General features: G+C 37.1%; 8 protein-coding genes across 12 annotated transcripts in view; 5 read left to right on the top strand and 3 right to left on the bottom strand.

Annotated features, from left to right (window-relative positions):
- Positions 1-16,285: 16,285 nt before the first annotated feature.
- Positions 16,286-94,910, top strand: LOC113120993 (disheveled-associated activator of morphogenesis 1-like). 3 transcript variants are annotated; one of them, XM_026291178.1, is made up of 26 exons: positions 16,286-16,420; positions 49,509-49,781; positions 56,069-56,158; positions 66,655-66,726; positions 67,311-67,405; positions 69,891-70,224; positions 70,317-70,427; positions 70,574-70,677; positions 70,779-70,845; positions 71,305-71,422; positions 71,620-71,758; positions 71,948-72,006; positions 72,808-72,995; positions 73,100-73,411; positions 74,081-74,188; positions 75,286-75,315; positions 75,818-75,915; positions 82,805-82,889; positions 84,243-84,349; positions 85,504-85,592; positions 86,297-86,465; positions 86,536-86,643; positions 90,783-90,843; positions 90,916-91,047; positions 92,780-92,950; positions 93,660-94,910. In XM_026291178.1, the coding sequence occupies exons 2-26, from the start codon at positions 49,599-49,601 to the stop codon at positions 93,870-93,872; spliced, it is 3,243 nt and encodes a 1,080-aa protein (XP_026146963.1). In that variant the 5' UTR covers positions 16,286-16,420; positions 49,509-49,598; the 3' UTR covers positions 93,873-94,910. The 3 variants fall into 3 exon arrangements, with proteins under 3 accessions (XP_026146963.1, XP_026146962.1, XP_026146964.1); XM_026291177.1 differs by lacking the exon at positions 16,286-16,420 and adding an exon at positions 36,246-36,560; XM_026291179.1 differs by lacking the exons at positions 16,286-16,420; positions 75,286-75,315 and adding an exon at positions 36,246-36,560.
- Positions 94,911-95,063: 153 nt separating this feature from the next.
- On the bottom strand, positions 95,064-98,055 carry l3hypdh (trans-L-3-hydroxyproline dehydratase). 2 transcript variants are annotated; one of them, XM_026291180.1, is made up of 6 exons: positions 97,873-98,055; positions 96,903-97,391; positions 96,529-96,698; positions 95,956-96,078; positions 95,675-95,812; positions 95,064-95,594 (listed from the first exon to the last, which is right to left on the bottom strand). In XM_026291180.1, exons 2-6 carry the CDS (start codon positions 97,381-97,383, stop codon positions 95,469-95,471), a joined length of 1,038 nt encoding a protein of 345 aa, XP_026146965.1. In that variant the 5' UTR covers positions 97,384-97,391; positions 97,873-98,055; the 3' UTR covers positions 95,064-95,468. The 2 variants fall into 2 exon arrangements, with proteins under 2 accessions (XP_026146965.1, XP_026146966.1); XM_026291181.1 differs by having other exon boundaries at positions 97,957-98,039.
- Positions 98,056-100,359: 2,304 nt separating this feature from the next.
- LOC113037838 (uncharacterized) lies at positions 100,360-102,115 on the top strand. Its single transcript, XM_026195185.1, has 4 exons — positions 100,360-100,686; positions 101,020-101,475; positions 101,652-101,746; positions 101,934-102,115. The coding sequence occupies exons 1-4, from the start codon at positions 100,416-100,418 to the stop codon at positions 102,042-102,044; spliced, it is 933 nt and encodes a 310-aa protein (XP_026050970.1). The 5' UTR covers positions 100,360-100,415; the 3' UTR covers positions 102,045-102,115.
- Positions 102,079-103,316, top strand: LOC113037933 (serine/threonine-protein kinase pim-3-like). The gene is made up of 4 exons (XM_026195246.1): positions 102,079-102,087; positions 102,125-102,503; positions 102,615-102,788; positions 102,898-103,316. Exons 1-4 carry the CDS (start codon positions 102,079-102,081, stop codon positions 103,050-103,052), a joined length of 717 nt encoding a protein of 238 aa, XP_026051031.1. The 3' UTR covers positions 103,053-103,316.
- Positions 103,317-111,021: 7,705 nt separating this feature from the next.
- On the top strand, positions 111,022-113,799 carry LOC113037839 (serine/threonine-protein kinase pim-2-like). Its single transcript, XM_026195186.1, has 7 exons — positions 111,022-111,356; positions 111,690-112,121; positions 112,298-112,392; positions 112,588-112,638; positions 112,779-113,157; positions 113,269-113,442; positions 113,552-113,799. The coding sequence occupies exons 1-7, from the start codon at positions 111,086-111,088 to the stop codon at positions 113,704-113,706; spliced, it is 1,557 nt and encodes a 518-aa protein (XP_026050971.1). The 5' UTR covers positions 111,022-111,085; the 3' UTR covers positions 113,707-113,799.
- A 3,865-nt stretch (positions 113,800-117,664) lies between these two features.
- On the top strand, positions 117,665-197,972 carry LOC113037934 (nesprin-2-like). The gene is given in 102 exon segments (XM_026195247.1): positions 117,665-117,775; positions 121,327-121,450; positions 126,010-126,071; positions 127,216-127,311; positions 127,431-127,508; positions 127,613-127,705; positions 128,804-128,994; positions 129,088-129,287; positions 132,579-132,679; positions 133,080-133,193; positions 133,288-133,425; positions 134,251-134,415; positions 134,494-134,594; positions 134,822-134,990; positions 135,752-135,848; positions 135,958-136,145; positions 136,353-136,523; positions 137,420-137,551; positions 137,681-137,782; positions 137,990-138,166; positions 138,248-138,406; positions 138,494-139,774; positions 139,876-140,010; positions 141,533-141,714; positions 142,524-142,560; positions 142,938-143,026; positions 143,290-143,428; positions 143,499-143,650; positions 145,308-145,461; positions 145,809-146,416; positions 147,118-147,273; positions 147,351-147,501; positions 149,452-149,610; positions 149,706-149,873; positions 150,016-150,117; positions 150,330-150,524; positions 150,755-151,189; positions 151,566-151,682; positions 151,985-152,239; positions 153,821-153,914; positions 154,455-154,625; positions 154,628-155,535; positions 156,516-156,707; positions 157,144-157,299; positions 158,257-158,498; positions 158,938-160,990; positions 161,138-161,472; positions 161,844-161,988; positions 162,208-162,408; positions 162,517-162,776; positions 162,861-163,011; positions 163,099-163,242; positions 163,429-163,569; positions 163,948-164,130; positions 164,219-164,356; positions 164,441-164,626; positions 165,108-165,230; positions 165,312-165,494; positions 166,412-166,501; positions 166,683-166,769; positions 167,032-167,106; positions 167,218-167,697; positions 168,077-168,187; positions 168,566-168,769; positions 168,874-169,035; positions 169,212-169,337; positions 170,520-170,725; positions 170,826-170,949; positions 171,063-171,245; positions 171,366-171,497; positions 172,673-172,852; positions 172,943-173,098; positions 173,235-173,390; positions 174,376-174,546; positions 175,193-175,323; positions 175,555-175,759; positions 177,138-177,320; positions 177,449-177,562; positions 177,658-177,812; positions 178,155-178,302; positions 178,912-179,006; positions 180,002-180,233; positions 180,341-180,535; positions 181,832-181,957; positions 183,177-183,332; positions 185,429-185,590; positions 187,985-188,151; positions 190,781-190,943; positions 191,353-191,537; positions 191,848-191,998; positions 192,341-192,523; positions 192,612-192,749; positions 192,846-193,040; positions 193,438-193,669; positions 195,101-195,198; positions 195,355-195,481; positions 196,234-196,436; positions 196,538-196,738; positions 196,830-196,958; positions 197,071-197,262; positions 197,611-197,661; positions 197,827-197,972. Coding segments are annotated over 101 exon segments (20,115 nt in total). The 5' UTR covers positions 117,665-117,775; positions 121,327-121,362; the 3' UTR covers positions 197,839-197,972.
- A 639-nt stretch (positions 197,973-198,611) lies between these two features.
- On the bottom strand, positions 198,612-215,165 carry LOC113120996 (estrogen receptor beta-1-like). Of its 2 annotated transcripts, none has more exons than XM_026291182.1 (11): positions 214,993-215,165; positions 212,006-212,158; positions 209,916-210,418; positions 209,668-209,834; positions 208,603-208,719; positions 207,545-207,868; positions 205,059-205,197; positions 203,754-203,887; positions 201,725-201,908; positions 199,951-200,171; positions 198,612-199,745 (listed from the first exon to the last, which is right to left on the bottom strand). In XM_026291182.1, the coding sequence occupies exons 3-10, from the start codon at positions 210,314-210,316 to the stop codon at positions 199,961-199,963; spliced, it is 1,677 nt and encodes a 558-aa protein (XP_026146967.1). In that variant the 5' UTR covers positions 210,317-210,418; positions 212,006-212,158; positions 214,993-215,165; the 3' UTR covers positions 198,612-199,745; positions 199,951-199,960. The 2 variants fall into 2 exon arrangements, with proteins under 2 accessions (XP_026146967.1, XP_026146968.1); XM_026291183.1 differs by having other exon boundaries at positions 209,916-210,514.
- A 20,315-nt stretch (positions 215,166-235,480) lies between these two features.
- Positions 235,481-273,621, bottom strand: part of LOC113037935 (protein furry homolog-like) — a 114,249-nt gene continuing 76,108 nt past the window's right edge. The window contains exon 64 of the mRNA XM_026195249.1: positions 235,481-235,647. Within this exon, the coding sequence (XP_026051034.1) occupies positions 235,481-235,647 (167 nt within the window). The remainder of the gene's footprint in view (positions 235,648-273,621) is intronic.

Genomic DNA, 273,621 nt, shown 5'->3' on the forward strand with positions numbered 1-273,621 from the left:
ATTAAACTTAAGCCTATTATCCAATATGGGAATTCAACAGTGCCTTTAAGTACTGTTTATTGTGTAAACAATGGCACTATATAAGGATGAAATCAAGTAGGATGTTTAGTCAACAGTCCTTTTTGTAATTTTTCACCAGAAATGCTCATCTAAAGCATTTGCTTCTGATCATGTGATCTTGATGTCAGCTAAGGAGTGCTTATATTACATTATTGAAATAAATAGTAGAGATTTGCTGTAACTTTCATCCAATTTTCAATTAGCTGGGAAGAGGAAGGCGTTGGAGTGTAATGGAAAAATAAAAAGCCTAAATTCAGCCTTTTTTAATCAGCTTTGTCCTGTTTTGTGGGTGTGGCAGGAGCTCCCTTAAATGGGATGTAGATACAGATAATATAATTGCACCAATGTCTGTTTAATATCTGACTCCTCATTAAGGAGATCATGGGCTCAAGAGTAAGATTCTCTGAATGAGGATTTGGCCTCACATTTCAGGGCATATGTGTGTGTGGATTGGCCATATTCATATGTTTGAGTCAAAACATGCCAAGAAATCATGTATCTCAATGTGTCCACCTGTTGGTAAAGTGAAGCCTGTGGTGGTGCATGCATAGGTGGAGGTGTGCTGAGTTTGTGTGTTTGTCACCGCACATCATGACGCAGATGGGAGAGTGAAATTTGATACACAGTTAAGCATAGTGCCACTGGGAAATATCAGCTAAATATCAAAGTGAATAAATAATCAGTGAATATCCCTTACAAGAGGGTTACTGCTGGAGTTTTGGAGGATTGGAACTGGATGACTGAGTAGCTTCAGGAGGACGGAAATAAATACAATAAGAGCTTTCGCACAGGTTAAAGGGATCATTTATTTGGTAGGAGGGACAGGAAACGAATGAGGTTGCAATGAAATTAAGAGGATTAATCAAAGCAGAACAAAACAGACATGTGAGAAGGAAACACATATAATGCACATTAACAAAATGAATATGTGATTCATGGTGGTTGAAGAGTTATATTAGCATGAGCAATTGTTAATCATCAAAGTCAGAAGTGAGTCACCATATTCTACATGTAGGATTTCCCTGTAGTTTTCACACTACATTGGAAATTAAATTACATACATGCATATATGATTTTCCTTGTAGTTATTTAGACTAAACCTTAACATAAAAACTGTTTTTTTTTAGCGACTACTCACCTTTTCTTACGAATAACAAAACAGTTTTATTTGAAAAATAGGTGTCATTTTTCACTATTTTGTAAAAAAAAAACAAAAAAAACAAAAAAAAAAACTTAATGGACTTTTTTCTCTATTATAAAACACTTTTGATGTCAGAACAAATTATTAATGCATAACAAATCCGCATTTGCATGCATTCTAATATGACTCAACCACCAAAACTTAAATTAACCTACTTGCAAGTGGATTTTTTATGTTTAGTTAACCCAAAAATAAAACTTAATTTACTCAGTCTTGTTCCAATCTTTTATTACAGGACTATAAAAAAGATTGATGGGAGATGAGGGGAAACCCCAAAACGTTAAGGTAGTCTACCACATGTCTGTAATTCTTATGAAGCTCTTTATTTACACTTCAGTGTGAGTAAAGTGCAATAGCTTTAGGTTAATGAAATTAGGGGGGTTTCTTGGCTTATATAGGCTACTGTCTCATGAATTGGGCAAACTGGGGTCTCTGTGACCTGGAGCACCATGGGAAAAATGTGACTCAGCTTCAAGCTAAGTGATTAAAGTATGACTCACACAACAAGTTTATTAGCGTTCATCTCTCCCGTCATACGTCCACTCATTCCCCCACCCATTCCTACAACACCACCTACACACTCCCAAACACGTTTCCCCAACAGTGTTTAGTTTGCCCTGCAGTTTTAACACACTAAGTTATACCTGTTGGCTCAATATATAGCAGGTCACATTATGTCAAACATGTAGCTTCGGAGTAATTCGCCATTTAGAGAGTACATGCTGTGCCTGACTCTTAACATACAGCACATAAAGAGCCTCTTATGTGCGATGATTATAGAACACATGTCAGATTTTCAGTTATCATCATGAAATAAAACATCCCTGTCATCCTGCGTCTGGCTGTTGTTTCCGAACAGCTGAAATGTTTTTTAAAATGTCGTGCTTTTATACTGAAGAAAAACATCCAAAACCTTTCAAACAAAAACATTTCCAGCTTTTATAACCTAATTTTTTGGGAAATAATTTACTCCACGGTAATCATACTCATACCCATAAACATCCATTTATAAATGTCAAAGGTCATTTACTCTTAATGCAAAAATGGTGGTATCTTTTTCACTCCTCTGCCGTTGTTTACAGTGAAAAGAGACTGGGTAATTAACCTTATCAATATGGCAAGATACTGACATTATGCCATTGCCACTTCACAGCAATCTTGTAAAATCAATGGGTAGAGAGCAGCTGCACACAATGTAGCCGCATCTGATAAGCCGCTGTGTAATTAATGCTTCCGCTGAGAGTGGCTGCGGCAGCAGAGAGGGAACTCCAGGCTGAGGGAATAAACACTGATATTTCAGGGTACTAATTAGAGGCCGTGTTGTCTTTCAAATGGAAAAGGAGTTTATCAGGCAGTGTGCTCTGCAGAAAAAAAAATGTTTTAAGCCAGGCATGGGCGAACTCGATCCTGGAGGGCCAGTGTCCCTGCAGAGTTTCCATGCGTTCCATTTGGAAATGCTCATCCCTGTACCCTAATCCCTTTAAAGGGTTCACCCTCCAGAGTGAGAGCTTCAAAGGGTTGATGGGTGTAGGGCAGGGGTATGAAACGCAGTTCCTGGATGACTGCAGCCATGAATGGTCTAGTTCCAACCCTGATTCAAAACACATACTGTAGCATGCAGTTTTCAAATACGCCTGAAGGACCTGATTAGCTGGATCAGGTGCATTTAATTAGGCTTGGAGCTATACTATGCAGGGCTGTGGCCCTCCATGAACTGAGTTTGACAACCCTGGTGTAGGGGTTTCTTGAAGTGCCCTTCTGCCTCATCACCCCGCGTCCATATGGAAGAACCGTCATCATGCATCTGTGCAAAGAATCATGGGTGTTGGAGTGTCCATCAGTTGATCCCTTTCTTTGAAATCCTTAATTCCGATGGGCCCTCTGAAGTGTCCAGTTTTGAGCACTTCGGTTAGGAACGACCCTTCAGGAACAGGATGTTCCTTGAAAAACAAAGACAGTCTGACGTTTGTCGTAGAAGTCACACTGCAAGACTGTGGACTAAATCTTCTGACACAGCCAGAATTTCATCAAATTTGATAGCAATTGCCATTAACGACCAAAAAATAAGTGACATTTCTGATTTGTTTGTGTATTTGATATGACTTTATACTCCACTATTGTTGCTTGTGGCTATTTTCATTTCAGTGCCATCCTCAAGTCTGATCAAAAACTGAGATTCTGCAACCATTCTTTCTCATATGAGTTTTTCTTACAAGAAAGTGTAAAATATCTGGATGAGACCAACACAGCAGTTTATGAATATATATTTTATACATGTCAGACTGAACAGGGAACTCTTCTTCTTTACAAACATAAAGAACACCTATCTAGGCCTTCAAAAACTCATGGTGAAAGATGTGAAGCAGCCACTTGGGAAATAAGTGATGACGGTGTTCTTAATGGTGAACACGGTGACATTTATCACATTGAGTAAGTTATGCAATTTCAAAGAAGCCCCCTGGGCTCAACGAAACTGATGAAATGGTGAAAGAGAGGCATTGAGAGGAGCATAACTGTCTATACCGGCTTATAATAACTCAAATGACTGGGAAATCTTTCCTACATTTTTACTTTTGCTACTCCCCTAACTGTATTATCATAAGCAATGCTAACGTAAAAAACACTAAACTTTCATGTCTCTCACATATGAAAACTACAGTGAGGTGAGTTGTGTGCACAAAGTGAAGGGGAAGATAAAAGGACGATAAAAGGAAGCTAAAACGCAATTAGACGAGAGTAGAATCAGATCGGAGAACAAAATTGCACTCACTGAAAAATTGTCGCTAATTTAATTAGTATGTGCAATTGTGGCCACAGGGCGATTAGAGAAGTATTCTTTATATTTTATAATAAGTCTGAGAACAACAAGCACTGCAGCATGGCACAAATGTAAATGATGAAAAATGACTTTTGATTGAGAATTTGGGAAATAAGCAATTCCTCTGCTTCAGGCAATATATTTGAAATTGAAATTGAAATGATCTACAAACTAGATCTAGTGGGATGTTGTTTCAGTGGTTAATGGAACATATTTACAAGTTTATATCTGCAATTTCTTTCCTTTGGACCAAGATCCTATATTCCTCAGGGATATTTCCTGTTATAGTGTCCCAAAATTGCTGTGTAGCATGGTACAGTAACAGCAGGGCTGAGAAAAATCAGCTTTTTACATTGTGTATGATTGGAGAACAATACATGTATTTTTTTACTGAACATTGGTGGAGCAACACATTTTGTGGGAAAGATTCATAAAGTAGTTTAATTTGCACAAGGTGGTGAGGGTGCCCTTTGACCCCAAACTGAGGGCAGGCGGCTGACCAGTATGGGGCAAAAAATATTTTAGCTAAAGTAATGTATAATAATATGCAAATATTTACGGTATACCATTTAAATTTGATTTTCAACCTCTTTTGTTGATCCGAGTAGAGTATGGTCTTTGGTAATGAATCAGAAGTCTTGCATATTTACAGAAAATAGTTAAGGCCTACTTCCGCACTGCAAAATAAGACGGATACACCGTTAAATTAAAAAAGAAGCTGTCACTTATGTTGTGGACACAGTATTGCCAGTTACTCTGCCAGCGAGTTGCAAATGAAGCCAGACCACAATCAACAGTTGTTTGTTTCCAACCAAGAAACACATTCGTTCCTGAATAAATCAGTATTCTAATTAATTGATTGAATGAATAAGCCAGTCCTTCTCCCAGCTACTGGCGTAAAAAATGACTGAAATCACTGAAAAAGTCCCACCAGTGACTTATATAATAAGTTAAAATGTAGGCCTGTTAGTTAGCCTACATATTATTAACACAAAAAAAAAACAATCAACAATGATTATTTATAAACGTAAGCGTAAACATAATGTAATTATAGCTTAAATCCCAAAGTGTAATTCTGAACAGAACCTGACAGATTCAGCTAACTTCTAAGAAACATAAAACAGATTTCCCCATGAATCCTCAAAACTATTATTGGGATTCGTGCCAGATTACAGACTTAGAAAGCATTGATCAGTGTTGTCAGTTGTGCCTCACAATCATTGACTCTCATGGGGGTTTTCATTCTGATTCCTCTCATCCAACATCAATATCTTGTTGCCTGTCATTAACAGTATAAGTCAGTATGTATTTATGAAGACACTTTCAACCCTCCTCCTGTTCACATATTTCAGTGTGAAAGGCCATTTGGGAAGATGACGTTGTGCGGTCTGACAGCTTTCATTATATTCGGCCAGTTGCTGTCGATTTTAATGTTTTGATTTCTTATTTCCAATATTCCAACTACCAAAAACAAGTCAAGGTATATAGGCCACAGTAGTGACGAATTAGAAGTGTTGCCCAGGGCAGGTGATGCTGTCTATTGATTGCAGTGAAAAGTGTTTGCGCTTTAATTTTTTATGCCACTTTTTCAACTCCACGGACATGGTGATGTGTGAACAAGACTTTTAAAGGGTTAGTTCACCCAATAATCAAAATTATGTTATTAATAACTCACCCTCATGTCGTTCCAAACCCGTAAGACCTCCATTTATCTTCAGAACACAGTTTAAGGTATTTTAGAATCGCTCGATGTAACCGGATCTTCTTGAACCAGTCCACCAAATCGAACTGAATCGTTTGAAACAGCTCGCGTCTCCATTACACATTAATCCACAAATGACTTAAGCTGTTAACTTTTTTAATGTGGCTGACACTCCCTCTGAGTGAAAAACAATATCCCGGAGTAATTCATGTACTCAAACAGTACACTGACTGAACTGCTGTGAAGAGAGAACTGAAGATGAACACCGAGCCGAGCCGAGTTTCAATGGAGGGACTGAGAGCTCTCGCTGGTTTGGAATGACATGAGGGTGAGTTATTAATTACATAATTTTGATTATTGGGTGAACTAACCCTTTAATATCAAGCTGAAATTTTTGTAAACACATAACCAAAATCTCTTAAGATCACTCTAATTTGAACTTGTACACGCAGGTATACTGTAAACTGCCCACAGTCTTAAATACATATGATAAAATAACATTGGTCCTGGTATATTGACTACTTACATAACTATTTTCTGTCTCTCAACATGTGCACAATGCATACATTGGAGAAAAACACAAAGCAGAAGAAAAAGCCATTATAATGGCAAAAAAAGACTTAACATGCACCATGAAAAGTGTTAAATGTCTTCAAATGTGACACTTGTTGAATGTTAATTGTTTAGCACAAATAGAAATATGAGGAACAAGGGTTAGAAGGATTTAGAATCAACAACAAAAAGTGTTAGGCTACGTATTATAGCGTAATGCTAAAAGTGTTATAATGAAAAGATGATTGTAGTCGTCTGAAACATAAATACACTGCTTGGACTTGAGCAAGGACCAGCACTCTGTAAATATAACTACAAGTTTGTGGAGTCTTTGCATCAATTGTGCTTGTTGCATTTGCTCATTTTTTTAAGAAGAAGAGATGGTGAGCTTCGTAATACAAACCTTTTCAATGATCTAACAACTGACCACTTCACAAGCACAGGCTCATTACATCCGTATGTTGGCTAAATGACTCTCCTTTTTTTATACGCAAATAACCTGGAAATTACATTCATCTTTTACCCATCTGCATAATAAGATAAAAGGTTTTTTTTTTTTTATGGGGTGTGAAAAAACAGCTTTTAACTTTGCATGATCTGACTACAATGAATGCGGACAAATATTACACGAAAATAAACTTTTATAAGGTAAAATGAAGACGGAATGAAGACATTACAGTTATTGAGGTCAAAAAAGGATGCAGAATTAACAACTAGGTAAACACCAAAATATATAATATCCGATATAATTTTACATTACCTATCCAAAGTGGCTTAATTTGCAGTATAAAAACGGCAACAGTAGCTGACTGTTAAATAGCGCCTCTTAGTGGTTGAAGAAATATACATCAATCTTTGGTAAACGTTATCTTATCAGAGAATAGGGTCACTGGAAATCAGCTTTTAACACTGTTTATTTTTAGTTTAAGATGAAGCTCAGATGAAGTTCTGTGTTTGACTTCTGTGTGTGAGCTGTGTGTTCATATCAGCTTTTCAAAAATGCAATTATTTTTTATTAACTAATAGATATACGTTTATAAAGCCCTGCCAGATAAATAAAAATGGACGACTTGAAACATGCCATATGTCACATACAGTAGGCCGAAGTACATTCCTGATCATGCAGTACTCATCATGACCAGAAGAGTGCAGCATCAGGCAATTAACGTTCCAATACTGCTCTGGTGTTTAGAGCCTATTTAACATTAAGGCCTACTAAACGTACTAATTAAAAGAGTCTGCTTAGGTTTATAAGTTATAATGTTCCACAAAATCGAGAAGTCCTTTTTATGTTTTTTGGAGAATTGCCATGTAATCACCACTGACAGTGCTCCAAAACATACAAAAACCCAAACACGCACTATTTTCCATGGACAAAATAAAATAACAGCATAGACTTTGAAAGTCACCAGAGTGAGTAAACGATGACAGCATTTTTATTTTTGAGTGAACTCTTTCTTTTTAGATATTCAGATCTGGGAATGAATAGCGGTATGACCAATATATAATTAAGTCTTTCTAAATAAGTAAAGTGAGCATCTGCTTAGGTAGTTTTTTGTAAAAAATAAACACAAATGCATTCCAGTGGAAGGTGTGGAAGTCCAGATCCTGCACGTGGGCATTGGAAGGAAATGGACTTCATTTAATGGAAAGACAGAGCGTGTTCTAGAAAGTTGCTTGCTGCCGGGTTTATGCAGGAGTTTAATTTAATGTAAAAGCTTAAATTCCATTATAGTCCAGCCTTCTGCTTCTTTCTGGCACGTGCTACGTTATCTACACATTCAATTTATTTAAATTAAATCCAGCAATTAAGCATCTGTGCCTCATTCAATTTAAAATAACCATATGCTGGGTGTAACCAAATCCTGGCATGCTCATGGTTGAATGTGGCGGTCAGAGAGGAGACACTGATATATAAGGCTAGAGAAGGCAGATGAATGAATTACTTCAAGAATAGATGTCCAGTGAGAGGGTCTGGGACAGAGAGACATCTCTCCAGATGGCCCACATCTTCACCTCAATACCTGTTTTACCACTTGGATATTATTTCTATTTTGTTGATTTTGATTGAAACCATTGTGTTAATTTGTTAAGTCGCTTTGGATAAAAGTGTCTTCTAAATAACTAAATGTTATGTAAATGTAAATAGACAGTTTTTTTTTATTGAATCAGTATTGAATTAAATATAAATGTTTATTTATATTTGAAAATTCTCCCCCCACGCCATCTTGGATTTATTTTCCACTAAACATGCTGCATAAAATAATGCTAATGTTGAATCAAAATAGGGCAGCCCACTAGGTTTTGTGCTTGAACTGCATATGAGAGCATTCCAGGTCATGAACCGCCTGGAAACATCAACTTCCCAGGAAAGAGCAGGCCTAGGCGATCAGCAGCTGGTGAACAGAGCAGTGCCTTTGTTGTGCGCTTCTCCTCCCATCGACCTCTCTGTCTCATAGAGATTCACATTAGAGCCATCAGCAATCAGCCCCACCTCAATCATGGAAAGGGCCCTGGGCGGAAAACAATAAAACGGTCTGCTGGGTTGTAATCGTAAAATCATGCTGTGAAGCCCTCAGTCCGTCATGTAAAGAACCATTGACAAAAGCATGCGCCAGCGGATTCTCTCCTGCAGAAACTCTTTGTTAGTGTCATTTGAGTCTACATCATGGCTACACCAAAGATATATTATATGTAAAGTGGAATCTTAACTCACTAACTCCTCTTTAATTTTTAGTAGTAAGTCGTGGATAATTAGTATACTATAAAAATAATAATAATAAAAAAATCACTGTAAATTTTAAAATAACCTTTATTATAATATAATATAATATTTCGCAGGATGTTTTTGGTTCCTATATATTATATATTCCATATATAACATTAACTGTAAAACCCCTGAGGCTGCATTACAATACATAAACAATATAATAAATACTTAAAAAATCCCAATGTACATAAAAATATTGTTAACACTTAATTTTTCCTTTCTGTTCATCAAAGAATCCTGAGAAGAAGAAGAAAAAAAAAAAAAAAAAATATATATATATATATATATATATATATATATATATATATATATATATAACAAATCTCATTCGTCATAAAGGGACTTTTGAGATGGTCCCTTTGCTGTTTTCTCACCATAATTTAATTATTTTCTTGTTTTTAGTATAAAATATATTGTATTGCATGTATTGTCTTATACTTAAAAAAGCAAAAAATACCTTACCCTACCCTCTTATCAATCTCTGTTCTTTCTTCTTTTGTAGAAATGCTATCATTAATTTATTCTTTTGCTTTTGAAGCAAATGTTAATTAAAAAATGTGTTGTATTTTCCATACACCATATAGAAGCTTACCCAACTACGATGACATCCACTTCTGAGAACCCCAGAGTGTGAAAGGGGTCCTTTAAAAATTAACAGGTGTTACTGTGTTGTTGTTGTTGTTTTTTGCATTACAAATTTACCATTTAGTCTAATAAACATGCAAGGGATCATAAATATAGAGAGAATTGTTCAAGACGTGAGGAATGAGTCCATTAACCACAGCTCAGCGTGAGAACTAACAGGATGCAGGTCACCTGATGGTTCTCCTCATGGGTGCGTGAGTGATAACACAGTCTGTCTCCCACCACCCCTCTTATCAGTGACCTCTTACACAGGCTATTGCTCAAGGCTAAAACCTTCCCCAAGTGCATGGTCCAGGGAGAAATATAACATGTGGAACGGTATGTTAAGTATGTGTCCACGCTTTTTCCAGAATACAAGGTGTGGCTTAAACCCGTGAAATGCCACATTCAGCGAGACTGTGGTGTCCAGTTTGGACTTTAGTTGCTGTGGACATTGGCAAAACAAACAGGAATCCAGAAGGGAAAACTGTAAATCTGATTACCAGCAGGTCTTTGCTAAAGCCAGACTAACTGTTTGCAAAGACAAAGGGCATTTTGAGAGATTGGGTGTTTTTAATCAGATTAATTACTGCTGTTTTAGTTCAGGCTTTTTCAAACATTTCATATCAGGGACCATTTAAAGCTCTTGCTAGAGAATCTTTCCTAAAATATAAAGACAGCTGAATATTTTTATTTATTTATCAGACCCATTTATGTGTGTGAGAGAAAAAAAAGTGCATTTTTATAAAGACAACATATTACCTTAAATTATTTACTTAGTTGTCCAGAAGCCAATAAATAAAGAAAAGAAAGAAAGAAAAGCGAGAAAAGGGTATTTAATAAATGCATTTAAATGCATATTTGAGTACATAAATATTTACAGTTGCATTTTTGTATCATTCCAAAAAAGTATATTGTGATATACTGTGATATAATAATAAAACTCCCTGGAAAGATAAAACACAAATAAAAACGATATTATTGAACATATGTACATTGTAAGGAGGGAGAGATATAATGTAGCTTTTCAAAATACATTATAATAATTTTGATAATAATTTAATAATAATTTTCTCTTAAAGTTTTTTTTATCAGTTTCAATAACTTAAATCTTACCAGTTATAAGTTTGAAATTTAAAATACATGTTATTTACATATTTACTGTATCTCTGCAGGTTTTACATGATTTTATATAATGCATTGATAATAAAAATCCAACATATCAATCTATAAAAAGTGTGAGCCGGCAATGTCAAATTAATGGATAAGTGCTCTTTTCTGTCAATTTAAAAAAACAAAACAAACAAAAAAACCTTCCTTTAATTCTTTACAATGTCACTACACTTCAAACTGTTTTTGAGACTAAATGTACCAAAGGCTTAGGAGGGTGCGATGGGGTTAGATAAGATAGCAAATAAACTAAAAACTGGGGCAGAAAGTCCATTTCCAGAAACACATCTTGCATCTATGTTGTCCATTGCGTGTGAGGCTGTATTTGACTCCTGCTGCTCCCCAGAGGCCCTGTGACATAACAAAGAGCAGCTCTTTAATTAGCATATTTTAACAAGGACACAGTGGCAGATAGTGTGGAGAAAACCATAACCAGTAAACTCTGTCTCCATTAAATCAACAGCATGAAGAAAGACGATAAACTATCTCCTGATCTCTTTTTTTCTTATGTGTCAGAAATAGGCTTCCATGTAATCGCATCATGCAATTCGGTAAAAAAACTTTAGCTTTACTTCATGTTTGATCAGAGTATTTTTGTACAACGTATATGAGATACTCAAATGATTAAACAGATGTTCTTGTTCTTTTATTTCATTTATGACAAACAATACACAACTAGTTAGTCATATGAGAGAACTAATCCTGTCTGCAATCCATTGTTAACCCTTTCTCAGGCAGTTCATCACGTGATGTGTGTGTGTGTGTGTGTGTGTGTGAACCGAGTATATAAATCATAGTGTTATAAATCATACAGATTGAGTTGTTTTTGAAAATCTAAAAATGCAGAAAGTTAAGGGAATAGAATAGAAAAAACAGTCTGTACAGTATAAAAACAGTTACGTCTATGTAGAGTCCCAATTAAACATGGAAACCAGTTAGTATGTGTCTGTCTGTGTGTGTGTGTTTGTGTGTGTGTGTGTGTGTGTGTGTGTGTGTGTGTGTGTGTGTGTGTGAGAGAGAGAGAGAGAGAGAGAGAGGGAGAGAGCTTCAGGGAAGTCATGACTCAATCTCTGTATATCATTAAGGCTTTTGCTACACATGTGAGTGGACATTAAGTATGTGAACTTAGTTCACAGGACAGTCTTGCACTCTGGAATATATCCAAGTCCAATCCATTATCTTGTTGTTTCTGGCAAAGAGAAGAATAACTCCTTAATACAGTACTGTATATCTCCCCCAGTATAGCTACTTTTCAGATCTCCTCACAATATGCAAGTTTTAATAGGATATAGTTCACCTAAAAATGACAATTCTGTCATCATCTGCTCACCTTCATGAATTTTTTTTTTTTGGTAAACTATCCCTTTACAGTCAGACAAATTGTACACTATAAAATATCATAATCAGGTTTCTAATATGTGTTCAGTATCTATGTGTGTGTGTGTCTATCTATCCATCTTTCTATCTATCTATCTATAGGAATTGATTTTATACTGTTGCTGGGAGAGGAAGTGGTAAATATGGTTGAGGCAAAGATCTATTTGCAAGCAATTTAACATAAAGAACTAACAAAATCAACATGAAGCAGGCTCACACAAAATGGCAGGTGTTCTGCCACACAGATGTGTCTGCTGAAGTCATTTTACTGACAGAAGCACAACTGGTCACATCAGTTCCACATAAACATGCTTCGGTGTTTCGAGACACTTGCACAACAACAGTCACAATAATAAATGAGTAATCCACGCCTCTCCAGTTCCTCAAATAACAGTTGTGAAATGAGAAGCTTATACATGTAGTAATCCATAATACACAAAAACAGTTCCCCCCAGTGATAAAGTCCATCCCCGTTGTAGTCTCACATTAAAATCCACCAACACATTTGTTTAGAACTATTTTTGCTTGTAAACTGTGCATGGGTTGTGCATATTTCTCTCCTGATTCAGATGAATTGCCTTATTCTCAATGAGGAATATAGGTGCAGTTGAGTCAGACTACATTTCACGTCACTTATTCACTGGAAAAACAGTATTATGGACAGAGGACTTGTATTTTTAGCCAGAAGAAACTGGCTAATAAAAAATTAAAATAGCACTGTTTTTCACTGTACAAAACGTTAATTGATATACTTGATTACTTGTGATGTATTTATCAGCTCTTTAAACTCTCATTCTGATGGCACCCACTCACTGAAAATGATCCATTGGTGAACAAGTGATGTAATGCTAAATTTCTCCAAATTTGTTATAATGACGAAACAAACTCATCTCTATTTTAGATGGCCTTTCGGTGGGTAAATTGCTGTTGTTTTGGGTGAACTATTGCTTTATCTAAAACAAACAATGAGCAAATGGTGCTAGCTGAACAGTGAACGTATTATATTTGCCTTATATAGAAAAGATTACTGGCTATTACTAAACGCATCATAATTTAATAAACCTGAATAAACAAGTCCCATCTGGTGTTTGTGAGTCATTTCCCAGGCCGCACAATGTGATAAAAAAATGTGGTTTTGTGTTTTGTCAAAGATTTGACCAATAAACCCAACAAAAGTGTCATGAGTCCCAGCTATAAATCATTCAATGTAAGATGTTAAACTGTCATTGCTAATACATTTTGATTTATTACAACAACCTCTAGACCCCTTCACCTCGTTCTTCTGGGATTTGACAAACAGACTTTTAAGGAGTAGTGTGACTGTGTTTGGTGCTGGTGGAGAAACACTTAACTGTTGGAACAAGCTCATGGGGGTTCTGGTCCATTTAAATGCAGGAAGGTCTCTATATTAAATTCCACTGAAGGAGGTAAACACAGCTGCTCAGCTGTCTAAGCTGTCAGGTGGATGGCAAGACAAGATAATCATCTGCTTTAAACATGGAGCAACTTTATTCCTCAAGTGACTTTTCAAAGTGTGCTAGTGCCTCAAACAGCTGACTTTTGTAATAGGTTCCCTCCCAAAATATCATAAATTAAGTCCCATTCCTCCTTCACTCAGTCAGTTCCCCTAAAACATTTCACTGGTAATATGAGTTTGAAAGTCAACTCGTATTGATTTGTAGCAGTGCACTGCAAAGACAGCATGCCATTGCACAATATGCACTCAGCTAGGCACAAACACCAGCTGTTTAACAGGGCACTTCTGATACTAAGAGGATCAATCCTCAAATAAATAAATAAGTAACTTACAATCATTGTGTAGGATTATCTTGAATATGTATCATTTGTCATTTTGTCACATATATTTATATATTTTAGATTATAGTAATGTCAAATTAGTATTTTTTTTTATCTTATTTGCAATTACTCTCTATCTGATTTTATCGTTGGACAAAATGGCAGATTTGGCATTGTGATTGTTCAGATCACCTGTCAATCAAACTTGAGGGGGCAATTGATAAATAAGATATACATAAAATATGTAAGATATTCACACATACAGATTATAAATATAAATAAAAATGCATTGTACTGTATATTAGATGTATTTAGATTATCCTATAAGTATAATGTAAAATGTCTATAATCACAGTCATACTGAAAAAGCAGAACAATCTCAATAGTGTTGTTTGTTTGACGCATAAGAAATGTTTACATGTTGTCTCATAAATTCCACATGATAATGCTAACAGACCAGCTATACTTGACCATCTCCATATGCATTGTTTTAAATTCATTTTTTTATTTAATTTGCTATTTAAGAGAAACATTAACCACACGCCATGATGGTTGATCTGTTCTGGGATTTATAAATTAAATAAACATGATGGCCACCAACTGACTGATGCACTTCATCAACTTACTATCATAACCAAAGGCCATTAACCTGATAAAATCTCTCATTAATGCTTGTATTTCAGGAAAAAGTTGAAGACATTCACTGTCTCCTCTGTGGCCTTCTTTTAATGTGTGGAAAATCCCTGGCTCCCATGTGTCATCTTCATGGATTTATCCTGTCCTGAATGTACAAAGGCTGGATGCGATGAAGCTCAGGGTGCCTCTATGTCTGGGAGCCATTATCCTCCTGGTCATAAAGAACACAGAAAAATGAGAAAAACTATTCAAAGTGTCACATTACTTACACACCAGACTGTGAATGATATGAAAAAGCCTCAAGCATTTGCTTTGTACAATGCATGTGAAAGAGAACATCTTCTTACAGCATCCAGTGATTCATCCTCTAGCATCATGTGACTTGGACATCCCCTGTGAAACAACAGCTCCTTTCCATCTTAGAAAAATAAAATAAAAAAAACACAACTTCACCCCTTAATTTAATATGGAGAAGGAAGCAGAGCAGCAGGAAGGGAAGCCATAATAAACAAGGTAATGTTGTAGTTAAGAAACAGCCAGGGAAAGAAGAGAGGTGTAATTTAATAAGCAATGACAAAAAAAGGCTTTTGTTAGCTCTTCAGCTTTAAAGAGCTTTGGTCATAGTATACGCTCACGAGAATATAAATGCATACAAATTGCTAATTGAAAAACCCATGTTGATTGACTGCTAATCTGAGATATTTAATATGGGAAGGGGAGCATATCATGCTCATTGGCTATAGCCCTGTATGTTCCGTCTTAAAATGATTAAGCACAAAGTGATATAAACAACGACTGGAGCCTATTAACAAAATGCTGCGTCGTTGTTTAAGTATCAAGGAATGTTTATTTATAACTAAACTGTTATTTGCCAAAGGAGTGAGTCAAGATGATTACTCAAGGCCAGTGAGTTCAGGTCAAGATTAGGGAATATGCCATTGATTTTCTGGTAAATTGTATTATTTCAAACTATTTTAACACATAGAGACACACTCAATTATTTATATTACTGTTTCAATTTTATTTGCATTTGTCTTTGATATGAACAATACTAAAGTCAATTATTAAACATTGCATTTGTGAATTTAACATTTACAGCAACGGAGCTATCAACACACGTAAAGCTGGTGCCCTTTTAACCGTAGATACAAATTCTAAAAATCTTTTAGAGCTCCTTGTATACAAGTTACTTTCAATTTATTACATGTTAACGAATACAACTGTAGGCCTACATATAAAATTATGTGATTTACAAGTATCATGATTCTGATTTTCATTTAGGTCTTGCAGGCTATGTGACATCAATTACTGCTTTATTTATCCAGACACTATAAATATATAATAAAAACTGAAAACACAAAAGTATACCAGCAACTTTTTTAAAATAAATATTTAGAATTTTTCATCTCTGTTCTTATGAAGGCAGTTAAGGTATAATTCGTTACATGCTTTTAGATGTTCATTTTTTTCTTATGGATATATAAAGCTGACACTTAAAACAACCTTATCGTTGAACCTGACGGTAACCTATACTACTACATCTCCCGTTAGACATCTACCTTGTGTGATCATGCGCACTCGCTCGCTGGTCGAGTGGAAAAAAATGGTGACGTCAACTCTCTATAGGGTCTGTGCAATGCTGCGATCAAGCACATTCATATGTCCACTTACAAAGGAAACAGAGTCTGAATGAGTGATGAGAAGACGTGCGAGGTAAGAACAGAATTTCAGCGGACTTTCTGGATGAACGTGTGTATTGCGTGCTTATGGATTGTGTTGTCGTGACCTGAGAGTGTATTATCGGACACGGATGGAGCTGTTAGAAGAATCAATGGTTGATCGAGGAGACCGGCAAAACTAATGGGAAACAAAGCTTCGCTCACTGTCATTGCTTTATTTTATTATTTAGTTTTTTCAGTTCTTAGAGTTCGCGGTTTAAAATGAACGATCTTATTTGCTTTTTATATATATCCTTTCCTCTTGAATTGTGAAGCCGGTTCAGTATTGTGTCCTGTCACTCGCGCTCAGCCTGTGCGCGAGCATGTAACCGGCTCCACAACAGTTTCACCATCAGTTATTGCAGTGCTTCTTTTAACCTCTTCAACTCCAAGGACCTTAAATTGTCCAACACAGTATTAGTTTAAGATATTTCTTTTGATATGCAACTTCTGCTGTTCTTCAGGGTTTGAGGAAAAAGGTTATTAGTGTAACTTGTTGATGGCCCTTGGTCTTTGACCTTGAGAGCCACTGAATTATGTTTATGAACTGGAAGTGTATTCTGCTCTGAGTTTATATTTGTGTTTGGCTGTCTTGGGATATTTTTAGTTGGATTAATGTTGGTAATTTTTGTCAGTCAGTCTGTTTTTTCTTCTTCTATGGAATTCTGTCATAATTCATGTTCCTGTTCTAGATGTAAATGACTTTCTTTCTTTAGTTTTACCACATGCTGATATAGCACTTCAGCACTCTTATATAAATGTGCTTATATAAATTTGAGTAATTTCCTTGCACACACCTTTTTGTTTCACTTCAGAAGATGATGATTACCTTCTAGGGTCATACTGGTTATTGTCATGATCGCTATGTGCAGTATTAAAGCATCAACGGCTGGTTTTACTATTCCCTTACATTATATGGGCTCATAGAGATACATTTTCTAAATCTTTGTGTTCATCTTAAGAAAAAAAATAAAATACAGTTTAGTACATCTGGGATTGCATGAAGGTAAGTAAATTATGAGATTTGTATAAGATTGTACCAATTGATAATGCTGAAATGTGGAAATGAGGCTGCTATCTATTGTTTGGTTCCCTTTTTCACTAATTCAAGTGTTCAAGTGCTGATTAGACTTAAAAGCCTTTCTCAGCAGATAGCCACTTACTGGTATACTCAATTCTGTTGAGTTAGAAAGCCCTTGTCACCCCACATTTTCATCAGACTCGGATCGTTCCCCATTGCTAGGGCAGTGTACCCTGTGGGCACCGTGGGGCATCATGAGTGATGGATTTCTGCTCTTGGCTTGACTGTTATTCCCCTCAGACTGAGCATATGCACCCTCATATGGGCTTCTGCCATGACTCTTGAAAAAAGGCATGGCGAACAACTTCAATGACCATTTCACATGATTTGTTTGCTTTTTATGATATTTTGACTGAAATAGTTGTATTATTTGGCATATTATTATTGTAAAGTATTCTTTTAAGACAGAATGTAGGTGAAGCTGCACTTTTGTTATCAATATTTATCACTGATCATAACCATGACAATAAATTCACCCTCACGAGAATGATCTCATGATCTCTTGACTCTGTATTCAAGTTTTTGGGCTCTTATAGTAACTGCATATTCTCACAAAAAAAAAAAAAAAAAAAAAAATTCCACTTGAAGGGACAGTTCACCTAAAAATTAAATTTCTGTTATTTACTCATCCTCATGTCACCCTCATGAGTTTATTGCTTCTGTGAAACAACATAAAAAAAGATATTTTGAGAAATGCTGCAGTGTTTGTTTCTCCACACAGTGGAAGTCAATGGTTACCAAAACTGTTTGGTTGCAAACATAATTCAAAAAGTATTTTTATATGTTTCACAGAAGAAAGAAAGGCGTACTGTTTTAGAATGGCATGAGGGTGAATAAATGAAGTTTAGTTTGTGAATGAACTATTAAACAAGTCTTAACTCAGATTGTAGAAAAAGATTTTACCAGCTGGTATGAACAGATACTAATATCAACATGATTCCATTTCTTTAGATTTTGTCCTTGGTCCTGCGTTTGTTTTTATTTGCAGTATTGAGGTTGTTCAATACTCTACTGAGAAATCTTAAGAGGAATACATTTCTAGTTAAATAGAGGCTAGCGATAAAGCTCCCACTATTAAATCTATTGAGCTCTCAGTGTGCATTCAGTAGTTATTCAGTTTTTGCTCAAAGGCCTGCCATTGCTTCGCCTCTTTAGTGTTTTGTCACTGACAGAGAACATTTATTCTTGCTGTATGGCCCATGAGTCCAGACAGGTTTACAGGACTGTCACTCTTGTATTAACCACATGAGTGAAAGGTTTGACTTTCTTTTTGTGCTGTATTGAGTGTTGGCGAGAGAGTGGGCTGAGAAACGGGCATTGAGTGATCATGTTTAAGCCATGTTCTGTCCTGATGTTTGTGGAGGTATTCATGGGTGGGTGTGTGTGGCATTTGGCATGTGTTGTCTTTTGTCTGACTGTGCCATCAACAAACCGCCTTTTTTGCAGAGCCACATGCCCGGGTGCAGGTGAAGGGTGTGTGTGTGTGTGTGTGTGTGGTGGGGTGTTTGGGTAATTAATTAGGCGTAGGATTACACCAACTGGCCAATCAGATCACTGCGGCTGCCTCCACAGCTCATGTTTGTTAATGAGGAGAAAGTTGAGATGCCGCTGGGAGTCGTAATTGTTTCCGCTGGTGAAAGGGTTGTCCCGGGACAGCTGGGGTTACCCCACACCACTATACTGCTCTGACAAACAATGCAGTACTGAGCCATTTGTGACCCAGGACCACAAAACCAGTCATAAGTAGCATGGGTATATTTGTAGCAATAGCCAAAAACACATTGAATGGGTCAAAATAAAAATTATTCTTTTATTAAGTAAAAAATCATGTTCCTTGAAGATATTTTGTACATTTCTTACCAGAGATATATCAATACTTAATTTTTGATTAGTTATTTTCATGGCTAAGGACTTCATTTGGACAACTTTAAAGGTGATTTTCTCAGTATTACATTTTTTTTTCTCCAAATTTATGATATCCTATCCTAAAAAAAAATATTTTGAAGAATTGACCCTTATGACTGGTTTTGTGGTCAAGGTACACATATATTAAGCTTTTGGTTAGTAAGATTTTTAATGTGTTTGGTAGAAGACCCTTTTTCTCACCAAGTCTGCATTTGTTTGATTAAAACTACAGTAGAAGCAGTGAAATATTATTATAATTTAATGTTAATTGTTCTGCTGCTGCAGCCATTTATTCAGTCTACATTGTCACATGATCCTTCAGATATAATCTTAATATGCTGCTTTGCTGCTCAAGAAACGTTTCTTGTTGTGTTATCAGCGTTGAAAATGTTTTATATTTTTGTGGAAACAATGATACTTTTTTTTAGGATAGTTTAATTATAAATATAAAATGAAAACGAAAAGGATTTATATTAAATAGAAACCTTTTGTAGCATTATAAATGATTTTACTGTTGTTCTAGATCACTGTAGTCCAGTGTTTCTGCCTTAGTGTTTGGTCATTATAATATATATATATTGCTGCCACTGCACCAGTTACTTGTGGGACAAATAAACTTTGAAATTTGTCTCTGAGCTGAGGTGCACATCCTCAATCATTAGAGCTCAACCTCAGTGTTCAGTGGAAATGTATTGCACACAACTTGAGTCTCTGTTGTCTTTTACAGAATTGGATGAGGACTTCTTTACTGGGACTTGAGAGAGATCGCAGCATGGCAATGCTCTAAGAGCCTTTCGGCTCCGGCCATGTAAGACCATACCCAGCTCAACTTGGTTGTAACAATAGGCCTATGTGACCGTTTGAATGCCCTATTCTCTGTGTGGTGTGGTTCACTTGGATCAGACAATGGCTTCACTTTGCATCATTTATTTCCAGAGGCCCTGTATGTCACTAGGCCACTCCTTTTTACTGCGTTCTGGACCAGTTGTGCTGCATCTACACACCTTCAGCAGTTTTGAATCAGAGATTTGTTTGTTCTGTTGTCAGCTACGGTAAAATGGAAATGACTTGCGTTTTCTTGTAATACGAGATCTTATTGTCTTTTCGCCACTCAGTCAGGTATAATCCTGTTTCAGTTTGTATTGTCAAGCTGTCCTTCATCTTGGCTCAAGGAAGATTGTTTGAATAGTAGGGTGACTGTAATTACTTCTGAACTATTCTGTGCTTCACTTTCATTCTCCTTGTTTTTCTTTTATGTTTGTCAATGCTTTTGCCATATACATAAGGATTTTACATGCTCTTCATGGTTGGTTAGTGTAGGATTAAACCTCCCCGATAAACCTGCCTGATCTCTTACTCTTCTCTATGGTCTAAGCAAAGCCGTTTTTAAGGCAACCAAACTATTGTCGCAGAATTCCACTAAAATCATATGCATAATCACTTTCTGTATTCAGGCTTGGTGAGCTAAAGGGATAGTTCACCAAACTTGTATGTCTTTCTAAACTTGTATCACTTTCTTTCTTCCACAGAACTAAAAGAAGATATTTTGAAGAATGTTTCTGTTTTTTGGCGGTTTGTTGTTCAACCCCATTGACCTTCTTTATATAGACAAATTCTTATTTTGTGTTCCAAATGAAGTCAGGTTTGGAACATCAGGAGTAATTGATGACAGAATTGTCATTTTTGGTGCACTCTTCCTTTAAGAGTTTGACTTACTTGACGCTTTTAGCTAAGAGGTGTTGCTGAGGTACAATCTGAGGTCTTTCTACTCTTGGAGGCCACATGACCTTCTTTATTCCTCCAGGGTCAAGGAGCAGGTCATCCTCAGGATGCCTTTGAATAGTTGTAGTTTTCTTAATTCATTGAGGGTTGTTAGTGCATCTGCTCCCCAGATATTGAGAATCTGGATGGTTGGTTGGTGTTTTATAAACACTTATTGAGACATAAAAGGAAATGCTTCCTACTAAGTACAAGGATGTTCTCAAAAAGAGCTCTCTTTAAGTTAAAGAAATATTGCTGTTCAATACAAGTTCGGATATCCTTTTGGATTTATAATCGATGTTATCGTATAACATTGAGTGGTTTGGACTGGAGAGGTGGCTCACGGGACTTATCATTGCGTTCTATGGTGTGCGTACATGGGTGTAGCCAGGTGGTCAACACTAAAATGCTTTTTTCATATCCTTTCAATAACTCAGCAATTCTCAGAATTTTGTGGCTTCCTGGTAAAGTAAACATTTCAGTAACATTAAACCAAGTGCCTCACACCCTTGAGGTGAAATGTGCACTTTTTAAATTGCTGCTATAAATGTTTTTCCTTGTATGGAAAATCATAAATGTCAGGTCAAGATTTTGTGTAAGGAAGTGTGTTTTTTGTTATTTTGTGTTTGTTCATTGTTTATAAATACAGTTTTAATATGACAACCAGATTTCTTTGTTTGATAGTTTCCCGCTGTTTGACCTCCCTAAAGGTTTGATTTGTTGCAGGGATGTCCAGCAGTGTCTATGTTTGGGCCTGTGGTTTTAGTGGTGGTGTGCGCTCTCTCTACAGCGTTGATGTTGCCGTCTTCAGTGCGCTGTAATCTGAGAGTTCTTCCTCTGCCCCCACACTGCAGGGGCTGGACAGATAAAACAAGGCTAACGGCCAAAACAAACTGTAGCGTCATCCTCCCTAACAACTCTTTAAAAAGGTGAAGTGTGGCTGAGGGTGCTCTGCCCACCCTTCTAAAAGTCTGAGATGTGAAGAGGCTGAGAATGGGGGCAGGGGACAGGAACGTGTTTATTGCACAGGTATGATTAATACAGATAGCCTGCTGGCGACACCCGAGTCATAAAGTAACTCGGTCAGCATTCCTTCCACAATGAGCTCCTTTAGCAAGCTTAAAAAATACGATTTTGTCATTTACACACCCTCGTGTTGTATCAAAACTTTCTTTATTCTGTTTTTAAATGTTAAAATCACAATTGTGATCATTCGCTGTACGGACATGATCGCACACATCAAAGGTTTATACAGTAGTGTTCACAATCTTTAACAATCTGTTAAAATAAAGTGCTTTTTTGTCATGTTGGTGGTGACACCTCTCTTGCAACATGTTTAGCTATCACCGATATTATACTTAGTTTTTTCGGCCTCTGATCGCAAGTGTAGCCAAACATCGGAGCACTTGGCACTTAGATTAGTGAGCAAGGTCCTCACAGATGAAAAAGAAAAAGAAGCACACACAGGAATCGATAAGTGGAATCTAAATGTAAAATTTTACAACAAGTATCCAACTGTATCGGATAAGTATCTGTATCTGACTTAAGTATTCGATTCTGGAATTGGAATCAGTTTTCAATTCCCAAAATGAAGAGCCATCTAACTTTATGAAAATATTAATTAAAAAATAACAAGGCCAAAACTATACAGTTCAATTGCCATTCATTTAACAGATTAGTTTGTGAATCATTTAGAATAATTCACTCAAAGTGGCTTCTTAAAAGAGTTTTTAGTCCATAAATCGGACTACACTGGTTGTGCAGTGTTTTGCGTTAGGCTCAAGGGGAAACATCAATAACATAACGTTTCTTGCCATTATTTTATTTATTACATAGCATGCTCTTTACTTTCAATTGAGATGGCAACTTTTACCATGGGGCTTCATGAATAAATTATTTGTGACGGTTCTTTTTGAATGATCATGTTCGCAGAAGTAAAACAAAAAAAACCATTCTGTTACAGACAACACTTGTTTTTTAGAAGATGTGTAGCACACAAGTTGTATATGGGTCTTTGTGTGTGTGTGTTTTTTTTTTTTTTTTGCCATTTAGGAGTATGACAGCCTCAGTCCTCAATCATTTTCATCATGAAAATTCACTTTTGTTTTGAATGAAAGTCAGGTTTGAAATGACATGAGGGTAAGTAAATACTAACAGAATTTCCATTTTTCGGATGAACTATCCCTTTAACAGTTGTGTTTGTGAATTGTTGTTGTTTTGTTCATTCTCTGATGACTGAATCATTGAAGGGAAACCAGCAAGACTTCTTCAAAGACCATGTTTGCCAGACACTTTCAATCCATTCCCTGTGTCAGAACCACTGGAAGGGCTTCAATTAAGTCTTTTGTTCTCTGGTAACTGAGTACTTGTTAGATTCCATCATCATCCTGCTGAGAAACCCATCTTTCTCCTTCATCACAGAGGCCACATATCGGTTTTTAACTCGATGCTGTTCATACACGTTCTTCGGTTACCTACACTGTCATCTCCGTTTCCATGATGTGGCTTGATTTGGAGCCAAACAACAGCTGATGTTCCAGGTGTGATCATAAAACAATAGTATCACTGCAGAAAAAAAGGACATCAGGAGCATTGTCTTAAATTACTAATGTGGGTAGTAAATAAAAACCATAAAAATATCTAGTGCTAAATTGTGGGGAGTAGAAGCAGAGACCAGTGTGTCAGTGAAGCTTTCAGAAGATGTGGAGAAATAAGTATTACAAATTCTATCCATATCAAGATGTTTGTGTCACCGGGAGTCTTTTCCTGAGAAGCTGCAGTGCTAGGTGAACTCAAAATATTTAGAGCTCTTTAAGGATGATAAAAGGGACGTTTTAAAGGTTTAGGCTTACAAGGTCAATAGAGGGCTCGTAAATTGTCATTACGTCTCCTTAACTCAAAGAATGTTTTATGGTGAAGTGGAAAAGTGTTTCCAATCTTAAAGGGATATCCTCGCCCAAAATAATGTCTGTTATCATTTACTCACCCTAATGTCATTCCATGGGATTCAAGCGAATAGTGACCTGGAGCTTTGAAGCAATAAAAAGGACAAAAATCACCCTGAAAGTAGCATAAAAGTGGTCCATTTGATTCATGCACTATTTTCCAAGTGTTCCGAAGTCATATGGTAGCTTTTTTTAATTGAAAGTATTCATAAAAAATCGTCAAAAACAGAAACACTGTGATTTTCGTATTGTCTATATACTATTGTCAGATTTATGAACATTTTGAATTAGCTTTTATGTTTTATTTTTTCATTTAGATTTTAGTTTTAGTAATTTGTTGCAGTTCTGTAATCATTATTATTGTTATTTTTAATAGTTTATTGAGCTTTTAATTTGTTTTCATTTCAGTAATTTTAGTACTTCAAAGTATTTCAATTTAAACTTAAATGTATTTCTTAAATCATTCTCTTCTTTTGTGTGTCACAAGTTATACAGTATTCAAGTGAAAGTTAAGAATTAATGATAATAAAAGGCATTTTAATGGATTCACTTTTTACTGAAAACACCAGGACTACCAGGAGCAATAAATGTCATGATTACATGTTTGTTATATAGCCATCCCAGGTTTGACGTGTACGAATATGCTTGTGTTTTACCAAATGTGTTGTGGTAATTGCAGTTATGGTGTAGCTCACCTTCGCTGAGTGTCTTCAGGTTCAGGTGTACTCTAAAGTTGTGTGTCTTTCTCCTAACCTCTGATACACATGCAGAACTGGGTTGCTTCTGACCCAGAATCTGTGCTGGTGGAACTCATTGCTGATGTCCCCAGGAGTGTCAGCACCGGCTGCTCTAGTTCTTCAAAATAAGGCCATTTTCTTCGGTTTCACTCCAAGCATCTGCAATGCAAGTTGTTGAGAATTAGGACTTTGAAGGATAAGATCGTTGGCATGCTTGCTCATTAAAAAGTCTCCAATGTGTTTGCGTGTTTTCCAAAGGTCTGTTTAATGTTTTTTGTGAAATCCAGCTCTCGTTTAATTCACTTCCTTCCACAATGTGGTTTAGTTCTTTTCTAATTTAATGAACATAAGTGAAATCTTGTGATCCCCTTGTTTGTTTAGGACTTTGGGGAGCAACATCTTGCCTTCTGCCCAGTGACAAGTGATGACCTATTTTCCTCAGTCTCCAAACCTCATTATACCATTATCATTATATTAGTTGAAACTGGTCTTAGAAAGACAATATTATCGTTTATCGCGATAATTTCTTGGACAATTTATCGTCCAGCAAAATGTGTTATCGTGACAGGCCGAGCTCTCTGCCGAAATTAAGAGGAAAGGCATTGCTAACACTGTGTCCAGATGCGATGGACTACACTGATAACTCATGAATTCTGTTTGTTTTAACCAGCCATGATGAGCTGTAGGACATTTTGTTTATAACTAGGCTTATACTGTATTTCTGTAGCATCACACTGGGAAGCCCCGCCCATGGTGGAATCTTATTGGCCAACTCCTGCTCTGCAGAACTGTACATCAAATATTAAATATGTCCTGAGTGACTGTGATTTCAGTTTCATTGTGGAAGACTGTGCCTGTTAAAGACATGGTGTTGTACAAACTTATGTTGTATTGAATAAATTGACATCAAAACAAATGAGGTTGTGATGAAATTATATATAAATGGCCATCATTTACTCAGTCCCATTTTGTATATAATGCATCTCTTCTTCAGATCACAATGGGATATTATAGACAGAATGTCCAAGCATCGGTTTTCCATCAATGATGTGCAAATGCAATGCAATAAGCAAAAAAATACAAAATAAAAATAAATAAATATAAATAATAATAATAAATAAATATAAACATGAATATAACATGATAAATAGTTTTTCTTTTTGCTTTTAGATCTTTATGGAAGTTGACTTGTGTAAATCACCACCCACTTTTATTGTGTTAAAAAGAGCAGCTTGGACATTCTGCCTAACATCTTATTTATGTTTTGTGGGGTAAAGAAAATGACATAGGGTTGAAAAAAAAAAAAATTGGGCCAACTCTTCTTGACCAGGTTCTCTAGAGGCCAACGTAGCACTTGGTTTTGTGTCTAGTTGTTCTGGTAATACAGTGTGCTTATTGAACAGGGTGGAGATGGTTGAAACTTGTACAAACAGTACTGCCTCTAATTAAGTGAAAAAATATTCAGAATGGGCGATGCTGCAGTTATTATAAGTTAAAATAAGTTTCCAGTACTCTTCTTTTACTGGCCCCACCATGTTGGTTTGACTAAGACTCTTGTGAAGAACCTGGCTTTGTGTGACAGGCCTGGTCTGGTTCAGGGTGAGCAGGCAGGGATTATGTGTGTTACAGCATGACCTGCTTTGCTTCATGTTTAAAGGCACATACCTAAAAGACAACAAAATGTCATGTTTCTCACAAACAGACAACAGGTCATCTTGTTCAGGCATGTTTAAATGGTAGAGGAAGATTCCCTGCTGCTGTTCTTTGCTCTTCAGCCAAGTTAAGTCCACAGGTCCTGTTCAGTAGAGCTGTATGCTTTTACATGAATACAAAAAGGATTCAGGTAATGTTCAACCTGAAATCTTTCAAACCTTAAAAGTAAGCACTTTTTTATATAATTATATTGTATAATTTGTTTTATTTTGTTAAATATATATTTTTTGTTTTACTTTATTTATTTATATTGAATATTTTATTTAACTTAGCATTATTTATTAATTAAAACAGTATTTATTTTTTATTATATTTCTTAAAATAAATATTTCTAAAAATAATCAAGTATGTGTTAAAATTTTGCATCTTAAAAGGTATTTTAAGACATACACGTTTTTTCCTAAATAAAACGCATTTTTGAAAATGTTTAAAGGAGCACTATTGCAGTGTTATACAAAGTTCATCTTAGTCAACCAAACTATTTAAAGTAGCCATTGACTTCCATAGCATTTTTATTCATACAATGAAAGTCAGTGGCTACCGTCTGTTTGGTTACCCACATTCTTCAAAATATCTTCTTGTGTTTTCAACAGAATAAAGAAACTCATACAGATTTGGAACAACATGAGGGTAAACAAACAATGACAGAATTTTCATTTTTGGTTTTAACTGTTCCTTAAAACCATCATTGCCAAACCTGTTTTTTTTTGTTTGTTTGTTTTTTTATGCTACATTGTGAGGCAGTCTCACCAACATCACATGACATTTCTTGACCGTAAACATGACTAGCTGAAGGCTGATTGTCTTACTCAGCAGATGGGGGTGGCATACTTGCCTCACCTCTGTTTATCACCACACCTGTTAATATATCATTTGCTAATTGATATTGTATTGCATTCATCTAATAATTTGGGTGTATAGAGGTGTGAACATGATGTGTTTTGAGTTGCCCATATGCAGGCTTTAAACATGTAAGAGGATAACTGGATTGAGCAACACATTTTGATAGTAAGCAGGGTATGTCTGGTTCAGTTCTCTTTCCCTCAACAGTCACATGGTTATTTCTTCATCTCAGTGTTTCTCTCATTGCTCAATCAGAAACATGCGGCCTGGTTTGACACAGGAAATGCAAGTGCTAATGGACTTCCCGCCACAGTTTCTCTTTATACATTCAAGCTTACCACAATCATGGGATGTTTCAGGCTTTATAAAAAATGCAGGGAAGTATGGGGAATACTGGTGCTGGTGTTTCACATGGATGGCTTTTGTAATGTGATCATGCCATGCCACATAACTGAACGAGAAACCTCTGATCCCCTCATCTGCGCAGCCTTTTATTGGCTCTTAGCGATCAGGATAACACAGCATGACTGAGACTTTAGCAGGCCTTTCCCAGCACGAGAACACCAGGGCGCATGAGATTACTGCGGTAAGGTTTCACCGTCAAAAAGAACAGCACACATCTGGGATCAACAAGTTAAACCAGAGTTGTTAACCTTCAGATTCCAGTAATCTGGCGTAAGCATGATTCCAGCTTTCACGACAGCTGCAGTACAGCAGAGAGTTCAAAGATCCATCATTTGGCGCCATTTGAGGTCTTTTGAAAGTTCATCATAAACTTTTAAAGCACGGTCCTTAACTTAGACTTCAACTGATTCTGGTGTGTTTTTTTTTAACAGTACCAATGGGCAATTTAGTGTAATGATGATAATGCCAACTGCTCTCCAGATAGCAGGAACAAGCTTGGGTCAACATCATGGCCTTGGAATGCACTTTGGAAAAAGGCTTGTAAACCTATGAGACCAGAACAGAGTGAATTGCTTACTGTCTAAATAGGCAATTCTAGAGGCCAACAATACTTAGTTTTTTGTGTGTGTATGCTAGGCTATGTTTACAGTATGAATAGAATCCATTTGTGCTACATCCATCATGTTGACTTTGTCATGTGACCTATCAGTGGCAGTTGTGTCTCTTCACTGCCATTCACAACTCCTCTCCTGTGGCATCATGGGAAATGCTTTTGGATTATCACAGAATGTGCTCTGTTACCAGCAAAAGTTTTTAATTCTTACACATTTTGATGATTAAATAATCTTCACAAATTACATCCCGGCAAACACTGTAGACCCATTTAGCCACTTGTATTATTAGATTTTATGAGTATTAAAGGGTTAGTTCACCCAAAAATTAAAATTATGTAATTGACACCCTCATGTTGTTCCAAACCCATAAAAACCTTCCATTCATCTTTGGAACACAGTTTAAGTTATTTTAGATTTAGTCCGAGAGCTGTTGTGTATGCGTTCACGCCACTGCTGATGTTCGACACTGCTGATGTGTTTCCTGGTGCGCCCTATAACAAAGATAACACGTCAGCAGCGTCACTGCATTGTTGTGAATGCGCTCACAACAGATCCGGAAGAGAAGACAATGCTGAATAAAGTTGTAATTTCTGTTATTTTTGGACAAAAATGTATTTTTGAAGCTTCAACAAATTCTAACTGACCCTCTGATGTCACATGGACTACTTTGATGATGTTTTTCTTACCTTTCTGGACATGGACAGTAGACCGTACACACAGATTCAATGGAGGGACTAAGAGCTCTCGGACTAGATCTAAAATATCTTAAACTGTGTTACGAGGATGAACGGAGGTCTTACGGGTTTGGAACGACATGAGGGTGAGTTATTAATGACATAATTTTAATTTTTGGGTGAACTGACACTTTAATGTTGTAAAATACTTTTAACCATTCAGGCATTTAACCAAAAAACAATTGTCTTCAGGTCAGGATGACAGAACTCAAAATGTAAAAATGCCAACTTGTTTCTTGGTTTAATGACTCCTTCCGGTGACACTATTGAGAAGATGAAAGATGGATGCATACAACAATACAACCACAGAAAGATGGACGCATACAACCACAAATTGAACAGATTGTACTTCTGTTGGTGCTTGTAATTCCTCTCAGATTAGAAATGGTGTGTAGCCTACTTTGACTAAACTCTCTATGGTAGCTCAATTTTAAAACTATTCCCTTGTTCTTATGAGTGAGAGTGATGCTTTTTTCTGAGGTCTAGTAGTAGAAGATTACAGGACTGTGAGTGATCAAGAACGGTCCATGAGCGGCTGATCTGATGATACCACAGGTAATTAGAAGCTTGGTAAGGGTGAGTAGAGCCCTTCTCCAAGCATTTAATTTGAGATATGACGGGGTCTCAAAGCTGGGAGAACTGGATCTGTGGTTTCTGTGGAAATAGCACATTTGATATTTGCCATGTGTGAGTGTAATTGGTGGGCTGAGACAGCAAAATGCATGCAAAGTTTTTCTTAGAGTTTGATATGTCAGATATAACAATGTTTTTTATAATGATATCTGATTATGAAACCATTAAATAGATATTTATTTAATGACACGTTCACAATGATGGCACAACTTAATTTTAAATTAAACTTAAGGGGTCACTTTATTTTAAGGTCCAATTCTCCCATTAGTTATTACTTTTGCCCATAGACTGTATAAAAACACGACTTTTTATACACAGCGACTTTGTTTCCCTGACGTTACCCATAGGTTTCTGAAAAGCGTTTTTTGAAGCTCAAAGTTAGCGGAGCCAGCCATCGCCATCTTGACAGCGCATCACTGCGTGTCACTCCTGGATAATCAAAAATGGGCAAAGAGAAACCACGCCTACCGAGCTCGACGGTGGTGACACCACCGGCAATCCACCTGTCACTCAAGTGACCACGGCCTTAATTAAACAGAACTTTATGACTTAATATAATTTAAACGGATGAGTTATAAAGAAAATTCACCTCCTCACAGTTGTCATGAAGGGCAAAATTAGCTATATAGACCAAAACCACGTTTTGTACCAGGCTGTAAACATTTTTTTTTTCAGCCGTAAAGTTGGGCAATTTAACATGGGGAGTCTATAGCCCCTTTCACACTGCACGTCGGACCCGCAATACTCCCGTAACATTGCCTGGTCGCCTTCTGTGTGAAAGCAACCACGTCCCGGAATTGATTACCGAATTGAACCCGGGTCGGGGACCTAGTAACATTGCGGTAATCGATCCGGAACTAGCGCTGTGTGAACAAAAGCCAGATCTAATTCCGTATCGAAGTGATGACGCGCGTTATCGCGTGACTCTTTTAACGGCTGTTTTGAAGGAAGATCAACATTCGCGACGAAAACATATGTGCAAACTGTAATGAAGCAGAGATCAGTTAGTTCCTCACTTTCCGCGCTGACGCCGAGATCGTTTGCTTGCTTCAGTGAAAGTATAACGTGCCAAGCGTTGTCGACTCGTACATTACACGTCACGCGCTGATGTCACGTGTCGTTACGGGATCTTCAAGGGTTGTGTGTGAAAGCACCCACATATACCGGGTCATCACTGGCAGTGTGAAAGTGCCGAATCTAGCGACCAGGGAACAATTACAGGAACACTTTACCCCTGTATTTGCCGGAATGGCAGTGTGAAAGGGGCTCAAGACACTGACTCCCTTTTGGAGCCAGCCTCTAGCGGCCAGTCGATGAATTGCAGTTTTAGTCACTTCCATGTTGGTTTCACGAAAGAGACTGGAAGTCTGCTTCTTGCTTGTGCCTCAATAAACACCTAATTTTCTGCTTATTAATGTAGTTAGTTAGGTACTTAGTAAGATAGTTGTTGAATTTAGGTATTGGAAGGATAAGGGCTATAGAATATGGTCATGTAGAATATGTGCTTTATATAAACAGCCAATATGTTAACAATAGGCATGCAAATAAGCAACTAGCTATTGTGAGAATTGCTCCCTATACTAAAGTGTTACCACACTAAGTAGTTGCCAAAGAAACATTTTTTAACTTTCTTTTAGTTTAACTTACACAATAAAACTTAAATAAAAATTAATAAAAAAACTATACAATGGAAAATATTATAATAAAAACTAATCCAAAACTTTAATAAAAATATAATAGTATTTCAATTATACTAAAATAACTCTGATGAATATTTGCTTGGTGTGAATAGCACTTGATTAGCCATCCTTTTCACATTTTCATTTCACATTTGGTGTGAATAGCCCTTCTGGACACACATTTAAATGGTTTTACCACCTTAATATGAATTATATTACTCCCGGAGGTCACAAGGGAATATCAGACAGGGCAGAAAAGGGTTTGTGCACAGCACCATCAGATAACTCTGATTCAGCTTACTTACATGCGGAAACTACTCCATAACAGAGAAACAGAACAAGTCCTCTGTGTCTGCACAGCTGCGGCCCAGACGTGGCATTGTGCTGCAGGCGTGCGGGGTGTTCAGGAGATGTCTATCTAGAGAGGAGATGGAGATCTCGTTCTGGCTTTGACGGCATGTCTCCGAGCTTGTTCGGCAGCAGATTTGGCAGGACATGCCACAGATTTTGGCAGCGAATTGTGCATTGTAGGAACTGAGCTAAATGGTCCATTTTGTTACACTAAGCAGTCTGTGGTGCATGTTACTATTTTTAGTGTCTGTCAAAAGTGTCTATTGAAAATTAGGTGTTCCGTGTACGTCAATTCAGTAGGCCACAGCTCTTTAAACCTAACTTGCAATAGAAACTTGGCTGTGTCTGGTAGAAATTTTCAATTACAGGGCTGCGATTATACTAAATCACATGTTCTTTTTTACAAGGTACAATGACGTCATCATCACTTGTCTGAGACAGCAATCCAGCTGTTGTTTGAGGTAATCATGATGATGTGTTGTGTGGTCATTGAAAACAGTGTAGTCGACCATGTCGGTCACATAAAATGTATTGTGATGTGGTTTTGCAACCAGAGCCACCCCGGGACAGAGACCTCACCCTCAGCATCACACAGCGATGGAGCTCAGAGGCATGAACAGACCTGCCAATACATCTAGTACAAGTTGCCCTTCTTTTGGTTGGCTGATTTAAGCAGATTTGCAAACAAATCCATTTTATAGCCACAATAAGAGATAATCATAATCTAAAGTATCTTAAAAGGGGCAGCTTCCTACTTATTTCAGTGACCTTGATTTATTGTTTGATGATTGTTTATTTAGACGTTATAGTCATCTATGGTTAGGATGCACAATATAATGGAGCTGTATTGGTTATTATAATTATATATATATCTTAAATCTTTCATATTTATTAGAAATTTTACAATACATTTTAATAACATAAAATGTTACATTTAATTTAAATTTTTTATAAAATTAATCTGTAAAAATCTTAAAATGAAAATGAAATCCAATTTCTCAGTGTTATTTTAATATAATCTAAATATAAAAAAATTGTAATTCATGTTTTGAATTCTCTTTTATTTTTAGATTTTCAGGTTGTATTTTCATTTTAGTTCTTTTTAGTAATGTAGTATGTGGTTTTGTCTTTTTTATTTATTTTGTTTAAAAAAAATATTTCAAATAGTTTTTATTGCATTTCTTTATTTTATGTTAATTAGTAATTTAGTAAAAAAAAAAAGAAAATAGACTGCGCCATAGACCAGCTCTGGTTTTGTTTTTTCTTTGTTATTGAAAGAGCGTACACGGTGCTTATTAAACACAGGGATGCACAGCAGCACACAAACATGCCAAATATGAAAAATGTAAGGATTGCAATGCAATATATATATATATATATATATATATATATATATATATATATATATATATATATATATATATATAAATGCCTACATGTCATAATGGATAGTCATCGCATGTATCAGAATTAGGCTATATATTTATCAGTTTCATCTCAGAGATGCGTTTTGTCTTGGCGCTTGTCAAATTCCACCGTGTAAATAGCAAATCCGTCATGAGTGCCACTGGCCTTTAAAGGGAATGGAAGATGAGACTCTGACTGGTTTATTGCATGTTACGCCCAAAAAACACCCATTACTCATTAAGAGAATAGGGAAAACCCATTTAGACCATGTGCCCGGGGCGCGCCAACCGTTTTTCCGTCGTTAAAATAGCAAAAGTGGATTTGGACACGTCCTGAGTGTACCTGCGCCATCTGCTTTACAATTTGCATTTAGATCGTTAAATTAGGGCCCTTAATTTCAAATGCAAATCAAGTGTAATTTATTTACCCAGATAAAAATAGGAGTTTTTCTGTACCAAACTTTTTGAAATTGATGAGTCTGTTGATATTTGTGTTGGCTAAAACATTATTAGTTTACAAATGTAATGATTTCATCTTAAAATATCAGCTGGATAATAATGTCTATAGCGCTTCCTCATAAAAGATCTGCACCCTGCTCCACAACCCTATTAACTTCCAGCCTAATAGCCCACCCTCTCCTCTTCATAGCCATAAGCTTTCTTCCAGTTTCTCTCGTGGCTATTCCAGTGGGAATGGGGCTCGTCTGTTTTTGCAGCTGCTGGCAGTGCTTTTGAGAAGGAAGCAGATGCCTGTCATGTTACCGTGTGGTTGATTAAACAGGTGTACTGTTTTTAGCTGTTAGCATATTCCTTACACATTGTTAGTTATTAAACAAGCCCTATGAAGTGAAAAATAAACACAAGAGTAAAAGCTTTGCCGGAGGGACCAGATATGATCATTTACAGTAGGCTGTCTACACTTCCGAAGCCATGGACCTCTGTAAGGAATATTGTTTGTGTTTATACTTTCCAGGCTACAACTGCATGTCGTTCTGAACTTCAACTGTCAAGCTTAACTACCATAAACACAGAACCAGGACAGGCAGGAAGAGCAAACGCTCTTAATTATCAGTTGATTGACAACTACCACACTTGTTCCACTGTGTTCAGGCTGTCATCGCTTGATTACCGAGGGTCGGCAGAGGTTGTTGGGACGTTCAGACAAGCTTTCCACAAACTCCACGGGAGGGTAGCTTCAGTGTTTTGTTCCCTGCTCTCCACAGTTAGTATGTCAGCAGCTGTCACATAGTCTCCTGTGCCAAAAAACCAACAATAGTTATTACACCCTTACCATCAGACATAAATCCAATTTTCTGCTGCTTGAAGCTTCTAGCATTAAGACCATTAGTCCATTCAAAGACGGGCGAAGTTGAGTTGTTTAGTTGTTTCACTGAATTGTATCAATAAGCTTTACATTTCCTGGAGGTCTCTGCAATGCATATTTGATATATTAAAATTTAGTAAGTAGTAAGTCTCTTATGTCCACCAAGGCTGCATTTAATAAAATCAAGTAAAAACAGTAATGTTGTGAAATATTATTACAATTTTAAATAACTGTCTTTTTTCTATTTTAATATATTTTAGATGTAATTTATTCCTGTGGTGTCAAAGCTGAATTTTCAGCTGTAATTAATCCAGTCTTCAGAATTACATGATCCTTCAGAAATCATACTAATATGCTGATTAATATTTTAATATATATATTTTTTAAACTAATAAATTCATAACAATATATTTTTCCCCCCGTACCTAGTACACCACAGCCCGGGGGCCCAAGATACTTACATGCAAGTTGTTAATGCTAGTCAGTGGCAGGTGGTATTTGGGGGAGGGGACATTGTCATTCTAGCTTTTTGCTGGACAAACATTTCTCCACAAGTTGGTCTCTTTGGTCTCAACAAACTGATTGATCGATCATGTGCTTCTTTATTCTCTTAGAGGTCTTTTTTTTTGGTCTCTATGCTTTTTTTGGCTTTGGGCTAGGCATCTGCTAACACAGTCTCTACAAAAGAGTTAAGATGATAATTAGCCTGCTTAAACCACAGATTCAGACTCTTTCACTCTCTAAGGGATAGTTCATCCAGAAATGAAATACTCTATGATTAACTCACCCTCAATCCATCCTAGGTATATATGTCTTTATTTTATAAACGGATACAATCAAAGTTATATGAAAAAAAAATATCCTGGCTCTTTTTTAAACTATAATTTCTAGCTGTGCCTACGTCCTATATCATACACTGGAATACCACTTTCTCATGAACACGCATATGATAGTTTGCAGAAGCTAGAGATTAAATGGTCTATAACGTTTTAAATATGGATATTATTCTTACACAAATGCATCAACTCACTTTACAAGGCCTTTATTAACTCTCCAGAGCTGTGTGGGACAATTTTTATGATGGATGGATGCACTTGTTTGGACTTCAAAATCTCAACAGCCATTCACTGCCATTTTTGTAATATCACTTTATTGTATTTGTCTGAAAGATGAAAGTCATAAACAACTAGGATGGATTGAGAGGGAGAAATTAAAATCTTTGGATGTACTATCCCTTTAAGTGGCCCTCAACATACACACACACATACAAAAACAAACACATAGTTTACTTTGGTAAACGTGGGGACATTCCATAGATTCTATTGTTTTTGTATCTAGCCTCAACAGAAAACTTTCAGCATTTTTAGAATTAAAAGAGCTGCGCATTTAGAAAATTTTTATAAATGAGGATAATCCAAAAGGTTTTGTCAGATATAGCTCACTTCTAGGTACAAAATATGGTTATGTACACACACACAAATACCAGTGAACACACACACCTGGGTTGTCCATTTAACAGCCTTTCTCTAAACAGACTGTAAACAGTGCTGCAGCAGAACATAAGGCGAGAGAGAAAGCAGGGAAAGAAGTGAAGAGCAGTGGGCGGAGTCTAACTCTGCCTGTATCCTATGAGAGACCTGGGTAATGAAAAGAGGTGTGGCTTGTGGATAGTAACATCTGTGCCTGTGTCCTCAGAGAGAGAGAGAGAGAGAGAGAGAGGAAAAGACAAGGGGGCGCGTTTGTATGAGATGGTCTGTTGAACAGCAGGGAGACGCTGCATGGTTTTACCGGTCAGTCGATGAGGATCGCTCACGCCGGCTCTCAAATATGGAAGCATTCTGGGAATGATCTACGGCACATTTATGTTCAGAATGACTGAAGTGACATCCTTGAATTTACATTCTTCTCAAGCCTTTTAGAGAAGATCCTTTGGGCTTCTGGAGCCAGTCTTGTTTCCTCTTAATGGATGTAACATTAAACGGACCGTAAGCAAAGGCATAAAGGGTAAGTAAACACAAGCAGAGGCTTTTCCATCTCATAACATTCTGAATGAACGTTTGTGGTGCATTTTTCCGGTGTTGTTCTTTAGCTGTGAGAGCAGCTGAGCTGTTTTAATAATTCGTAAAGCCATGAAGGGCAGGTGTGCGTTGTCTCACTGACTGCTGTGGACGTGTTCAGCTCTGCAGTGTGTCCGCTGAGTGACAAGACATGCGGCTTTCCTTTAATCATCCGAATTATGCATACAAATATAAAATGAGAGTATTAAACGCATTGCAGGCATCCATTTTAATATGACTGGACTGGGTGAGCAGAGATCACCTTGAAAGCAAACTGCTTTCACAAATGGATGAGTCTTTCCTGGCTGTATTCCTTATCTTGACCATTTTCTTGGTTGCATTTATTCTCATTGGATGTGCTTAAAGGAGAACAAGTTGTTTGGTTGCTTAACTCCAGCATGAGTGATTATTTTCACGGTATCTTTCATGCTCTGAGGTGTCATATTGAGTTAGCTTATGGTCTTTTGGTTCAAAATGTTGCTGTCACATCTGTTTGAAGCCCTACCCCACCCTCAGAGGTATCTGGGTTAAGATTGAGGCAGTTGCAGGTTCAAAGCAGTAGCTTCTGAGGCTTTATCTCTCTCTTTCTTGTTCTCTATTATACCTTTTTATTCTTTGATATGTTGCTGTCTTTCAGCTGTAGAGCTCTAGATGGTGTCGTTCATAATTAATGTAAATATTCGGGCTGATATCAAGGGAGAATTCTGCTGACCTATCAAATGTCTCATAGGCTAATGCTTAATTTAAATATTAAATGGTTTTTAATAAGAGGGGGTGGCTCACCTTCTGGATTGCATGATTTAAATTACGCTGACAGATTCTCATTTCACTGTGTCATCTGAATATTGAAGAAGCAAGTTAATTATTATTTTATTTATTTATTTACTGTGGTTGCCCTTGGATAAGTGCAAAAAAAGAGGGTTGAATGCTGGTTGAAGATACATGTGCTGGTTGCCAAGGCAACAGCAGTGCAAGGGAGGGACTGACAGCACCCTCAATGCAACGACTTTGCTACCCTTTTGCCATGTAATGCTTTCACATCACTGAATTTATATGTTTTGTCTGTGTTTTGTTATATTTGTGCAATTTTAAATGATTTAGTTTATATGCATGGAGAAAGATGGATCGTATGTAAAGTGTATAAAACCTATTTTCTCACCATAGCTCATTACCCTTTGTACTTCAGCAAAATTGGCATTTCGTGAGGATGTCTCTAGCCTCGGGGGAAGTATAGGATCAAGTTAGCATATGCAGTGGTCAAAGGAGTCAGCGTGCCGCCATACATCTGAGTCAGGTGTCATTTCCTGTCAGTCGAGGTCTCTGAGCTCACCGATATCTCTCCACTGAACTCCTTCCATCTTTTATTCACGGCCAACACAACTATTGTGGCCCCCAGGCCGAGGCAGATTCAGACTGCCATCTGCAAGCCTGCCTGCTGCGTTTGAGCTAAATGTGGGCTACACTGACTCATTATTTAAGAGCTTTAGCTGTTTAACCCAGAAGAGTGCATTAAAAAGTCAAATCTGGCCTATGCAGATAATCTGCACCATTTCAAATTTTAATTCGAAGTTTTTTTAATATATATAATTTAGATAATTTAATATATTTTATAAATGTTTTATATAATTATAATTTATAATTTTTTTATGTCAGCTTAATTTTAATAACATAAAAGGATTTTAATAGTTTTAGTTTTAGTTAAAGGTAAAAACACTGCCGATGAACTAAGTGGCTGATATTAAAATATTATTCTAATTTCTCTTAATAAATAAACTTAAAAAATAAACTTAAATATATTTTTTTTAAAGTGGAAATTAATCATCACAACAATTTTAATGTAAAGTAACAAAAGGATAAATATTTTGACATTCGCTAATGATTACATTGTGCAGTTATTAGGGGGCCTAATTATTAGGGGTTTAACAATTAACTTCAGGTGAACATTAGCGACATCAAAGGTCATCTAAATTGTTAACATGGGAAATTTATATATTTAAAATATAATTAATCCAAAAACAACTAAAAGAAAAATTCTAATATTGACCAATAACCAGTATTTTGCATCCTTGTGAAAAATAAATGTCTACATTTAAAATAACACGATCTAGATGCTAGTTAATTGAGTTTAACTGGTTGAACATGGGGGATGGGGTTGGGTTTGTGTCAGGGCCAGGCTAGGATAATGAACCCTTGATAAAATGATCACCATTCTGTTAAACCCAGTTTGGCCTGGCCTCTCAGATGGGAGTGTCAGTGTGGAGAGGAATGCTCATGCTTTTGACCGTTGTGTGTGTGCTTGTGTATGCAGTTTGTGCAAGTGTCGAGAGGGGGGATGGTGGTCATATTGTCTGCAGAACATGTTTGACAGGCTGTCTGCAAGGGGGAGCAGCTATTCAAACCTCTTCATCTTCTCCTCCTGTTTTTCCTTCTAAATTACCCCTGACAGGAGGGAGTGTGGAATCTGAACCCCAGCTTTGGGTTCACGTTGTAGGAATCTCTGCCTGGCTCGTGCCGTGAAGCTCACTATGGCCTTCCATCCAGATAGTGTGTTCCTTAAAACATGAGGGGGAGACCTAGCTGTTAGCTTGATAGCTTCCACCACCCTCATGATTAATGAAGGGCTTTTCTCACAAACGTAGTGTTACTCACCACCTCTTTCGAAAGCTTCAGTCTATATCTCACTCTCCAGGTCGAGTCCTCATGTTGGGAAGCATTCAATGGTTCCCCAGTGCTCCTCTCCACAATGTTGATTTATGAAGCTATTTTAAGTGCAAGCATTATGAACTTATCGGTGTGTGAAATGTGTGCTGGCCCCGTCCCAATTGACACACTTGATGTGGAGTGGCCCTGTGGTCTTTGCTTTTACACATTCATGAAATCCACAAGACCATAGACTGTCCTATTTGTCATGATAGGTTTGAGAAGGGTTCTCCTTTTAGACCTTTTGTTAACTTTTGTGGACTTCATAGTGGAATATTACCCAACAATCCTGGTGAAGGACAGTGAGGACTAATGTTCTCATTTGGGACACGTGCATTATTTCTCAAGCTTCAGGCTAGGTTTGTCCCTTTTTTCTTTTAATTGAGAGTTTGTTCTGCTATCATCAGTATTGATTGACAATAAAACCTGTTTTTATCAACTAGGCATCAAATGTAGACTTAGAAGATGAAGTAAGGGGTTGACACTGTGATTTGGGATATGTCCATTATTTGTCGATTTCTAGGCAAGGATCGACCCCTTCTTTGTGTCCATTGAGAGTTTTGTTCTAGTATCAGTATTGACTGACCTTAAGAGCTGGCTTCATCATCCAGGCGTCAAGTGTAGACCTGGAAAATGGCAAGGGCTAATGATGTCATTTGGTACGTGTCGATTATGTTTTTATTTATAATGTTAGGTTTGACCCCTTTTCATTTGATTGCAATTTTTTTCCTTGTATCAGTTTTCATTGATCTTTGTGAATGGCTTGGGGTTGACATTGTCATTTGGGACACATACATATTTCTTGATTTCTAGACTAGATTTGATCCCTTTTCCTTTATTTTTATATCAGTATTTACAGACTATATAAACGAGTTTCATCAACTAGGCATTAAGTGTAGACTTAGAAGATGGCGAGGGATTATGTCTGTTTGGGATATATCTGTTTTTTTTTTTTCTAGGGTAGGTTTGACCCCTTTTCTTTCAATTCAAAGTTTTGTCCTGGTATCAGTATTTACTGACCATAAACATTTTATCAACCAGGCATCATGTTTGCTGCTCAATAATATCAGTGCGTGGTGGCCATTACTTAACAACTTTTCACACAGACATTGATTTGCAGCACCAAATTGACTGGAAGTTATTTGTAGTGACATGAACAACATCAGTTGATGATGCCACAAAATTGAGCAGAGGATAACCTTATGCAAATAAACATTGAATGCAACAACTATCAATGGGAACGAGAGAGAAATTGAGTAGGAATGTAACACAGTGACTCTGTGACCTTTGTGAATTAATACCTCTGTGTAAACACTTTTTGGTTGTAGAATTGCATTCATTTTAAATGTTTCAGACAAGTGAAATGGTGTGCTTGCAGCCATAAAACGGATTAACACATGGCCTGTACATGTGTAGTAAAAAGCCGCTACCACTGAATGCCCTGTTGTCAGCTTTCTGAGAGAAAATCTGATTTGGCAGTCACTCCTAGAATGGTCCCAGGCCACTGCGTTATAATAACATTTGCACCCCAGGAACGCTCTTGTTGACTCTACGTTGGATACAGTCATGTACAGAATCAAAGCAACCAATTTAAACATAGACCACTGAGTTATTTTGTTTAATTTCATTTTATTAAAAGAAATGTCATTTGTGGAAAGCACTGTTGGAATAGGGATTGAACTACCGTTGTGTCAGTGAAGCAATTGTGTGAGTCTGTATTATTATTATTATTATTATTTTTTTTTTTTTTTATATATATATATAATTTAATTGTAAATAAGGTCAGACACTGCTGGAGTAGGGATTGCAAGTACTTGCACTGTGGCAGTTTTGGCAGTGTGTAGTTATTATTTACAAGTGCTGTTTTATTTTATTTTATAAAAACAGAGCTGTAAATTGTTTCAGACACTGTCTAGAGATTATAAGAGCTTATTCTGATTTAACTGGATTTTCAATGTAATCGTTGAAAGCTTTTCTTGGTTTGGGATGTTTCCACAGCTCTTATCATTATTAAATAAACTAGGCCAAAAAAGGAACTAATTTCACTTGACTGTGTATGCTGCTGCTAACCTACTAATTGTGGACTACTATTAATTGCATTTATTAAATGCTTAATGGTTTTCCTAGTACTTATACTTGAGTTAGATGAAAGACTGACTCATTGTGGGTTGAATACTCAACAGAGAACACAGCCAGATTAGTAAGTCATTTGTTTTGCTCCACAGCATAGGCCTATATTATAATAAAATGTAATTGGCTTGTATTTGATGCTTGTTATGCAGTTTTAACCTTTTTCTGCACTGAATCCTAAATCTTCCCTATGTAATTTGGGCAACACTCCAGCCAAGTTATCAGATTAAGTGCACTTAGTTTTTGCTGTGTAGGAGCTGAGAAGAGAAATGGAAACATAGATGGAAAGATAGAAAATAGAAGGCTGAAACGGTAGGACAGAAATGGCTTTGTTTGGTAAAGGCCTTCCTGATGGGGTGAGGGGTGTTCAGACTGTCACAGTGGATAAAGTCACCGCCGGTATGTCCTGACACATGGCTCTCAGTCTTTGTGCTTTTGCTTTCATTTCTTTCTTATTCTGATGGCCTGACTGACTGAAAGGATGTTTATGTTGATTTCCAAACCAACACTAGACACTAAATGTCACTGTATCTCCACCCTTTGTCTGCAGGTGTATTGTTACTATAGTTGGTTTACAATGACTTGGGTGTGTGTGTGACCGTCTTTTATGCTCAGAGCAGTATGTAATGAAATATGTGAATGGATACAAACAAATAAGTGGCTTATGGCACACAAACAGCACTTTCTTTTCACTAGATCTGACTGAATGCAGATAAGCTGTTTACAGCTAGATCTTGGGGTTTGGATTCTGTTTTATGTAGATTTATTACAAACTGTATGCACATACAATTGATAAATTAGAGAAAATAATTGTTAATGGCAAAACCGGATAATGATTCCAATATTTATTACAGTTCTGATTAGGCTATCTCATTATTTTCTGTATGAAGCATCTGATTCGCCGTCAGTGTTGTTGTTGTTGCTGATTCACTTACTCACTACTTGTGCATATGGCGCGCAACAGTCTTTGGCATTGTGTTTTTCAAGGAAGATTGACTCATTCTGTGACACAAAAACAACAGAAGCAGTCTAACGAGCGTTGGATTCGAATGCAGACTTGAACCCAGTTACCATTAGCACCCTGAGGACACAGGAAGAGTGACAAAAGGGTGCGTGGTGAGATGGCAGCGGGGTTGAGCAGAACTCGGCTGGCTATGTGTGGAATGTGGCCTGTCAGGACAGGCCCATGGGGAAGATAAACCCTCAGCAGGGCCAGAGGTGAGAGAGTTGAAAGATTAATGCAGTTACTGTATCAATATGAACACCAGTGGGCTTACAGTGGCGATCTACACTAAACTCCTCTGTATAAATCCCTCAACAGTACCCCTCTCCCTTTTTGTTGTTGTGCTTGCAATGATTTTTGCTGCGTCTTTTTCTGACAGTTTTAAATGATTCCATGTTTGTTGCATTAGTGCGCACATCTACTTGATTGTGTCGTGTCATTGTTCAGTACAGCTTATTCAGTCTTTTTACTTATTTAACAATTTTGGTTTCTGAAAATTCAGTGCATCCATACTGAACTATACCTTTACACAGTTATGTGGCTTTGTTTTTTTGTGTGATTTTCAAATAATGTTTTGTTTCAAATCAAAGTTTATGTTGTGGTTTACCTCATACAGTAGGTTGGTTTGGTTTGTGGTTTATAATGAAGACTTGTGCACTCTATTACACTGAACAAATACAGTTACATTTGTACTAATTAAATCTAAAAAACAACATTATTTATATAATCAAGTCAAAAACTATTTATCGTTTGATTTGGTGAATAATTTATTTGAACCTGTTTAAATTAACAAACTGATTCAAACTGCTTACCATTACATCTAAGCACGAGACAGAGAGGGCCGCTTACTAGGAATGTAGCGATTCACTCAACTCACAACCACTATTTTGATTTCACGATTCTATTTGATTCATTATTTTTTTTTTTTTTTTTTTTTTTTACAAAATTACATTTAAGACAAATTATAAATTAAAGATGTCCTTTTATTATTGCTTGGACAAAATGCTGCACTTCTTTGTGAAATTTATATAAAACTCTACAATAATAGACTAATAAAGCGCTTGCATATTATTGCTTGTTTGTTGTTTTTGATTGCTTCTATTTTCCTCATTTGTAAGTCGCTTTGGATAAAAGCATCTGCTACATAACAAAATTTAAATAGAATTTAAATGTAAATAACAAAACTAAATTGAAATTTTAAATCAAGCCCCAAATCAAATAAATAACACAAATAAAATAAATCTCTTCATATAAACAAAATAAGGCTTTGTCTGTGCTCTTTCCATTTAAAATGAGAGGCAACCACTGCATTGTAATCATGATCCAAACAAAGAGGCTGCAAACATGAACAGTTTTTAATCTAAATTAGATTGTATAATTTCAAAATTTGAAGCAAAAACAAATATGATTTGACTTCAGTTTTGCAAAACTATAGATAAAGCATGAAACCGAAACGGCAGACGAGCTGAACGAGACGCAGATTCACTCTTTACCTGTAGGTGGCACATAATTAATTTCCTTGGTTTCCGCTGTAAACAAAGCATTGCTGCACTTATGAACTTTAATATGAATTATACAGAGGCAAGATGAAATTGTATTATTTATTATCTTTACATATTTTAATCTATTTTTAACCGGCATACGGATAATCATTACATCACTGCCACTTAACCCTAGCTGTGTTTGTGTAGCTAGTCTTTTTTCAAAATAGTTAAGCTGTAGTATCACTTTCAGCTTCTCAATCCTGTTTGTTTGAGTGGTGACATCAGTCATGAAATGTGTTTTTCTCACTCTGTCACCTGCACCGGCTTCCCTATTTATCTTCTTTGGACAGGCTCATTTTTCTGGTTGTTCATTTGATATGTTGACATTCTTTCCATTTTGTTTGAAAGTTTAAACATCAGGGTTAATGTTTAAAGAACGTCGTCTGAAGGTGATTAGATTTTTATCATATTTCTTTTTGAGCTCTGTGTTTTAAGGTTACTAAATGGAATGATTAGAATCTACAGACCATTTCTTATTCTCCTGATACTATCTGTGTTTGAAGTCTCAAATGTATCTCAGTAAACACTTACTGCTTGTTCCTGCTCATCTGTCTTCCAGCTAAGTACACCTTGCACCTCTATGGAAATAACAAGGAAGTGATTTACAGTAAGCTCTTGCCCCCTCTGCTTTTGCCTCTCATGTTGCAGACACATACTGTAATGTGTCTATCACAGTTTAAAGGCTTTTGCATCAGCAGTAATTACTTATTGCTTAATCATAATCCGTCTATAAAAGATTAAGCGGCGGCCCCTATGGCAGTCACATGGCGGAGCGGGGGTTTGTTTTTTACTTTATGCAAAGCAGTCAGGTCACATGACCGCCTCTGTTTGTTGTGTCAGCTGAATGAGAAGAAAGGAGAGATTTATAATGTGGGTCAGCAAGTCATAACTTCTCTATGCAATAGTTTCAGTTTGAAATCTGGCCTGTTAAATGGCAATGCGTGAATGTAATAAAACGGAGGGAATAAACTATCATGTTAATAAACTTAAAAAGAGTCTCTTTCTGTTGACAGAACACTAAAATAAACATATTTTATGCATAACACTAAGGTTAGTTTATTTTATTTGATCTCACTAGATTAGCAAGTTGTCAAAATGTAGAAATTTGGGCTGCTTATAAATATGTGCCAAATGTTAAACAGTGATGGAATCAAATATCATTTTAGTATGTATGAGGACAGGTTATAGCCTCTAGGTTACATGCTTAGTGAAATGTTTTGTGGTCTAGTTCTGTGTTTAGTAATCTGGCTTAAGCATCTCTGGCTTAAGTTCTCTGCTAGTTTATGTCAGTTTTATTAATGGAAAATAATGTTGCAATAAACATTTCTTAAGTAGTATTTTTGTAATCTTTTCCAGTAAAACATAAAAAAAAAAGAAGATATTTTTACTCAAATACAAAACATATTTATTGTTAATATATAGTGTATTTCTTTAAACCAAATTATATGTTTATTTAAATTATGAGTGACTGATTGACTCTGTATAAAGAGACTTGTATGTATGCTTGTGTCTGATGACAGTGAGAATATCAGACTTTTTAACAGTTGTTTATTCCGCTTTGGTGAAAATGGAGGTCATTTTTATGTGCAATGAATCCTCATTAATTTCATCATCTCTTACTGTTGCAGTTCCAGCCATAACCACCTTCACTTGCAACGCAGCTCTCCAAACACCATTTTGGAATAAACCACAGCAAAGCTTTCCAAAAACTGGTAAAAACAAAACCAAAGACAGACTTGATGGGCCATATCTGACGCAAAATCCAAAATCCAGCCAGTCCATGTTAACTTACAGTAAACACAGACCACATGGGTTCTGGCACAGAGTGGACTTTCAAAAGGAAAATTGGACATTTGAAATATTTTTTTCATAATATAAAAAATATTGTTTTCATAAATTAAATGTAAAAATATTTCATAATAATTATATTTTTAATTTATAATTTTTTTAGTAATATCTTGATGGTTTTTACAACTTGAGAAGCATAAAAGCAATAAACAATCAAGCAAAAACAAAAACGTATCCCTCATTATTTCTGCATAAAATAAGATAAAAAAATTTAATGGTATGAAAACATAAGCTTAATTAACTTAAAATGATTATAAAAAAATAATATTAAGAAAATTATTAATTTATCAACTTGGATGTTAACAGATTTTTACTGTAATTATTTTAACTGTAAAAAATAGTTGTTTTTGTGTGTGAACACAAATTGTCAGATGGTAGTATTCCTGTTATCAGACACACTGATTACTCACAAGTCATACTGTCTTGATGCTATCCTTATGGTTTAATGCTGTTAAAGGTTATTTTATTATCAGCTTGGACTCCGAGTCAGCCAGAGGTTAGACAGAGAATCTGAACGAGTGTTGTTTGAGTCTCCTCACTGTACTCCAGGGCCACAGGTCTCTGCCACAGGGCACATGTATTGATATCGCACCACAGATAGAAAGGAATGTGTGGCGGCCCGTGATCTTTCGTGGACTGAGGGATGATCTCAGAGTTCACCCAACCAGATCACTCCAGTCGGTATGCAGGATGTCAGTAAGTGCAACCAGACGCTGACTGCTGGGTGAGGCGAGGAACGGCTCAGCTGGATTAGTAAAATGTTGATGGGGTCTGTAAGATTGAAAAGAAGTCTCTTGTGCTCACCAAGGCTGCAAAATAGATTTGTTTTAGCTTTATAAATATATTGACTGTCACTTACTTTATTAATGTCTTCTTACACACAAAAATTGTACTACATCTTGCATGTTTTAGTTAGGTTTTCACAGCTGTTCTCCTAAGGATGAAACATATTACATACAGAACCCATTTGAAGTTTCAGTTGGGATTCGACCGACTCCAATTCCAGGGAGGGGCAGCTGGGAATTCCACTGTGGCAATGGACTGGTGGAGGGGTGTTATATTCAGCTGTACTCCAGCTGTGTGGATTTATATTGGTGACCGACAGGCGGTGAAGGGGCATTGGTGCCAGACTCGCCCACTCAAGGGAAGACTTGGCTAGGACCGTCTACATCTCCACCTACATAGCCTTCTCTCATGCACTTTATTTTTTCTCTTTAGTTCCTCGTTCTTTATTTTTCCCTAGAATTATCCTCAGACTTCTCCTTTCAGGTTTTTTATCTGGTTTTCCCACAGTGTGTTTTTCTGTGACCTCAGGGCAGCCATCTGTGATCAGAATCATCTTCCTTGGCCCACAGGGCAAACGGTTCCTCACTTTATCGGCGTTGACATGCCTCACAGGTGTTTACACACACCTGCACGTCTGTACGCCTGTCCAAGGCAGAGAATCTTGCTGGTTTTGCAGATTCATGTAGCAACCGTGCTGTTCATTGTTCAGGCCATGTGGTGTTTGTTTGTGGTTCCACACCCAAATGCAAAGCTGTAAAGACAGCTGATGGACCTTCTGCTGCTGGGCTTGAGTGACAGATGCTTTTATACAAAGAGGTCTATCGTACACTAATTGTTCTTACAACAGTTGTTCATATTCAATTTTTGGAAAGTATGAACATGAGAGGCTAGTCTTGGATTATTGGGTTTATGGCAACAATGGCAATGGCAATAGATTCAGTGTGGTTTAGATTTTTTAATTTATTCAAAAACAATGAAATAATAATGTAACTTTTTAAACCTTTATTTGAACATGTTTATATGTTCTGAATTAAAGCGCTGTCAAACGATTAAAGGTGGGGTAAGTGATTTTCTGGTAGTCAATGTTGATATTTGAAATCACTAAAACAAACAAGCGAACATGACACACACAAGCATATTGAAGCAACAGTCAGCATATATTAGTTCGGTGAGACAAAGCAAAACTAATGTTACTGGCATAGTGAGAAGAAACAAAGCAACCTCTGAATCCGATCGCAGGCCTTCCCACTCCTTGAGTTCTCTCAAGTGCTGTAAAGCCGAAATTTACACAGGTGCTACTTCTTGCCTTAATCCTTCTTTTGTTCTGGAAATGTCTTCCTCTATTGTTTGTTTTCTGCCATCTCTATGTTACTGGCGTCGCTCAACTCGGCTAATGTCCGTCCTGTGCACTGAGCGCTCTCTCCTCCACATCATGAGTAGACACGCCCCTTACTGCTGACTGGCTACAAGTTTGTTTTAGTACTTGGTCCAACTCGGTTTTCAAAAAATACAAATCCCACCTTTAATCGCAAAATATCACATAAAGAAAGTTTTTGTTTATGTGATATATGTTGGTGTACATGTGCATATTTATTATGTACAGTACAGACCAAAAGTATGGAAACATTACTATTTTTAATGTTTTTGAAAGAAGTTTCTTCTGCTCATCAAGCCTGTATTTATTTGATCAAAAATACAGAAAAAACAATAATATTGTGAAATATTATTACAACTTAAAATAATAGTTTTCTATTTGAATATACTTAAAAAAAAAAATATTCCTGTGATGCAAAGCTGAATTTTCAGCATCATTACTCCAGCCTTCAGTGTCACATGTAACATCCAGTCTATCACATGATCATTTAGAAATCATTCTAATATTATGATTTATTATGAGTGTTGGAAACAGTTCTGCTCTCTAATATATTTGATGAATAAAAGGTTAAAAAGAACTGAATTTATTCAAAATTAAAAAAAAAAAATCTAATAATATATATATTCTAATAATATATTTTCTTTACCATCACTTTTTATTAATTTAACACATCCTTGCTGAATAAAAGTATTGATTTTATAAAAAAAAAAGAAAGAAAAAAATTACTTACCCCAAATTACTGACCAGTAGTGCATATTGTTATTACAAAATATTTGAATTTTAAAAAGATAGCTTCTTTTTTTTTTTTTTACTTTTTATTCATCAAAGTATCCTAAAAAGTATCACATGTTCTGAAAAAATATTAAGCAGCAGAACTGTTTCCAACTTTGATAATGAATCATCATATTAGAATGATTTCTAAAGGATCATGTTATAATGATCCTAAACATTCAGCTTTGCATCACAGAAATAAATGATAATTTTTTTTATATAGATAATTTCTTTTCTTTATTGTAAACACATATATTGTGACTTATTTGTCAATGACTCAGTGAAGTGACTTAACTTGCAGTCTCCTCTTCTCTTATTTGTCATGTTTGGATTTTATAAAAGGCTTTTTATTTTTGTTTGTGGTCAATGAAACCCAGGATTTCTTTCTATCGTCCTAAATATAGATGTGGCCTAACACATGTGCATGCAAGCTGTGTTAATTTGCACATTCTCTGTAATCCTATGTAGGGAGTGATGCATTGTGGTCCGTAGTCGCTCCTGTGATGTGGTTAGTTGGAATGAGCCAATCTGATGATTACATGCATTGTCATGTGACTACTTGTGGTGTCGACTAGGCCTAGGGGAGTCTTTCTGGGTTGACATCTTGATTTAGAGTTTTAGATGTAGCAGAACTGTTAGATCATCAAGTTGTTGCCAGGACTTTATCAAGGCTGATGGAAGTCTTTGTCCTGAGAATAGACCTCAAGTCTTGACAAAAGTTTTTTTTTTTTCTTACAGGGCTGAGTGACGCAAGCATAGCTCTCACCTGGGGGAGGACCAGTACTCCCTCATTCCCATCATCCCTTGAGCCCCCACTCTGAAGCAGCCATGGCGCCACGGAAACGCGGGGGCGGAGGGCACGGTGTGTCCTTCTTCTTCTGCTGCTTCCAGAGCAGTGACCACCCAGAGATCACCTATCGTCTGCGGGAGGACTTCGCCCTGCAGACCATGGAGCCGGCGCTGCCCATCCCCAACTATGATGAGCTGGACGCCATGTTCTCAGAGCTGGTGGTAGGTGCCAACTTCTAACATTTCTGTATAGTTTTATCTCCGCTCACTTTGTTTCAGGGACAGATCTATATCAGCCAGAACAATTACTCTTCCAGTATTTAACAATTATATTATATTACATTACATTACTTTACCATCCACAAGTTTGAGGTTGGTAAAAACATTTAAAAGCAGTGTCTTATGCTCACCAAGGCTACATTTATTTGCACAGTTTAATATACAGTACAGTTAAACAGTAATATTAGGAAATATTATTACTCTTTTCTATTTGAATATATTATAAAATATGATTAATTCCTGTGATGGCAAAGCTGAATTTGCAGTTTTACCGTCACATAATTTGTCAGAAATCATTCTAATATGTGCTCAAGAAACATTTATCTTTTTTCGCCCAGATTCTTTGATATATAAATGATTTATTGTAAACATTATATGTTTTTTTACTGTCACATTTGGACAAATGTTATGTATCCTTGCTGAATAAAAGTATTAATTTGTTAAAAAATTCTTACTGACACCAAACTTTTGAACAATAGTGTGCATTATTCTAATTTATTTTATTTTATTTTTATTTAGTTATATATAGTAAATATATAACATTATACATGACATAAATAACATTATTAATATTACTACTACTAATAATAATAAAGTAAGCATTTTTAGCATCACAGAAGTATTTTTATGTGTTGAACGTGGAGCTAATTAACCAAGAACCAAAGCGTTATTTTTCCCATACTCAGTTCCTCCTCCTTTGCACTCTATTTAGCATAATTAAGGAGCTGTAATTGATCCACCAAACATGTTGTCTTTAATCCTTGCTTGAATAGAAATCGCAGCAGTGTGGCATGCTGCAGACTTTGCCTCTCTCTCTCGTCTCCTCCTTCATCTCTGCCAGCTTTCACTTTGCACATCAATGGGTTGCATTGAGTGGCCTTGTGTCTTGGACTGCACTGCAGTGTAATTGCTTGTTTTTGGTCTGACCCACTCTTAACCTCCCTTTCCCTGTACTTGGGTTCGAACTGATTTGTTCAACACAAAGCAGTCGCAGTTGCTGTCTTTTCACAGCCCTCATAGAAAGATTTCATGCTCTCAGCACGCGCCGTTCTGGCAAATTATTGTTGAGTTTGTAAACCGGTGTTGCGTAACTGGCAACCTGCTTGCTTATTCACATGTTGTTTTTCATGAAAAGTAATATTATGTTTAGTAGAGGACACCTTGGTAATTATTTGAAATATTGTAGCTGACATTTATTTAGAGGTTATTATGCAAATGCCCCTTCATGTCAGGACTTGGCAAAGTCTTCTTAAAAATTAATCATATTCAGCCCACTGAGTGCATTAGAATTGCAAAAATATTCTTAGAACAAAGGGGCTTTTCAGGATGAAATGAAAATAATGAGGTACATGAAGGGAGTTTCCATGTGATTTAGCCATGATATGTCTTTTTTATAGAATAAGATTAGGTATTTTGTGTTATGATTGGCCCCAGATATAACATTTGAGACTCAACCAAAATTATTGCGTTATAATCCTTTTATGGTATAGAATCCAAGTGATAGTTCAACCAAAAATGTAAATTCTGCCATTGTTTAAATTACGTGAATTAGGGAAAAAAAATTTTAAAGAGTGTAAGCTACTGGTTGCTCTTATCCATACAATTACAATAAATGTGGGCATAGAAGGACCATAAAAATTTGTCCACATGATTGATTTGTCTTCAAAGATTTGAATTCCATTAGCTTATCATGTCTAATTGATTCATTCACATATTGGACATTGCGATTTCTTTTTATGACCACACCAAACAGAGCTAGAGTTGATGCCATTATTTTTATTGAATAATGACTAGGGTTGGGTATCAATTGGGTTTTATCCGATACTGGCCATTTCAATACTTTTAAAATGGTACCGGTGCCTGAACCGATACTTCTGTAAAAATAAATGAATAAAAAAAGCCTAAAAGGGATAACATTAAAGAACATTAAAAAGATTTCAAATAAATCCGTAGCTTTCACACGCTCCATGGATGCTCTCATTTCCAAAGTTGTGCTTCCCTTACTCTGATATTTAGTTAAAATGAGCGCTGTAATGACTGTATGGTCATTCTTTATAAAGTAACAACAATGTCGTTTTTAAAGTACAGTCTTAGGCACTTTAGTATCTTAAGCCAGTTATTTATATATTTTGCTGTAGCGTGTCAGTAGAAAATATCAGTTTACATTTCCAAACATTCCTTTCACCATTAATTTTAATAATAATCTAGTGAGATTGTTGAATGCACAAGCAGTCTGACAACAGACTGCCTAAGACTAAGACTTTTGCACAGTAGTGTATGTATAAAGTACGTATAATTAGATTAAGTATATTTAAATAAGTACAATTAAAGTATAACTTCATATGTGTTAAGAGCTCGATTGTCGCTGGAGGAAACAGCTGTGGTTGGATGAGCGGTGAACGGACTGAAAACTTTACAGTCAATGAAAAACCGATTGCTCCCCCGTTACCCTTAATAAACTGTATTTTTGACAAAGAACTGCACAGATACAGATATTCTAACAATCTTAACGATATACACACCTTGTATCCTCCGTTTCTGTTTGAGTCTGCTCGCGCTGCTCCGCAGCGGTCTGCTGATTGAAGAGCGCGCTGAAAAACGGAGAGGAGACAGATCTGACACCGTTTTCATATAAAAATTAAGCAGACTGACTCTGAAGCGATCGCAAATTTGTGTACAGTTTATGGAGCGAAATTCTATAGGCCCGCTAAAAAAGCCTAGCGATATTGTATAAAACAACTGAAGATAAAGCACTGTTTACATCTTATGTGTTCATTAAAACAAAATAGTTGCTTCCTGGGAAACTGACGCAAAGCCTCATCAGAGTGCAAAGACAAAAAAATAACAAAAGCTGTCATATTATTTTGCATTTGGAGACATATGCAAAATGCGTGGGAAAGTAACTGTGAGAGACAGTTATGGGAGGTAATTATACATAATCATTTTGATGACAAACTTGAATGACTAAAATAACATTTGAAATGGTGTGCATTGAGAGATTGGTCAGCTGGTTAGTCCAATTATCCAGTCATAGAGCTGCTGAGGCAAAGTCTCATGAGTTTTTCTTTCTTTTTTTTCATCTTGGAATTAATTCTGTAAATGTTTACCTCATGCATATCGTACCATCTCAGTTAAACACATAAATTGTTTAAGCACATTTTAAGATTTTATGCACATCTTGGCTTTTTCATTCAGCTTTTTTAAGTGATTTCCCAAAGTGTGCATCAAAATATGTAAATGGAAACAGCTATAGTAATTGCATATTTTCAGGTGAGCTATCTTTTTAACATTTGTATAAAGCATGTAGGCATAGTTAATGCCTCGATAAACCATTATAGTGTAATGAATTACTTATTTTAAACTGTAAAACTAATTTGGTTGATGTAATTCGAGAGTTATCCAACAGTATTCTCTAATAGAGTGCAAGTTTATTTTAATCAACTTGATTTGACAGCCCAATCACATAATGCACAGTCTACAATAGAGAGTTTATGTTCTACAGTGGACGTTTTCCTCATTATGAGTGTTGAAAGGTTTGCTGTGGTGATGTAGAGCATTGATAGATTGATGCACACAGCCCAGGCTCTAATGTTTGTTCTGCAGCTGAGTGCTGGGGCTTGATGTGGCGTGCTGGGTTCAGATAAGGCAAGGTGTGGTTTTCTGCATGAATGGAACATCCTGGTTGTAGTCTGGCTGCCCTTGACTGTAACAAAACACTGTACGTGTAAGGTCTTCATGTGTATATGCTGGGGATGTCTAGACTTTCTGCTGACTGTGCAGCTTGTTTCCGCTTAAGGCCAGGGGATTCACAGGAAGATGAGAGATGGAAGAGACACCAGGCCGGATGAGAGGAACAGCAGCTCTTCCCTGTGGAGCATGAGGGACACCTGTCACCAAGAACTTCCAGACAGGAAGCCATTACCAGATTTGGCAGACAGATCTCTGTGTAGCTCTACATGCAGGGATTTACAGTGAGAGATGTGCGCTGAGAGGCCTCTTTATTAGGTTCTGCTGCTGAAATGGGCAGGTCGATCCTTGAATGTGATCCAATTCAGTTCGTAGAGTTCACTTTCAATCAACTTTGACTGCTGAAACGGTCCTTTTCCAATATCATGTTCTGCAGGTGTTTAATAGGAATGATATGATAAAAATCGCATGTGTTTAAATTAAAAAATAAATTAATTTAATTAAAAAAACAACACGCTGAGATCTGCATTAGTGGACTGCTAGCTTTATTGAACAATGTATATTATGTTTAACTCTGTCCCCGCCAGCATTTTTTTAAAAGTTGCCAGCTACCACCAGCGATTTTGATGATTTTCAATCAAATTTGAAAGACTCCAGTATATTTTGCTGTATGATTATTTGAATATGCAATATACCAAAATAAAGATCAGAGCCTCTACCTTTAAATTTTTTTTTTTAATTATTATTCTAGCTTAAAGCATTCTTTTTTTTTATCAACACTTGAATATAGGTTGGTTTCACAAAAAGGCATAATTTTTAGCAAAAAGCTGAGAAAAACAAATTTTTGTCAAAAACTACATCTGGATAATATTCAGTGGGATTATAAAAGCATAAATCCAGTAAATCGGTTCCATCAATACCTCCCAAGCTTGCACAGACATGTACTGTACCACTTCCTGGATCAACATTTTACTCTCTAACATTATGCATTTTTCATTTATATGCTGTCTATTGCTGATGATCGCTTTAATTTTAATATGCATCTGTTTACATAAGAAATTGCTCGTTTCTCCTTCCTGTTCATGCGTGTTTTTGTTTGGGATGTTTTGTACTCGTTCAGAAGATGTGTAATAGTGCCCAAGTGTTAACAGTGAAAACATGAAAAGCCATAAAATCTTGTCAATGGTGGGGAAGCGTTGTCTTCAAAATGACGAAAGAACTAGTCAATGGCGGGGGAAGAAACTATATATATATATATTTTTTTTTTAAGAAATTATTACTTTGCAATAAGGATGCAATAAATTATGAAATATGACAGTAAGAACTTTTATAATGTTAAGAAAAAAATTCTGTTTCAAATAAATTATATTTGAACTTTATATACATCAATGTATTAAGGTTTCCACAGAAATATTAAGCAGCATATTTTCAGCATTGATAATAATAAGAAATGCTTAATATTAAAAAGCTTGCAGTGTCTCTGGTGGACAACAGAATGCTTTGTAAGAGGACATTAAAGAGAAAAACACCCTTAACAACACCCTTTCTGATTGTTCACCGATGTAGTTGCATCCAAGTGAATGGATTTCTGATAAACATTCTAATATGAATATTTTTGTTTGTATGTGTGTGTGTGTACAAGTGAAAATTCACAGTGGGATCATCAGTTTGCATGGGACTCCCATGTCGAGAGCAGCTAACAAACAAACCAGGGCTTTTTTTGTGGAAACCCACACCCACTGTGAGGACAAACACAGCACAACACAGTGATTGTTGTGGTGAACTGCTATTTCAAGGACAAAACAAATGAAATTGCAAGTGGCCGAAGTTTATGACTAGGACTTTCATTGCCAAAGGCATTGATTGTTCCGTCGACAGTCGTTCAGTGTTTACGGATGGTTTTGGACAGAATTCACAATACTCCCCAGAATGCTAAATTAGACAGAAAAATTTACTGATTTTAACATAATCACAGATTTTCATTATAAATATTTAACTCATACTAAAAAGATAAATGCATAAAATACTTCACTTACAATAGCTGTATTATTTATTTTCATTTAATTCCGTCCTATTTTTACCTGAATTGCAGTTTTAATTCAATTCGTATTAATTTTCACTTTAGGATTTTATTATTAAACAAGCATTGGCATTTTCATTTGATCTGAAAAGCTTTCATTAACTGAGATATATCCACTGTAATCCATATGATTCATTCCCTTCGTGTTTTCCAAACTCAAGTCAAGTGAAGTTCAAGTAAACTTTGGTTTATTATCATTCCAGCCATAAGTCTGCAGTGGAAAGAAATGTCATTTCACCAGGTCTGCTGTCATGGACGTTTTGTTCCCTGTGTCCTCCCTGCTGGGGGATTTGAGGAAGTATTTGTGAGTGAGGAGAAAGTTGAAAAAACATTCTGTGGTTTCCACATGCTGTTATCATTGGTTTGTGGGTGGATATTGACCCTGCCTTGAGGGGTTTACAGTTTGTTTTTGCCATGTCCAGGTTCAAAAATAACTAATCTTTTTTCTTTTTCTTTCATTTAGGATGAGCTGGACCTCACAGAGAAGCACAGAGAGGCCATGTTTGCCTTACCAGCAGAAAAGAAATGGCAGATATACTGCAGCAAGAAGAAGGTTAGAACTCTCCTACATTAGATCATTGTGTGTGTGTGTGTGTGTGTGTGTGTAGGTGGGTAGGTGGGTGAGTGTTAAACCCTCTTATCCTCGGTTGAAAGTTTGGTGAACTAGATTACACTGTCATCCTGTCAGAATCTAAACATCTCATATATCAAAGTGCTTAACATAATCACCTCTCTGTCTGATAGAAACTGATTCTGGGTTAATTAATGCCCCTTATCTCTGCTTTAAAATGGCTAATCTGTTAAATGTTTCCATTAATCTTTTCATTGACAAATTAAGTGTCAGCAAAGTTTTAGATTTTAACTGACATGTTAGACTTCTTAGCAGATGCTTTCAAACGAAAGCAACCTAAAAGAGTGCATGCGTCTCTTTAGGATACCCAGTTTGTTGCTGCAGAGAGAGTTTGGTAGTGTCTCAGTCAGCCTGTTTCCTTTCGTTACATTCATCAACATTTGAGAACCAAACAAATGATGATTCACAAAAGCTTTCCGCTTGAGAAATGCTCTACTTTACTTGTATCTATACAAACTAAGCATAACAAAAGCTTGTTTTGACTTTTTGGTAAGTTTAGTTTAGTTTTGTTTAGTTTTGTTGGCCAGGAGAGCTACCATAATATATATATTTTCATTATTTAAGATAATTTCTTTCTATCTCAATTGTTATTTCCAAATTTCTTTAAAGGGTTAGTTCATCCAAAAATGAAAATTATGTCATTAATAACTCACCCTTATGCTGTTCCAAACATGTAAGACCTCCTTTTATCTTCGGAACACGGTTTGAGATATTTTAGATTTAGTCCGAGAGCTCTCAGTCTCTCCATTGAAGCTGTGTGTACGGTATACTGTCCAAGTCCAGAAAGGTAAGAAAAACATCATCAAAGTAGTCCATGTGACATCAGAGGGTCACTTAGAATTTTTTGAAGCATCGAAAATACATTTTGGTCAAAAAATAGCAAAAACGATGACTTTATTCAGCATTGTCTTCTCTTCCGTGTCTGTTGTGAGAGATAGAGTTCAAATCAAAGCAGTCTGTATATCTGGTTAGCGAACGAATCATTCAGTTCACCAAATCAAACTGAATCGTTTTAAACAATTCGCTTCTCTAATACGCATTAATCCACAAATGACTTAAGTTGTTCACTTTTTTTTAATGTGGCTGACACTCCCTCTAAGTTCAAACAAACCAATATCCCAGAGTAATTAATTTACTCAAACAGTACACTGACTGAACTGCTGTGAAGAGAGAACTGAAGATGAACACCGAGCCGAGCAAGATAACGAACAATAGACTGACTCGTTCACGAGTGAAGAGCCGTTTCTGTCAGACGCGTCCGATTCGTGAACCGAGGAGCTGATGATACTGCGCATGTGTGATTCAGTGTGAAGCAGACCGATACACAGGGCGTCTGAACTGAACTGATTATTTTGGTGATTGATTCAGAACTGATTCTGTGCTAGTGTTATGAGCGCTGGTAAACCGAAGGCTTGAATCAAGGGCAATCATAGCAATGATGTCATTACATCGAGCGCAAAAGAACCGGTGAACTGTTTTCTTCAACCGGTTTATTGAATCGAACGGTCCGAAAGAACTACTGGTGATCCGAACACCGTTTCAGTACATGAATTAATACAGGATATTGGAAGAGAAGACAATGCTGAATAAAGTCGTCGTTTTTGCCATTTTTGGACCAAAATGTATTTTCGATACTTCAAATAATGCTAAGTGACCCTCTGATGTCACATGGACTACTTTGATGATGTTTTTCTTACCTTTCTGGACTTGGACAGTATACCGTACACACAGCTTCAATGGAGGGACTGAGAGCTCTCGGACTAAATCTAAAATATCTTAAACCGTGTTCCGAAGATAAAAGGAGGTCTTACATGTTTGGAACAGCATAAGGGTGAGTTATTAATGACATAATTTTCATTTTTGGATGAACTAACCCTTTAAGCTATTGTTTTATTATATGCTAAATATTCTTAACAAAACAAAGGATATATGAAAAACCTGTATATATGAGACAATTCAATTTTAACCTAAAGGGGTTATAACATGTATTTTTTTATTATTATTATTAAAATATGTTCCTTGAGGTTTACTTAAAATCTTTAAAAAACAAAACGACCTGTTTCAAGGGGCGTGTACTTTAAGGCTTGCCAGTAATTGGCCACTGTTATGATTGGCTAATGTTATTGCATAGGAAAACAGTATCAATGCCCCCTCACTATTGCGTGTGGGTGTTTTGACAACATGATCAACATGAAATGGTCATTTCCAGACAAAGCATTATGAAATCATTTACTTACAGTGTGATGCAGCTGCAGTCAGATGTACTACTGTTTCATCTTTCAACAAATGTTTCTTTGTGAACTCTCCATGACACTGTGCCTCGTTTACAAAACAATATGCACCAATCACTCCTCTGACATGATCCGGGATGTTACTCAAAGTGAACTGTCCACTTGTTCCTTTATGCTGGGATTCTTCTGAGTTCTGTACAAGGACTGAGTGAGCTGTTTAAACCAAACTCGTCAATTTTGTGCTACTGACGACAGACTCAACTGCGTGGACTATGTCAGAAAGCGAACTCTCATCTGTATACTGTATCCAGTGTAGACAAGATAGCGGCTGTGATTGTAATTTCTATTTGCTTTTGATGCAATGTGACACTCGATTTAGCATAATCAAGAGTCAGCCGTTAAGTGACTGAATGCCAGTGTGCGGGGCCTATGGTGAGACAAAAATGTTTGTGCACCGGTGATGTCACCCCTTCAGGATTCAGTCTTGATTTTCTTGCAATCGTAGTGTTTTTTTTAACAAGCAAATCCTGTTTTATGAAACCACACTTACAGTATTCATTTTTACTGGACGCCGCTGCATGTTTAGGTATGCAGGAGACAGTGGGGCCAAGTCATACCATTTATCCTCCATGACCTAATGGAGTGCAGAGAGCAGAGAAATGCCAGGTTGTGTCTGAGTTCATTAATGACATCCAACCCTCCATGATGCCACAAACATAAACTCATGCCAGACTGTTCTTCCAGTGTGAATCCATGTGTTTAACTCAAGACAGAACGAGCACTGAAACATGAAGCACACACACACACAGTGGGTGGTCGATGGTTACCTGCCAGTAATGTAACAGCAATACAGTCGGGGTGATAGAAAGCACGCGGAAGTGACAAAATCCTGCAGGTCTATAAACTGCAGGCACTTTGATTGTTCTTAGTTTAATGTTGATACTGAAGTCTAAAGACCCAGTGACTCAGTAAGCACACAGTAGCTGCATCTGAAAGTGCTGAACTGCATTTACTAAAATGGTTAATAACACTTGTTCTGTAAGTGTGCTTGTGCATAGTATGAATACAGTCTGGACATACTGTATTCGCCATGCTGGAATTGTCATGTGACCTACAACGTCAGCTGATGTTTCCTGATATGTACAATACATCACCTTCTCTGGGATAGTAAAAGGTCTGTTAGATGTGCGCTTCAGTATCTCAGTGAAAGCAGCACATCAGCTAGGTATTTTTGAATTTATTAATAACTATTTATATTTGGACATGCTAATGATTTGATGTATGTCTTTTTGCACACTATAGTGGAATAATTTAAGAGTAGTAGGAGATATTTAGGACATAAGGAGGATGTTGTATGAAAAAACATATTTTTAGTCAATCTCTTCAAGACAGACTTTTCAGGATAGGAGATGGACTAAAAATGAACTCCCAATAAAAAGTTACAATAAAAGTGATGTAAAAAATAATTTTGAGTTGAGTTTATTTATTAATGGGTAACATCTCTATTGAGAGAAGTTTTACTATTTTATTACAACATTTAGCCACTTTTTATTAATATTTAAATATTTAATTCTTGTACAAGAACTACAATCATTACAACATACAACATACTACAAAACAGTTAATAATTACTCACCCTCGTGTCATTCCAAACTCTTAAGACCTTTCGTTTATCTTCGGAACACAAATTCAGATATTTTTGAGGAAATCCGAGAGCTTCTGACCCTGAAGAAAATAAATTGTTAAATAAATTAGTTATTTTTGTTTTCTTTGCACACAAAAATTTGAAAAACTAATGTCACGTGGACTGTTTTAACTATGTCCTTTGTGGCACATTTGTGGGCCTTGAACATTTATGCAGAGTCAGAAAGCTCTCGGATTTCATAAAAAATATCTTAATTTGTTCCAAAGATGAACAAAGGTCTTACGGGGTTAGAACCACATGAGGGTGAGTAACTTTGAATTAATTTAACAACATATTTGCATGTTCAGAGTTCTCTAAAGTTGGTTATGAGATAAGAGTCACATGACAGCTGGCAAGGAAATAAAATATTTATTTCAATTAAGTGTTTTATTTTGAGTTGTTTTTAAAAGATTATTTATTTTAATTTTGTATTTTAATTTTAATTTTTAATTATTAGCTTTTCATCAACTCATGTAGCACCTGGGGATCACAAACCCCAGTTTATAAAGCTTGCCATAATCAGTCTCTGTCTGTCTGATATTGCTCAGTTGAATTGAATTTTAAAATGGGTTGAAAGACCATTACTGCCTATTACGATTAATATCTATCTATTACGATTAATAAAAAATAAAAAAAACTGATATTGTCCGACAAGTGATATGGAGCAGATACAGTATATTGTGCACTTCTTGTCTTTAACTAATACAGTTTCAGAGCTGACCTCCAGTTATTCTCTAGATACGTGATATGAGAGTTTTTTTTTCTTTTCAGCTTCAGCACAATGAAGGTAAAGGAATCTCCCCCCGATTGATATACCATAACATGATACATTAAAAGAAAGTGCCCCACAGAGATTTCCTTAGATGTTCTTATCTTTGAGTTGTGGTGGTTCAAAAGCTGGTATTGGTTACAGGTCGGCCATCTGTCTGGCCATGACATCTTTTCTTGTATAGCCATATATGCTGCGTCCCAATTACAGACCTAATTACTCATTGTCATGGGACACCGAGCCAAAAGAGAGTATGACGTGATGTAGGGCATTCAAAATTGTCTTTTGACTTCTAGTTTTAGTGATGAGAAGCTCTTTATATATATATATAATATATATATATAAATGTTTGGTAAATGACCTGCTTTCTGACCTGATCCTTGTTTTTGGACGCGTATCAGAGCGCGCGGTTGGCCAGATTGGGATGCCGTTTCTGTGTTTTGATAAGAGTCTTTCAGCCACATTTAATTTTCGCTCTACTTGCATGAGGAGGTCATGCTCCGTGATTCAACACATGGAACCAATGAAAAAGATTTAAGACGGTGAGCGGATGGAGGAGATTAAGGAAGAATATGTCTGTCGTGAGACGGCCCGTGGCTGTGCAACAGCATTCATGCAGACTCAGCTCAGTGCCCAGCCTGGGACTTGTAAAACAGGGGCTTGGCGCTCTTCCCCAGGGCTTCAGACTGGGATAGGAGGGTGGAAGGATAAGGGAAGCAGTGGTTGGTCCAAAGCAAACAGGAAGGCCTCCATTTGCAGGTGCAGATTATGTTATCTGCAAGGTCTGGGGGCTTTTGATAGGTCTGTCAACCCTGGGAAACAGCACTCACAGCAGTCATCTCTTTTATTACATTCTATTTTCACATATTTGTAAGGTGCTGGACTGTTAATGCAATATGTTCATTTATGAATAATATCTTAAAAATACACTACTATTCAAACATCTGCAGTCGGTAAGAATACGTTTAATACTTGTATTCAGGAAGGGTGCCTTAAATTGATCAAAGTTCACATTTAGAGCAAGGACAATAATAGAAGTAACTTTTATTTCAAATAAATGCTGTTCTTTTGAATTTTATATTCATCAAATAATCCGAAAAGAATGTGTTATGGTTTCGACTGATATTGAGCAAAAAAACTAGTTTCAACATTGTTAATATTATATAAAAAATGTCAAAAATGTTTCTCTCTTAGATCAGAATTGTATTGCTTGACAAGATAAAGCTCAAAAATTGGCGTCCTCCAAACTTCGCTACATTAGTTTCTTTGGAGTTTAACGTTAAATCCTTATTTGGTCAGATGATCTGGTTCAATAACTGTGCACATTGTACTTTATGATATATGAACCTGTCACAAAATGCAGGCTCTGCAAAAAGGTAGTTATTGCCGGATGGGGCAGTAAAATATTTTTTTTTAAAGACGGCAAACGCACACCCCTGGCGAGAAAGCAGCATGTGCAGTTGCTCATTTCACAATCTAAACAAATACTGTATATGTCGGTGTAATTTCAAAGGTCATATAGAATTTGTAAAACTGTTTTTGGCACACACAAAAAAACTATACTAACTTTTTAAATGTACTAAAAGAAGAAACAAAATGATAAAAAAGTAAAATAAAGAAAGAAAGAAAGAAAGAAATTGCCCTTTTAGAAATTAAATATAAGAAAAAGTTTTTTTTTTAAGCTGCAAATAGTATGTGAAGGCCAGTCATATCAAAGATAAGTTACATAATCCTGCACTGTATGAAGAGTTTTATAGTCTTTTTATGTGCAGTTGTTAGTTTTGAGGGTCAGAAAAGTGCTTAAAAATGGTCACACACTTCAGGGAAAACACACTATGTACATAATTTGTGCTTTTGAAGTAATGAAAGCATCTTTTGTGCCTCTTTGGTGCTTCTGGAAGGAGAACAGGACAGTATAGTGCTCTTATGACCCCTGTAAAGGGCAAGGGCTATTTTAAGTTTGATTCCCAAACTGTTTTGCTGAGGTTTCTTTCTATACGTTGTGCTGAGCACAGTGATTATTCACCTGTGCCCTGAACTAAATGTCTAGGTGCGCTCAGGTGTGCAGGCTCTGCTGGATTCAAACCAAAGCTTGAGGAATGATATCAACTGTCCTGCTTCTAGCAAAGGACAATTAAGAATAGACAGTCTGGATATTCATCTGACTCTCCTCAATTGTCCCCATTGTGGAAAAATAAACATCTGTAATCAGAGCTCTCTGATTTCTACAAAATAAATTGATGCCATTGTAATCTTACACTCTCTATCTGAATGCATGAAGAGGAATAGTCTTGGACTCATTTGTTTTTTAGGTCAGGGGCTATCAAGCTTTTTGCCAGAGTTTCTTGGGCAGTGGGCCAACATATACTTAGTCAAGTGGGTTCAATCGAGCAGACCGAGTCTCTGACCGGCTGCTGTCTGGCAGATGTGAAAAATTAGACCTGGAGCGCTGCATTCAACATTGACGGTTTCAATCCGAGTTATAAATATAATCAATGCATAAATCTGAATATTGCAAAACAAATAATTGCTAATAAATCAGCATTTTTATTGTCTGAAATAATTTAATTGGTGTTTGCAACAATAAAAACCTTTATATTCATCCGGAAGAAGGAGGCGGGAACCGGCGGACAATCAAAATGACATTTTAATAGTTCAAAATAAACACAAAACATCGCATCAGCCCCTCACGGACGACTGATGCGCGCAAATAAAAACCAAAACACAACTAAAAGCCCAGGCCTGGTCCTCTCTCGTCCTTCACTATCGTCGCTCCAGTTTTATATCCTTCCATCTCCTACGTGGGACTCGAGACCGGCGGTGGGTCGCAGGTGTCGCTGATTTCCCAATCATTCCACCGGCCTCACTCCTTGTTCCCACGTCCCTCTGCCCCGCCCCCCTCGCCACAGTGTTATTAATTTAGCTCTTTTGTTCCATTGACTTCCATTTATACACTTGCTAATGTGGGAGACAGGAGACGTAAGCTCATTTAAATTTCAGTGCATTCCAAAGTTCAAGTTCGGTGTTCATATGACAAGAAGATGAGTGTCTAATTCAAGATTGGTATGATGTATTAGCGGAATTAAACTTTTTTTTTTGACTTCATGATTGGAGCAATGCAGTGAAGTAAAGTAAAATTATGTATTATATGCTGTTTGATTTGTATAGGTGCCAGTGAACAAGATGTCATATTTTGCATGCCATCAAAGAGAGTTTTTGCAACAAGGTTTTTAATTTCTAAACTCTTTTCCATTGCATTGCAAAAAAAACTGGCACATTTTTTTTTTTCAGTTTTGGTCACATGCCTAGAGCCGCTGCTGTAAAATGACAACTATTTTGCTAAATGATCTTTGAATCATGTTTCTGTACTCTTGTATTAGGTGTTTTTTGATAAACATCATAACAAATACAGAAATTTGACTGGCGGTTTAAAATCACGTAAATGCTGTACGACTTCCTTTCTTCTCTATGACAAGTGAGTCTAAAATGGAAAATTGTGCAGCGCTGCTTTTTGTACCAGGGTAACCAGGGTATTTCTACTTAAAAAAGCAACGTGTTGTCAGAAAGTGAAATTGCATTTTCATTCAGTTTGTCTGCCATTTTTTGCACATTGTTCTGAACAGAAAACCACACTAAATTTTCATACAGAACATTGTTTTTGGTGTGAATAGGCGTTTATTTAATTTTTTTCTATCCAGCATTTTTTTTGTGTGATATTTGAAAATATGCTGGCTAGTCTCACTTGACTCCTTTGAAGAATTGAGATTGTTCAGCTCTTTTTTTGGTGGTTATTTAAAAAGATTGCTTTAAACTGCTTGTTGAGACTTGTCAGTTAGGTATTTGCAGATCTTTGGGCTGATTCATCTTCCTGTTAACTGATTTCTTGAAATTGGAATTATCTGAACTGAACACACTGAAGCACGGCTGGTTCCTAGAAAGAGCGTCTCTCTAAACCAACATCATCAACAGTCGTTATGACATGTCTGTCTGAGAATGAAGTGCTCATGGGATAAGAGCAGAGGAAAGTCCGAACACAGCATGAGCATGAGGCCTGCCAGAGATCCACAATAATGCTTTACTCATTAAGGCCAAATGGTGAGTGGGGAGTTGAGAAGAAATATGCTGGCCGGTGGAAGATCAGGGGTCTCAGGCCGGCATCCAAAACTCCCCACTCGTCTGAAGTCCGAACAGATGCCCGTTTGTAAGATGCCATCATCTCCCAAAAGACTTGGCAGAGCCGGGTGTGAAACATCCCACGCAGTTGCTGCAAAGGAGCTCATTGTTATGCCAGATTTTTTCCTTTCCTGTGCGTTCGGTGTACATAAGCTACAATTAAACTCTCTATTAGTGGCCATGTGGGCAGCCAGTGCTTGTTTTGAGAAGGAAGTCGACACACTTCACAAGTTCCACTCGTTTCTGATTCATTACTCCCTATGTAGCTCCATGCTTTCTGTCTGGTCTTCTCAATCATACTGCATTTTCAGCTCTTCAGAGCTTGCTAATGCGGCATTGGCTCAATCTGGGATGTGTGTTGTTTCTCTAGTGTCTGTGAATCTCTGCTGGCCTACTTAAAGCGTGTGCTATTTCTGAGCGTGATGTTCTGTTTCAAATCGACTTTTTCTGAGTCTGTGTATGTTTGGGAAGGTGTGTACATGTGATGTTCACCTGGGAACATACGCAGTGTGAATCTAATTGCATGTTTAATTTTCTTTGGTTATGTAGGAGTAATAAATGTTACTTAAAGAAAAACGCAACTATTTTTGAAAATAGGCAAATTTTCCAACAAAAACATTGTGTACTAAGACCGATGAAAAATTTAAAGTTGTTATTTTTTCAGCTGATATGGTTAGGAGCTATACCCTCATTCTGGCGTAATAATCAAGGAACTTTGCCATGGGTGCAACAGGCGCAATGATATTATTATATTAAAGTGCTGCGTAATATCACTGCTCCTGCTGCACCCATGGCAAAGTTCCTTGATTATTACGCCACAGCTTTTCATTTTCCATCAGTCATATTACACGATGTAACTACAGAAGAGTCAAATTTTAAATAGGAAAAATATTGAAACTCTTTGGTCATTATTGAGCTAGATGCTAATGGTCCAATCAGATACAATGATCTATGCTAAGCTAAGGTAAATGTGCTACGCCATACCCGGAGATAACTCTAGGGGAGTTGGAAAATTACCGTTTTCAAAAATAGTGGTGTGTTCCTTTAAGTGAAACGAGATATGAAATAAATCCCAGCTCCATCAAACTTCTAAGAAATTATATGAAAAAAAAAACAGATTAATAAATGCCTCTCAGATAAGCCAATTCATGCTGAAAATTTGGTTTCACACAACTGGCCGGTATCAAAATAAGATCTTTTCAAGATAAAGATCATTTTTTATTGCTGCGGACTCAGGAGCGTCTAATTCCCACTGAAGTGTCCAAATTATGTCATTCTCAATAACATTCCGAAACCACACATTCCTTCCCAGCTCATTCCCAATATGTTGTTTTACATTCATCTATTCCCAGTGTCATGTTCCTGTTGTGTGGGCTCTGATCGGTGTGTACACACATCTCGTGTCCCGGCAGAGGGCAGAGGGCAGCGTGGATTAATGACGTGTGCTTGAAGTGAAAACAAGAGCTGTGTTTATGTTTGGTTTTTTTATATACTCATGCAGACATGCTTAAACTAATGTCTCTTAATTCTGTCCCTTTTAATCCATTTATTTTTCTTTCAGGAACAAGAGGAGAATAAAGGTGCTACTAGCTGGCCAGAGTACTACATTGACCAGCTCAATTCAATGGCAGCTGTAAGTAATTCTTTTTTGAAGACTTTTCTTTGTGCTTTAACATTCATGAACTTGTCTTCTTTTAACAATTAATTATACATTTTACATTGCCATTGGACCTTGAGGACTTAAAGGGATTGCTCACCCAAAAATGTAAATTCTGTCATTAATTACTCACCCTCATGTCGTTAAAAACATGTAAGACATTGGTTCATCTTCAGAACGCAAATTAAGATATTTTTGATGAAATCCGAGAGCTTTCTGACCCTTCATAGAAAGGGTCTTACCATGTTCAAGGCCCAGAAGGTACCAAGAACAATGACAAAATAGTCCATGTGACATCAGTGAACATGGTAGGACCCTCGCTGCCTGTGGAGAGTCAAAAAGCAGAAATAAAAAAATCTTAATTTACGTTCTGTAGATGAACGAAGGTCTTACGGCTTTGAAACAACATGAGGAGTTATAACGTCATGAGGGTGTGTAATTAATGACAGAATCTTCATTTTCATTCATATCTATAAAACACATGATATGTAATATCCATGGTTAGAAATGTATATAACATGTCTAAGCATCTAGTGTAAGAAAGGTAATCTCTTTTACAGAGGAAAACTCTTTTGGCCTTGGAGAAGGAAGAAGAGGAGGAACGCAACAAAACTATTGAAAGCCTGAAAACGGCACTGCGGACACAACCTATGAGGTCTGCACATTGTAACAAAAATAAATAGTCGTTATCAAATATAAGTCTCTAAATTTGTATTTTATCACTTATATAATAATACAAATGTTCCTTTTACATAGTAGCAGTTAAAATATTTATTGTAGCCTAAATCTCAACTTGTAACATCAATGTAATTAAATTAAATATAAAACAAGCTATTTGTCACTGCCAGGACATTAACGTTTTTATAGAAAATATTTTATAGTTTGTTATAGAAAAACAAGTTATGCTATGAGTACAGAGCCTCGATCATAACATTATAACAGGCAACTTCCTATTAAAGACCTGCACGATCGCTGGACCCATCGCAGCAGAGTGTGGCGCAGGACGACACTGCGGGAGAATAATTAGTGGGTGTGCTCACACTAGGCAATCTTAACTATGCCAGAGCGCATTTGACCCCCAAAACCTGGTTCGTTTGACTAGTGTAATCGTTCTGTTTAGCAGGCCCTGGCTCGGTTGGAAGAGGTGCGCAAGAGCGCGGTTCAGTTATATATAGATCAGTGAGTGTGAGAAAAAACTGTGTTAACGCACGATAAAATAATTGCCTGCGTTAATCAATTAATGCATTAACACGATAGTAATGTGTTAACTTGCCAAGCCCTGATACATTTACACGTACCGTATTTTTCGGACTACAAGTCGCACCTGAGTATAAGTCGCATCAGTCCAAAAATACGTCATGATGAGGAAAAAAACATATATAAGTCGCACTGGACTATAAATCGCATTTATTTAGAACCAAGAACCAAGAGAAAACATTACCATCTATAGCTACAAGAGGGCGCTCTATGTGTTCAGTGTAGACTAAAGGAGCACTGAGCAGCATTAGAGCGCCCTCTCGCGGCTGTAGATGGTAATGTTTTCTCTTGGTTCATCTCTCTCGGTGCATGTCAAATTCATTTTGATAATTAAGTCACACCTGACTATAAGTCGCAGGACCAGCCAAACTATGAAAAAAAGTGCAACTTATTGTCCGGAAAATACGGTATATATAAATTGGAATATATTGAAATAATTTCTGAGAATCATGTGACACTGAAAACAGGAGTAATTAAAAATTCAGCTTTGCCATCACATATTACATTTGAAAATCTATTAAAATAGAAAAAGTTATTTTGAATTTGAACAATATTACACAATATACCTGTTTTTACTGTAAAACAAAATAAAGACTTGGTGAGCATAAGAGACCTATTTTGTAAACAAAAATAGAAAACATTTTGGTTCACCTTATATCTCAAATGTCCATATTTCTCACTGAAAGTAAAATAAAAAACACAAACAAACAAAAGCTTACATTATTGCTATTACTTAAAGATGAGGACAGCTGTCTCTGGGCAGTAGTTTAACACGTCAATGATTTTTCCATTGGCGAGCACCTCACTTTGTTATTAAACAAACGCTTCCCTTATGGTGTGTGCTTTGGGTCTAATTATGCAAATGAGATTACTTTCATCACACACATGCTCACAAACACATGTGTTTGATTAGTGGTTCCTGCATTCACCGTTTGATCCTTGGGTCACAGGTCATCAGCACTGACCTCTGCAGGGCTCGGGTCAAAGCACCCCCCCCATCTGTGCCTAATGACATTCAGGCTGCATATCAAACCATTCCTTTCACAGCTTAAGGCAATTGTATTTAAAGTTGAGTGCTTTATTGGGGTTATAAATCAGGCTAGCTACTGATGTGATATATTATTTCACATTCATCACCTCCTTGTGGAGTCAATCATTTTCAGATTTACAAATAGTTTTCAGAGCCATGGCCTAGCGGTTAACACACATGCTTGGGTTTGGTGCTCATGTTGCAAATTTACTGTGGGTTTGAATCCAACCCATGTCATGTGGCGATCCCATATCCTCCCCATCATTTCCTGTCATCTCTTCACCTTTTCTAATAAATAAAATTAAACTTTTATGTAAAAATGTATAATATCTACATTTATTGAAATATATACATTTATTTAAATATGTACTTTTATAAAAACAAAATGATATAAAAATTTAATTGTTAGTTATTCTAGATTCTTCTGTTTTCATTCATAAGACAAGAAATTGAGAAATTAGAGAAAAAGACATTAGGTATGTTTTCTAATAAGAAATATTAGATGTTATATATGTATGTATATAAAATTTCTCTTATGGAGGTCCAATCTTTCAGAAATGTAAAATAAATAAAGTTAAAATAATAAATAAGGGGCAAAAATAAATAAATAAATACATGACTAAATTTAATTAGAAATGTATTATATTTATATTTTAAGTATTTTTATTTATTTGCTTATTTATTCATTTTTCTGTATTGGTAACTTTCAACGAATGAATTGCAAGTGGACATCTGGGAAAAAGAAAAATATAAAAAACATCTATGATATGGCAGCTTTAAAGTTAAAGCTTTTTTTTTCTATCGTAACTTTTGAGAAAGCTCTTTAACCAACAGCTGAAATCATTCCTTATAGGTTTGTAACACGGTTCATCGATATGGACGGCCTGACATGCATCCTGAACTTCCTGAAGAGCATGGATTATGAGACCACCGAGTCTCAGATCCACACTTCCCTCATCGGCTGCATCAAAGCCCTGATGAACAACTCCCAGGGTCGCGCTCATGTGCTCTCTCACTCCGAGAGCATCAACATCATCGCTCAGAGTCTGGCCACCGAGAACATCAAGACCAAAGTGGCGGTGCTGGAGATCATGGGTGCTGTGTGTTTAGTGCCGGGAGGCCACAAGAAGATTTTGGAGGCCATGCTGCACTATCAAAAGTTCGCTTGTGAGCGCACACGATTTCAGGTGGGCTGCTTTGTTTATAGCATGATAAAATGTCAATGAAAGTCTGTTTCAGGATAAATGTTGATCCCATTACCATCTTTCTTTTGTCTCAGACATTGTTGAATGATCTGGACAAAAGCACAGGACGGTACAGGGACGAGGTCAGCCTGAAAACGGCGATTATGTCCTTCATTAATGCTGTTTTAAGCCAAGGAGCTGGTGAAGTAAGACATTTTGGTTGCGTGCACACTATTTTAACACATCTTAATTTACTCTATCCAGATCTGTGCTTTAATATATAAATATCTACCTAAATAAGTCTCCTATCTGCCCTTGGAGGAATAGTTGATCAGTAAGTGTTCTCTCGTAGGCCAGTCTTGAGTTCCGGGTTCATTTGCGATACGAGTTCCTCATGCTGGGGATTCAGCCCATCATCGACAAACTCAGGTCACATGAAAACTCTACTTTAGACAGGTGAGGGCCACAATCTCTAACTTGAGCTTTATTAATGGAGTCTTATCAGCAGATTTGAGCATCTTGATTTTGCTGTTTCTCTTTTTTTTTTGTCTCCTCAGGCATTTAGATTACTTTGAAATGCTGAGAAATGATGATGAGCTCACATTATCCAGACGGTTTGAGTCTGTGAGTAGATAAAACAATTATATTTCTAATAATGGTCTTATTTTAGGTATCGATATATTGTTTAAAATATAAAAAAATATGATGAAATTATATATGAATATATATATATATATATATATATATATATATATATATATATATATATAGTTTTTGTTTACATAATATATGTATGTGTACTGTGAATATTTATTATGTATATATAAATACACACAAATACAGTATATACAGTATTTTGAATGCAATTGTATATTTATATTTTATATTATATATAAATATATTTTATATATAAACATGTCATATCTTTCTTAAATAAATACATGCATGTGTTTGTATTTATATATTCAGAATAAATATACACAGTAAACACACATATTATGCAAACAACATTTTTCTTTTGGATTGTTTACCAGCACTAATATATTTATTTATATTTATATATCTATTTATAATTTTTTTCAGATGCATATAGACACGAAGAGTGCGACACAAGTTTTCGAGCTTGTACGGAAGAAGCTGGCTCACACAGATGCATATCCGCACTTTATGTCTATTCTTCACCATTGCCTGCTCATGCCTCGTGAGTGTTTACCTTATTATTTAGACTTTCTTAGTTTTTAACTGAAACAACGCTATGCAGACTTTTTCCACCAAATGCTATAAATGAAGAATGATGCAAAAGCTATTCAGTTTAATGCCACAAACGGCCAGTCAGAATTAAGTATTTATTATATATAATTAATTGAATTACATGTTTGAATCTGCACTTTGTTTTAGACAAGAGAAGTGGGAACACAGTGCAGTACTGGCTGCTCCTGGACCGCATTGTCCAACAGATGGTCCTGCAGAATGACAAAGGTCACGACCCTGATGTCACGCCATTAGAAAACTTCAATGTAAAGAATGTGGTTCGAATGTGAGTTTGCATCTTTTTTCAGGCAACTTTATCATAATTGATTTGCTTTGGCATCCATATGTTACTGTAGTGTATTTATAGAAGATGTAGTTTTTTTTAAAGCCCTCATTAAGTCTTTGCCAAATAAATCATGATCTGTACTGAAATAATGAGTTTTTCCCTTAAATCACATCACTTACCCTTTTTCAGGCTTGTCAATGAAAATGAGGTGAAACAGTGGAAAGAACAGGCAGAAAAAATGCGCAAAGGTCAGCACATGTTGTACACATTGATGTTTCTTTTACAAGAGACTGCATTATAGCATTAAGATTAAATCCTTTGTAACAGTTAATGCATTCACTTTAAGTAGGGATTCAAATTCTGATTTAACGATTAAAAATGTCTTTGGCAACCTATAAATTATAACTTCAGAAACTAAATTTCATGTGGATTTTAATGACTACAATGCTAAAAGATGTCAGGTAACTATTTATCTATTTATTTTAGCATTTAATAAAAATGTTTGTTCAATTGTATTTGTTTTTATTTTTTATTTCTTAACTATTATTGCTGTACTTTTAAGAATTGAATTAAATATAAAAAAAATTATTTAAGTTATTCATTTATTCTTCAGATTAGTTATTTTTTATTTTGTGTATTTTATTTATTTTTCTGATTATTTGTATGCACTTTTTTCTCATTTTCATCAGTTCATGTAGAAATTATCACTCTGATTAAACAACAATGTAAAATGTCATCAAACTTATAAATTACAACTTGAAAATGTATCAATGAATGACTTTATTATGACCATCATGATGACCTCAAGCAAAATGAAGCAGCACGTAGAAGCGAATTAATATAAAAAATAAGCATTTTAAGCATTTCCATATGAAGTAATCATTTCTAAAAATGAGAACATCATCAGATCAGAATAGATTCTCAAAGTTGTTGTCTCTAATTATGTTAATTCATTTTTCTATATTTCAGTTTGCTTTAGTTGGCCGGAATGCAGTGTCTTTATTGTAGAGACATATAACATTTTGACCTTTAACCTCTTTGTCCTGTAGACCAACATGAGCTTCAACAGAAGATGGAAAAGAAGGAGCGAGAATGTGATGCAAAAACCCAGGAGAAGGAGGAGATGATGCAAACGCTCAACAAGATGAAAGAGAAGCTAGAAAGAGAAATGGGGGAACATAAACTAGTCAAGCAACAGGTGGCAGAAATGACTTCCAGACTACATGACCTCAGCACGGTATGCTGATGATGTCACGGATATTGATAATAAAAGTAATACAAAACCATGTAAACGTCCTTTTACGAAAGCTGACCACTGTTCATCCCTTTTGTATTTATTAGAGACAAGTAGCCAGTGTTCCCGGAGGTCCTCCCATCCCTGGTCCTCCAGGTGGCCCTCTCTTGCCCCCTCCACCTCCTCCACCTCCACCGGGTGGCATGATGCCGCCTCCACCACCTCCTCCCCCGGGCAGTGCTATGATGCCACCGCCTCCACCACCTCCCCCTGGCGCCCCCCCGCCGCCCCCTGGACATCCTCCTTTCGGTGTAGCTCCGCCTCCGCCAGGAGCTCCCGTGGGACCGTCCCTGAAGAAGAAAAACATTCCTCAGCCGTCCAATCCACTCAAGTCCTTCAACTGGGCCAAGCTGTCTGAGGTGAGACTGGCATGGATTAGAGGAGCGGACTGGCTCATCCTGACACTCACAGACACTAAAATCTGTCTCTTAAGCCTCCACTTTTAATCAAGAAACACTTTTGGAAGTCAAGTGACACAAATTGGTGTCAAACCTGTCTTAAATTTTCCCAAGCTGTCAGCATTTGTCACATGGGTAGAGGACTAGATCTATCATTTTTAATGCCATGAAGCTATTTTTATATTACATTTTTAATAGTATGTTTATTTATTTACATTTAAATCTAATAAATCTGTTAAGTATACATTTTAGTATGTTATTTTATTTAAATTGTTAAATTCTTTAAACTGTTTCAATCTATACTCTTCAGAATTTAATTTAATAAAATGCGATTTATATTTTGAATTTTAAGAAACCATTAGCGTTGAATAAAATTTGATTTATTTATACTTTTAATGTTATGAAACTATTTTATCTATACATTTTGCACTGAATAAAATGTTTATTTTGCTGATTTATTTAGTTGCATTTTTCCCATCTTCTTCATCTTTGAAGAAGTTTTTCAATTTTACAGTGCATTTTCTACTTGAGTTTCAGAGTTTTACAATTAACAAAATATAGCATGTGACTTACAACATGTGACTTTGGACTGGACGGTGATTGAGTTACACATCCCACTCTCTTCCACAGAACAAGCTTGAGGGAACAGTCTGGGCAGACATTGATGACGGCAAAGTTTTCAAAATCCTAGACTTGGTGGATATTGAGAAGACTTTCTCTGCCTATCAGAGGCAACAGGTCACTAAACAATGCTTCTTTCACTGGTTTTCATCCAGAGTGATCTCACAAAGCATTCACTGTCTCTCATGCATGTTATTGATACATTTACCCATGGTAATCCTGCATCACAGAGCATGGGGTTTGAATTAGCAGACTGTAAAATGCATTGATATCACCAGCAGTTTTCTATGAAAAGCAGACATTGGCAAACCGTCCTCATTATGCCTGGTAAACCACACACTTAGACTCATTATACAGCAATTACTAAACATTTCTTATGGCTTTACAGCCAAATTTGAGCAGAAAAAGAGAAGAAAAGGAAAAAAAAGCTAGGTGCGATACAGCTCGAAACTTGACCGTATCTTCATAATTATATTTGAAAACAATGCATAAATGACTTTAAGCTGTTTTTAAAGCAACTTGAAAGCATGCTAAATGCATTAAAACAGAGATTCATAAAACCTCTCCAATTTCATCAAATTCTCAAAATTTATTAGATTTATTTCAGCATTATGGAAGCAAGATTATCACATGTATGGAAATAATTTTCTGTCTCATAGTAAAAAAATGTAAATAAATAGTTTATGTAATTTATATCTAACACCTGGAACTTTATATTATTTATTAATTGCAAATTAATTTGTTACAGTTGCAACTTAACTCTGACTTATCTTGGAATTGCAGCAATTTTGCATGATTACAGTATCATAATTAATTTTTCGCAATTGCAATTTTATTTCCTGTCACTGCAATTATTTGTTGTAATTTCTCAGAATTATGGCTTTTCTACTGTGCAGAGTTTTTGTCCACTATCGCAAAGCATCTAGATTTGATACAAGGTGGAATCGGAGAGGTAGCTTGTGACATTTAGCATTTGTTTAGACATTAACTGGTCATCTGTGATCAACTATCATGCATCTTTCAATGCACACACACATGCATTTACAGACCTCCCAGAAGGCTCTGCTTTCATGCATCCTCACGCTCACCATTCACAACCCCAATAATGTCATCATGTGCACATGCCTGTTTGAGTTTGTTTTGGCTGAATTCACCAGACTACGCTGTCTCTCTAACATGTGCTGCATCTTCCTTGCTTCTTGCCTGCATTCTAGGACTTCTTTATGGTCAATAACTGCAAGCAGGTAAGTGTGGATGAACAGATCTAATAGTGTTTGCATCATCTCTCCCCTACTCACTCTTTCTATGTGTCATTCATTTTGTATCCAGACAATATATAAAAGTGGAAACCTACCATGACTTTACTGATAATGTTTATATAAACTGCCCATATTGGTCAAAAGTTTGAAATTAGAATGATTTCCGAGCGATCATGCTCATGATCGTGAACATGGAGTAATGGCTGCTGAAAATTCTGCCTTGCATCACAGGAAAAATTACGTTTTAAAATATTCAAATAGAAAATGGTTATATAATATTTCACAGTTTTTACTGTATTTCTGATCAAATGAACAGTCTTGGTAAGACTTTTGAAAACAATTAAAAAATCTCATGTATTTCAAACTTTTGACTGGCAGTGTAAGTTTGAGATTCAGAATCGGAGTATATTGATTCTTTTATTTTAAATCTGATCTATAAAATTTCTCTTGGGTGAAATGTATCTCTTTTGTGACTCCAAACAAATAGAAAGAGACTGAAGACGATGCGCTGAGCTCCAAGAAAGTCAAAGAGCTCTCTGTCATCGATGGCCGCCGGGCTCAGAACTGCAACATCCTTCTCTCACGGTGAGTGATGTGTCTGCCCCGGGTATGAGTTCACCTCCGTCTGGTGTGTGTGTGTGTGTGTGTGTGTGTGTGTGTGTGTGTGGACCTCACTGGCCCTCCGGATGTAATGTCATATCCTGTAGGGCATACCTTCTGGTTGCTACGTCCTGGTTTGATACTGTATATTCCACCTTGGTTATTGTACCATTTCCTATCGGTGAAAGACATACCGCCCATACAGTGTGAGGTGGCTTCCTTGAATTCTTTGTAAATCAATGCAGCATGGGGCTTTAAAAAAGAACAGGGACTATTCTTCATTAAATTAGAGTGTTATATAATAAAAAAAACACACCTGACAACTTGGTTATCATTGCCAGGAAAGATATTTGACTTTCTCACTCAAAAGTAATATGCAAGGATTCTGTGATTCCAGAAGCTCCACAAATTGCAGTGGTTTGGGATTTCCATATCTAAAATATGCCCTTTGGATGCTTATTTGTGACCATGGAGCACAAAACCAGTCATACGGGTCAATTTGTCCAAATTGAGATTAATGCATCATCTGAAAGCTGAATAAATATGATTTCCATTTATGTATTTTTGGCATAAAAGAAACCTTTATAATTTTGACCCATTCAGTGTATTGTTGGCTATTGCTACAAATATACCCCAGCAATTTAAGATTGGTTTTGTGCTCCAGGGTCGCATTTATGAAATATCATGGCTAACATTTAAAGGCATGTATGCTGCTAAAATATATATTTATTTCAAAGAAATTATTTTCTTTTGGAACCTTCTATTCATCATAGAATATTGAGGATGAATGTATCATGGTTTTAACAAAAATATTATGCAGCACAATGTTATGCTTTCAATATTGATAATAAGAAATGTGTGTTGAGCCACAAATCAGCATATTAGAATGATTTCTGAAGGATCATTTGACCCTGAAGACTGAACTGATGACTTTTTAACTGTATTTTTGATCAAATAAATGCAGCATTTATGAGCAAAAGAGACATCTTTAAAAAACATTTAAAAGTCTTACTGACCCCAAACCTCTGAAAAGTAAAATTGTGTACCATTTTAAATCTAGTGCTTTTTTTTTTGAGTGTAGAGATTTCCCCAAAATATGAGCAGAAAATGTGAAAGAATGGCCTGATTATGGCTCCTGATGTTTATTAGCTTTCCATTTCCTTTGAAGATAATAAATATACACAGTACGAAGAAAAAATGTATCCAAGCTTAATTTAATAAAAAGAGCAAAGATTGATTTATTTAATATATTTATTGGATTAAGTTGCCAATGTCACATTCCAAAGAGAGTTATTAGCATTTCTTTTGAAATGGTTGTGCAGATTTATATTGTTTTAATTCAGCATGCCTCATTACCTCGATTTCATCTTTAAAGAATGTATTGTCAATTCAAAACTCAGGAAATATTTAATTCACTTATAATAGGACAATCAAGCATCTCTAACCCAAAATATATGACATACTAAAGAAAAACACTACTGCGAGTCCTAGCTGTAGAACTCCTGGGTAGTTAAATATTATTCAGGGTTTACATATTTCCCTTTTATAGCTTCATTACAGATGTGACTTCAGTGTCAGAATGAGCTAAAATTAAACTGTCATCCATGCAGAGTTTATCCAGGGTTCCCACAGAGTTGATTTTTCTTAATTGCGATATTGTATTTACAAATTCTTTCATTACAGGATCCAATTCTTATTTTGGGTTACATATCTGTTTGTGACCTCAGGACTACCCTTTCTGATGAATCCCACAAAGCAAACTGTAACAGTTGGTCACAGCTGCCAATCCAGACGGTGTGGGATATATGACAGCTCCCTGACTGACTGCGGTTTGGCTTGGGACCAAAACACAAAGGTTCTCGTAAAGCAAGACTCCAAACTAAATGAAATGAACCAGACGATTCCATTATTGCCAGATTTACTCCAAAATCTTCCCTGCAGATTTTTATTTATGACTGTTTATGAACGACCGACATCGAGACCTCATCAAAACGCACATTAACAGAATCTGTAGATCATGGCCTGTGGATCTATTACACTCTCATCCTCCCTAAATGGTCTCTTAGGAGTCTCCACAAGAAGAGATTGGGGTGTAATCCATTGTACAGCCACCGAACGGACCACCCAAGATGAGATTCACAGGGATTTAAATAGTTTCGCGTCTCAAGTTGGAAGCCTGTAGAGTCATTAGTGTTGATTTAGGAATGGTGAATGTGGTGCTGGATGTCAGGGCGGTGGAGGGTGAGGTGGTGGTCTGGCTGGAGGGAGATGAGTCTGAGGAGTAATGTGTGCTAAATGATCAGTAATTAGAGTTTAGTTCATATTAAAGGGTTTCTCCACCCCAAAATGAAAATTTTGTCATTAATCACTTACCCCCAAGTCGTTCCAAACCCGTAGAAGCTTCAATCATCTTCGAACACGATTCGAAGTAAGATATTTTACATGAAAACAAGGAGGCTTTTGTGACTGTCCCATTGACTGCCAATAAATTACACTGTCAATGTCCAAAAAAGAATGAAAGAAATCATCAGAATAGTCCATCTGCCGTCAATTGTTCAACCGTAACATTATGAAGCGACGAGAATACTTTTTGTACTTAAGAAAACAAAAATAACTACTTTATTCAACAATTTGTCTCTTCTGCCTCCGCATCACCGTAGCACCATTTTGGAGAATATCTGCTGAATACAAGCAGCGTACGCTGTGTCTGTGTCAGCTGCGACATAAGGATACATTTGTTATGTGTATAATGTATTTACACTTTGATTTGAATGAAAACCGCATCTCTGCAGCGCGGCTGACACTCCAGTGATGCAGAGAGACACAGAGGAGACGAATTGTTGAATATAGTCGTTATTTTTGTTTTCTTCACATACAAAAAGTATACTCGTATCCAAAACATCTTAAATTGTGTCTTAAGTCGGGATTATATTTCAAATAAATGCTGTTCTTTTAAACTTTTTATTCATCAAAGAATCCAAAAAAAAATGTATCATGGTCGCCAAAAAATATATTAACCAGCACAACAATTTTCTACATTCAACACTGTTTCTTGAGCAGCAAATCAGCATTTTTGAATAATTTCTAAAGGATCATGTGACACTAAAGACTGGAGTAATGATGCTGAAAATGTACATTAACAGGATGAAATAATCACAAAGTGCTAATTATTTTATTTATTACATTTTTTGAATAGATGATTGTCCTTGTTGGGACAATCTAACAGTCGAATATTCGCGGGGTGTTATTGATTATTCTATTTTGACTATGAGGGGAGCTCAAATGTCTGATTTCAGATAGAACTACTGGTTTTCTCCCAATAAGTTAATATACAGCCTATTATGATAAAGTTGTAAGAATATGAAAAGAAAGAAGCTTCAAAAAATAATATTTTAAAGTGCGTGAATAAATCCAACCACCCCTATAGATTTATGTTTCACTTTCCATAATCCATGACCGACAGAGGAGCATCTTTGCGGCAGGGATTTAAAACTTTATCAAGACTCAAACTTACACAGGCAGAGACTGGATTTTGAACAGGTAGGGTACAAGTGATTACAAAACATTTCAGCCAGTGTGTATATATATATATATATATATATATATATATATATATATATATATATATATATATGTATTAGGGGTGTAACGGTTCACAAAATTCACGGTTCGGTTCGATACGATACACTGATGTCACGGTTCGGTTCGGTTCGGTTCGATACGTTTTAGATACAGCAAAATGTAAAAACATCTCAACTTTTCAGAATGCCGCAAGCGCACCGCGGGTCATGTGACAAGAACCAACCAATCAGCTTCATCCTTTCCCGTAACAACGTTGAGAGCTCAGCCAAGATGAAGGAACAGCTGATCATAGTTGTATATGGATTGCAATTTTGAAATAAATTCAGTAGCAGAGCTACTGCAAGCGATTTTTAGAGCTGCAAATCCATTTATCCTTCGCTGAAATTTCCGCGTCTCATGGAGAGAGCACGTCATTGTTGCTTAGCAAAGACAGACGCCTCAGGAGAAAGACGCGCTTAGCGTTTTCCACGCGTTTTTAGGAGCGATATGTGAACGGCCCCTAAGGCGCTCGCTCACTCAGCACGCGCTGAAGGCTCGTTGCAAAATGTCTAATGCATTTAACAGACCAGAAATATAAGATCCTAAAATAACCAACAGGTCTGGTGTTTGGGTTGGATTCCCTGTAAGCTAGTGTCTAAATGCTGCAGGGATAGTTTGCTGCGTGCATGTTTCTCCTTTTTTTCGTCTTTTCCCAGATAGTACTGACGCATATATCCCAGATATTCCCGCTGTTTTTTTTTTTGTTTTTGTTTTTTGTAATCCCGCTGGTGTACCCTGTCATGTTGCAGATGCGACATACCGTTGTTTATTTATCCACCACTCTCTTGCCATCACCATTATAGCTTAAAGGGAATCCAAAGTGCACCCAAACACCAGACCTGTTGGTTATTGGAGGATCTTCTCATTTCTAGTCTGTTAAACGCATTGGCTATTTTGCAACGAGCCTTCAGCGTGTACTGAGTGAGCGAGCGCCTGCTGAGTAGCCTAACATAAACATATAAGATGGTGTTTTTTTCTTCTTCGGGAGTGTCAGGGGCGTTGCCTGTTACGTTGTTTGGGTTATTGGGCTACCTTGTTGAACGCATATCATTATATTTCTTTCTCTCTCTTTTTTTTTTTTTCAAATATAATTAATTACTCCAACGAACCGTTCGGTATACATAATGCGTACCGCGTACCGAACCGAAAGCGTCGTACCGAACGGTTCAATACGAATACGCGTATCGTTACACCCCTAATATGTATGTATATAATATTTACCTGATATAAGATGCATTTGGTTTTGAGTCAAGCACTTCATTGTAGTACTACAGTGATAGCTCTTCAGTGCACAGCGCGAGCAGCTCAAACTACAATGCAGAATATTAATAACTATGACTGGGACTGTTATATACATACTATTATAATGAGAAGACCATTATACTAAAATGCTATGACTTTTTAGAGTTTAGCTGCCGTGTTTCTGCACATTGTTTCATGAAGAACGCGTCCACAAAAGGAGTTCGCATTCGGGCCCTTTTTGCAAGTAGCCTATAAGTCTTAATATTCACATTATGTTGTGTAAATAACGAACCGTATTCTATATGAAATTATGAGTTGAATTCCATTGATTAAAATCTTTCTATCAAATGCGTCACTTTACTGGCCATCTTCATCTCAAAACAGAAATGCAGAACATTAACTGCTAACATTTTAGGCTAACGTTATAATGAGAGCACTATTGTAAAAAATAAATAAAAATAAAAAAATTGTTATGGTTTCGCCGACGTTAAATGTTAGCTATCTGTTTATCAAAACAAAACATTACTTAACCCGTTTATATCTGCAAGGTGTTCATTACACAATTTCCCTGTGTGTTAACATCAGTATTTATGTTAGTCGAATGTCTGACTTAATGTATTTTGCCCCGCCCCCAAACATATGATTGGACTATCAGTCGAATATCGGCAAGATTCGAAAATTCCGATTCGACTATGAAAATCCTTAGTCAGGGACACCCCTAGCTCGGCCCTAATCCTCCTCAGTTTATCTGTATATCTGAAATTCAGTTTTGTTAACATCAGCACAAGCATACATATGCTCTCAAAGCCAAAACACATGGAGTAAAGGTTAAATGTGTGGCTAAAACTTTGATTTTGATTTCATTGGGTCTCTAAAGGTTTGATTCATGCATTTCATAATCAAGGTAAGGTCCTTGTGACCACATGAAATGGAAAGTCTTCTGCAGCTCCACTAGATTTTCCTCCCACTGTGTCTCCTGCTTATTACTCGCTGATTAAACAATGTGGTTACGCTAATGACCTCCTAATAATGACGTTGGCTTGCCTCTGAATGAACTGAGGCTCCCATTATTTTCCTCTTTTCCTTCCTGAGTTCAGCTTCACTCACTCCTGTAAGCATGTGAACTTTGTTAGAAAGAACGCTGGGAATTGGAAGAGCTGTTTGGCACAAACACCGCGACTCAAACATGGAAAGAGCTCTGGCCGTGTTTCACTGCGTCACTGCTGTGGTTTGCAGTCTCTCTGGATCCTGGCTGGGGAACGAAGGCTGCTCTCCAACTCTGATCTCAGACCCGTCAAACACCTGTTCATCCTGGCCCAAAGTCTGCACACAGCTATCTCTGGATCAGATGTGTCTCTGGATCATTATTATGCAATCTTGGAGAGTGGGCTGCACTGATGGATTCTACTCTGGGAGGGTTTGACTGTCTCTGTCGGAGGGCTACTAAGAAGATCGGCCAATGCCTTCAATTATAGGAGGAAGATATTTATCTTTCCTAGATTGACAGTTTGTTTTACAACATACTTGTCATTTATAGTTCAAACTAATTGGTGGAAAGGCCAGGAACTCACATATGACAAACTAACCACAAATGTCATGTTGCTGTTGAGACACAACCAGTGATGATCACAGATTATTTTCAGCAGGCAAATGCTGGGTTAACTTCTATGAGTCATGCGATAATATCACTTCTTCACTCCAGTAATGATATATAGAGTTAGCCAGGAAATTCTTGGTAACTGGAACAAACACTTGGGTTCAACATTGGGCCTCAAGATTAATAGCTCTTCTAAATAACATACACTAATTTATTTATACTATATGCCAAAGGAAAATTTATGCAAGCGGAGGAATTTCCCAGCAATTTCCTTTTTCGCAGTGTGATTAATTACAGTTCACTGAGTTTTCTGCTGATGTGGATCTATCACTCGGATTTCATTTGAGAATTCATTTCAAATGACTTTATTTGTCCCAGTCGGCTTGATCTGTATATCCTGTGCTTGTGTTTCAGAATGAAACTTTCCAATGAGGAAATAAAGAGGGCTATTCTGACTATGGACGAACAGGAAGATCTGCCCAAGGACATGCTGGAGCAGGTGAGTGAGGGACAGAAGGAAAAGCATTCTGGATTTAAAACAGCTATCATGGTTATATATATACATGTATGGAAACCTAGTAAAAAAGTAGTAAAAAATACAACGGGTAATGATGAGAGCAAGTTTAATTTAAGAAAAAGAGTCACATTGAGCTCCTTAAACTTACTGCCAGATTCTGAAAGACAAATTCTTCAAACAGTGGTAGAAGAATATCTGGTGCTGGTCTTTCAAGAATCACTCTCAGCTTAAAATAAATCTTAATGTATTTCACAATACTGAGGGTCATATTTTTACCCAAGCAACATCTCTGAGAACCGGACACCTCGCAATTCTGGAGACTCGGGGAAAGTTGCAGTTCTGGAAAATGGTGGCACTGGAGACTAAATATGCCCCCTGATGGTTTTACATTAATTATTAAATCTTTTGCAGTTAACGTGTCTTTTCTTCTCCACCTGTTATATTTCTGAACTTATTGACCCAGTGAGCATTGTGTTGTCCAATGGTCATGTCTTAACTTCTGTATGGCATTAGTTTTGAATATTTCTCATGGGGAGTTAATCATTTTTGACATCTCATTCTGAGTTAAGCCTCTTTTTTTTTTTTTTTTTGCTCATTTTATCTGTAAAAGAAAACATGCCTAATAATTCTGCACACCTGAATATAAAGGGTTTTAAATGCTGAAATACAAAATTAATAGTAGTTATTAAGATTGACGTGGTTTGGAATTGAAAAAAATTTGCTTGGGGAAAAAATATATATTAGAATATCAATGTGCCTAATAATTATGCACACGGTGTATAACATTGCAATCATGAGAAATACATTTATGCATTTAGCAGACACTTTTATCCAAACCAGCTTACAGTGCATTCAGGCTATACATTTTTACCTAACAATAGTAAAATAACAATTGTGAGCCATGAAGTTGCAATTCTGGAAAACAGTCACATTTTCAGATATAAAGTCCCAACTGAGAGATATAAAGTCACAGTAATGGAAAAATATACAATCGTGAGCTATAACATCACAGTAGTAAGAAAATCACAGCAGTGAGCTATAAAGTTGCAATTATGGGAAATAAACAATCGTGGAAAATCACACTTGCGAAACAGTTTAAATTCTGAAATCTAAAGATGCAATAACTAAATAAAGTAATATGAGATACAAAGTTGCAATTATGGAAGCAGCCACATTGTGAGAAATAAAGTTGCAATTGTGAGATAAATGTAACTGTAAGAAACTAAGTTACAATCAGCCCTGAGTTACTAATTTTAATATCACTTAAGACTGCTTAAGGGTGATTCTCTGTTATTAGTGCTGTTGTAATTGATGATGTTTTCTTCACTGCTCCAGATGCTCAAGTTTGTCCCAGAGAAATGTGATGTGGACCTACTAGAGGAGCACAAACATGAGTTGGACCGCATGGCAAAGGCGGACCGCTTCCTCTATGAAATGAGCAGGTAGGACATTTAATCATGATGATGACAGTTTAAGTGAGCTGTTCATATAGGACACGTCTTATTTTTTGTCCATGCAAACATACACAAGCCTTTGACCATTGTGATGCATCTAGAGTAAGAAGAAGTAAAAAAATGCATCACGAGTGTAAATAGAAATTTCCTTTTTCACAATTCTACTTTTATCACGAGGAGCTTTATTTAATTAGATAAATGTGATGGCTTAAATAAGTTAACCTTTGTCCATTTGGAAATAAAGGCTCCTAACTCTCTAAAAAGGAAGACGAGCTCAGAAACCTTCAGCTGATTCCTAAATGTTGCTGCACACAACCCATAAGCCCCATTGCTGATTGGCTTGGATCTTTATTTCATCTTGGCACCGCGATGAGTGTCATGCTGTTCACCTCCACAGTCCCACACAGTGGATTTCATGATGTTGGCTTCGTACGTTGTAATGTAAGGAATATCTCATCCGTGAGGGCCACCCACCACTGAACAGTGACTTATTCAGATCTGTTTCAAACACGTGGTGTTAGAAGTAAATGTGATTTCCTGTAGGAAGGAAGGAAGTAAAAGGGTTATGGATCCTGGGTGACACACTGATCTGGTCAGACTGAGGATCCCGTTCAGCATCAATATTTTCTGTAACTAAATAAGTACTATCTTATGGTAGACATGCAGAGGAGCTCAGCCAAACAAAGCACAGGTGCTTGGCTTGCTTGCTTTTTCTTCCTCTGTTTATGAGACCCTAGTGAGTTTTTTTTTTTACTCCACTGTGGCTGATGTGTTTGGAGTATAGAGGATGGAAGACAAATCGTTCCAAGAATCGACTGGCTTGTCCGATTTAAGTCTCTAAGGCTGTGTTTAGGCCCTCGGCAAGTGCTGCAACCTAGGTGATTGTCCCCGACACGGGACTGCTGAATGCAACACAGCAGCATCAGGCTCAGAGCACTGCTTCAGACTGTTTGTTCTTTATTCAGTGGAACCATTAATGCTGTGTATACAGATCATGTGTGTTTTATTGTGTCATATACAAGACAGTAAATCTCTACCGCTCATTTAGAATCTATAATGGGTGATGTAGTGTGCAATCCTTTTAATGGACCTTCTTTTATATTTTTCCCTGGCACAATCCTTTCTCTTTGTCCTCCATACAGAATTAACCATTACCAGCAGAGGTTACAGTCTTTGTACTTCAAAAAGAAGTTTGCAGAGAGGATTGCAGAAATTAAACCTAAAGTTGAAGGTTTGTGCATGTGCACTTTAAACACATTTGCATTGCAAAAATCATATTTGATTCTTTCGATGGCAAAGCTGTCAGCATCATTACTCCAGTCTTCAGTGTCACATGATACTTCAGAAATCATTCTAATATGCTGATTTGCTAATGAAAAAGCATGTATCATTATTGCTATTAATGTTGAAAACGGTTATGCTATTTAACATTTATTCTGAAACCATTATATACTACTATTCAAATGTTTGTGTGGGCTTAATAGAAATTAATGCTTTTATTCAGAAAATATACATAAAAGTTTTCAAATAAATGCTGTTCTTTTGACATTTCCATTCATCAAAGAATTCTGAAATAATGTTTCCTCAAAAATATTAAGCAGCAAAAACTGTTTGTAACTTTGATGATAATAATAAGAACCATTATTAATAACTGAGCACCAATTCATAATATTAGAATGAAGGAACATGTGACACTGCTGCTGAAAATTCAGCATTACCATCAAATAAATAAATGACATTTTAAAGTATATTCAAATAGAAATAGTTTTAATTTGTAATATTTCACCATATTACAAGATGTTACAGTTAACATTAATACCTATTCTACTAATATTCTACTGCTTAAATTTGCTAGTGATAATGATAACAGTATTGTTCCAGTATAGTTCATGAACATTAACCATTTTAGCCTTGTTCTTTGTGTTTCTTTTTCAGCACTGTCCAAGGCCTCAAAAGAGGTGCTGCACAGTAGAAATCTCAAGCAGTTGCTGGAGGTGGTGCTGGCGTTCGGCAACTACATGAACAAAGGACAGAGAGGCAACGCTTACGGCTTCAAAATCTCCTCACTCAACAAGATTGCAGACACCAAGTCCAGCATCGACAAGTGAGAAGATATGCCCATTATTTCTAGCTTTTATATTCATACATTTATTGTGGTCTTTGTCCCATTGCAGAAATATCACTCTCCTACACTACCTGATCACCATTCTGGAGAAGAAGTACTCTAAAGTCATGATCTTCTCAGAGGAGCTGCAGAACGTGCCGGGAGCTGCAAAAGTAAAGTAGGTATAGTTTCGGAGTGGCTGGTGTGTGCTTCTATCATCAGCTTTACGAATTTACAGGCCTTTAGGGTCTACTTGAGCTAAATGGATTTTGGAAATCGTTTTTGTGGTGTCACTCCCGCCAACCACTGGGCTTCAATCCATGCTGTGGGTCATACAAGCTTTTGGTTAGTCACATATGCAGAGCAAAACCCTAAATCATAGTTGGAGGAAATGGGGCCCTTTGTGTGCTGAAATATATAAGTGGAAGAGAGCTACATGCTTACATGCCACCAAAGCAGAGAGATCTCCACTCGATGACCTCTCGAGACCTGCGTGCCAGCAAATCTGGGCCGAAGTGTGAGAGATATGCTTGTGACATTCTTACCCTTTGGAAAATACTTTCTAATTTTGTGTCGTTGCTTTAGAGGAACTATCCAAATGTACAGTAGAACGGCCACTAAACTACTTTCTAGTCACGCCAGCAAGACTAATGTAATCATGCTCGGTCCACAAGTGAAGTCACAAGACCGTCATCTCATTTGAGGGGGTAGAGTGAATGAAATAAAGGATTCTGTTTGTTTGACTCGCTCTATAAGTCAGTGTCATTTATTTAACAAATAAAAATATGTTCCAGGGACAAAAGGTACAGTGAGTTTGAATGGCCATTGAGATTTTGTCATGATTCTGCCCTTGTGTCCTTGATTTTTCCTAGTCTTGAGGCAGGATCATGACAGACCCGTGTTTTGTGTACAAGCGCATGGCCTTGTCTTTGGGCCATGTGCTTGTGTTGTCTCGTTCCCTTGCCCCGCCCCCCTTGTTAACCTAGTCGTGTCTTGATTGTCCCATCTGTGCCACCTGTCGTGTCTTGATTGTTCCCCCTATTTAGATCTCCTAGTGTGCTCTGTCTTGCGTCGGTTCATTGTTCATCACTTGTGATTTGTGTACCTGTCATTGTGATTGTACTACATATGTGTTCTACGCTTGTGATTGTACCTCTGAAGTCCCTGTATAACCGTGAGTGTTATTTGTAGTTAGTGTTCTCTAGTTTTGAGTCTTTGTTTATCTTGTCTGATCAGTCCTGTTTAGTATTTGTTGTATCTGCCCTAGTCCTGTTTTCCCCCTCGTGGGTTTTTGTTTTCCCCTTTTTGTAATAAACCTGTTTGTGTTGTAAATCCTGTCTGCACCTGAGTTCCTCCCTTACCAAAACCTGACAGAATGAACCGACCACCAAGGAACTCAGCAGACAGGAGGCAATGCTGGATGGCATCAGCCAGCCAGCGAGATTGTTTTGAGGGCTCTCGCCTTGTGGTGTTCCGGGGGACCAGGGGAGGTCGTTCCGGAGCGAGCGGGCGAGAGGAGGAGCCCCAGAGGTCCCCACCTACCCAGCTGCCGGCGATCCCGGAGGGTCGTGTCCTGGCCGTGGCAACCCTGGGGGGTCAGGCAAGCCCCTCCCAGAGTCCTGAGGTGCCCTCCTCAGCCAGCAGTCTCCCCATGAAACGAGGGAGACGGTTTTCATGGGAGTCAACTTCTGAGTCTTCGGCGTCCGAGACTGCCCTGCCCGAGACCAAACTCCCCCAACCCGCCTCTGACCCAGCTGTGGCCTCTGCACCGCGCCCAAGGAGGAAGAGGAGGAAGAGGGGGCCTGCCGGTCCTGTGACCCTGTCTCCTCCCGTGCCAGCAGCGGAGAGCGCTGGCGTGCCCGTGCCAGCAGCGGAGAGCGCTGGCGTGCCCGTGCCAGCAGCGGAGAGCGCTGGCGTGCCCGTGCCAGCAGCGGTGGGCGTTCCCGTGCCAGCAGCGGAGAGCGCTGGTGTGCCCGACCCAGCAGCGGTGAGCGTGCCCGAGCCAGCAGCGGAGAGAGCTGGCGTGCCCGTGCCAGCAGCGGTGAGAGCTGGCGTGCCCGTGCCAGCAGCGGTGAGCGCTGGCGTGCCCGAGCCAGCAGCGGTGAGCGTGTCCGAGCCAGCAGCGGTGAGCGCTGGCGTGCCCGAGCCGGCAAAGAAGAGGGCAGTATGCAAGTCGGCAGTCGTGAGAGCGCAGGAGAGTGCCGCGGCCGACTCTGCAGCAAAGACTTTAGTTCAGTGTATCTCATCTCGTAAGGAGATGCCAATTGTCTTAGCGGCTAAAGCCTTTTCTGATTATTTGTCTAGTCTTGTCCAAATCCTAGAAGTCCCCGTCAGTCCTGTTTTGTCCCCTGACCCTGTCCCCAGAAGTCCTAAGTGTCCAGCCGTTGTCTCCCCGTGTCCGGTTGATGTGGCCCCGTGTCCCGTAGATGTCCCGTGTCCTGTTGTCCCCCCGTGTCCAGTAGATGTTGCCCCGTGTCCCGTAGATGTTGTCGTCCCGTGTCCCGTAGATGTTGTCGTCCCGTGTCCAGTAGATGTTGTCGTCCCGTGTCCAGTAGATGTTGTCCCCCCGTGTCCAGCTGTCGTCTCCCCGCGTCCCGTAAGTCTTGCCCCGCGTCCCGTAAGTGTTGCCCCGCGTCCCTTGTCTGCTCCTATCATGTCCCCTGTCAGTTGTCCCGAGACCCCTCCCCGCCCCTCACCACCCAGACCTGCCCGTACCCCCCGTCGTCAGCCTTCGTCCTGTCCTCCTAAAACTCCTGCCCCACCCACTCACCCTGGTCTGTCCCCCATGAACTTTGTGGTCCCGCCTCCTCCCCTTCCCTGTTTGTTTTTTTTGATTTGTCACCCTAACCCTGCCGTCGTGTATTCATGTCTGCCTTTGTTATTATTTGTCATGTCTTGTTGGTTTGTGTCGGTGTCCCAGTCTGTCATGTCAGTCGTGTCCCGTGTTTGATGTTCCCTTGAGGAGCGTCTGGAAGCCGCTCCTTAAGGGAGGGGTTCTGTCATGATTCTGCCCTCGTGTCCTTGATTTTTCCTAGTCTTGAGGCAGGATCATGACAGACCCGTGTTTTGTGTACAAGCGCATGGCCTTGTCTTTGGGCCATGTGCTTGTGTTGTCTCGTTCCCTTGCCCCGCCCCCCTTGTTAACCTAGTCGTGTCTTGATTGTCCCATCTGTGCCACCTGTCGTGTCTTGATTGTTCCCCCTATTTAGATCTCCTAGTGTGCTCTGTCTTGCGTCGGTTCATTGTTCATCACTTGTGATTTGTGTACCTGTCATTGTGATTGTACTACATATGTGTTCTACGCTTGTGATTGTACCTCTGAAGTCCCTGTATAACCGTGAGTGTTATTTGTAGTTAGTGTTCTCTAGTTTTGAGTCTTTGTTTATCTTGTCTGATCAGTCCTGTTTAGTATTTGTTGTATCTGCCCTAGTCCTGTTTTCCCCCTCGTGGGTTTTTGTTTTCCCCTTTTTGTAATAAACCTGTTTGTGTTGTAAATCCTGTCTGCACCTGAGTTCCTCCCTTACCAAAACCTGACAGATTTGTCCATAATAACCTGTTATAATGGCCTATTTGTGTCTGGAGGGAGGAATAAAGGATGCAAAGATTGAAGACAAGCGGCTATCAGTCCTACTGAGGTCATTTGGGCAACTAAGAATAGCTCGGCTCGGTTCACACACATTATATGCAGTATCTGACTAATGGAGTCACTTCAGTGCTATCACAGGGGTTAAAGTTCAGATAAATGCCTGTTAGACATATCTGTGCTTCATATCAGTGTGACCTGTTTGGATAAAAGGCTAAAAATGGTCAGCCTGTATGGCATATGGAGATTTTTGTTACATGGCCATTTATTTAAAAAGGGCCCATATACAGCTGACTGTGACTGAGAGATGTACAGTACATATACAAATATAGAAATATTTAATAATTAAATTGCTATAAAACATGGTATTTAAATATGATAGAAATATTAAAAAACTCATTTTGGTATAAAAAAAAAGAAACATTTAATCGTTTAAATTAGATTAAAAGGTCAACATTTACATTATTCAAATCTAAAGTTAGTCATTTTTTATATTATTTTAATGGACCCGAGATAACATACTGTAAACTAACTGTTGTAATAAATACTGTTACAAATGTATTGCTCATTGATGATTAATTTAAACATAAAACATTAAAATGTATAATTCTCGCTGGTAAATTTTAAGTTGCTGTAAAAAAAAATTTTATGAACTTGCTCACATATTTTTTATTGATTTTTTTTTTTATTGATCACATACAATGAGTGGGATCTCTGTGATTGTGTCTTTCCAGCATGACTGAACTGGAGAAGGAGATCAATAATCTTCGCAGTGGCTTAAAGAGCGTAGAGAGCGTAAGTGCTGCATGATTCCTCTTTTTCAGGCTTAAAAGCAAATCATGTACAGCGTGTCTGTCTCTCATGCAGGAGCTAGAATTCCAGAAGAAGCGTCCTCAGGAGTATGGGGATAAGTTTGTGTCAGTAGTCAGCCAGTTCATCACAGTGGCCAGTTTCAGCTTCTCTGATGTCGAGGACTCCCTCAGTGAGGCCAAAGAACTGGTGAGTGTGTGTTGCTCTGCATTTGTTTGAGTGTGTATTTTTAAGATGCACATCCTGGTGCTCAGCATTTCCTTCAAAGGCCAGCTGGAGGAACAGGCTGCGCTCACTCTGGACGTCCTGCTGCGTGCAGGAGCTGACCTTCAGCCTCTCGCTGTGAACGCTTCCTGTGTAGTGACCCTGGCACTTTCACTGGCCTCTGGGGGCCCCACAGGACACAGAGAGGGAACAGAACATTTAACTCTTATTGCTTTCGAAAAGTCCATCTGTGCAGAGGGAGGCAGCTGTAAACACGCACGCTTAACAATATCTTCAGTCCTTTGAGGGGAAATGGGTTTTGAATGTTAATATATCTCATAAATGGGACAGCCCACATTTAAGTTTTTTAAAATGTACTCTTTGTGTTCATGTTAACGTCATATTTCTATGATATATTATTTATTATTTAATGCATATAATTATTGTTTAATAAATAGGACGTATTATTAATATATATTAGTAACACCACACTTATGTTTTGTTTGTTTGTTTTAGTTTTATTTAAATTACTGAAAAATATTAGTTAACAATACCACCACTGCAAATGATTTGATATTTAGGAGTCTTACTGACTTGATACACACAGGGGTCCTCGTTATGATATCATCATCTCTTTTTGTTTTGGGGTTTTCCAGTGTCTTTCAAATATTAATAAGCAGTGAAAGATATATTTTTTTCTAATAATATATATATATATATGTATATTTGTTTCTTTTTTTTTGCATAAAAACATTTATTAGAAAAAAATATATCTTTCACTGCTTATTAATATTTGAAAGACTCTGAAAAACTTTTTTTAATTACATTTTACTACTTTTTAATGAGCCTTTTTCTTTATAATGCTATCATGAGGTAAAATGTACACATAAATTTACACACATAAATGCACCATAACATGCCACGTGCATTCTATAGCAGAAAAGATGGATCTGCAACCCAACCTAGGCCTCTTGTCTGAAGTCTGAGACTGATAAGAAGAGATATAAAAGCAGGGCAAAGGAGAAATAAAAATATGCCCCTTGGCTCAGGCACATACAGGCCCACGGAGGAGCTGTTCCATATGGCAGTGATAAAGGCACATCAAAGGCATTGTGGGAAGACTAGTCCTCCTCCCCTGTGGTGAGACGGCACGAGGCAGCAGCAGTGCCACGGCAAGACTTCAGTCCCCTGTGTTCAGCCTGCAGTCAGTCACTGGAGAAATCTGGGTTAACAACACCAATTTATGCTTGGCTACCGGTGACCGGATAACTAGCAGTGTGTCACACACTTCATTTACCAGAAGTTCATTAGACCCCCAGAGTTTGTTATAATGCTGCCTGGCCATTTCACTGCAATTTGTTCCTCTTGGTTTGCACTTTCTTTGGACTGTAGAACATTCTTTATATATATATATATATATATATATATATATATATATATGTATATATATATATATATATATATATAACGAATATTTATTTTATTTAAATATCATATATGATACAAGTTTTATGCTACTTTTCCTACCTTTTTTTAAATAAATAAAAAAATGTCCCTCAGCTGGATTATGAGCCATGTTTGTTCCTCTAAAATATTTACGAGTTTTTCTTGAGGCTTTTCCTCAGGATTTTCTTGAAGTATTCATGTTCACATCATTACTCTGAAAGTAAAGAGAGCAGGAAATAACTTTCATATGACCAGTGCTCCTGTTCTCCAGTTCTTAAAGGCAGTCAAGCACTTTGGTGAAGATGCTGATAAGATGCAGCCCGATGAGTTCTTTGGGATATTCGACCAGTTCTTGCAGTCCTTTGCAGAGGCCCGTCAAGAGAACGAGAACATGCGCCGACGCAAAGAAGAGGAGGAGCGCAGGGCACGGATGGAGGCTCAGGTCCGTGAGCTTTCAAATTCAGTTAATTTTGAAGTTTTTAATAATTCATCATTTAATTATTTATTATTGTTGTTATCTTAAATGAGTAATACGTGTATTTGTTTTTTGAATGTTCGCAAATATACTATATTTTACAACAAGTATTTCGCTACTTTTAATTTATATTTTTAAACATAAAAAATCTCAGCTGATAACGTTAGCGTGTGTCATACATGTTGTTCCGTTCGTTTGGTTAAATTGGTCCAGACCAAAAAGGAAAATGGCATTCACACTGGCATTTTTAACAGCGAACCTATAGTTACCGAAACAAAAGGCAGTGATAAGTTCATAACCTGATTGGTTGGGATAAATGACGTATATTTTGTGACAGAACACTCAAAACAAGAAAAGAAGGTATATTTGACTTGGTGTATAACATCAACGTTCCCATTCACGTTCGTTTGGATTCAGTCCGCTTGTTTGGTGCGTACCAAGTTTCCAACAGCAGCGTTCACACTTACTCAAACGAAGCGCACTAACAGAGCAATCGTTTTAATTGAACCAAACGTGACAAGTGTGAACACATCCTTAATCAATTGACAGCATCTGCTGCAATACTAGAATAATGCATTAATGCTCTAGCCAAAACACTTAAGAGGTCCATAACTCATCTCTTCATTTTTCACCCATTCACTGCCAAATCTGACATCATCTTTTCGATATCTTTCAGCTCAAGGAGCAGAGGGAGAAAGAGAAGAAGGCTCGAAAAGCCAAAGAGAACGGAGAGGATGATGGGGGCGAGTTTGACGACCTGGTGTCAGCTTTGCGTTCTGGAGAGGTTTTCGATAAAGATCTGTCCAAGATGAAGCGCAATCGCAAACGCATCAACAGCCAGACGTCCGATGCCGGCAGGGAGCGTCCAATTACCAAGCTCAACTTCTGAACGGCGGTCAAGCTGACCAACCACTGAGACGCATTTCATTACAACCCAACAACCTCCCTGTGGTGGTGAATCTGGTGAATCCCCTCAGAGGAAAGCATGTTTACCCAAAGACGGTCAGCTTATCATGTGTCATGTGACTGTAATGGGAAACCTGTCCAAACGAGAGAGAAAAGACTCTCAGAAATTAGGAAAACAGCTGCCAAATAAACCTAATTTAATGATTTATTTCATCAAGAGTGCTGGAGCACCTGAATATTATCAGAAATTGAGATAACTGTGGGTTTACTGAAACTCGGCTCATTTGACCATAGAAACTGCAAATCTTGTCAACCCCAATTTTTCTTCCTGTAACCAAACAAATCGCCAAAAGTAACACTCATCTGAATGTCTCCATTTCTTGCTTTTCTGACTGATTCAAAGTGGGAATAGATGTTATTTAAAGATTCAATGACAAGTCTGTACATAGGTCAGTGAAAAGCTGTAAAGTGACTGTACACCTTTAAGAGAAGGATTTTGCCCTTTAGACAAAAGGTGTTTTTTTTGTGTGTGTGTGTGAGTGTTTTAAAGGAATATTACTGATATTGATAACCAGGGTTCTGGGTTGCTTTTTCAGAAAGAGGACTGCATTGTGATATTCAATACAGACTGACTGGGAATGGTTTTTTAAAGGTGTGTTTTTAGGGGCCTCTGGAGCCTATGTTGTCTCAAACACTTTGGATGGTCATTGTACAGACTCTATGCAGTTTCTGATGTCAAGTGTTGGTCTCTGTTTGAGGAGTTTTCATGTGAAATGAAGTCATATTTAAAATGCTCTGTAAGTAACTGGATCAAGGCAATACTCTTCTTCCCTTAACGTTCTTCCATCCTGTCTGGAATCTCTCCTGGCTTTTTATTAGCAGCCTAGTTTATGTTGTAAAAGTTGCAAAGTTTCCTTTTTCAGTGTAAGATACCTCCATTGGAATTTTATAATTTAATGAAAACACAACCTTCCATTGTCAGATGAATCATAAGAGAATAAATGGAAGAATCCGAGTCGTATTTTCTTTTATGTTGTCAATTTAAGTTTCGTCTGATTGTTAGTGAATGTTAATGCAAAAAAAGAAACATTATATATATTATATACATATATAAAAAAATAAAGAAATAAATACACACACACACACACACAGTACATAGAAGCCCACACTGCTATAGCTCATGAATCACATTTTAATATAATGTTTCAGTCATGCAGTCTTCATCAGGCAAAAACATTCCAAATGTTATTTGAAAATGATTAAAAACAATGTCACTACACTTCAGATGATGTCCTCTGGTGGGCAATATTAGCAATTACAATGTTAAACTTGTCACCCTTAATAGAACCAAACATTATAAGAATGAAAACTATATTTTTGTGAAATATAGAAGTAATTGTTGGTGTATGGTAAAAAAAAAAAAAAGTTAAAAAAACTATATAATATGTTTATTCAATGTCTAATCATGATTTCCTTTATAAAGAACCTCCATCAGAAGATTCACATGTCTCTGAGCTCAGAAAACCTGTGATACTCTGCGATCACATCAGAAGCAGAAATATCAGTTGTAATCTTTAAGTCAGCGCAGAAGAAAACCTCCTCTCAGAGGGTCATCGCTCTCTTGGGTGAAGCTGGCCACACCGCTGTAGTGAGCATGACCTGTGACCTCCACTACCACAGCCCTGAAGTCCCCACACGTGGTCTCCTGCAACAACAGGTTGATTACTGGATTTGTTAAAGAATATAAGCTACATTTTCAGGACTAGACCCTTAAATGACAGGTACTTCTATTGCTTTTCCTGTAAACACTGATCCTGTAGCTCCACTCTTGAAGCTTCTGGTCTGGTTCAGTCCAATCAGGCCTTTATGGTACTGAAGAGCTATACGAGCAGTGACGCCTGACCCTGTAGGGCTTCTGTCCACCTGACAACACATATAACAAACCTCAGTCACAAAGAGCAAAAGACCAGTCGCCATCAACCAAATTATTTCATTCTAGGATGAAGTGAACAGTCCTAAAGTCCAGAACTTCCTTTACATGGATTCAAATAAACAACTGATTTTACCTGTGCATCAGCAAACACACACACATTGGCCGTGGGCTCTTCAGAAAAAGCATCTTTGCCGTCAGTAAGGATTGCGCCATAGAGGAAGGCCAGATCCTCACTGACTGGATGGTGCAGCTTTACCTAGAGTCATCGCAACGATTAGTCCGGTCAATTATGCAAATTACAGACTAATAAAATACAATGCTGAATAAAGTAGGTTTATGTTTCCTTCACTTGCCCAATTTTTTTTTATTTTTTTTATATAAAATCTTAAGAATCTAATTTTATTTTAATTTCATCATTATTTTTGAATTAGCTTTATTTTTATATTCCAGTTTTCATTTTAATTTGAGTGAGTACGTTTTAGTCATGGTATGTGTTTTTAACATAAGATTTTTTTTTTCTAAATAGCTTTATTTTATTTTAAGTTTTACTAATTTTAGTATTTCACCTTAAACCTTCAATGAATTACTAAGGTGAACATTTCTAATGTTCTTCAGTTTTTAAGTGATATTTAGATTTTATTTTAGCTCATTTCAATTAACAAAAATGCCTTCTAAGCTAGTTTTAGTTAACAACAACAGCAGTTACCTGGGATTTCACAGCATCACTCACAGCAATGGCTGCATCCACCAGATCTCGGGTCTTGGACTTGTTCACATCCAGTCCAAATTTCTCAGAACTCACAAAAGCATAAAGAGCTCCACCATAACTGATATCCACAGTGATGGACCCATATCCTGGTACCGAGACACACACATCTAAAAAAACAAGGATGGCAAAGAATGAAACAGCTCTCTCAAAGACAATTTAAATATGATATTATACTAACACATACATATACAAGTTTGGCAAGTGATTAATGAAATACCATTTAAAAATATGTTTCAAAGTGACACATGATTTGAACATAAACTTGCAAATGTTTTATGATCATATTGTCATGACCACACCATATTGCTCACCTGTAGCGAAAGCAAAGGCTGGCACACTGTGGAATCTGACAGCTCCAGTTTTTCCATTGGAATACTGTGTAAAGGCCTTCACTAAGCCACAGGGGCAGTGTATGTTTATCTGCGTCTCTGGTGAAGTGGGGGCTTTGATCAAGCCATAATCCACCGCAAAGCGCCCGAGAGCAATGACAGCGTGGCCACACATGGTGCTGTACCCTTCGTTGTGCATGAACAAGACGCCGAGATCCGCCTCTGCTAACTCACTTCTGACCAGCAGGGCTCCGTACATGTCATAGTGACCACGGGGCTCGAACATTAACACCTTGCGAAGATGATCGAGATGCTCTCTCACATAGCGTCGTTTGGCAAGGATGGTGTCGCCCTTCACCTCTGGATACCCACTCAGGATAATACGCAGCGGCTCTCCGCCTGTGTGCATGTCCAGCACTGATAACACCGAGCCGGAGTGAGGGGGGAGCTTTGGGAACTCCATACAGCAGTCTGTAGTGGAAAAAATAAACAACATGTTGAATGAAAAATATACTTGAAATAGTCTCTAAACTAATGTAAGTAGAAGGCATTGTCCCAGATTTGGCATGCAATGACTTTTTATATGCAGAATTATGCTAATAAGAATAAGACAAGATACATTTCTGTTTTAGTAAGGATGACTTACCCATTCAGACTATCTACACTGACACTAAACGAGTATGTCTTTTTGGTAACGTAAGAACTCTGGGTGGGAAATGGCATCCTTGAGCTTTTTAATGTTCAATGTTTAATATTCCATTAAATAATTATATGTTTGATCTTCATGCATTCTGGGACCATAAAAAAGCACATTTTCTTACAACAGGCCAATTAGACCCCTTACCCTAATCCTAGGAATAATGCACAAATGTAACTGTAACGTTAACAGCGAACAGAACTGTCTAGCGCTGGTTTCCTGAAACTATTTGAGATCATGCAAAAAGTATCTTACCGTCACAGCTGTAACGTTACACTGTTGAAACTTATGAGAAAGACAGCACGTTCAGTGAAAACGTCAACAAACAGAAAACCTTACATTTGAATAACAGCGTCTGTTAACTAAAACCTGCTCGTTTTACGACCTTTAGTGTTATGCTTTTCCAAACTCCAGTCCAGTTGGACGGTTGTGCAGTGGCTCTTTATTGCCTCTCTGTGGCCTGGATGAGAAGTACAATTAAACTTAATAATGTATCATCCTGAAGGAACCAATCTAAAAGTGATCGGATTGATATGTTGCTATCAGTTGCTAGCTCGTCCTAAGTTAGTTTTAACCAATGATCATTATAGAGCAATATTGCTCAAGGGCATCTCAGTCGTGGTTCCACCTCTACATGCAGACACACAACTGTACAAATTAATTTATAGATTTAAAACCCATTCCTGAACCTGCAGACCCATGTTCTCACTTGCTTGGACATTGCTGCTGATCCTGAAGACCTTGCTTATCTTAGGTGTGTTTATTCGGGGTAGCTAAACTTTGCAGGACACTGGCCTTCCAGGAGCAGGACTGAGCGTCCTGACATTAGCTCTTTACATTCAGTGCATGTGATTTAAGAAATTGTACAGTTTGAAGTGTGACGTTTATTCTTGTACACAGATATGGCATATTCAAGGCAGTACACATGAAATTCGTGTATTTATTGGTCATTTAAACTGATTTAAACAGAAATCCTGTCGTCCCCTCTAGTGGACATTAGGTTTTAAGGCCTTCATTGCTCAGATAACAAAAGTCACTAGGATTTTTTGAGAAGGTAAAAGTCTGACCAGTTACAGCAACGCGAGGCAGGCGAGTCTAAAGATCTGAGCTGAATTTGGTGAAAGTTTTAGTCCGTTTCAATTACTGTTATAATAAATAATAATAATGTTCAAATATATGTTGGCTTTCACAAAACCCAACTAAGCTAAGAAGAGAAACATTAACCAATTTAGTATGCAATAAAACTAATATTACTAATTGATTTAATAGATTTAACTTTATTTTCACAATTATTTATTAATGTCACACACATACCCAGTCCTGTTTGACTTTAAAGACGAGAGGGGGTAAGTGTTACAGACATATAATCGTGGAAATGTTCAGTCTATTGTTCATTTTTATTTCCACTTTTATCCAAGGAGACAAAACTATTTGCTCTGTATTTATCAGTGGGACAATATTCATACAATACTATAACCTAGAAATAATTGAAAGGGGTCACTTGCAAGTCACAGCAGCGCAAATTATGTGCCCAGCAACATCTGAATTAAATATTATGTTAATTAACAGTGAGCGGTGGTTTCAGACATTATAGTACTGACTCTTATTTTGCCTGAAAGAAAAGACTGAGCTGAAGGCGGAGCGATTCAACCAATCAGATTAAAGCAGCGTTTCAGCGCCGCCCACAAGTGCGAATTAAAAATTGAAGCCATAAAGCAATTTGTAAACCTCCTAAAAATAGGAAATGAAATTATCCAAAACGTAGTTATTTAAGTGGGTGTGTCTGCTGCATACTGCAGACACAGGTACCTCCAACACAAAAATATACCTTATTTCTTTATGAACATAATTATTCAGGAATTATTACACATAAACGTTTTAGTATCAGAAAAGGATTCGAATATATTGCAATGAATAATGCAATAACCTCTGATAATATTGCTCTACAATGAAATGAAAAGCTTAAATACTATCTTGGAAATAAAGCTTAATGTCTTTAAATCCGTACTGTATATAGTCAGTTATTTCTCTGAATAAATTATGATGTGTATATTTTTAATGTCCTGATTGAGCAACATCTATTTCAGACCCTCCAAAATCGCACAGATATGTTTATTACCGTTTCCATGAAAATGTTGTATACTAAATTAATAATTAATTTAACCACCGTTTATATCATTACCTACTTCAAAATGAATGCTGCTTAAGAAATCATTGTTGTAATATTTGCAGTTAGCTACTTTACGAATAAAAATACTATTACTTAATTATATAAACAATGAATAACTGTATAAGGCGAATAATGTATACAAAGTTTAAATCTTTGTAATTTGTTTATATATATATATATATATATATATATATATATATATATATATATATATATATATATATATATATATATATATATACATACATACATACATACATACATACATACATATATATATATATATATATATATATATATATATAGCTATATATATTGAGGTTGTGTCCGGCTGATGTTTATCACGTTTATGATGTTCGCTACTGTAATGAACGTAGCTTTTTAATAAGTAGGGGAAATTCCCGACACTTTCATGACGTCATTTGATTCTCTGACACTTTAGCCATTGATTTTGTTATGTTTTGAATAATGTTTCGTACTTCTGCATGCGACATAATGACGTCACTTTTAGAATTTTCGCCAGCATATATAAAAGGCGCGATTCTCTCCTGCTCATTTGAAGGTTTGAAGTAGTCGGATATCAAAGTCCTGTAAAAGTAGAGCAGTATTATCGGTAACCTGTGTAAAAATGGGCCTATTAAGCAAAGCACTGAATCGTCTAAGGACTTTGTTAAAAAGGACACCCCAACCCCATCCTGATCAGGATAATGAGACCCCTGTTGGGGCTTGTGTGGCTGATGTGGGCGGTGGTAGTGAGGCAGGGAAAGAAAAGAATAAGAGAGAAAGGAAGAGGTTTTGGAGGTGGCACTTAAGAAGAAAAAAGTACAGTGTGGCTAAGGCTGAGAAGCTGTACCAGACTTCTGTATTGGGAACAGGAACATACCGGAGGCATAGTCAAAGTAAAATTGAATTTTTCTTAAACAGTTACTCCATTATTGGTTTTAATGTTTAATGTGTGACTTTTAAATAACGGAAACTAAAATGAACAACTGGATTGAAATTATGTTATGCATTTTTTATCTGAGTTTGATGTTAGATAACTTTCTTAGGGTTCATTGCCAAACCACTCAATATTTTTTTAAGATCTAAAATATCAATTTACATCATCTAGAAAAGTTTGCTTTTTCAAATTGCAAAAAAGAAAAGAAAAAAATTGCCTCTAAGTGAAAAACAATTAAACATGGATTTGCAATTTAATAATCATAATATTTTATTCTTTATTTGCATTTTAGGCCTCAAGGAACTGACCCCCACTGCTGAGTACACTGAAGATGTCCTTCAACCGGCGGTCCTCGACATTTCAGTGTGTTCATCAGCAGGTAAAGGCACTGACTCTCCAGTGCATCTGTCAGATGATGACAGCTTTGTCTCTGCAGTGACCTCCATAGCACACAGTGCCATTGCCTGTGCAGTTGCAGATGAGGACATTGCCTCTGCAGTTGCAGATGAGGACATTGCCTCTGCAGAGAGTCTCATACATCAGGACATTAACTCTGCTGTGAGACCCAAAGCAGAGAGGGACGTTGCCTCTGTACAGCATTCCAAAATAGATGGGGGCATTGCCCTTGCAGTGCTTCCCAAAGAAGATGGGGGCATTGCCTCTGCAAGGCATCCTCAAGTAGATATGGGCATTGCTAGTGCTGTGTGTACTCCAGTAGACTCTGGTGCAACAGGAGAGCTGGACAAAGGTAACTTTACTGCCATAACCCAAAACAGCTGTAATATGTACAGTACATTTTTGTAATACATTCTATCACCATTTAGCTTTGTTGCAGTTCATTAAAATGATCATCCAGTGTGTCAAATGAATTTTTATTATAAAATGAATAAGAATTAAATTTTCTGTCAATTTTTCTGTCAACAGATCATATTTGTTGGCGGTACAAATTTGGTGGCAGGCTGGGTGAAGGAGGATTCGGGTCAGTGCGAAAAGGGACTCGTGTTAAGGATGGTCTTAAGGTATTTAGTCTTTTTACTTCCTTTTGAATTAATCTCATATTCACTATTTAGATAACTTAACTTTTTAAGACTGACCAAACACTTTATTAGGATTTAATTTACTGCTTGTTGATGTACTTCTCTTCAGAATTAATGTCTGTAATGAAATCATCTCTGTTAATTGTTTATTCCTTGCTTTGGTAATCAGGTGGCTGTGAAATATGTCAAAAAGACGAAACACACTAAATATATCACCACTGTGAGTATGCTTCTTCTTCTCATTCATTGTTTATCATCTCATAACACCGTCTCATATTGATGTTAATCACATTTCAATAGGCAAACTTCCCTTGATGAACAATGTGGCAAATGACTTCAATGTAATGATCATTTTTTCAGGCGTTTCACCCCAAACCTCTTCCTGTAGAGATTGCGTTGGCAGTCATCATCGATAGGAAACCCAGCTGTCCACATATAATTGAAATGCTGGACTGGCAGGACGACCCAGACTACTACTTAATAGTCATGGAGCGCCCCGTGCCAAGCATGGATATGGCAAAACTTTTGAAATGCAGCGGAGGTCGCCTCAAAGAGCAGATAGCACAGTACATCATGTGGCAAGTCATTTATGCCGCTAACTTTTGCTGCAATCGTGGCGTTTTCCATCGTGACATCAAGCTGGAAAATGTGCTTGTGAACCTGACAACTTTGGAGATCAAATTGATTGACTTTGGGTGTGGGAACCTCGTGAAGGATTCAGGCTACAGCACCTGCTATGGTAAGCATTACGCATCGCTTTGCTATCAGACTGATTTGCTCACTCAGATGCATTCTGTATGTAGTCAACATGCTTGTGTTATAAACATCTAACACAATTTCTTTCCCCCAGGTACAAAACCATACATCCCTCCAGAATATCATGACAGAGGCAGATATCACGCAAAGCCCGCAACAGTGTATTCATTAGGGGTGCTCCTGTTTACAATGCTGCATGGGCGTTTTCCAAAAGATAGAGACTTGTACTGCTTGGGCAGCAACCAGTCTGTATTTGCAGTGTCACAAGGTAAGATTTTCAGCAAAGTATTAATGATTATGTAGCATGTATAAAGCTAAAGATAGTATGTGTAAAGTTAAGATAATAATCAAATATCTCTCATCTATTTTTTGCACAGAGTGCATCCAATTTTTATGGGCTTGTCTGCAGTGTTATCCAGAGCACAGGATTGCCCTGGAGCAGATGATTTACCATGACTGGTTTGTGTTGGGTTTTCCCAATGCCCTGCCAATTAACAGGAAAGCATCTAAACAGCATTCACGTTATCGATGAGGAGTACAGTATGTTCATACTGTCAGTGTTGTTTCTGGCAAGATGACATGAGTGGCCTTTCCATGCCTCGGCTGAGGCCTTATTACTAGAAAAATCATGTATTTAGAGATGCATGTATATTTTTTAAAGTAGTTTTATACTTTTTCTATTTAAAATATTTATTTTAACATGCCTTCACATAGGCGTTATGTGTAAAATGGTTAAATATGTTAGGGATCCTAAAATGTTGTTTTAACAAAAATAAAGTATATTGAATATATTGTACATGGTTGTATACTTTTTCAATTTAAAACATTTATTATAACATCTTTTTACTTAGAATTTATTACAGGCGTAGGGGTGTAAACATATTTATATATAAATAACATATTTTTTCTTATAATAATAAATATATATTAATGGTAACCCTCACAGTGCCAGTCTCAAGCCCAGATAAAAGGAAGAGGGTTGGCTGTGGGGCCAAACATGAAGCAAACCTCAGTTATATTTAATCGTTACAAGAAAGTCCAACTGCAGATGTATGGTCTCTTTCAGCGTGAAATCGATTACTCAAATAAAAACATGGAATGTTAGAAACCTTTACCAGACTGGTAAACTCATCTAACTGCAGAACTTTGAGGACTACCGGCTTGATATATTTGCGTAATGCTGCCCAAATGTTCAAGCTAAGAAAGAAGGTTTGGTTTCAGTAACCTCAGTGTTGAAGAAGCCATGTCAGGGAGATGCAGTGTGTATGAATGCAAAATTCATGTATTTATTTGTCGTTTAAACTTCTGTAAACAGAAATCATGTCTCCCCCTCTAGATTAAAGGGGGGGTGAAATGCTATTTCATGCATACTGAGTTTTTTACACTGATAAAGAGTTGGATTCCCATGCTAAACATGGACGAAGTTTCAAAAATTAAGTTGTACATTTGAAGGAGTATTTCTGTTCCAAAAATACTCCTTCCGGTTTGTCACAAGTTTCGGAAAGTTTTTTTCGAGTATGGCTCTGTGTGACGTTAGATGGAGCAGAATTTCCTTAAATGGGTCCTGAGGGCACTGCTGCCAGAAGAGAGCGCGCTCCAGTATAGCAGAGCACTGAGAGCACAGACATTCACTGATCAGAGCGAGAGCGTCGCGAAATGTCACAAAAGAAGTGTTTTTGGTTGCCAGGGCAAGACAACCCTGCACAGATTACCAAAAAAAAAAAAAAACAGAATTAAGGGACCAGTGGATGGAGTTTATTTTTACAGAGCATCAACGGAGTTGTGCAAGTGTTTTTGTTTGTTCCCTGCATTTCGAAGATGCTTGTTTTACAAACAAGGCCCAGTTTGACGCCTGATTTGCACATTGTTTATTTCTTAAGGATAATGCAATCCCAACGAAAAAGGGTCACGATCGTGTGTTGGAACCACATGCGGTGAGTAAAACTGCTTCGATTATCCCTGTGTTGTTAACTTAGCTATCGGCGCGTAAGCCCATCAAGTAAACAAAATGCGATATTGTCATCAAACTGCACTTTCCAGCTTAAAATAAAAAAAGATGACATAAAGTGGAACTTAGTCATTTTCCAAAACCGCTAAGCAAATATATATAGTTTCAGTACATACCACATAGAGACGTTGTTGCTGATGCTGCTCTTGTTAAATTTCAGCCTCTGGATCTGATTCTGTGAGGGGGACAGAAATTATATATATATATATATATATATATATATATATATATATATACACACACATTTCTGTAAGATATTTTGTTTTTAAAGAAGTCTCTTCTGCTCACCAAGCCTGCATTTATTTGATCCAAAGTACAGCAAAAACAGTAATATTGTGAAATATTTTTATATTTAAAACTTTTTTTCCCTATTTGAATATGTTTTAAAATGTAATTTATTTGTGTGATCAAAGTTTCAGTCTTCAGTCCTTCAGTGTCACATCCTTCAGAAATCATATTATGCTGATTTGCTGATTATCAATATTTAAAACATCATTTTTTTAAAACCGTTTTTTTTTCAGTATTCTTTGATAAATATAAGGATCCAAAGATCAGCATTTATGTGAAATAAAAAGCTTTTGCACCATAATATACTATATCATTCAAAAGCTTAGAGTCAATATATAATTTGTGTTTTTTGAAAAAAAAAAAAATTAACACTATAGAAATTAACAATTATATTTAGCAAGGACTCTTTTGTGGGTTCGAGTCTCAGGCCAGCAACACCACTGCTCCCCGGGCAACGCAGCATAAATGATGACCACTACTCCGGGTGTGCAGAGCACGAATTCTGAGTATGGGTCACCATACTTGACTGTATGTCACTTCACTTCACTTTGAATTGATCAAAAGTGATGATTAAAGCTGCAGTTGGTAACTTTTGACGCTCTAGCGGTTAATAAACAGAACTGCTTGCGTCTTGCGGAAGAACATTGTAGCCGGAACTACTTCTCTCTGTTTATGCCTATGAAGAATCACAAAGGAACAGGGTTACTCTGCCGCGGTACCCCCGAAGCAATCTAAAATAGTCTGAATATAAACACTTTTTATAGGTGCACCCTAGTGATTCAGGACAAGCTAAAAACACGGTTTGGAAAACGGATTCATGGTGTACTCACTTATTATATAAATTTTTCTACATTTTGAACACAAACAAAGTTACGGATTGCAGCTCTGATTGGTTGATTTCTTACCGGGAGCGGTCTGTAACTGCAAATGGCAATAGGAGCACTGGGAGGAGCCAGAGGAGCTTGATTTTTTCACAGATTATCTGTCTCATATTCTACTGTCAGGACATAATGATAGGTTTAACAAATATGTAAAAAATATATTTTTACAAAAGTTACCTACTTCAGCTTTAAGTAATAATTTTTCAAGAGATTTCTATTTAAAATTAAATGCTGTTCTTCTGTTCTTTCTATTGATCAAAGAAACCTGGAAAAAATCTACTCCACTGGTTTCAACATTATCATAATGTGTTTTTTTTTTTTTTTTTGAGAAGCAAATCAAAATATCAGAATTATTTCTGAAGGATCGTGTGACTGGAGTAATGATACTAAAAATTCAGCTTTGAAATCTCAATAAATTAAATTTTGAAATATATCCAAATAGAAAACAGTTAATTTTAAATAGGTTAGAAAAAATATTTCAAAATTTTTCTGTTTTGCTTTACTTTGGATCAAATAAATGCAGGCTTGGTGAACAGAAAAAAATATTTAAAAATATTATAAAAAATATTAACATAATATTAACAAGCTTACTGTTCAAAAACTTCTGACTGGTAGTGGCAACTTTAATTTTTCTCAAATTTCTAGCTTTTAATTGGCTTAGAAATCTATAACTGCTGGACAATAACAAATAATAATGATTTGTTTATATACTACAAACAATTTTTTATCACATAATAAGGCAGAATAGTTTATATTCTGTAATAAATGCTATGTCAATTGGTACTGCATTGTTCATCCTTTATTTATCACCTGCTGGAGATTACTTGAAAAATCATATATTGTTGCAATCGTATGTTTAATGTCTTCGTGTTTGCAAAAGTTTCTGTGCTTTTTTTCTGTGTAAAAACTGTTTTCATGCAGCAATAGCTGGATACTTTTGCCCATATTAGGACCTTCCTGAAATGGCTTTCTGCGCGAGAGCGCCCTCCGTCTTCAGTATGAATGAAACGCACACTGCAGGAGTGTTTGCGCTCTGTGATGTCCATCTCGCTGTATTCTGGGTCTGAATTAAATATCAAATCATATGCAGACTGTCCCGTCTCTTTGAGTTTAAATCTATATTTATTCACACCAGCTCTTGAAAACCATTCTATCATGATTTCTATCACACAAGACAAGTCTGCAGTTAAAACTCAGATTTTATTAATCTCAGTACTTTTCCAAAGCCCACTGCTTGTAAGGAAAACCCATGTAACTATTCATAAATCTATCCTAAATTGAATTTACACAGAAAGAACATAAGATCTTTAAAAATGTTTGAAGGACTGGTTGGTTCAGGGCTTACAGGATCCTCTGATGTAGTATCTCCCAAACCATCACTTTTCTGAAGAGTGGACTGTAATACAGAGAAAGAAATAGATAAATCAAGAGCATAAGAAAATGTTTGAGGGTTAAAATGTGTGAACAGGAACACTGTTGTACTGTTGAGGCTTATCAAACGCACGATTAAACACGTGATTAGCATGAACTTCAATAACCATGTTTGGTTTGTATTAAAACTTACAGTAAAACATAAGCAGAGTAACGTTACTGCACGTTTTACATTATTTGTTTTCGAAAATAGCTTAACTGATAATAAAACATAATAGATATGAAATAGGCTATAATATCTACCTGTATGACTGTTTTCTCCATCGTAGGTATTATTTTATTTATAGCCTACTTCATTATCTATCTGAGTTGATCCTAGGATTAAAAAATGCCTGCGCAAAAAAAAAAAAAAAAAAAAAGAAAAGAAAAAAAAAAGAAAAAAAACCCCAGCATCAGGGGCGATTCTAAGATTTTGATTTTAGGGGGGCTCAGCCCCCAATAAGGGTATGATTAAAAAATATTATTTTACTATTAGGGTAGGGTTGTATACTACTAACCTTATTGCAATCCACTATTCCATTGTATTCCCTGTATTTCATATATGGGAGTAGGAGTACTGACTGAGCCATATATAACACTGTAAAAAAAAACTAATACAGTTTTTTACATGTGACCAGTCACTGGAAAATTTTGAATTGGGAATGTAGATTTTTTTATTTATTTATTTTATTTTTTTTACAATAAAGACTTCCTGATTCAGTATTAGGACATTCATGTTTATCCTTTGATGATACCACTGCTTTTTCTTATGAAATGTACGTGGAAATTGGCAGAAAATTAAAACAACATAAGGGTTCAATGACTGCAATGAATCTTGGGAACACAGTGGTATTGTGTATGTGAGGCTGTCTGTTCTATTCTCACCTGACTGTTGCTCATTTGCAGACCTACTCCCGCACGACAAAAAAAAATGTTGTATATCCATCTACAATGAAATATAAATTATTATATTTTATTTTTATTATTATTATTATTATTAATTTTTAGCTTTTTAGCCTTTATAATCAACAATACGGTTGGTTATACATCAAGTCAGCCCCTGAACATTTATTTCATTTCAAATCATTTAACTAACCAGCTAATATTCATTAAGAATATAGACAAAACATGTATTAATGTAATTGTCTATTGGCAATATGTTTAATCTGTTCTATATTTATTTATATTTATTAAAAATAACATCATTATCAATTTGCCACTTCTATAAATCAATTACTTAAAAAAAAAAAATAAATCACAGATCCCTTTAGCCTACTCTTACTCTAATATATGTATCATGATACACTAATGATTAATTATTACTTAATACAAAATTATGTTTAATAATAGAAAACAAAATAACTCCACATGATGTTTCTCTCTCTGTGCCATTTAGTACTTTCAGACAATGATGTGTGTTATTAATAATTTATTTTGCATGGCTGCATAATGTAATGCCGAAATACACAATAATATGTTTTCAATTTCAAAAAGTAAATTAAAATAAATCATGATCGTTTTCTAAAGTATGTTTTCATGGGTGTTAATCGCTTCATTTTTGTTGGAAGAAAAAAAAAATCTGTCACACTGTGATAAAGGCTGAAAGTGAACGCAGCGAAGACGTACTGGTATTGGATGCGAGAACACACACACCACACGCACACACACACGCGCACACGCACACACACACACACACCTTGTACTCTCTGATGTTCGCTCTGCTCGGCGCCCCTGTGGATTGAAAAACGCGCTGAATCCATGCAGACTCAGATAAGGGGAGGAGCCGGAACTTGATGCGGCTTGCCACCGTCTCAAATGAGATTTTAAAGGGGACTGAAGCGATCACTCATTAATTAATCAAATAATTTTTAGGGGGGCTGGGCATAAGTTTAGGGGGGCTGAAGCCCCCCTAAAAAGGGCCTAGCGACGCCCCTGCCCAGCATTCTGCGCATGATCGGTGACACAGGTACCTAACAGTGATGCGCGGGTTGATCCAAAATGAGCGGGTGCCTGCGGTCCCCCGCGGTTGCCTGCGGTAAAATATTTGTAATGATAGCCTATTCTGGTCGCGGATGGTCGGGTATTTTGAAATGAAGATGCCAATTAAACCTTTGTAATTAATATAGTAATTAATGTAGTACTAGACACAATTTTGAAAGGCCTACACTTTATTGGCTGAATAACTGGCGCGAAGATGATGCACGAGCTCAGTCTGCAGGTAGAGATGGAGGCGGAAAGAGACAAGGTGAAGACGCTGTTTTTGGTAAAACATGATTTTGACGACTTCATTAAGTTTTGATTTATAGAAAACTCTTTTTAAAAGATTTTCGTTTTGTATAAATTGTATCTTAATTTTGATCAATGTTTTATCAATCAATTGCCCGTATTTTATAAATAAGAAGCAAATATTTAGCAGACAATGTAATGAGGCGCCGGCAGGATCACTTGCATTGCATGTGAACTGGAGGGCGCAGAAACTCAGCTTGTGCCTCACAGATTTAAGAAATATAGGCTATATATTACAGAAAGCTTGAAATGTCTACTTGTAAAAGAAAATATTAAAACCAAAATAACTCTCTGATTATGTAATCCATATGAAATGTGCATTTCTGTCTGGCTTGAAGAGTCCGCATTGTCAAATTCATCTTTGCAGAGACACAGAAAACACCAGTTTATTACTAAACAATTAAATGTCTCCTTGCATCTTTTCGAACCAGCAGGCCATTCTGGGTTGAGCGAGACCCCACGGAATGAGTGATGCACTCTCCGCGCTCATGAGCTCTGATCGGAACAAACCCGAACCTCATTGTCTGCTGAACAGAAACATCAAAATAGACAGCCAGACTAGACTATTTTAGAACAAATTATGAGTTTATTGGCGGATTATTTGGATTTTTTTTTTTTTTTTTGCCTAGTTCCTACGTCTATGGCCAAATGACGTTATGATGAGCATTTAATTAAAAAAAATGCGGGTCAGGAAGCAGGTCTGGTAGCCTGCAATATTTTCTTTTCCTTTTTTAGCAGTCTGAGTTGCAGGCGGGTTAGTTCAAAACGTCGGTCGGGTGCGGGTTTTGGTATATTGACCCGGGCATCACTGGTACAATGATCAAACCCAAAAATGTAGTCTACCTTATTTCTTTATGAACATAATTATTCAGTAGCCTAATTATTACACATGAACGTTTAAGTATCAGAAAAGGATTCGAATATATTACAATGAATAATGCAATAGCCTCTGTTAATATTGCTCTATTAAATGAAAAGCTAGGAAATAAAGCTTCATGTCTTTAAAAACCCGTACTGTGTAGGCTATATAGTCAGCTATTTCTCTGAATAAATTATGATGTGTATATTTTTAATGTCCTGATTGAGCAACATCTATTTCAGACCCTCCAAGATCGCACAAATCTGTTTATTGCCGTTTCCATGAAAATGTTGTATACTAAATTAATAATTAATTTAACCACCGTTTATATCATTACCTACTTCAAAATGAATGCTGCTTAAGAAATCATTGTTGCAATATTTGCAGTTAGCTACTTTACGAATAAAAACTATAACTTAATTATATAAACAATGAATAACTGTATAAGGCGAATAATGTAGGCTAGTATATACAAAGTTTAAATCTTTGTAATTTGTTTATATATATATAGCTATATATATTGAGGTTGTGTCCGGCTGATGTTTATCACGTTTATGATGTTCGCTACTGTAATGAACGTAGCTTTTTAATAAGTAGGGTAAATTCCCGACACTTTCATGACGTCATTTGATTCTCTGACACTTTAGCCATTGATTTTGTTATGTTTTGAATAATGTTTCGTACTTCTGCATGCGACATAATGACGTCACTTTTAGAATTTTCGCCAGCATATATAAAAGGCGCGATTCTCTCCTGCTCAATTGAAGGTTTGAAGTAGTCGGATATCAAAGTCCTGTAAAAGTAGAGCAGTATTATCGGTAACCTGTGTAAAAATGGGCCTATTAATCAAAGCACTGAATCGTTTAAGGACTTTGTTAAAAAGGACACCCCAACCCCATCCTGATCAGGATAATGAGACCCCTGTTGGGGCTTGTGTGGCTGATGTGGGTGGTGGTAGTGAGGCAGGGAAAGAAAAGAATAAGAGAGAAAGGAAGAGGTTTTGGAGGTGGCACTTAAGAAGAAAAAAGTACAGTGTGGCTAAGGCTGAGAAGCTGTACCAGACTTCTGTATTGGGAACAGGAACATACCGGAGGCATAGTCAAAGTAAAATTGAATTTTTCTTAAACAGTTACTCCGTTATTGGTTTTAATGTTTAATGTGTGACTTTAAAATAACGGAAACTAAAATGAACAACTGGATTGAAATTATGTTACGCATTTTTTATCTGAGTTTGATGTTAGATAACTTTCTTAGGGGTCATTGCCAAACCACTCAATATTTTTTTAAGATCTAAAATATCAATTTACATCATCTAGAAAAGTTTGCTTTTTCAAATTGCAAAAAAGAAAAGAAAAAAATTACCTCTAAATGAAAAACATTTAAACATGGATTTGCAATTTAATAATCATAATATTTTATTCTTTATTTGCATTTTAGGCCTCAAGGAACTGACCCCCACTGCTGAGTACACTGAAGATGTCCTTCAACCGGCGGTCCTCGACATTTCAGTGTGTTCATCAGCAGGTAAAGGCACTGACTCTCCAGTGCATCTGTCAGATGATGACAGCTTTGTCTCTGCAGTGACCTCCATAGCACACAGTGCCATTGCCTGTGCAGTTGCAGATGAGGACATTGCCTCTGCAGAGAGTCTCATAGTACATCAGGACGTTAACTCTGCTGTGAGACCCAAAGCAGAGAGGGACGTTGCCTCTGTACAGCATTCCAAAATAGATGGGGGCATTGCCCTTGCAGTGCTTCCCAAAGAAGATGGGGGCATTGCCTCTGCAAGACATCCTCAAGTAGACATGGGCATTGCTAGTGCTGTGTGTACTCCAGTAGACTCCGTTGCAACAGGAGAGCTGGACAAAGGTAACTTTACTGCCATAACCCAAAACAGCTGTAATATGTACAGTAAGATTTTGTAATACATTCTATCACCATTTAGCTTTGTTGCAGTTCATTAAAATGATCCTCCAGTGTGTCAAATGAATTTTTATTATAAAATGAATAAGAATTCAATTTTCTGTCAATTTTTCTGTCAACAGATCATATTTGTTGGCGGTACAAATTTGGTGGCAGGCTGGGTGAAGGAGGATTCGGGTCAGTGCGAAAAGGGACTCGTGTTAAGGATGGTCTTAAGGTATTTAGTCTTTTTACTTCCTTTTGAATTAATCTCATATTCACTATTTAGATAACTTAACTTTTTAAGACTGACCAAACACTTTATTAGGATTTAATTTACTGCTTGTTGATGTACTTCTCTTCAGAATTAATGTCTGGAATGAAATCATCTCTGTACGCATGTTAATTGTTTATTCCTTGCTTTGGTAATCAGGTGGCTGTGAAATATGTCAAAAAGACGAAACACACTAAATATATCACCACTGTGAGTATGCTTCTTCTTCTCATTCATTGTTTATCATCTCATAACACTGTCTCATATTGATGTTAATCACATTTCAATAGGCAAACTTCCCTTGATGAACAATGTGGCAAATGACTTCAATGTAATGATCATTTTTTCAGGCTTTTCACCCCAAACCTCTTCCTGTAGAGATTGCGTTGGCAGTCATCATCGATAGGAAACCCAGCTGTCCACATATAATTGAAATGCTGGACTGGCAGGACGACCCAGACTACTACTTAATAGTCATGGAGCGCCCCGTGCCAAGCATGGATATGGCAAAACTTTTGAAATGCAGCGGAGGTCGCCTCAAAGAGCAGATAGCACAGTACATCATGTGGCAAGTCATTTATGCCGCTAACTTTTGCTGCAATCGAGGCGTTTTCCATCGTGACATCAAGCTGGAAAATGTGCTTGTGAACCCGACAACTTTGGAGATCAAATTGATTGACTTTGGGTGTGGGAACCTCGTGAAGGATTCAGGCTACAGCACCTGCTATGGTAAGCATTACGCATCGCTTTGCTATCAGACTGATTTGCTCACTCATATGCATTCTGTATGTAGTCAACATGCTTGTGTTATAAACATCTAACACAATTTCTTTCCCCCAGGTACAAAACCATACATCCCTCCAGAATATCATGACAGAGGCAGATATCACGCAAAGCCCGCAACAGTGTATTCATTAGGGGTGCTCCTGTTTACAATGCTGCATGGGCGTTTTCCAAAAGATAGAGACTTGTACTGCTTGGGCAGCAACCAGTCTGTATTTGCAGTGTCACAAGGTAAGATTTTCAGCAAAGTATTAAAGATTATGTAGCATGTATAAAGCTAAAGATAGTATGTGTAAAGTTAAGATAATAATCAAATATCTCTCATCTATTTTTTGCACAGAGTGCATCCAATTTTTATGGGCTTGTCTGCAGTGTTATCCAGAGCACAGGATTGCCCTGGAGCAGATGATTTACCATGACTGGTTTGTGTTGGGTTTTCCCAATGCCCTGCCAATTTACCGGAAAGCATCTAAACAGCATTCACGTTATCGATGAGGAGTACAGTATGTTCATACTGTCAGTGTTGTTTCTGGCAAGATGACATGAGTGGCCTTTCCATGCCTCGGCTGAGGCCTTATTACTAGAAAAATCATGTATTTAGAGATGCATGTATATTTTTTAAAGTAATTTTATACTTTTTCTATTTAAAATATTTATTTTAACATGCCTTCACATAGGCGTTATGTGTAAAATGGTTAAATATGTTAGGGATCCTAAAATGTTGTTTTAACAAAAATAAAGTATATTGAATATATTGTACATGGTTGTATACTTTTTCAATTTAAAACATTTATTATAACATCTTTTTACTTAGAATTTATTCCAGGCGTAGGGGTGTAAACATATTTATATATAAATAACATATTTTTTCTTATAATAATAAATATATATTAATGATAACCCTCACAATGCCGGTCCCAAGCCCAGATAAAAGGAAGAGGGTTGGCTGTGGGGCCAAACATGAAGCAAACCTCAGTTATATTTAATTGTGACAAGAAAGTCCAACTGCAGATGTATGGTCTCTTTCAGCGTGAAATCGATTACTCAAATAAAAACATGGAATGTTAGAAACCTTTACCAGACTGGTAAACTCATCTAACTGCAGAACTTTGAGGACTACCGGCTTGATATATTTGCGTAATGCTGCCCAAATGTTCAAGCTAAGAAAGAAGGTTTGGTTTCAGTAACCTCAGTGTTGAAGAAGCCATGTCAGGGAGATGCTGTGTGTATGAATGCAAAAGCACTTTTTTTTGGCCTTCTGAAAGTATATGCATTTAGGAATCTTAAAGATTACTTACAGCAGAACAGCAACTAATTTTTTGGATGACCATTTCCTGAACCTAGGAGAGGAGGTAATTCTGACTTTGCTATGACAATCTGGTGCTTTTGAATCAGCTACTGTAAGTGTGTTTTGTTTTTAGTTTAAGTATTTGATATTGACTTTTCAAATGCGGAGTTTTGCATGTCATGTATGTGTGTGTGTTTCCAGTAAATTTCTGGAAGCTTTCCAAAAATCCCTGGAAGATTCAAAGATATCCTGCAAATTTCCAACATTTCTGGAATGTTTCTGAAAATTACTGGAAATATTCCACCTTTTTGCTACCCCAGGTCCAACGTTATTCCCCAATGGAAGATGCAGAACACAGTGAAGGACTACAATCAACTTCAAGAAGAACTTAAGCTCATACACATAAATGCCATTCCTATTTTTCCTTGTTTTGACTGGAGACAGCAACACACACACACTACCCTATTCAGAAATTATACTGGCAAAGCAACCTGATTTAATTAGTTTGGAATGGTTTTACTATAAACACACTGTAATAACATCACATTTGTTATGTAGAGAGTAAGAGACGTTCGGGTCCATATGCAGAACTTTATTAATAGAATGGCCGGACAGGCAGTAATCAGGAATGGCGTCAGGTATGTCAGGGATATCCAGAATCAGTAACAGTAACAAGCAGAGGTCGGGGCAGGCAGCAGAGAATCAGAGTCTGTATAAACAATCCAAGATAAGACACGGAAGGAACAAACACAGGGAAAATGCTCAGAAATGCTAGACAGAACTAAACAAGACTTCGCCCCGATTGAGTCCAAACACAGTTTATATAGGGGAGTGCTAATGGGGAACACCTGTTTGTGTTTAGCCCTAAGAACGGGATTATGGGAAATGGAGTTGGCAATGGAAATATAAGATGCCAGAGTCCTGAGAGGAGTGCCCTCTATTGGAGTTCATAGGCACTCACGATCAGCTAATGATCGTGACATAGCCCCCCACCCTAGGAGCGGCTTCCAGATGCTTTAAACAATCTAAGAGGGCAGTGGAGCGGAGGCGGAACAGGGGAGGGCTGGAGGGCCAAGTCCACGTGGAAGTGGATTGACCGTGGACCGAGGGAGTGACGACAGAGCAGGAATCCAGGGTGAAGCAGGTGGAACTGGAGCCCACCAGGGTGGAGCAGGTGGAACTGGAGCCCACCGGGGCTGTGCAGGCGGAACTGGAGCCCACTGGGGGCGGCGCAGGTGGACCACCACAGCCAAGCAGATGGGACAGAAGCCCACCAGGGCGGAGCAGAGGACCGCCACAGTTGAGCAGATGGGACCGAAGCCCACCAGGGCAGAGCAGAGGACCACCACAGCCAAGATGAGACAGAAGCCCACCAGGGCAGAGCAGAAGACCTCCACAGCCAAGCAGACGAGACAGAAACCCACCTGGGCGGAGCCGAGGACCACCACAGCGGAGTCATTCATTCAAAGTCACTTTTCTTACAGATATGTTCTTTTTGCACTAGTGCTAATTTTTTGAATAAAATTAATTCCTTTAAAAGAGTATAAATATAAACTCACCCTCGATCCCGGCTATCTGCTATGGTTTCATCTTCACCTGCTTCCCCTAAACTGTTAGTATCTTGATGCTAATAGTGCTACTGATACTTTCTGCTCCACTCTTACATCTTATTTAGACACAGTATGGCCCTTGTATTCCAGGACAGTCTGTACCACCCTGGTACCACTCCTGCAGTTGTACCTGCACTCACTCCCATCATTAACATATCCCTCCATACTGGTGTTTTTCTTCCAACATTTTGACATTAAATGTTCCCTCCTGGTGGAATGACCTGCCCAACTCTATCAAGTCCTTAGCCATCTTCAAGAGTTGGCTTAAAACACATCTCTTACATCTTTATTTTACCCTCTAACTTTAGCACTCACTATTCTAATTATATTCTTAAAAAAATAATAATCTTACTAGCTTTCTAATCTTTTTGTATTCTGTTTTCTTTTAATTTATTATACAATTAACAAAAGCAAAAAATAAATAAAAAGCTTGCTCTATTCGTTTCTATTCTATCGGTTTTCTTTTTTTATAATTCTTTAAATAAAATTTATTATATTATTTAAAAGCCCTAACTGACACTTGTTATAGAACTTGTATATCATTGCTCTTTTGTTGATTTTGATTGCTTCCATTGTCCTCATTTGGATAAAAGCGTCTGCTAAATGACTAAATGTAAGTCTAAATAAATTCCACAATTGAGAGTTTCCGTGTAGTTTTCAACTAAAAGTAATAAACATTTGTAAAAAAAAAAAAAAAAAGAATAAATAATAATAATAAATAATAATAACAAAAATAATAACAATTATACATTTTTAATGACACACTTTAAAATGTGTGTATACCCTATAAAACGAAAGATTATAAAGGTTTACTGGATATCAAATATAAAATGTGTTTCATTCACATTGACCAGTCATAAATGCGTCGGACAACAGGGGGCAGTGCCTCTTTCTTTGTTTCCACCTATAGTTTCCACAAGCATGGCATGCATAGCGAGCTATAATACAAGCTTAATAAATTGAAAATAGATTTTTTCACTTTATCAAAAAATAACATAAAATAAAAATATCACAAAAATTATTCGTTATTTCAATACCTCTTCTTCTCCTCGGCTTTCTCCAGTTCACTCCCATATTTACACACGCAGGCACGCCAGCAAACAGTCAACAGCTTTTTGAAACGGATCAGCGGAGGAACCCACAGTGGTTTAACAACAGACTGGCACTGCATTTAATCAGTGATTAATTAAGACTGTCTCATGTTGCCAGTTCTCAGATGTACTGTACAAATAATGAAAAGCACATTAGTACATCCCTCAATGTCGCGAATTAATGGCTCTCTTGAACCAGTTCCTTATAAATGATTCATTATTACCATTTCCTTTTAAGTTGTGACATGAAATTATGAACAAACAACACACATACAAAACGGCAGTGCTAACATTTAAAGAACAGAACACACAAAATGCCATACACTCAAAGTGATGGTTCAAACGATTCATCTTTTTGAACCAGTTCGAGCGAATCGATTCTTTTAATTCAAACGTCCTGGAGCTCAGAAAGGTGTGTTCTACTTCAAGTTTACGCGAATTGAAGGCGGAGTTAAAACACTTCAAACAAACCATTGCCGCGACGTCTTCACTTTCAATGCTTCCAAAGGTGCAGTTTGGGAAATAATTGAGAGGAGTTGTCAGCAGCCTGAGACAGCAAACCGCGTTCACTCATTGTGAGTTTGTAAAACTTTCTGAATTAAATGACTGGTTTCTGTCGAGCGTCGCATGCAGTAAAATTGACCACAACATCAGTTCATTAAGTTTGCACATCTCATATTTTGTATAGTTAGTTGTTTTTAAAGAATAAGTATTTGATGAAAACTAGTTAGATCATTTACACTCTTTGTGGCTGTAGTGCGAGAGAGCTGACTTGTATTTACGTGAGTGAAGGTTATTAAACCGTAAAAGGTTAATCGAAAGTAATTTATTAAATTAATTTATTAAAGTATGCATTGGCATCAGTTTCTACACTAATGGTACTTTTAAGCTTTTAATTTTGATGTGCCTTTCTGCTCGTGCTCATTTATTTCACACTGAATTAATAAAACTATTTATAAAGCAGTTTAGTTCTGATAGGCTATTTGAGCGTTTGATCATTTAAACAAGAAAAGTGACACTTAAAAGCTTTAAATAAAATATAACAAAAAAGTGGAAGTTTAGGAGTTTTTCTAATTTCTTCTGTGCAAATGAACAGCTCAGGTGCAAAGATCTAAGATGAACAGATGGTACCAAACACACCAGGTTTGGCCACCCACCCAATGTCCTGTGTTTTCTTATTTTTGCTTGGGCATGAGTTAAACAGCACTGTCTTTATGTTCAAGTATTATGATTCTTTCTAACTGATTATCAATGGCATCCCCACCCATGCCTGTATCACACCACACCTAACAGGTCCTTACAGAAGGAGGCTTTGTCTGGTCTTGCTGTTCCTCTAATTAGTGAGATGTTTTGGTCCTCAGTCATTATTGTTATGTAATAGATGTGTTTGGAGTGTGCAAAAGACTAGAATTTTGATTTGAAATATGGATTTGTTTTTGCATGATGACCCTAAAATGTGTTCGTGTAGTTTTGTGAAACTGAGTGTCACATTGAGTAACTGTGTGTGTCCTTGCAATAATAATAACACCACAGGCGGTGTCACCTGATACAGTGGAGCAGTGAGAATGAGGACGTGTATGTCATCTCATGACACTGTGCATTATGAGTTGCATTTATGAGACCCCAAATACAGCTGTGCTGTAATGTCACTCATGTAAAGGGTCATTTATGTAATTAACATCATAGCTTTGGTTTGACTGAACTTAAGTACTTTTATTTCGTGAAAGCCTGTCAAGAACATTTCTAGGTGATTTTTCACTCAAAAATCAAAAGTAAAACAAACAACAAGAAATTGTTTTAGGACTGATGCATTTAATTTATTGTTGTTTAATTTTCTTATTTTACACGTGAATGTGTGTGTAATATTTTTATTTCCTTTAATTTGAGCTGAAACGGTTTAGTTTCTTTAAATGCAGATCCCCAGATTCACTTGTACGTTGTTTAATCTTCGTGTCAGTTAATAGGTATGTGGTTTGGATTGCAGAAACCATACAGGTGCAGTCTTTGTCTCAAATGCTTATTTAAGGGTATTATGGTAAATGAAGATGAAGTTTACACATATACACAATGCATAGTGCAAGTATTAACTGACACAGACTGCTTTTTGCATGTCATCAATCTATCCTATTAATAGCATCAGATGCCACTCTGATCTCTCCATCTATCATGCCCTTTCACTTACTCCTCTGTCAGTCAATCTCTGCACGTATGTGGAAAAGAGTACATGGACAGCTGGTAACAATGTCTGTTTATTCCCAGTGCTGTATTTGCCCTTTTGATGTCAGTATTGGCAGCAGCAAGTGAAGCTGCTGTTTCCACATCTCTGACAGTTTCAGATGGTGAGTCTGAATCTCACCCAGAAACAACAGGTGTGTGTGTGTGTGTGTGTGTGTGTGTGTGCTGAATGAGTGTGACTGTATTCTGGAAGAATCAGGAGTGATTCAAGCAGTGCCCTCTAATGACCATTTAGTAATTTTCACATTTAATAACAAGGTCGAGTGTTCAGAGAAGAGTCCTTGACGGTGCCACTGCCTGTTATACTTTCAAGTAACTCGTTCAAGAGTTCATATGAACTTGCATTTGTGTTGATATTAGCATGTATATGTGCAAGAACAGTTTTTTTGAGACATATTAATAAGCTTTTCAGAAGTAAAAAAACCGAAACTGTAAGTCTACCTGTTTGGTCTCTAAAAAACAGAACAAGGTTACAAAATGTGAGTTTAACAGGAAACAACAATACAGGTAAGGCAGCTTGAATTTTTTTATATGGTGTTTGCATACATATGGTTTATTTGACAACCAAAAATTTGTTATAAATATACTTGATTTAACTTTTTTCTTTTTTTTAGAACAACATAATAATAGATGACAAATATAAATGTAATTGCGCATATATATATATATATATATATATATATATATATATATATATATATATATATATATATATGTATATGTATGTGTGTGTGTGTATATGTCTGTCTTTTTGTCAATAATAATAATAATAATAATAATAGTGAATATTAGATTTATATTTACATTTTCATTTTATTATTATTGTGAACAATAAATTGATATAAATATAATATTTATTACATTTAATATCGTGTTCATAATACTTATTGTCAATAACAACAACAATGTTAATAATTATTGTTTACATTTTAAGTTATTATCACAGTAAAGAACAAAAATTCGAAATATAATGTAATAAATAATATTAACAACAATAATAATAATTATCATCATGTTGTTATTAGTCAAACAGGGAAGGTCACAATTAAAATAATTTTAATCTAATCACAATTAAAATACCATTTGAGTGTATTAAATGGTAAATGGACTGCATTTATATAGTGCTTTAAAAAGACCCCATGGTCATCCAAAGCGCTTTACAAATTGCCTCACATTCACCCATCCACTCACTCATTCACACACTGATGGTGAGTGTTTTAAGCTTATAACCAGTCCTGAATATACTTTAGTCAGTGTAACATTTTCAGTAATGATAATGATTATATTAAGTCATAAACCCTCAGGCTGCCTGTGTTTCTGTGTTCTTATGTCCATTTATTATGCACTTCCCTTTGAATCGTACTTCCTTCTTGATTCACTTAGTAACTTACTGTTCTGTATTCATTTATGAGACTTTGTTGGTGTTGTGTGTGGGTTTGGAATATGATTAGCCTAATCTCCCCAGGACACTTCCTTCTTTGCTTTCCTTCTTCAAAATTAATACTTTACGCTGATGTTGTTTATCTGTTCATAGGCCCTTTCTCCCCAAACTAATTTTAATCGATCCATAACAAAAGAATGGGTCAACCTTTGTGCCCAATGAAACTTTAATGCTGTCTTGGCACTTGTAATATTTGCTAACTGATGCTGAATCAGTCATGTGAATTTGTTTTCATTGCGCAGTCTCCTGATCAATATCAAAACGGGCAACAATACAAGTTCACCTTTTTTTTCTTCTTTTTTTACTTTATCAGTGTGACTCCATGAGCACAGGAGGTTGAAATGTAAAATGTTTTGCTTACTGATTTAGAAATAGTTTTTAGAAGTGTGCTGTTTATGATTACAATAATTAATAACTATTTTTATTTATTTATTTTTTTCCTAATTTTAGTGGGAATGAGTGTGTGAGAGTGTCGAAGCAGCAGTAATGGCATCAGGGGGAGAAAGCAGCGCTCCTGCAGAGGACGAGGGGGGTGTCCCACTGGACATTGATGATGTACACTTACTCTTACAAGGTCAGTCTTCTCTTCTTATTAGCTTTTGGTCTTTTTTTTTTTTTTTTTTTTTTTTTTTTACCTGCTTCAAAAAGAAGAATGGACTTCATTCGATAAGTCTTATGTGGTAATTTATTAAATGTCACACTTTTGTGATCAAATTTTATATACCATAGGAAATAGGAGACTTTAAAACATTCAGATTGTAGATGATTAAAACAGGTACATAGAGATTATATACAGTATTCCTCAAAAGATTCAAATCAGAAAGAATCTTTTATGAAGTTTTTTTTATGCTCAATGCTGTATCTATTTGATTAAATATACAGTAAATTTATTTATTTTTTATTTTGTGAAATAATATACTTTAATTTATTCCTGTAAAGCATCATTACTCTAGTATTCAGTGTCATATGATCCTTCAGAAATCATTCTAATATGCTGATTTCTATTTAATATTCGAAACTCTTGTGCTGCTGAATATAAAAAATAAAATAAATAAAAAGTTAAAATGAACTGTCTTTATGGAGTAATGGTTGCGTCACAGAAATAAATTATTTTAACGCATATTAAAATAGGAAACCTATATTACAAATTGAAATGATATTTCACAATATTACTGTTTCCTTTCTGTATTTTGATCAAATAAATATAGCCTTGATGAACATAAGACTCCATTAAAAGACATTAAACATCTTACCGGTCCCAAATTAGTGTTTGGCAGTGTTTATATTAAACTTTGACAAACTTTAGTTCTAGAGTTATTGCAAACAAAGTGGATGCATTGAACATGACCTTATTTTCTTGAAACTTGCATCTTTATTGGAGTTTTATAATAATAATAATAAAAAAATAAAAATAATAATTATATATATATTTAAAACCTACATCAAATGAGGCCAAGGAGGAGGTATCTAGTACATTGAAACAACAAAAAGTCAAATTGTGATCTTCGGAAACACTAATTAATAATAAACCATACATATACAGTACTTCTACCATCTTTTGTGCAAGATTACCAGTACCCAATCCGTAGAATCTCACAAACTTAACACACAGTGTACAGTTATATTGGGAGGAACAGTTATGCAGTCTCTAGGGCCAGAAAATTCGACCATTTTCTCCATTTTTCTTTCTCTTAACCTTATAGTGTAGGTTAATTTGTTCCATTATAAAAATGTTTTGAATTATATTTGTCCATTGCTGTTGATCTGGGATGTTCGATTTGAGCCAAAATCTAGTAATAACCTTTCGGGCCGCAGATAACAAAATCTTGGATAAATAAAGATCCTCCTTCGGCACATTTTCTGTGATGTTTCCAAGAAACATAACTTTACAATCCTTCGGGGTCATGTATCCCAGCACCTTCTGAAATGTATTGTTAACAATAGTCCAAAATGGTTGAATTTTAGGACATGTCCAGATGTGAGTGTGGTTTGCGTCCCTACTACCACTGCCCCTCCAACAGTCTTGAGGTATCCCAAGTTGTTTACTCTTCAAATTAGTAGTGATGGAAAAACCTTATAAAACATTTCCAATTAAATTATCCCCACTGTTGGGAGTTGGTGGAGGTCTGGAGTAGACGGCATGTTTGGTACCATTCCTCCTCTGTGACGACAATCTTTAATTCAGACTCCCATTTTGCTTTTACATAGAGTGTAGTGTTTTTCAAGTTCTCCATCAGACTCCAATAGAGTTTAGACACAATCTTATTAGTCTTTTGTTGATAAGCGCCACACATTATTTCCATAAGAGGTTTTACCACCTTAATGTCTTTGCAGTAGTAATTTCTCATTTGTAAGTATCTGAATAGGTCATGGTTATTTAAGAGAAACCATTAACTAAAGGATTCAGGCCCTTCCTTAGAGTCATCTAGGCCTTCCTCCCCCAACAGGGTTTGAACATTATAATCTGGTACAAAAGTCCAATATCTTTCCATCGTGCAATATAAGAGTTATCACACCAAAGGCACAAAGGTCATTGCTGTGCAGCTTGAAAGTACAGTTTTAAGTTTGGCAAAGCCATTCCACCTTTCTCTTTTGGCAGATGTAAAGTAGAGAGATGTATTTTGGGGTGTTTCTCACCCCCCATATGTTAGAGACCCATTCACTTTGATTTTGGCGGTCAGCTGTTGATAAATTGCCCTAATAATTTATATTGAGCCTTGATTGAATCCAAATCTTTCCAGCATCTGGTACAGGAATTCCCACCCCACTCTGTCAAATGCCTTTTCAGCATCCAAACTTATAAGAGCTGCACTTGATTTATCTCTATTAATTTTTCAGAGTATGTGTAAAGTTCTTCTAATATTATCTTGTGTTTTTCTAGCTGGAATGAACCCACACTGATCCTCATCAATCAATTCTGTAACAAAAGATTCCAGGCTTTTAGCGATAATTGAAGTATACAATTTTTAGTCCACGTTCAAAATGGAAATGGGTCTGTAATTAACACAAAAAAAGTGAAATGAAAAAGTGACACTCTTACTGGGTCAAAAATGTCCATGAACAGCCATGGTTTAAACATTTTTTTCGAAAAGCTTATGAGGTTTAATATAAAATTATACTTCGACTATATTCAATTAAATGCACTTTATTTAACTTTAATGGTAAAGAAATAATTAGAAATGAGTGAGTCGTTGTTTGAAGGGATCCACTTGTGTCTTTTGATTTGGGTCTTTTGTTTGTTGTTTTATTTGTTCTGCAGTCTCTTTCTCATTTGTCTCCTCTTTTGGAAGTTAAGGGCGGTTTCCAGACGGCGAGTAGGAATCGTAAACCGTTGACTCACCACGTTTTCAAACAAAAACATGTTTTGGGAGGGTGTGCTAGACGTTTATCTTAAAAGTAACTTGTATTCCTTTTTCTAGAACCTGTTCATCGCCCCAACCTGAGTAAACATGATCTTAAGTACACAGTTACTTTAACATGTCAGCTTTATAGTTATAGTGTCATTTCTGCACCATCGAACAATTAGCAAAAATAATGCATGTTTTCCCAAACACCCTCCATATCTGTTATTGGTCGGCCAAACAGATATCCACCTTGTGAGGGCAATAAGCTTGTATAATTTCTTCTGTGATGTATTATTCATTTATCTGAATGATTATTCATTTACCAGCTTTCTTCACTTCAGCTGCACAGTAAATCCCCTTGAAGAGCTTTGAAGTTGTTGGTGTCTCTTCTTTCATTTTCTCTATGTCATGTGTCTCAGCGTTCCTGTCAGTTTAAACCATCGCTGTGTGCGCTGGACTCGCTTCAGACAGTCTTTACGGTTGCCAGGCAGCCAAATGTTTGCTGTGACGACAGGACGGTCTTAAAGAGAGACGGCTTGTCTGAAGTCATGTTTGAGTGACATCACATGTTTACTGAATTTATGAAGTAACTCAATTTTATGAATGTAATATAGTTCTGTGTTGATATTTTTATAATTATAATAATTTTTTTTAAAGCTAGTACATTCAAGAGCATGTTTAGTAGCACCAATATTATTTTAGCCTTTATTCATTTTCAATCAGTTTAATATTTTTTTGTATTTTCCATTTTTTTTATTTTAGATTTGCTTATTTTGTTGTGATTTAATTAAATTGAATTATTTTGAAATTTTTGTAATTTTCATTTCAGTTTTAATTATTTTAGTACAGTAAAATGAGAAATGTTGCCTTGGCAAATAACTTAAAGAATTAGAATGTTATATTTTATTTAATTCCAGTTATTACATTTTTTTTAATATAATAATTGTATATAATTATATAATATATAATTGTAACTATAACAACCCTGAGTAACACCAAAACATACATATATATATATATATATATATATATATATATATATATATATATATATATATATACATATATATATATAATAAAAAAAGTCTTTCTATTCTAGGCTATTCCATTCTATCTTTCCATTTTTCAACTCCATTGTTAATTAAAACATATGGATTTATATTGCTCTATGTCATGGGCGAACATGCGTTTTGTTGCTGTGCTAACAGGATTTCCGTTGTCTTATGGGCCAGCGCTTAGATCAAGATTAATTACTAACTTAGGATCTGGTTGGCTCTTGTCCCATGAAACGAAATGAACATCTCCAATTGAGGGAAAGGCCCAGTCTCCCTTTTATAGCATGGGAAGAAGTTTAAATTAAATATAACTGTGATGGGATGGGATGCTGGTTAAGCCAACTGAGCATCTGCATTGGCGTTCAGAAACACACTAAATGAGGGAAACTTTCATGCAGCAATGAAAGAATATGGTGTCTTTCAAAACCTTGTTTGAGGTGGAGGCCATTGGCGGCTCAGAGATGGGTAAGTCGAGCCAGGTTTCCAGTGGTCATGCCATGTTCTCGGCTTATAAATAGTTATGTATGAAGACATGCTGTGTTTTTGATCTGCTATAAACCAGAAAGCCCCAAAGCTGTTCTCTGGCAAGATGTGTACATTCTTTTGCATAGATGTATTCTCATTGTGCTCATACTGCTTCCTACACTTAGGCCTACATACACTTTTTCTTTTTCTTTTTACTGAGTTTGCTCCAGGAATAAATCCTATCTGATGTAATATTATTTTATTAACAGTGGAACAGGAACAGATTCAGAAGAGGACATTCACAAACTGGATCAATGCACAGCTCTCCAAGGTAAACCCAAGAACAACTCATAACTTACTGTAATGACTCGAACTATGTAGTCTACAAGAGTTAGGAGTCAAACTGAGGCTGTAGCTGAATCGCTGACTCACTGGTCATCAAGGAAGGTCTTTTCTGCTCTGTCTGTATTTGAGCAGTGTATATGGCAAGTAGCTTGATTTATTTATAGGCAGCGGTGCACTTCAGCGGCTTGTAACATGAGCGCTCTTAAACCCCCTGCAAGTGATAACCTGTGTAGAGCTGTGTTGCATCATTTTACACCAGATTAACCCTTTGATGAATCAATTACTTTTTTAAAAATCACAAAATATCAATATTCATTTCCAAACTACTTTTATTTTGAGAGACATTTGTCACATCAGTCTACTCCAAAAGAAGATTGTAATAAATATTCCAAATGTACTTTGTGCATCACCACTGTTGTTAGTCAATTTGCATGTGCATTTATAAATTGAAACGAAACATCATATAAAAAGAAGTCGTAGTGAATGAATTATGATTTAAATATCCACCGTTTGCAATTAAAATGGATTTCAATAAAAATGCTTAAAATAAATAGAATTTAATTGTTTTTTTTAATAGAACAGTTTCTTTAAACTTTCGATAAATATTATAAAGGTTTGTGTACCTGTATGTGCTTTTTGTTGAGTGTCATATATGATAAATAAGGTTTTATGGCTTTTAAAGGAATAGTTGACCCAAAAATGAAAATTGTCATCATTTACTCACCCTCATGTCGTTTCAAACCTGTAAGAGCTTCTTTCTCATGTCAAACATCAAAGAAGATATTTTGAAGAATACTGGTAATCAAACAGTTGATGGTCCCCATTGACTTAGTAGTACTACTTTCCCTACTGTGGAAAACAATGGGGACCAACAACTCTTTGGTTCTTCAAAATGTCTATGTGATCAACATAAGAAAGAAATGTTTAGATGTTTGGAACGACATGCGTGTGAGTAAATGGTTAAGGTTAATATAATAATAATAATAATAATAAATAATAATAAGCTAATAATAATGTATATATAGCCATGCTTTGTTTATTTGTACTTCTGCCAGCATAGCTTGACATCAGGAACGCTCCGTGTATTGCCTTTAACACGTTCAGAGAGAAAACTGATGTGTGTTTTTCAGAGGAGCCATCCAGCTGTTGTCCAGGATCTGTTCTCAGATCTCGGAGATGGGACTCGACTGCTTGACCTACTGGAGGTGATGAGTGGCCAGCGCATGGTGAGTGCTGAATACCACTGAGATTCACAGAGATTCAACTAAAGCTGTATTTGTTTAAACTGAACCATTGAAATGTTTAGAAATGTTGCTTACAGTAGAGTTTGTCTGTTTCTCTGTAGAAGCGCGAGCGGGGTCGTGGTGTGTTTCAGCACAGAGGCAACATCGAGACCGCTTTGAACTTCTTGAAGAATAAATCCGTAAGAGTTTTTGTGATTCTCACAAGACTGATGATGATTTTCCATCTGTTAGGATATTAACATTTATATACAAATGCCATAAACAACTGTTTACGTTCTCTCAGATCAAGCTGGTGAACATAAACATCCCAGACATCATAGAGGGGAAACCTTCCATCATTCTGGGCTTGATATGGACCATCATTCTGCACTGTCATGTGAGTATGGCCCTGTTTACACTAGTGCGTTTTCATTTTAAAAAGCAGAACTTTTGATACGGTTATGCCTGTTGTTTACACTACTCAGCCATTTTCCACGTTCGAAAACAGAGGCTTTTGAAAATGCTGCTGACCCCGTTTTAGTTTGAAAACTTTAGGGTTGCATTTCAGCGTAAACGGACCAAAACTGAGACTTTCAAAAAACGATGGCGTGGCTGGCCACGTGATCTCTGCGTATCCTTGATGACCATGTAACCATATCATGTCTCTGTCGATTGTGTCGCTGTATTTGTTTTGACATGTACATTTTCGGCCGCCTTGTAATCATTAGTTATTTTGAGTAACAATTCCACCTCATCATCTGTCCACACAAAGATGTCCTTGCTTTTCCTCGTCATCAAGCTCATTGATGAACATGCCAGTGACTAGCAACCAACTTCTTGTATACACTTTTACGTGCAAGCCCAGTGTGCATGAATGGTAATGTGACATGCGTTTTCGGTTATGTAGTGTAGACGGAGACGGTTTCTGAAATGCCAGTGTAAACGCTGATAGTTTTAATTCTAAAATGCTGTTTTAAAACGAAAACGCACTAGTGTAAATGGAGCCTATAACAGATTAAGACACCATGGGCCAGTTGTATAAACTTGGCCTCTATGTTGCCTTAAGAACTAGTCTGACAAACTGAGTTTTTTTTTTTTTTTTTGTCGTTGTCTACTTCAAGACCTTTAGCCTTTTAGCTGAGAGTGGGCCTGTACTTTTTGAGATGTGAGACTCTTTTATTTCTTCCAGAAGAGAAAGGAATATCAAAATAACAATGCACACAGAAGGCGTATAGTATTACAGAAGATTATTTCATGTCAGAGAATGTTGAATGAGTTCAGTGGTTTAGCCATATAAGTTTACAGAATGAAAAAAGATATGCTAAAATGTATGCCGTTATTACTTTTCAAAAGTTTGGGGTCAGATTGAATGTTTGATTTGATTTGATTGATTTATATATATATATATATATATATATATATATATATATATATATATATATATATATATATATATATATATATATATATATATATATACACCTCATTACAACAGATAGAGGAGCTGGCCAGCAGTCTCTCTTATGGATCCCGTTCATCCTCCCTGGACTCTCTGTCCAGTCTGGACTCTGTTCCTGGATCTCCAAGCAGTAGTCCTGTTCCTCGAGGAACATCACCGCTCCACAATCGCTTCCGTCTGTCTGCTAAGAAGACTTTGCTGCTGTGGGTTCGGGAACAGTGCCAGAAGTGAGCTAATCTATTAAATGTTTAGTCAAACGGTTTAGTCTGTTTAATTTCCACACCAGCTGTTCCTCTAAAATGATTGTTTTCTTTCTCTAGAGCTGGTTGCTCAGCCAGTGTGAGGGACTTTAAGTCCAGCTGGAGGAGTGGTGAGGTGTTTCTGGCCATCCTCTGCTCCCTTAGACCTGATCTGGTGGACCTCTCTCAAGTCCAGACCAGCAGCCACCGGGAAAACCTGGAGAGGGCATTTCACCTCGCTGAGAAGGAGCTTGGAATTCCCAGACTGCTCGAGCCAGAAGGTAAAAGCTATTAGCAGCATTATCCATTATCCGTTATTTATTCATAGCGTTAATTTTTAACAAAGAAGTGTAAACGGTTAACTCTACGACAGTGGTTCTTAACTAGTTGGGCCCAAGCAAACATCCAAGGCAGAGGTGTCAAGTAACGAAGTACAAATACTTCGTTACTGTACTTAAGTAGAAATTTGGGGTATCTATACTTTACTTGAGTAATTATTTTTCAGCCGACTTTTTACTTCTACTCCTTACATTTTCAGGCAAGTATCTGTACTTTCTACTCCTTACATTTTAAAAATAGCTTGGTTACTGCTTGTCATCATTCAAAAAAAGTAGTATAAACATATACCATTCCGACACCCTATTGGTCTGTACGCGATCCATCGCACCTGCACGTGACACAAATCACATCACAGTCCAGCCAGGACATAGACAGTTTTGGGTTCGTTTATCAAAAAATATATTTCTTAAAAGTAGGGTTGGGTATGGAACCGGTATCCGATCAACTCAGAGTCAGTCCGCTTAAATTTCACATGAAAGCAGCGTCAGACCGGTCTCCTCCCGTCTTTCAGCGCGCTCTTCAATCCGCAGAGGCGCAGACCGCGAACGGAGCAGCGCATGCGCACTTAAACAAACAGAGGACACAAGGTGTGTGTTTATCGATAGATTGTTAGAATATCCATATCTGTGCAGTTCTTTGTCATAAATACAGTTTGCAAAAGGTCACGAGATAGCAGTCGGTTTCTCATCTGTAAAGTTTTCGCTCATCACACCACAGCCGTTTCCTCCAGCGAAAATCTAGCCCTTAACACATATGAACGAACACATACTTTAATTACACTTACTTAAATATACTTAATTTAATCATACGTACTTTATACATACACTACTGTGCAAAAGTCTTAGACACGTTAGTATTTTCACTTAAAAGAATGGTGTTCGGACAGTTATTTATATATTTTGCTGTAGTGTGTCAGTAGAAAATATCAGTTTACATTTCCAAACATTAATTTTGCCGTTGTCAGACTGCTTGTGCATTCAAAATCGCACTAGATTATTATTAAAATTAATGGCAAACTGATATTTCCTACTGACACACTACAGCAAAAGATATAAATAACTGGCTTAAAACCCTTTTTGGGGAGAAAATACTAATTTTTCCATAAGACTTTTGCACAGTACTGTATTTTAAAAACGACATTGTTGCTATAAAAGAATGACCATACAGTAATTCACAGAACTGATTTAAGACAGTGACAGACAGCACTCATGTTAACTTTTATATCAGAGTGAGTGACAGAGATACAGTAGAAACATTATGTGTGGTTCTGTATTAAATAATGACCCAGATTGTGAAATACATTTATTAGCCTTAGATTAAGGGAAGCACAACTTGCACAACAAGCTATGGATTTATTTTAAATATTTGTAATGTTCTTTAAAGTTATCCATAGTTTTTTTGTGGTTCTTTTTTTTAAAGTATCGGTTCAGGCACCGTTTAGGAGCCGGTACCGTTTTAAAAGTATTGAAAAGGCACTGGACCCTACTTAAAAGTTATTATTTCTCACTGGCTCATTTACCAAATGAGTGCTTTTTCTTCGTCCTCCACAAATTAAGCTACTGTAGGTAGTTCGGTAGTGAGACGTTTTAATAAATTAGCGTTTTCGATTGACGATGCGATTGACAATGTTGTGATAAGAAGGCTATACCAACTTTGTAACTCGTTACCCCCTGAACACTGGACATAGCAGACGTATGTACCAAATACAAGAAGCTATCAATCAAGAAAGTATCAGGATTATGATTTCTTTTTCAGTTTTAGTTTTTGATTAATCACTTGGATTAATCATTAATTTTGACAGCACTATCATGTTTACTGTAAATAGACAACCATACAAGTGTAATTGTTACTAAGCCTGCACCAATGTTCTTGTCCATTGCCCTCACAGATTCCTGCAGCTAAGCTTGGATGTACATTTACATTCCATTAAAGGCTATTGATGACATGCCTCTGAAGTTTGACTTTTTGCACCATAACAATACTTATTGGCAACTAGTCATCATATCTCTAGTCCTTTAATGTATTTGCATTGTACTAAAGTGCGTTCATTTTAAATGGGCATATATGCGGCTGAGGAAGACCTGAAGGTCGAAATGTTGCTTGATTAAATTCCTCTGGAGCAGTAGTTTTCAGTGTTCAGACTTCACTTCTTTATTTGTCTATATCATTTAGTTGTCTTGCACCTGTGTCCTAATTGGATGTTTGGGATGTGCACACCATTTTTGTATTAACAGGAAGCCTAGTGCATCCCAAATTTTTCAACATAAACATTTTAATATAACATTATAGTCATTATGGCCTATGGCCTTTAGAAAAATGTTTTTTGAGGAGGTGGGGTAGTGTACAATAGGCCCCTGTGGTGCGGCCTAAGCTTTTGTTCTTAATGGCATTTTTTTCCCCTTACATTACTTTTACTTTTATACTTTAAGTAGTTTTTTAAACCAGTACTTTTACACTTTTACTTGAGTAAAAAGCTTGAGTTGATACTTCAACTTCTACAAAAGTCTTTTTAAACCCTAGTATCTATACTTCTACTTGAGTAATGAATGCCAGTACTTTTGACACCACTGATCCAAGGTGGCCTTAAGATGATTTAATATTTAAAATACAGTTACAAAACAAGATCTTTCTTATCTTATTCATTTACGTCCTCAATAGTTGTCTTGGAAAATCTGGATATATAAGTTTGCGAATTTTGAAAATGTGATTTCTAGAAAAGATGTCACCTATGGAAAAGCCATGTAAATGAATACATTTGTAAAACTACAGGCATTTTTATGATGTATTTATATATTTTTTTCCTGCTAGCTAAAATATGTATATTTTTCAAAGTAAATTATGAACAACTGGAAAAGTTTTGGGGCCTACAAAGATTTTTGTGGAAATGTTAATAATAATAGTAATCTAATAGTAGGTTGAAAAAAATATATAAATAATCAATGCAAAGTAAATACTAAATAAAAGATATTTACCAAATAATAATAATATGATATGATAAATGAGTAATTATAATGACACCATAAAAGGCCATTTAAATATTTTTATATAATACTTTTATATTCAGTTTCCCTACAATATAAACACGTCTCTATACATGAAAATATGCAAGAGCCTTTATATTTCACTAATGAGTTCCTTTACAAAGGGATAACATTTTGAGTGTAGTGTACAGTGCAATGTCTTTTTCAAGGTTATTGAAGGTTTATGTACATTTAAATTCTCTTTCCTCTCAGACATTGATGTCACTAACCCTGATGAGAAGTCTATCATGACATACATTGCTCAGTTCCTGCAGTACTCCAATGATCTGCCCATAGCTGATGATGATTTTGAGGTAAGACCATCTCCAGCTGAACCCATCTAGATCTCTGCTTTTGTTTCTCTGCCTTTTTAATTCATTCGTTTCTCTTTCTAACCCCCGTTCCCTCATATGGCCCTTCAACTTTGCTTTCTCCTACTCTCTGTCGCTCCCTCCTGGCTGGATGCAGCTTCAAACGCCGCTCTTTCCCACAAGCCTTTCTCCTGTCAACCTCCCTACATACTTCACTCCTGCTGTGCTGACCTCACCAATCCACAAGGTACAGACGTCACAGAGCGCTTGTGAATTCCTCCACAGTTTTCCTCTGGCAAAATATCATTCCTCTCCTCTACATCAGCCTCTACATGTTTCAACATTTTTTCTGATTTAACAATCGATCTCGAATTTGGTTCTATGTTTCCTGCCCTGCCCTTAGGCTTCACCCAGTCAGAAAGCCAGAGAGATGAAATGCTGGCTAGAGCGAGCCTATCAGGAGTTACTGGAGGCGTGGAATTCCACAGAGGGGAAGGGATATGCAGAGAGGTATCAGGTATGCTGAATGTAAAATGGTAAATTATCAACGCCTAACATGGAACATGCATCTTATGACAAGCCCTGAATGTATGTCTATGTTTTTATCCAAGGCATTTCAGAACTTTGTGGGGACTTATTATGACCAACGACGTCCAGTTATTCCACTTCTCAGTGCAATGAGACGCTGCACTAAACCAAGTGAGGAGCAGATGGCACTGAGAAAAGCATGGGACACCATGGAGGAGAGGGTGAATTCTGCTTATTAAATATGTCACCAAATACTGATTGAAATTAGGCAGTTCTTATAGTCTTGGGAATGGACTGGAAATTCCAAACAAATTACACCAATTAGGGATGCATGATAAATATTGTCCAATATTTAATGCGCATCTTGTCTGTAAAGCCAGTTCTAATTTCACATGGAGCAGCATTAACTATCAGATTATATTTACAAGATGCGCATTCAATATCTGATGATATTTATCGTGCATCCCTAACAGCAATATCGTTTTTAACCTGTCATAGAAAAACTTTATATCAGGATAATTTCTTTTTTTTTTTTTTTTTTTTTTTTTAACATAACGAACCAAGAAACAACCTTATAGCACTAATAGATCCAACTATTATTTGCTTTAAAAGCCATAAATATAAATAAACTTAACAATCTAAATAAATAATTCACCTATACTTAAAAAAATAATCATAATTATTCACCTACACCTAAAATCAATCAAAACATTCACCTAAAAATGTTTTTTCAACTCTAAATAAGTTAAATAAACATAACCTACAGTAGTCTAGCTTCCTAATAAACCTGACATTGAGTACTACCAATATTTTTTATCTCTGAAGATTCGGGTATCAGGTATGTTGAATATAGTCATAAATAAATAATGCTCATGTTGCTCCATTGTAAGTCATTTCAGATAAAAGCATCCGCATAAATGCATATTTAATTCAAATAAAGATTGAAATGCAAAATTCTGTAATATGTAATTAAATTATACATATATTTCACATACTGGACTAACCAAAAACATTTATGTATTATTTTGTACACTACTTCTCCCCAGTTGCAAGAGTATAGCACAGAGCTTGATGTTGGTTTGCCAGCCCCTCTGAACACACTGGGCCGGTGGCTACAGCAAATGGAGGATGTGCTATCTGAAGACAGCGGGAACGCTGAAGATCACGCACTTGCTTCCAGAGACGCCAGACACAAGCATGACCAACTGAAGGTCAGTGTGCAGAAACGTATTATCATGCTTTTAATGTGTATTTTTGAATTATGTGCATATCTTTGTTTGTTTCTTTAGGTCTTGCTTGAGGACTTAAGCCAGCACTTGAACACCCTTCATCACTACCAGATCACAGATGATGAAGTGCCAGTCGAGAAGCTGGAGGAGATCAAGAGACGGTTGGAAAAACAAAATCTATTCAGTGCTTCCTGCTGAAAAGACCAGCATCTGTAGTGTTTAGAACATCAGATGCTGGTATGTCCATTAGAAATCTGAAGTAGTAACAAGACAGACCAGTTTTCTGTTCAAAGATGGTCTTTTCAGCAGGGCCATCCTTCAGTTCTCTTAATGTTGTCATCTTCAAGAATCCAGGCTCTTTGCTAATGTTCCTCATTCTCCTTGATAGTTTCACCAATGCCAGAGTGACAGCCAAGTACCACGGCATCAAGCTACAATACAGAGAGCAGATGCACCATGTTTATGACCTGCTGGGACATCTGAAGTCTAAGCTGAGCTTGTGGAGAGGGCCTTACGGCTCCCAGGAGTCTGTTCAGTCTCTGCTACAAGATTGGCACGTATGTGGCCCTATTGATCAGTCATTGCCAGTTTGCCATTGCCATTTTTTTAGAAGCTCGGTTTTGATTTAAGTAAAATAAAGTCTGTGGTAAACATTACTTCAAGACTTTCACAGTTTGTTCTTCAACATAAATTGCATGCAGTCGACTCTAAAAGTGTATTTTGAAAATGTTTAATAACTGCAACTGCATTAGATCTTGTTTGCCTTTTTAACAGTTTGTTGACAATTTCTGCATTTAGTAAGACATAAAGTAGTGAAGCCATGTCTAAACAGGCTTCGAACAATAAAGCATTGCACAGAAGAAATACTTTTGTTGGCCAAACCTGAAATGAACATCACACTGGTTCCCTTGACAGAAAGCCATTAGGATTTTTCCGTTGGCTTTTGGATTATTGCAGAACATAAACTCATTCTTACAAATTTGTAAGTCTTAACACATTCTGTTCACCATGATAATCTTTACAAATGAACAAAATTTTTGCTAATTGAGACTTAAATACAGTACAATACCTAGGAGAAAAAAAAGCTGCAACTTTATTTTTTAAAGATTAATTAAAAAAAAAATAGATTTAATTGGCTAATTTAAAAAATGAATTTAAAATATACAAAATGTTAAGTATGTGTTAGAATAGTTTGCAAGGGCAGACGTATAAACACAACACGTCTATAAAAGTGGACTGTTGAGTAGTTTAATGTCTCTGACAACCTAAAAACATAAAAGGTTAAATTAATTGTAAACCATGCTTATTTGCCATTTAGGACACTGTTGACAAGCAAGGTCTGGTGTGGAAGTTGAAGGAAGCACTTAATAAGCTGAAGGACACAGCAGTCAGCTATACCAGCAAAGCAGCTCTGGGTAAACCTATATTGTTGGCAGTTCTGTTTCTACTTTGGTTTTTATGAAAGTTAGTACTTTTCCTGTAACTTTTATCTGATTTACCCTTTCTCCTTTGTTTGTTTTCCAGCCGACGACTCACCTGTGGTTAACAGGCTGGTAAAAGAGGCCGATAGTGAGACGGGAGTCAGTGCAGAAGCTGCAGAAGCAGTAAGATCCACCATGGAACGTGTTCTGGCTGCATGGGAGTCCTACAAAGACTGCCTGTGTCTATTACAGGTCTGGCTGGGCCAGGAGAAACAGTCAGAGGCTCAAGAGGTGCTCTTAAGTGTTCGCCATTAAAACACACAACACAAATTATACAGTCACCCAAAAAGTGTTTAAGCACCTAAGTATGAATGTCATTTAGTTATCTTTGTCGATATCTGTGGTAAGTTCAAGTGATGAGGTGAGGGCATGATGTTTGTATGCGGTTGCTTTTTTTCAGAGGTTCATTTGTCAATTGTCTTGTGATCTCTTTCACAGCACAGGCATTTTTCCTCCAGCCTGAATGAGTGGAGATTGCGTCAAGCCCAGCTGAACGAGGTGGGAAACTTTCTCATTGATATGAGTGACGCCTCCACCAGCCACTCTCTGACCGAAGAGCTCCGCAAACTTAACATGCAGTGGGCTGACTTCATAAAAAGGACCAAGTTTGTGAGTTTGTAGAGATAGAACACTAGTTTTCAGCAGGGTCCAAAATGAACACTTACCAAATGCCAAATTGCAGTTAAAATCTTGGTCTTTTTTGAAGAAATGAAGAAACTGCACCTTATTGCTATAAATTTTAATTATAATCTGAGTGATAAAAAAAAAATAAAGAGAGAAAACCACAAGCAACGTCTCATAATTAGAATTTTGGTAAACATTTTCAATGGAAATTGTTCAATCTGTCTATCTAGGATGCCCTTTTATAAAACTGACACGTATAATGTCACACATAATATTATTCACATTACACCACCAATCGCAGTATATAATTTGAGTATGAGAATAAAATATGTTTGTATTGGCAACAGAAAATGTGATGCAGGTGTTTCTCACAAAATATTAAAAAAGGAAAAAGCTAAATATATCCCATTGTTAAAGACCGAAATAATGCAAAATAAAGTTTCCTAGCTGGTAAGAAATATTTATGGCTGGTGCATTTGCTTAGTTCATTCGCAAGTAGGTGTGGCAAAAAGTTTATTTTGGATCCTGTTTTTTTTTTTGTCAATTTGAACTTGTTCTACTGGATTTAATAAAGAGTTTTGTCTTTAAAATGTCAAGACCCAGCCTTTTTCGATTTTGTCTGCAAGTTGCATAACTTGTTGGTGGATCTTTGCTACTATTTTTCACTTTCTTTGAGTAATACACTGTGTAGTCCATTGTGTTTCAAACCACAGAAGCATTCTATTTCTACATATTTGCTTACTGTTCATCAAAGCATGTGATTGATCTTGTTTGTCTATTAACATTCTACACCCTTGAAAAGATTGTGATTGTTGGAAAAAAAAAAGATAATCTTGTTTAACAATAAAGTGCTCATTCTGTTGTAAATGGCATGTTTTCAGGCAGTGGCCCCTCAGCCCATATCTGCAGTCCCAGGTGTCCAAGCTTCCCTGATGCAGGAAGCCAGCTGGGTGCTCAAAGAGACAGTTGTGGTGTTATCTGGACCTCTACGTATTTACAGAAAGAAACTCCAGGTATACTGATCTTTCTGGCCTAGCTGTAGTACTTCACACTCGTTGTATTGTTATACTAGATGCTTTTTCATTGTTTTATATGTCTTTCTTAATGTGTTTTTTTTTATGCTTGTATTTTTTTTTACTCAGGGCATAACCAAGAAGATGTCTGAGTTCAAGCTGAACTCTTTGTCCCCATCTCCAGACTGCAAAGATGAAACTCTTCAGAAATTCATACAAACTCTTCCGGAGGTCAGGCAAAATTTAGGTTTAACCTATAGAAACTGTAAATGTAAGGTGAAATAATTACTCCAGATAATTTCATAGAAGCGTGACATGTGGTTTGGAAAAAAAAAACCCTAACCCCGCGCTGTCTATCAATGCTCTAAACACTCGGTTTCTCTAATGAGAATAATTTAACTTGGAAGTGAACTATTCTGTGGACATGTTTCTTGGCAGACACTTGAGACTTTGACGCGGGTGGATCAGGTGTGTGAGAGACTCCAGAAAGCCGCATCTCTGCTCGAGGGCAGGCTGGCTGAGCTTGAAAACTGGAGCAATGAAGCCCAAGAGGTCTGCCACCACCTAAAAGAAAGGCAGCACAGGGGCCACCAGGGCCCACATCCCAGGGCTAAAGTAAGCACAATTAACAAAGAGTTCATTTGGTTGATTAAAACAGTGCTTTCACATTGTTGTCTCTTATAATTCCCATTGCAGGCACTGATCTCCAGAGGTCTACAGTTGGAAGGACAGGTGGTGACAGAAGGTGAGGACCTGCAGGTGCTGGTGACATCGGTGCAAAAGAATTCCTCCCTTCCTTACCTCAACACAATGGCAATACAAGACCAACTGAAACGGACTGTCTCACACTGTCAGGTGAATTTCATTGCAGGCCAGTATCAGTTAAGGGATGCTCGAAACCATGATGTTGTAACTTCTCACACCCTTCTCTATGTTCGTCAGGAGGTTACTGAGATGCTCAGTTCTCATGGAATGAAGCGTGAAGGACAGCCTGTCGGACTGCAGCCTGCTTCCAAGGTTTTTGTGCAGGCACATTGTCAGCCTGAATCCCAAACTAGAATCATTCAGCACCATCAGGATCAGACATTCTTCCAAATCAGCAAATGTTCTCTAGAGAGTCCAGTAGAACATCAAAACCAAGAACTCCATTCTTCTCAGCTGCAGCCACAATTGGAAACCACCAGTGGCATACAGCCCCAGTTTCTCCCCCAGATTCATGAAAAATCTCCAAAAGCCCAAAGCAAAACTGTATGCCAAATACAGTATGCAGAGCTCAAACAGCCTTTGATGACTTCTGTTGTTAGCAGGAACGTTCAGTTGAAACCCCAAACTGAGGTTCAACTGATCTCTGTAGACTCAAGTCTAACCAATCGCTTTGGACAATCAGACCTTCAAGCTGCCTTAGTAAACTCAAGCCAAAACAGTGGCTTTGGACCTTTACAGGTTATCTCTGTAGACCCAAACCAATCCAGTGACTTTGGGCCATCAGAGCAACAGGTTGTTTCTGCCAACTCAAGCCAAACCAGTGGTTTTAGACCATTAGACTCTTTCCAGATTATATCTGTAGACTCAGGCGAAACCCGAGGCTTTGGACCATCAGACCTTCAGGTTATCTCTTTGGACTCAAGCCAAAGCAGTGGCATTGAACATTCAAACCCTCTACAGTCTTTCTCTTCAACTGTGTCGAGCTCAAGCATGTTGCTTACATCGGTTAATATGACTCAACTAAGAATGCCAGTCACGCAGCACCTTGATTCACCATCAAATTGGCAACCACAAACCTCCTTGGTTACCCCACACCAAAGACAAAAGGTTCTGGTCAAAAGTCACAGTTTTCCAAAACCCTATGAGCCATCACAAACTCTCCCTGTTACCACGCTTGCATCCTCCCCAAGTACTTTGCATACACCGGTAACAGTAACTCAACAAAGATCTCCAGTCGAACAGAACCTTGGTTCTCCACCGAAAAGGCAACCTCAGACCTCTGTGACAACCCAACACCAAAGACAAAGGGTTCTATCCAAGAGTCGCAGCTTTCCACAGCCATCAGAGGCTCCAGGTGTTCCCCATGTCCCAATACAGAATGAGGTGTATGCCAGAGCTCAGGCTTTGGCCAGGAGCAGACTGGATAAAGCAAAACAACACCTGGATGAACACATACGGGATGTCATCACAGTGATCAGCACCAGAGACAGATCTAAAAAACAAGCCAAGAAAAAACAGGTATGGCCGTTTCAGTCCAATAATTATTCAATCAAAAAATGGTTTATCAAAACACATACACAGAAGCTGTTAATGACTGCTAATTTCGTTTTGTTTTATAGTCCGTGTCACGTCTTCTCAGGCCTTTAGTGTTAGAGGTGTTTCTAGAAGCTGTGAAGGGAATGGGTGATTTCTGCTCCGATGCCCAGCTCAGAGACATGGACCTCCTCTCTCAGTCAGTCAGAGCCCAATGGGAGGTAAGAAAGAGGTCATGGTCCTGCTAGCTGAGCATTAGTGTGTGCTACTCTGAAGAGTAGTAAACACAAACCAAAACTGAATTGTTGTGATAGGTTTAGGCAGGGTTTGCAAATTACTCACATTTTCCTGCCATTTATGTTTTCCTGATAAGTTTTAAAGGCACATTCAATATTTCTTTATTTAGGAATAACAACCCACACCTATACATTAAAACATGTTGGCATGTATGGTCTGTTTGGACATGGTTATTATTATTAAATTAATGCATGAATGTGTTTTATTTAAAAATGCATGCACGTATGGCTATGTGTACTGAAATGTGATACAGTGCATGTATCTAACGATAATACATATAGAACAAAATTCAAAACAGAGCAAAACAGTTTAAAGATATCAAATTGATCTCTATAATACATAAAAAAACAGAGAAATGGATGAATTTTGAATTTAGCCTTAAAATCTGACAATGTTTTAGCTGTTCTGATATTCAGTGGAAGACTGTTCCACAATCTAGTTACAAGAATCAAGTTGTAAAATCAAACTTAAGGGAACTATCAAATAGCACACCCAGGTTTTTTACAACTGGTTTATGGAATCAAGATAATTGCTCCAGATTGAGATTCTGAGTATCATACCCATCAGAAGGATTAAATACAGCAAACTCTGTTTTAATACATTTAAATAATAAAAAAAAATGGAATTGTTCACTTTCAATGGTATATATAATTTTGTGTCATCTGCATAACAATGCAAAGAAAGTTTCCTAAAATCATGGTCCTTAAGTGACCTTGTCCCAGCATTAATGATTAAATCTCAGCATCTTTTGATGGATCTGCTACTGTGTGTATATAATATAACACCCTGTCCTGTTATTTCGGCAGTGTAATTCTGTGTGTGTGCAGGGAACACATTCCTTAAGCTACATGCCTCTGTACGTGAACATAACTTCATTAAGTCTAAATTAGTCTCTTCTTTGCTCAGTATTGTCACGTTTACTCAATTTAATTTTGATTTTCAGTTTATGTCGATTATTCCTGTCCATTAAGTCTCTGAATATTATTAAACCTTATCCAGTAGTTTTTATTTAACCCTCAGTTTTATAATTGTATAATGGTTAAATCACCAACAGTTGATTTTGTTGTAACTTGGATCATTTATTTACTGCATGCATGTTTTGACAGATTTATATAGATGGTTACTTGTTTTCTTTTCAGCTATATCATCATATTTTGCATGCATATCTCTTATCACTACCAGTTATCCATGTTAGCAAGCCTCATTACCTGTAGTGGGAACTCCCATTAGTATAAATCTTGATGCTTATCCCCAAACCACAATTGTAATTTGTTAATTTAGTTTTTTTTTTTTAATTAATGAACAAATGGATATGTTGTAATATTTTTTTGCCGTAGTAAATATATTTATTATAAAACATTTTATATGACTTATATACATTCAAAAATATAAATATCATTATTGTCGAAGAGTTTGAAATGAGTTTGTTTTGGGTTTAAACCTCAGGTATGTGCCACAGCAGCCGAGCCTTCAGTGCATCTGGAAGCCTTAAGAAGAATTTCGGAGAGTCTGCAGCCCACAGAGAGTGTTCTTCCCAGCTCCACCCATCAGAGAACCGACACAGAGAGGGCAGAGAACGTTCAATGCCACACACACTCCACAAGTGACTTTGCACCATGTCAGGATGGGTACGTAAGAAACTTGAGTGGAAATGCTGGGGTTACATAATGGAAATATCAGTTATATTAAATTAATAATATATATTCTGATACAGTATGTGTTTTAGAAATTAAATTATAAGTATATTTTTTGTTTTATTTTATTATCTTTTATGATAATTTTAATGCTTCAAGACCTGTCTGTCACATGTAACAGCAGTTTTTTGTTGTTGTTAAAAAAATACTTATAGTACACTACTGTTCAAAAGACTGAGGTCAATTTGTAAATTGTTTTATAAATGTAAATTTATAAATTATATTTATAAAGAAATTTATGCTTTTATTAAGCAAAAATACATAAAATTTATTTAAAGTGACGGTAAATACATGGACAATAGTAGAAAATGTATTCTCTATTTCAAATAAATGGTGTTTTAAGTAGTACACCTTTTTCTGTATTGACAATTATTATTTTTCTAGAGCACCAAATCAGTATATTTAAATCACTTCTGAAGGATTCTTTTAGAAATCAGACTAGTTATTTTAAATTGTAATAATACTTTTTTTAACAGTGCAGTCTTAGTGAGCATAAGGGACTTCTTTCAAAAAAAATTAAAATATTAACTACCCCAAATTTCAGAGAATATTATTGCATGTCTTTTTCAAACTCTGGCTTTTATTATCGACAGACTAAATGAACTAAAGTGGTCTTTTATATATTTGTGTTTACTTACAGTACATACCTCACAGTCACAGTATATACACAAACAGTGTTAGGTTTAGTATGTAGTAATTATAGTTATGTTTATCTAAATGTCTGTGGTACTGTGTGTTCACAGCAGGGGGGTAGCAGACCTGAGCCATGTCCACTCACAGGTACACGTGATCATGTGCTGTGTTTTATCTCTTTTTGATCAGTGCAGTATACTTTTTCATTATTCTTTCTCAGTCTCTCACACCAGTTTGACTTTACGCTGGCAGGTACTTTACTTGAGCATCTGTGAGCTCTATACCTGCCCAGTGTTAACATGGCATGTTTTCTTGGCATGGTCAAGATTGCTTGTAGCCAAACATGGAGATAAACCTTATGAGAACTTCTCAGCTCTGATTGGATGTTGCTGACCTTCTTAAGCACGTGGACAGCTCAGAGGAGTTAATCTGCTGAGATTGGCTAGGGCTGCTGAAGAGCGTATTCCCTTGTTCTGGGGTCGTTTGAGCCCTTGTAATGACGCTGTGGTCCTTCTCTCTCATAGGCTGTTGTCCAGACCAACATCGTGGAGATAAAACAGATACCAGAGAGGACCGTCATCCATCCGTGTTCAAAACAGGAAACTCTGAGCGGGTAAACATTTTAGATACAATTTACTTTCAAGAAATGGATATATTAATGTGTTCTGTCAATACTATATAAGGATGTAACTGGCTTTCCTAAAAATACATTTTTAGGACTTTTCTATATGCAATTTATATGCTGCTAACTATTAAAATGCTTGTAATGATTACTTTATGAAATAAATAAATACATTTCAATTGTATTCATTATTTATTTAATAGTTTAACTCTAAAAATGAATATTTATAGGCATTTATTTGCACATTTTTTCAGCTACAGTGCTGCACAGTCAGTTCTCCAGCAGCAACTGCTTAACAACAGTCAGCAGCTGGAATCAGAGTTTCCCATCAGCCCCGGCAGCAATGCCAATATCTCTGCTGACTCATTGAGGACTCAACTCCAGAACATACTGGTTAGTCTCCTTTACCACTTTCCTGCATTTTGGGTGTGTTTTGTATACAAATAGTTGCATGCTTATTTAGGCTCTTAAGGACCGGACGGAGGCTCTGTGGCGTGAGTTTGAGCTTCAGTGTTCACAGAGCTCTCAGCACATGGAAGATGGCTGTAAAATGGAGCAGGAGAGAGCTCAGCTCGTTCAACAGTGGAGGGAACAACAGATGTGCGTTCAGGCCAGGTGAGACACATGTAGGCAATCCAAAATTAGACAAACTCTGTGCATAAAGAAACATGTTTTTAATTTAAACATTTGTCGTTAATTTCTGAAAAGTATGTATGAAAAAGTTTAGAGTAAATAAATAATGAACTTCTTTGTCAAACTCAGTTGTAATCAATTTTCAGGCCTCCCATATGGAGCTCTATTTTTGTGGTCTTGTCATTCGTAAGCAGGTTCAAATCTGTCACTTATAAAGTACCAGGACCTTGTTGCAAGGGAGCTTGCTTGGTTTTGGAGCAGAGCTACTGTTAGCCATAAGTGTTTAAAGGGTTAGTTCACCCAAAAATGAAAATTCTGTCATTTATGATTCACCCTCATGTTGTTCTAAACCCTTGAGACCTCTGTTCATCTTCTAAACACAGTTTAAGATATTTTAGATTTAGTCTGAGAGCTTTCTTTCCCTCCTTTGAAAATGTATGTACAGTATACTGTCCATGTCCAGAAAGGTAATAAAAAACATCTTCAGTAGTCCATGTGACATCAGAGGGTCAGTTAGAATTTGTTGAAGTATTGAAAATACATTTTGGTCCAAAAATAGCAAAAAATATGACTTTATTCAACATTGTCTTTTCTTCCGGGTCTGTTGTGAGTGTGTTCACAACACTGCAGTTTGTGATATCCGGTGCGAACGAATCACTCAATGTAACCGGTTCTTCTTGAACCATTTCACCAAATCAAACTGAATCGTTTGTAACGGCTCGCGTCTCCAATAAGTATTAATCCATAAATGACTTAAGCTGTTAACTTTTTTTAATGTGGCTGACTCTCCCTCTGAGTTCAAACAAACCAATATCCCGAAATAAATAATTCATTTACTCAAACAGTACATTGACTGAACTGCTGATGAACACGAGCCGAGCCAGATAACGAACAAAAGATTGACTCGTTCAAGTCGAGAACCGGTTGCATCGGTTTTCAGATCACCAGTAGTGATGGGAAGTCTGACAGAAATGGTTCTTGACTCGAGAACGAGTCAATCTTTTGTTCGTTGTCTGGTTTGGCTCGGTGTTCATCTTCAGTTCTCTCTTCACAGCAGTTCAGTCAGTGTACGGTTTGAGTAAATGAATTACTCCGGGATATTGGTTTGTTTGAAAAAAAGTTAACAGCTTAAGTCATTTGTGGATTAATGCTTATTGGAGATGCGAGCCGTTACAAACGATTCAGTTTGATTTGGTGAACTGGTTCCAAAAGGTCCGGGTTACATCGAATGATTTGTTCGCGAACCGGATATGACAAACTTCTTTGTTTTGAACTCTCTCATAACAGACACGGAAGAGAAACAATGCTGAATAAAATTTTATTTTTTTCTATTTTTGGACCAAAATGTATTTGCAATGCTTCAAAAAAGTCTAACTGACCCTCTGATGTCACATGGACTACTTTGATGATGTTTTTCTTACCTTTCTGGACATGGGCAGTAGACCGTGCACACAGTTTCAATGGAGGGACTGAGAGCTCTCGGACTAAATCTAAAATATTTTAAACTGTGTTCCGAAGATAAACGGAAGGTCTTACGGGTTTGGAAAGACATGAGGGTTATTAATGACATAATTTTCATTTTTCGGTGAACTAACCCTTTAAGTGACACAATTATAATGTTATTTTATATATTGCTCAGGGTAAAGTCCCTTGAAACTGCGGCAGAGCTGCTGGAGTCAGCGGATATTCAGATTGGACTGATTTCTGATCAGATCAAACAGATCAGTCAAAAACCTCTAAATATCAGAAACTTTGCCATTGCTGATCCCAAAAATCTACATGAAGAACTAAAGGTAAGTTATCCCCTAATTTCATCTTCATTCTTACAGATCTAAATGTTTTTCCCACCTCACAATCACTATTCAGACAACTGACACAATGTGTTTTTTGTTTGTTTGATTTTTTACAGCATATTTTCCATAGTTAGTTGTGTATCTTAGAACCATGTCCCAATTTATTTATTTTTTGTGACGTGTTTTGTAGAGCATCTGTTCACAGGCGAAACATGCTGTGCTTTCCTTAGGAAAAAACCTTTACCTTTAAGAAATATTTGCTCCCTCATTCAAAGCATACATTCTGATATTTGCATAATGTACCTTACTTTTGCATGTTCAAACTGACCTCTTTGTTCTTTGTTTAGCTTTTAGATAAAAGTATCGAGAAAGAGCTGTTTCTGCTTGATAAGAGTGGTGGTTCACTTAGTGACGCTGCTGATCTGAGTCACATTGAGCTCCAAGCTCATCTTCCCCTTCAGCAAAATCTCCATGACCGCACAAAGTGCTTTGACCAGCAAAGACAATGTCTGAGGAAGAGTGAATCGGCCCTGATGGGCCTCATGAACCTCTTATCACATCTCCAGCAGGTGAATGCCAACCTTAATGCAGCTCACAGCACATCAAATCGCAGTTCAGTCTCCATCCGGCAAAGCCTTCAGCAGGCCAGGGAAGATTCGGTTCAGCTAGACCGAATGCTGGATGAAGCTGGCATGAGAATAACTCTTGATGAGAAACCAGGCAGCTGTCATGAGATGGTGTCAGCTCTGACACTGCGTGCCGAAGAGGTTGAGAGCAGACTGGGTGTAGGGCTGAAACAGACTGACCGAGGAGGGAAAGGAAGAGCGGAGGGAGAACAGAGGGACAGAGCGTTCGGTAGGAAGAGGATGGGCCTGCAGGTCGCCCTGAGGGAGGTGCTGGCAGCACTCGAAAAACATGGCCTGAAGGAGCCCACACTTCCTGCATTACAGCACAGGTCAGCAGACTTTAAAATAAGACTGCTTATGTTTTTTTTTCTTTTTTTGTTTTGTATACAATGTTTTGGAAGCTAACTTAAATTAAACCAAAATGTTAACGTGAAATGTATTAAAATTAACAGTGGGAATAAAAAAAAATTATTATACATTGAATTAAACAGGATTTTTCCTCTTTTTATGCTTACAATATTTTAAATGTGCTTTAGAAATCATTCATTGGTATATTGTAAATTGCAGTTTTTTTTAATTAACATTTTTAGTACTTTTTAAATTTAATCATAATTTAGCTTAGTTTGCAAGTTATATTAATCAAAAGAGCAATTATAATATGTAATTTTAATTTAATGAATTAAAATACAATAACAAATTAGGGCAAATTTTTCTGTTTTGCATACAATATTTCTAAAGCATGTTTAATTTAACTCCGTTTAATTTTACACAAAAATAAAAGTTGATAGTTATGTCAATTAAAATAACAGTTGTTTTATATACATGTTGTTTTTATATATATATTAATAAGATCGATTTATAAATGTTGTGATTGATGAATGAGTGCTTTCTCACAGTAGCACCTATATTTGATCCATTTCAGATAGTTAAAATAATGTGGAATGACTTCTGAGAATGTTATACCTCTAATTTGATTACAGTAAAGGAGACTGTATACCTCTGTCTCAGTCAGTGTCTCTCTCTTTCTCAGGTTACGCTTCCTGACAGACATGGAGAGCAAACTGCTTGCACTACACTCAGAGATTCAGGATCTGAGGAATACTTGTGCACAGACAAGCACCTCAGAGACCGCCATCAGCGAGCTGCAGACGCAATGGGAAAACGCACACAGAGCAGTCACAGAGAGGTGATGAGAAATGCACACGATTATAGGAAAGCACCTTGGTGAAATGCCATTTCACATTTTTCATGCTTCTGTTTCAGTCGTGAACAGTGTGTCTCTTTGAGCGAACTGCTGAAGAAGTTCCAGAGCTGCCGAAATCGCTTGGGCAGCACTTTGCAGAAAGCAGAGCAGACTATTGGTGATCAGGCCTCTTATATGAGCAAAGACAACCTGCAGCTCCTGATCAGTAAGGTACAGAAATACTGAAAAATCCTGACTACAGTGCTTCCATTCTTGGTGGACTGCAGGTGGCACTATTAACTTGTAACGGAAACAGGTCAATTTAGCTCAAAGAGAATCATTTAAGATTTTAAAGGGAATTTGAACAGAATCACTGTTTCACGGCTGTTCACAGAGACGCGCCTGCGGTTCAGTGAACGAGCCGTTTAACATCAAATCTGCGCTGGATACTAATATCCAAAATATAGTGAAACACTATCAATTAGCACAGTAACAAGATCGGCAGTTTAAGACATTAACTTGTAAGCACAAAACACAATATACTTCTCTTTTCAATATGAATAAGGCTTTATTAGATAAATCTAAGACATATAAACAAATCTAACACATAAACACACGCACTCACACATTCACACAAGTTGCAGGAAGATCGAAAGTTAGGAAAAGATGAGTTTAAGAGAATGGAAATATGGAATTCCAAGTTTACAGCAATACGTTAAATTGCATAGACATGAACAACCATCAATCACGTAATTAGCCCTTGCATTGAGTTCCTCAATGTGACTAAAATTATATTAGATACACCAGCACAACAAATATCTGGGGGATACGTTGCCTTCGTTTTCTGTGAAAGGGACTCCCGTTGAAAGGGGTATCCCGGTGTCGCTGATTGGCTGGAAGTTCAGTAGTGAAGTGACGTCTTGGGAAGCCCGTGGTTGTTGGGCGTTGGCTGAAAGTGCAGAGTCGTGTACGCTGGTCGAAGTTGAACGGGCATCCGAGGTCAGGCGTCAGAGACTCGACGTTACAAAACTTAACTCAGAACACGAAACTCTCAAACGGAAAAAGAAAAGAAATAAAGTTTGACGAGACTAGGTTGTGTTCCTTCTCATCGTGGCATAGTAGCAGCAGGCAGGCCGAAGCACGCAGGAACCGCGCTCAAACAGTGATGACTAAACCGCATGGCTAGAAGCTACAAGCTAGCAGAAGCATAGCTAGAGACTAGAAACAGACATGGCTAATAGCAGCAGCTAGGAACTAAAAGCAGACTAAAAGCAAAATTTCATGGTGTCCAAAGTATTTAAACTTCCTTGTGGGCCACCCCTCAAATGTTGCCTTGACCAATCAGATATGGTCTTGGCTCGGGGGGTATCATAAATCATTTGTTTATCTTACCAAGCATGTGGTTCCTGTCTCGCAGGATCTAATTTTGGACATGATTCCTATAACACGATTATGATATATTTTACAAATAAATGATTGTCAGAACAACATGAAGCAAGAAAATTCGATTATATCAATACTAGACATGACTATGTATCCTATAGTTATCAAAAGACATACACAATAAGTGATTATACATGATAGTCAAATGTGTGGGTTACACATAAATGAATATGGAGTTAAGCAATGGAACGATTCATTTATAAGTCTTTTTGAGTTCATTCTGGTCCATATATAATGTACAAAAAGCAGTTTCTTTGCCATTCTCTGGCAAAGGGACTTTTCTGTGAAGACAAAGGTTTAAAGCCCTTCCCCCTTAGGAATTTCAGTCTGGTTCTGCTGGCTGGGGGGAAGTCAATGCAAGTGTTTAACTTGATCTCCTGGGTTTACATGTGATGTCCAGCGTTGCATTTCAATCACGAACAATAAATTTGACAATCTCTTCTTCGAATTAAAATTGTTAATAATTGTTCTATTGGTGTTAATGTTGAAAGCTGTTGTGTGAACAAGTTGGTTGGTTGGTTATCTTGCTTGGTTCTTGTGGCACTAGAACTGATTTATGACTTCCTGAGGAGTTCGGCTCTCGTTTCAATGCACACAGCTCTGATAGACTCATTTCTGCTACAAACTGCAGATGATTTTTAGTGTTAACTACATGTAGAAAACATATTCGTTAGATAAAACTGGGGACAGAATGAGTATAAATAACTGCATGACTTATATATTTGTGTATGCGTGCAGGTGACCAGTATAAAGTCAGATCTCGGTGGTCTTGGGGACGGGGTGGAGGAGTTCAGAGCTGTGTGTCGACAGCTGCAGTCTCTGATGAGAAAGGTCCCAGACTGTGCAGACGCTCCGTTTGAGAGTGAGGCTGACACCCTCATGGACCGCTGGCTTGATGTATGTTCCCTCAGTAATGCCGTAGTGTGATTTGAAATAATCTCACTCTGTTTTTTTAAATAATGTTCAGTGTTTGCATTAACCTGCTATTTCAGGTCACCGAGAAGGCAGACTGTCATCTGGACAACCTACAAGCTGGCTTTTCTCTGTGGGAAAAACTCCCACTGTTGGCTGGAGAGGTGGAGGGCTGGAGCGTCCAAAAGCTGATGACACTTGCAGAGTCACACCCCTTTCAGACAGAGCAGGATGTTTCTGCCATGCAGGTAAAACCATTGTCAACTTTCAACACTTATTTTTAGGATTGGAGATGTTAAATATTTTGGATTGTATTATTGTATTATAGTTTCCACAAAAAACAGCTGTTTTTATCATTGATAATAAGAAATGTTTCTTGAACAATATTAGGATGAACTCAGGATACAAGAGGAGAACATTGAATATTTCCATCGCAGATCTTCAGAGATCCAGGAGCTGCTGCAGAGTCGCGAGCTCCCACTGGAGCTACAGGTGATTTCGGACACACCAGCAGCTTTTTACATTGCTCATTTTTTTAATTAATGCTAGACAATGTGTTATGACATTTGTATGCAAAAATGATGTGATGTACTGTGGTAAACCCATGTATAGCTATAGGGAAACCTCATGTGTCAGTATTAACCAGCCTAGCACGTTGACCACTCTTTAAATTTCAGCAAATTCACTGTAGTTTATTTTTAAAGGTGATTGAGAGCCAGCTGAGGAAGAAGATGGCAGAGGTGAAGGAGCTCTTTTCTGAGACCAGTGATGTTTTTAGACAGCTGGAAGCTGCCAAGGAGAAGGTGGCATCTGATATCGTAGATCACCTGTCCTCCATTCAGACTATCACAAATGCACTGACCACATCTGAGAGCCCTCTAGACCTCAAAACAATCCAGGTGAATGTTCATGCTTTAAGACTGAGCTGAGAACACATTCAAATGCATTGCAGCAGTCTGGTGAAGTTCAGTTTTGGCCCATTTTGATCTACATGTACACAATGCCTCTTGTACATACAGTATTTGTATATATATATATATAAAAAAACACTAGATTTAAACCTTTAATCAGTTCACCTAAAATGTGTTTTGATGAGCTAATGCTTTAATGCAAATGTTTTGGCTGGCAGGGCTTATCGGAGCAGTTGCAAGCGGAGGCAGAACAGGCAGATGCATTACTGCAGCAGATAAGTCTTCTGGCCAGCATTGCAGGTCTAGAAAACCTACAGACGCTGGCTGAAGATGGAGCTCACCTTGGAGAAAGCATCTGCATGGCCAGAGAGCTAGTCATAGAGAAGAGAGAGCAAGTAATGAACCCAAACAGACCTAAAAATCAAATGGTCCAAGAGCCTAAATACATAAAGCCCTTGATTGAAAAAACAGAAGATACTGTGCCAGAGATACAGTCTGAATCTAATGGTAAAACAGAGGAACAGTCCGCAACACAAGATGAGCTGAAGGACTTCAAAGAGCAGGTCTGCAGCCGGGCCGGTGAACTGCATCTGAAGCTTTCTGAGGATGTGAACAGATGGGTAACACCTGAGGGGAAACTCACAGCGGTGCAGGTCATTTTCTTGCCATGGGTCTGTTTTAGTTCTCAAAGAGTGTGCATCTTTAAAATGCCTGAACTGAAAGAAGAACATTTTTAGCTTTAAGAACTAAAATTTGTTTGTTTTCTTGGTAACTAATTCAGTTCTAAGAGTTATGAACTGTCTATTAACAGCAATTAAAATTATGTTTCAGTTCGTCATATAATAAAGGAAGCATCTGATGCACTAATTGAAATTAATTTTTGAACCGATCATTTCTATTTGCACTGCCTATTATAAAAGTGTTTAATTTGCAATAATAGTAATGTATCTCCATAAAAGGTTCTCAGACATCTATTTCTGCTGCAGTCAGTACCTGTTTATATGTAATTGTGTTAATTTTTTTGTTCAGGATGTGTGTGGAGAGAATATGACTGAGGAGCTGAAGTGTGCAATGTTAATACAACAGAGCCACAAGGGTCTGGACTCTCTACAGTGTCAGAGAGAGGGCAGCTCGAATGCATTAAAGGTAAAAGATGCAGCAAATCACAATCATACACGCTCAAATGTAAAATACTGTACCACTAAACGTACACTTTTGCTTTGTTTTAGAAATGTATTTGTTTCAAACTCCTCACCGAGGTTATAGTTTCATCTTTATCATATTAGTCATTTTTAAGTGTGTTCAGTGAAGATATAGTTCACTTGACCTTAAGCTAAATCTTTTAAATTCAAAGCCTTCTTTAAACTGCAGTGGGGATGATAGCCTTGATAAGTCTTTTCCAGATGCATAATGTAATGAGACTAACTGCTTTGGTGGATTCTTGGTAGACTGTAGAACAAGTGGACGGAAACCTAACAGAGGTTGAGAAACTGTCTGAGGCCCTGCAGACAAGCTGTACTCCAGAGGGTCAGACTGCTCTCTCTCCAGAAGCTCAACCGATATTTGGAAAGACACCAGCCCTGAGGAAGATCTTGGAAGACGAGAGGACTAAAGAAGGGAACTCTGATCTAGATCAATGTTCCATTCAGTGCATCGAGCCTCAGCAGCCTGGAGTGTCCACAGAGGAGCTCCAGTCAATTCAGGTTAGTGTGGTGCGTCTTACACAGGAAGTGTTCGAAAAGATTTTTTGGAGTGGTTTTGGTACATTTATAGAGTACAATTAAGCAGTATCAGTTCCTTTGAATTGTTCCAAACTTTTGACTTTGTTCTGTAGAACACAAGTTATTATATATTTTTTTCATGCAATGTATGTAAGTGTGGTCCAAAACAACATTATATTCCACTGATTTTTTATTGAATGTACTAAACATTTTTCAGAACCTCTTTTGACAGATGTAAGTGGGGTCCAAAACAACATTAGATTCCACTGAATTTTTATTGAATGTACAAAAACTTTTTCAGAACCTCTTTTGACAGACGTACACTTCTTTTTTCTTTCTGGATCTGGTTTTAGTGTCAGCAGGAGAAACATCATTGAGTGTACCATGGTGGCATGAGCACAAATCACTCTATCCTAGCTAAAACCTGCTAAATGGAGTACACACTTTGTTCTTCGCCTAGGGCCATTAATGTAGGACGGCACCTCATTGCTTTTAAGTGCTTGTTTTTTACCAGAAAAATGCTGGATGCTGGATGATTTGCTTTGTGGCACATCACTTTAAGCAGGTGCATTATTCTGCTCTGCCTGATGGCTTCTCAGAACAGTTTATTTAGAGAGTTGGAAAGTGTGGTACAGTGGGTTGTGTACATGCTGACAACATAAAAGGTTGTGAATCACTTGGGTGCAGGATTATTATTATTAATAATAATAATAACAACAATAATAATGCATTTTATTTAGATCACACTTTTCTGAAACTCAAAGTGCTACACAGTGTTAAATAATAACAATAAAGAACGACAAAATAATAAAGTACACTCAGACGGCTTTGAAAAGACTTTTTTATATGAAGGCTTCTGAAGAAAATAAACCAGAAAAGTGGAGAATAAGAGACAACTAAGTTTACAAATATAAGCAGGGGCTTTCCCATGAATAGCTTTAAATATTAGAATCAATTCAGTATGTGCATGTATGGGAAGTTATAAAGTATCTGGGAAATCTGCTGACAAGCAGTTGTATAAGTCAGTACCTTAGCGTCTGAATTCTGAATACATTGCAATTTATTGATACACTTATCAGGGAGTCCAAAATAAAGTATTCAAGCCTTGATAATATAAAGGCATGGATAAGCCTTTCTGCATCAGGCAATGATGGAGAAGATCGAGGTCTGGCTATTTCTTAGGTGGAAAAATTCAGTTTTTAGTCCATTTAGGAGTTCGTTTTATAAGATTTATAGAAAAAAAAAAAAAAAAAAAAAAAAAAAAAAAAAAAAAAATATATATATATATATATATATATATATATAATAAATAATATATATATATATATATATATATATATATATATATATATATATATATATATATATATATATATATATATATATATAATAAATATATATATATATATATATATATATATATATATATATATATATATATATATATATATATATATATATATATATATAAAACAAATATCCAGTAGCTTAATAAACACACATATATTGCTAAATGATGTTTTATCAATTTTGAGTCATAATAGTTATGTTTTTGTTTTGCAGGTTGCTGGTGACAGTGAAGTGGATGACATGGATCATATGAATGTAAAATTCTTGACCACAAAGGAAGTTAGTGAAACAGAAGATCTATCACCTTGCTCAGAAACAACAAGCAACCGAAGATCTTGGGAACCTTCCATTAGGCCACGACTCAAATGAGCAGCTGTTCATGTCTGGATCTAAAGAGATGGATGGAACTGGATCTGTATTAAGAGAAAGTGACCTCAAATCCACTCATGGCTCATCCTGTGAATCATTAAAGCCTGTCTTTACCATAGTGCTGGACTATGATCTTACCAAACCCAACCAGAACCCACTAACACAAGCTGTCCCGGCTTCTTCAGCTAAATGGGATACTGTTTCAGTTTTTCATGATAGGACCGCAGAGATGTCAGAGGATGGCCTGAAACTTTTGGAAGTCAAACCAAATGTTGATTTAGCTGTGGATGAAGTACATGATGCAATAAGCTCTTCTGATGAACCTATACATTTATATGCTGATCTTTCAAAATCAAAAGTGCAGGTTAAAGAAACCAGCCACACTGATAAAATTGAACCCACTCATTCTGATCTAGACCTTGATTTCAGGCCTAAACCAGAGAAAGACTCATCTACTCAAGCATTTGACCCAATGCTTCATACCCAGGGAAGCATCAAGGAAGCTCTGGAACTGCGAAGAAAGTATTTACCATCATCCTGGATGTTGATACTCCTGCATTATCATCAGACTGGAATCAATCACTGCAAGAGACACGCTGTACAGGTCCTAAAGACTCAACCACAGATGAATTCTCTCATTCAGATGTAAAAATCAACAGGCAATCTCCTCTGGTACTGAGCAACCTGAAGGCCAAATGGCTGAGCTAGATTTATCTGAAGAGGCCAATGTGAAATCAAGTAGCTCTGAAATACAGCCAGGACAGAAGGCATCAAGGCTTATCCAACCCCAAACCCCTGAGATCAAGGAGACTGAAGTTCAAAAAGATGATAAAGAGAAGCAACATGAAGTCACTGATGCAGAAACATCAAGCCAAATGGATGTTCACACTGGAGAAGGCACTGAGTCAGGGTCTGTAGTTCACCAACACGATGTCCCAGTGTTGGAGAGCCATGATGAGGTTGACAAAAACACCACTGAAGCGGCTTCAAATAAAGCAAAATCCCTTCAAAAGCCTCCTAAAGTAGCTAAAGGTAGAAACAAGAACAGAAAACCAGCTGGTGTAAAAAAAGCAAACAATGTCAGTAATAAAAAGCACAACGCATGTAAATCTGAACATAAGAACACAACTGACTCAGAAAGCCTTCCAACATCTGAAGTCAGGTTGCCGGACACCATAGACACTTCACTGACTGTGTCTTCAGACTTTAGTCAGCCAAACACTGCAAAGCCATTGGGCACACAAGACAAACTAACAGTGGACACTGTGCAGAAAGAGACCTTGAATCAAACTGAGACAGTGGATGGACATTTTGAAAATGCTAGCTTCTCACTAGCCGGAGATGACCATGTTAGTACCACAGATAGTGTGCTTTTAGCAGCAGTGGAGTCTGTGCAGTCAACACATACAGGGGACTCCGAATTAACCCCAACGGATTCTTCATCTATTGTGACAGCTGACTGTAAAACACGAATTCTTACCGCAGTCCTATCAGAGTCACAGCTCGGCCAAGCTGAAGCTCGGAGGACAGAGGATTCAGATGGCACTTTCCCTTTGCAAGTAAGATTAAAATTGTTGTTTTCTTATAGAAATACAAAAGGAAATACAGGCAAGTCTATTGCACAAGTCTCATTTGACATCACTCTCAAACACCATGGTGGTCATGTTCAATACCTGAATTTTCAAGCACTATTAATGTGCCTTTTGTCATTGAATTTTTTTTATTTTTATTTTTATCTTATTTAACAATTTATGATTCAGGAGGAAATGATTTGTAATAGCTGTTTGGCACATTGGATGTGAGCTTTCCGTGCCTTGCTACAAGAACAAAATTATTTCTTTTCATGCTCAAATGAAGCCTTTCATTTTACATTTTGCACCATTCACAGTCCATTCAAAGAGGCCTTTTGCTAAACAATATAAGTGAATGAAAATGATTGAAATTATTTTAAAAGTTGAGTCAATTTAAAGTAATTTTCTTCTTCTATAATATTTAAGATGCCCACGGTTTCTAAAAATGATCTGAAAGAACTTTCATCATATGAATGTGTTCTAATTATTCCAAGCTGTGCGAAAGACTGGCATTGGCCATTTTTATGTGCACTCAAAGCAGTTAGTTCAACAATTGTGAATGTTGTTTCATTCATCATTCACGCATCATTCCATGTGTTGGCATTCAATAGATATCACCCTATAGCCTTTATCATGGTTATAGTGTGGCACTTATACATTTGCTTTGATAACCGGTTACTCAGTATTGTTTCTGTGATCAAATACTTCATTATGCGTCGTTATACTTCATTTTGTTAGCATTACTTCCTATAGTACCGCCTCCTGAGTTCGTTTTAGGCCTGAAGGCACACCACGCCTTTTAGAGGGAAGACTCAATTCCCAACTGGGCAGCATTCCTTGTTCTTCCGTGATTTAACGAGTCAACAGCAGAGCTGTTTCTCTTTTAAATGAGCTCTGAAAGCAGGTGCAAGCAATGTTGTGGGGAAATTTCTTGAAATATGAACTCAGACACTTTTGCTTTATTGTAGTATGAAGAAATGCACAGATTCAATTCACATCCATCTGCCAGGAATAAAATGCCCCAAAACAGAGGATCAGTACCAGACGGTGAGGATAAAACGAGGCCTATGGAGCAGCCTACTGGGACACATGTGTGGGCCGTTTTACTGAACACCATCACTAATGTTCAGCCACTACTGGTGACCAGTCACAGTTCTGAGGTATGTTTCTGCATGTAAACACATTTTGATTTTATTCTGAATTGTTCCCAAAAACTCAAGCAGCTTTGGTAAACTATACATTTGCACTTTAGACAGAAAAAAAAGCTTCAGAAAAAAGTACAAAACCAAAAAGCTCAAACCAAGCTTAACCTTTTTCTCTCAAATATAACTTTTATCTGTTAATCAACTCATTTTAGTTCATTTTGACTTGAAGACCATATATTCCCTCAAGTCGTCTGGGAGGAAATTGCACAGGAAGGAGGAATTTCCTGTGATATGTGCTGCTTTTAACTGGACCATTTTATTCCTGTCCATATTTTTTTTGTGTGTGTGTGTGTTTCTTTCACTTTTGTTTTTATTTTTTATTAAAAAAAAAATTATACAGTTATTTAAAAACTATTTTTATAAAAATTTTAATACTTTAATTTTTTTGTAGGAATCTAGATCAAGGAAAGATTCCTTGTTTCAGAATTCATCGCTCTTCGAGTCTGAGAGCAGTCTGGCATGGGCTGTCCTGTGGGTGTTCAGATGTCGGTACCAACCGGCCAAACTCAGCATTGCACATATGACTCATCAGCTGGAAGAAGCTGAGGTACAGTACATTACCTCATTACACTTTCTCCAAAACCGCCGGCTGTGAACAGCTGCTGACAGTAAAAGATGCTAAACAAAAAGAGTACTAGTCATAAAGATCGAATATACCGTTTTCGTTAAAAGCCGGAACAACCCCTCATTAGTTTCAGCAGATGTCTGATTACAAAACATATGACTTCAATTCAGTTCAAGTTTATTTGTATAGTGCTTTTCACGATATAAATCGTTGCAAAGCAGCTTTACAGAAAATTTTAGTTTCTATTTTAAAGTTCTACATTATATTTAGTAGACTATGTCAAGTTGATGTCCATATGGCAGAAATGTACGGTAAAATTCATGCACTTAATGACATGTAATCAAACCGACGGTGAGCACTATTAACTGCAATGATTATATGTTGTGATTAAACTTCTAGCAAAATTTGGTCGTTTTGTATGTTGCTTGAGGGTCGGCATCATCTGAGGTCCTCTGAGGGGCTGGCATCATCTCTTCTCAGATCTTCCTGAGGGTTGGATCCAGACTGAAGCTTCTGTAATTCCTAGTGACCTCAGGATGCCAACCCCGTGTCAGGAACAGAAACGCAAAAAGAGACATTTAGCATAGCTGCTGTTCCAAACAAGCAAAAATGACTTAAAATAAAGCAGAACTTATTTCCAGGTCAAATGTTATCAAATTTGTAACTGATGATGTCAACTCCTTTGTTTAAAAGGTGAGCTTTTTGCTTCCATTGGAGCTCGAGATGATTCTTAGAGAAGTCATGCTGGTGAAACATTAGGTTTTACATAAACCTCTGGAGTTTATGCAGCTTGAGTGTCCCTTTAGCAGAAGGGACAAACCAATACTAAAACATTATGAAATTTATATACAGTACATTCATGTATCGTGCACCCAAGTGAAGATAACTATAACGATTTAAATTGACAGTAAATGTTATGAAATGATCTGTGTGTCGTAGATCTGCCGGCAGTATGTCTTAGAGAAGGTGGCTAGACTGCCTCAAAGTGAATCTAGTGCAGGATGCTCTACAAAGCCTGAGCAGACCATAGAGGGCAGATGGAATACAGTACTGATGGAAACCTCAACTATGGTGGAGTACAAAAAGACACAGCTCCAGCAGGTCACACAGTACCACCAGCAAAAACAGGCTCTCGCAGATACTTTACACAACCTGAACAATGAGCTCAGCGCACTAACACAGTGAGCATCCTTGACTTCTTCTGTGTGTGTGTCTCTGTGTGTGTGTGTGTTCAGGTAAACCCTACAAAATTCTTGTCCTTGTAGGGACAGTTTTTGGTCTCCATGAGGAAAACAGCTTATCAGTTATACTAAACGAAGGGTTTTTTTTTTCTACTGAAAGTTTGATGTGAGGGGTTGGTTTAGGGGTAGGGCAAGGGTATAGAAAATACAATTTATAGAGTATAAAATCGTTACACCCATGGAATGTCCCCATTAAACACAGAAACTCAATGTGTGTGAGTGTGTCAATTAATCTTTACCATAGGTGAGATGATTCTAAAATGTGTTTACCTTTATCTGTGCCTTAGTGTTCATACTTTAATTGAAAATAAATCAATTTGTAATATAATTAATATTCTTCAAATGTTGAAAAGTAACCAAATTCTCACATTTTTTGAAGGGATTGCATTGAAAGCAGCACCTTGCAAGTGGAGAAGCTTAATGCATTCCTGAAGAACATGCAGAAGAAGAGAGACGTACTAGAGGAGCTCCTACAGACATGCTCTCAGATTTCAGCCCATCTGGGTGAGACAGAGGGACCTGTGACCTGTATTGAACCTTTTAGGACTTTACAGGAGAGATGGCAAACTATGAAGCAGACTGCTTCCAGCAAACTGTGGTGTGCTAACATCTGCACAGCAGAAGTAGCTGCACTCCTGCAAGAAGCCAGAGAGCTGCACCATGAACTGGAGCTTCTGGAGAAGTCAGTTTCTCCGCATCCATCTCAAGGACAGATGGAAAGCCAAAGCGCGCTACAAGAGACTGTGAAAACTGCAGACCTGGCAGTGTTAACGCAGCGCTACTTGTATCTTCTTGAGGTCTCTCAGGCTCTTTCCTCAAGTCCACTTGGAAAAAAAGAGCTCAGAGATGTGGAGGACGCAATGCAGGGCTTGAATTCTCAGCTTGCTCTGACTCAGGAGAACATCAGCACTCAGACTTCAAATGGTAATGGTTCCTCACCGATCATGAGGATTATCAGGGACTATGTTACATGGGCTAAGCAAACAGAAAGCAAAGTCAGTAGCAGAAGAAGGTTGTCTCTGTTTCCTGAAGAAGCAAGTCACCAGGTCAGTCACATGAAGAAACTGCAGTCTGAAACATCTCGTAAGAGGTTTCAGTTGGCCTCTGTTTTGAAAGAGCTTAGAGAAGAACTTACAGGACTCAGTAAGGAGGATCCCATGTCACCCACCCTCGATGCCCTAGAGGATTTGTATGTTAAGCTTACAGAGAAGACTGAATGTGCTGTTGCAGAAATGAACAGAATGTTTCATATTAGAGAAAGACTGTGGAAACAGATCACTGACAGCAGTTCTTGGTTGACCTCAGTATTAGAAAAAGAGTCTGGTAAAACAGTGGCTTCTGAACCTAAAACTACTATCCCAGAATTGAGGGTTCAGCTTCAGGTGTGCACAGAGGCTTTGAAGGATGCTGAGAGACAAGCAAATAATCTGGAGACTCTGTTAGATGAAATGAAAGAAGTGAAACACGGCCTGAATGTACCCGAAAGCTTTCAACTCATCAATAGGCTAACAGCCTTACAAAAAGAGGTATCTAGGGTTGTGAACCGTAAGTGGGCCTTGCACAGGGTGCTTGAAGAACTCATTCATGCTCAGGAATCTTCTGCTGAGGAACAGAACATCACTCTGAAGAGCTTGAGACAGATGAATGCTGATGTCACGAGGCAGAAGTATCCCGTAACAAGGGACTCACTCTTGGCTCTTGAACCTGTTAAGCACATGCTGATGGAGCTCCTCTGCAAAGTGCCAGAAATTCCCTACTGTCCAGATCCTCGGAGGAAAGAGATGCTCAATGCTGTGCTAGACCTACAAAGAAGAATACATCTGCTGGAGCTGCAAGCCAAAGAGCATGAGGAGTACCTCATTTTAAGGCAGCACATGGAGAACTCCAGAGAGGCGGTGAAGAAGAGCTTGTTGCAGATTGAAGACTCAAGTGTAGGAGATGACGTAAGGCTCCGCTTTTGTCAGACTGTCCTGGTGGAGCTGCCTTTGGTGAGAATGACATGTCAAGAAGCCTCTGACCACCTTGAGGCCATTCTTGAGGCCATTTCGAAAGATCTCTATCCATCCCAGCTGACAGCAGAAAGGCACAAAATCCATTTAGTCATTGAGCAGCTAGCCTCTTGGGAGCTCACAGTAAAAAAAGAGGCTAAAACCATTGAGTGCTGTCTGGTAGAGCGACTCGGCAGTCCGACGGACCTCAGTCCACTCACTGAGCTCTTCAACAGTGTCAGAAAGGAGCTGAAAGAAACCTTCTGCTTGGAGCCAGATTATAAGACCATTGATACACAGCTACGAAAGCACTGGATGCTAATCCAGACCGTTGAGTCTGTTCTAAGAATATTGGAGCACTATAGGAATGAAGAAGATGTTGAAAGCTACCAGATGACCATCGATCTCGGCCAGAAAACTCTTAATGATTGCGGTATGCATATGGTAAGCTCCATGCATCCATGCATGTTAAACTGACATGCCACTAGAATGCTACTTTTTGAAACATTGAAGTTTACCCAGCTCTAGTTTTTAGAAAGCTATGAATGTTCTTTATCCAATATTTTTTACATTTTGAGTTTCGTTGTCCAGGACAAGCTGCTCCAAGCTCGGGAGGCACTGAAGCATTACCACTGGGCTGTTCAGGGTGCAGAGAGCTTCCTTCAGCAGATTGGATCCAGTCTCATGATCCCCTCTGATAGCTTCAAAGACTACAAAGAGGAGCATCGCTATGTTCAACAGATTTTCAGCACTCTGGTTACGGATTTCCAGGCTCGCTTGTCTGACGTTGGTGCTTCTGTTCCCCAGCAGACATGCCTCTCCATCCCTCTAACTGAGCAGCTTCATATCGAGGTTTTGAGTCACCTTCTAGTACAAGATGCCAAATTAGAAGCTCAGGCTCAGCTCAGACTTGAGTCCATACAGAGGTTCGTCATATAAAGCATGTTATAGATTGTTTATTCTTTAAAAATTTAACAACTTTGAGCTATGATTCATATGATTGTTGTTGACATTTTTGTATCATATTGGAAAACCATTTTATAATTGTAAATAATGAGGACTTTTAAATTTTTGGATTATTGGGGAAAAATACTTCTACAAATAATTAAGCATTTTCTCAGAAAATGCTCTCTGAATGTCTGCCATATACGGTAGAGTACTTGGAAACATTTTTCTCAGAAAACAAGCTCTGAAACAATTAGTCTGAATGGAATACACCTATTTGGTTAAATGAAATGTACTAGAGGCACTTTTATTTAGCTGTCTTTAACTTTACAATTTTTCTGCTCCAATTTAGGTCCATGAAAGATCAAATTGTGCACATGAGTCACCATGAAGAGCTGAATCAGCATCTCAAAAATGTTGATTCTCAAATCTCAAAATGTTTGAGTCAAAAACCAGCTGATTCTGAAACCTGCCAAGATCAACTGCTGGAAATAAAGGTTTGTGGTCATTTACCATTAACAGGATAAATGCATAGCAATAATGTTTATTGAGGTCTTAAGAGGATTTGGGAAAGCAGTGGAAACTTGCTTTTACTTCCCTTTTGACTTCTGAAAATCTTTTTTTTTTTTTTTTAATGGTTCCTTGTTGCCAGTTTTAATCTCATAGCAATGTAACTATGCTAGATCAGTATGCACTGCAATTGTCTTCATCTGCAGGTGCTCCAGACAGAGCTGGAGAACCTCTCTAAAAAGCTGGAGGAACTGAGTGAAAGCTGCCCAGGACTTCGCTGCAAAGCACCCTTGGATCTAATGCTGGGACAACTGTGGAGGTCTTGGGCAGTGTTGCAATGCCGAGTGGAATCTCTCAAAGCCAGCATGTGTCACAAAGAAGCAGAGTGGAGAGACTTTGAGATACGCGTATGTAAAAATAGATTTTTTTTCAGCTCGTTTCAATTTTAATTTTCTCGTAAAATGATTAAACTGTGTGTTAACTCATTTCTTTACATGGTTGGGTTTGCTGTGCAGCTGAATAAATCAAAGGAAGGTCTTGAGAGACTGCAGAATGATCTCCCAGACTCGTCTACGGTGAAGGGATCCCTGGAGGATCTTCAGGGTGTTCTGAGCCTTACTGAGCGCCTTCAAGATGGGATTGAGCAGGAGCATCACACTTTGGCATCTCTACAACACCATGTGGCACGATTGCTTGGGGTCTCAAATTTGCAGCAGCTGAAAGTGTGTCCTCAAATCTGTCAGGACTTGCAGTCACTACAGGATCACTGCAGAAGGTTTGACTTGTACACACATGCACAAAAACACAAAAAGTTGCGAAAATTTTCAGAATCTACATTTACAGACATTTTCATGCTTAGTCTCAGAGATCAGAGCAATAACATCCGCCGGGAGGTGCTTGTTGAGATCCAGGAGTTGGGTCGTGTGCAGGAGGAGCTGAGTGCCATTCAGCAGAATGTTCTCTCTCTTTCGACGGCTTTACAGAGGGAGTCAGCTGCTCAACACTTACAGGTTGGTCCCTGTGTTTGACAGGTAGGCTATCTGTTTTTGCAGTCCTGGTTGTTGATATTGTGTTCACTGTGTTGTATTGCACCGCAGGAAGTCAAAGTGGAGTTGGTTTCACAGAATGCTCGACTGCAGGATGTCATGGACAGAGTGCAGGAGAAATGGAGCTGTGTACCCACAGAGATTCAAATCTTATGCAATGAGCTCAACGTCTCCATGCAGGAGGCCAAAGACAAAGTATTCGCTTGATTTAGTTTTATAATAAATACTTTATAATAAATGCCTTGAACATGTAAAGGAACTTTTTTTTGTTTTGTCTTTTTAGGAAATATATACTTAATATGGCACCTATAGATTCAGTGTACTTCTGTTGTGTGTTAATTTGAATTAAAGCTAATACAATTGTATCTTTTTTTTTTTCAGTTGGTCATGGTCATCGAGAGAAGTGGTCCTCTCTGCAAAATGGGTGAGCAGGTTGGAGAGGTGACAGTGGGCTTGAATTGTGTGAAGGCCCTGCTGAAGCAAACAAGTCCTAATTTTTCTGAGGCTGAACGTACACAAAAGGTACTTCTTTCTTGCTTACCTTCACGTGAACATTATTGAAAATATCTTTCTATCAATTGCTTTGTTTTTCTTTTCTCTCCTTACTTAGTTTAGCATATTACTTAAACATTCTTTTAATGTATTCTTACTCTATAATTGTTCAAATATAATAATAAAACAAACTAATTATAGTGCCATTTTCATTGTGTATGTGTGTGTGTGTGTGTATATATATTATTATATTATATATATATATATAAAGAGAGAGAGAGAGAGAGAATATTAAGGTTTCATGACATAGAACTGTTCTTTCAGCTCTCATATTTTTAGTTTGTGTCCAATGAAACTTGATGTCAGCAGTAACTGATGTCTGATGTGCGTCTGTGCCCGTGTGTGCAGCGCATATGGGATGAGCTGGACCAGTGGCACACTCGGATAGCTGAGCTGGAGGCTGAGGTGCAGGATCTGGCTGAGCAGAAGCCTGAGAGGGCACACATTCTCATGGACAAGCTCATGGAGCCTCTGCAGCTTTACCAGACCACAGCCAAACAGGCCGAGCAAAGGACCGCCCTCATCAGCAAAGTCAGCCGATTTCACAATATAAGCCAACACACAATGCCACTGATAGCAAACTTTGACTGATTTCGTCTTTGTGTTTTGGTCCCTCCAGATCCCTGCCTGTCTGCAGGACTATGAGGGTTTGCTCAATAGTGCCAACTGCTGGTTGAGAGAGGCTCAGTCCTGGCTGGTCGCACCCAGAACCTACACCACTGCCAAATGCATCCACTCTCATGCCAATTCCCTCAAGGTCAGGTCAAATCCTCAATTTATAGACATTGTGCCTTATGCATAATGCAGTAACTTGTTAACAGCTCTTTTGCGGTGTCTGTAGATGATGCTGGATGAAGCGGAGGGATACAAGGCAGATCTGGAGGCCTTCCTGCCTGCTCTGCTGGAGATCACTCCAGTGTGTGACACCACCTCTCAACAACATCTCCTCCAACTGTGTGTACAAAACATCACACTCATGCAGCAAAGTGTTCAGGACCCTCTCTCCCACCTTCACCACCTAGCAGCTGTAAGAAATACTGTTGAACACAGTGGTTTTATAGAAAATGTTAACATAAATATTAAGACATTAAATTAAAATAGTAGTGCATAGTCTTTAAGTATTTCTCAGTTAGGATTTTTTGTGAACTTTTTTTGTGAAAATATGAATTAATAATGAATTAATGTAATATAATGATGCCTGACTTTATCTAGTTTTTGAAAAATTTCTGGTATTTTAACAAATATTTAAGTTTTTTTTCCTGTGCAATACTGTTCAAAATGTGGGGGCTGAGTTTTTATATTTTGTATATTTTTGAAAGAAGGCTGCATTTATTTGATCGAATATATAGAAAAACAGTATTCTTGTGAAATTGAATTTTTAATTTTAATTTGTAGGGTTTTATGAGATTCCATTACTGGAGTTACTTATTAGTTTATGAGACTGGGATGAACTATCTTAATTATGTCCCCTATATTTGAATTGGAATTCAATTATAACTTTTGTTTAGGAGATGGATGCCATTGAAGCAGAGGTAAAGGATATGGAGAAAAATATAACTAAGATTAGAAGAATCCTTTCAGCCACTGACACAGAGAACATTTCTCCTGAGGAACATCTCGAGAACATACAGGTACAGTACATCATGTCTCACTAATCCTCTGTTTGTACTGTAAACATTTACAGCCCCTCTCTCTCTTATTCTCTGTAACAGGTCATTCTGGATAATGTCCAGTCCATGAAGAGGACCATTGATGAGATTGAGAGCTGCAGGCCAGGCCTAGGGCTTCCTGCCGGGGCAGAGCAGACTCTCACAGCTTTCCATCGGGCTCAAGAGCTCCTGCAGCCCATCCAGGAGCTACAGCAGCTCAGTGTGGAGCAGAGCACAGCGCTGAGGGTCTGTCGCTCTAATACTGTGTTTGTGTTTATCAAGAGTCAATGGTTTGTTTCATATTTACTGAGCTGGAGTGCGTTTTTACTTTAGTTCTTGACAAGAAGATTTCAGTAGTTGTTTCTCAAACAGCTTTAAAATGTTCAACTTTTTCAACTCAAATATTTGCAGATGAAGGTGCAGAGAGAAATATTTGTAGAAATGACATTTGTTGAGATGAAAAACTTTTTTTAACTGAATTTATTTAATTACATATTTTCTAAGAAGATCTCATGTGATGTCACATTGCATGGCAATGCTTGAAATGGCAATATTAGATGATAGATAGCTTTTCCATGAATTATAGTTGTCATAATACAAGACAGCTATCGAGTTTAACAGTGCAGTCATCTCCTTAATTAACAAACAAATATCAAGCTTTGAATCAATCTCGGTAAGTATAATGTCTTCAGCTGTTCTAACATGCATTTACAACATTTCCAGCATCAAATAAAGAGATTTGTAATGCAATGTTCAAATTAGTTTTGGTCTAGTTAAAAAAATATTAATTTCATGAAAGTGCCGTAAACTTGTAGCTTTTTTAGTGACCGTGAACATTGTGTGACCTCTCCTCTTCGCTTTCATGTCTGTGAGAATGAGAGGAGGAGAAAATCCCTGCATTTGAAGCCAACTCACAAAAGGGATGTGTGGGAACCTTGACTTTTCTGATTGTGCTTAAAAAATAAAGTGCTTTAAAACTTCAATGTGGTGCGGCAGTAAATCATTACAGGCACAGCTTTATTGGCGAAGGCAGTAGTATCTAGTTAAGACACTCTCTTGGCTTTTCTCATGGTCTCTATCGTGTGACCTTGTAACAGTGACTTTGGTTTGCCCGAGTTTTACAACTTGATGAAACTAAGTGTTTTGCTGATTTTTCTTTTCAGGCCTCTATTGAACAACCAACTGAAATGATTCTCCCTGCAGACCAAACCACAGAATTCACGATATCAGATCTTTCCACTGGAGATATGAGAGTAAGTCCATTAACTCCATCAAAAATATTCCTCAAAATCATTGTCTACTCTTAACTCAGAAGACATCTAAGATTAGGATCAGTACGTTTTTGGACTAAATAAGAGTAAATCAGCTCATTAGATGTGTCACTATAAAAACCTGCAGTTAAGAATAATATGTCGTTGCATAACCCTGCTGAAGGTCTCCATGGAAGGCCCTTACACTGAGGAGGAAGATGAAGACAATCAGTCTTCATCCTCAGGAACTCTCACATGCAGTCTTCCAGAGGTAAAACCTCCAATTTATCTCCCAAGCTTTGCCAAACCCTGAAAAGGGAACATTTCTGAATTCTGGACCCCTTTGCTATTGCTGTTAATTTGCATGTGTTTAATTTTTGTATCTGAGGACAAAGGCAGCACTCAATGCAGAATGCCATATATAACTCCATTTCTTCTTCATTTTTCTTTAGGGATTCTATTCTTCTTATACACTGGACCATCATCTCTGATCATGTCACCATTTCTAATCATTTTTCCTTTTTCTGTACCAGGACCCAGATGAGACAATAGCGGAGGAAGATATGAAGTCAGACACTGCCTCTGCTGTAAGAGATTGTGACACTAAGGTAAAGACTGAGTTATTTGACTTTACTTCAAGTTGTGGTAATCAAGCACTGTAGGAAATTTGAACATTAATAAACAGTTGCTAATGACTTACTGCTTGCTTTTGTCTTTAGGAATCATCTCCTGAAGAAGATGATTTTCCTGCAGTAATTCAAGACGCTGACACAGGAAGTTGTTTACTGGAGCCTTCGGACTTCTCTGAAATGCCTGGCATAGTCAGCGGCAGACCAGTTACTGAAGAGACAAGCTCCCCACCTGCACTAACATCCCAACATTTGAAAGAATTCAGCTGTCTGAAGCCTGACAGTGCAAATATAGATGAGGAAAAGCAAAATGAGTACACCAAAACCAAGTCAACTGAAGCAGTTCCAGCAAAGCTAGAAATATCCTCAGACACCACCTTGTTAAAAGCAAGCGATTCCAAAGAATTGACTGAAGAGTTTGAATCTGAAGATCAGAATGAAGGATCTGTGAACACTAAAACGGGTACAAGTAATCAAGTGAAAACAAGGAGCCCAAAGCCACGTGACACAGAGGCAATAAATGTTGCTGATGGTGATCTGTCACAGTCTGAAGCAGGAGCTGAAGATCAGGTGAGTTTAGTCGAGCTTCTCACCTCATGTCAGGACGTCAGTTCTTTAGAGGTCAGTTTCAGCCCTGCAAACATGCTTACTGAAACCAGAAAACTAATATTATAGATATTACAAATATCTATACTGTCACTTTTGAGCAACAAAATGCATGCTTTCTGAATAAAAGCATTAATTTCCATAAAAAATCCTAATGTCCTCAAGCTTTTGAATGGTAGTATAGTTATAATAACTAAGAAGGGACAAGATGTAAAGCAGTTTGGGCAGAATTTACTAAAAATACAAGGTTATATTCATATCTAAAAAAAAAAATTAGAGAAGCAGCTTGCATAATGCATTTCACAGAGGCTGATTCTGCTTTTCTGCATCTTTTTATTTCCAGCCTACAAAGATGAGACGGGATGTGTTAGAGATTCCGGTGTCTGCGTTGAATGTCAGTGAATCTCAGATGGAAGACTCAAATAAACTCCTCAAGGACCTTTCAAGCATCAAGGTATTACCAATACACTTGCAAAGTCTACAGAATATAACCAAACTTTTAGGGGGAAATCCTAACCCCTCCTCCATATGTAAATGACATGAGTAACATCCTAAATGGAGTTAATCCACAGCATGAGTTTTTAAGAATTATTTATTATTTTCAAAATAAATGAATAAAAATTGTTTTTAGCTTCTCTGGGTACCTTTTGTCACTATAATAAGCGACCATGCAACAACATTTTACTTTTATTTATTTATTTTTTTAATTTTGTTTTAAAACTTTCCAAAGTGTATAAATATGTCTGCTAAAAAGGTAGACAGCAACAGTTGCTAAGGTAGAACTGGTCAGTAACTTCAAGTTCTGATTTAATGTGAGTGTTTGCTCTGTAAGAGTCTTCTAGGCGGCTCATGGACTTTGGCACTTGAGCGGCGGAAGTCAACGGGACAGAATAATGTTGAGCTCCAGAGATGTTCTATAGCTCTTCTGGAGGGTCTGCGGGGTCTCCTGCAGCTGGGCTCTGAGCGGCTGCAGCGCAGTCAGAATTCACAGCCACAAACCTGCAGTCAACTGCATAATCTGCTCACAGAACACAAGGTACACAGCTGAACAATTTAATAATTATATTATTAATTAAAATATTAAAATATATTTTGTCTGCTTAAAACACTCTTATAATGTTTGGAATTGACTGTTAACAGAAACACTTCCAAGATTTGGGTCAGGGCCTTGTAATGGTCAAGCTGCTATACCATAAGCTGCCAGAGGGGGCACTGCAGGGCCAAGCAGAGGTGGAGCAGTTCATATTAGATCTACAGGAACAAGCACAAACTCATGGTGTCCATATGCAGCACAGATTAGAGGTATAATGAAATGAACTTATTCAGATGAACTTATACAATGCATAAGAATTTCTCAATATCTGTCTTAATCTAATTTAGACCAAAACCAAGATTTTATAGGCATAAATGGCTGTATTAAATGTATTAAGAGAAATGAGCAACAGAAGCTCTCTCATCGCTCTGTATGTGTTTTGTAGGAGTGGTCTCGGTACGAGGAGGTCACTGAGAGACTGCGTGAGCAGTTGGATGAGATCGAGACAAACATGTCCAGTCTGGGTTCAGAGACAGAGGGAGACTTGCAGTGTCAGCTGCAGTACTATGAGGTTTGTTTCCCACATCCCTGGGAACGCTAATGGCTGCCTTTCTTTGACCTCCTTTGATAGTCCATCCTTTGATAGCTTAAGCTGTGTTTTACATCCTGTGACTTTGCATGGGAATGACAGAAAGGAATTCCTTGTCTTGTTTCACAGTTTAAGTATCTAAAGATGACATGTCAAATTGAGCAATATTTCATAAGGGGTGTATATTTTAGTGAAAAGAAGACAATTGCAGATTAGGAAACTTCCTTCTTTCAGTACACTGTCCCAGGTTGCATTGTAAGGAATTAGAAAAAAATAACTTAACCTAATTTCTTGTCCGAATTATTAAATCAAACACCTGTAGAGGTTTTTGTTCTGAGAACATTATTACCTTAGCGTTAGAGGACTCGTGTTGATTTTAGTTATTTGGTTGGAAACCAACTAAGTAGCAAAGGTAATAAGTGTCTGAGACATGTAGGAGTGTGAGGGGGGCAGAAGGTCTTCTCTTTTCTTTTGTTGTATGTTGCATGAGAATCTTTTTTGGTCCAGCACATGATGTTCCTGATTAAATTACTCAGAGCGATAGTTGCCATATCTGTGGAACTTCATGTTCTGCAGCCTGCATTGGCCGCTCTTTTATTATTATTTTTCCCCTTCACTATTACGAAAGCTAATTTCTCCGCTACACTGACTTGCACAGAACAGTCAGTAGCCTACGGTTGGGTGCGTTCATATTATTTTTCTCTTTATGTCTACCAAAGTTCATTACTCAGGCGAATTGATATAAGAGGAAAAGCAAACTACCCTTTTTGTGTCTGTAATAGATGTACATCAAACTCACTCCCATCCTCACAAGCCACTCCATCTGAGCAAGCAGTTGAATCTGAGAGAGATGAGGAGGTGGGCTGATGAGAGGAGTTAAAAGTTTGCTGTTTCTGACTGCAGTACTTCAGCTGACCATATTCATACACTTATCTGTGAACCACTTAACCACAAGTTTTGAACAACTGAGCCAATAATAACATTCATATATAACATTGCAATGTGATTCATATATTATATTATATTATATTATATTATATTATATTATATTATATTATATTATATTATATTATATTATATTATATTATATTATGGCATTTGAAATGCTTGAAACTACCAAGTGTTAAAAAAAAAAATTTCTTTTCCACTTTCTCTCATTGTCAGAGATTGCACAAGATCCTGGAAGACACAAGGTCTCGGGTGTGGGAGGTCCAAGACCGAGCCAGGATCCTACAGAAAAAGGGTTGTTACCCTGAGCGGCCTGGCCAGACTGTCCCAAAATCACAACTGTTGTTACGCTGGATGGAGCTTCGTAATCAAATACAGCAGAAGATACAGTCTACACAGAAGATCAGAAAGATTTATGACAGGTGTGAGAAAAAACAGCAACCAAAGGATCATTGTTAATGCAATTTTGTTGGAGGTAAGGTATGAAGAAATAAATGTGCTCTTGTGTGTTTGGATGTGTAGGTTCCAGCGTGACTCAACAGAATTAGAAGAATGGATGCGTCATGCTCAAGAACAGCTTCAGAAGTGGAACGGTTTCTCTGATTCTGGTCTCTTAGTCTCCAGAACAGTCTGTACCCAGCTCATGGTGATTATGATTAGATTAATATTTTATTTTTATTTTATTGTAACATGACCATACAGTATGTGTCAGACCTAAAATGTTGAAATGGGAATGTGGTATGGCTTTTTGTGTTGCAGGAGTTTTTCAAGGAGCTGGAGGGCCGTTCAGCACAGAAAGCTTCTGCAGAACGTTCAGGTGCACAGATACTGCAGCTGACTGTCAGTGAAGCTCCAGGTCTGCGCAGACGACTGGCTCAACTAGAGCAGGAATGGATGAATTTGAGTAACGTCCTGCCCACTCTGCACCAGACGCAGCAACAAGTATGACTAATGTTTCTTTCTGTTTTTCACTCTCCCTCTGTCTTCTCCCTCATCCATCTGAAGAAAAGCTCTAGTAAACAGATGTTGTTTAAATCAAGCATCCTCTTGCCCTCCTTCTAGCTGTTGACAAACCAGTCTCACAGTCAGATCTTGGACAGCTTGACCTCCTGGCTTGAAAATGTAGAGGGACGACTGAAAGATGAAAGCTCTCTGAGCTCCTCTGAGCTGTCTAGACATCTACAGGCTTTGAAGGTAGTACACCTGCTGTACACTTAATTCTTTTAAATTAAATGTGTTTTGTTCGCCGTTTTGTTCTTATGTTCACCAAGGCTGCATTTATTTAATCAAAAATACATAAATCATAATATTGTGGAATATTATTACTATTAATTACTACTATATTATATAATTCTATATTACTATTAATAATTAAAAATAACTGTTTTCAATTTAAAATATATTTAAAATGCACTTTATTCCTGTGAAGGCAGAGGTGAATTTTCAGCATCATTACTCCAGACTTTAGTGTCACATGATCCTAATATGTGAACCTGGACCACAGATGTCGCACAGGTGTACAGTATTTGTAGCAATAGCCAAAAATACATTGTATGGGTCAAAATGACACATTTTTCTTTTATTCCAAAAAGCATCAGGATATTACCGTATTTCCGCACTATAAGGCGCACCAGATTATAAGGCGCACCTTCAATGAATGGCCTATTTTAGAACTGTTTTCATATATATGGCGCACTGGATTATAAGGTGCATAGAATAAAAGATACTGCAGTCAAACGTTTGACTGGGTTTGAGTTATGCATCCACTAGATGAAGCTGTGCTAAAGGGAATGTCAACATTTTGACAGATCCATATATAAGGCGATCCGGATTATAAGGCGCACTGTAGTTTTTTTTAGAAAATTAAAGGCTTTTAAGTGTGGAAGTACGTGCGGAAAATACGTAGTAAAAATACGAAGTTGCATGAAGATATTTTGTGAATTTTCTATATCAATTTAATATATCAAATGTATATATTAAAAATGTAAAATGTAATTTTTGATTAGTAAAATGCATTGCTAAAAACTTTATTTGGACAACTTTAAAGGTGATTTTCTCAGTGTTTTGGTTTTGTTGCATGATGATAAAAAACATGCTGATTTTGGAGTGCAAGAATCATTTCTTATTGTTATCAGTGCTGAAAACATTGTATTGCCTATTATTTTTGTGTAAACTTTGATTCGTTTTTATGGATTCTTTGATTAATGGGAAGTTCAAAAGAATCTTTTGTAACATTAGAAATGTCTTTACTTTCACTTTTGACCAATTGAATGTGTCTATGCTGAATGAAAGTATTAATCTCTTAAAAAAAAAAAAAAATCTTAGAAAACATTAACGTCATATTCCACACTTGTATTTTTATATATTAGGATCTTAAGGCTGAAATAACCAGTCATCAGCCATACTTTGACTTTCTGAACTATCAGTCTGTGGAGGGGGCGGGATCAGTGAATGGACCCACCAATCGTAATGAGCGCATCCTGTTTGCTGAGCAGCTGGGAGCTCTCAATAAGAGTTGGCTTATTCTAAAGGCCAAAATTGACAGCAAGGTGAGTGCAGAAGTACAGCATAGTTGTAGTAACCTGTATAACCTGCCAAAGCCATTGTATTTGAAATGTGACGAGTTCTTCTGTCTCTAGATACATGATGTTGAGGACCAGTGGCAGACCTGCACCGACAGAGAAAAGCGTTTGCGCGGTATGCACAGCTGGATCTCTCAACGTATTGAATGGGTGAAAAACAGCTGGCGACCAGAGAGCTGCTCGCAGATTGAGCAAACATTAAAGGAGTGTGAAGTGAGTCTCATGTCTCACAACTAGCTTGAAGATTTTATATTGCAGCTGTTATTTGTGGAAGTCAAAGGAGTGTTTTTGAAAAGGCTACCAGAAATATATACTGATGCCAGAAAACTTGGACATTGCTTTTTTGCAGGAGACAGAGAACAGGCTACAGGTGAAGTCCTCTGAGCTGAAGGCTTTGGGAGCTCTTCACCTGTTCGGGCAACAGGATGGTGAACATCCCGGAGATCAAGCGTTCTCCAAGCAGGTGAATTCAGCCATCCAGGACTGCCAAGCTTTGAGTCAACAGGTAAGTTCTTAAACCCTGTGCCATCAGTAAATTAGTGCACATTTACCACATTTACTACTTGTAAAAATTTGGGCTAAGTAAGATTTTCTTTTAAAGAAAATAATGCTTTCATTCAGCAAGGATGAATAAATTGATCAATGTGTCATAATTTCCGCAACAGTATTAAGAGGCAGATTTGTTACAACATTAATAATTAATGAAACTTGAGCATAAGAATGATTTCTAAAGGATCATGTTGACACTTAAGACTGGACTTCCATCACAGGGATAAATTACATGTTAAAATATATTTAAAAAAATATATTTTTGATCAGCCTAAAGCCTGGCTCACACTACAGGATTTTTAGCCCGATTAAGCCCCGATTTCGGAATCGGAACAACCCTAAATGTTTTAACGTAGTGAACATACTGCAGCGTTAAAAGCAATATAAAAACAGTGCTTGTGTAAGTGGTCATGATATGTATTTATTTTTTCTATTAAAGGGGTTATCTGATGCCCATTTTCCACAAGTTGAAAAGTTTATAACATTTTCTCAATCGTAGTGTAAAAAAAAAACCTTGAATGGCTTGATATGAGAAAGAGGAAATTATTTAACAAGATAAAAAAAACATGGGTGGATCTTTATATATTTATTGGATATTTATAGAGTGGTTGTTTACACGCACTGCCAACACGTATTTCAGTTTAAACAACTTGTAAAAGTGCATGTCGCATCCAAAGACCCCTTTAATATTGATTTATATTAATAATTAGTAATATTCCATCAAAACATATTATCAGAATTATATATATTTTACAATATTTTATCAACAACACCGATCAATTGATGTTACATCTCTTAGATTTTGGGTATTTTGGTTCAGTGGATGCGGAGATATAACATTAGAAAGTGTGTCAGATGTTTCAGTCAGAGTTCATTTATCATTTTTGATAAAGTGAAGAAATGTTATTCCTAGCAGTGTCTTTTTTTTTTTTTTTTTTTAGATAAATGCTCTCAAGTCAGATTTACAGCCAATCAAAGATGAATGGGCTCACTTTGAATCTAAAATGAGTGCAGCAGAACTGCAAACAACCGGGGTGGTCTACAAGCTGGAGCTCTGCAGAGTTTCTGTGTTCTCATCTGAGCAGAGCCGGACTCATGTGGAGCACCTGCAAGTGAGTAAACAAAAAAAAAATCAGTAAACGAAAAAATTAATTAAATTATTCCACTAGAAAAAAGGATTGGATATGTTGAACTTTTTTTTATTTTAAGGTTGTTAATGGTCAGTGTATCTTTTGGTCATATATATATTTTTTAATGTATATATTTTTTTATATATAGAATTCTGTTTAATTTTTTCGTTTTTCGTTCAGGGGTCAAAAATAAATAAACAGCTTGAATATTCAAATTCTACATGTGGATGGGAATTAAACACCCCTTTCTGCTGATTGGTCAGCCAAAGATCACACCTTGCCATCATCAGTTCTTCTGCATTTCCATGCAGCAGAATAATAGTCCTCTGCAACTGCAGTTTACCCGTTTTATTGGCAACTACATTTAATCTTTTTCTCATCAAACAACCAGACTAATGAATGGCTCGAGCCAACCCATACCTTGGCCGTAATAAACAAAATACTTAATACTTAATAAAATCAAATGACAAAAAAAGATACACTAAATATTAACATTATAAACTGTTAAATGTTTAAACTCCTATTGTATTCTCCTAACATGAGAATTCACGTAATATAATTATTCAACATTGCCATTACTGTTAGCAATGTGATTAATTGGGTATTATATTATTATGCTTCTTAACAGGAGCTTGAAAGGGAGCTGAACCAATCAGAAACCTGGACCCAGTTAACTGAGGTGTTCTCTAACTTGAAAGACAAACTCAGCCCTTATGCATCTAAACTTTTGTCTGATCGTCTCGAGAAGGAGAGAACTCGGTAAGTAATTTTACTTTTCACATCCTTCACCTACTTTAACTCTTTATAAATTAGCTAATGAATCTGTTTAGTTGAGTCAATAATTTATTAAAGATGAATAATGCAAACAAACTGATTCACTAAAATGAATCCCAATCAGACTTTGCAATGCAAACAGAGAACAGAACATGTTTGATTTTTAAGCTTTGTTTGTGTGGACCTGTGTGGGTATCAATGTTGTTTTCTTTTCAGACATCAAGCAGTGATTGGAGATGTGCATGCAGATTTACTGAAAGCCCAGAATGCATTGCGGTTTTGGCTGGAATACGAGCGCCTCACAGGAGAGTGCTGTGTTCATCTAAATCAACACTGGGAGAGGCTTGGAGAGCTTATGAGTTCTTCAGACAGAGAAGAAAACACTTTAGAGCTGCTCAACAGCAGGATGCAGGCCATCAATGTGAGTAATTATTAGTATCTAGGCCCCTTTAACACCCAGCATTAGAATGTGTTTCCTGTCCAGATAGTATCTGTGTATTCTATAGCTGGAGTGAATTTACTTATTCATTCCATCCACATCTCCAGTGTTATCAGACAGAGGTTTGATCACACTTACCCTAGAAATGTAAAATGGCAATTGCATGTTACTTGAAATATTGTTAATTAAATGAGATGCTAATTTTAGATTTAACTCTAATGTGATTATTGGCCTCAAGTACCTAAAAATGACTGAAAATGCATGCCGATGCCAGAGCTGAGCTCAATCAGTCCACATACAATAGATCAGAAGTACAGAACACTATCAAGTACATAAGTAAAAGGTTAGTGGTCAACAAAAGGGATTACAACAACAACCCTTAAGCATACTAAACAGTTCACAGTGATAATGATTAACAGAAATATTTTTATGTTAAACTGCTTGTTTGTTAATATGAGGTGCTGGCTTTGCATTTTCTTTACAAATTAAAAAAAACATTATACTGAGTAACAATGCACAGTGAAAAACCAGACCTAAATAGCAGCCCGTTTCAGCATGTACTTGTTAAGTGCTAAAGTGTTCTAGTCCTACAGATGTGTCTGCAGTACTTCAGTCCAGTTGTGCTTTTGAAAAGAAGGAACATTGAGATCTGAGCTGGAGCTTAAAAATACCAAATCAGACCTGTGCTACTCTTACCAAAAAATGTTCAACACAAAAGAACATAGAATCATAAATACGTTCTTATTCAATTTGTTTAAATTGGCATTTTTTGTCTTAAAATACATACACACAGTTCCGTAAACCAAGATGCTTATAATTGTTGTTTAAACTTAAACACAAACAAAATATATTATATATAACGGATTTTAATAATCAATAGATATTTTAATTTTATTATGTCTGAATATTGTCTATAAAATTATATTTTGGAATAATTTTGTCTATAAAATTGATGCTGTCATATTTACACTGGTAAAGCTGAATGTTTAGCATCATTACTTCAGTCTTCAGTGTCACATGATCCTTCAGAAATCATTCTGATATGCTGATTTGCTGCTCAAAAAACAATTCTTAGTATTATCAGTATTTCAAATTATTATACTGCTGAATATCTTTCCAGATTTTTTTATGAAAAGAACAGCATGTAATTGAAATTGAAATCTTTTGTTATATTATAAGTGTCTTTACCATCACTTTAATCAATTTAATGCATCCCTGCTGAAAAAAAAAAAAACAAACAAACAAAATTTTTTTTGAACTAGTACAAGTCATTTAAAAAAAGATTTAATATCAAGATAAGTTATGTAATTTCCTTTGTGGCTCTTCTAACCCAATGTCTTAAAAACAATGTCTTTCACAGGCTCTGGAGAAAGACATACCTGCCTTGCAAAGCATTGTGGGAGAAGTCCTGGAGGCCTCAAAGCTTCTCACTGGACATGTGAAACCCCAGTCAGCCTCTCTAATCAAATCAGAAACCAGGCTGCTGTCATGTGACCATGAGCATCTTTGCAAGGCACTTTCTGACATTGGGGCACAAGTTCAGGTAAGGTCGACAAGTTCATATCTTTAAAAGACTAAATACAACATTAAAATAATTTTATTGATCTGCCGACGGATGACAAATGTTTCTACAATGTCTTACACGAGTGTTGTGCTGTTCTTGATCCACAGGAGGAGCTGGAGGAGCACCGCCGTTTCAGCACTGAGTTGAAGTCAATGGAGCAAAAACTTAAAAACTTTGAGAGCATTATGAGCTCCCCCACTGCAAGCATGGAAAGACTAAAGGTGAATCTGTGGTGCTTCTTTAGGTTGTGTTTGCCCTTCTCTTTGTGTTACAGTTTGAGTTCATGTAAATCTTTCTGTTTTTGTCTGTCTCTAAGATGGTTCTGTTAGATCTGAGTGGGCTGAACCCTAGCCTTGCTGCTCTGAATCAGACAAGTTTCGAACTCTTCTTAAGCTCTGAAGAGGAGGAGAGGTTACAGACCCTCAACACACAATGGGTTCAGGTCTCCTCTCAAGCCTCAGACCGACACAGGCGAGTCAAACTTCACTAAATTAAAGCTGTTCCATCCTCAAACATTTTGATTTAGGCCTGAAATACACTTGATTCCATATTCCTTACTTAAATCTTAGTAAAAGGGATAGTTTACCTACACATTAGATTTGTGCTATTTTGTTATTCAATCACTCTCAGATTTTTTCAAAACCTTTTAAAACTCTCCTCTTGTGTTCCATTGGGGGAAAAAATGGTTTGGAACAACATGAGGGTGAATTTTCATTTTTGTATGAGCTATTACTTGAACAAACTTTTTACACCCTAAAATGAGCTGTAACTAAATTGTGTCTGGTGAATGCCAATGCACATCTCTGTCTGTAGGAAGATGTATGGAGAGCTGCTGCATGCTCAGAACTTCCAGCAGAAGTGCCAGAGCTGGATGGAGCTCCTGGACACGATCGAGGCTGGGACATCCAATCAGATGTCTGGAAACTGTGCTGCTGTTAGAGAGCAGCTAGTTGCACACCAGGTAGAGCGTTATAAAATTAGAAGAAAATTATATATATATTATATGATATTATGGATGTGTCAAAGACAAAAATTTGCTAGTTAATGCTAGCTATGATCCATATAAACTACAATATTGACTTGATCATTTCATGGCTTTAATACTGTTAATACTACATAAGTTACAAATTCTATTAAGCTTTGCGGTTGATGTTGTTTTTTTTTATTTTATTTTTTACATTTGGAGTGTTTTATTCTCACCGAGGCTGATTTATTTGAGCAAAAATACAGTAAAATCTGTAATACTCTGAAATAATATTAAATAATATTTAAAGTTGAAATGAATTTTCAGCAGCTAGTACTTCAGTCAGATAAACATTTATGATTATATCAGTGCTAACAACTGCTTAATCTTTTTGTGATAATGGTGTTTCAAGATTCTTCATGAATAGAAATATATAGAAATTGCATTATTTGAAATACAAATCTTTTGTAACATTATCAATGTTCCCTAACTCTTTTCAATAAAATAAGAGCAACAGGAACTTTTGGTTTTAGAGTATTGTGTAATTTGTTTTTGAAATGGTCGAACAGAGCTCATTTATTCATATATTAGTAATAAATCTTCCAGAGGCTGAAAGTGGAGGTCCTCATCAGCCAGCAGCTTCAGGATGCCATGATCAGTGAGGCTTCACGCTTCCTGGAGAGCAGTCAGAATGAGGACAGGTGAGCTTTATAACACTAGACTCAATAACTTATCTCCTAATACTCAGTAACCTCTGAATTTTCTTACTAACCTCCAGTGTGGGGCTCTGCCATGGATAAGAAATCAAAGAATGTGGTGTAATAATTTGTTCGGAACAGGATGTCTCCCGATGAGTAATTAAAACCAAGGTTTTCCAACTGTTTTTTATTTTTTTTCGTGGGCTCCAGATGAGGCCATAACTCTTGGAGTTATTTGGTGTGGAAGAGCTCTTTTGAGCTCAGCGCTGGAACAAGCCGGCTGACTCTCAGGAAATGAAACTTCATGTGCTACCAGCATGAAATCATTTTTTCTTTTCAGCCAATAATTGCTGCTTCAGGTGGATCTCCTGCATGGTTTAATTCGAGATGTTTTTTGGACCTGTTTTTGTAGCTTTTTTTTCTCATTGGCAGGAACGAATGTCTTATAGAGAGCTATATAAAATGTGGTCGTGTTATTTTTCAGATGACTGTCAAAGCTAATGGCCAGTGGAATTGCAGTTTGTTTTATGATTTTAACATCTCTATTATGTGTTGCTCATCAGTTGTGACATGGTCTCTTTTCAAAATAAATAAATCTGTAATGCCACTATTTTGAAAAGATAGTTTACCCAAAAATTAAAAACCTGTCATTCTTCACAGATTATGGACATTGAAAGTCCATTCACACAAAACGCTCATGATTCATAAAGTGACTGTATAAGAAATCCGAATGAATTGAACAATGCAATCCAAGTATTATTTTACAATATTTTTTGAGCATTAATAGACTTTCAATGGTGGGAAACAGATCTTTCAGGTTTCATTAAAAATGTATTACTTCAGACAATGGCCAAAAATAGGTTTGGAATGACTTAAGAGTTAGTAATTGGTGACAGATTTTTTTGAGTGAACTAAACACTTTTATCCTTGGTAAATGCTCTTGACTTTACTTTTAACAAACCTTTAAAATATTGAGGAACAAATTCCATTGTGAGCAGGAGTCATCAGATCCTGAGCCTCACCCAGCTAAAGACACGATGGCAGGGGACACAGCAGAGGGTCCAGCAGCAAGACAAATGTCTGGAAGAGCTGATAGGACAGTGGGAACTCTATGAGTTCGGCTCGAGGAAACTTTCAAAGCTACTCGGACACATCGAAGAACTTGTGCCACCAGCAGGACTGGCTCCGTGCAGCTTACAGCAACTCAAATACTCTATAAAAGACTTTGAGGTAAGATTATTCAGCAAAGAGAATATAACTCTTTTAGATGCTGATGTTGGACTATAAAGTCGAATCCAACATCATCATTAATATCTTTCATGTTATCTATCTCTCAGTGGACCGAGGAGCAACTACAGCTTCATGAAGAACTGTACAGGCAGACTGTGGCAGCAGGAGGACAGATCCTTCCGCTTTCAGATGCGCAGACGCAGACATGCCTTCAGACCGAACTGGATGCGCTCAAGGAGATGTGGGAGCAAAGCTGTGGCCTTGTGGGGAAAAGAAAGGCTCTTGCAGACACAATAACTCATGTATGTGACCCAATTCTTACATTTCTGGTTAATATGTGAAAGTATTCATTGACATATACTACTGTAAATGATTCACGTTTACACTATGTAGGGAATAAACTGGTACAGTTTTCAAAATATTTCGAATCTGCCAATATTTGGTGTTTTGTTCTGTTAGACGGATGTTTTGAATCGTATTTCTTAGATATCGCAAGAATGTCAAACAAGAATTAAAAAATATGTAGTATGAGTATAAGAAGGTTTTGGATCAGTCCGATTAGTGCCGACACCCTTGTCTTATTCAATTCTTTATTTGCATGAACTGAGCAGAATCACTGGTTAATATGGGGGTCTTTCTTAGTCAGCATTGACCTACATACCCTGCTGAGCGTTTCACTGAGAAAGTTCTTCATTTTGAGGATGAGAGATCAGACGTAATCTTTCCATAATCTATAAATCACACAGAACGAGGGCTTTCAAAACTGCGACTACTAAACCACTGTGCAGTTCAGTGTCTACGTGGGTCATCTGTCATTGTTCACACACGATCCCACAAAGTCCTAAAGTATAGGTAGATGTGGGAACAAAGCTTGCAAAGTGCTGTTATCTATGTGCCTGGTAACTGTTTTATATTCCATTCTACTTCATTTTCAAACCTTAATAATGTAAGCTCACACAGGCTTCAGTTACAGTTACAGTCGTACCACAGCATAAAAAGACTTTTGGTGACAAGATGCAAATGTATAATTCTATGGAGCACCATGGAGCACTTGGACCATATTTGAAGGAATAAATTTGACCATTGCAATTGTAAATTATTTTAAAGTATTAACCAGAAAGCAGTGGGGCTCTGTGTCACCTTAAACTAGAGGCTGATTGTCTGGACTGTTAGATATTATATAACACCAGTCACGCCCACTCATAACCAGCTCTGATTGGCTCTTCTGTTAGGAATGATGACATCATTGTTTTGAAGGGGGTTTAGAGAGTGATATGGTTGGAAGTGTGTTTTGTGTGCGTTTGCTCACAATGGGAAATCCCTTTCCCTGATCTGAGATAACACTGTAACAGCACCCAAAATACAAGCACATCAGTGGCATTCATAATCAGAACTTATGCATTTAAAGGAATGTTCCAGGATCAAAAATGACATAACTGACATTATGCCACACATATTGTAGGTAGAGCTCAAGACTGTATTCAGTGCTGGAAATGCTGTCTTAACTGTATGATCTGGTGTTGTTTTTTACAGTGTAGAATAGATTGTTGAGGCAAACATCTTCCACAGTAATTAAGAGATGCTGCTGTTTCTTGCAGAACTGGATGCTCTGTGAAACTGGCCTGGCTGAGAGTGCTCTCAAACTGGAAGAGATAAAAGCAAGACTGAAGAGTCCACTGCCACTGAAGATAGAAAATCTAGAAATACACATGCAGCTCATCAAGGTAAAATATTTATATAGAAGTAATATATTAAAATAAGACATTTTCATTTAAAAAAAAAATTTTTATTTTTTTTTTGGGGGGGGGGGGGGGTATAGAGGTTAGGAAACATTGGCATAGGATAAAGATAACTTTTTTTAAACAATGTATTAACCAATTAAATGTAAGCTAGTTTGTGATGATATTGTGCAGATGGTGAGATGCTTTTGCTTATTTTTTATTTTTTTGCTTTTGCTTGCTTAAGTTATTAATGCAAAAGGGAAACAAACCAAATACAAAACACTCCTAAAATTAATGTACACTACTGTTGAAATATTTGGGGTCGGTAAGAGTTTTAATGTTTTTGAAAGATGCTCACCAAAGCATTTTTTTTTTTATTGCAAATACATTAAAACAGTAAGAATTTCAATTTCATTTATTCCTGTCTTACTGATTTCAGTATTGTTTATTTTGATAACAGTCTTGCTTTCACAAATTGCTGTGTAATATTTAATGAAAAAATATATTTATATTTATATATTCAATCAATCAATAAAAAAATTAAAAGCAATTCCCCTAGTATCCTCAGACTTTTGGACCCTGCTCTATGGTGTAAAATAGCTAACATTAAATGTATGCATTGTTTACATTTAATTGGTGACTCCTCCAAACATAGTTAATTGTAGAAAACTGCTGCTTGAATTGTGCCAGTTTTTATTATATTACATGAGTAATTTGTCATCAACTGGCAGAGACAGTTTAATTCCCGATTGGCTTTGATGACTGTTTAACAAAGTGCTTTTATCTGCCAATGAGTTCTGCTGTATCTTAATGCACTCAAACTTTTACCAAGGTAAAGAAAAAAAAACACCTGTTGATATAATCATATCACTTTAGAAATGTGTTAATAGCCCATAACCCTGCTGAGATTGGTTTTATTTCTTGCTGATTAAGCCCTGATGAGGAACAGTCCTTCAATAAAGGTGGGTGAAACTGACAAACAAAGGAAATAATAGTGTCTTTAAGATGTTTGGCCTTTACCCCAACACCCCTTTCCATGCTGTTATGGGAAAGGGGAAAGGGGCCCTCCCCTCTCCGCCTCCTCCCCTCCCCCGTCCCGTCCAGCCAGGCCTTAATCCTGAGCGTTAATGACAGGGACACAGAGAGAGGGAGAGAGAGGACTAGGGTTAGCGTGCGGCAGAGAAGGGAAGTTTAACTTGGCGCTGGTTGCCGTGTTATGCAGGAGGACGAGGACTCGCTGCAGATTTGGGCTGGAGGACTGAAAGAGTTGACCACCATGAAGGCAGACGTGTCTCAGTATGTGCTGCCCACAGACACCATGCTGCTCCAGGGACAGGTGGAAGAACTTCACAGCCAGTGGGAAGAACTGTGCTTGAAGGTGAGTGAGTGTTTGTGTTTGAGAGGAGAGAGAGTGAGAGTAGGAGGGAATGAGAGGCTGTTGTCCAGCCAGCATTGAAAGGCACACAATGATTCACCTTTGGAAGTTGGGGGGAAACTTGGCACAGAAAATGAGAGGGAAAATGAGAATGTATATGAATTGATATAGATTTATAGTTATTTTTATAGTTTTCTCATCAAAATATAATTATAGTTTTCTCATCAGAATGAAAAAAATGTTTCACCTGCCTTAAAGGGACAGTTCAGACCAAAATGAACATTTTCATTTACTTCCAAACCGTATGTTTTTTTTTTTCTTCTGTGGAACACAAAAGGAGAAATTTTGAATCATGTAAGTTCCTCTTTTCCATGCATTACAACAAATAGAGAATGAATGCCCATGCAAAAATCCCCATAGAAGTATCATGAAAGTTGTTCATATGCCACATGCACTATATCAGTTTGAGGAGACTTGGAATTATTTTCATCTGTGAGGATGTTACCACTACAGCAGAAATATTAAGCCATTAACGAACAGTTGAACTCAAAAAGTTAAAGTTTTTTTTAGTTTAATTTAACTTTGTTATAATTCATGATAAAAATGATTCAGACCAAAACAGAATCAGGCCAGTTTTGTGAACTGAATGAACCAGTACACTGAAAAGATTTGGTCTTTTTTTTTTTTATTATTGAATACTGCTTTAAATTAATGTTATTTATTTACTCATGCCAAGCAATCATATGACTTCAGAGGACTTTAAATATAGCACGAGACACATGGACTACCTTTTGGAGCTTGACAGCTCTACTAATACTATTGGCAAGGATAGTTCTCAAACATTTACCTTTTGTATTCTGCTGAAGAACAAATGTTTTTTTTTTTTTTTTTAGATACTTTTTTCTGAGATTATCTGTAGCGCAGATGTCCGGTCTGCCGTTATTAAGTAAAGTATTTGAATGGTCCGCTGACGTTTGAATGGAGTTGCACTTGTAACTGTAAACGGCCTGAGCAATTAAAAACAGGCAGATTTAGGACAGATTGTTGCATGGCCTACATCCAGCCCTTGGGCTTGTCACCAAATAACTCAGTGTGCCTTGTTTAATGAACCCCTTTTTCAGTTTGTGGTGTTGTTATTGTGTGTTTTCAGTCCTGTCATTATTTGAAATTCTGGCCCGACGCCAGAACCGAGCCAATGAGGTCAGTGTACGTTGTCTGTGTGTCTGCGGCCAACAGGTTGCAGGTGGAAACATTCCCTGGAATGAATGACAGATGGCAAAGCTAGGCCTTGTTTTTCTTTTATTTGTCTTTGCATATTGTTGGGGCAAGTGGCTTGGGCTGAAGGAAATGCATCAATAATGCTTTCAACAAAAAGGTTGTGAATAGAAGTGATTAACTAACCTGTGTCCTTGTGGTTTCTTTCAAACTCATGATTTATATTCTTGTTTTGGAGGAAAACTACAATATCACATTCTATTACAGTGTGACATTAATGGATCAAGGAAAACGTGTAGCCTTCACTGACAAATGTAGCAGTGAAAATGCCTTTGTTCTTTTTAAAAGGCCGCATGTAAGCCCCAGAAATCTAGGCATGACACAAGCAACAGGGAACTACAAAGCACTGCCCGTGTCCCCTAGTGTGTCTTGGTATTAGTACATACTAATAGACAAACCCCTTACTGACAGAAAGAAGTAAAAGTGAGGGCCTTTGCTTTTTACTCTTTTGCTTAACAGTCCAGTAATCAATCTCACAGTGTGAGATGAGTTTTGTTAAAAGCCTTTTCGGATGGCTGGCTTTTAAAGAATAACGTCATATAGTTGTAACCTGACACCTTTGAGCAGAGTTGTTTTCAAGTCTTTTCTCGTATGTGAATTGAGGTAGTGAACCAGCCACAAAGAGTGCAAGTTCTTCTGTACTCTCTGAAGCACTTGAGAGTAGGCCACATGCTCTCAGAGATATTTCTTGATTGAATAAATGTCATTTATAATGAAAAATAAAATGTCATTACCAGTGCTGATATCTGGGAAACTTTTCTGTCTTTACTGTATTTTCGTCCTACTGAAACATTTGAACCCTTTATTCTTCCTCTTGTATGTAGGTGTCACTTCGCAAGCAGGAAATAGCTGATCGCCTGAACGCCTGGATCATCTTCAATGATAAAAACAAGGAGCTCTGTGATTGGCTGATGCAGATGGAGAAAAAAGTGGCACATAGGGGCGAAAACCTTAGTATCGAGGAAATGGTTGAGAAACTTAAAAAGGTAGAGTTTTCTTTATTGCTATGTTTTTTTTTTAACTCCTTAAAGGGAAAGTTCATCCAGAAATTAAAATTCCCACACAGTCTTTTGTTCTGTAAATATACAACTTGCACTGCCTTCCATTAAAACTTTTATAAGGGTCTATAAGATATTTTTTAAAGAAATCTCTTTTGCTCATCAAGGCTGTACAGTAAATCAGTAATATCATGAAATATTATTACAATTTAAAATACCGTATTTTCCGGACTATAAGTCACACTTTTTTTCATAGTTTGGCTGGTCCTGCGACTTAGTCAGGTGCGACTTATTTATCAAAATTAATTTGACATGAACCAGGAGAAATGAACTAACAGAAAACATTACCGTCTACAGCCACGAGAGCGCCCTCTCGTGGCTTGGGATGGTAATGTTTTCTCTTGGTTCTTGGTTCTAAATGAATGCGACTTACAGTCCAGTGCGACTTGTTTTTTTTCCTCATCATGACGTATTTTTGGACTGATGCGATTTATATTCAGGTGCGACTTATAGTCCGAAAAATATGGTAACTGCTTTCTGTTTCAATATATTTTAAAATTCCTTTGGTGTACGGTACACTGTCCATGTCCAGAAAGGTAAAACATCAACAAAGTAGTCCATGTGACATCAGAGGGTCGGTTAGAATTTTTTTAATTATCGAAAATAAATTTTAGTCCAAAAATAGCAAAAACTACGACTTTATTCAGCATTGCCAAGAAGTTTAGTGATGTCCGGTTCGCGATCGAATCATTCGATGTAACCGGATCTTTTTGAACCAGTTCACCAAATTGAACTGAATCGTTTTAAACGGTACTCGTCTCCAATACGCATTAATCCACAAATGACTTAAAGCTGTTAACTTTTTTAATGTGGCTGACACTCCCTCTGAGTTCAAACAAACCAATATCCCGGAGTAATTCATGTAATCAAACAGTTCACTGACTGAACTGCTGTGAAGAGAGAACTGAAGATGAACACCGAGCCGAACCAGATAATGACTTGTTCACGAGTCAAGAACCGGTTCTGTCAGACGTGTCCGATTCGAGAACCGAGGAGCTGATGATACTGTGCATGTGTGATTCAGCATGAAGCAGACCGACACACAGCGCGTCTGAACTGAACGGATTCTTTTGGTGATTGATTCTGAACTGATTCTGTGCTAATTTTAAGAGCCCAGGTAAACCGAAGGCTTGAATGAAGGACAATCATCGCCAATGACACCGTTACGTCAAGCGCAAAAGAACCGGTGAAACGTTTTCTTCAACAGGTTTATTCAATTGAATTGTCCGAAAGAACTGCTGGTGATCCGAAACCCCATGCAACCGGTTCTTGACTCAAGAACGAGTCAATCTTTTGTTCATTATCTGGCTCGGCTCTGTGCTCATCTTCAGTTCTCTCTTCACAGCAGGTCAGTCAGTGTACTGTTTGAGTAAGGCAAGGCAAGGCAAGTTTATTTATATAGCACATTTCGTACACAATTGTAATTCAGTAAATGAATTACTCCAGGATTTTGGTTTATTTTTAATTCATGGCTTTGGAATGACAGGAGGGTGAGTTATTAATTACATAATTAAGATTTTGGGTGAACTAACCTTTAAGTATGCCAGTAATATGGTATTATATGCTGTGTGCTATTATGAGTATCTATGAAGGATTAAAGCTGTCTCAAATGAACAGCACACTTAAGCGTTCCCAAGGGAGGCCCCACAGATTTTACATTTCACAGAGGCTCTATTCTATCCACTCACAGCATTTGTCCATTTTTACTCAAACTTGCTACAAATGTACATTGTTTTCTAAACATCATAGATTAGCTTTAATCTGGCTTACTGCATGTTCTATAAAATTGAGGGCAGAGTGTTGTAATGAATAACTCTGTTCATCTGTTTACCTCTTTGTTCATACACAACAATGGCCTCGTATGTGCAGTCTCTCTCTCACCATCAAACAGTGCAACCTCAAGCACTCTGCAGTCATTAGCATGTAGTTTACTGTTGAGGGTTTCAGGCCACGTCACTAATGATCACATATCAGAAAACTGGCCATCGTCTCTTTCTAGCTCAGTTACTGATGGCCAGTGCTATAATAACTCTGCTGCCTGCTGTTCATAGTGAGCCAGGCTGGACTAAACAAAACAGGTGAACCCTTAAAAGCAGAGAAGAAAGTGAAAAGGATTTGGGCTGCCGCTGGGTCACTGGGAATAATTGTTCCTCTTTTGTCTTGTTTTTTAACGAGGGCTCATGCTGATATAATGGATGTAGTTTTGACAGCTGTCAGACCCATCCAGAGACATAGTGCAGTTAGTCGGTTTTGTTTGGGATGGATGTGTTAATGAGTAAAGCACATGAGAGGCCGGTGCTCATTGTGCACATCTCTCTTCAGGACTACATGGAGGAGATTAACCTCTTCAGCGAGAACAAGAGCCACCTCAAGCAGCTGGGCGAGCAGTTTCTATTGGCCAGCGACAAGGCTAAGGAGGCCGAGATCCACGGGGTCTTGCAAGATGTCAACGACCGCTGGCACCACCTGTTCGACAACATTGAGGCCAGGTGAGCAGAAAAAAACAAATGAGCCAATCTGAACTGTGGTGAAAAAAATGCTAAACTGATAACTCCTTTCTTTCATTTTTGCCTGATGATTGGTATTGTTGCTCTATATGCATTGATTGATGGCTGATCAAAGCTCTTTATTAGTTTAAATGCCTTAGCCTGCATCCCTTCTGCTTTCCATTCAAGGACTGATTGATTCATTCTTTCATTTGTGCATTTTCATTTAGACTTGTTAGAGGTCATAAAGCCTTTTATTAGTCTTTTATATTCATTTAACTGATTGTTTTATCCAGACTGAAAAACAAAAAGTGCTTAAGCTTTCATTTTGAGACTGTTGTGATCAGTAGATGGTTAGCAAGTGGTTCAAAAAGCTGATGCTGGGAAAATAACTCTTTCCGTTGCAAAAATAAACATGTAGAGGAAAGTGGTGTAAGAAGTGCCTTTGTCCAGCAATTTATGCCCGTAGATAGAAATGCATATTTGAAAAGCCTTTAATTGAAAAAAAAAAAAATGGAACTAGAATATAACAATGGCTGCATCCGAAAACTGAAAAATGCTGCCTTCGGAGGACGCATTCCAAGGACGTAAGGCATCAAGGCACGTCCGAATTCAATTTTAGCTTCACTTCCTGTCTCCTGAGATGCCTTCATCTGGCAGATTTTTGAAGACAGCATAGATGTATCCTTCGCTGCCTTTGATATCCCACAATCCTGTGCGTTACATTCTGTGAGAGTTAAGCAAACTAAATAAAGATGGCGTCTGAAAGTTGTGGTCGGTGGTCAGTTTGTGTGTAAATGTATGTTTCTGATCAACGTTTTCCACTTTTGATGTCATTTCTAGCGAGAAATCAATATGGCAGTAATGAAATATTCAATTAGTTATCAACAAAGCTCTCTATATTTTGCTGTAGATCATTAAACCATTACACTGCCTCAGAAGCCTGTCCAAAATCAGTTTCGTGAGGTGCCTTTGTGCAAAAACGCTGCCTGCAAAGTCATTGCCTGATAAGTCAGCGAGGCAGCAAGTCACCTGCCTAAGTTTTCGGATGCAGTGAATATTATATTAATATGATTTTATGCTGTCATAATATTGTTATAATAAGTATGCTTGTTGTAATACTGAATTGTTGTTGTTGTTGTAGTTACTGTTCAATGTTGTTATTAACCAAAAGTTGAAATAAAATGTAAATATAAAAAGTAAGTTAAAATTGATAATTGTAAACTTTTCTAAACAAAGTTTAAACAAATTAAATTGTTGCCTTGACAACTAACTGAAAAAAATCTGATACATTAATGTATAAGAAGTAATAGAATTACTTTTAAATAGTACGCTTTAAAAAAAGTAAACTAAAGCTATATAGCAATGTAAAAAAAAAATGTCAAAAGCAAATAACAAAATTAATAATACAAAAAGAACTACAAACTACAAATAAAACTTGATATAAAATAAAAGCTAATTAAAAATACAAACTAATATTATAATAATGTATACATTCTGCTACAATAACACTGGTACTGTTAAAGTGTTTAAAACTCTTTTCAGATTTTTTCACATTTCTATGTCCCTGTGTTACAGATGTATAAGTTCAGTTAATAGTAGATATGCCAAAAAAAAAATATGATCTTGAATCATATAATTTTTCCTTGCCAATTTACAGCTGCTTTCCCCACTAATAAAACTAATTTACTTATTTTTTCCCCCATGAACTCATTTATGTCTTCAGAATTTGATGTGATCTTCAGTACTAAGGATGGTTACCACAGCTGGCATATGCTCTCATAATCATAATCTCATTAAGTCAGTTGGAAATTTGCACATACCGAGTATATGAATCAGGTGGTGGCCCTAAGCAAGCAAACAAACAACTCCATGTTTTCCAATCTTGTCTATGATGTCACCAGCCTGTCATGTGACTGGTCAGTCCTGCGGTGTGACGTGTTCTGAAGCAGCCAGATGGTGCTAATACTGAAGTGGGGGGAATTAACATAGCCCTTACTAGTGTCGTTGGATTCAGCTTTGCCATATGGCTTGTGTGGCCTAGTCCCGCTTTATAGCTGGAATGGGGTGGAGGGGGCAATGGTCTGTCACCTCATATTATCTCTTATGAACAGGGGCACAATGGGGCCAGGAGGACAGTATGTACTCAGGCAGGCTATAATCACACAGCCGGCCATCTGCAGGTATGGCTGCTCAGACGGTTTGTGAGGCCATGCAGTCACTCAAACAACAGAATGAGAAGCTTCACACCGTCACACTTAAATGGTTCAAGCTAATCCCCATGGGACAAACACCCTTTGTCTGTTCTTCAGTGTTATCTGACCTGGGGTTATCTTTTTTGTTGTTGTTTTGTTTAACATAAAGTGTGGTGAATCGAACTTTGACAGGATTTCATTGGGTTCCTTTAACTACAAAGTCCTCGATCCCAAAGAAAATGGTTACTTTACTAACAATTACTTTTCTTAAAAAAAAAAAAAAGACTCTTTGTCACAGAAAATACATTTTAATCTAGTGGAGGTTATAAAGGACTTTTGGATAGGTTTCATCCAAATGCCCAAGTTTTTTTCCAAAATGGTCTTTTTGATAATGCCCTGGAATCAAAATGAATGCGCAATCTCTCACTCTCTCACAGGGTGAAAAATCTGACAGAAACGCTGGGGAAAATGCAGCAGTTGGATAAGAACATGAAAAACCTTCGCTCTTGGCTCACTCACATTGAAGCTGAGCTGGCCAAACCCATTCACTACAGTATCTACCACAGAGATGAGATCCAAAGGAGACTGGCTGAGCAACAGGTCAGCAAATCAAAAAAGATATATAGGAGATTTTAAAGAGCTGAAACACCGGATTGTAGATTAGTAAAAGTGTGTATTGTCTTTAAGGACCGGCACATTCTTTTAAAAAAAAATGTATGCATAAATTCTGAAAGATTATGCAGCACTAATACAGACTGTTTATAGGGCTAATTCATTGAGCTTTAAAACAGTGTACATCTGAAAACATTTTGAAATAAGAAAAAGGGCTGCAGCGTACCCTTTTTGACAAAAACTTAAACATTCACAACGTACATCGGATTTGTTTTGTATTTTTTACATATACTACTTATATTATAACAATACAAAGCTGGTTGAAAATAAGCGCACTTATCTTTTAACTGTTTGATAGATTGTCATGTACGTCTTTAACATATGTGTGCATGTTTAGGACCTGCAGCGTGACATCGAGCAGTACACAGAGAGAGTGGCATCTATGCTCAACCTGTGTGACATGGTTCTGCGTGAGGATGCCTGCAGCAGCGATGGAGAGAATAACTCAATCCAGCAAACCACACAGCGCTTGGACCAGCGCTGGAGAAATATCTGCTCCATGTCTCTGGACAGGAAACTTAGGTATGACTCCAAGAGATACTGGTAAAAGTTTGTTTTGCATGATAAAATGTGTTCAGATGTAATGCCCTGTAACCTCATCAAACATAGATTATGCTTTTGTGAAAGATGACATCTTATATTTAATAAATAAGTGCAACATGAATTACAGTGCAGATACATTAATGTATTTTAAAGTGCACACATGCACATTGAATATTTAAGTATTACATTAAATTGTTTATTATTATGATTTACATCAATGTCATTTTAAATGTACATTTATATAGCATTAAACTATTTGTTTTTTTTTAATACTTATGTCTGTTTACAGGATTGAAGAGACATGGAGGCTGTGGTGCAAGTTTCAGGAGGATTACTCTTCCTTTGAGAACTGGCTGAACGTAGCAGAGCGCTCCGCTGCTGAACCCAATTCATCAGACGTCCTGTACACTGATGCCAAAGAGGAACTCCAGAAATATGAGGTTTGATTCCAACAAAATGCTTTACTAAGAGCCTTCGAATGGCTGTGCTACTGGACCATTGTGTTTACATCATTTAGTGCAAGTCAAATGTTTAATCCTGATGTTTTAGGAACACGATCAGTACGATTAAGGGAATATCAGATTCCTCAAGCAGTCATCCGTGGCCTGTCAGCAGTTTTTCATTGACTGAATGTTTTAGTCATTTATGCATGACTTCGGAAATGTTAAAAACACACTATTTGCATGGAAATGGAGTGTTAAATGAGATCTTTTTGGAATATCCAGTTTACAGCAATAGCAGATGCATGGTCATAGTTCGTAGTGTTTGATTTGTTGTTTTAGATTTTCCAAAGGCAGGTACATGAGAGCCTGACCCAGCTGGAGTTTATTAATAACCAGTACAGACGACTGGCATGGGAGAACCGCGCCGATGCAGCCAGCAGACTCAGGGCCATGGTGCATCATGGGAACCAGCGATGGGACACGCTCCAGAGGAGGGTGGCTGCAATACTGCGCAGACTCCGAGTGAGGACACGGACACACCATTTTTTCCGTGTTATCTGTGCATTTATGTTTACTTGAGTGCATAATTGAACATCTTTTTCTCATTTAGCATTTCACAAGCCAGAGAGAAGAGTTTGAGGGAACCCGTGAAAGCCTCCTTATCTGGCTGAATGAGATAGAACGCCAGCTAACCAATGTGGAGAACTTCTCAGAGAGCCATGTCCAAGACAAGATGAAACAGCTGAAGGTTAATAAACGGTGTTTCCTTTAAATGAAGAAGTTTAGTCTATAGATGGAAAGAGTAAATGATGACAGAACTTAACTAAACTTTCTTACTCTCCAGAGTTTTAAGAAGGAGATCACTCTGAACACCAACAAGATTGACGCTCTGATCGTGTTTGGGGAGGGTCTGATTCAGAGGAGCTGTCCTCAAGACGCTGTTGAGATAGAAGATGAGTTAGAGGAGCTGCACACGTACTGTCAAGATGTGTTTGGCAGAGTCGCCCAATTCCACCAGCGCCTCACCAGTCTCCGTCCGGTATCATAAATGCTCAAATGTTTTTACGTTGTGGTTTTATATGTATTTGCTTATTTTGAGACCCTTTTGAACCCTTTTGTGAATTAGCTTTATTTAAAAGTGTGTTATGCTAAACTATCATTCAGAAGTTTGGGGATAGTAAGGGCTGCCGAAAATTCTGCTTTTATTTTAAATAGATAAAAATATATACATTTAAATAATTATTTTACATATGAGCATTCTCTTAGAGACTTAAAAAAAATGTTTTTTTAAATCGCTAAATTTCATAAAGGGTTGTATATATTTCTTTATACTTTTAAGAGTATAAATCCGAACTAGAATTGTGCTAATAACTTTGTTTATGGGTGATGTTATAGAGTATGAATGCATGGATGACAGTATTTTCTCTTTGAAGCAGCTGCAGGAGCAGCTGGACGTCTTTGATGGTGGACAGTCCAGAGGGACACAGGGCACAGTCTCCTCCAGCCAGCCCTCCATGTGTCTGTTACCGCCACCTCAGGAGCGCTCGGGCCGTGACACTCCCATGAGTGTGGATTCCATCCCTCTGGAGTGGGACCACACCGGGGATGTTGGCGGCTCTTCTTCACACGATGAGGAAGAGGATGCTGCTTTCTTCTCTGCCCTGTCAGGTATGGTCACGTTTACTGTTGTTCAGCAAAACGTGTTTGGGAATTCTGCTTGAAGGTGAAAGATTTTGCAATGGGTTCAAATTGGTCCCTTGGTTTCATCACGTTGACCAACAGGACGCTGCTTGGTTTGAAAAGTACCATCTTCAATGGGCCGTTTTATCTGCCACATTTCTCAAAAACTTGCTAATTTGACCACACATTTATGTAACGTGACTTTTTTGAGCAACTTGATAAAGCCATAAATTATATATTTAGCTGTCAGATTGAGACTTTTTAACCAGCTCTTGCCAGTTTTATGTCCATTGGCACATCGTCTGAGGCTGAGACTTTTTCCCAGGACTCTGACTGCTGGAAGGGGTCTTCATATTACTGTTTTCAGCCTCCCTCCACATTTAGAGGTGACAGAAATCCCAGAATTCTCATCTGAGGTGACAAAGTCATCTTTGGGAGAGCCTTTAGTAGGCCCCCATGTCCCTTTATGTGCAGTTGGCTTTAGTTGTGCATTACTGCAGAATCTTATTACATTTTTTTGGCGCATTCACATCTGTTCAGTTTCTCTTTACTTTCTCTCAACATTATTCTCTCCCACTCTCTCTCTCCATCGTATCTTGCTCCCATATCACTGCCGGTATGCTTATGAATAGACTGGGTTTGCTGGATCATCAAAGGCCTGGTATTTTTCTTGTCAGCGCAGAACTTTCTCTCTCAAATCAAAAGATGCAAGCGTCCTCCCTTCACCCTGTTCTGCTATGTGCTCTTATCATGAAAGACTTGGGCCCGTGGGGAGATTCTGTTGGGAAAGAGGAGGCTTGAGAGCTGGGCATGTCCAGATCTCAGGGAGTATAAGAGAGGGCAGAGGAAGGTTGCGTCCCTTCCTCTCACATGGCTCAGTGCACCTGCTTATCCCCCTCTAGAGCTTTCATTATCACGCAGAACATAATAACATTCATTTATCTAAACCGCACACTCTTGAAGCTTTGCTCATTACTGGAGAAGCATACACAACATATTTGTGTGAGGTTTTTTTTTTTTAAATGAAATCCACTTATAATTGTTTTGCATTGCAATAACATTATTATTTAACGTTTTCATGACAGATTTGATGCTCTCTTATCCTTAGAGTAGATGGTCTGGTTTTGCCCCTCTGCTATAAAAAAACAGAAGTTTTGCCTCTGAAATGCATAACACAGCTTTGGTCCATAAGGACATACTGTAGGCTGTCGATTTACTTTTGGATTCAATATAGTTCCTACTTCACTATCCTACAATAACAGCCTCTGTCAATTTAATGTCTGATTTGATTCCTCGTGATCCCTGCAAAGTGAAATAATTCCACTTCTTGTGTCCATTTCTGTCATCAGCCCAAATGAAGTACTGTAGCTGGTTTTGAGCACTGACTTAAATCTCCCTCTTTCTCTCACAAACTCACAGCACAGAATTGGCACTTTCAAAACCCGCCTGAAAGGAAATCCTTCCAGCTGGAATCCTCCTCACCTGCACATGCCAGCACACCTTTTAAACAAGGCTACGTGAGTATATACCCCTTCCTACTTAATCCAGCACTGTCATAAACACCAACTTTGCAAGTTGTCTTCTTCCTCAGGCAGACTTTGAAAGCATAAACGTGTAGTTCCTGCATGAAGGGTGATCGTGGTGCATGCGTGATGTGTTTGTGCACTGTGCAGGTCCAGCTGATGTCTGAGTGCAGCGGCAGCATTAAGAGTGTGAAGCGGGTTTCTATGATCCTGGATGAGGAGGAACAGCAGGAGGAACAAGGCCTCACTGGCCTCAAGACTGCAGGCAAGCAGTCAGGTACTGACACTTTGTCCAACACAGAGTCTGGTACTCGTCCTGCGTGAGTCATGTAATACGATTTTCACAAATAGCCGGGTACAGGCACTGACGCAGATCTCATGTGCATGGGACTACTTGCCATTTCATTTAGATGAGTCTAAAAGCATGAAGGCTTCTTATTTATCAAAAATAGCATATAATTAAATTTTCATGCCACCTCATGGATGGATGGATGGATGAGTGGATGGATACATAGTTGGAAAGGTGGGTAAACAAACAGATGCATCCAAAGATGAATGGAGAAATTGGATAGGGAGGTAAATTAACGGATGGATGAATAGTTGGGTAGATGGATGGATGGATAGATAGCTAGTTAGACAGAAGAAGATAGATAGATAAATTGGATGTACATATGCATTGATAGATGGGCTGTAAATATGTAACAAGACCGATGGATAGGTGGATAAACTTATGGACTAATGGAAAGTTGGATAGACTTGGATGAACTAATGGGTGAATGAGTGAATAGATTAAAATGTTAGTTAACCCAAAAATGAAAATTGTCATTTTCATCAACAGAGTTTAGAATTTTCATTTTGGGGTGAACTATCCCTTTAATGAATTGATGGATAGATAATTGCATAGCCAAATTGAGGAACGGTTGGGTAGATGTGTAGATATAAAAAGAATGGATGAATTAGTTTATAAAAAGAGGGACGGATGTGCATATATGGATCTTTTTCACTTAATGAAGTTCATGTTCTGTGCAGGAGTGATTGAGCGCTGGGAGCTGCTGCAGGCTCAAGCAGTTAGTAAAGAGCAGTGCTGCACCAGAGACCCCCAGCAGCTGACCTCTGACCTGCACGACATCACTTCCTGGCTGGACCGGGTCACCCCTGAGCTGGACAGCCTGCAGAAGCCTGAGACTGCCGTCAGTGTCGAAATCTTAGAAGAGAGGGTCAAACAACTTAAAGTGAGCATCAAAGTTGCATCCGATCTTTTAGATTATTAATAAGAGACACTGGAAAGGAAAATATATTGTCTTCACACTCTAATTTGCTCCACATTGCACAGGACATGCAGAAGACATTTGCTCGCTACAAGACCTTGATGCTGTCTCTGAACCTGGGTGCTCGAGAGCTGCAGCAGGGAGCTACAGAAGGAGCACCTGAGCTTCAGCAGGGTCTGAGCACCATGAATCACCGCTGGACAGAAGCTTGTGCGGGACTAGAGGGGTGGGAGGACAGTCTGCGCACTACCCTGGGACGCTGTCAGGTGAGAGAGCTGTCTAACTTTTATACAAAACCTCACTGGAAATGCCACATGAAACTTCATTTCTCACCACTGACAATCTGCACTCATGTAGGAGTTCCACGAGACGGTCCACTCTCAACTGCTATGGCTGGCCCATGCAGAGAGCAGACGCTACACCGTGAACATGAACGACCCTTCTGTGCAGCCCTCCGTGCTTCAGGAACACAGGAACACCCTGAAGGTGAGTCCGAGAAACCCAAAGCAGAACATCATCAGCTTCTCCATCAAGACTGACCTCTAGCTTGTGTTGTTATCTGTGTGCCGTGCTCATGTTTTGCACCCCCTGGTGGCAGGATCTGGCAGAGGAGCTGCAGGGCAGACAGAAGCGGGTGAGCTCCCTGCAGGAGATCGTCTCTGAGCTGCTCCCTGAGGCTGGTGGGGAGGACAGCGCTGAAGCCCGGGAAAAACTCCACGTCATTGGAAGCAAACTAAGACTACTGTCACGTCAAGTCAACCAGGATCTCCAGATGATTGAAGAGAGATTGGTAAGAGTGTTTTGCAAAAAAACTTTTCATCTGTTTAAAAATACTTTACAGTTAAAATATAATAATAGAAGTTATTTTAAACTAATATTTCACAATATTACTGTTTTTTTGTATTTTGATTAAATAAATGCAGACTTTCAAAAACCACAAAATTTAAATATTTTTGTTTGAGAGTATTTTGCCCATTCCACCATATCAACAAATATAATGAATTAAGATAAGACAGTTGCTGTCATATATAAATAATATAGAAAAAAAATGTATATAACATCCTCATCATTTAGAGCGATATGATCTGGTTGAGTAGTTTTAATTTGTGCTGAATTCTTGTATGTCATGCGTTTGCAGGAGTCCACAACCCGATGCTTCAGGAGACAGGAAATCAACACAAAGCTCTGGGTATAGTGGCACACACATAAACCATTTAAACCGTTTTCCTTTTATTTATTTTGTATATTAAATAGTATGGAATGTTATAAAATATACTATTTAGCCAAAATGCATTAACACAGTATACATTTGCATTTATGTTTCCAAGAGTTATTAAAAAGATTTGTGTTCCAGGTCAGAGCGTGAGCCGTCACCTCAGCGCTCGTTCTTCTATCGGGTCCTGCGAGCGGCTTTCCCTCTGCATCTCCTGTTCCTCCTGCTGTTGGTTCTGGCCTGCTTGGTCCCTTTTTCTGAAGACGACTACAGCTGCACCTTTTCCAACAATTTTGCCCGCTCTTTCCAACCCATGTTACGCTACACCAACGGTCCTCCTCCCACATGAGTCTCTCGTTCAATCAACAGAGCCGTTTTCATGACTCAAACATGCCAAGCACCTCGCTTTTGGCCAAGCAATATTTTAACGGTTGTGTTTATATAATTGGTTTTATAGTATTTATTCCCCTTTGAGAGCCATACTAACAATTTTTTGCTGTAAAGAAAAATATCATTGTATGAGCCTGAATGTAAATCACTGACAATTTTTGGAAAACTATATAGATTTAAGCACATCATGCACTGATTAAAGGTAGTAAGATTGAAACTGGAAAAGATCGACTCTTCAGCCACATTTTGTGATGACATGATGGATGGCTGCAATTTGTTTAGAGATTACGTGGTCTCCTTTTTAAATTTGATATGATCTGAATGAACTGTTCATATTTGCAAAGCCCAACACAAATATATATATTTAAAAAATGCCACATGCACATGGAAACATTTTAATAGACCCCTTTGTAAATAACACTCTTTTACATATGCACTGCAGAGTAGAACAAAAAGTGTTTAGAAATGAAAGAAATTCAATTTCACAAATTAAACTTTGTTCTGTGTTTAAAAATAAGCATTGTCTACAACAAATCTGTATTACATCTGGTCTTTAATGCTTGGTTGCCAAAAAATTGTAAAATCAGTATTGTACAGTATCAGTACTGCTTCATATCAAAACAGTCATAATTCAGATGGCTGCTGGTAGATACAATAACATTAACACAACACTTTGTGCGTTTATTAAAATTAAGTACTTGTAACATCTATTTTTTGCTTCTAATCTTTAAGGTAATCTTGAACCAAAATGTATAGGGTATAATCACTGTAGGCACTGCAATATTTTCATTTTTCTTGAGTCTCAGGCTTCAGATGTTTCAGAGAACTATTAAAGTGCAATGTCACAAGTACTTTTTTTGGTAGTTTTGGTGCATCTTGCAAACAAAGGTTGTCACAGTGGAACAGTAGCAACAGATTGAGCTGTCTCTAGAAAATGTATAAAGGTTTTGTACAAGGCCCTTATGGTGTTAAAGGGGTTTACTGGATGGAGAGCAGGACGAAAGGCGGCGGTTTGTTTTTTTAAACACATTTTGCTCCATGATATTTTGTCAAAAGTAATAGATGCACGCAAAACATCCAACTGTCCCGTATCACTGCAGTGTGACATTCATAAGTCCATGTCCTGACAGAAAAAAAAGGCTTGATTCAGTTCTTCCGAGCCTTCTGGTCCAGAATGTAGTCTGCATGGAAACCTCTCATTGTTAGCAATGACGGTCCATTACTGTCGTTTGGTGAGTGAAGGAATCGGATCTGTTTGTGTCATCAATGGTTGCTCTATCTACAGCAGTTGCTACAGTTGATGAGGGCATCAGTGTGATGCTGTTTTTCTTTTACAAAGAGCGAGAGAAAATGGTAAAGTAGAAACTGTACATTTGTTACATTTACATTTGATTGTGGTGCAGTTTTCATGGGAATGGGTGCATGTGGCGACGCTGTCAGATTTCTCCCTGCATGTTACAAATTTCTTTTAAATTTGTCATTTTCTCTTTCTTTGTGATTCCAGCTACATAAAACCAAACAATTGTGCTCCGAATGAGTTCAGTAAAAACGGAGAATTTCACAGTAAACGTCAATTTAAAAAAAAAAAGTAGAATTGTTTTTCATCTTGAGAAATCCTATTCCACTCTTTTTGTTGTCCATTCCCCGAAACTATAGATCATTCTTCAGCGCTGAAGAGAAAGAAGAGCAAATCAACATGATACTTTTTCAGCTTGTAGTTATTTTAAGATTTATGGAAGAATGTTAGCTGGTAACATCTTGTGAAATAGTGTATACTAAATATTTTTAGTTTATAAATATTTTTATTTCCATCTGTAACTATTTCAGCGTGACAATATCTGCATTATGAAAGAACAAACTCTGTCTATGTCTCACCAGAAATGGTTTAGAGTCCTAAGGTCCCTCCATGCTGGGAACTGCAGGCGAAGGGCTCCTGGACGGCTTTGCTCTCTTTGGGAGCGGGAGCCGCTCGAGGGCCGGAGTGAGATAAACGGGAGCTGTGCATGATATGAGCGTCCAGCATCTCCAGAAGCAGGTCATAAAGAGGAACCATCTTCTTCATCTTCATGCAGTGGAGGTGGTCCATGCCTTTGTTACTACAGAGGGAGCATATAGAGTCAGTGGAAGCCTTCGCACAGATCAACAATTATAAACCGAGATAGGCTATAATCATTGATTACAGTGTATTTAATTCAAGCTTTGAAAACAATAGTTAGCTATATTACTAGCTACTCAAAATGCAATACAGTTCAGTAGAATTAAGCTTAACTTTAAAAAAGGTAGTTAGCTTCCAGAAGTTACTTGTTTGTATTAGTTTAATACAGTACGCTAACCCTTTGGAAAAAGTGTTGGCAACAATACTAGCTAATTATAATCTAAAGTAGTGCAATACAGTCACATTAAATGTTTATTAAAAAAAAGTAGTTTGCTACACTACAATCTGCGTATTTAAAAGTATTTAATACACTCAAGCAGTCGTTTGAAGAATACATGTGGCTACAATCCAGTAGCCAAACACACTCGCTAGTTATCTACAATAAACTACTTCAAGTAGATAACTATAGTAAGTGTGTGTGTATATAAATAATTTAAAGCATACTCAACTTCAGAGACCTTCAATACAAGCTAAGAGTTTGAATGGTAATATTTTAAAATATAACTATTTAAATAATTTAATCAGTGCTGTATTCCTCTGGCTCAAAAACAATAAGGATTACTTAATCAGTTACTCAATTATTATTATTATTTTTCACTGAAGAATAACGCTGAACAAGCATTCAACTAAAAAAATCTCTACAAAAATCTATTTAAATAAAATTAATCCATATTTTATTTTCAATAACTATATATAATTATTATATTTCCAATTTTGAATGTTAAAGTAATTGTTTATAAAAAGCAAATGCTGTATTGGAATTTGAATTATTGACCTGTTTAAAAAAAGAAAAGAAAAGGCAATTAATTTACATTAAGCGTCCAAAAGATATTCTGATATTCTACATTTGTAATAAACTGCCAATTTCTGGACAAATTAGCAACAGGAAAAGCTACTTTGAAACCGTTATTTTGTAAGCAGCTCCCAAAAACAGTCCTGTAGATACTTTACAGTTTTAATTATGTTTCAATTATTCTACAGCAAACAATCACAGCTTGATAATCATAATCACTACAAATGTGTATGTGTGTGTGTGTGTGAGTGTGGTAATATATATATATAATATATTTATGTATTTATTTATTTTATATATTTATATATTTTTTATATATATATATTATTATTTAAATAGTATATTTATTAATATAAAAAATATGGTAATATATTTTAAAATATTACCATTCAAACTCTTAGCTTGTATTGAAGGTCTCTGAAGTTGAGTATGCATTTTAATTACATAAATATATGTATATGTATGTATATGTATGTATGTGGTGGGTAGTAGACTAGATGCCTAAACAAACTGTAATTCTAATACTTAGCTGCAAATGATTTTTACATCCATATTTCTTGAGCAAATAAATAAATGCATACATTTTGCATTCTTCATATACTGTGTAAGAAGCACAAGCCACCTTTTCTAAGTGAAAATCCAGCATGATGTGCACAAAGAAAAGTCAAAAGTTCCTTATTCCAGGTGTTTATTGTCTGTACCTGAGGTGCCTTATGTGGGAGAGCAGCATGAGCAGATGAGCTAGTCTGGTGGAGCGCTGCTGGAAGCTCAGGCCCGTCTTGGAGATGGCCCACACCAGAGCATCCGTCACCGAGTCCAGCAGACACAGCAGCTTCGACCGGCTCTGCAGCTCCTCTCCTCCCTCCGACGAACTCAGACACATGTCTGCAATGACGCACAAGCGCAGCTTTTAGAGATGAAAGCTGGAAGTCACTGACATTTACAGCCATTTGAAATAATAGAGGGTGATGCCCAAATAAACATCCAATCACAAGAAGATCCCATTCAAAAACAACGCAACCAATCTGGAGCGATCAAATAAGTGATGCAGAGGAGACAAAGTGAAGACAGCTGTTGGGGGCTGAGAATGAAGAGATAATGCACGAGGAAAAGACAGATCAAAAGTTCAGAGGAATCAGAGCAGGAAGAAATACTGGTTCCTTCAGACAATAAACACTGAGCAGGTGCTGCCTGTTACTTACATAAGTGTTTGCTATGAAATTGATACTTAGGTTGAAAGCGTGGAGTTAAGGCATGTTGTCCCCGTTGAGATTTTATACAGTGTGTGAGCGTTTTTCTTGCCAGCACTCCCTTCACATTAAAGCAAGTATGGTTGGAGTATCGGGTGAACACTATTTATTACGGCTTTGTGGAGGACAGCAATTTGTTTAGATTTTTGATGATAGAGACAGTAAATGGACAGGAAATGAAGGGGAGTCTGATCGCGGCATTACACCAGCTGCAATCGAACCCACTTCTCCCATGTGAGAATCATTGCTATATCTGGAGCATAATTGCTAGGCCATGGAATTTATCATTTATGATAAACAGAATGATTAAGACTGCTCAGAGTATGTTTGTGGATAAAATGAGCAACTCTACAATCGCGTTCTAGAGACAGAATGTATACATTTGCTGACTTACTGAATTTAGCCTGCAGTTTATCTTTGCTAAATATGAAAACATAAAAAAAATCCATCATTAATTCAATTATAGGGGTCAATACATGTTTCTCTTTTTTTAATTAATAATTTTATTCAGGGAGGCCGAATTTAATTAATCAAACAAATTTAACACGATTTCTATTTCAAATCAAATAAATGCCGCTCTTTTGAACTTTCTATTCAACAAAGAATCCTGAACAATGTCAGTTTCCAAAAAAAAAAATATTCAATACAACTGTTTTCAACATTGAAAATAACAATAAATGTAAGCAAATCAGTATGTTAGAATGATTTCTGAAGGATCATGTGACACTGAAGACGGAGTAATGATGCTGAAAATCGGGCTGTCATCACAGGAATGAAGTTGAACTACATTTTAAGATGCATTAAAATAGAAGCATTATTTTATATTGTAATAACATTTAACAATATTACAGTTTTACTATATTTAACAGTCTTGGTGAGCATAAGAGACTTATTTCAATCACAATTACCTATTTAAAAAGGTAAACAAGTATATACAAAAAGTATGGTAACACTATTTTAAGATGTCCTCGTTGCACGTTGTATGTACTTACTATTATAATAACAAATAATTATGCATAATTACATGCACGTAACCATAATACCAAACCTTAATCCTTACCATACAGTAAGTACATGAAGTGAATTAATATTACTCAGTACTTAAATGTATTATTACACCAACAATGACACCTCAAAGTAAAGTGTAACCACAAATTATAAATCCGACAAAATACTTTATGAAAAAAATGTGGAGGGGAAAAACGGAAAAAAAGCAGTACTTTATAGCAACAGAGCTTGATATAATTTCAAACTAGAAGAAAACTAAAAGAAAGGTTTGATTTTTTATATTTTTGAAATGTAAACATTTTTCAAGTGAAGAAAAGAAGAATGTTGTTTCTAAATAAATCTCTTTGCTGTCTAGGAGAAATAACCATTAGACTGAAATCCACTGTGATTTGTCCATACATTTGTTTTAGTAATTACAAGCAGTAAAAACACACGCACATTTCATCAAACCTTTAATGAGAAGAACACTCACTGGAGTTGAGCAGGATCATGGCTTTGAGACACACATACTCCTCTCTCTGTAACTTCAGTTCTCTGAACCTGGACGTGGCTGCCAGCAGCATATCAAAGATCTCCACAAACCCCTGCACACAGCTGCCTTCGTCCCTGACAAACACAAAGACACTGAACACTCTCGCAAATCAGCATCACACCATCAGATACCCAGGAACAGGCCTCACTCTCAAATCTGGCACCTACTGAAAATACGAATGGTGAAGTCTATATAAAAGTTCAACTGAAAATCAGAGTACTTCTTCTCTCTTAGATGCTGAGAGGTGCTACAGGAGTGAATGAGACTGGGAACGGCACTAAAACTTGAGGGAACAAAGATAAGGTTACTTCCAATTAGCTTTGAACAAGACTTAGTCACAAGCCAAACGCCATTGTACTTCATTACTGTAAGTATTATTTTGGGGAATTTGTTGAATAATACAGAGAGTCATTAGTGTTAGCTGTTGTCAGAGAGCAGGCATGTTCAGTTTTCTTTTTTGGCACTTTTTTTGATGTTGACAAGCAGCACACCGAGTTAAACTCAGGGATCCAGTTGGCTATGAATTCCTTATCCGAAATGCAGCCAATGAAAATAGAGTAAAAGTCTGGCAGCATATCAGATGGTGAGTATATTTACAGCCCACCCATGACTGGAATGGAAGTGTAGCCCAGCATAAAGCAGTCTGGAGCATCTGTAACCCTGGCCCATTCATTTTCTCACATTACAACACTGGTACACAGCATGTTAGACGGTACAAAGAGCAGCGGAGTAGAAGGGGTCTGATAAAACACAAGCCATGGCAGAATCACTTCCTGTCTTCCCACAGCTCTCTTATTCCCACCACACAGAGCCGTACACATCTGGCCAAACTGCTGATTTGGTTTCACAGCTGTATTCTTAAGATATTACGCTATATTCTACACAAACACAACTGTTATGAATACATAGTTCATTATACCAAGCTTTTGCAGTGTTAGAAGCCACGTTATAAAGCCACATTTTATATTACATTATAAAAACAAGAATATTTTAAAACTGCAGTATGGTTGGCATGTTTACTTTAAATAAGCATGGCTAAATGGCTTTCAACCTTGAAGTGACAAGAGGGTTAACTAAAGCCTCAGAATGTTACCAGCATGTGACTTAAATCGCCGGTCTCTTATACAATACTGGCACACCGAACAAACTAACAAACGAAAAATATTCAAACCACAGAGAGATGGATGTGCCTGTTCATAAATTAGGCAATGGGAAGGATAAATGCAATTAACTGACACTAGTTACCTGCTGAGACTGAGGTCTGGGGAGAAGATGAGCTTTCCAGGGTGATTAACGGACCGCCACATCAGTCCCAGCATCAGGACCTCTAACCAGCAGCACTCCAACAAATGGACCTGGTCAAAAAGACTGAGCTCCACAAAACCTGCAGTGAGAAATGAGCGCTTGCTATTAACTGCATACACATCCGAAAACTGTTTTGTACAAGACGCTCATCCCCGGGGATCTAAAATAACTTGAAAAGAAGGGTCTGATGGAAAGTTTGCTCATATTCTCAGAATTAACAAACTGTTCATGTTCAGAATCAGAACAGGATGATTCACTAATAAAAGCCTCTTCCATCTCAAAATCCAAGTATTAATTAGAATGATAAATTAGCCAAGAAAACAGAAAACATCAAATACATTAAAATAAATTTAGAGGAAAGGGCCTATACGGTTGTTTCATTGCAGATTTCAGGCTGCTAAATGGTAAATCATATACTGCGTACATGTGTGTGCATGTGTGTGTTAAACATTAAGTTAAATATTACATCTATTTATTCCATTGCAACAAAAGATCAATATTAAGATATTTTTTACAGAACTATAAAGTGAATTAGCATAATTGGCCACATATAGGTGCATTTAAAAAATTGAGTATACAATTGAAAAGGTCTTTATTTTTAGTCATTTAATAAAAGAAAACTGTCATATATTTTAGATTCATTGCATACAAACTGAAATATTTCACGAGTTTTTTTGTTTAAATTCTGATGGTTACGACTGACAGCTTTAGGAAAATTAATGAATTTTTGAAATGTAAATATTTAATTTTGAGCTTGATTATTTTAATTAATTTTGAGTATAAATCCTATAAATACTCTTAGGCTAGTTTAAAACATGCAACCACAATTATGGGAAAGACTACTGACTGGAAGGCTGTCCAGAAGACAATCATCAACACCCTCCAGAAGGAGGGTAGGCCACAGAAGGTCACTGCTGAAAGGGCTGGCTGTTGTATCAAAAAATATATTCATAGAAAGTTGACTGGAAGGAAAAAGTGTGGTAGAAAAAAGGGCACAAGCAACAGGGATGATCACAGCCTTGGGAAGATTGTCAAGAAAAGCCTATTGAAGAACTTGGGAGAGCTTCACAAGGAGTGGACTGAAGCCGGAGTCAGCAAGCTCAGACGTCTTCAGGAAAGGGCTACAGCTGTCACATTCCTAGAACCAAGCCACTCCTGAACCAGAACCTGCCTGACGTCCAGTGTGAAGTTTCTGAAGTCTGTGATGATTTGGGTGCCGTGACGTCTGCTGGTGTTGGTCCATTGTGTTTTATCAAGTGCAATGTCAATGCATCCATCTACCAGGAGATTTTGGAGCACTTTATGCTTCACTCTGCTGATGAGCTTTATGAAGATGCTGATTTCATTTTGCAGCAGGACTTTAGCACCTGCCCACAGTGCCAAAACCACTTCCAAGTGGTTCGATGACCATTATGTTACTGTGATTGATTGGCCACCCAACATACCTGACCTGAACCTCACAGAGAACCTATGGGGTATTGTCAACAGGAAGATAAGTAACATCTGACAAACAATACAGAGGAGCTGAAGGCCTGGCCTTCAATCATGCCTCAGCAAATCCACAGGCTTATCGCTTCATGCCACACCGCATTGAAGCAGTAATTCATACAAAAGGAGCTCCAATCAAGTATTGAGTGCATAAATACTTGTGCAAGATCAAGACTTGTGCAAGTGCAAGATCTCCTGCTTTGGATATCTTGAACATTTGTGTTTTGTAAATCTTTTTTTTTTTTTTTTGAGTGATCTTTGAGAAAATATTCAAATGTTTTGAGATACTGAATTTTTTATTTTCCTAAGCTGTAAGTCATCAACATCCGAATTAAAACAAAAAACTCTTGATATATTTCAGTTTGTGGGCAATGAACCTAGTTCAAGAAAGTTTTCCTTTTTGAATGAAATTACAAAAAATAAAGACCTTTTCCATGATATTAATTTTTTTTTTTTTTTTTTTTGAGTTGCACCTGTATTCCCTCAGGAATTTCTAATGTGCTTTTTAGAATAGTGAGTTTTGATTGATGGCTTACAGTACAATGTTCAAATTGCTATATAGAACAAACATTTGAGTTTAAGTGCTTGATGAATGAAGTAAAATTCTACTGTTGTACACCTCATCCAGCAACTTGTTAGCAACATTTTAAAAGCACAGCTTAACTATAAAGTTCGTTTGAACCTTGTGTTATAATTGTAATTCATCCTAAATTCAGAAGATGAGACATTCTCTTCAAGTTATGTTAACACCATCCCTTACTGTACTCATACATCGAAAAATGCTATTCTAAAAACCCATGAGAAATCCATAGTGAATCAGCAATGCACGATATGACTAACAAGCTCTTGTCCATGTGGATTCACAGTTATTTAGTAACACACAGAGCTAGTGTTATAACTTAATGTTTTTTTTCTTATGAATCTGGTTATACATTCACCTGGGATCTTCTTGGCCCAGCTGATCATGTGAACGAGCTCTTTGTCAGCCAGGTTGGTCAGTGACATCATGACATTGGCCTCAGTGAACGGCTTCTTCACGTCATTCATGAGGTAAATCTCGGGTGGCTCTGCATCCATGATTCGAGCGATTAGTTCCTCAGGGCTCAACGCTATGCTAGCCACCTTACTTCCACCGAGGGGACGTGGGACACTTTTGATTTCTTGGGATCTTGGGCCACATGTTCTCATCCTGCCAGAGAATCGCGTCAATCGCTTCTGCTGTGCTCCTCTTTGTTGGTAGCTGCCACGATCTCGGCGTAACCCTGTGGAAAAAAATCCATGTAACTGCACAATTCACTTCATCCTTCTCCGTGCGGGTTTACAGGATTATACTCAAATTCATTATTAATAATACATTCATTCATGTGAATGTGTTGGACAAAGAGCCAAACCAAAATTAGTTTGAACAGAAAGCAAAGCTTGTTTACAAAACTGTGTATTTGATATGACATTTAATACAGAGCTCAAAGCAACCATATCATCCAATGATATGAGAGTATATCACTTTCTCTTCTAACCTTGAAGCAAAGCTGTGAAAGTATACTGCCCTAAAACAACTATTACAAGACCGGATGAGGATAGATGTAACAGTCTCCACAGCAACACAGACTGTTTTTTTGGAGGAACAAGCCATCCAAGATCCCACACAGCTCAAAAGACAAAATGCAAGACCGTCTTGCTAAAATACATGTGAATTATTAATATGTGAAATCTTGCAACTTTTGTAGGATGAGTCATTTATCTGGGATGTTTTGGTGCAGACTTTATCCAGCATCTATAAATAATCAGGGCTGTGTGACATTATCATTAAAATGCTGACGCATGTCAAAATTTCACGGCATGATAGCTCATTAATTGTGACATTTATTGGGACATAAAATCCAAAGTCCATGGCTTTGGACAAAATTCCGCAGTAATCTCAGATGAAGTATTTGGTAACTGTGTGGGTGTAGAAAGGGTGTTGATAGGGAGGTAATGGAAAACGAAAGAGTCCCACCACATTTCATCATTCCAACTTCATAACATTTTCGCAGACGGCAGGCCTGGCAGCTTTTGCGGCGGTTCTTGTCGATGGTGCACTGGTTGGTGGCAGGGCAGATGTAGTCATTGTGTCCTGAGAAAATGAATCAGATGTTCCTTATTATCCACTGATCATTTGCAGTCAAACAAGTCTGTTACTATGTATATGAACTGTTTCACAGACTGGCCTTACAGAGGCATTAAATTAGCACAGCTATCCACAACATTCGCTGTCCGGAACAATGAAGAAAATAATAGTTTAGAATCATTAGAATCAATTATTCCAGAGTAAAATGACCATTTCTGAAGGATAATGTGGCTGTCAAGGCATCTTTATACACTGTAAAGATGGCTGATAATGGTGAAATACATGCAAGGAAGACAAAACTGTTGATTCAACATCCAATCACTTATTAAAGTTCAATGTAAAAATCTCGAATGCAAATTTATGATGACATCTTGACCCATGGCTCTCAGTCACATTTTGAATGCTGAAAATTTGATCAATGTTAGTAGGAGATTTCAACCTTTAATCTTAAATTTTAGAGTAGGAATGGAAAGTATGTCATTATTATTTACCCAAACTGATAATGTTATTGTGTATAACATTGGCATGCTAATTTCCCTATTTTTACATTTCGATTACCCATCATCAACAAAATGCACACTTAATATTTAAATTAAAAACAAAATAGTTAAATGTAATCTTTAGAATATCAAAAAAAAAAAAAAAAAATGTATAGAACTTTTTCATACTTTATAATGCTGGGAAGCCTAAGCATCTATAAATAAATAATTCAAAATTACCTTTTATTTTTTATAAATTCAGACTGCTTGAATAAATATCAGCCATTTATTGTTTATTGGTCATTTTTTGCTTTTAGTGTTTTATTATGTATTCATTTAGACTAAATGAATTTTAAGATTAGCCATTTATTGATTATAGGTCATAACATGAAAATGATTATCGAATGATCAATTTCAGTGCATCCCTAATAATAAGCACGCAACAAAGCACAGGAGTAATTTCAGAGAACAATACCTTGTATACTTCTCTTGAAGAAGGCTTTGCATCCTTCACATGACCACACACCATAATGATACCCAGAGGCATAATCGCTACAGACAGCGCAGTAGTGCATGTCAGCTTTACCTCTCAAAGAGACAGGAGTCTCCTCTGCAGCTGCAGCCCTCTTCACCAGAGGTTTGCTATAGAGGAAAGGAGACACATGCATCTGAGCCAGTATTTAGTAATTGTCTGAAATAAAACACAATTGAGTTTCCACATACCAGTTTTCCTCTTCGCTGTGATCATGTGGTGTAAGTTCTGTCCAACTCCCACCAGTTGGATGGCTTTGTTGTAGTCGAGTCTGTTGCTGATGCAATGCAATTGAGGAAACGTGGTTATGAGGTGGCCAAAAGAGGGAGGGGCTTAACGACTGCCGCACTGATTGGCAGTCGGACAGAGGCGATGCGCCGTAACCCAGCAGAGCGGGACTGTAGAAGGGCAGAGTGGTGAAGTCATGGCCGAGGTCTGTGTAAGGTGATGGGATGCAGATGGGGTGGCTCTCCACCGACAGAGATGGAGAAGAGGAGTTAAAGGCAGGAGAGAGGACATGACCTCCCACTCTGCTGGAGTCCACTTCCTGCAGCTGAAGTAGAGGACTGTCTTCCTCGGGATACACAGACATGGTGAAGGCAGAGGAGTTTAATGCTGTCGCATCATCAACAGGGAGCTGATGATGTAAGTCATGTTGATCTCCTCAGTCATCGATACTGAAACCTGATGCAGCCTAGTGCACAATCGACAGGAAGCCTTTCATTCACAGTGGGAAATTAACAGGAAAAATCCATTCTGTATCTCTTCCAGAGAGAAGTTATAAGCAACTCTATTGAGGAAAAGCACATTCAAATAATCACAAATAAAATTCCCTACTGGAAATAAATGCATTAAGAGGATCAAACTGCTTGCAAACAAAAGCACCTTACCAGCAACTTTTAAATAAATGGTCAAATATGATATAATAAGTCTAGAAAAAAATTTCCAACTTCAAACGCATGTCAAAATGTCAAAGACTGTGGTGATCAAGACTTTTAAAACAGTACATTTCAATATCTGTATATAATCCTTATTTTTGTAAACTAGTTTTTATGCAAAAAGTGTAATATTTTAGAAAGTTATATTTAGGGGTCCTTAGCATCAGAAAACTTCTGCATTAGAAGATATAGGCTCATAGATGTTGCCACCGTTTAGTTATATACTCAAACCTTTCATATCATATCCGTGACTATATTGTGCATTTTAGCAGAGTCAGAATGCAGTATTTACCAATCAGACTAGAACTGTAAGAAGTTTGAAGTCAAAGTTTTCATAGCTTTCTTATCCTAAGCAAGGCTGCATTTTTATTTAAATATAGAGTTAAAAAAGCAATATTGTAAAATATGAAATACATTTACAATTAATTATTTCTGATGTAATTACTTAATTATCTATGTTAATGTAATTTATTTCTGTGATGGAAAAGCTAGTGTTAAGCGTTTAGTGTAACGAGATCCTCCAGAAATCTTTCTGATATACTGATTTGGTCGGTGACAAGAAACATTTCTTATTGTTAACAGTGTTTAATATTTTTTGTGAATACACTGTCAATAAGTTTCAGTATTGTGACTTTTGGTCAATTTAATGCATTCTTAAAAGTATTTACTTTTGGAAAAATACTGTAAGAAAAAACAAGTATCGTTGTGTTAATAATTACTGGCAAGTCATCCAAAGTGCAGGCTTGGTGACCAGATTCAATTTGGGAGGACTAAATTATCACAAAAAATTACAATGATTTCAATCAAACCCCACTTAATATATATTTGTCTAATTAATCTTATTTTTTAGCAAAAAACAAATACGCATAAAATGTGTTTATAATGATCTGTATACACATTATACACAACATTTACATTTAAGTGCATTTGGCAAATGCTTCATCTAAGGTGAATTACATTGTATTTAATTATAGATTTTAATTTCTGAACTGAACCCATGGCCTCGACATTGCTAATGCCATGTCCCTAGAGGACTTCTCAAAGCTGGTCTCACTACAATTCAATAGCAGATATTTGATTGAAACTATTAGTTGGTGGACACTGAAAATCAGCTGCGTCTTGCATATCTGCCTATTTTAGGTCAATTTGATCAACTTTTAGCCTGTTGCGTACAACTGAAACTAAGTTGCATTCGAAAAGGCCTAAAGATCTGCCTCAGGAACCTTTACATTTCTCTTACATAGAATATCCATAAAAATGAATCGAGACATGAAGCCACATTTGTATTTCTCTCAGCCCTTTGCAGTGCTGTTAGTTCTTAGAAGTCTGAAAGTGAATCTTACCTGCACAGTGTTGTAGACTGTACTTGCGAGAGAGGCAGTTTGCCACACTGTCTCTCCGGACTGCCAACGGTGAGTCAGCCGAGGACTTTTGAACCCTTGCTTTAGAGCAGACAGGCAACTGGCCAAAACATACCCCACACAGAACACAAGTACCTGCAAAATGACAGAAAGAGAAAAGTACTGTATGATGCTATGTTGTGAACTTCAAGCATGTTATTTCATATAAAATGGTAAAATAATTATTTGCATCTACTATTTTTATAAAAAAAAAACTAACATATTATTTGTTGTTGTTGTTGCAATTATTATCATTTAGAATGTTTTAATTAGTGACATAACGATTTCAAATTATATCCTTCTTTGCACAGCACACACTGTAAAAATATCATTTTTACAGAAAAGACTATATAATTATACAATAATGGTTAACTGGTTAAATGCAAGTTACCGTAGTCCATATGATGAAAACTGTAAAATGTTTAACATTGCATAATACATATTGATTTCATAATAATTTTACCGTAAAATAAGTACAATGTATGTTTTTAAATGTAAAACTATGCATTGCTATTTAATTTATGCAAAAAAATAAGTAAATATTTACATAGATTTGTTTATTTTATATTTTTATTATAATTAATGCACATTGGGATGATTTGTTTTACATATTTTGTTAATGAATGTTTATTAAAATAATTTTGGTAGCATCATGATATTTTGTCTTTGCACGTATGATCTATATACAAGTATTGGCCATGTTTTATGGACAGTCCACTTACTTCCCACGATTTCGATAACGGGGAAACTATTCTTCCCATTAAAAGCCCAGTAGCCTCAACCCCTCTTACTACTATAATTCTTCTGAGAGGAGGCTATAGACGAAGATAGAACAGAAGACAGAGAGGATAGACTAATACTGCATGGATCAACTCACTCCTGACAGCCAGTCTTGTATGATGTATGCTCTTGAGGCAAAAGAGTGCCCGGCCACCGGCCAGCAGTGCATACCAAAAACAAAAGCCCAAGGCCGTGGTGTGATCTCCCCTCTCACTCCCTTCTCTTGCGGGAAACGGATAAGGGAGAGAAGGAGAGAAGGAAACCATGCCCTGTGCAGGAGTTGTGGGAACAAGAGAGTAGATCACCATTGAGCGTGATGCTTACACTTCAGACTATGAACCTTCTAATACTATAGTGCATGTTAAAATGCAGTACTATAGTTTATACAGCAGAGGTCTAATGCTGTTTCATGCATTCAGAGTTATTTACACTGTTAAGGAGTTGGATTCTCATGCTAAGCATGGCCAAAATTTCAAAACACGATTTTGACGTATAACAGAATTTTTTGTGCCAAATACACACTTCTGGGTTTCTTACAAGTTTCTGAAAAACTAATTTCCTATCATTGCTCTTTATTACATAATGAATGTGGAACTCCTTATATGGGCATTCCTCCCAGAAGAGCGTGCCCATGCACAGACATCAACCAGAGAAAAAGCTAGAGTGCGCCCATCAACAAGCTTCATTCAGCAGCGCTGCACAGGACACACTCGGGAAGATTGTCTCCAAAGTGTGTTTTTCTTTGAAAGGGAGAGATAACTTTGTTCAGCTTTCCGAATAACCCAGCATTATGCAAACAGTGAATGCAGTTTGTTTTTTGGGGCAGCAAAGGAGTTTCGCAAGTGTATTTGTGATGAACGTTTTATAAACAAGTCTCAGTTCGATGCTAGATTTGCAAATCATTTGATACTGTAAAGATGGAGCGGCCCCAGCTATAAACTGGGAACTGCAGTTTACTGCACACAGTAAGTAAAACTGCATCCAATGTCTGTTTTGTTGGCATTCAAATTGCTTGTCACTCTTTAGCTCCGTCCACAACACGCCTCCCAGAGCTCTGCTGTTTCTGGAGAGAATCTGAAAGCTGAATATTTATTTTATAAATATGATAAAACTAAAGCTTTTTTGGAGATATGAAGGGTGCAGTACTACTTTAGATACTCAAGATTAACATGAGATTGGGAGAAACTATGTGTGTTTGGTCAACTTTAACAACAGCAGGTCATAGGTTTGATTCCCAGGGAATGCAAGGACTTGAATAAACTGAATGCAATTTGGATAAAATAATCTACCAAATACATTAATGGTTAACACAATATGTTATATTTAAGAATGTTTTATGCAGAATGACGAGAATCTCACTTTATCTACATTAACATAACCTACATTTATTAGACTACAGTCACTGTGCAAAATGCTGTTGGAGGTCATTTTTGTGCATTCCTTATTTCTTCAGTAAATGATACTATTATCTATTATCGTATTATCGAAATCTAAACTATATGTATTACTGTACTAATAGACAGACTTGAATCTCCGTCACAAATTAAAAACTACACACAGCAGCTGACCTGTAAAACAGATTAAAGTGGCCCATTCATTGAACCATAACCAAACTATTTTATATGATTTCTAGCAGATTTCTGTGCTGTTCCTGTCATTTATGTCTTATGCGTTTAAAACGAGTGTTATTTTCTATTAAATTGCAATAAATATAGGCCAACTACATTTTGCAACTTAATGATCACTGAGAGTAGTTTTATTGTTTTAAAAATAAATAAATAAATAGAATTGCTGAGTAAAATAACTGTGAAATAGAAAAATATAGATACACAGTACATAGCTAATTATCAGCACTATTTTAGTTATTTTGTTTCAAATTGAAGAAAAATATCGGTTTCAACGCTTGGGTCTCAGAGAGCTAAAACTTTCATCCTCATGGCTCGTAGTGCAGCTTAAAAGTGAGAGAATAAAATATTCTGCATTCTTTCATTAATTAACCCGCTTGCGTCATTTTATAGTGAATTCTGCAAGCATTCTGTAAGAAAACACACGCGCAGAATAAAACACTGCAATGCGATTGATAAAGGACGAAAATTACTACAAAAGGAGCCGCATTACTACAAACGGGAGATGCAAGACAGTGAACCTACCTGTTGCAATCGATGTTTAGCTGATCAACAGATGGTCCCCTGTGTGGCTTGATTTCTGAGTTGAAAACAAATCCCAAAAAAAGAATTTTATTGCTTGATTTGATCGCTGTTAAAGCCTGTGTAATAGGGAAATGGCCAGTGTTTTGATACATGTTAAAGTGTGCTCTGCTCCGTCTGACTCTGGACGCTCGTACTTAGCCTGTTTGAGAGTCCGTGCGTCACTGACCACACCCGCCTGAATCACCTCCTCCTCCTGACCCAACATCTGCTCACTGTGCTCTGTAAGCTATCCTGATCATTGTGTGGTTGCTTTCTACATTTTACAGCTGGATTATTCATGTTTTGCAATAGGCCTATATATACGATATATATATATATATATATATATATATATATATATATATATATATATATATATATATATATATAATAAATAAATAAACAAATAAATAATGCTTGTTAAGTCGTTTAAAGAAAGTAGGCTACTTATATCAGTCTTTTAGAAATAGGTTCAGGCCAAACACAGGCAATGAAACGTAATTAACTTTAGGCTACCTTGATTATTTATACGATACCAAAAAAAGAAAAAGAACAGCAGTTTAACAATATGTATTTTAATCAAACTGCACAGTATATACACACAAACATCACAGAGGTAATTCAATAAATTGCTTATGTTTGCAAAGAATATATCTCCTCCAAAAATGATGTCCTGTCCTGGAGGATTATGGCAGTGGTTATCAAACCTGTCCTGGAGTACCCCCAGCCCTGCACATTTTGTGCGGCTCCCTCAACTATCACACCTGATTCACAGCATCAGCTCATTAGTGGAGACTGCAAGACCTGAAGTGGGTGTCAGATATAGGGAGACATACAAAATGTGCAGTGCTGGGGGTACTTCATGGAGAGGTTTAAGAACCACTGGATTATGGCATTATTAACTTTTAGCTAAAAGGATAGTGCTAAAAAAAGAAGAAGTATGAATTGATAGTGAGGAATAAAAATTACGAAACACCTGGGTATTACTTTTTATTTTGTCGGTTTTCATGTTTCATGAAGCCTATAGATTTCACACATCTGCAAAGGTGAAAATATTCATGTCACCCCTAATTTCTATAATTTTGAGTGTAATATTTTAAGTACATTAAAACAGGGACATAAATAATAGTGACATTAAAATTTAATGCAGACTCATTGAAAACAATTTTCTCCAAATGTATTATAGTCTGCTTCATTTATAAGCACCATCCCACAGATTATACAGAAACTAGAATGAGTTCTCATTTTGTGGCACTATGAAAAGTAGGCTGCAATGGACACGAACACTTAAAATTACTTGAAAAATTACAGTAAAAGGTTTTTTATAATTTTTTATTTTTTAATTGTAGAGCATTTTATTGAAAACGTCACAGCTGGTCTTCTGCTTTCATAAATTCTGACCTTACTGCTGCTAGGTTAGTTATTAACAGGCCAACTTTATGCAAGTGCACGCTGAGAATAATGACTCACAACACATTAATTCAAGACAAAATTAACAGCATCCTGTTTTTATTTACACATTCACTGGTCATAATTATTTTATAAAACTAAACTAAATAAAAATGTATTACAATAATAATAAATCACACACAACTTTCATTTTCCCTTTTGTAACTCATCAAATACACCAGCACAAGCAATCCTGTGTGATTTAGGCTGTGGTGAGGCAAACCACTGGAGTTAGACTAAACCAAGTAACAACTGTCAAAACTAATACACTGAGGATATGAAGAATGTGCAATTTCAGCACAATTTACGAATGTTTCATCCAATAAACCTAGGCCTGTCATTTCATTTGTGTAACTGAAGTGAAATCATTTCTTTTTATTTATATATATATGGTTTAACCAAAAAACAATATGGGAAAAAAAGCAGCACAAATGGAAAACAAACAACACATAACAAATAATTTAATTGAAGAAGTGCGACTGATGTTGTTGGCCTATTTACAGTTATAGTTTTTGGACTGCAGGGAATGGTAGTGCATGGTGGTAAATTGTGCACTTTAACAAAGGCTTACAATGCACTGTAATGGCTCTGTAAATGTGGCAAGGTAGGGTCGTCGCCACTGGAGACCTGAGCTTTAAGCAGAAGCAGAGATGAAATGCTTTTCTCCCACTTTCTCTGTGCACCTGCATTCAGGATGTCAGATAAGCAGTCATGTGTCCTGCTGAGATGATTGCCCCTGTTACTTCTGCATCTCACAAACCCCTGCTCTTAGAGGTCTGGAAGTAGCCTACATGTCTGGTGATTGCAGCTACCTTGCCAGCACAGAAGAATAACGTATTTGTTGGGTACCAAATTTGGAATAATCATGACTTAACTGGCCACCTGACTGGTTTAGACATGCCTTTTACAGTTCCAGTTTTGCAACACGGATGTAAACTATAGCGCTGTAAACTTCTATAGAGGCAAATGGTAAGGCCATGGCAAATTATTATTTTTGCATTCTTATTTGCTATAACAAAAAAATACTTTCCTTGACTTTCCCCAAGAGGAAAAAAACTCAGAAAATGATCACATCAGTCACAAATAATAATAGTAATTACATTTACTGTATACAGTGCTTTTCTAGGCATTCAAAACGCTTTAGATTGTGAGGGGGGATCTCCTCATCCACCACCAGTGTGCAGCATCCTCCAGATTATTGGTGGAGAGGAGATCAAGTAATAAAGCCAATCAAGAGAAAAAGAGGTCACATTTACTTTCACTAATGTAGTAGATTTTGACTATTTACAACAGAAATTTATTTGTTTGTTTTATGGAATTCCTTACCCTGGCAAAATAATGCAATATATATATATGTGTGTGTGGGTGTGTGTGTGTGTGTTAGAAATATTATTTGATCAAAAAAACCTGTAGAAATATTGTGAAATATTATTATAATTAAAAATATGTTTTTATTTGAATGTAATTTCAAATGTAACTTATTCCTGTGATGGCAAAGAGGAGTCATTGCAGTCTTCAGTGTCACATGGAGACCTGGATAAGGGTCAATGTCTTTTTCCCCTGGTGAAGTAGCTGAGCTGCGCCGCACCACAGAACTCGCTCTTTGTGCCACCAAACAGACATTACTGCCATTGGCAGATCTATGGGCACATCTGTGGACGAACTTGGCTGACATGGGGACAAAAGATGGGGGCTTTCTCCTTGATTCGCCAGTTTCTCCTTCTGAGATTTTAGGCAGTTCCATCAAGACGTTTGTCGAGAAGTTCAAGGAGGTGAAGGCTGCTTTTAAAGGGTTAGTTCACCCAAAAATCAAAATTATGTAATTAATAACTCACCCTCATGTCGTTCCAACCCCGTAAGACCTCTGTTTATCTTCGGAACACAGTTTAAGATATTTTAGATTTAGTCACAGAGCTCTCAGTCCCTCCATTGAAACTGTGTGTACGGTACACTGTCCATGTCCAGAAAGGAAAGAAAAACATCATCAAAGTAGTCCATGTGACATCAGAGGGTCAGTCAGGATTTTTTGAAGCATCGAACAAACATTTTGGTCCAAAAATAGCAAAAACTTTGACTTTATTCAGCATTGTCTTCTCTTCCGTGTCTGTTGTGAGAAAGTTCAAAACAAAGCAGTTTGTGATATCCGGTTTGCGAATGAATCATTAAATGTAACCAGATCTTTTTGAACCAGTTCACCAAATCGAACTGAATTATTTTAAACGGTTCGCGTCTCCAATACGCATTAATCCACAAATGACTTAAAGGGATAGTTCACCCAAAAATCTAAATTATGTCATTAATAACTCACTCTCATGTCGTTCCAACCCCGTAAGACCTCTGTTTATCTTTAGAACAGAGTTTAAGATATTTTAGATTTAGTCCTCCAATACGCATTAATGCACAAATGACTTCAGCTGTTAACTTTTTAAATGTGGCTGACACTCCCTCTGAGTTAAAACAAACCAACATCCCAGTGTAATTTATTTACTCAAACAGTACACTGACTGACATCCCAGAGTAATTCATTTACTCAAACCGTACACTGACTGAACTGCTGTGAAGAGAGAACTGAAGATGAACACCGAGCCGAACCAGATACCGAACAAAAGACTGAGTCGTTCACGAGTCAAAGACTGGTTGCATCGGTTTTCCAATCACCAGTAGTTCTTTCGGACAGTTTGATTCAATAAATCTGTTGAAGAAAACGGTTCACCAGTTCTTTTGCGCTTGAGGTAATGGCATCATTGGCGATGATTGCCCTTGATTCAAGCCTTTAGTTTACCTGGGCTCTTTAAATTAGCACAGAATCAGTTCTGAATCTATCACCAAAATAATCAGTTCAGTTCAGATGCTCTGTGTGTCGGTCTGCTTCACACTGAATCACACATGTGCAGTATCATGAGCTCCTAGGTTCTCGAATCAAATGCGTCTGACAGAAACGGTTCTTGACTCGAGTCAAGACTCATTCTTTTGTTCGTTATTATTATTACAGTTATTAATGACATAATTTAGATTTTTGGGTGAACTATCCCTTTAAGCTGTTAACCTTTTAAATGTGGCTGACACTCCCTCTGAGTTAAAACAAACCAATATCCCAGAGTAATTCATTTACTCAAACAGTACACTGACTGAACTGCTGTGAAGAGAGAACTGAAGATTAATCGAGCAGAGCCAGATAATGAACTAAAGATTGACTGTATATATATATATATATATATATATATATATATGTGTGTGTGTGTGTGTGTGTGTGTATATATATACCCTATATATTTAATCACTGAGGATTTCTTTAAAAAAACTAAAAAAAAAAATATTGTCTTGTCTCGTCTCGTGGGATAAGTTTCTCATCAAACCCCTAGTATTTACATCTACCTTCATCTTCCTCTCCTAATTCCCATTAAACCTTTCCTCCCCTAATCGGGGGTTAAATGGCTACCTCCATGCACCTGCATTATAGTCTCTTTCTGGACCTATGATGTTTCGGTTAGAACTACCTACTGATGGTCTGAACCTATTTAGTGTACCTGGAAGCATGTTTCCAGATCAAAAGTTCTCCTTGAGAAATAAAAGATGAGCATAATGGGCAGTTGTCGGTTGGTGAGGCTCCCTTTAGCTAGAGGGTTCTTCTATGAGACACGCCACTCTCAGGTCCACAGGCGCTAAGCTGAGAAGGTAGCCCCCATGTGACAAGCTAAGATATGGGTTTATGTAAGCCATCGGCCGTATCCCCTTTTTATTTCGATTCCAAGCCTTGAGCTTTTCCCTGAGCTCAGACTTCCTCAAGCCAGCCGCTTACAGGTAAGTTGTTTGGCATATAGCTCAGGCCTTTGGCTGTAGGGGATGATGACATTGACAGCTGTCAAGGCATCGTAGGGGCGACTCCCACGGCTATGGTAGAGTTAGTGCTTAGTGCTCGCAGTGGTTTCTGGCATGCACTACCCTCAACATGGTGGCGAGGGAATACCATTCCCCAAAGCGACCTCTAAAGGATGCAGTCCGAAGTTCCCTCGGAAGGGAACATCTCAGGTTACGTATGTTCCCTGAGAAGGGAATGAGACATTGCGTCCTCAAGTCTCCTCACCATGTTTCGGATGTCAGCTTCAGATGAAGAAGTGGATGACATGTTCTCCTGGTGCCCATTTATGCTGTGGTCATGCCGGCAATGACAGCCAATGACTTTTTTTGGTTTATTGGGGCAGCTGTGACTTCTAGACTTGGACTAATTACCCGAAGAAATCTCAGTGCTGGCAGGAGTTATAGGTGGGGGTGGGGGTGGGGGGTGAATGAACAGTTCTCTTTTACACCATCAAGACCCATTCATGACGTAAATGCGAAAGTGCCCTTGAGCAAGGTACTGAACCCCCACTTGCTCCCCTAGCGATTGATATATAGCTGTCCACTGCTCCAGGTGTGTGTTCATGGTGTGTTCACTTCTCACTGCTGTGTGTGTGCATTTGGATGGGTTAAATGCAGAGCACCAATTTCGAGTATGGGTTACCATACTTGGCAAACGTCATGACTGTCACTTTTTCGCTTTATGCTTCAGACAATGGTCATGCCGAAGGCCTTCCCCATAGTGACCTCTAGAGGACACAGTGTATCGTTCCCTTCTCAGGGAACCATGGCTACATACGTAACCTGAGACATTTTCCCATTACTGGAATATGTGATGTTTTAATCAGTGATGGGAAGAGATTGAACCTTTTTTTTTTTTACTTCGAAACTTCAGAAAAAAGTAAAAGTTCAAAAGTGCGCACATCCATAAAAAAAAAAAGTCTCCCACACTGCTTCAAGCGGTTGAATAAAGACTTCCTGTAGTGAATCAATTCATCTTTGTAAGATAAATAGGAGGCCTTTATTCAACTCCCGGAGCCATGTGAGGGACAATTTATTACTGATTTTTTTCACATCTTCTGAACTGTTGACGACCAACACCCGCTTATCCCCGTTGAAAGGCTCTTTTTTATATAACTCAGATTGGGTTTGTCTGAAAAAAGAAAGTCACATACACCTAGGATGCTATGAGGGTGAGTAAAACACAGGCAAATTTGTATTTTTGGGTGAACTAACCCTTTTGTCACCGTCTTCAACTGGTGTGCCTGTCTTCTGTGAATGCTGTGTTTGTTTGGTGCCATGTGCTTTGTCCTGTCTCTTTTCTTGCCCCGCCTATCTGGTTACCTCATCATTGTTTTAGTTGATACACCTAGGGATGGGTATCGTTAAGGTTTCAACGGTATTACTACTCTTACTGATACTGCTTAACGGTCCGGTACTTTAACGGTATTCTTATCGGTACTTTGTGTTGTGTAACTTTGTGTTGTGTTAGGCAGTCGAAAACTTTTCTCTGTCTGCAAATAATGCAATTTCTCTGTCTGCAAATAATGCACTTTTGAAAGATGCTTTCACAGATTGCTTGTGTTTCCGCCCTTACATGCAAAAATTTTGTTGCACTTACAAAAACCAGCTTTGTCTGCATCAACTCTAGTGAAGTATAACCACACTTTGGAACATTTTGCTGTCTCCGCCATCGCCACTCTTTGTATTAAAGGGGGGGTGAAATGCTTGTTTTCACTCAATAGCCTGTTAATCTTGAGTACCTATAGAGTAGTACTGCATCCTTCATAACTCCAGAAAGTCTTTAGTTTTATTATATTCATAAGCGAAAGATAGTCTATTCCGATTTTTCCCGGAAAAACACGACCGGCTGGAAGCGTGACGTGTGGGCGGAGCTAAAGAATCACGACCGCCAGTAAGCTTTTGCGTTGAGAGAATGTGGAAGCTGTGACATTACCATAAGGGAAAAACCATCATCCAAAACAAACAATGGCTTACAGTCAGATTCAGCCGTTTATTTATGATCCAGAATCAGATCCCGAGGCTGAAACTGAACGAGAGCAGCAGCAGCAACGACTTGCTCCGAGCGGGGCTCCAACCCGGGTCTCCGGCATGGGAGGGGACGCACTAACAAAGAGGCAGAGATATTTTAAACAGTTTTACTCACCGCCTGCGGTTCCAACACATGATCGTGACCCTTTTTCGTTGGGATTGCATCATCCTTAAGAAATAAACAATACGTAAATCCGTTGTCAAACTGGGCCTTGTTTGTAAAACAAGCATCTTCGAAATGCAGGGAACAAACAAAAACACTTGCACAACTCCGTTGATGGTCTGTAAAAATAAACTCTATCCACTGGTCCCTTAATGCTGTTTTTTCTTTGGTAATCTGTGCAGGGTTGTCTTGCCCTGGCAACCAAAAACACACTCCTTTTGTGACATTTCGCGACGCTCTCGCTCTGATCAGTGAATGCCTGTTGTGCTATCAGTGCTCTGCTATACGGGAGCCATACTCGAAAAAAACTTTCCGAAACTTGTGACAAACCGGAAGGAGTATTTTGGCAACAAAAATACTCATTCAAACGTACAACTTAATTTTTTAAACTTTGTCCATGTTTAGCATGGGAATCCAACTCTTTAACAGTGTAAAAAAACTCAGTATGCATGAAATAGCATTTCACCCCCCCTTTAAGCAGGAGTTTTTGTACTGTAAGGGGCCGTTCACATATTGCGTCTAAAAACGCGTGGAAAACACTAGGCCAATCCACTTTCTGATTTTTTTTCCCAAAGCCTTCGGCCACTTGTGCTCTTGAGGAGTCTGCCATTGCTAAGCAACCATGACCTGCTCTCTCCATGAAGACGCGGAAATTTCAGAAATGGATAAATGGATTTGCAACACTAAAAACTGCTTGCAGTAGCACTACTACTAAATTTATAAAAAAAATCCACATACAGCTATCAGCTGTTCCTTCATCTTGGCTGAGCTTTCAACGTTGTTACGGAAAAGGTGAGGAAGTTACATGACCAGCGGTGCACTTCTGCATTCTGAAAAGTTGAGATGTTTTTAACTCGATGCGGTGCGGACGTGCCTGGAAAAACGAGCTCGTCGCACCGCGTGCACGTCGCGACTGCGTCGCTTCCATTATGAGCGCACATACCGCGCGCCTAGATTTGAAATAACAAACTTAAATGCGCAAAAGATGCGATATGTGAACGGCCCCTTATGCCCTTATGCGTGTGTGTGACTGACAGACAGTGAGAGATCTCGCAGATCTCACAGACAAACGTCTTAATATGATCGCAAATAAGAAATGTTTGATAAGATAAAATGTGCACGATAACATTATTAAGCAAATCTCTTCGTCATCGTCACTCTTTATTATTAAGCGGGAGTTTTCATACTGTTATGTCTGTGCATGTGCCGCGCTCGTTGTGGTGTGTGTGTGTGTGTGCCTGACAGACAGCCTCCGCGGCGCGAATGAGAGATCTCGCAGATCTCACAGACAAACGTCTTAATATGATCGTCTTAATATGAACGCACATTAGAAATGTTTGGTGAGAAAAAATGTGCATGATAACATTATTAAGTAAAAATACATAGTACATTAATTTTTTTCCCCTCCAGTACCGAAAGCAGAACCGATACCGTCAGATCTTACTGATACTACGGTCTTTCATAATTTAGCCCCGGGGCCAGTTTAATACCGGGTTTCGGTATCCATCCCTAGATATACCTGTGTTTCTCCCTTGCTCCCGGACATATTTGCCTTCACTCCGCACAGCTGTGTCACCCACTCACACATTCACTCTACACACCTGGTTCACTCTGCACACCTGTTCACATACACACACACACACACACAGCTGTTCCCCATTTGTTTAGGAGTATATATTCTTGTCTCACCCACCACTCTGCCTGGCTGTATTGTCTAATATTTATTGTCATTACGTACGTTCGTGTCTCAAATTTTGGCTGCGTCTGCTCTGTCCCCGTGATTTTGATTCTGTTTTGTTTTTTGCCTTGTTGGCCTTTTCGTTTTCTTATTAAAATATATTTCCCTGCATTTGGACCCAGACCCTGTTCTTTCTTTGCCGGCCCATGACACCTTTAAATCATTTAATTTGAGCAGAATTAAAATATTATGTTTTATGATAAGTTCACATGCTATGGCATACCTATAAATAGATCAAACTTAAATTGTACATCCTTGTGGTGTTAAAAATAATGGCGACAACATTTACATTTTTAAAACAAAACTGACAACAAAACCGTAATACAGGTATAGATAAACTATATGTTAGCTAAACTTGAGCTTGCGTTCCATTGTGTCCTCCTCCACGCACTGTGCTCTAGTAATCTTAGTGATGAGAGTCTGTACCTCAGAAGCTTTGTTCTCTCCTCTTCAGATCTCATTATTGCCGTAAGAAATGGGTCCTGCTGATGAAATGAGAAGAATAAGGAAAAGATAGGGCCAGCTGGAGTAGCAGTGATGTATCAAATCGAGACAGGTCTGCCTTGGTAATGATCACCATTCAGTGATGGAGACCCTTCCCAGCTTTTAAGGACTATTTATAAAGCAAGATGGAAAATGGAGGGAAAAGTGGAAATTACAGTAGCTCTATAATAAGAAATACAGCTCCGTATTCAATTTGCCTGGCTACCAAAACTATATCAGTGATTGGTATCAAAGGAAAATGTTGGGATCATAAATTATTGGACAGCTGACTCAAAATTTGTTTCATGGACAAGCGTGGGCTATTCTTTCATTATTTATACATCAATTAAGCAGGTAAAAGTTCTGAAGTTGATTCTATATATGTGCCATTTGCATTTGGAAGCTGTTGTTGTGAAATTCTCTTGCAAATTCTCACATCATAAACAACAAAGTGCAGATGTATCTAAGTAAGAGGTTCATTTCACAGTGTAGACAGCTTTATTAATTTATTCTCATTAGACTGTGACAATATCTTTGCTCGCTTTCTGTAGGCCTGATTCATCTGCTGTTTGAATAACTGTGGAAATTAAGTTCTATAATTAGTAACTCACAAAATTTGTGTTCAATTGTGAGCAAGTTAATCACAAATTCAGTCATATTCAAAATATTTTTTGACATGGCACCCATATCTGGTAGGTACCTTGCCTAAAATGACTTTATGGTTTAGGGTTTAGGTTATGATGTGCTTTTAGGCTTTTTTAAAGCTTTGTTCTGCAATTAGGTCTAACTAAATAAATCAATATCCAACCAGGTGCTGAAATTTGAGGACTGGAACTAGCTAGGACATTGCAGAAATGTGTTATTGTTATTGTAAATTGTTATTGCAGAAATTATGGGAAACATGACCATTAGCATTAATCTAATGGCATCAATTATCAATTTATTTCAGTCTAAAAATATGTTTTATTGTTAATAATGAGTGGTAATGGTGGGCTATTTTAATGTGGCAATAAAAATTATATAATTACATATCCTGTTGAGTCAAAACATGAATTGTGGGGTCAGAGTGAGAAAATGCCAGTGGGCAAAAAAAAATGCCTTCCCTTTAATAAACATGCAGTAAATGTGCCACATCAACAACAACTTCCTCTCTCACTTCTACAAAGCTTCACGCTGACCTCTGATGCCCTTGTGGGTCATCCTGAACCCCTGGCATTGGCATGACCCTGGCAGCACCAGTCAAGAGGTTTTGATTCCTTGTTCAAGAGGCCCTGTGTCACTGAACCAATGTTCTCCAAGGTTGTTTTGTGACACTGGGTCTGCGATCTTCCTCTTCTTTACAAATCAATCGTTCTCTGGAAGCTGATACTTCTTCTTTTCTTGTCAGCTGTTTTCCGGTTCCAGGGCTCTTGTGACCTGTGCAGCAGATGGCAAAGATGAAATGATGGTGGGATACAGATTTGATGAGTATTGCAGATAAGATACACACTCAAATAGGTTTTCTCAGTCTAACTGTAGTTGCTGGTCAAACTATCAAATGCCAAACTCTCTCAATTTATTTTATCTATTTTCTGTTAGCTGTATAATTACTTTGAACACAAAATTGTCTTTGAACACAAAAGCTTTTTTACAAAAAACTGCAGTGATTTCTACATCCAATAAAAAACATTAGATAATAAAATAAAATATAATCATGGATGCCATTAGAAAAACTTAAAGAAATAATAGATTTTTTTTTGTATAGGCAGAAATAAATATTTTAAAAAGAATGTCCATTAATTGTTTTCCTTACTGTTATTCTGTAGCTGCACTCTAATATATTAATATGAATATTAAATGATAAAATATTAAAATTTAACGGTGCCCGAAAGAGATCAACTCTCTGCAACTTAAGAAAACACATGCAAACTGAAAAATCACCAGCAAATGAAGTTTGACAACACAAGTGTTGCAAATCATCACAACACTTGCATATAATGAAACGCGCTGCATGTAATTATTCAGCTTATTTAGGCTAATAATATCCAAAAGATAAAGGAATCATGCAATCAGGGTGTTTAAAAAAAACAAACAAACAAAAAAAACTCACCTTTCAGTTCACCAACAACTCAACTGACCAGTAGCCACTAAGCAAATCCCAGTCGGGTCCTAAATTTTTTGGGGTCTCCTTGAAACATTTCCATTGTGGTCAGTGCTATTTGCAGCAGGATTTGCAGCATTTCTTAATTTTGCATGTGTTGTGAAGGATTTGCAGCGTGTTTTGTTATATGCATGTGTTTGTGATGATTTGCAACACTTGTGTTGTCAAATTGATGAAGATTTTTTTTTATTTGCTGGTGTTTTTTCAATTTGCATGTGTTTTCTTAAATTGCAGCGCGTTGAGCTCTCTCGGCCACCGTACAGTTTATTGCTCTAAATTACACCTTTAATGACATACAACATGCAGAAAGTTGCATATGTAAATTTATTTGAAATAAACAAAACATTAAGAACATTAATGTTTCCAAGTTATTTTTAAAAAAGATTATAATCACCGATAATCACGTAGCTTGTAAATTAACTACTGAATAATCTAACAGTTTGTAACCATTAATCAAGACTTTCATAACTGGGCCTTATTTAATCTGTTACAATTATATTTTAATAACAACTGAAAGACTGCAGTAAAGTCAGACCCTTTGATCTTAATGTCTGAGTGGGCCTTAGACTTTTTTATTTAATGGAGGAATTAGAACTTGTATGACAGGAACTTTCAGTGAATTCCGATAAAATCTGATTCTTCAGTGAAAATTGAAGAATCAGCAATTGAAGAGTCTGAAGAGTTCAGGGTCTCAGGCATCTTGACTTATTCAAATCTGAGCTGGCTCAGTAAATTTATTGAATTTCACTTGATATCTGTTGAAAACACTATTATTAGCCTATAGCTGATATTCTGACTCTGACTTCTGACAATATTTTCATAGGAATAAATTAGATTCTTCTGGTTAAATAAGTGCCTTCTGGAAAATATGAAGAGCTGCAGAGGCCAGAGTTATAGGTTTGTAACTGAGATTAACCACAGATTCTACCCAAATACAATATTAGTATTACAAATCACAGTAGAGGAATTACGCATGTGCTTAATGTGAAACAGCTTACAAGTAGTGACAAAAGAAAAGTAGAAAACATTGTAAATCCTTCATGAGACAAGGGCAATTAGAGTGAGAGAGAGAAAGAGAGAATGAAGACATTTCAGAAGGCCACAGTCAAGGCTGCACAATCTCTGTAGATTTATAGAAATACTTGCAGGCAAGTTTAAACATGTGCCAGTCCTGTAAAAAGCTGGGAAAACATTTAGCTAACATAAAAAATATTAATGCCTTATAGTGGGCTTCTTCTGTATTTTCACTTATTTGTAATTAGCCAACAAGTCAAAACATGCAAGACCTGTTTTTTAGCCTCCATGTCCTAATCAAAATCCTATAAATAGGTGCATATTGTAGGTGCATTAATAGGTGTTTTAGGAGGCCAGAATATCATCACAGTCACCTGCATGTATCTAGTCACATGATCATATTTGTATTGTGCATTGTCTGCTCATACATAAATCACTTTTAAACCAAACAGCTTTCAGTTGGTCAATAATGCTGTGCATTTGCATGAGCAACTTGAACACAAATGAAATACACTTGGGGAATGTTCTTGCTAATCCCCATATGGCACTGATTATTTTCCAAATGACTCCTTCATCCACATAATTTCACTGAGTATTGGTAAAAGTGGACATGCATTGCCTGTAGTGTTTCCCTCACATTACAGAAGTAAAATGAGCTGTATATGCCATTTCATTCTTTAACGGTGACATATTATGCTACTTTTTACATTATGTAACATAAGTCTCTGGTGTCCCCAGAATGTGTCTATGAAGGTTCAGCTCAAAATACCCCACAGATCATTTTGTATATCATTTTGAAAATGCCTAATTTGAGTGCAAGCAGAAACGCCTGTCTCTTTAAATGCAAATGAGCTGCTGCTCCCCGCCCCCTTTTCCAGAATAGAGGCGAGCAGACATCTGAAGCACACGGACAGAAAACTGCTGTCACAACATACGAGTACTAAACTAAGTTCTCATTCACACGCGAGTTTACCTTAAAAACAAATGAGTTACAAAAACAGTCAGCTATGTCTGTGAAGGTTTTAGATCTGTGTGGCAGCAGCAATATACAGTAAATAAATCAATAAATCCACCTTTTTGTCTCTTTTGAGACTGGGGCTCTAATAAATAGTGTTCTGTGCTCATCTGTGCAGCCAAAGACAGAACAGTTAGCATATTTTGCTCAAACTTTCACCATAGCATTAGAGTTGGTACAATGTTGTCGCTTGCGAAATCAAAATGACGGCATCATGGGTGAAAGCTTACATATTAAGGGGTTGGCAGATGCACCATGGACCGATTATAGCACTTCAAACCTGGAAAAGTCAGATTTTCATGATATGTCGCCTTTAATGAATTTGGCTCAATTTGCACTCAGAAGCATGGACAATATGGTAGAAGAATTATCAGATATTTTGGCTCTCACACTTTATGCATTAAATGACTCAGAGCTGGTGCACGTTTAATGGTAGAGCAACACAATGCATGAGGAATTTAGCAGCAAAGCATGATCTAAATAGATAGATCAAAGAAGAAGTGAGGGATGCTGACAGAGAGAAACATGAGGCAATATTGTGAACCAGGCTTGGGTTCTTCTGAGGGCCTGATTTCTTGCAGTGAGACAGCTGGATTTATTGCCAAGCCATGCTTCACATTCTCCGCTGGTACATGCTGTGACGTGGGAGTAGGATTTTGATTCTGGAAAACCATTAAAGTCACAAAAACAGATAAATAAAGCCATAACTCTGATTTCGCTGTCACAGATTAAGATTTATAATTTACTTTAGAAAGAACTAAAGGTAACAAATCTCTCTTTGTTCCATATGATTGTGGAAGAACATGGTGAAGGTCAAACATGGTGCAGCAGCAGCAGGCAGTATTTGATGCCTTGGAGTATTGGAGATGTCCATAACACGCTCATTCTCTGGGCTGGCAGACAGAGCTGGATTATTTAACAATATAAATTAAATTAATCTACATAGCAGTTATCCGATATGATGTCAGCGACTGCTCTGCTTTATCATTTGGTGCAAACCCTTGATGATTTCATCCAAAGGGAAATCTCATAATATGTTTCTCATTGTATTAGTTTTGATCTTCAATCATTATTTGACAAGAGAAATGTTCTGCTGATAGCAAACAAACATTGGTTGCTAACATTTGTCCACTCCAGCACTCCCCTCCCGATCACAAGGGGGTTGGTAACTTCAGCCGACTCAGTTTTCAACAGTTTCACAATTTTATACTAAGATCTTAAATAGCCATAATAATATTGCCAATTTTCTAAATTCTAATTGTTGTTGTTTATTTTATTCTTTGGTAACACTTTACTTAAAGCATTTATGTATAATGCATCATGAAGGGTTATTAAAGGGTATAATAATTACAATTATTCATAATATGTGTTGCAATACTTTATATCTTGTAGTAAATGATTATAACCGAACAATATTATATAACTGAAATTGATGTGATTTCTATTATTCATGAGATTGTACAATGCATTAAAAGGCATAATTACTGCACAAAACAACTTTTTATTATGCATTATGTATTAAAGCTTTAAGTAAAGTGTTACCCCTTTCCATAAATTGTCCATTTTAATGGGGGAAAAGTTGCAGCATATTTTGACATTTTTAATGCACTGTTATCTTTTGAATTTTTTTAAAAAGTATAATACTTAAATAAGTTTTTTGTTTTCATCTCTCTGTAGAGGGAATTGATTAAAAAAGGATAATACATTATTAACGTAGTGCATATCTCAGTCCATTGAATTATTGCTGCTTGACAGATTAAGTGCTCGTAAAATGGCCTGTACATATTGGCACAGGTTTTACAAATGCTCTAAAGTGCAGTTCCATCTGATGTTACAACATGGACTCATAAAGAGATCCTGCATCTGTATATTATGTTTTGTTTTTTAATTACAGAATACAGTAACATACACACACACACACACACACAAACAAAAACATTTATTCATTCATATGCCAAATGCCATTTCAGTATAGAATAGCACAGTTCTAGTGGTGAGCTGCAGTGACAAGTAAAGCTGCTAATTATACAGTAGGTTATTAGTAGTTTAGGCACTTTTTCCATTTTCTTTGGTTGTCTTTATAACTTTTTACTGGGACTGCTTGAGTAAGCAATTACCCCACCGGTTTATTGTTGTTGTATCATCAAATTCAGATTAACCAACCTCTTATGCTGTCTGCTTTATTTTTTGGTCAGACAGCTTCATTCAGTGTCAATGGCCAGAATACACCTTATTGTAGACCAGACTTTATGACGATGACAAGGGCACTCATTTATTCAACCATATTTTCTCATTAAAGGACATTTTCTTGCTAAAAAAAAAAAATATATTGTCATATCAGCTGAGGTAAAAGGCCATAGAAATATGATACAAGCAGCACTTAAATATATCCGCAGTCAATTAATCATGCAGCAGTTAAATAAAAATAAAACGTTGCTCCAAAATGTTGTCCTTTGCAACAGACAGAATGAAGAGAACATGTGGATGAGCAGCACAATGGCGCCCTCTTCTGACACCAGCGCATCTTCACAGGACTCCCAAAAGTATTTAACTAACATACTCCGCCTTTGAGTCTTGTTGCTATTTGATTAGATTTTTCTCAATGAAGTTACTGGCCTATTTGATGTCTTTTTATTTTAATCTTATTCACCACAAACTTTCAAAACGTTTTAATTTTTTTGTGCATCACGGTCTCCACTAAAACTGTACCAGCCTAACACTGATAAGAAGAAGAAATGCTTCTTGAACAGCTAATCAGCATCTTGATTTTTGAAAGATCATGCAACAATGAAGACTGGAGTAATAAAAATTAAAATTCAGTTTTGCCATCACAGCAATAAATTATCGTATGAAATATATTATAATAGAATATAATCCTTGAAAAATGTAAAAAACTATTTAAACACCGCAAAACTACTTTACCAAAGTATTGTATTCGATTTTTCTTTTTAAATGATAACAGCACACTCTGCCTGTGCAGTGGCGGCTCCAGACAATTTTGATTGGGGGGGCAATGGGGGGGTCCTGGTCTTTTCAAGGGGGGTCTCATGAAAACCAACAAAAAATACAGTGGACATGGCTAATAACTGCATATTTCTGCTACTAAACAACAAAAACACCTTTGCAATGTAAACAAATGACAGGCTACATTTGTTATTCATATCCTTCACACTGCACTTTCATGTCAGGTATATTATGCATTTTTATTGACATTGATATTTTTACATTTATTTCCAGATAGATATTATTGAGTTTACAGGCTAAAGTGGTCTTGCTGTTGTAAACACTGTTGCTATCTTAGAAAAAATATTTGCATCACATTTAAAATCTGAATTGTTTTTATTTTTATAATGATAATTCAGAGAATGAGAAAATCTGAATAAGCCTTACCAGTGTTGTGATAATTATTTTTACGTGTTAAAAATAAATAAGTACTGTAATATAATAAAAGTTTATTCAAATAACATAAAAAAGACCAGACCCCTCGATGCCTGTGAAACTATTCTCCCTCAAACAGCACGCTAGTGTTACTTCTACACTACAGGCTACACACAGCAATATAAACAACGTATCTGCATGTTCTCACATCACATCGTTCTTGTAAAATAATAATAAGTAAATAAACACCAAAATCACTTCGCTGAGAATGAAACACCACTTACCAGCTGCCACGATGTTGAAAATATCCTCTAGCAATTAAAAAATGCGCGTGCAGCATGAGGAATCTTCCCGGTTGGATGAGGTCGTAGTCAGGTGAACGGTCATCATGTTGGTCATTTTATTTACGGCTAAATTATTATTAATAAATTGTACTAATATTATGATTGGGCGTGGGCAGGCATTCACAAAAGTTTATGTAATTACAAAAAAAATTGAGGAAATTTTGCTTTGACAAAAGGGCACTTAAGGGGCAAAGGAGCAGGTGCTCAAGTGAATCGGTTCTTTCGGACAATTCGATCAAATAAACCAGCTGAAAAAAAAAAATGGTTCACCGGTTCTTTTGCGCTCGATGTAATGCCGTCATTGGCGATGATTGCCCTTCATTCAAGCCTTTGGTTTACCCGCGCTTATAACATTAGCACAAAATCAGTTCAGAATCAATCACCAAAAGAATCAGTTCGGTTCAGATGCGCTCAGTGTCAGTCTGCTTCACGCAGAATCACGCATGCGCAGTTATCATCAGCTCATCGGTTCTCGAATCGGACGCGTCCGACAGAAACGGTTCTCGGTTCAGTGTATGAATAAATGTCGAAATAATTATTATTTATTATTGTTCTGCGTAGTTTGAAGAGAAACATTTTTGGATCTTTATCCCGAATATATATATTTTTAATCAGGAAGAGGCTGGGGGGTCAAATGGGGGGTCAAGGCATTTTTGGGCAGGGTCTTGAGACCCCCCAAGACCCCCCCTGGCGCCGCCGGTGTGCCTGTGTAAATCATGTTTGGGAAAATCAACTACTAATCCAAACCAGTTTAGTAGCCATCTACATGCTCAAGTGTTGAATAGCAATCTCTGCTTGAACTGAAGAGGGCATTAACACACAACAAACAGCTTAATTAACCAACAGCTGTTTTGGAGTGTGTGTGTCTCTCTTCTAACAAGTTTCAAATCTGGGACATACTTCCTTAGGGAGTAACAAGGGAGAATAGCTTAGGGAGAGCTTTTAGCAAATAAGTTTAATGAGAAACCAGTCATTTTAACAACCCCACCTCTTCACACTAAACAGTAAAATATTATGCTGAATATACAAAACTAATGTGCTAAGTTCACATGAGGCATGGGACACAGTACCCCACATTTACACCTCCTTTGTTCTGTATCTGATTGCCAGCATTAGACAGAAGGTTATCAGTAAAGCAGCAACAGGGAAACAAGCTGTTGTCTACCTGAGGGGATACAGGACTGCGCTGTAGTCATTTGAGTGAAAGGAGGCTTGAGTTCAGCCGTAGGCTGTTATCTTGCGCCTGTAGAGACAGGCCGGGCTGACGCGAGAGAGAGGGTGTGCCAGCACAATGCCTACACACCCTGCACAGGCCCGGCACGCGTCAGTCTCCACCGCAGCCGCTGCGCCCACACTGCACCCACACTTGCCGTCATACACAAAACCACAGCCCTTGGGGCTCAGGCTTGCCATCTGATCCTCATCTGATCACTTTACAGTGTACGCTATACCTTAACATGACTAACACATACTAGAAAAAAGAAAACCCAATTGGCTGTGTTTTTAATTGAGTGGCACCACAGTTTCTGAGGCTTAATAAGAAGCACATGCTGGTAAATCTGGAAATAAACTGAAAGTTAAATGCTTCTTTTACTGTGGTTTGACTATCTATCTATATACAGTAGTATAGCAGTCATTGGCACTGTAGCCTGGCTCCATCAACACTATAAAACTCAAAAATAACATAAAATCATTCTCACCCCACTGTCATTCCAAAGTTGTATGACTATTTCCTCTGAAATACTCCAAAAGAAGATAGGATTCTGACGCATGCTTTTGCTGTTTTTTTTTTTTTTTTTTTAAGTCAATGGGCTATTAATATGATTGGGCTATAAACATTTTAAAATAATTTGTGGATAGTGTATTTTATATTCATTAATGATATGACGCTTATTTGTTTTGCCTTGGTATATTAATCTATTTAAAATACTTCAAATTATATTATTTCCATAATAAGTACTATTTCTAAAAGTATGGGAAAGTGAATTTCTCTTTCACAAGAGATGAACTGCATTTTTAAAGTAGGCGTGAATGGAATGTGATTATTTTTCATACATTTTATAACTAACCAACCTCCATGTAGATCCAAACCTCCTGTATTTCAATCAATGTTTCAGCTGTTTTTAACCATACTGTATTAGTCAATGGAATCCAAAACTTCCAAACTCGACTAAGAACATAAGTCTAGTGGGTTTTGGGATCCGTTGACTTTAATAATATGGGCAAAAACAGCTGTACCCTTATTTGGTGCTCCACAGAAAGAATAAACTACATGAGGGTGAGTAAATGATGACCGAATTTTCACTTTTGGGTAACTACCCTTTTCCGATCAGTGTTTTGTCAGTTATGCTTATAAGCATACAGTAAGGGTTTTCAAAGAGCCTTGTCCTACTTGAAGAGAGCTCTTGATGGATGAGTGACTTAAACACGGGCTACATAAAAGGTTTGAAGAATCACTTCATGATTAGTAATGTCTAATGCCTAGGTGTGTAATCAGAGGCCTTATCTGCTGTAAAATCGAATGATAAGAGCAGTCTGGTTAAAGAATCAGTGAATGCTGTCGTTACTCTCTTTCCTAATCATTGCTCATATGCTGGCATAACTCTCTTTACAGGCCAGGCATGCTGTTGCATGATTTCACCATCAGCATTTCTACAATACTCCACCCGAGAGGAATTATATTGCCTCTGAGGGATAAAAATCCAACTTCAGTTGCATAAGCTCTGTGTTTTTCAACAACTTTAAAATTCATGGAATTCAATGGGCCACGATACAGCACAATCTGGGGCATGAATGATTTAGTGCTTTCTCTATATGGGGGTTCTGGTTAAAGGTCCTAGATGGTGTCCCAAGAAGAGGTGGCCCTGTAACTGGAGAGTTGTTGAGATCCCAGTCCTTGTCTCTTATGTGCCCTTAAGGAAGGAGCTCTTGGGGGACTGTTCCTGCAATCTGCAAACTGTAAGTCGTTTTGGTTGAAAGCATCTGCTAAATGGTTGTGGTAAACTGCAATGGGAGGGATAAATGATTCAGTAGCGTCATGCCCCAGTCTGTACATCACCAGCACAGCTAAACTGTATGTTCAAATGTGAATGCAGAGAAAAAGTGGGTGGAGAGAGAAAGCAGATAATGTGACTGGGCTTTAAAGATAATATAGACATGTGTATTTCACATATTGGTTAATTATGAGAAGCTCATCAGTTTTGTCTCTGTGTATCAAGTTCTAAAATACGTTTATTAATGCAATTAATCCCTTGTAAAAAGAGAAATACTTTTTTAGCATGCTTTTTTAAAAGTACTTCAAAGAATATACTTACGTGTGAACTTAATGTAATGTTTTTGTTAAATATAAAAGTCTTACAGTGCAAATCTGCAATCTGCTACTCTCTCTAAGGACATTTGAGACTAAGTGATCTTTTATTCATTAAATCTTATATTATCTGCAAATACAATATAGTTTTAGTAATATATTTGTAAGATTTGAAGTACACTTAATGTGCACATTTAATACAGTTAGTGCACTTATTTTTCACAAGGTATACAATTAACTTGTTGTCTACAACTATTTATATAAGGAGTAAAGTATATTTTGTATTATATACAAATGCATAATTGCATTAGTTTTTGATAATTAGAACACTTTACATTTTTTCGTAATTAAATCAAATATTTCCACATGCATTTTAAACTATATTATATAGGATTTTATCAGCCCTTATTTATTACTCACTAATAAAATGACACGAGTAAACACGAAAAACAGGCCAACACATTTTATCTGTGTAAAAAAGCTACCCCACACAACAACAAGAAAAAAAGAAGCCTTACTCAAACTCGAACAACACAGAAAACAGGCAACACTTTTTTTTTATCTAAAAGAGGTAATGCCAAGTGAAAGCTGTATAAATGAAAGGCTTAAGAGCTGTGATTCAGTCAAATAGAGACCTACACCCTACCTGGAGTGCCAAGGTGTTGCCCAACAAACATGTAAACACCCAGAGTCCTCTAACCTTACACTGATTGACTCTAAAAGTGAAAGCTGATTTCTGTCATACTTGTGGGAGTTTAAGAAACACTTACATAAGAGTCTATAGATCTCCATGTCACTTTAACCGCCAGCAATCACCATGCCAACTGAACCTCAACTAATAGATGTGGATATAATAATGGTTTCAAGGTTTCATTCAAGCGTTTATTATACAATTCACGTAAAAGAGTGAACTCAACCCTGAATGACCACAAATGGTACATGACACTCAACCCTCAAAGGATAGCTGTCTAACTTTCACTTCGTTTTCTCTGAATGCGTTCTTAAAAGAGTCGTCATGGAAATCAATAAATATTATGCCACAAGCTTTCCTAACCTTTGTAGGTGATGATCATTGCTCAAAATAAACTATTTCCTTGGAAATTGGTCTGCTTGAGATCGGCAGCCACTTGTTTACAATCCCTTCAGTATTAAATGCAATTATACAAATATGCATGCAGTGTTTTTTAGTCTGAGAGTGGCACTCCTTTGCCAAATCAAAAACCTCTGTGCTTCTGAAGATGTCTGGTTGAATCTCCTGAGGCTCTCAGAGTGAGTCTGCATAATCAAGCATCCCACACACATTTCAAATGTAAGCCAAGCAAGACCATCCACTCGAGCTGAATGAATGCTCATAGGCTACGAAAATAGTGCTTCCTGGAATTGTAAAACATAGTTCAAGATTATAATTCATCAAGATTATAATTCAGAGACATCATTCATCTATCAAGCGCCCAAAAATTAAGATTCTGTCTCAAATTTCTCACCTTCATGACCTCTATTTGACTATTCCATATACCTTTCGCACAAAGTAGAAGAAAATCTAAAGTGTATTTCAATTGTTTTTGCCCATTACAATGAAAGTCTATGTGGCCCAAAACAACACCGACTTACTGCATGGAAAAAAAACAAAGAGACATTCATTTTTTTCAACGTTCCACAGAAGAAAGTCAGTCATGCAAGTCTGGAAGAACATGAGGGTGAGTAAATGATAACAGAAATGTCATGTTTGGGTGAAATATTCTTTTAAATGAAGGAAATAAGAGTGTCTCCATCCATACTCAGGAAGTCTTAACTTCAACACGCCGACGCCGCTGTCAAGAGCTTTGGCTTCATGCTCAAGTTGCCATAAAACCCAATGACATCATGATTGTTCCCACATCATAGTGTGAGAGTGATTTCATATGGTATCATGGTCTATACGAGTCCATTGTGTCTAATGCCTCACCAAGATTTTTTTGTCTGGCTTAATGCAGAAAAAAATAGAATTATTGTGATAATAAGAAACACTGCTCTGAATGGAGAAACAATATTGCTAATGTAAGCAAGAAGCTCTTAGCAACCCAACAGCAGAAAACGAAACTGCTCGGATGTGAGAAATGATAAATGATGCATATCGCTTGTCAGACTCTGTCACACACAGTATGCTGCTGTCTAAGCAACATCACCTGCACTACACACCAATTTCATCTGTTCCAGCTATAGAACAATCATTGAGGTTTGTGTCCTCATCACATTGACACTCAGCAAGAATCACGCTGTGCTGAAGTGTTATTGAATCAAAATAAGACTCCTCCACAAATCAAGACAACCATAATCTTATAAGCAACAAAATACAAGGTTTGTATCCTTTGTACTCTTTTGATTGATTGCATGGCAAATGGCAGTGTTGGGCTTGTCAGTAGGAGGCATGTAAAATTAGTTTAGTGTCCTGCACAAGCTCTGTATTTCACAGCAGTAATGCTATCAGATCTCTGTGCTGGCAAGTCTGTGCAGACATAGCCATTTATCATGAAGGTGTGAACATCTTCTTGTCTATCAAAGCCCACACTGGGTGGACTACAGCAGTCAAACAACGGAGTCCTTGAATTTAATGTAAATGAATTATAAATGGCTAATTTATACTAAGCAATTTATCATATATGGAACTTTTCTCTGATTGAATCGCTACACGTTTGCGTTTTCTAGACTGTTCATTACTGGTGAGCATTTTGCAGTGACTCTTTCTCCAGGTTACATTATTATGTAGGTGGCAAGACGTGACTTTCTTTATGAGCGAGTCATTTTTGATTGTCCTAAAACTTCTGACTTATTCAGGAACAAAACAAGTGAGGTGTTGTGTCTGAAATCGCATGAGTAATTTACTTTGTGACAAATAAGAAGCATCTTCTATATAATCTGAATGTAATCTGGACATACTACATTTGTCATATTGAAACTGCATGCAGCTCCAGTTGTGTTGATTCACTGCTATTTACATACTATTCCTCTCCTTTGGCCATGAGATATCCATGTGTCCACTAGCCCACCTCAGAACCTCAATGAACCTCACCACCTATTGTGTGTTGCTCGGAGGTACTGCAGCACAACTGAAAAAAAGCTGGTTTAATTTTGTTGTCTAAAACATAAGTGACCACCATGTTTATTAAAATTCTGTGTAACAGTCATGTTAAGAGGCTTGACAGTCTTGCTTCTGATATGAACATTCTCAGCTGGGCCAAAAAAATATTCACTGCATAAGTCACTTACGACTGTGTAATGAACCAATTGTTAAATTTCATGGTTACTTAATTGGGTTAGGGTTTCCTAAGTAAATGCAATTTGTAAAATTGGAAACTGAGCTGAGTAGGGGTCACTGCTAAAAACCCACCATCAGTGATTATACGACCAGTTAAAAGTGGCTATAAATTTTACTAGCTGTTGCAGGTTAAGTACTGTGGTGAAGGTGACCCCCAGCCACCACTAACAACAGCTTTTCAGGAAAGCTCCAACCATGAGTCCAGCAGAGGTCAAAGGGCAGGACATCTGTGAAAGCAGCTTCTGACCTCTATTCAGAACTCACTGGAGACAATAAGATCAGGTTTCTGACTGAGTACACCATCAGAAGACTTCTCTGCATCTGTTTTCTCTATAACATCACTCCATTTGTGCTATACATTAATTTAATTTCAATTAATTTAATTTAATTATCAGTCTAATATCCTATCCCATTGAATTTACTTTGGTACAGACATACTATGTACTGTATACCACAATATGTCAATAGTATGTAGTTGTTGTTAAGCTAGTGTAGTTTACCTCTAAAATGAGAAAAAAAGAATAACATTTTGGTCTGTTTCTTTCACAAATCTATCTTATGGTAAAATGTGTAAATATACTACACTCTTAAAGATAAAGGTTCCAAAAGGGAGGTTTCACGGTGATGCCATAGAAGAACCAGTTTCGGTTCCCCAAAGAACCTTTCAGTGAACTGTTCTTAAAAGAACCATTTTTCATAGTGTGAAGAACATTTTAATCTAAATAATCCTTTTCCACTGTAAAGAGCCTTTTGTGGAAATGAGAAGGTTCCATGTAGGTTAAAGGTTCTTTGTGGAACCATTGAAACCAATAAAGAAACTTGATTTTTAAGAGTGTTCAAAAATGTTCAAATGTTCTGGGTCAGTAAGATTTTGTAATAATAATATTAACAATAATAATAATGCATTATCTTGATACAAAGTAAATTGACAATATAAGACATTTAAGTCAAGGAAAGTTTATTTATATAGTACATTTCATACACAATGGTAATTCAAAGTGCTTTACCTAAAAGTAAGAAAGATGATCATTAAAAAAAAAAAAAAAAAAAAAAAACGCAAAAATAAAACAAGGAATTGAAAAACTTTGAAAATTATTTAAAAATTGATTTAGAATGGCAACTCTGTTTTTAACAATTTTCAAAAATCATGTTTTTTGTTTTTTTTCATTGTGCATTCCAAATAATCTCAATCAAACAGCAGTTGGGTTATTTTGATAAGGTTAAAAATACTGCTAACTAACACAAGAAAACACAAGAAAAAAAAGAAGAAAAAAAAAGAAACATGATTTTTTAAGTTAAAAGAGTGATGTTTTGCAAATAAATTCTTAATTTATGTGACCGTTTTTACTTTATTTTTGATCAAATAAATGCAGCCTTGGTAAACACAAAACCTTGTTGTTTATTTAATTTTTTATTTGATCTTGCTTACCACAAAAATTTGAATGGTAGTGTATGACACAGGAGTTGTAAGCACCACTTTTATTACTTTCATTTTTCAAAAACATATTGTTTTTACACTCACTGATTAATGTATACAGCTATAGCCACACAAAGTGCATTGATACATTCAGTGACTGATATAACAGGAAGAGTTCAAGAATCTGACGTCAACATTTTAACTGTCAGAGAGAGCATTCAGAGACTTTAAAGCATGCATACATGCAGTTAAACACACGTAACGGATTTAAATAGACCAAGATGGACAAATACAACTGCATTTTGAAAACATTCCAACCGTCCCAGACGTGACGTGAGGATCACCATTTCGTCTCCGCTATCCCAGCTGCCCATCCACATTTCACAGGGAAGTCAACAGCGTATACATGTACCCTTTCAGCTTGGTGTCATCCCTCTCGCCGTCCTCAGCTCTTGTCTTCACTGAGAATTATAGGTCACAACTGCTTCCTCTTATAGGTTCAATCAATACTGTGACCCTCTGTTCTTGGGGGATTTCATGAAAGCAATAAAGCTGAACCGAACCACCCCTTCCCCCAGTTAAGAAACCTGTCCCTTGTGGCGTGGGCTTGGGCTTATTCAAGACTTCCACCCTCCTGTCTGATCTTATGGGACGTGTCTTGCTGCCTTGAACAAACAGATGTGTTCCTTGTCCATCATCAGGAGTAAATGGGCCATATGCTTGTCCTGGCCTACAACCTGCCAAGTTAAGATGGCTTCTTGATATGCATCGGTTCTGTTCCCGTCCCCACGTTTGATTGATAGCCACAGTCCCTTGAGTTGTGTGAGCTGAATCGGCTCCGACAAAGCCGAGGCTCCTGGGGAGCCAGGGGTCAAAGTTCAAGCTGGACTCTCTGCACCGTTACACTTGAGCAGTGCGTCTCAGAAGATCTGTGCAGTGGAAGAGGTCACATGTCACCCCATGAGGTCACTGTGAGACAGCGTGGGCCATACACACACATTCCCTGCCTTTTACAAAGTTGTGACTAGTCCTGTATTAGTGGGTTTAAGACAACATGGCTCAAGGTCAATATGGACTTGCCACCCACCTGTCCTGCTCAAAACAACATATAGAAATCAATCAATGTGATGCACAGTTGAAGACAGATGTTAGAGGCATAGTTCACCTTCAGTTGCTGGTCCCCTTTGACTTGCATGGTGGGTTTTTTCCATACTATGGAAATCAATGGGGACCAGCCAATGAAGATGAACTATCCCTTTAAACACAATGCAGTTGTTTAGATTAAGGTTCCACTGATGAAAATGTGTTATAGCTATATATGAATTATATAATCTATAATAATTTAAATACTTCAGACACAAACATTCAAATAATTAGTGTCAATAAGATGTTTTTGAAGAAACTTAACCTTATATTTATATGGATTGATGGATGGATAGATAGCGGCTAGCGGCTAGCGGCTGGATCCAGGAGAGGGCCAGATGGAGGAAAGGGTCTGTGTGTAGGCCATAAGCCCACAGGAAACCAATATCAGGAAAAAGAGATCCGCAATCCCAACATGCCGCAGAGCAAATCCCACCAACAATGAGTGCTCTCTGAAAACAAGCCATCAGCATATGACAGCGGAGATCAGCTAACATCTAAATGTAAGTGTTAGAAGGTTCACAAGTTCACGCTTACATATAATTAGCTGAAGCAATAATAATGCGTATTTGGCATGCTGTCCAGGGTAGGGCTCCAATCTCGGGAATTGCCCAAACTTAGAGTACCCCCCTCCCTGTATAGTTGTAAAATTAACTCGAAGTGAGGAGATTGGGTGGAGGAGGGATGCTGATAAACTGTCAATGGATAGAGGTAAGTCAGCTGTATTTATACTTTATACTGATTGAGCTCCACCGTCGTTCTGACGCGCTCCTCCCGAACCTTGTTAATAAAACATCATGTTGTGGATGAATTTAAAGCCTAAAGATCAGACCTAGTGCTTATATTGTCAAAATCTGTGTCATTTAATCACTGAAGACCCATGTCACATCAGCACCACCCCCAGCTCTTGTGGCTAATACGATAGGTAGTTGAAGCAATTTTAAGGAATAGAGATGAGGACAATGTGGATTTGAGGGCAATATCGATGGGATAAAGGCAGGATGGCAGATGAATGTCAGGTATTGTGAGGGCTGATAAAGGAGTGAGCCGTGGACCATGAGGAGGTCAGGCATTAGCCATGTGGAACGCTGATCCATAGAGGTGGGGAGGGGCGATTGAGCACACATGAGTGCCCGTCTCTGCTCCCCAGTCCTAGTACAGACACCCAGAGCAAAATTAGAGAGAAAAGAAAAGACAAGAACAATGGAAAGGAGACGTGCTAGAGGGTGGAGAAGATTGAGAGTGAATGAAAAAGGGTTAGGGAATCAGAGGATCATAGCTTCTCACCTTCTCATGTTTGCAAATAATATTTTAAATATGACAACTACTACGACTTCATGAAACTTTTCATGACCATCCTCCAACTATTACCCGCATAAGAGAGCACCATGCCTGTACAAGATACTAAGACATAAAAAAAGGACCTTACAAGTGCTAACAAGCAATCGCAGCTGAAGATACTTCACACAAAATCATCACAAGAACTGTAAAATGAAAGTTGCAAAAAAGAAACTTAAACACAATGATTTTGATTACTTTTAATGGTGTCTCTTTGATTGAAGAAGGTGACTTTTATTTATTTATCTTTTTAAATAAAGTCTCTACTTTTCTTAATTTGTCCACTTATGGCATTTGTTATTTATTTATTTATTTAAATAAATTGGTTGACTCTTGCCTTACTAAGGCTTCTTTCATAGCCAGCATGTATCCTAAATATAATAACAATTATTATTACTATACAGTTTTATCAAAGCTTGATAAAAAAAAAATATATATATATATATATATAAAGGAAATTTTAAAATGGTCCCAAGATTATTTTACTATGTGTTGTTTTAATAATCAGATTTTTCAAATTCATAATTCCTATTTTGTGGGGAATAATCTTTTCATTTATAATTACTATATTTATTAATTAATATTAATATTGATGATTAAGGCATTAATAAATTTAAGGCACCTCAGTCGTGGTATCAAAGGTGGAGAGAGCAGTGTACATTCACTCCCCCCACATACAATTCGTGCCAGCCCAAGACTCGAACTCGCAACCTTTGGGTTACAAGTTCGAGTCTCAAACCAGTAGGCCATGACTTAAATAAGTTAATTTCAATAAATTCAACCCCTGGGACATAAGACGTTCCAGAGTTTAAGAGAAACCCATGCTTTTCCTTTACATATTTAGATTTGTTGCTGAAATTACATTAAAATAATCCACTACTGCAAGATTTGCAAAAATTCTTCAGAAATCGTGACTGGACAGCATCAGATTTTAGGTAGCATTATCGCACTGATAGCTTGTTAGCTCAACTTTGGCAGGGGACCCATTCTAGTGCCAATCCCACAGGGCACAGAGGGCCAGGGACCACCTCCCTCTGCTGTCCTCCGAGGGACAGTCACACAGCCACATTGTCACTGGATGACATCACCGACTGATTGTTAACGCTGCCTCAGAAAGGGATTCTTTGTTTACAAACAATACAGCTCTAAATGTATGAGACCCCATTAATTGGCCTGCTCTGTGTTTTTGCATATAATGATTAAACTACATCCCACCTCCTTCTAAACTGACGTGGATGCATTTAAGAGAAACAGCGCTTCAGCTTAGTCAGTGTCACCGTCTGGCTAAAATAATGTCTCAGCATGAATATGTTTCCACTTCTGGCAACGTGACAGATATTTCTGAGTAACTTTGATTGCCAGCCTCAAGCTATGCATGTCCAAGCATTATTTGAAGAAACCTAATTCAATTCAGGATTTTTTGAGTACTTTCACAATGCCTCACATATTATTCCAAACCACAACTTATTAATACTGTCTAGTCCTAGTCTTGCGTTGTTACTAGAAGATTCCCTTTAGTTTAAGATTACAGATAAGATGTTGCTGTGTCTGTTTCTCTGAACATGTGACACGTGCCTGCAGGGGGCAGCAGGAGGCAGTGTGGATTTGACAGGATTCAGCCAGCAGTACACAAATGACCAAGCCTTAACCCTAATACCACTGTGCGCACACAAAGACTATAGATTACCTTAATATCTTAAAGAGACTTTGGGTGCGCGCACACACACACACACACATGCTCAAACTACTGGTTCTGTTCCACACTGCCCACACTTCAATAAAAACTTGGATTCATATAATGATGCAGCTGCAGGGCAGTGAAACCTTCTGCTTCATCCACATCTACACCCTCATCAGGGTTTGTGCTGGTGCTGCCTGGACTGGCACGGCTATAACTATTAGAGACAGACTGTTTTCTGGCTTCTCACTGTTTCTTTGAAAGAAGTCCAGAATGGTCATCAAATATCGGCATTAAGGTTAGAAATTATCTAAAATTAGGGGGCAAGGTAAGTAAGCAGGTACTTAAAATGTGGAGACAAAAACGCCCCTGCAGTAGTCAACATTGCATATTATTTGAATAGGCCTATGTTGTTATTTTTTTAGTGCCTCTGTGAAGACTATTGACGTAGTGGTCAAGTATCCGTTAAATTAACTTCACATTTAACATTACTGATTTTGAGAAAAAAAAAAAAAAAAAACTCTACTTTGCTACTTTGTATTTGATTTCATCAACAATTTAAACCACAAAAACAGCTTTAAACGTTATTAATTTGAATTTGAATTAATATAAATGGGAAAAATGTCATAAAAAAAACAGTTGCCCTTATTAAAAACAGTGCTATTTTACAAGCTACTGGAATAGATAATGAATTATAATTACTATACAGTTATTGCTAATAATGTGTAAGATATAAAAAAAATAGATGGTAGACAACTCTCTGGAAAAAAGTGTCACTGTGGTGGGTGGTTTGTACCTTATTTATGCCTAAAAGATGCATATCTAAATGGTGCATTTTAGTACCTAAATTGTACAATTTAATATATTTTGAAACTGTACCACCCAGTGACAGATTTTGTATCTTTTTTTTCTGTAAGTGGAAAGCAAGTAGGAAAGCAAAATATTTTTCCTACAGCTGCTTCCAGTAAATCTAATGTCTGCTTGACGCATACTATCAACTGCAGCCTCCAGTGTTGGCACTTCCTTCTGCATTTGGCTGTTGCGTCTTCCTTCATGCTCTTGGATGGTCAAATTAAAGAGGTCTACTTCCTATTCTCGTCTTGCTAAGAAATCTAGTCACCAGTTTTGGAGAAGCCCTACCAATGACTACTCAGCATGCAATCCCGACCCTTATATTCCGGGCAATCCTGTTGGTTGCAGGGCCAGTTTCCCTTCTTGCTCAGCCCAGCCCTGAGACCAGAAGAGTTTTTACCACCTTTTATGGGATCAACCCCTTATTTACCGTGTTATTTATTTAGGGATGCTTCCGGCCTCCGTCTTGGCTGCTTCACCTTATTAATTCTTCTGAGCAACTGAGGCGGGTACACGATATCCTCTTTCTTCAGCGGAGCCAGACCCATGCCAGACAAAGTTAACTTTGCCCTTATGCCAACGATTCAAATCCAACTTGGCCAATGCGTGTGGCTCTGCCTACAGAAAAATGCTGGTAACATTTGTCAGCAATTACGCTAATTTAAAAAGACGAATGGTGGTCCTTTTGTATTTAAATATACAAAGCCAGAATGTGCCTTGTCAGATTCTTTGATTAGGACAGTTATACTCCAGTTTTTTGGGGAAAAAAAAATCGAACGATATATTGATGTTTGGTTTCAACTATTTACAGAAATCCAATGTAGAAAGAGCACATTTTGTGTAAATAAAAGATAATGGCACCCTAAAGTGAAAAATCACCCTGATATGTATACACAAATGTTATCTGTATACAGTAAATACAACAAATATGGATGTTCAGGTTTTATGGCTGTTATATATTACAAAAACAATAATTATTACATATACTACTTCAAAGTAATAGGAATTTTTTTTTAATTCTCTTATTCTCAAAAAGGGTTGCATTTATTTAATTAAAATACAGTAAAACAGTAATATTATCACATTTGATTACAATTTAAAATACTTGTTTTCTGTTTGAATATATTTTAAAATGTTATTTATTCTTGTGATGGCAAAGCTAAATTTGCAGCATCATTACTCCAGTCTTCAGTGTCACACGATCCTTCAGAAATCATTCTTATATGCTTAATTTGGTCCTCAAATGTTAAATGAAAATTTGTCAGCGTAAATTTTTTAATGTCATTTTCACTGTCATTTTTATTAATTAAAAAATAAAAAATTATATATTTTGTGTATATGTAAAACTTTTAGAAAATCATATTAATTAAAAAGTAAATCTTCTGCACTGACAGAAGCAGTCAACACTGGAAGATGTGTATTAAGAGCATGGACCCAATTTACTCAACTAAGCATATATTTTATTTATAGGGGACATTTTACTGTCAAATAGGTACTGGAAAGGGTTCATTAGCTCTGACAGCCAGTGTCTCGTTGTGTTGAAATATCCCCCATTCTGCCACTCAGGGCCTTCACCATATAGGCCTGTGCTACCATATTCCTGACAAGCACTGCACACCCCTTTATCAAGTGTGAGTTGAGAAGCTGCCATCTGACACAAAAGAAGATGCAGAGGGCTAATCATTCATTCTTTCCACACAGGCATTGATAGGTGTCTCAATTCAACACACAACTGCCCTGAGCCCCCTGCATCCCCTCTGGGTGTTTCTCATAGCCACTGGTTTCAGACTGGCTGCTACTGCTTGTGGTACGGGTGGGGGTGGGGGGGGGGGCTGTGGGTGCAGGAACAGCTGCAGTCACAGGACAAACAGAAGCTGGAGGACGCTGGTCTACCCTGACCCCAACCAGACACCACAAAAGCAATGCCAGAAAAGACAACTGGCAAGAGTTATCTGATGCAGTGGAAACAAAACTCTTGCATCGTACCAATTTTAAATTACATAAAATTACATCATAAACATTGCAGATATTGAGTGTGATTAATTCTCAGGCTTCATCATACTTCTAAAAAGAGTACTTTTTAAGGTAATAATATTTTTCAAGAATATGTTACAGTGCAATGGTTTCAGGCACTTATTTACAGTTAAGTGAAAATCAATTATAGTTTAAATTTGTGATAAATTATATTAAATTAAGGTTTTGGATAGTAATGACCCAATTGTTACTACATCCTTCTGAAAGAATGATTATTTATGGATCAGAAATCACTCACTAGAAATGACTCAAGTAATAACTAGAAATGAATAACAGTAGACTTGCTAATTTATCAACCAGGGTTTCTTGTTAGTTAATAGTTATTACTAGAGTGCTAATATTGCATTACTCTTTTATTCCTTTGTAAATATTCATTTAAGATGAAACAGTATTCTAAAGTTCTGCCAACTAAAAATATAATCAAGTAGCCTACTTTACATGTGCTGTAGTATGCAAGTCAGCATCAGAACAGCTGTACGTTTTTAAAAGAACAACAGAATATTATCATAATGGCTTTAAAGTAAAACCTTTAATCTGTTATATTTATATAATTATATTTTTTATGTAATTCTAATTTTTACACATCACTGAAGGCATAGTTAACCTAAAAAAAGTGAAAAAAGTGAAGAATTGTTAAACTTCTATATTCAAAGTCTTCTCAAGTCATACAACAGATTTGTTAGGAACAGACCAAAATAGAAATCATTATTCACTAAAAACCTTGACATCCAACCCTAGATCCCCCTGGGCACATCATACATTTTTGAAAGAGGTAGTGTTGTCTGATTTGTGAATGAATCACTCTTTTGAGAGTGATCTTTTCAATGAATCAGTGGACAAGTGCATAGAAACAACCTTCACAAAACTGACTAATCTTGAGTTCAACGCACCGTCTCAGTGATTCTTGTGGTTAACGGCTCACTAAAAGGGATCACCAGTGAATTTTGGTCTGTATGAAGGTAACATATGACTTCAGAAGATTAATATATGGACCACTTCATGACATTTAATGGCCTTTTTGAATCTTAAACCCCATTTGTTGTAATTATAAAACAGCAACCAGCTGAAATTATTAAATATTTCCATTTTTACGTCACAGTAGAAAGTAAGTCATGCTGAATAGATGATGACAGAATTCTCATATTCGGGAAAAATATGCCTTTACAACACATCGGACGTGACCATTGCAAACTCCCTCACCTTACTCAATCTCACTTGGAAGTAAAGCAATGCTGTGTTATCCGTGCATGACCTTTAATGCTCTAATATACTCTAATTCATCTCAGCCACAGAGGGAGTCCATGCAACCGACTAATCCCACAATGCCTTTCATGTCTGAAACACCAATTACAGGGGGATGATTTGAAGCCACACACACATTTACAGCATCCTGACTTGCAGTACTGGTGATCACGACCAGGACCAGCGTGGGAAAACTGACATGAAAGAGAGTCTAGGGGTTGGTCATGATTACTTAGATGCAAAGTGAATCAGGGGCAAAGAGACTGATACAAAGCTTGTTCACTGGATATCAGACGCGTTGTCTCATGCACAGAATTACTAAACATCACTGGCAATTAGCAACTGATATCCAGCCAGGAAGAACATTAGACTGTGAGCCAGACAGCCAGGAACGCAGGCTGGAGGTGGGGGTGCCGAGGTATATTGTCAGATGGATCTCTCTTATAACTGAGCTGGACACTGAGAATTGAGCACTGCTATAAGTGGCTTCATATAATAACACCAAATATTTAATGTATGTAAAAAAAAAACTCACCCTCAAGTTGTTTAAAAAAATGTATGAACTTATTTCTTCTGCTGAACACCAAAGAAGATATCTTGAAGAATGTTGGTTGCTGGTTCCAAATAACAACCCCAAACACACACACACATTCTTCAAAATTATTATGATTATTATAATCTTCAGCAGAATTAAATGTGTGCAGGTTTACCACTTGAGCAATATTTTATACAATTTTGGGTAAACAGAGAAAATCTATACGAGGTAAACCATACTTATACATAAATATACATTTTCTCTCTCGACCCCCCCGAGTAAAGAAACATCATATAGTTTTATATAAAATCCACTATAGCATTTAAATTGGTTACATAAACTATAATAAATAATTGTTTCATGTTTCAAGTCAGAACTGCTAAATGATTCAGATTCAAAAGGTCTTAAGAAAGTCTTTTCAAAACTGGTCTGAAGATGTTTAAAATCTAATCATAAGTTCAAGTGCATCAAATCCATTGCAGATAATCTGAACCAAAAGCGATGGGAGGCTAATAAGAAGCAAAGTTACATTAGTTGATTCCAAAAATGAGGTGTAGTTAAATCTCTAGGAGTCGTGTAAAAAAATAAAAAATAAATGAAGTGGGTCAGGTGTGTAGAGGAGTAAAGATAAACAGAAAAACGAAGTGAATAAAGGATGTTCTAGAAGGGATGTGCTGAGAAGAGTTCCACATCTCCAATGACATGCTTATGTTACAGTAGTCTCATGACTATAACACTCACACCATTGCGTTCTTCCACTAAGTCAAAAGTTCAACTGTAAGATTAAATGGTTATGGTTAATACAGAAACTAATGACATATTCAAACCAAACAAATGGTATCAACAAAAAATTACTTGAGCATGTCTAATAAAAAATAATAATAGATTTTTTGTATGTTTAATGAAAGTCTTCTCAGCATGCCACAAGGCACAAGCAAGACACAAGGAACTGTTTATTTTTTATTTTTATTTATTTTTTGTGGGAGGAAAGAAGATGACCTTACTGGAATAAGACTAAATGCACACATATTTGTCTGTAAAATGTATTTTATTCAAATACTCCACGTTTCTCTGAAATGGATGAATGAGTGAATGCATGAGTGAATGAGTGAGTGCAAATATGAGTGCATGGATGAATGGGTAAAAGTGTGAGTGCATGATGAATGATTAAATGTATAAGTGTATACTGTGAGTAAATGAGTGCATGAATGAGTGAGTGAATGCATGAGCACATGAATGAATGAGTGAAATGTGGGTGGTGAATAAGTGAATGAGTGAGTGCATGAATGAACGTGTGAGTAAAAGCCTGAGTGCATGATGAATGAGTGAATGTATGAGAGCATAAGTAAAATGATTGCATGAATGAGTGAGTGAATGCATGAATAAATAAGTGAATGCATGAATGGATTAATTAATTAATGCATAAATAAATGATTAACTATGAGTGCATGATAAATGAGTGAGTAAGTGCATGAATGAATGAATAAGTGAATGCATGATTGCATGAATAAATGAGTGAATGTATGAATGCATGAATAAATGAGTGAAAGCATGAGTGCATGAATAAATGAATGAATGTATGAGTGCATGATGAATGAGTGAGAAAACGTGTGAGTGCATGAATAAAAATAAGTGAATGTGTGAGTGCATGAATGAATTAGTAAGTGGGTGAATGCATGAGTGCATGAATGGATGGATGAGTGAGTGAGTGAGTGAGTGAGTGAGTGAATGAATGGATGAGTGAGTGAGTGAATGTATGAGCAGCGAATGTATGTACTATCTAGAAATTTAAGCAGAAGGTACCAGCTACTTAACAGCTATCAGATACCTGACTGGCTCACACATGATTGCGCCATAGCATGGAACTTGTGACCACTGAAATCAATACTAAGCATGCATCAAAATGAAAGAGAAAGCTCCTCCTGTGCTGCTGGGCTTTGGGAGGGCACATCCTGGCTTGGGTGTCCATTAACTCATTAGAGCATCTTATTAAAATATCAGACTGCAAGAGCAGCGAGTCTTCAGTCAATCAGCAGCCAAACTGAGAAACCTGAGGCCTCCACATCAGCTCATCAGTCACTGAGAGATGTGTAGCTACAGTACACACACACACATACACACACACACACACACACACACACTTCAACACTTCATACTGTAAAGTATTTCAGCTGGCAAGACTAATCATGCTCGACTGCTGAGACAGCACTCTCATCTACAGTATTCTTCTTCTTTTGTGCCTTCCAGTGATTAAAACACATAAAGGCACATTAACACCTTTTTAAATGCTGAGTACAGCATTTTTCATGTTTTCCAGTTGTGCCATTAGCTACAACTAAACATTTTGAAAGAAAATATAAATATTAGTTTTAAAAGTAAATTAATAAAAAAAAGAAAAAGTTTATGTTGAAGTACTAAAAATACTAAATCTAAAACGAATAAGTAAACAGAAACATAAAAACAAAAACCAATAAAAATGAAAACAAAACTAAAACTAAAGTTAAAATAAAAATTGATAATATAAAATTAAAGATAATTAAAATTATTAATAAATACTATAATATAAACATAAAACTAAAACAACACTACCTGATTTATGAAACCCTTCTCTAGAACAAGTTGAATTGTCATTTGAAATAAAGTGTAAACCAATGTGATGCTCAGTTGTTACAGAGCTGTTTAGCAACAGAAAACCAATCATGAACTTCCTAAATGCTTATTTCATTAATTTATTCATAAGCTTCAATCACTCTAACTAGAGAAAAAGAGAAGACTACTTAATTATTGTTTTAATATTGACATTAAATGTTAAATGAGTTGAAATATTAATAGTTTTTTTTCAATTATCTTTACAGCCCTCATAATTATGTAATAAGTATGTTCACCCATGGTTTGCAATATATAGTGTGACATCTTGAAAGCTGATAACCCAGGATTAATTACTAACTCCGTGACAAATATGAAAAGCATGAAACATGAAACAAGATAACCCAGGATTACGTTTACCCAGGTTGATTGGCTTTTCTATGAAGTCACAAGTGCGCTCTCCCACCCTTCTCAGTGAGCTTCTGTTGTTCTGAAACCAAAAACCAGTGCTGTGAGTACACAAACTGTCAACTCTTAAACTACCCTGCTCTACTTTTGGACAACCCAGCTGCAGCAGGTCTACAGCAGAACCCCCACCGTCTCCTTCAGAACCCCGTCTCACGGGTTATTTGATAAAGTGATGAGGGGGTGCTGTGAGCGACTAGACGGGAATAGGCTCTATTTTTAGAGTGTCAACATGGAACACATTCTAGAACATGCTCCTCAGGGAACACTGGCCTTCATTTCCTGAAGGACATTAAGATACGGTCACCTGGTGGCCAAGATTGAATTACTATTGTGAATAAAAAGAGTAAAGAAAACCATATTAAAATTCATCATTACTTGACCTATTTATGGTGCAGTTAGAGCAGCATGACCTTTGCAATAAAATATCTCCTTCTATTACCACACCTATGTTTAGTAAATTCACTTTAGCAAAAGGCAGGCAGGAACAGGATAACAGGGTGTATTTCAATAGTGCCAACAGTTAAATCACTGCATCGAGTTCAAAGAGCTGCTCGTAAGTTACTAACTTCTTCTCGTCTTCTGTAGCACAAGACAGCTGCTGCTGTAGCACATGATAGTAGTGACACATCAAATAGTGATTATATTTCACTACACCTTGTGGTTTATGTTTTAAATACTATCTGGAGTAAAAAGTCAGGCCCAAGGTCACAAATCATGAAATCAATACAGGTATTTTACTAAACTGTTTTTAATTATTCTGCAAATTGCAGCTAAGCATCAAAACATTTGCCACAGCTATCATCTTCAAACATTATTGATCTTTGTTCTTCTTTTTTGTTAGATAAACAAAATAAGTTAATCAAAAACAAAATTAACAAAATGAAAGTAAAACAAATCTAACAAAACCAAACAAGTATTTTTCTTTCAATTTGTTTTCATTGTTTCATTTATTTAACCAACAAAAGAACCAAAACATATTGTGAAGTTGATGTTTTGTTTTTAAGTGTATGTTTTAAGTGAAGATGATAGCTTTGTTGGTCTTTTTATTTTCAAGATTAACAACCTTTGATATTTCAGTAGAAATAATGCTTGGTTTTCTGTATTGAGCACTCACAATGAAGGCAAATTAGTAAAACTGCAGTTATATAACTACAATTAAGTTACAGCGTGTTGTAGTCTGCACTGTGAAAAACTTATTATTATTATGAAAATTATTCATAAAACAAATCCTTTAAAGACAGATTTCAGTGTGTGGGATTGAATTGTGTGGAGTTCTCGCAAAACATTGTTTATTGGAAGGAATTTTCTGGCCTTTGATGCTTAACCACGCATCGCTATTTTTACACCAACACTTGTTCTCCTCAAATGAAGAGATATTGTTTTCACCCAGTGCATAAACACACATAAACACTAGTTTGCTTGGAATAGCGTGCTGCTTATCAACAGGAAGTCACAGTTCCTACTATGGAAATGTAATTGTTTGACTCCTACAATACACATTAAGGGGCTTTCTGTTATCAGCTCTTGGGACCGAGGGGCTGGGAGACATTTCTGTGTTCAAACAGAGAAGGAATGAGTGTACTTCACAAACCAAGGAAAGATTCCAGTACAATGGATTTGACAGGATATAACTTATAGCAGGAAACTCTGAATGGTTACCCACTCTAATATAATCCACAATCCATCACACTGACCAGTTATATTGTGCCAACAAACAGACCATTTAACAGCCTTTTATGAAATTAATAACAGTCATAGTTCAATGCATCATGTAGACCCACAGAAAAGTCTACTATTTATGTTCGGCAGGACAAAAGAGGCCCAAGTTTAGCTTGTACTCAAGGTTGAGATGCAAAACAAGGACATTCTTAGTGACAGAACATAGCATCCTCTTTCCTTTAATCATAAGCCTTATGGCGACAATCAGACAGTCTTGTCAGAACATTAATCTGGTTACTGAGGCCTTTTATGACAGCTTAAGCTCTGCTAAGACACATAACTCATGTATCACATTTCCCTATCAGGAGCGGTGGTACGTCAACTGTGTAATTACTTCCACTCGCATTCGAACTTCACATTCCAAGTATTTTCCCCATGCATTTCCTTTGCTTGTCTGGATGTAATTAGATTGTGTCAGAACAAGTGGATTTTATAGGCAAGATAGGTTTGTCAGAATACTAGGGTGTAATAAGCAATGAGAAGAGAATATCTCATTAAATCCACAGTGCACTGAAGAAAAACGATTTGGTTTAACTTATATTCAGTTGTGGACAATGGAAACATTAAATTAAACTGCAAACTCTTCTCAAATACCTTGTGTAGCAGAACCTTAACGTAATCGAGCGAACACTATGTAATTAGACAAAAGCCAATATAACTTGAGTGACTTGAGTGAAAAAACAAATCCATTTTTTTTTTCCTTTCAAAAATTAATCTTGGAAGAAATGTCGGAATAAAGCACATGAACAACATTTAAGATATTTTGATATGCTTTTCATTGTTCAACAAAATATAAACTGAAATAATGTACAGTGTGCAGTTTTCATTGCATGTAAAAACACATACTATTTACAAATAAACAAGTCTGAATGAACATGCAGAAGTCGTTCACTATTGTCAATATTATTCAATAAACATATAGTAACTGAATGTCAACAAACAAACAAATAAATAAACCCACTAGTCTTAATATTTTATGCTTTGGTGTAATACCAATGGCACGATTTCAGCACTTTTTTAGTACAGCCTCTTTTTCAAAAACTATTTGAAATCCAGTTTGATCTCAGATTTTAACGGGGGCTGTAGCCTAATTAAAGAGGATCTTTAATCAGCTATTTGAACAATAGTTAAAGCTATGCTAAATGTACCCATTTTTCCATGTGTATTCCATTGTGTTGAAACAAAACAACAAATATTCACCCATCATCAGCACTCTTCATCAAAATGGCAAAACTCTTCCAAATAAATCCAAACATAACATAATAAATCTATTTTTTCTCATTATGCTCAGAAACACATCGTTCAGTTGCCCTGAGAAAAACTGACCTTGGCTTGAGCTTACCCTGGCTTATATTCCACTCAGTCTGATCTCACATTGTCTTTCACAGAGGTCACATTGTGGGGAGATGCTGCAGCTCTTCTTCTCTGCACAGCTCCTCCCTTAACTCTGCAGTCAGAGTCAAAATGCAGCCTGGCTAACTTGATCTCTGTCTTATATTCGATATGTCAGAAACTTCCTTAGACTGTTGATGTGCAGGGAACAGGGTGGCTGTTTTCTGACTTAAATGCACCTGGATGGAGGGGAATTCTAAATGAAGATATGGAGAGAAGTACAATGGCTGTTCACACCACTATAACGTAACTGTCAACATTGGTACACTTAGAATGACAAGCTGTCTTTGCATTGTAAGTAGTATAGGCTGGCCATGGGAGGCAGTGCACTGCAGCTGGAAATGAGCAGAGAGACTCAGGGAGAGTTGTTGATGTTTAGAGCCCCACACAATGCCCCTGAAATAGATTTATCTTTAGAACTGATCAATGGCCTCCAAATACAGAACAAGAGTTCAGCCAGTTTAACATATTGTAAAAAGGTTTTCAGTTATAACGCTCTAAAATCCTAAGTGACTGATGTTTTAGTGCACTTCCTGCAAATATGGGAAAAAAATAAAGGATCTCAATCAAATGTGTCCAGTTTACATGATTACTGCAAATTGTCACATGACCAAAGCAGTGTTTCCTGTTTGCACCTTGAGAAGATGATGGCTGCATCAAAGCTCCAAAACGAAAGGCTGGTAAAGTATGTTAACATAAATATATGACAAGGATTTTTTGTACACATTATCTTTAAGGTGTCTAGTATTAATATATGAATTCACATATACTCAGTTGTGTCGCGTGTGGTCATAGAATGAGTAAACCTTGATTGTCACAATAGTGACAACAGTGAACTTAGGTATACAGTACAGTATAAATCCAATTGCAGTTGTTAGTGAAAATCACACTAAAATGTTGCAGTCGCAAAATATTGCCCCTAATTAAAAGTTAAATGTTACAAATATGTTATACAATAAAAAATACTGATGTTTTGATACTGGTAGCACTAATATAACAATTTGATGATATATTTTACAAAAAAAAGGAATAATTTTGAATTATGTTGACGGTTGTATTTTTTGGCTTTTATCTCAGTATTCATATCAATGTTGTATAAGGGTTTTTATGCATTACAATAACACCAGAATGTGATCAACCAGTTTAAAATAGCTGGGCTATGACCAACCATAAAACAAAATTTTTCACACACACAAACACACACAAACACACGCACACACACGCACACACACACACACACACACACACACACACACACACACACACACACACACACACAAAGGTATTCAGTGGGTTAATTTCATTAAGAGTACTTACAACAGACATAATATACTTTAAAAGAACATACTTTAGTATTTTCAGTCACTTAACTGCAATGAAATGAAAATGTGTTATAGTTTAAAATTATATACAAATGTAATAAGCTGAACTTTACACTGCCTTTTTGACCCACTCAAGTAAAACTTGTATACATTTTTGTATGGTTATACTATGTAGACATTTATATTGAAACGTATGTCATGTGAATAAATATTTGTATAAATATAAATATATATATATAATATATATAAATATATAGGTCTGTATAAGTCTGTAATTTTTTATAATTACTTTAACTGTAATACTGAATTAAATTTCAATTATTTTACATGTGGTTTTAGTATGTCAGTCAACTTATCAAAATAATTTTAAAGACCAATAAGAATTTAAAATAAAAATGTAAGTCAACCTTTTAATTTGACATTATTAAAGTGTGCTTAAGTGTGTTAAGAAGCGGTCATGCATCAAAGTTCTCTCTTTAAGAACACTTAATTACTCTAAATACACTTACAGTTTTTTTCAATCGCTAACCAGCGCTTAACCATACTTCAGATACTTTTTCTAAACTCTTAACACAGACTCACACCTACAAAACACAATTGGCCAAATGGATAATTTTCTTCTCAAAAACACATTTTGTTAAATATATACTAAATCTTCATTTCAAAACAGAACACATCTTTATCTGCACACACCAACTTTACCAAAACACTGGAAATCTGACTCAAAATTAAATTATTCTGTCAAAGAATAACACTTGTTTTCACCTCACAAGGTACATGCAGTCAATCAAAGTACACCAGGTTTCAAAATACTGGCTATTGTTGACATTACTAAAACTGCATAGACTTTTATGTTTCAGTTTTACAGGTATTTGCATGCAAAACATGCAATTCACTGTTTTACACTAAATTTATTGGTTTGGAACTGTATGTCCAAATGTACAGTAATGTTCACATTCAAAAGCATTCCAGTAAAAAGCTATTTTTCCCTTTACTGTTTACTGCAGGAGGCAGTACAGTAGAAACACGGTATGATAGAACAGAACAGGCTCGACAGTATTGCTTACAGTGAACAAAATATCAATGAAACACATAAGAGCATTCTGAACATAAAACAACAACATCAAAAAGCCCAGATAAAAGGGGGGGGGGGGTTAAAATAAAAACAATCTCTCACTGCTCCTGCTCCCCTCACTGCATCTCTCACTGCTCCTGCTCATCTCACTGCTCCTCTCACTGCTCCTGCATCTCTCAGTGCTCCTCTCACTGCTCCTGCTTCTCTCACTGCTCCTGCTCCTCTCAGTTCTCCTGCTCCTCTCACTTTTCCTGCTCTTCTCACTGCATCTCTCACTGCTCCTGCTCCTCTCATTTCTCCTGCTCCTCTCACTGCATTTATCACTGCTCCTGCTCCTCTCACTGCTCCTCTCACTTCTCACTGCTCCTCTCACTGCTCCTGCTCCTCTCACTGCTCCTGCTCCTCTCACTGGGCCCCTTGCTCTTACTCTTCCTCGTCCATACATTACAGTGTTTGTCTTTTTCTGTTTCTGTTTCCAAAAACATCACTCTTCAAAGTCCTCCTTTTATTGTATAAGTTTATTGTCTAAAAAATAAGCCCTGCCATTGAGTCTAAGCCAGATAGGAATCAGCTGTGGTTGGATACATGGTTTTTGAACTGATATCATTGCAGAAGCAGAGGTTTTTATACTGTATCTAAGGTTTGTAACATTGTTTTTGCTATTGTGGGATGTTGTGTGTTAACATTTGTAAATACTACCAAAACGATCCATAATTTTGTTGGGAGGTATAGCTTGTCTGTTCAGAAAATGTAAGCATTGTGGAAATGTGTTCAATGACTCCATATTGTGTGAAAACGACATGAAATGTGTGAATGGTATGGCCACAATAGACAGATGCTGTGCTAATTGTGTTTAGAGTTTTGAAAATGTGACAACTGCTTGGACAAATGCTTGTTAGCGACTGAAAAAAACTGTAAGTGGCATTTTTATTCAATTATATTAAGTTATTATAATACATATTATTGAAACTACTAATAATTGCAACTACAAAGCAAACAAGACAATGCACACATATACACAACAAAGGTTCAAAATTAAAACTCACCAAGCCCCAAATGCAAGTAAAAGTAGGTTTTGGTGTGTAAAAGTAAAAAAAGTAAAAAATAAACAAATAAATAAATTAACTCTAAACAACTCTAAAATTAACTCTAAGATTAACTCCAAACAGTGGCTAGTGATTTTAAAAGACACTGTGACATAATAGCTTAGTCCAGAAACTACGGAAAAAACTTAAAGGGGGGGTGAAATGCTCGTTTTCACTCAATAGCCTGTTAATCTTGAGTACCTATAGAGTAGTACTGCATCCTTCATAACTCCAAAAAGTCTTTAGTTTTATTATATTCATAAGAGAAAGATAGTCTGTACCGATTTTTCCCGGAAAAACACGACCGGCTGGAGGCGTGACGTGTGGGCGGAGCTAAAGAATCACGACCGCCAGTAAGCTTTTGCGTTGAGAGCATGTGGAAGCTGTGACATTACCGTGAGGGAAAAACCATCATCCAAAACAAACCATGGCTAACAGTCAGATTCAGCCGTTTATTTATGATCCAGAATCAGATCCAGAGGCTGAAACTGAACAAGAGCAGCAGCAGCAACGACTCGCTCCGAGCGGGGCTCGAACCCGGCTCTCCGGCATGGGAGGACCTCAACAAGGAGGCAGAGATATTTTAAGCAGTTTTACTCACCGCCTGCGGTTCCAACACACGATCGTGACCCTTTTTCGTTGGGATTGCATCATCCTTAAGAAATAAACAATACGTAAATCTGTCGTCAAACTGGGCCTTGTTTGTAAAACAAGCATCTTCGAAATGCAGGGAACAAACAAAAACACTTGCACAACTCCGTTGATGCTCTGTAAAAATAAACTCCATCCACTGGTCCCTTAATGCTGTTTTTTTGTTTTTGGTAATCTGTGCAAAAACACACTTCTTTTGTGACTTTTTGCGACGCTCTCGCTCTGATCAGTGAATTGCTCTGATCAGTGAAATGTCTGTGCTGCTCAGCCTCGCTATACAGGAGTGCGCGCTCTTCCGGCAGAAGTGCCTTAGGACCCATATAAGGAAATTCCGCTCCATCTAACAGAGCCATACTCGAAAAAAAACTTTCCGAAACTTGTGACAAACCGGAAGGAGTATTTTGGGAACAAAAATACTCCTTCAAATGTACAACTTAATTTTTGAAACTTTGTCCATGTTTAGCATGGGACTCCAACTCTTTGACAGTGTAAAAAACTCAGTATGCATGAAATAGCATTTCACCCCCCCTTTAACTTACCAAAATATGAGTAGTAAAAATAGTTGCTACTTTTGGTACATTTTAGTTAATCTGGAAGTCTATTACTCCTTACTCATAATACATGTGAATAAAGTCAGATATTACATTATTGTAATGTGCAAGCAGTGTGCACATAAACATTTTAGCAACAAAGATTCTAGGGGAGGGTATGTGTCTCAACAACTGTCATTATTACAATCAATTTAGAACATTTGAAATGGGGTCTATGACCATGCTGACCTTTGACACAAAATGAGATCCATACAGCCCTGAGTGTTTGCCTGGGTCATATCGCAGTGCCTGTGATAAGTTAAGGGCTCAAGGTATCAAATCAGACACCTTGTCAAGAGAGCGCTATCAGCCTCTGTTTGAGTGTGGCACTGAGTGCCAGACGACTGGACAGACACAGGAAGGAAGGCTGCTGAGTTCATATTCAATACCTCTTCCAGTCACACAGGATGAAAGAAGCATTTCTCATGACCTTGACTACCGCAGTAACCCCAAAAGCAATGTGGAACCTATGCTCATTGAACATGGCTGTTTGAAAAACAAAGCCACAGCCAAATGACTTTACAGGTCCTCTCTCTGTCTCTCTCTCTCTCTCTCTCTGTAGTAAGTCACCCTGTATTCCCCGCTACCTATTTTTGCATTATCATTGGCAGTGATGGTCAGTGCCTCGCGCTGGCCCCTTTGAGGTAGTAATACAGCCCTTCCGAAACTACTCACATCTCATTGACCCAGTTGGACGGAGTAACTGAGAGTTTGTAAATACACAGGCCTACGTCAATGAAGAGATGATAAATATAAAGTAAAGGGACGGTCACACTACTTTTCGTTCCATTGACTACCATTCACGTGCATGTAAATGTTACAGACCGGAAACTCAAGCTCATGCAAAGAAGTTTTGTGAATTCTAGTCTGCGAATTTGAGTCACATGAAGAGACTGACCAAAAGTCGCAGCATGACCTCTTAGCTGTATTATAAGAATTATAAGAACACTTCAAAGTTGCAGGCTGGCTGCACTGCAGGAGATTGAAACATTGTAAAATATTGCATCCATGATTTAAAATAAAACCCATAAAACACATTCCTTGCAGTGTCTGAAGAAAGTTTGCATGGTCAAAATCTAGTGGAACCACAGTTTAAGCTGGTCATTGTTGCGAAATACAGTAAATCATGATAGCGTTTAGAGCATTCATGGTTATTACACATCTATCATGAAATGCTGATTTGAGCTGAATTTATTTCATAATCTTATCTGTATATTATCTGAAAACATGCTCTAAACAGTCCAATACAAGTGCAAAACAATCAAGAAACCTAGTATGCTGTGAGATAAAAGAGACAAAACCTTAATGCCAGTTTTAGTCACCAGATGAGCATCTGAGATATAATGTTGCAACCCATTCTCACTCCAAAGGCGTCAAAAACCGAAGCATGGTCAAGCGCCCCTAGCGTCACTTTTATGACGCCAAATGTGCCTCTCGGCGTCGACTATCGAAGCACTACGACCTTCATTGCTTTCAGTGGGAAACTTTTGGCGTCAGAATTCGACACGAGGACATGAGATGTTTATCGCTATGAAATCACGTTCAAGAAGTCTCATTCAGCACACATCGCGCGATACTTGCTATCAGTTCCACAGTTTGGGTGAGTAGTCGTATATACGCTCTTTTAATGCCTTTTATCAAATGTATTCTGTCTTCTTTATTAATCAGATTAGTGCCATATGTTTAATCGCTGTATTATATCGGTCATCCGCGGCTGTCTTTGAGTTTCATTGCGTTTAAATAAATGAACACAGCTGCTAATTAGTGTGATTAAACTCTATCTGTCACGTGACGTGCCATAGACCTTCGATCCGTTTTATATTATTATTAATTTCAGGATCAATGATGTAAGTTGTATTTGTAGTAAAATCATGGTAATCACGACACAATAGTAATAAATGAAATGTGAAGTTAAAACACAGTAAATGGGACATTAGTAACTGTAACTGTAGTTTTACTATGATATATTAATAATCAATACAACAATACAATAATCACCAAACCAGCTATGTTTGTATCACTGTAATGTTAGTGTTTTTATGTGCTTTTATATGACAGATATCACAGTAATCATGTGTTCTGTACCATGCTTTTAATACCTTTTAATGTGAATCCAAAAAAAAAAAAAATCAAATTAAAAATAAATAATAAAACATGTATTTTTCCATCTTGCAGTTCATTCATATCAGTTTATATATATATATATATATATATATATATATATATTTATATATATATATATATATATATATATATATATATATATATATATAAATATTTTGCTCACAGATCATTATTAACATTCTGTATATAATTCAATTTTATTTTCTCTCCCCTTTTTTATTATTTTTATTTTTAGCTGAAAAGACGTAAAGGAAGCCCAGTGGTGTTTCTGGAGAGCTATTCCTTCAGAAATGGAGAAGACAGAAAGCTGCGGAGGCAGATATTTGCAGCAGTAAGTCTGTGATAGTTTGTCTCTTTTATCAAAAATTCCTGCTGTTATAATTTGTACAGCATTTGTTGTTTCTTAAACTGTTGCACTGTCCAAATACCCACACTTGCCATCTTTTCACTTGACCACTTGATTACTTATTTGAAGTCTTTCCTGTATTTGGCCTAGTGTTCGAGTGAGCATGATGACCACAAGTGTGTGTCGAACTTTTCATGACCTGATGACTGTGTTTCCCAATCCTGATCCTGGAGAACCCCAGCACTGCACGGTTTTGGCGTCTCTCTTATCTGCCTTGGAGTCTTCACTGATGAGCTGATGAGTTGAATCAGGTGTGTTTGATCAGGGAGACATCTCAAATGTGCAGTGTTGGGGTTCTCCAGGACCAGGATTGGGAGCCACTGCCTTATGGGACACTTATGTGTTTAAAGAGATTTTTAATATCTAATTATCAATATTTCACATACTGTACATTGGACAGCTTTCCATGACCTCTTGTGAGATCTCGGCAAAAAGTCTGACGATTTATTCCAAAACATGATGCATGATGGGATACACTAAGCTTTGTATAGCGCTCCAGAGCAGTATTGGAGAGGTTTAGTGTGTGTTAAGGACGCTGTGCTTTGGCATTATTAAGACCGGGGACAGTCTTGTGCACACACTGTCACGTACACACACTCTCAAGTGGCCAAGACTGCAAGTGTGGGTATCTGGACAGGGTCAAAGTCTTAAAAATGATCCCTAAACACATCACAGTCTTAATAATCCAGTTTAACACTTGTATGATATTGTACAAGCCCCAGGACTGTCTCATCTGACACTATCAAAGAATTCATATGACTATAGCTTGTTATTAATTACTTGCTTTCAATAATGGATTCATTTAACATTTAATTATACAGCATCTTTACAGAGGTGTAATGTACAAGCTGCACGTAATTAATAATATGTCCTTCCTTCTGTCTTACAGGATTTTTTCCAGATAATGCTGTTCTTCTTTTTCAGGTCTAAAATATCGAGCTCAACAGCTATTTTAAGAGCCAACCCTCACAAACCTTCCTAAAACCTAAAAGAGCTATTACTGAGTCTCAGCGAATCTTGCCACGATCAGCTCTTCCCAGGTACATTTGTTTACTCCAAAAATGCTCTGGTCTGAATCTTACTTTAAATGAACTTAATTATGTTTAATGAGCAATATTAATTGCACAGAGAGTAAGTAGAGATTATCTTGTTTCACAGAAGAGAAGGAAGACCAAGGATATGATTTGCTCAGGATGAGGAATGAAGATGGCCATCTTGAGCTCAAACAAACAGAAGTCCTCTGGTATGTGTGTGTTGAAGCAATGTTATACAACATTTTATGATGATCTCTCACAGAACTGGTCATGTCAGCCTTGATTTCGTTTTATACTATTACAATTACAGCATGTTAGCAAAGTGTGACTGGACATTTTTAATATTATGTTTTTAAAAACACACCACCTGTTTTATTAGCAGACAAGTGTCATGAAATTGGTTTAGTTGATATAAACACCAATTGACATTATTTCATTGTTTTGTAAATGTTATGTTATTAATTGTGAATTGATAGTTGATTGGTTTGAAGCCAGGCCTTACACTGCACAAACTAAAACACATTTATGAGAGAAGTCAGGAACTTTGGAGAAAGATTCTAGAGGAAAAAAACACATTTACTGCAACAACAGATGAATTCTAGAGTCTCTGAGAACTACACATGCTAATGGAGTCTCATGAGCAAGACCTTTGCTTCTGTAACTTTTTCTTAATTCTTGCAGAATGACATATTTATTGCAGTATTTTTATTTGTACAGATGATCTCATCAGCCAAATGAGGGGTTTTGACCAAGTGATGCTCTTGAAAGGAGTGAAAGAAGAGGATGTGGTAAATTGTCTTCAGAGAAAAGCTTCTCAAAAGATCTTAAAACAGCTTGAAGAATGGTAAGTGTACAGTACTACAAGGGTCATAGTTACTCACCCTGCTAAAACCACACAGAACATAAGCTGCACTCTCTGTCCATTAAACAACTTCTTCTGCATTGTTTGTTTCACTTTGACCAGGTCTGGGATCTTAGGACTGAGAGATCATCTGGCTGAGAACAAGCTACACCTCATCAGTGCTGGACATCAACCACAAACTGTTTCCAGACACGAGAGAAGAAGATCACGATGGGGAGATGAAACCAGTTTAGATGTGATGATGGGAATCATTATTTTCTGAAACAGTATCACATGTCTTATATGTATCACATGATCTGTATCACAGTTGACTGGATGGGACTGTGTGACTTTTAAGGACATTTCATCACTCATCTGTGTGAACTGATTTATATATGAGGTTAATGTATCTTTGATGATAATTATTTTCATTGAATCTTATTTGTCTTGATGCTACTTTATCAACTTTATAGTCTATGCTTCAATAAAATGAAAATGGTGAATATTGTGTTCTGAAGATTCTTGGTAAATACATCATTTTACTAGGTAGGCTCATATGTGTTTATTTTAGACTTGGAAAAACAACATATTAATTATTGGGATTATTTTTTATTTAAGACATGAACATTTTTGATCGGATTAATAACATCTGGGACATCAGTACACCAGAAAGTAATTTTTTTATATTTTAGTAACAAATATGCACATTTTTTGTGAAATACAGGGAGTTACAAGATTAATTATTCTGCATTACAAGATGGTGCCATGGGCTTTATTGTTACAAGCACTTGACGGATAACTGAGAATGTAGCAGGAATGATCAACGTGGATCTTGTACTGCATTAAAACCAAGAGCACGCACATTACTGATGTCCAGCACCTGAGGAGCAAGATACGGGGGTGAGGAGGACATTTTTACACTGATTTCGGCTAATTAGTTATATATAATGCTAATATATATATATATATATATATATATATATATATATATATATATATATATATATATATATATATATACACATTAATATTCTTAGCACTGCATGAATTTGTCCTTGTGTAATAGTGAAGTATCACAATGTGTATACATTGTCCTTGATTACTGCTTTACAGTGGGGAATAGATAATGGCAAGTTGTTGCAGGTTCATCCATTATATTTCTTGCCATTTACTTCAAAAATCAAAGAAATAATCTATTATTTTCATTATTAAATCATTTCTTTATAATTTTTCCATGTTTCATCAGATGGCCTCACAATGTCCTGTCAAAAGGTATAATAGCCATGATGAATAGAATAGAAAACAGAGGACTGTGAAAACTGTCAGATATAAATGTGACTCAGCTCAGTTTGTTGTTCATGATGAGGAGAATACATATATGTAGGTTTTACTGCCCTGCTACCCCCAGGGGCCCAGTAGCACCCCCCGGAAGAGCCCAAAACTGTACATTTCAAATGGCTGTAAATCAGAGTCCAATTAACATATCAAAGAGAAAATGGGCAGGATTATTACTTATGCTATGCTGATAAAATAATGTTGAGCTCAGTTTTCAGAAATAAGTGGAAAGCTGGCATAAAAGCATTTTAAATATTGCTCACTGTAAAATACCACATTTCAGCCTGCCTCTCAAATATATCATAGAGGTTTGCACAATAAACATATTTAGATATCCAGTTTACCTTAAAATAAATAATTTATTTAGTTTCGTTAATAAAAAGTTTTAAACTACATTACCCACAAGCCTCCGTCGTTCTATCTATAGAAAGGCAACACTAGGGGGCTGTTTTTGTAGTTCATTGAAGTTATGCTTAGGGTTAGGATTAGGATCTCGCTAAAGATGTCATTTTTGTCAAGATAGCAACACTTCATTGTTGACTTAATATATTACAAATGTGATGATAGGAGCAAAACATACTTTTTAACATGATGCGCTGTTTAATATGGGTTAAAAGATAGTCCAACCACAGACTGTCCTGAAAAGTCATAGCCAATGACATCTAAGCTGAGCAGCAGCGTCACATTTCCTTATCCATGTATGACAGATGTCTTTGTTTTTCGGCTGAAGGGATAGATTCGGTTAACAATAGATTAAGCTTGCTACTTATTAGATTCTGTTTTATTAACGTCTTCACCTTCCTCCGTTGTTCAGCTTGACAAAAATTGGGCAATATTGATGTGCACATGCCCAGCAGTCGCAGTTGTATCCAACAGATAGATTCCTCTCATTAAATATAAGACACATTTTTAAGATTTGTATATTTTTTTTTTGACCAAAGACAAATATATTTACTAATCAAATGACGTGCTTCTAAAATTTACATTGTATATTACATTGTGTTTTAAAGTTAAAATTGTTCACATTTGTGTTTCTGTGATTTACCATTCTCTACCATTTGAACCCTAGGAATAAAAACAGAAATTATAAATTAATGAATGAATGAATGAACAAATAAATACATAAAGCATAATAAACATGCATATTTTTGTAAGGATCTTCCATTATTTATTGATATGTCAAACTCATTTAAAGACAACATGCCCAAATTACTACACTGCATCCTCTGTCACCAAGCTCGTTTTTGCCACCATAAAGAATAAAAAGGCAGTTATGTTGTAAACATTAACTATTTTCAGTATGCAAATGAAAATGCTTTTATTAAAAAACAAAACAGTAAATACAGTATGTCTTTCAGAGAACACTGGAAAAAGATCAATTTTATTAAAAAAATTAAATTGACCAAAATGTAATACAACACAATGTAAATGTTTCAAACTCACAAAAAAACACCATGAAGACATGCATGTCAAGTGTGCAATATCATCTATAAAACTCAATCAGCACAGCATCAAATAAACACTGATTGTCTGAACAATGGAAGACAGAGAAAGTGTTCAGGAAAACAAACACCTGCTAGCTTTGACAATAACATCATGAATTCACTTCATGACTGGAGCTAGGGGATGACTGTGTATGAATATCTCCTTTACTAAAACTCTTAATTAAAGTCTAAAAAGTTCACTGTATGAAGCTTGAAAAAGAGAACAAAATGCTTTATCAATACGAAAAATACTATTTTTAACTATTGTTTTCATCACTGGTTCTGTAATGTATTCATTATGAGCTTATAAATAAAACAAAGTTACATCTTCTGCAAAAATCAAACCACTGCAAAGTCTAATCACTGATCCAGGGACCATATCTGTGTGTGTGGGGGATAAAGAGTTAACGAGGTGAGTCCTTGTGCATGATGGAGAACTGCAGTGTTATCCTCAAACAATCCTGTAAAACAGAAATATTACATTACATTCAACTTATACATTACACTGTGTTTTGTTTAGACCATAAAAGCAGCCTCTGTAAAGATGCTGTATAATTAAATGTTAAATGAATCCATTATTGAAAGCAAGTAATTAATAACAAGCTATAGTCATATGAATTCTTTTGATAGTGTCAGATGAGACCGTCCTGGGGCTTGTACAATATCATACAAGTGTTAAACTGGATTATTAAGACTGTGATGTGTTTAGTACAGTATGTGAAATATTGATAATTAGATATTAAAAATCTCTTTAAACACATAAGTGTCCCATAAGGCAGTGGCTCCCAATCCTGGTCCTGGAGAACCCCAACACTGCACATTTGAGATGTCTCCCTGATCAAACACACCTGATTCAACTCATCAGCTCATCAGTGAAGACTCCAAGGCAGATAAGAGAGACGCCAAAACCGTGCAGTGCTGGGGTTCTCCAGGATCAGGATTGGGAAACACAGTCATCAGGTCATGAAAAGTTCGACACACACTCGTGGTCATCATGCTCACTCGAACACTAGGCCAAATACAGGAAAGACTTCAAATAAGTAATCAAGTGGTCAAGTGAAAAGATGGCAAGTGTGGGTATTTGGACAGTGCAACAGTTTAAGAAACAACAAATGCTGTACAAATTATAACAGCAGGAATTTTTGATAAAAGAGACAAACTATCACAGACTTACTGCTGCAAATATCTGCCTCCGCAGCTTTCTGTCTTCTCCATTTCTGAAGGAATAGCTCTCCAGAAACACCACTGGGCTTCCTTTACGTCTTTTCAGCTAAAAATATAAATAATAAAACAGGGGAGAGAAAATAAAAATTGAATTATATACAGAATGTTAATAATGATCTGTGAGCAAATATTTATATATATATATATATATATATATATATATATATAATATATATATATATATATATATATATATATATATATATATATATATATATATATAAACTGATATGAATGAACTGCAAGATGGAAAAATACATGTTTTATTATTTATTTTTAATTTGATTTTTTTTTTTTTTTTTGGATTCACATTAAAAGGTATTAAAAGCATGGTACAGAACACATGATTACTGTGATATCTGTCATATAAAAGCACATAAAAACACTAACATTACAGTGATACAAACATAGCTGGTTTGGTGATTATTGTATTGTTGTATTGATTATTAATATATCATAGTAAAACTACAGTTACTAATGTCCCATTTACTGTGTTTTAACTTCACATTTCATTATTACTATTGTAAGTGTCGTGATTACCATGATTTTACTACAAATACAACTTACATCATTGATTCCTGAAATTAATAATAATATAAAACGGATCGAAGGTCTATGGCACGTCACGTGACAGATAGAGTTTAATCACACTAATTAGCAGCTGTGTTCATTTATTTAAACGCAATGAAACTCAAAGACAGCCGCGGATGACCGATATAATACAGCGATTAAACATATGGCACTAATCTGATTAATAAAGAGACAGAATACATTTGATAAAAGGCATTAAAAGAGCGTATATACGACTACTCACCCAAACTGTGGAACTGATAGCAAGTATCGCGCGATGTGTGCTGAATGAGACTTCTTGAACGTGATTTCATAGCGATAAACATCTCATGTCCTCGTGTCGAATTCTGACGCCAAAAGTTTCCCACTGAAGCAATGAAGGTCGTAGTGCTTCGATAGTCGACGCCGAGAGGCACATTTGGCGTCATAAAAGTGACGCTAGGGGCGCTTGACCATGCTTCGGTTTTTGACGCCTTTGGAGTGAGAATGGGTTGAATGTTGCCATTAATGACAGCAAATATTATGAAAATACGCAACAGTTTGCCACTATTTTCATTAACTTTGTTTCTGGAAGTATTTTTTTCCCATAGAAAAACATGTTATAAGCCATTTATAAACCATGAAACAAACCAAGAAATTGGACAAACGTTGATTTGAAGCAAAATAATGGCGATTGACCAATCAGAATCAAGTATTCCGGAAAGCCACGTAAAATCAGATCTAATTAAAGCTAATAAATGAAATACAGTGCCCAGACATCATGGGAGAGACAAAGATGAGGTGCAGAATCCTGAAATCAGATGCTACCCATATTTCCACCAGCAGACAGTATTCCCAGGGAATTCTGGGTACCATCAGCTCCACATGTTGTGCAAAGGATCAAAGAGCAGCATCCGAGCCAGCAGAGCAGTGTGCCAGCATACATGGCGACCTGCCAACCCCAGTTGTTCCTGCCATGCCCACGTCTATCGTGTTCAACCTGACCTTTTGCATAACAAGCTGCAGCTTCACGGGGAGGTCCCTCCTCACCCTTTTGCCAAAAATCTCAATTATATTACAACCCTAGCAAGTCTTTTTAACTAATACACATGACGAATTAGTGCCCATTTCCTGTTTGGGCTTGTGGAAAAACTGGCTAAAGTAATGTTTGGTGGATCTAAGTTCCTTTTCAGACACGACTCAAATGAAGGCCACCACGCCCCAAGCTTTTGTAGAAGCAGCTGTTGGAAAATACAACATCTGCAGTCCCAGAGCAGCAACAGGACCCAACCCTACCGCGGCATGTGACCAACTCCTTGGGCTTCATTCACCCCACGCAGATAATGCTCTGCGAGTTCTGCCCACTCTAATGGACACGGCACCAATAAGGTGTTAAAGAATGAAGGATTATGATTATGACAGTTATTGCACTGAGACACGACATCTCTGTACTCACTGGTCAACATTTTATTTTATTCATTGCCCCTGGTGGATTTCATACCTTTCGTCAAGTATGTGAAATCATTCTTTTAAAAGTAACGTTACACTAGAGTTGAGGGTGCTCAAGACAAGCCTGAACTGACATTGGAATGTGATATTACAAAATGATTCTATCAGATTTGTTCATTGAACTACATCTGCAGGAGTATATTACAAAAAACAAGATCCAGAGGGAGATAGGAAAAAGTATAGGCCTATAAGGGTGTTTCTTCAAAAATAAGCACATTTACTAAAGTGGAGGGAAAAAAAACTTTCACTTTGGAGTTCTTGTACTTTCAACTTAGTTTTTAGTTACATTCTTTGGGAAATTATGGTGGGGAAAAATAAAGGAATAAAATGACCAACTCCTTTGTTTGCTAAGGTCAATTTCATTATCAGTGTTTTATGTACACTCTCAGAAAAAAGGTACAAAAGCTGGATGATACCAATTTGGACCCTTTAAGTACAAAAGTGACAGCTTTCATAAATTTATTTCTGAGAGTGTATCCTATTTTGTAGTATCCTGGGCAATGGGTATCGTTGAGTATCTTTTCCCCACGTTTATTCAATTATTTGACAAAATTACAGACTGATTAAAAAAAAATGGTGGATTAAACATATTTGTACACTTTAAAATAGAGTTCCTTGTATTAACATTTAGTTAGCTACATTTCTTAATTCTGGCAAAGAGACACAAAACTGAAGAAAAGGGAATCAGGAACGGGAACTTGAACAATGAAAGAGTCCCATCAGGGTCAGGAAGTCTCTTTCAAAGTCTGTTTGATGTCCATGGGCAGCAAAGCCTGTGGATATTTGAGAGGTGAATCTGTATGAATGTGTATATTTTGGAAGGCCCTCTCTTTGATATCAGCAGGATTTTTTGGTTTCTAGGTCACCAAGACAGTGGTCAACAGTTATTCCATCCAAGCTGAGAAAAGCATTATTTGAATGTCAGCTGACTATGAAAATAGGAAGATCTGGCTTTGAGCTGGAGGAAGCAAAGCCACCCCAAAGTCAACAGATCAACTCAGCGTGTTCTCAAGGATAGGGCATTCGGCCTGCACTCTTCTTTTTAAATTCACCTTCTTCTACAACAATAACATTTCAGCTGGTCCTTGGCAGCATGATGAATTTCCCAGCAGTATAATGTGAGACATGAGCAAACTGAGCCAATGATGTATGGATTGGAGCAGAAAAACAACGTACATAGCGCACATCTTGAGCTGCACTAGATGAATCTGAACACAGATGTATGATGACAGTTCCTGCCATTGGAGTATTTCTTGATCTTGTATGGAGGGGGCGATGCTTGCATGTGGGCTCATGACCTTTATCGTGTGCCAAAGCCTTACCCTTGAGACCTTGCCGCATAATCCATGCCTCATTGCTGGAATAAAGGCCCCTGGGTGGAGTTCATCTGCTCCATCCCATATCTAGATGGAGTTAATGTGGAATCAATAAATTATATAAAATATCTAGTAATGCTACTGATTTGGTTTATTCAAGATCACTAGAACTTCCACAGGAAGTGCATACTGCAATTGGTGTCAATCAACACTACTTACTTGAAAAAACTATTGCAACATTACTGTTCATATCCAAAAGAGGTGCAAACAGCATCTTGGTGCACAAACCCAACCCCCATTTACTCCTGTTTGGTTAATCACCACCACTGGCTTCAGGCCAGAACACGTGCACTGTGTGTTGAGCCCGCCAGCTCTGCCACAGGTCACAAACGCTGTGAGGAAAGCCATTAAAATGTATAAAGCATGTTATGCAATTCTGGTAAATTTTATCCCACCAACAAATGCATGAGTATTCCTCATATCCTGCCTGTGCGTGGATATAAAGAGAGTGTCTATCGCTGGTGGGAATGGTGTATGCGATCTGCATCCGTACATCAGTGTGATGAGCATTTTCTGCTCCCCTGGGATATGTTGAAATGACCTCACTGCTTTGACATTCCTATCTCATTCTTCTAAAGGCCAAGCCGTAGCAGGATGAGTGACAACCTTTAATCGAATTATAATGATCTGACCCACCAGACAGAAAACGAGCAAATGATTCTGTCCATCAATGGATGACGATGACAGCTGGATATTGAGCAACAGTGATTGCCCAATTGTGAGTCTAGTATTTGGCAGTATTTTCCTCATGCTAAGGATAAAAAAAAAAAAGAAAAAAAAAAAAATCAATAGACATGACCTAAACTGACAAGTTCTGAGGTGAACTGCAACATTACAAACAAAAAATAATTTAAAACTATTACAATTTGGACATAACTGCACATATCTTTAATAAGGGAATGAACTACAATCATATGAAGCAATGTGAAAGATGTGATATAATAAAAAATGATGGGAAGCCATTAAATGATTGACCTAAAAATGTTGATTACAACAAAACAGAAATGAAAATAGAAACAAAAAAAGATAGAAACAAAAATGACATATGCAGAGGTATACGAAACTAGTAGACTTGCTTATATTCTGCAATTGTCATTGTTAACTTACTATAAAAACGATTTAAAATAATTTTCTGTAAATTAAATGCAGCAGAAATATAATAGAAATACCAATATTAGACTTTTTTTTTTAACTTTTTTTTTACTTTTTAAAGAAATATTGGCTGTCAACTAAATGACACAAGTTTAAGTTCAATACTTAAATTACTAAAACTGATTAAAATAATCCTCAAACATATTATAAAAGTTATAATTAAAAATACTAAAATTAAATTAAAATGTACTAATTAAAACTGGAATTATAATAA

Source organism: Carassius auratus, chromosome 20 (genome assembly GCF_003368295.1).
Source record: "Carassius auratus strain Wakin chromosome 20, ASM336829v1, whole genome shotgun sequence".
NCBI lineage: Eukaryota > Metazoa > Chordata > Actinopteri > Cypriniformes > Cyprinidae > Carassius > Carassius auratus.

Coding starts and splice junctions, on each gene's coding strand:
- LOC113120996 (XM_026291182.1), bottom strand. CDS start 210,316: ATGTCTGTGTATCCCGAGGAAGACAGTCCTCTACTTCAGCTGCAGGAA. Junction 208,720..209,667: donor CTTCAAGAGAAGTATACAAG/GTATTGTTCTCT, acceptor TCATTTTCTCAG/GACACAATGACTACATCTGC. Junction 205,198..207,544: donor CTGGGCCAAGAAGATCCCAG/GTGAATGTATAA, acceptor TTCTCACTGCAG/GTTTTGTGGAGCTCAGTCTT.
- LOC113037838 (XM_026195185.1), top strand. CDS start 100,416: ATGGGCCTATTAAGCAAAGCACTGAATCGTCTAAGGACTTTGTTAAAA. Junction 100,687..101,019: donor ATACCGGAGGCATAGTCAAA/GTAAAATTGAAT, acceptor TTTGCATTTTAG/GCCTCAAGGAACTGACCCCC. Junction 101,476..101,651: donor AACAGGAGAGCTGGACAAAG/GTAACTTTACTG, acceptor TTCTGTCAACAG/ATCATATTTGTTGGCGGTAC.
- LOC113037839 (XM_026195186.1), top strand. CDS start 111,086: ATGGGCCTATTAATCAAAGCACTGAATCGTTTAAGGACTTTGTTAAAA. Junction 112,393..112,587: donor GTGTTAAGGATGGTCTTAAG/GTATTTAGTCTT, acceptor TTTGGTAATCAG/GTGGCTGTGAAATATGTCAA. Junction 113,158..113,268: donor AGGCTACAGCACCTGCTATG/GTAAGCATTACG, acceptor TCTTTCCCCCAG/GTACAAAACCATACATCCCT.
- LOC113037933 (XM_026195246.1), top strand. Junction 102,504..102,614: donor AGGCTACAGCACCTGCTATG/GTAAGCATTACG, acceptor TCTTTCCCCCAG/GTACAAAACCATACATCCCT. Junction 102,789..102,897: donor TGTATTTGCAGTGTCACAAG/GTAAGATTTTCA, acceptor TTTTTTGCACAG/AGTGCATCCAATTTTTATGG.
- l3hypdh (XM_026291180.1), bottom strand. CDS start 97,383: ATGGAGTTCCCAAAGCTCCCCCCTCACTCCGGCTCGGTGTTATCAGTG. Junction 96,079..96,528: donor GTGATGCTGTGAAATCCCAG/GTAACTGCTGTT, acceptor CGATGACTCTAG/GTAAAGCTGCACCATCCAGT. Junction 95,813..95,955: donor GTGTGTTTGCTGATGCACAG/GTAAAATCAGTT, acceptor ATGTGTTGTCAG/GTGGACAGAAGCCCTACAGG.
- LOC113120993 (XM_026291178.1), top strand. CDS start 49,599: ATGGCGCCACGGAAACGCGGGGGCGGAGGGCACGGTGTGTCCTTCTTC. Junction 56,159..66,654: donor TATACTGCAGCAAGAAGAAG/GTTAGAACTCTC, acceptor TTTTTCTTTCAG/GAACAAGAGGAGAATAAAGG. Junction 70,225..70,316: donor GTGAGCGCACACGATTTCAG/GTGGGCTGCTTT, acceptor CTTTTGTCTCAG/ACATTGTTGAATGATCTGGA.